This window comes from Nycticebus coucang, chromosome 18, assembly GCF_027406575.1.
Source record: "Nycticebus coucang isolate mNycCou1 chromosome 18, mNycCou1.pri, whole genome shotgun sequence".
Taxonomy (NCBI): Eukaryota; Metazoa; Chordata; class Mammalia; order Primates; family Lorisidae; genus Nycticebus; species Nycticebus coucang.
Genome location: NC_069797.1, coordinates 71,405,267 through 71,649,059, shown reverse-complemented (window position 1 = coordinate 71,649,059; position 243,793 = coordinate 71,405,267). Strand labels below are relative to the sequence as shown.

Sequence of the window (243,793 nt, the reverse complement as noted above, 5' to 3'; positions counted from 1 at the left end):
CACAGCATTCAGGAGGCTGATTCTTCCTCTCAGCAGAGAGCCCCTTGTGGGAGGACTCTTGGTGCTCCTAGGCCTGCAGGTGCCTAATGCAAGAGAAAGTGCTACAGAAACCAAAGCCTGAGTCAGGGTGGGGCAGCCCCTGCATTTTAATCTGGGAGGGGCTCAGGGTGGCAACTGGTTTGTGGAAGGGGGGCCTTGAAGCCAAGTTTGCTTAGCACTTCACAACTGTAAATAAATGACAATCGCTCATGCTAGACATGACATCAGGCCACCCCGTGGGGCCAGCAGTGAGTGTGTTCGGATAGAAGCAGACACTGATACCTCCCCATCAGCGGCGACTCCTGCAAAGTCAGGGCGCTGGTCATGGCAGGCGGGAACCTAATACAGCTGGGTTGATCTGACTCCAGGGCTGCGGCCGTTTGTCATCCTCGGAGGCATTTAGGGGAATGGTGAGACCCACTTTATGCATAAAGGTCAGACTAGTCCTAAAGGAACTGACAACGAGACTGGAATCCCAACTTTATCTATGAAGGAAGGAAGGAAGCAAGGGAGGACTGTCACGGGCAACCCCCAACCATTCTTATTGTTCAGAGTCTGTCCTGACTCGGAAAACAGAACTACGACTCCCAGAAGGCCATTCGGCCACCTCCCGGCCCCGCCCCCCGCCCCGCCGGCCCCGCCCCCCGCGGCGTCCTCCTGGTATATAAGGATCGAATGGCCCTGCCGCTCGCAGAGCGCATACGGACGGCGCGCGCTAGCGGGAGGGCAGAGGCAGCTGCGGCTGCAACTCGCGGCCGCGGTTCCGAGCTTCTCTCTGTGGACTCTCTGCCCCGTGGGCGCTCACTCTAGGCCTCCAGGGCCTCATGGACCTGCAAAGCCGAGGACCAGAGAGGGCTCGCCAGGCTGGGTGCTCTCCAAGCGCGAAGAGGCAGGATGCGCTCGCCGGGGGTCTGCAGCGCGCCCGCGTCGCGCGCCCATTCCTGGGGACCGGAATGCCGGCACTTGGGTTCCTCGCCCGCGACCTCCGCGGTCGGCAGCGCAGAGGCCAGGGGCTGGCGGCGCTTTGGCCTTGGATAGAAAGTGGGGAATGGGGTGGGGGGCTTCGGACCTCTTAACGTGGATTACTTGGTGTGTATCAGCTGGCTTCGAAGACCCACGCCCTCGTCTCCAGCCTTGGATAGATTCCTGCTACCTAACAGTCGGGCAGCTAACCTGGAGGTAAGTTTCCCTGCGGTTCGGGGGAGGGGATTTGATTTGACTTTTTTTTTTTTTTTTAATTTCCTCTGCATCGTTTTCCGAAGGACTCCAAATTCTGAATTAGACATTTGTTCTTGTAATTGAAATCTTCTTGGTTTATCTGTACAAGAGATAAAGTCATTTTGGTCGTTTAGCACTCTAGGGATTCGCGTGGGTCGCGGTCAGCAACACCCCCAACCTAGGCGTTCTGGGTCATTGTCCTTCAGCCTCCAGCGCTGCCAAACCTAGGCTGCCTGGTGGGACAGAGCCTCAGCGCCCGCGGGAGGGGTCGAGGGCCCGTCCTCCCTGCACCATGCACTTGGTTTTCAGCCTGGCTGCCCTCCGTGGCCCGTTACTTCGGCAGCTGTGCCTGTGTGAGCTCCCGGCTTCTGCCCACTGGCGACCTGAGATGGGGCTGGGGCGCAGCGCTTGGAGAACGCGGTGCGGCCGAGCTCCTTTCACCACGGGGGGCTGGACACGGGGGCGTGTGGTGAGCAGCTTTACTGCAGGGACTGGGCCGGGATGTGTTTGGCCTGGGTGTGGACTGGCTTTCTGAATAGGTGGGAGGTGGTGGGAATTCAGGCCAGTGTGTCCACCCACCACCCTCCTCCCCTTTCCGGTGCAACTTGTTAATGGAAGACGTTTCTTGGTGACGCGGGCAGGGGGCTTGAGTCTTAACTCCTGAACTGCAGGCAAGCCGCGCCTGTATCCACCGCTTTCTCCTCCGTTCTTTTGTTGTCTGCCTTGTTCGTGACAGCGTGGTGCCTGTCACTGAACACGTTTGTGGAATGACTGAGTGACTCTGCCCTTAAACCAAGAACCTCCTTTTCCTTCTGTCTTCTTGGCACTTGTCTGGGGATGCCTTCCCAGATTTCAGGGTCTCTCCTGCACTCCCCAACCCTATCCTGCAGCCTGTAGGTTCTCACTTAGAACCTGTCTGTAATGGTCCATTCCTACCCAGAAGTTCTTCTGCACAGAGAACTCTTAGAGGCTGTTAGGGGTGTCCCTTGGGTGCTCAGGGTGCCAGTGCTTCTGAGGGGCACCTTCTGGGGAGCAAGAGAGGGCTAGGCAGCACGGGATGGAAGAAACTGTGATATTTATTGGTAGGACTCTCTCCCCTCGGAGCTGGGAACCTCGGCTGCCTCTAGCCCCATCCATGTCTCTAGAACTGCCCAGGTTGGTGGAACCTCTTCCCTGGGGCCCTTCCCCACATTGTCCCTGTGCTTAGCCTGACCCCAGGAGACAAGCCGTTGATATGGCCCAGTTGACCAGCAACCACTTCTCTTGTCCATCTGATTGAAAAAAGTAACCTAAGCTCTTTCTTTTGTAGAAACCACAGAAAAGTGCAAAACGTAGGGAAAAAAATTCAGTTCCCACAGGAATCCTGGCAATTCGACATAGTTCCTCATTGGTGAAATCCCACAATATGTACGACTTTGCTTCTTGCTTTTTTCCCCCCTTAATTTGTTTGAATGTTTCCCCTGTGTGATGACTTGGTGATACTATATTCCACTGCAGGCCTGAATCATAATTTGCTTGACAATCCCCCTATTGTTAGATGTGAAAGTGTTTCCAAACCTTTTACCCTTAGAAGTAATGGATGGGTGAGCATCTTTTTTTTTTAATGTAGAATTTGTCCAAGTTTTGGTTTCTTTCCTTTGGAAAATCCCCAGAAATTTCTATCTTTGCTTTAAGTCAGACTCAAGTCTAAAAGCCAAAAGAATATCTCTCTTGGCGAACATTTTGAGGTCAGCTTGGGAAGGAAAAGGCACCATCAGATAATACTATACCTTGGAGCTTGGACACAGAACGGGGCACAGGGTGGGTGGCTGCTGAATGAATGAAGTGTTTCACTTTTGTTTTTCCTTGCGTGGAAGAGTTGATCAGCTTTGGTATGAGAATATCTTAAAATTTGCCTTCAGGACTATGATGTTTTTTTTTTTTTTTTGAAGTAATACCGTAGGTTAAGATCTATTATGCAACTAGATGAAAAATGCTGTCTTTTAAAAAAAAATTACCTTTTGATTTTGATAGAAATCTAGATTTATGGGAAAGTTGCAAAAATGGCACGAGAGTTCCACTCTATCCTTTACCCACTTCCCCAAATGTTGACATCTGACTGCGTTAACCATGGTGCCCTGCTTAGGCCTGGGATATTAACATATATAAGCTACAGAACTTACTGAGACTTCTTCAGTTGTCCCACTCATGTCCTTTTTCTGGTGCAGGATCCAACTTATGCTACTTTGTAAAAAGTAGGAGCTGGGAGGTTTGAAATTGGGACATCACTTCCATCTTTCTCCCCAAGTCAACTATCCCCACATACCTGTTGATAGCGGCAGAGCCACATCAGACCCCTAGGGCCTGCGGCAGCCCTGCTCATAAGGAAAGTAGCTTTGTGTGCCCCCCTTCTTTTCTTCTCCCCAAACCTCCACTGGGAGTGTGTCGTTGAGTAAAAATTGGGTTAATACCCAATCTGTCCTGACACGTCTTCTGGGGGTGGGGGTAGACAGTTGACATCCGGTGTGCGTGAGAGCGAGCCACTGAGCCTGACTCTGCGCTGACAGGCTCCCTGCAATGCCTGTGCAGGTGACTCATGCTGGCCAGAGTAGCAGGTGTGTCGGGGTGCTGAGTGTGCGAAGCCAGTAGGTACGGCATTTCCTGGTTATCTGGGCAGCTTTAAAGGAACATGGATTTAGGGTATTGTCAACCAATCTTGGAGTAGGAAGTGATTCTCTGATCCTTTGGAGGACTCTCCCTCGAAGGTGGAAGGTTTAGTGGTTTTGGAAGTGGCTGATGTGGATGGAGGCTTCCCGGGTTCTTTGCATATGAGTACACTCGTGTGAAGTTGAGGAAACCCAAGAAAAAGGGCCTTCTGCCTGTACAGCAAAGAGACCACATGAATCTAAATGAGCATCCTTCAACCTTTTTTATCTCACACAGCATACTTGAACCTGTAAACTTCTGTGGCATGTTTAAATTATGTTGATCAAAAAGAAGAGTAATAAAAAGAATACATATACTTACTGTGCTTTGAACTTCTCTTGAAAATAATTCAATTAATGATCTTTAATAATTTTTATGGCACACCTAGGATCCTCTTACAGCATACCAGTTGAAAATCACTGGTCTAAATGGTCGGCCAAGGAGACATGTGAATTGGGGCTGCCTGCTTGGAGGGCTGCCCTGTCTTTTCTAACTTGGAGCAGTTGCCTGCATTGAATGTGGGTGATGCTTGTTTGGGATAAGGAAGTTTTGAGGTTACTTAAATCTCAACAAAATAGACTTGTGTTGTCCAGATAGAGTTTCTCTGTTACTGTTAGGGTAGGGTTGCCTGGACTTTTTCTTTTCCTCCTTGAAATACTCCCAACCTTCCTACCGTGGCTTTATAGCTTGTAAACTGAAAAATACTCACTTTTCTTCGGCTCCTGAAGGGGCACAGCTGTTTTCTGTAACCAGCCAACTCCAGTGAGGATCATAACAGGAAGTCTCGGGGGAGAGGGGCTGGGGTGTTGTGACTAAACAGTTCTGGGATGGTGCTTCTGTCTACACCTACCTCAGTGACCGTTTGTGGGTTCTCCCTTCTCTTCCCAGAGCCTTAGGGTCCAATTCAGACCGTTCCCAAAGGGACTGCTTCACTTGTTCCCTGGTCTTCAAATTGTGGATTGCTCAAAAACAAAAACGAACAAAAAAACTTGTTAAAAACGGTTAGCAGCCACCCCTCCCCTTTAGTGCTTGGCTGATCTGTGCTTTTGTGACAAGCCCCTCCACCCAACCCCAGGCCAATTCAACACAGACTCTTAAAGAGGGAGTTGACTGACTTGTTGGCCATCTGAAGCCTAAATCGAACCTTTTCCTGCACTTTGCTATTTCAAGAAAAATGATGTTTATTCAGCCAGCCAAAAGGTTGAAAGACTAAATGATTAATTGCCTTTATTAATTAAAACAACATTGTAAACATTTTCAGACTGCAAAACTTTTCTCTTTCTCCCCCTCCAGGAAGTCTTCCCGGCTTACCTCTCTCCCATCTTGGCCCCCAAATGCACTGATGTGGTTTGCTGGTACATGTTCTTACACAGAAGTCTTGAAATCAGGTGGCCTTTGTCCTTGGTTAAGGCAAAAGTGTCTGTATTTGGGGGAATGAAAAAGGAAATGTGGTTCTGGCTGTGGAAATAAATAAGATCTGCAGTCCCTTCCCTCAGGTTTGGGAGGTCCCTGGGAGTTTGGAGGGTGTCTCTTACTGGGCAGTTTCCCATGCATTTGTTTGCGTCTCTACACAGACCACTGCAGCTTCTGTTTCTGGCAGCTGGTGTTCTAGGCAATGTCACTGTTATGAACTGCCATGGGGCCAGCTGGAGTCCTTCATACCAAGTTTAGTGCCCCTCTTCATCTGGCAGATGCATCCTACTCACAGGAGGACAGGAATGGTCCTCGGAACATTTCTTCCCTTGCACCCATGTCATTAGCAAAAGACACCCCACTCGGGGTCACTTGGGTGCCCCTGCTTTCCAGTCTGTGCCTGGAAAAATGTCTGTACAAAACCAATCTCGGTTGATCACCAAAAGGCCTGGAGGAGTGTCCCACCTAGAAGAATGCTGAAGCGGCAAGTTTCTGTCCAAGAATTCTTTCTGAAACGTGAATCATCCCCTCCTCCCGTGTCTGGTTTGTACAGGTTTATGCATGGATGTCTTGAAACCAAGTGTCTTCCTTTGGGATTAAACGTAAGTGGCTTCTTGGGGTGGATGGTCAAGGGGCTGCGGTTCCAGAGCCCTGGAGATCAATCAGACCTCCCTCCTTTTCCTCAGGTCTTCCCCTGTGGTTTGGAAGTTGCCTGCTGTTAGGCTTTGATTGTAATGGTTTACAGACCGATTTCTTTTGTCTCAAGAGGGGCACTTTAGCAACTTAGTTTCCTTTTCTTTCACTGGACTGAGAAGCCCCAGTAGGAAAGACCATGCCTGCCTGCCCTCCCTCAGAAGGGACCTCAGGGCACCCTTTCTGAGCCATCCTGGAGTATTCCCTTTCTCTGATGGTTGACTGGCCCCCAGTCATTTGCCTCTTTGGTTCTTTGGCTCAAGAGTGCTAGACTTTGGACTGATTGGAAGATTTAGCAGTTTCCTGGAAGGAGGGGTTCTTTTGTGTTTTAGGCATAAAAGGAAGGTGTCTGAGGTGCTGGCTTGTGCCAACATCTTCAGTGGGTGGGTGGGTGGGGTGAAACCCTCATAGAGTTTTAAATAACAATGATGGTTTCTGCAGCTGGGTCTCCTTCACTTAACTAATTTTTTTTTGTAGAGACAGAGTCTCACTGTACTGCCCTCGGGTAGAGTGCCCTGGCGTCACACGGCTCACAGTAACCTCTAACTCTTGGGCTTACGCCATTCTCTTGCCTCAGCCTCCCGAGCAGCTAGGACTACAGGCGCCCGCCACAACACCCGGCTATTTTTTTGTTGCAGTTTGGCCGGGGCTGGGTTTGAACCCGCCACCCTCGGCATATGGGGCCCGCGCCCTACTCACTGAGCCACAGGCAATTTTAGCCATTTCTTTTTACTGTGACTAAATAGACCCAACATTGTAGCCATTTTTAATGCAACTATACAGTTCTGTGGCCTTAAGGTCCTTCATATGAGTGGATCATATACAATGTATCCTTTTGTGTCTGGCTAATATCACTTAGCCTGAGGTCACAGAGATCCATCTATGTGTCAGAATTTCCTTCGCTTTTAGGGCTGAATAATATCCCATTGTATGGACAGGCCACATTTTGTTTATTCATTTGTCTGTGGACATTTGGGTGGCTTCCACCACTTGGTTATTGTGAATAACGCTGCTGTTAACGTGGTTGTGGAAATATGTGTTCAAATTCCTGGTTTCATGGCTTTGGGTAGCTACCCAGAGGTGCAGTTGCTGGGTCATATGGTCATTCTATGTTGGGTTGTTTTGAAGAGCCACTCTTCTGTCTTTTACAGCATCTACACTATTTTGCATTCCCACCAACAGTGCAGGAGGGGTCCAGTTTCTTAGCCAACCCTTATTATTTTGTTCCTTTCTTTTCTTTTTTCTGCTAATAGCCGTAGCCATTCTAAAGTGTGGAAAGTGCTTCTGGTTTTGAGGAAGCCATTCCATCCTCATGAAGAGCTAATTGCCCAGGGAAATGGGCGGCGGAGTTAATACACACGGCACTGGAGTTTATCTACATGGCACCCTGACTCTGATGCAGGTGTTCTTTCTAAATTAAAAGATTTGATGATCTAGCCCCCTAATTATTTGAATTGGAGTTTGTCAAGTGCATTTTTTTGCCTGTATCTCATCTGATCTTACCCTCCACCTGGTGAAATAGTCAGGTTTTTTTGCCCGTATCTCATCTGATCTTAACCTCCAGCTGGTGAAACAGTCAGGTGTCATCCCTGTTTTATGGAAGGGCTATTTAGGTGCAGGTGAATGAAGAGACTCAGATTCTGACCCGGTAGAATGAGCCCTGGAACCCTAACTTCTGACCTGGCATCCGTTGTGAAGAATGGGTATTTTGGAAGTGTTGGCGTGGAGAGGAAAGGTTGGGAGGGTGGAGATCCCACTATTTATGAGAACTCCAGAGAGAATCCTCTCTGCCCACTTGCCCTGCAGGGTCATATTTTCATATAGATGGTTTGCTGGAAGTGGGCAATTTTTTTTTTTTTTTTTTTTGGTTTTTGGCCGGGGCTAGGTTTGAACCCGCCACCTCCAGCATATGGGACCGGCGCCCTACTCCTTGAGCCACAGGCGCTGCCGAGTGGGCAATTTTTTTTAATAGAGAATACGTTCTGCACAGTTGAGCTACTTAAGAAATGACTTTTTGAGCACAAAGGTGAGATGTCCGATTTCTGCGGTGACTCCCGTGGACAGCCAGGTCAGTGGCTGGGTTAAGCTTGGTCATCTCCCTTCTAGAGTATTCTTCCTGAGGCTGAGCCCTGAGCCTCAGTCTGTTCAGTTTGTGACTGGATGTCCCAAGCCTGTGTCCAGCCTGAGAGAGATTTAGACCCTTGCAGTAAATGGTCAGAGTGGCCGTGGAGGACAGACCGCGTTTGCTCCCAGCCTTTGCTCCCAGGAAGCTCTGTCTTCCTGCAGCCTCTGCACCTTCCACACAGGTGGTCAGGAAAGCGGCCTTGTGACGTTGGGGACACCGTAAATGTGGGTCTCTTCTGTTTTTATTTTTTCATCATGATATTTCTCTTTATTTTTAAAAGTAAGTAGCAAGAAACAAAGCCGTTGTTCCTTCGGTTTGGGTGACGGAGCAGGGTTGCCCCGTGCCTGGACGCTTGCTCCTGCCCTTAGGACTCCTCTTCCTTTTGTTTTAGACCAAACTTGTTTAGGGACACCAGGGTTAAGCTGAGGGAAGTTTTTATTTTTTAATCTCAGAGAATCCGTGGCCACTGGCAAGTCAGCTTGGTAAGTATTTGTGCTTTTAATTATATTTCTAAGTGGAAACCAGGAGTGTGGTTAACCAAAAAGCTGAAGTGGCTCTGGTTTCTCATTCCACCCTGACCACCAGGCAATTCAGCCCTTCCTGGAATTGCGTTCCTTGTCACCTTTGACACCTTCAGTGTCCTGTTATTACCCACGTTCCCCTTCTCTGCGCGTCCCACCTCCAATTGTGCTTAAACCTGGCTCATTTCTGCAAACCCTTTCCCTTGACCCTTGTTGCTCTGGGCATCTGTCTGTAAGGGGAAGATGCCTGAGCAGCTGCATTCATAGATCACAGCTCAGACTGGCCATCCAGCGCCGTCGCTTGTCCCCCAGGTCATGATGCAGCCGGTTCCTTGTACCATCCCTGTGTAGGGGTTCAACAGATACCTTCCCCAACCAGCACCTCTGCCAGTCAACAGGGTATGTCAGAAAAGGCGGGGGGCGGGGGGGCAATTTTTAGGCAGGCTTGGAGAAGATGCTTCCAGAATCTTTATTTCCCTTAATCTGCACAGCCCTTCGATGTTATTTATTATCTCTGCCATTACAGGCTTAGAGGCATTAAGGAATATCCCTAAAGTTTTATACAGAGCTTTAAAAGATGGATCCTGGTTCAAAGTCGAGTCTTGGCACGTGCCCATCCATGGGGTCCTGTCTGGCCCCAGTCCCCGATGTTTGTATGACTTTGCATGTGTGCCTGGGCCTCTCAGGGGCCCATTCCACATCCATAAAGGGAAGAGTATTTTCAGGGTGGTCATTTTTAGCTGGAGGGGAACGGACTCTCTAACCAGCTTAAACAATTGAGTCTTTCGGTAGTTCACATGATGGAGAAGCCAGGCAGCTGTGTTTTGAGGGGATTAGTTGGCTCTGTTTTTCTCTGATTCTTTTCCTTCTTCTCTTTTCCATGTGTGATTTGCTTCTTAAGTTTACTTCTCTCCTGAGGGGCATTTGCAGACCTCCTGCCTCCACAGACCCAGGAGGAGAGAGTGACTTCCTGTTTGTGTCCCCGAGGGCTGACCCTGGAGCCAGCCTACTGCCCCACACCTGTGTCCAAGAGGTGGGACGCACTGATCAGCCCTCCGTGGTCACGTGGTTGACACCTGCACCTGTGGGTGGAGGCAGCTTCCCTCCCCCGAGCTGCCAGCATTCTGCAGGTGGAAATTCGGACCCCTGGGAAGCAGAGCTAGATGCAGAGAGGCATTGCTGAGTGTCTGCTGCAGATGAACTGGACTCCAGGGTAAGGTGCTCCCGTGTCTGCCTCTGGAATCAGAGGAATAGTTTTGTTTACCTGTGTATACCTAGTACCGAGGAGAGTGCTGGGGACTGTTCATGCTCAGAAAAGGTGACAAACCAATGAGCCTCAGCAGTTTTCTTTCCTTCTCTCAATCTCTGAACCTGAGAGTCTGCTTTGGCAGAAGACATCATCTTTCTCCATCAGAGAGCTGGTAATTCGGCTCTAGGGTCACTAAATCTATCCTGGTACGAAGAATTGTCCTTGGAATAACAACTTAATGCCTGGAATGGCACCTCTTGCCTGAGATTCCTTCAAAGAAAGCGAAACGTTGTCCCTAATTTTGAGCATCTCTGTACTAATGGCGTTGCCCCCAGTTTATCCTGGGGAAGCAGATTTTGTTCCTCTCCTGATATGGAACGTCGACACGAGCCAGGGGTAACAGATTTGTGCAGACTTCTTACTGGGCTTCTGTGTTTGGCAGCCCAGGAGGAGGATGGAGAACCCAGGGAGGCCAGACGGGGAGCTTGTCCAAGAGCAGCCGCACAGTGCCTTATTTAGATGGCTCTTTTGTGTTGGCACGTTTGTGTGCCAACTTGGAAGCAGACCTTCTGGGTGCTCCACGCAAGAGAGACGGCTTTGATCTCCAGGCTGTTGCTGGAGCTCAAGGTGGGAGACTGTTTTGCTTGCTTTGTCCATGCATTACACAGGTAGGCTTTGTTTGAGATGCGGTGACTCACGCTCATGGGTTGTGTGAGCTCTGAAAGGAAGCCATGCTGCCCTGGCAGGTGCTGCCCACTGTCCTCATTTGCCATTGTTAGGAAGAAAGTCTCATTGTCCTGGTGATAGGTTATTTCTACCTAACCCTCGACTGTGAATAACCTTTTCAGGGAGGGGGTGAAGCAGGTGAAGAGGAGGTGCTTATGTGTTAAAGGTGGCCTAGGAAGCCAGGCCAGCTGCTGGTGTTAGTATTGGCCCATTGAACAGATGAGGATGCTGAGGCTCCAGAGGTTATGTTATGTGTCCAAAGTCACCTTGCTGGTCCGAGGCAGAGCCAGAGTGTGCTCTGCTTCCAAGTTGGGACAGGACTGCATCCAACCAGCTTCCAGCTGCAGGCTTGGGTTCCTGTTTCTCTCGGAGAGCGCTGGGCATCACAAATGGCATGGGTTTCACAGTCTCTGTAGCTGCAACTCATGCTTCACTTCTGCCTGCCAGTAACTCAGGGACAGCTTTAACATGGTCTTTCCTCCTGTGCAGACAGAGGTGAGGCCTGTGTCTTTTTGGGAGTGGGGCTGGAAATGGATGTCTCCTCTACAGATGATCCATGAGGTCTGTGTAAAGGGAGTTCATTCCAGGACTAATGAAAGGTTTCACATAAGGTTTCTCTGGTGACACACTGTCACTGATGATCCCAGGTTCCGGGCTTTGCTCCCCTCCCACCTCTTCCCTTTTGCAGCCTCACATTCCTCTCTGTGGAGGTGGGTTAGTGGCATCAGCAGAGTCAGGGTCCAGATGCCGGGCTGTGTGTCCTCAAAACAGCTGTTCTGACTGTATCTACTTGGGAGATGCAAGTGTCCAAGACACACCCCCCACATCCTAAAGTCCCTTGTTGAGATCCCAGGGCACGTGTAGTTGAATTTCTACCACATTCTCCATCGCCTGTGAAGAGTCTGTGTGTGTGTCCCCCAGAATCCTTGATAAAGAAGTCTTGTGAGGTTGGCTGCCTGCATGTCCATGAGATGATAAGAAAGAAGACTGATCCATTATTGAGGTATCCGTTGCAGTGTGTGAGGTATCCAGTGCAGAGCTCTCGGTGGCCCAGCATTGCCCTGGATACCTTACCCCCTTACCCCCAAGCTCTGTTGAGCTTTCAGAGCAGATGTATGCCATGTCTGGGAAGAGGGGAGACCTGCCCCTTGGGACCCTCTGAGATATCCTCGCCCAACCAGAGCTGCCCTCCCATCAGCTGCTATGCATGAAGAGTTTTCTAATTGATGTGATTGGAGGGTAGAGTGTGGCGCCCCTGTCTAGCACTGAAGTGTGGGTGGTGTGGGGAAATGAGGATTGGAATATGTCTCAGTCCCAGGTAGACCAGATCATGGATTCCTCCTCCCACATGTTTTTCCTCCCATGCTTGGCTTAAACCCTGCATCCACCTTAAAGTAAGGGGCTGGCTCCAGTCTGCCATTCTGGACTCTGTCCCCTTGGGCTGTCATTGCATCTCTGCTCTAGTGTTGCTGGGTTCCCGCCTGACTTTTTTTCTTACAAGTGTAGAATTTGGGTTGTGGTTACCATCGGCTTAAGGGAGATGCCCCATGTAGAGGTTGTGTGTGCACGTGAGTGTGCAAGACAAATCTAATGAATGAGCAGCCCCAGAATCTCTGTTAGCTTGAGAGTGCAGGCAGGAGTGAGGAGGGGAGGGAAGCGGTGCCCTCGTTCACCCTTCCTGCCTGGGATCTGGAGGGGGCTTGTCTCAACCCGCTATTCTGTGGCCTGAGAGCTGCTCCCTTCCTCCTGGGCTGGGTTTTGGTTCCCTCTCCTTACTCTCTTAATGCATAGTGAGTGATGCAATCCAGGTTAAGTTTGAATAAACCCAACAATGAATTGGGTGCTCACTCTGTTTGGGGCAAGTTTTCTTTTTCATCCAATCCTTCTCTTCCTGAGCTTCCGTAATGCTGACAACCTATAATATTGTATCATTGTAGTTGTGCATTCTCTGATCACATAGCACCTGACCCAGAGCTGACCTGGTAATGATGTAATACAGTTGACCCTGATGGTCAGGCGTGGTGGCTCGTGCCTATAATCCTAGCACTTTGGGAGGCCGAGGCGGGTGGATTGCCTGAGCTCATGGGTTTGAGACAAGCCTGAGCAAGAGCGAGACCCCTGTCTCTAAAAATAGCCTGGTGTGGTGGCAGGTGCCTCTAGTCCCAGCTACGTGGGAGGCTGAGGGAAAGACAATCACTTGAGCCCAAGAGTTTGAGGTTGCTATTGAGCTGTGATGCCACAGCACTCTACTGAGGGCAAAGTGAGACTGTCTCAAAAAGAAAAAAAATACAGTTGACTCTAGAATACTGCAGGGTTAGGGGCACTGAGCCCCCTCCCTCTGCACAGTCAAAAATCTGCATATAACTTTAGATACCCCCAGACTTAGCCAGTAGTAGCCTACTGTTGAAGCCTTCTCAATAACATACACAGTTGGTTAACACATATGTGATATGTTGTTTGTATTATATACTGTGTTCCTGTAATTAAGTAAGCTACAGAAAATAGTATTAAGAAAATCATAAGGAAGAGAAAGGAAACTTTACTGTTCCTTAAGTGGAAATGGGTCATCATAAAGGTCTTCATTCTGGCTGTCTTCACAGAGGGGGAGGAGGGGTTGGGCTTGCTGCCCCGGGGGAGGGGCAGAGGTGGACGAAAATCTGAGTGTAAGTGCACCTATTCATGTCAGACCATGGTGTTCAAGGTCAACCATATGTACGTGGTGACATGACACGTTGAAGTCACAGTGGCCTGCCCCTTGGCTGGTGTGTGGCTGTGGTTACAGTGGTGCTGGTCAGTGGGCTTCGGCTTAGTAAAGTAATTCATGTGCATGGAGTCGTAAAACCAGCTACGTGTCTGTCTTTTGGAGGCTGTCCCTGGTCTTTGCTTGGAGTGGTCTTGAGAATTGCATGCTCTATCCTCTGTGCCTGGTTTTCCATCCTCAGGAACCCTGACTTTTTCTTAGCCTCTGCCTCCTAATTAGCCTCGTGGCTTTGGGCATATTACATCACAGTTGGATGCCTCAGTTTCCCCTTTGTGTACCTCAGAACTAGGTGATTCCTTGACTGATTTTAACATGGACAGTATCTCCTTGTTTCCCTCCCTGTTTTCCGCAGATGTCTAAGGTGGGTAAAGAGAAATGCCAGTTCTTCTCAGTGGACATATAGCGTCCAGCACTTTCTTGCAATGCTGCTCCACTTCTTGGAGAAGTATTCAATCAGAAGTGAAATCAAGCTATAAAACAGTCTTGTCAGGCAATCTTTATAGAACATCATTTGTGATAGCTTGGGATGTCTTTTTTTTTTATTGTGACTTTATACCCATAGACAAATTAGAAGAATAAACAACCCCCTTTCCCTGGAGGTTTGAGAGAATTTTACTTCTTTAAGGGCAGCTCTCATGTTCACCAGTGTGATGAAAATGTGTCAAACTGTTTATAAAACCAGTGTATGGTGCCCCATGATCGCTTTCATGTACACAGCTATGATTTAATATTAATAATAAAAAAAAATAATTTAAAAAAAAAGGGCAACTCTCTTTTCCTCTTCCCAAAGTGCACAGCTGGACTTAAACTGCCTTGAAAGGATTGGTCTTTTAGGACAATGGGTTAGAGACCCTCCCCTTAGGTAAAAAGGAGATTGTTTTTTGCAGACTGGTAAGTTGCATCTTTGATTTGGGAGCTGCAGAGCAAACCTCCTGAGTCCTACCCTGTGGGGTTGTTGCTAGCCTGGCACTCACTGGCTCTGGAGGCATAGACAAGCCTTGTTATAAGCTGAATTGTTCTGGGAAATAAGACATCCAGCCTCTCCCTCTTCTCCTTCCCACCCTAACCTCCCTCCCCTCCCCTTAGGAAAAAAAAAATTCCTTCCCCCTTTCAGCATCTGTGTCTTTAAGAATTCCCTCCATTGTAGCCCCAGGACAGAGACCCTTCTGTGAGAGCGTGCTGGAGGCCTGTCCTTGGTGACACCCCGCCCCCCATATTAAAAGACCATCGGAACAAGCTCCCCATTCTCCTCTGGAGAGGGTCCCTCTGTCCCAGGCCAAGCGACTCTTAAGGGAGCGTTTATCCTGGGACACTGAGTTTACAAAGACTGCTGCAGGGTCAGATAAACTCACTCAGCCCTGCGGGGGCTCGGGGGGAGGGGACTGGATGAACAAAACCCCCTTTATTTTCACCCCTTCAAGGAGACCAATAGAGACTTTGTGCTGGAAGGCGGGGTCTGAGCATGCAGAAGAGGCAGGTCTGTGTTGGGATCGATTTGGGGAGAGCGTTATGGGTTATTTTATTTTTAGGGGAAATCTTAGCATGGGATGGTTGATTATAACTCTTCCCTAAGGTAAATGGCCTGGAGTTACTGCCTGTCTCTTCTCTAGGTAACTGAGAAGCTCTTTGGCAAGTTTGTCTTGCTTTGCCAGAGAGAAGTCCCATCAGCGCCCCCCACCCAATCATCACCACTACCTAATGGATGGAGAAAAACTCACTCATTGGGGGGAGCGGCCCCAACTCGTGTGTGTTTTAGAAGATTCTTAGCCTGAGGGACTTTGGGCAGCACAGCTTCAGGGGCAGATTTGGCCATCTTTGTAGGGGTGCGTGTGTCCCATCTGGGGTGCATGGGGACCCCTCTGCTCTGGCAAGTGTGCATCACCACAAATCCCTAGAGCAGCCTTTACTGGGCATGGCACTGGGTCACTCAGTCAAGTAAACCAGAGATTTCCTGGGATTGGTATTTATGAGACCAAAGTGTCAGTCTCACATCTGTCGGACCCCTACTCAGTACTGTGAGATGTCTGAACATCTCATCTAATCCTTATAATGTCCTTGGGGAGATAAATAGTGTCACCTTACAGACCCCGAATGCAAGGCTCAGGGAGGGAGAGTGACTTGCCTGAGGTCACCCAGCAATGGGGAGTCTGAGGCTCCAGCCCTGCTGTGTCTGATTCCAAAGGCTTTGGCTGTTGTAGAGCAGGAGGTCTGGCCAGGGGGCCCCAGGCAGCTCAAGGGGGTGGGAGGGCTGAGGGGGGTTAAGGTCACAGCAAAACTAAAGATACCAGGCCCCTGTCTTCTGGCAGTTTCTCCACTGCTGCCCCTGCTGCCCCTGCCTATCCCCAGCCCCTTTACTCTGGGCACTAGTCAGAAATCTGCCACTTAGTTCCAGGCGAAGGCAGGTGTGTCTTTGGAGGGCTCAGAGCTCACGTCCAGTGAGGAAATTGGAAGAGCGGCAGGAGCTGTGCAGTGGGTCCCAGCTAGGAGGGAGGTGTCTGGCTACTTTAGCAAATGGACAGGGTTTGGGGACCTTGGTGGAGCCCTGTCCAGGAGAACACATCCCTGCTGCGGTCCAGAGAGAAGGCAGCCTGGGCCAGCCCCGAGCCGGGACTCTTCTCCCAGTTTCTTTTCCCAGAGTGGAGGGGTTCCGTGTGTGCTGGGGAGGTGTGTCCGTCTGTGTACAGTCCTGCTCTTCCTCCTCCAGTCCCTGAGGGGTGACCGGCTGTACAGTGGCAGGTGAGAAGGCCTTCCCAGGAGGGCTTTCATGGCTGAGTTCAGAGTCCTTGTTCACGCCTCACAGCTGTGAGGGCTGTTGGGGTTTTGATTCCTTCCATAGACAGGAAGAACCTGGGCCCTTCCTGTGTCTGGCTGAGCCCACCTTAGCCCACCAGAGGACTTGAGGTCTGTCTACCCAGGCCCTGCCTGGAGTGTGAACAAGACCACCTGGGAGGGGAAGAGTTTCCCCCAAATGCTTGAGAGAGGTGCAGGAGAGACGCTGGTGAGAACATCCGCTTTTGCAGACAGGAGAAGCTTCTGGGCTGCCGATGGACAGCCTACAGGAGGAAGTGGGGGCCCGATCTCAGGAAGCAGGACGCGCTGCTGGGAAAAGAGGCGTTCCTGCCGGGGCAGGTGCCAGGCACAGCAGAAGAGGTGTGGGAAGAGTGGCTTGGAGAATTTGGGATCAATTACAAAGGGGCTAATAAGCCAGTCTCCATCCCGCAGTTACATGGACACAGGCACCAAGGACACGGCAGAAAGGAGAGAGTTGGCCGGGTCAGAGGGCTTGGAGGAAGGACAGAGCCGGGGTGGTGGTGGGGGCGTGGGAATGAGATGAGGAGGGAGGGGTGATGGTGGACATTTAGGGGAACAGCAGCTGCCCCATATCGGGCAGTTGGAAGTTAGGCTTCTGGGCCAGTCTTCCTGCACCAGACCAAAAAAAAAAAAAGAGAATTACTGCATTGGAGTCTAAGCACAGAGTCCAGTATAACCCCCATGGACACCCCAGAATGGACAATGTCCACCAGATGGGGCCAAACAGTGGATGGGGATGGATGGGGTCCCACACCTCCCTTCCCTGACCCTAGGGGGCTGTCTCTACAGGTGCGCTGGTCCGTTCTTTATGTTTGGCAAATCGGGCACAGGTGAATGGTCAGGACCTGCCTGTCACCTCATATCAAGGTTTCAGTGGCATCCATCTGTAGGTTGGTCATGTGCAGAGGGGGAGTGAGAGTCGCTTCCGACCCAGGTAGCAGAGGGTTCGGGTCTTAGGAGTAGCTTGTAACTTCACAGATGGGTGCTCTTGAGCAAATTTCTCTACCTCTCTCTGTGCCTCTGTTTATCTCCTAGGCAGAACACCAGGGATAAGTCCTGAGGTTCTGTCCAGCTCTGAAAAGCAAGGCAGCTGCATGGAAGGGGCCTGCTTGTGGCTCACAGATGTGTAGGGGAGGCGGGTGGACTCCTTTGCCTGCTGGTTCAGCCCTTGCACCTTCCTGAGGCCCACGTCACTCGCGCTCTGGTTAGTACACACTAACTCCTGGAGCAGAAGCGTTGAGGACTCAGAGAGCCCATTGCCTTAGAGCCTTTTTGAGGGCAGTAAGGGGTAGGCAGAGTCGGGGTGGGGGGTCAGAAGCACGATACTCACAGGTGGTCAGCTCCCTTCCTGCGTCAGCCCCCGCGGGTGGCTGGTGGTGGTGCTCAGTGAGGTCTGGGCGTGGGGCCCTTGGTTGTCTGCAGAGGTTGATGGCTGCTGTCTCCTTCCAGCTCCTCCTTCCACTGACACAGCCGGGAGCTGGGGGTTGCTTTGCAGATTTATAAACTCTGGGAGCCCAGAGCAGTCGTTGCTTCTCTGTTTGCACGGGATGACGTGTGTCTCTCATCTGGCTCTTGCTCCGGCACGCTGGTACATACCACATTCAAATGGCCCCGGGGAGCCCTTCTTATTAGTGATTGGCCCTTCTCATGTGCCGGCCCCTGGGCACATGTGAGAAGCCTTGTTGATTTGACTAGTGGGGAAAAAGAGAGTCAGCCTCTGCTGGCTTAGTCCCTTTTCTACCCCTTTCATTGATGACTTTTTCGAGGGGCCAGGAGAGCCTTGTTGGACAGCTCACTGAATACCCATCTACTTTATCACCCGCACTGTTAACTTTGTCCCCTTTGGTTCCAGGCCTGAGCCAGGGAAAGGGACCTGGTTATTTAAATTGGCCACTAAGGCTGCCTCTCTCGGGACTGAATCTTCCTCTGATACATATTGGGAGAGAATGTTTAGATAAGCAGGTCCCTCTCTCGCCTTGACTTAAGGCTCCTACGCTTCCATCAGGGGAGGGGGTGCTTAGCATAAGGAGACATCAGGGGGAAGGGGTGTGGGAGGCCCGGAGTTAGTGGCAGGAGGTGGGGAGCCATGTCCTTCGTTAGGTCTATGAAACAATACAGGGTTTGTCTCCTGGGTACGGTGGTGGGGGTGGGGGGAAGCCAAGATGGGCCTGAGTGAAAAGAAAACAAGCCCAGGTCTGACGAAAGTGTGGTGACCCCAGGAACCAGGGGAAAAAAGCACCTTTGTTTAGGGAGGTCAGGGCAAGGGGAGGACGCCGGTGCTGGCAGAGCTGCTGCCTCTGTCCTGGGAGCCTGGGCCCCTGAGGAGGCTCAAGGAGACCAGGACACCAGGCTCAGGGACATTTCCGGGGAGGCCGATGTGGATGCTATGACTTCTTGGGGGAACCACTGCCTTGTCAGCTGTGTTCCTTGAGGCTGGCCCGAGAGACAACACACAGAGCCTCCCTGGGGTTTGGGAGGGAGGATGGGTGGGTGGTCTGCTCTGCTGGGGCTCCTGGGGGGCTGTGTCTGTGTTTCCCGTGCAGCAGGTCTGGTCCGGAGGATCCTGCTCTGGGGCAGTGAAGCTCCTACTGGCTGGCAGCAGGCCCTATGGGATTCAGGGTGAGGGGCAGGCTGATGGGGCGCCCATGCCCTGGCCACCACACCATATAGACCAAGTCGACAAGTGTCTGGGGGCTGCATGTGGTGGTGAACTATTCTTTCTTAAGACCCTCTAAGACCCCCTGACAATCTCCCCACAATTTTATTTTTCCCACAGTCACCCTTGCTGTCCCCTGCAGACATACATCCCAAGCCCAGTGACTGACTTTTGCTTCTGACTGTTCTTACGCATTTACAATAGCGCCTCCATAGCTGACCACCTGCTTACATTGACCTAATTTTCATGGACAGACACACACCCCATGTGTGTGTCGGTACAGTAGGCCTAGTCCTTGTGTTGACCATCTCCGTATGTTAACTATTTGTGACAGTCCCCTGGGTGATCACCTTACAGAGGCTCTACTATGTATTTTTTTTACCCAAAGGGGCTTGGTGTCTGTTACCAGAAGCACTGCCCTAGTGGGTTGAGCCTGGCGTCCTTATGAGTTTTGTCCGTACTCCTGTGATGTGTGCTGCCCAGGATGGCACTGGGTGCGGCGGCTCCAGAAGAGCAGCACCTGGCCTCAGAGAGGGCTCTTCCTCCAGGACGGCAGCCCTGTCCCTGCACTGAGTGAACCTGCCCAGTTGGTCAAGGTTGATGCTAGGTGTGGCCACTCAGCTCTGACAAACTGCACCTGAGTTGTCAGAATCACAGTGGGACAACCCAGGGCTGGCTTCGCCCACTCTTGTGAGAGAGAGAGACAGAGAGAGATAAGCCCTAAGAAAGCAGCTCTGTGTTGTTGAGGCAGCTGTGACCTGCACCATGGGTGGAAAGTCCACGATGATCGCTCAGGGTGTTAGCTAATCATGGCTGGTGCTAACAGAGCACATTCCGTGTTCCATGCCGTGTCCTAACACTGTGCATGCACGTGTGTTCAGACACACATGCGCATGTCTGCTCACTCGTTCCTCACAGGGACCTGAGAGGCAGACATTGCCATTATCTCCCTTTCACAGGTAAGGAAGGACAGCTAGGTCACAGGTCACACAGCTATTGAGTGGTGCCACCTGCACCCCCACCCATGCCCTGGTCCAGGGCTGTGCTGTCCACAGGAGGCAACGCTGCCGGGAACCATGGAGGGCTACTCTGTTCCAGGCGTTTTGTCCCCTGTGATGGTGGCTGAGCCTGAGGCTGACCCAGGTCCAGCACATTGGCTCATGTCACCCACTTGCCGGCTTGGCCCCGTCAGCCCTAACGGCAGGGCTATCCCCACAGTCGGCTGGTATGGGTCTGCTACCTGTGGTCAGTTGTCTTGCCAGAGTCTGGATGATCCCGTTGCCTATTTTTGCATTTGGAGAAGTCAGCAGATCCATCCTGGTGTTGGATGGGAGAGGGCTCTGCTTGCTGCTGCTGTAGCCCCCCATCCTGGGCAGCCCAGGCCCAGCGCCTGCTGTCCCAGCTGGCTGTGTTGACACTGGCTGCCGGCAAGCCCCTCCTCCTGGGACCCTCACTGCGGGCTGATGAGATTTCCCTTTTCCTCCCCCCCCCCTTTTTTGGTCTTCCCTCATTTTTCATTTACAATGACTTTGGGGTATATTTTTCAACAGGAGGCTCATGAAGACAGCCTACTGAGGCCAAAACAGATGCCTAGCGGGATCTGCTTCTCCCCTGGAGGAATGGCCCTGCCCCCCTTAACCGTTTGGAGTCTGGGCTGCCTCCTTTGTTTCCGGGGGTACCCTGAGACCGAGGGTTGGGGAGGGAGACCTGCCATGTTGAGCTGGGGGATACAACAGGCTCTCTAAGGGAGAGCATTGAGGGAGGGCCCTCCGCGGACCATCCACATCAGTCGTCTCCCTGGGTCTTTGCTTTTGCTCGGGAGGTTTTGTTCTGAATGTTGTTTCTCCTCCCACGGGTCCTGTGCAGCCGTAATGAGGCACCTGCTGTGTGCTGGGCTCTGGGGTGTCCTCTGCGCACTCTCTCTCATCCTCTTTATACAGATATTGGGGGGGGCATTTCCCTGTTTTTATTCTGGGATGTTGAGTGTCCTGTCTAGCATCACAGCTGGTGAATGGACAGCCAGGATTTTAAACCAGGCCTCTTGCATGGGAAGCCCCTATATGTCCTTTCTAAAACTTCTCTGTTCCACGTGGCTCAACCCCAGCCCCACCAAGGAGGCTTCCTGGGCACCCCCTCCGCCCATATTGTGGCTCAGCCTTCGGACTTTTCAGAACCATGTTTTTAGACCCCGGTTATGAGGCTTCATCTTCAATTACCTTGTGAGTTGCTTTTTAAGTGTATTAACAAGGTCGGAAACTTGGAAATAGTGGTTTTCCTCTTACTCTGGGATTCACAAAAGCATCAGGGATGGTTCCAGGTATAGCGCCCAGGTCTCTATTGCTACCTGTTTAATTGAAGGGAAAAGGACCAGAAGTGATTTTTGAGTGCTTTCGGTGTGCCATCCACCATCTGGGTGCTTTGCATACACAGGTGAGTATTATTAATGTCATTTTAGATGAGAAAACTAAAGCTCTTGAGGTGGAAAACACACAAGGTCAAATGGCTGGTGAGGGCTCAGTTTCCTGACCTTGAAGCCCCTGTTCTCTCTAGTCCGGCAGCTGTCAGCGGGGTGCACAGAACCCAGAGGGCGAGGGAGGGACGTTCTTGGTCACCCTCTTGGGCAGAGGTGACCGCTTTGAGAGGGACACTTTTGTTCCACTGGGCTGTCTACCTGGGTACCCCTTTTTTGTTAAAATCAGGTTTACTGAGGTGTAATTTCCATACTATACACCCCATCATTGTGCATGTACAACTCAGTGAATTGTAGTAAATTGGTGCAGTTGTGCAATCCTTCCCACAAAACAGTTCTGAAGCATTTCTGTGGACCCTGAAAGCTTCCTCACGCCCTTTGCTCTTTCATGTCCACCACCGTGGCCAGTCCTAGGCAATGGCTGGTCTGCTTTCCCTCTCTATAATTTCACCCTTTCTGGAACATTCCGTATCAGTGGAATTAATTACACATGCAGCCATTTGCATTGGCTTCCTTTGCTTAGAAACATCCTTCTGAGAAAGTGGCGGGCACCGAGGACATTTCATCTTGCCTCCTGTGTGTCTGGACTGTTGTGTGCATACCTGGCAGTGAGTGGGTTAACCAGAGAGGAGGGTGGGGCTCCTGGGGGTGGGGGTTGCACTTGGGGGTCTGAGCAGCGTCTTTAGCACTTCTTGCCCTGGGCCCTAGATCCAGGCTTCCCACCCTGCCAGCCAGTTTTAGAGGACCTGGCCTCCTCCTTCCGGGCTGTGGTAGCTTAATTAAGTCATAATGACAGACAGAGCAGGGTTGTTTCCTGGCAATTAAAGTAAGTTGAAGAGTGGAATGTGGTCCAGCCCTCCTCCCAGCCAGGAAGGACCCAGTCTCCTGTGCATTTGCGTTGTCTCTGTCTCCCCACCCCAGAGGATGGGGAGGCTGCTGGCAACCTCTCTCCCCTCCCCAAGGATCCCCACTCTGCAAGGCTGTTTGGACAGGACAAAGGAGATATCCTCCTAATCTCATTTTCAGGTCTCTTACTCCTGCCTATCCCAGTGGCAATTCAAGGGGACAGGGAGGGAGGAGTCATTTATTCATTCAGCAAACACAGAGTGAATGCCTGGCACAGTCAGGGAGGAGAAAGCAAACTAGACACAGCCCCAGATTTCCAAGGGCTCTGCAGAGAGTCGGAGAGAAAGCCTGAGGTGGGGGAATAAGGCCACCAGCTCCCAGATAAGCAAGACCCTGGTGCTGCGTGGACATGGAACCTTGAGGGGCAAGGTGGGGAGAGGAAAGAGGGAAGCTTTGGCAAAGAGAGCTAAGGCTGGGGGGGTGGCCAGAAGTCACGTGGCAGGCAGTGTGCAGATCACCCACCGAGAGGCTGCTGGGGCCGTGGCTGGTCCTAGGTCACGGTCAGGGGCAGGAGGAAGATGGTGGGAGAAGCAGTTTGATGATGGGACTCTAAGCAGGCCAGACCCCTGGGCGTGGAAGGTCAGTGATTGTCTCTGCTGCCGACCTCTGGGGAGTTTCTCTTCCCATCCGGTGCTACCATTTAAGTCATATTTGTTATTCAAAGCAAAAAAAATTGTTTGCAATTTAAAAAAAAATCTCAGTATCATGCATTTACATATTTGGCGATCTCATTTACCTACGGCTTGTATCTGAAAGTTTTGCAGGATGATTATGTAGCACCTGTGGCCCGATTCCCGTTTTGCCTGACCTTTGTTTTTCTACAAGCTGGCCTTTTTTTCTTTGTGTTTGTTTTTAATGTCGGTATGATCAGCTGCACGAGTGTCATAATGTGCTTCATGTAACTGCTGAGGAGCGGGAGAATGTTGATTTTTAGTTTCATCTTATGTAAATAATGCTCTGAAACTGTCCCTTCTCACCTTTAGGCCAAACTAGGGGTTTTACTGATAGGACTGAGGCTACATCGGGAATTGGGGTAGTGAGTGTGGATTCTGGAGCAGGTGAGCCCAGGGCACAGAACTGGGGCTGTGCTGTGACCTCCTCTCACCTCTTCCTCCGTCCTCTAACTCCAAATTCTGGAAATCCTTAAAGACACCACAGTTTTGTTCTGGGACCTGCCCGGCACACAGCTGCAGCTTTGGGGCGGTCTGTTCCCTTCTGTGGATTTCCCTAGGCTCAGGTTTGAGTGAAGAGTTTTCTGGGCTTGCTCCTTGCCCCTGGGGGACACTTGTCCCCTGTCGTGCTGGGTCCCTGGTGATGCTTACCTCTAGTCCACCCCCCTCCTGCCCTGGAAGGACTACTGGGCGCAGGGGCGGAGGAGGCTGGAGAGCAGTCTGCGCGGGGAATGCTTCCACGCTGACAAGTCGTCCTCCTTCCCCAGCCCTGTGCAGGCTCCTGAGGTCTGTGTAAAGCTAACAGCCCTCGAAAGAGAAAAGCCGCATTGTCCTTCCTGTGCCGATGGCCTCAGCCTCAAGAGCCACCAACTGCCCAGGCTTGAGAATGGCTAAGTGGAGCTGCAGAGTGTACGCGCGCACGTGGACACGCAGACACACGCGAGGTGGGATGGCTGAGCTCTTGTTACAAGAGAGCTCTTCTAAGTAATTGCTTTTGTAAAAGGAGGGGAGATGGGAGCGTTGGTGGATGCAAGTGAGTCACACCGAGGCTTTACCACTAGTTCTCCTGGTGCCCCTGGAAGTACAACAGGGTCACAAAATGTGGAGCGTTGGCGGGGCCTAAAGAGAAATATGTCTGGCATCTCCTAGAAGCTTCAGACCTGATGTGTCTGCATCACCTGGGTCGGTGAAAGATTCCCTGTATCTTCCTCCTTTCATTTTGTAACAAGAGTGATTTTCCTACGTGGCAACACCCCTGATAACTATCTTTACTGCCTGCTGAGAGCTGTGAGTCAATGGGCCATTGTTTTCTCAACCAGCCCCCAAGCCTTGTCCTTTGGGTTTCTAGTTTTATGCCAGGAGACTGTAGTAAACAGCTTTGTACTTCTGTGCCTTAAGGAAAAAAAAAGAAAAGACTTTCTGAACTGATTTGAGTCTCGGCTCTGTTCTGGCCATCATAACCCTTATCCGGTTCCTTGAGACTCCAGTGAGATGGGTAAAGGAGAGAAGAAAATGTGCTGCCCCTCCCTGGCCTCCTCAGTGGGGAGTTTGCAGGTGGGGTATTGGAGGCCGTTGTGTTGGCTTGGGGGGGGTGGGCTTCAGCCATGGCTGGGGGTGGGGGGGTCCGCACTTTTCTGGATATGGGGCTCACACTCTTCATCCCCTTGACTGACTTCAAATATGTTCTCTCCGCTTTTAAGCCATCTTAACCAAACAAAGCAAAACACACCAGAACTCTGCTGCTTGAGCATTAGGGAGTGGGCTGGGGTGTGTGTGTGGGGTGTCTTCCCCTATTCTTTCCTGCCGTATCCTTTCTCTTAGCACTTCCTTCATCTCATGGTAAAACACGCTTTCCTCTTGGAATACTCACCTTCCCCTTGTTGGGCTGTTCCCCTAATTTCTTGGGGCTCTTCATGAATGAGGGGGAAGGAAGCCCAGCAGCCAGGCTGTTAGCCAGAGCCGTAGGTGGAAGGGAAGCTTTCCCGCCAAGGCAGGAGGAATGGAGCTCACCTGGCGTCTCTGGAGCCCTTGACCTACGTGACGAGTCAGCATGTGGCTACCTGGGTCCCTGAATGACGGAGATGGAGATACCGGGGCCTGAATTTAAAGGGGTTGTACGTGTGTGTGGGCAGATCTGGTTTTGTGCACTGAGTGGCTTCTGGCGTGATTGGTTCCTTCTCCCCTGTTTTCAGGGTCCACATCGCTTATCTAGTTGAGTGTGTGGAGCCGAGGTTTGCTAACATCAATCACGGAGGTTTAGGCTTTCCCTTGCAAAGGCTCTTATGCCTAGAAAGGGGGAGGAAAAATAGAGGCAGGTACAATCGAATGGTATTCAACCATAAAAAGAATAAAGCACCCATATGCACTACAGCACTGATGAACTTCGAAGATGTTAGGCTAAGTGGAAGGAGCTACGCACCATCCCGTCTGTGTGAGATGCCCAGAGGAGGCAAACCCCTCTGGTGGTTCCCGGGGGCTGGGAACTTGGGCAGGGACTGAGGAATAGGTGTGGGGTTTCCTTTGGGATGACAATATTCTGGAACTGCACAGTGGTGATGGTTACACCATGTTGTGAAGGCACCGTGTGCCAGTGAGTAAACTGGAGAAGGTGGTGAATTCGCAGTGTGTGAATATTACCATAGTGAAATGGAAAGGGAGCAGATGGAGCTTTGCGCTGGGATTGTCTCAGGAGAAGGCTGAGTTTTCATCTTCTGGTTCTTTGTTGGTGCTCAGCCCTCCAGGGCCCATTAATGCTCGGCCCCTGGATGGGATAAGACACAGTCTTTAAAGAGTCGTGGCAGCAGGAAGCTTCTGTGGAAGTGGAGGCTGCAGTCCTGATTTGGTAGGTACAATAGCTTCAGCCGAGAAGGGAGCTGTTGACAGTGGGGTCGTGAGTATGCCAAGGTGGTGGTCCTGGTTCAGGGACCCTGGCCTCTTCCTCCCAGGCTGCTCTAGACATTCTGGCTTTTGTAGGCTCTGGGCCCCTTTGTCCTCCTGGGCTCCTTCCTCAAACGAATAAACAAAAATATATATAGACATTTATTATACCAGTATTGGGTAAACACAGATCTATTAACATGATGTATGAAAACATTTTCTTTAGCTTAAGTGTATGCTCTCTTTTTTCCTCGGATTTTAAAGGAAATTAACGCATTTTGATGGGCCCTGACAAGTTCAGTGGCCCGGCGTGTGCCTCCTGGTTGGCTCCACTTGTGGGTGTCCTTGTTCTTTACAGCCCTGCTTCACAGTCCTTCCTCTGAAGCAGAGGGAAGTGCAGTGGCCCACCAAGCCTGAGCCCTCTCTCTGAGGTCCCCGAAGAGTGGCTGTGGTTCTCTCTCTGCCAGGAGCTCAGAGCTGGGCCCCCTTCCCCACCTGGTGTCGAGTGCAGTGTGAAGACGCCACCATGGTGGTCATGGAAAGGGGCACCCTCACCCCCCGCTGAGCTCAGTTTTCAGAATGACTCAGGTGTTCTTCTGGGCAAAGACTGTCACTCTGCATATTCTGAATGCATTTTGGGGAGTCACATGGGTTTCAACAGACTCATTCATTTTCCTGATGTAGGAAAAGTTGACATAGTGTTTGTTCTTTGCCCAGGAACCATTTTGGGGGAATTGTTTTGGAAGAAAATGTTTATCAGGTTAAAAAGGGAAGAAATCCAGAAAACGAGAGCAGGAGCATTTATAGTCAATGTTTTTGATCCTAAACTGGTTACCAAAAATTGGTGGCTGCCCTCTGCTGGCCTTGGCTGTCAGCTGTGCTAGAGAGTTGGGTGAGTGACTGGAGAGCCTCAGGACAAGGACACTGCCAGGGCTCCCCTACCCCATCCTCTATGCTTGCCGTCCTCTCTGGACTTGGGCCACGACTGGACCTCGTCTCTCCCCTTTTGGTCTGGGGAAGGACCCTGATGGGGATTGAGGACTGGACACTGTGGCCAGAACTAGGTGCAGGGAGGGACAGCCAGGTCTCTCAGCACCCAAGGAGCTTCTGGGTGGTTAAAGGCACATACGTGTGTGTGCACTCATATGCACACCCAGGTCCCCCCTTATCTTTCCTAGAGTGACCCAACAGCAAATGGTGTGTGGCATGAACCGAGGACGTTTTTCAGACAAACAGATGGGAGATGTTGAGAAGCTAAGGGGCTGCAGCCCTCCCAGTGGTGGCTTTTGCCCTGTCTGGCAGTGTGAGCCCAGGCTCCTGGACATTTGCTCTGAACCTAAGAACAGGTTCGTATTTGCCTTTGGGCAGGTGTTGTGCCAAAGTGCAAAACCACCCTGAGGGAGTGAAACCGCCCCCACTGGGCCACTAACTGGCCCTGACATCTGGCTCTGAGTAGTCACCTTGCATTCCTGGGACCCACTTTTGTCATCTGCAGGATCAGGTAATGGAACCCGCCTTCCAGGGCACCAGGATGATATGACAAGGTGGTGTGTGTCTGTGTGGGGGAGGAGATGTTCTGAAAGGGAAGCACTCTGCACGCACGGGGCCCGCAGTGGGCACTCGGTGGGGGACTGGGTGGGTCTTCAGCCCTGCTCTGTGTGTGCCCTTGGGCACTTGCCAGCTGACCACCCTGTAGGCAGATGTGACAGGTGGGTGTTTGGAGGTGTGAGGCTGAGGAGGGCCTGCGCCCTGCAGATCTTACAGCTCACATGGTTTTAGGGTCTGGATGGAGCTTCTACTCAACTGTGCTTGGGGTTTCCTCCTGAGCCTGGTCTGGGCAGCCTAACTGTTGGGCTGGGGTGTCCTCTAGTGTTCAGGTTGTGTCATTGCGGGCACATCTGTGAGTCCCCGGCCTCAGAGTGGGCCTCCCTTTCCTCACTCCAGGGAGATACAGCGTTGGAAGAGTCATGTGTCTTTGGTAGACTGTTAAACTTACTTCTGCCTGGCTCATCACCCAAAGGATCTAGAGCATTTTATTTAAATTGTCTTCAAATTTTTGTAAGTAAAATAAAGGTAGGAAACATCAGATAAAACCACAGACAAAGCAAAGGTAAAATACTCTATTCGGATCCCTTGTGATTGCTGGGGGTGGCCTGATATGGTCCAGAGTAGTGAACAGCTACCGTCAGTTTGCATTCGGTCCCAGTGAGGTGTCCAGACACCCCCGGCTGCCTGAGAAGGCCACACCATCGCAATATCACCTTCTTTTAGGAAATTCTGAACTTTGTGGAACTTGTGGGTTCTTTCCCTGTCACTTTCCACTATGGGGGCTGTGACCAGACAGCAGGTCTTTAAAGGTCGTCCTGAGACTGGCCAGAGCAGTGCCAAGATCTTCGGGTGTAGGGGTCCTTCTGGCCAGTATCAGAGCCTCGGGTATCTGTCTCCAGCACATGCGAACCACTCGAGGTTATTAGGACGCAGATGGCTGGTCCCATCTCACTACTGACTCAGTAGTGCTGGCATGGGACCCAAGAATTTGTAAGTCTCATAACCTTGGTGATGCTGGTCAGGGGACCCCGCTGGTCTAGAAAGAACAGAAGCAACCCGCTTCTGTCTCCCCTCCATGGATGGCGTGTTGATAGTGGAGCTTTGAGTGGCAGTTAACTGGCGCAGTGTTGGAAGCTCTGCCCTGCCAGGCTGCCTGGGCGGTGAAGACTGACCTCTTCCTGGACAGATCCAGGGACAAGTGGGGCCTGCCCTGGGCTGTGAGCCCCCCTCTCTCCTCTCTGCTTCTGTGCAGCTGTCCCCAGGAAGCATGAATCTGTGAGTGTGGGTCCTCTGCCCTTGCTGGGCTGCAACATCTTAGCCTAGAGCAGGTTTTAAAGCAGTTGATCCTAAACGTTCACCTTGACCATTAAAATACCCTACTCTCAGAAAAGCAGAGCTGAAGATGTTGCAGTTTTACCCTTGAGACATCCTAGGGCATCCTTCAAGACTTGGAGGTTGCCGCGTGTCCTCCCAGGCTGCGGATGTCTCCCGTGAGCCAAGACTTCAGTTTGGAGGGAGCTGGCTTGTCCTTTCTTTGGGACCCTGGATAAATATTAATAGCGGGGCAGTTGTTTGTTAGAGTTTCTTCTCAATTCACTACAATAAGACTGTTCTCTTTCTATACAGGAATTGTATTCAGTTGAGGGCATGAGGTAGATACACCACTCTCAAGGGGTAGAAACAGCAACAAAAAATGTGCCATTCATTAAGCCCCAATTTAGATAATTTTCACCTGTTATCTTATAAATCTTGTGTACTCAGCCCTGCTTTCATCTCTGAGCCATAGGTGGGGACCGTAAGACCCAGAGCTAAGCCATGTGCCCAGGGTCTATAGTTAAGTAAGTGACAGAGTGGGGATCTAAACCTGGCTAGTTTGGTTTTCAAGCCAGAGCATTTTAGTTTTAAAAAAGGATCAGAACCTACCTCTGTTATCTGCACTGGTAATTGTTAGTATGTTTGTCGAGACAAGTCCTGCAGTTCCCGACTCTCCTGGGTGAATGTAAAGACCCATTCCAGGGGTTCAGGGGTGTCTCTTTGTCTCTGTGTGTGCACATGCTTTGGGAGCTCAGGGCCATCTGCTAGTTTCTGCTCAAGCCAACAAAAGAACAGTCTTTGGTTATTACTAACAGATGGACCTCCAAAATTGTAACAGTGGTTGAGGGAAGTCCCTCCTTTTTATCCTCACTAAACTCTTGGCCAAGGCCGTTTGTGCGCCTGCCAGACAGGCCAAGTCTCAGGCTAAGAAAGTGCCTGAACGCAGGTGGCTTTCCCTTGACGTTGCCGGGATCTGTCGCCACCTACTGGTTATTCTACGTATTAGTGCTTGAAAGAATCTCACTCCAGGGTCTGGGATTATGAACTCCTAGAACAGAGGTCCCCTCGGGAAGAGGCTTGTCTCTTGCAGGACACTGAGGACTCTGATGGGAAGAGGTGGTTGACCTTCATGGCTCTAGCCCCGGGGGCACACTGGGGCATGTGGGAAAGAGCACGGGGGTTTGGAATCAGTGCTGGGTCAGAAGCCCACCTGAGTGCTTTGTGGCTTGTCAAGTGACCTAACTTCTGTCATGGCCAGTTTTTCATTGATAGGAAAGAGGGTGTTCACAGTGGTTTGGGAATTAGACATGATAAAGCACATGGCCCCTCGTAGCTTCTCTAATTCTAAACATTTGGGACAGGACCCAGCTTCCTTTCAGGATGGCCCACGCACTTACACTCCCCATATAGCTGCTAGGGGTGGCGTGGATGTGGCCAGACTGTATGCAGCCTTCTGACTCTGTCCCAGCAGTGGACAGTGTGTGTGCACATGCTTGTGTGTTTGAAGATTTCCATGTTCACTTTTGGAATAATTTTGGAGAAGTTTCCCCAAATTAGTACAAAGAGTTCCTGCAGTACATCAAGGCTGAAGGTCTAACCAGGGCAGAGCAGCCAGGCAGGCTGCTCCTGTTGAGAATTGTTCAGATCCAGCAGAGAGGTCATGATGTATATAATTATCGATTGGTGTCCCGCCTTAATCTAAAGGAGATTTGGAGCAGTAAGTCATCACTTTAGAATTTAATCTTTTTTTTTTCTTTGAGACAGAGTCTCCAGCTGTCACCCTGGGTAGAGTGCTTTGGTGTCATAGCTCACAGCAACCTCCAACTCTTGGGCTCAAGAAATCCCCTTGCCTCAGTTTTTCTTTCTTTCTTTTTTTTTTTAGTAGAGACTGTGTCTCGCTTTTGCTCAGGCTGGTCTTGAACTCGTGAGCTCAGGCAATCCACCTGCCTCGGCCTCCTAGAGGGCTGGGATTACAGGTGTGAGAATTTAGAATTCTCTTTAAAATTTAATCTTATGTTTTCCTTTTTGTTTACTCATTCAGCTACTATTGCAGGGCCTATGATGAAGCAGGTGCTGTCCTTTGTATTTTTCTGGTTGTATGCATTACTTAATACTGCATCACAAATTACCCCTCAAACTTTGCAGCCTAAAACAACACTTATTATCTCATAATTTCTGTGGAGCGGGAACCTGGAGGTGGCTTGGCTGGAGTCTCTGGCCCAAGATCTCTTGTGAGGCTGCAGTGAAGATGATTGCTGGGGTTGTAGTCATCTGAAGCCTCGAGTGGGGCAGGGTCCACTTCTAGGGTCACTCAGCAGCTGTTGGTTGGGTTTAGTTCTTTGCAGGCGGTTGGATTGAGAGCCCTAGTTCTTGTGACACAGCCTCTCTGCAGGGCAGGTCACCTGTGGCAGGAAGCTCCATCAACATGAGCAAGTGAGAGAGAGGGAAGGCGACAAAGGGGATAGAAAGACAGAAATCATAGCCTTTTATGCACCAGTCTTGAAATGTCATCACTTTTGTCACTTTTAGGGGCCTATGAAAATGTGTTAATTTCAATTTCTGTGAAAATCAGCAGACAAAAAAATGAACAGAATAACAATGATATAATGATATATATACATACATATACATATACATATGTATGAATGTTTCTCCTACCTGAATTATCTGTGTATTGTCTTTATACCAATGCAGTCATAAAAAATTGCTTTTCTGAACAAAGGGGCCCACAAAGGCCAAAGAGTTCCACAGGCATTGGAATGAAGCTCTGTGCACGCACCCTATGCTGTGATGTGGTTTCAGCTTTGCCAGTTTAGAAATGGACAAATTCCCAAATTCTGAGAAAGAATGAAATTATTCTCAGCCCTTGGGTTCATGGGGAAGAGCTCGTGGAAGGTCCCTGTCTTAGTTTTGGTGGTTTTAACAAACCACCCACCACAGGTTGGGTGGTTTATACCACAGCAGAAATCTGTGCCTCACAGTTCTGGAGTCTAGAAATCTGAGCACAGGGTCCCAGCAGACCTGGAGACTGCTGGTCTCTTGAGGCCTTGCCATCCTCTTGCTGTGTCCTTGTGTGGCAGAAGGGGTTGAGAGAGGTCTCTGGGATCCCTTTAAGGGCACTAATCCCATTCGCGAGGACCCCACCCTCATGACCTGATCCTCCCAAAGGCCTCACCTCTTGATACTATCACCTTGGGGGTTAGGATTTCAACATTGGAGTTTGGGGGAGACACAGACATTGAGTCTGTTGCTATTCTACATGGCAATGACCATAAAGAAAAGAAAATAATTATGTACCTTATAACTGCTACAAGCATGTGAACCAGACTGTATTAATTCTGATTAATTTGAGGCATATAAAAAAAGCATTATTTTCTTTTGCTCAAGAGAAATGAAAACTCTGAGCCCTTGGCATATAGGAGGACTGGAACAGATGAGTGCTGAAAATGGCTTTCCCACCACGACGTTTAATTATGTCCCATCTTTTACTTGGCACCATACTTAAGAGCACACTCAGACTGGTTAAAGAACAGAAACTAAAGCCAAAAAGACCAAGAAAGAGTTAAGAATACTTGTCTATCCACTTAAAGTGGGGGAGGTTCTTTTGTGCAGATCATCCCTCAAGGTCAAAGTCATCCCTGTAAGTAAGGCCACACTAGGACCTGGTGGGTTGCTTGGTGAACAGGGTACCTGGACATTGGCAAAAGGGTGGTGGTCAGGGGACCCCAAGGCTCTCCCCAGATTGGTGATAAACTAGGCATGGGGTCATGCTCACAGCTGCGATTTATTCCAGTGGAAGGATAAAGAGCAAAATCAGCAAGGGTGCACAGAGCATTAGCAGGAGAAAATGTCCCAAGGGTCCTGCCCCAGTGGAGTCACCCAGACCATGCTGCCCGGTACAGTAGTCACAAGCCACATGCGGCCTGAGAGCCTGCAGAAGTGGCTGCTGGGAACTGAGATGCATCGTTCGTCTAAAATGCACACTGGATCGCAATCCATAGTGTAGAAAACTAACGTAAAATAGTTCACAAATAATTTTTCTATTAGAAGTGTTTTTTTTTTTTTTTTAAATTTCAGACTACTATGAGGGTACGGGTGATTAGATTACATTGTTTCTAAGGTAAAGTTCAAGTTGTAGTTGAGGCAGTTGAGCCCTTCATCCAGAGGGTGTGCTGTGCACTCTCACCACGGGGCTCAGGTCAGGTGAGAGCTAACCAATGCCCCTTCTCCTCTCCTCCCCCGTTCTCTCCTGCCCTCCCTGCCTCATGCAAATATACTAGCGTCATTCTCTCATAGGGGCATGTAATTGTTTTTCTATTAGGTTTATATTACTATTGAATACATTGGATACTTGCATTTCTATTCTTATGATACTTTACTAAGAAGCATGTGTTTATTTCAGGTAAATAAAAAAGATATAAAGTTACCATCTTTTTAATAGCTGAGAAGTAGTCCATGGTACACATACGCCACAGTTTATTAATCCGTTCATGGGTTGATGGGCACTCGGGTTGCTGCCATGTCTTGGCTGTTGTGAATTGAGCTGCTGCAATAAACATTCTGATGCAAATGTCCTGGTGATAAAAGGATTTTCTTCCTGGGTAGATTCCTAGTAAAGGAATTGGAGGGATCAAGTGGGATGTCTACATTGAGCTCTTTGAGGATTCTCCATACTTTTTTCCATAAGGGCTGTATTGGTTTGCAGTCCTACCGACAGTGTAAGAATGTTCCCTTCTCTCCACAAATGCCGACATTTGCAGCTTTGAGATGTTGTCATGTGGGCTGTTCTCACTTAGGTTAGGTGATATCTCAGGGTAGTTTTGATGTACATTTCTCGGATGATTAGGAACAATGAGCTCATGAATAATTTTAAAAATATTGATTGCCTGTTGAAATGATAAAGATAAGGGATATATTGGGCTCAATAAAATTTATTAAAATTCATTTTAGCTATCTCTTTTTAATGTGATCACTGGAACATTTAAAATGACATATGGGGCTCACGTTATACTCTTGGTCAGCACTGGCTCACATCAGACACTATACAGTTGTCTGTCCTCTCTGCCACCCGTTGGGGAAACCCTGTCATTATCACACAGCGCATTTGAGAAAAGTGAAGGTACCAGGGGTGATGTAACTTTACCCAAAGCTGATAAAGGATTGATAGGGCTGGGATTTGCCCCCAGGGTGTCTGGTTCCAGAACACGCTTTTTCAACCACCGTTCATTCCTGCCTTTCAAGATATCTGTGCTCCCAGAGAACTCATCACATAACCCAGGAGATGGAAAAATAAATACTAATGGCATGAAGTTCAAATAGCGCTGTGATTGGGTAAGTACAGGATGCACAGAGACTTGGTCCTGAACCATGAGGGGCCATCCTAGAGGGTGTCTAAAAAGGGAGAGGTTGCCTGATGCCATGTTTGGGCAATACTGCAGGGGATTGTGGGGGAGATGAGGTGGGCACAGGGGTAGCAGGGATGTGAATATCCAGAGCTTGTGGCAGGGTTTGAGTTTCATATGATGGAAAAGGGAAGCCATGGCAGAGTTTTCAGTGGAGGATCAGGGCAATCTGGAGTGTGTTTAAGGAACTTGCTCTTCCAGTGAGGAGGATGGGTTGGGTCCGGGAGGCATGGCTTGTGTAGACGCCCTTTATTTAGGAGACTGTTCAAATTCCAGGAGTGAGCTCAGGAGGAACTGGGCATATGCGGGAGAGGGGGTGCGGTCTGAGGAAGGTTCTTGGTGTTTGATGGGTCTGTAGGTGATGTGTCTGCTGGATTCAGGCTGAATCCTGGATTTCTTGTTTCAATGCTGAAAAGTCAATGGCACCCTTCAGATACTGGCAAAGGAAGGGAAGAAGACAGGCTTGACATGGGTCTGCAGGCAGTGGAATTATTCATCAGTTCTCAGTGCAGAGATGGATGAGGGGTCAGGGCCAGTAGTGACTCTCAGGGATGATCATGGAGTCCATGCTGGGCCAGCCATCCTCCTGAAGACACTGTGTGTATGATCTCATCTCATCTTTTAAATAACTTATTTGTAATTTCTGTGGCATGGAGGGGAAAATGGGCTCAGAGAGGCTGACTGATGGTTGCATGGCTCTTTACCCAGGGCTTCCAGATTAAACCTCGAATCTGGCCATTTCTGAGGCCACCTTCTTTCCCTTGCCACACTTACCTGGAGGTTTTAGGAGCAGGCCACAGAAAAGCTACTGACGGGGAACACAGAGGAAGTGGCCAGACGGTGAGAGGAAAAACAAGGGGAATGTGGTGTCCTGGGTGCTGGGAGACTAGGAACACCCAGGAGTGTGGCGTTAGGGCTGCATGCTCCTCCCTCAGAAGTGCTCAGAGCACTCCTTGTACTTGGCAGTTGGGATGCCATTGAGTGACCTTGAGTCAAGGCAGTTTCAGGGACAAGCTGGGTGTGGGAGCTAGTTTTAGGAGGTAGAGGAGTGGCTGGGAGGGGCAGATGTTTCAGGACAGCCAGCTGCAAAGGGGACCTACCCTGGAGGCAGTAAGGCGTGGTGAGCACCCCTCACCTACACCGCCCCTTTGTGCCTGGACAGAACGGTGTATTTACAACTTCATGATTTTTTTAAAGAGGCTGCTCCTCCCTCTAGAAAAAAATGTATGTTCTAGGTCCCAGGGGGAAAGAGGTGGGTGGAAGGATTGGATTGACAGAGGGAAGGTAAGCAGAGGTACCACCAACTCAAGGCTCCGACCTCCAGGCCTGGCTTTGCCACTCAGCATCTGACAACCTGGGTGACTTACAGAGGGTGCTAAAACAATGTATACACATTTTAAGAAAAGAAAAACTGTATTAAAATTGCAACACTCAAGTCACATTCGATTACTGCAATTATAAGAGGTACAATATAGCAGATAACAAATGTTATCAGTGTATATCAAGTAAGACAATTTTAATGCAGTTTCTCCTGCTGCCCATCAGTTGTTGGCCTTTTCCTGGCCTCCCTCTTCTTGGGAGCCAAACCTGGTACACTTTGAGCGAGTTACTGGAGGAGAGGGTGGCTCTGGGATTGCAAACGCCAAGTTCTCCTGGAGGAGGAGAAGGAGGGGAGGATCCCCAAGCATCCTCTGGGGCAGCCGCTTCCAGGCTAGCCCTGCATCACGTGGGTGCACTTGGACACTGGCGTCCTGTCTGCAGGCTCCTGCTTGGGCCTGAAGTGGCAGTTTGGCAGGCCAGGCCAGGACCCTTCCCCAGGCATAGCAGCGTGGAACCCCGGAACTCCTCCCTAGGCCTGAGCCCATCCCTGTGCAGCTGTTCGCGGATCGGCCACTTGATGGCACTGTGGCTCCACCGGGCACGGGCGGCGCGGCGCGTTTGTCTGCAGCCCTCGGACCGGTGCTGCCGCGGTCACCCCCGGCGCCTGGCTGTGCCCAGCGTGTCCGCCCGCCCGGCGCGCAGCTGGTGGGGCGCAGCCCCCACGGCCGCTTCTGCTTGGAGCACATAGCCTCTGCTCAGAGCCAGCGCCTCCCGCTTGCAGCTCCCCAGTGAAAGATGTGCGAGTCTGGTGGTGGTTTCCCTGCCTGGCCTGCCAGTGCAGAGGAACCGCGCCACCTACGGACTTAATTCTTAAGATCCTTTCCTGTTTTCGTTTACCGGGCCTGCACCACTTTCCATCTTACCAATAGCTCCATACCCATTCCTCGTGTACTGAAGGACAGCAATTTAATGTAATCTCGACTGTGACTTTGGTGGAGAATGGAAAGTGGGGCTGATCCATTTCCTCCTTACAAGTTTTCCTGTGGTTCTAATTGTGCCCCCAAAAGATCCCTCTGAGAGCTCACGTTTGGGAGAGAAAGGTGTTTGAACACAGAGTTCAGGCAAGCTGGGGGACGAAGAACACTGAAACCAAAGAAAAAGGAAGTTTTCCAAAATGATCTTTTTATCTGATTCCAAACATTCTGTAGTACACTTTTGTAAAATACTGAAAAACACTGATTTTACAAATAGGCATGGATTTTGTATTTTAATAGGTCTTTTCCCAATTTATTGTCACACTGCACAGATATGTTCCTCTTCCTCTCAGCTGTTGGGCTCATGGACTCCTTGGGGTTGAGTCGCCTGAATTTTAATTCCACTGTGTATGTTTTTCCCCTTGGCAAGCCAGTTGCTGAAAGTCCCACTCCAGTAGGTTGCTCTTGAAGTTTTCATGCAGAGTGCTCTCAGCTGGGCTTCTGTGGGAGATGGTCCCGTGGAAGCTGTGATGGATGTTTGGAAGAGGATTATTGAATTGTAGCTTCCTGGGAGAGCTGAATGGTGAGCTCTTTCTGGAAGACTAGAGTTGCCCATTTTTGATTTGCAAAATGAGCAGACTGCTAAAAATCAGTGGTTTTGGGGAAGACAGGGAGCAGGGTCTGCATTCAGGCATCTGAGCTGTGAGCTAACCTCCCAGCACCCCCAGGCATCTGCATGTAGGTCAGAGTCTTCCCAGGCCGCCTGGGATCTGGGGACTGAGACGTGGGTCTCGGGGGTCACTGAATCAGGCCCTTGTCCCTCTTCAGGACAACCAGACAAATGAAAAGGGCCAGTGTGTGTGTGTGGTGGGGTGGGAGGCTCTGGAGGAAGGGGCAGGCTGCTTCTCCCAGGTCTGTCTTCCCCTTGGGGCAGGGGCCGCATGGCTGCCCGAGCTGACCGCCTTCCTGCAGCTCCCAGGGAGTCTGTGTGTCCAGACGCAGGGCTTGGCAAGCCTGTGCTCCCGCCTAGAGCAGTGAGGTAGGGGCAGAAACCAGGCTGGGGCTGGCATGGGAGTTCCCTCCTCCCAGTGTCTCCCAGGGCAGTGCGACATCTCCATCTGGGGAAAAAAGAAAACTTTCTTTTATTTCTTTTCTTTTTCTTTTCTGTTCTGTTGGTCTGCTACCGCACTGCCTGATTGCCTCCTGGAGGTACGAGGGGTTGTGTAGCTTCTCAGGCCTCTGCAAAGAGACCGCAGGAAACCAGGACAAAGCACACAGCTCCCCCAGTCCCTGCAGCTATGCCGGGGCCGTGACAGCCCAGAGGGGCCTGAGGTTCAGGTCTGCGGGACCTGGGGGGCTCCGCCAAGACATTGGGGACATCGCTTTACGGCCACACTCCCCTGGGCTCAAACCTTGGCTTAGGCCCCGTCTAGCTCTGCTGTCTTGGGGGAATCACACACACTCTAGGCTTTAGTTTTCTGTAAAATAGAGCGAATACTGACAGTCCCCCGGGTTGATGTGAAGAGGAGTTGAGATAACGGATGGTAATTCTTTTCTCTTGTGTTTTAAGTTTTGGATCCATTTTGCGTTGATTTTTGATGAATCTCTTGGAAGCTAGATGGTTTTTAAATGCTTCCTGTGAGCCGAACACCATGTGAAGGGATTTGTCTAGACCAGTGATTTTCCACGGGTGTGCCACTGCGCTGGCGTGCTGTGAGAGGATCTTAGGTGTGCCATGAACATGTTTAAAGATCATTCATTAAAGAAAGAAGTTCAAAGCCCAGTAAGTATATTCCTTTTTTTACTCTTTTTTGGATCAACATAATTTAGGTGTTCCATGGAAGTTTCACTATAAGTTCAAGTGTGCCATGAAATAAAAAAGGTTGAAGAACACCTGTCTAGATGATTCCAGTTCTCCCAATGCCATAGGTTAGTTATCCTCCTGTTGTGGGGAGCTGAGACCTGGAGAAGTCATTGTACTCTGCCCAGCATCGCCTCAGTGTCATGTGTCAGAGCAAGAATCTCAACTGCAGAGCTCAACAGTTTACTGTTTAGGTAAAGGGCCACCTTCCCGGATCTGGTGGTCCCCCCATTGCCCTTTCCTACCCCCCTCTCCTCGGCTCTGTGTGCAGCTTACATGGCGGCTCAGCTCAGCCCTTGCCCGAGGACCTTTGGTTTAGAGCTTTCTGGATGTCTTCCGCTAAGAAGTCATGGGAGAGATTTCCTGTTTCAGAAACTGTACCAGAAACAAGCTGGGGGTTTTGAACAAAGGATAGTCGGGGACTATTTTGTTGCCGGCCTTCACAATCATGGTCATGAGATGAAAAGTAAAGAGGCCTCCACCACGGCCTGTCCCACCTATTGGAAAACATTCCTTTGATGGACGTGTGTGTCTGCGAGTGTCGAATCCTCACTGCCAGAGGGGGAGCGGACACGGGAGCTAGAAGATGCGACTCAGGGCCCCCCAGGGGGTGGTGTGGAAGACAGCCACCTCCCCAGGAAGGTGGGGCCGGGGCAGAGGAAGAGGCAGCCGCCAGGGCAGGAGGAGAGATCTGGGTGACGTCTGCCCCCTGCCCCATGCCCTCTATCTGGGCTCTGCTTCAGTTCTTTAGATTCCTTTAAAGAAAAAGTCCTTTCACTGGACCCTGGGGGCAGCGGGGGAGGCTTGACAGGGCAGTACCCGAGGCGACACTTGGGTGTGAATGAGTTTGAATTAAAGGGCAATCCATCAGCCGAAGGCTCTCCAGGCCCTTTCCGTTTTGAAGAGGGTGAAGATAGTGATGAAGGATCACCGCAGGGCGAGCAGCAGCGGAACGCTGCTGCTGTGCAGCAAAATGGGGAGCCGGCTCTGCGAGGTGACGGCAGGGGGTCTGTAGGGAGGGGCTCTTTGACAGACAGCCGTGGGCTGTAGCCATCGGAGTCCCTCCATCAGTACTGTTTCTTCTTTAAGTCTGGGGGGATTTGTCCCTCCCACTCTAATGACAAGGCGTGACAGTACAGTTTTGGAAGACATACACAGGTGAAGGAGTAGAGCTCTGGCTGAGATGGGTGGCAGCCAAGCCTGCAGTGATCCCCGGCGGGTAGAAGTGAAAGGTGGGATCCCCCAGGTTCCATCCAGGGCACCGGTCATCTGAACACTCACATACCTGCGCCCTGCACTCCCCTGAAGCTCCCACAGGTGACTCTGTAGGCAGTCAGTGAGGGCAGGGTTTTAATTTTTATGATGCTGGTGGCTGGCCTGTGTATTTATTGCCAGGATAGGAGACAGTGGCCCTTCTTTGAGCTCTAAAAATAATTCCGAGGTGATAGTTTTGGGAGGCTTGATGAAAACGGTCCTGGGTGAATGTTGCACGTACCAGGCAATGTTCTGTCTTGGATGAGGCTGAGCCAAGCACTGGGTTCCTTGAGCTGTCACAGGCAGGCATCTGTCTCCCAGCCTCTGTGCATCTGTGGGTGTGTGTCACCCAGGGCAGGTATTCCTGACAGAGCTGTGTGTGACAAGCCTGTGCTGAGAACAGCCCTGCCCTCAGGGAGCATGTCACCAGCACGGACAACGTCAATGCCATGAACAACAGTTGCTGTGACGTTTTCACACCTACCATGCCTGGACGGTGTGCTGCACAGACTATCTTCAGTACCTTCCCCAGGTCTTAAGGTAGGTGTCCTTTACGTTTTATGAATGAGGAAACATTCAGAGAAGCTAAGCAACTTGGCTGAGGTCACACAGCTTGTTGGTCGTGGAGCTGGTACCCTGACCCTGACCCATCTGCCTTCCAGAGAGAAAGCGCCTTTCTGCTAGGTTTCAGGGGGTGCCGGAGTCTAGCGATGTAAAAACCCACCATCCAAAGAGAAAGTGGGGATGGCGCACAAGCAGGTCTCAGAGAAACCAAATGACAACTTGCTGTCCACCCACTTGTGAGCCTGCTCTGGCCAAAGCTGCCCCTCTGAGCTGACACAAACAGCCCACCTGCCCTACTCCCTGAGGCTGCCTGGGACTGTCCAGGACTTTGAAGAATTCTCTGGAGGGAGGCTGGAGGAGCATGTGTTTGTCTCCTGAGATTTGATCTCTTTTATCCCATAGTTGTTCAGGAATATGCTGTGGTTGGACCCCTCTAGGGTTTCTGCTTCCCCGGTAGGGTCTCCAAGCAGGATAACATCTAGTGGACAGCACACTTCCCCTGGGTGACGGCATGTGTACACCTGTTCACTCATCTCTGGGTGTGTGAACGTGATCTGCTCTTCTCCCAGCCTGGTGGCTTGATCTGGGTGGTCCCCCTGTGGACAGTGATGGTTCTCCTGACTGAGATGTGGTTGAGGCATCTTTCCTTGGACTGATGAATGAGAGACCATGATGAACCTGCTTGGGCTTAGGACCTAAGCCTTAGGTGAATACAGCCAGGCTGGTGCACCTTCACCTTTTCCTGAGTCAGTCTCCCTCCCTTCCTCCCCCTTTTTTTTTGTTTTTTAATTTTCTTCTCTCTTTCTTTCTGGACTGGGTCTTGCCCTGTCACCAGAGATGGAGTGCAGTGGTGTCATTATAGCTCATTGCAGCCTCAGACTCCTGGGCTCAAGTGATCCTCCTGCCTCAGCCTCCCAAAGTGCTGGGATTACAGGCATGAGCCACTGTGCCCCTGACATTTGTTTTAAGACTTACCTCGGAAAATTGAGAGTAAGAGGGACAGAGGGGGAGGGGGTGAGAAAGAGGGGCAGAGAGAGAGAGAGGGATGGGGGTGTGAAGAGAAAGAGAGATGGGGGAAGAGAGAGGGAAGAAGCAGGGAAAAGGAGGGAGAGAGAAAAAAGCAAAGTCCTCATTTGGGTGAAAAGGACTGGGGACATTTGCTGGAGTAAATTATGGGCTGAACGTTTGTCCCTTCACACTGTGGGTTGAGATTTGTGTCTTCCACGTGTAAGCTTGTCTACTTAAAATAAGTGTGTGTGTGTGTGTGTATGTATTTTGAGACAAAGTCTCACTGTGTCATTCTGGATAGATATGGCGGTGTTGTCATAGCTCACAGCAACCTCAAATTCTTGGGCTCAGGTCATCTGCCCGCCTCAGCCTTCTGAGGAGCTGGGACTACAGGCACCTGCCACAATGCCCGGCTAGTTTTTCTATTTTTGGTAGAGATGGGGTCTTGCTCTTGCTCAGGCAGGTCTCAAACGCCTGAGCTCAGCAATCCTCCCCACTCACACACGGATTATAGGTGTGAGCCACCACTCCTGGCTTGTGTGTATGTGTGTTTAAAAAAACCTTTTATCTGTAGACCTCATGAAAGAAATCTATTTATTTGTTAATTTGCTCAACAAATATTTGTTAGGCACATGCTATTAGCTTGGCTCTGGGCTGTAAGCTGTGGATACAAAGATAGGAGGAGATAAGTGCCCTGTGGGGAGTTTTTCCATGTTTCCCTGCTGCAGTGAACTGAGCTCATAGGTCCAGATGGAGGTGACGTAAGGTGGTGGACCCGCTGTCAGCCTGAGTTCCTGGAGCACATTGTCCCTCCCCTACATCCTATATCAGATATATAATGTGAATGAGGAAGAAACCTTTGTTTTAAGCCATTAACATTGGGCATGTTTGTTATGGCAGCAGAGCTTAACCTATCCTGACTAATCAATACATTCCCCATCTAAGGCCCTTGGGAGACTTCTTTTCTCATTTCTTCCCTCCTTAAGATAAGCATGACATTGGGCGGCGCCTGTGGCTCAGCGGGTAGGGCGCCGGTCCCATATGCCGGAGGTGGCGGGTTCAAACCCAGCCCCGGCCAAATTAAAAAAAAAAAAAGATAAGCATGACATCTTTCAGCACTGCATTCAAAGTTCTTCCTAATTTTCCCTCAGCCTCAGTGCTACTGCTCCAGTAGACACCCAGCCTCCAGTAGCGCCACTCATTATCCACACCTTCCTCCCCAAACTTCTGTGCTTCTGTGTGTGCTGTGCTCTCTCTCTAGGATGCCTTTCCCCTCTCCTTGGGGTTTCTTTCTCCTCTCCCCACCCTGCAGCACTCTTTGAATCCCTCTTACCCTTTAAGAGCCACTGAATGTCCCTCCTGAAGTCTTCTTATTGGCCATAGATAGCCTCAGTCACACATTACTCAGGGTGTCCCTAACATCTGGACTTCTCTGCAGCCAGCGTTGCATGCTGTTGTCATAACTTGTTTACAAGCCTGTCTACCCACTGCATGGAAACCGCACGCAGGGCAGTTGTCTCCTCCTATCTTTGTATCCCCAGCTTTCAGCCCAGAGCCAAGCTAATAGGTGTGTGCCTCACAAATATTTGTTGAGTAAATGAATATATTTCTTCCATGAAGATCTATAGATAAAAGAGTTTTTAAACACACACACACACACACACGCCAGGAGCAGTAGCTCAAACCTGTAATCCTAGGGTTCTGGAGGCTGAGGGGGGAGGATTGCTTCAGCTCAGGAGTTTGAAACCAGCCTGAGCAAGAGTAAGACCCAATCTCTACTAAAAATAGAAAAACTAGCGGGGCATTGTGGCAGGTGTCTGTAGTCCCAGCTCCTCAGGAGGCTGAGGCAGGAGAATGACTTGAGCCCAAGAATTTGAGGTTGCTGTGAGCTTTGATGACACTGCCGTACTCTAACCAGGATGACAGAGTGATACTTTGTCACACACACACACACACACACACACACACACAAAACTTATTTTGAGTAGACATGCTTACAAGTGGAAAGCACAAATCTCAGCCCACAGTGTGAAGGGACAGATGTTCAGCCCACGATGTACTTCAGCAAATGTCTACAGTCCTTTTCACCCAAACAAACAAGGACTTTGCTTTACTCTGGACTGTTTGGTGTCTGCCAGTTTGTGAGGTGGAGGGGGCTGAAGCATTAGGTCTGAATGGCTGATTTTTCTCTTGCTATTACCAGAGAGCGTCCATTGCAGTTGGGCGGTCTTGGGTGGTGCCTTTGCAAATGTGACCGGGGAGCAGCTGGTCATGGGCACATAGTGTCAGTCATTTGCAACAGATGGGGACATGCTCCGACCCAGGGTAGAGCTGAATTCGTGCTCTCAGAAGGCGCTCTGCAAGGGTTTCTATTGCCCTTTAACCTGAGGGATTTTAAGAGTCCGTTTCTACTGGGTTCTCTGGGTATATGTTTGGTGGACATCAAATGGCCCTGGGGTAGTCCCACAGGCAGTGTTTATGCCGAGTCCCCCAGCAAATTGGACAGTGGGTTTTCGTGGGGGACTTTGTTTCTTCTTTTATAAGGAAACTTTAAGCAGAATTACTGCCATTAAACTAACATTTGGTGAGGGACTTTGGAAGCCCCTGGACCCTGCTATTTTCTTCCTGTACAGATTTTTCAGCCACTTATTTCTAGACAAAAAAAGAAGAGAAAGCTACCCTGGCCTTGCCAGGTGAGGCCCATCCACTGCTTCCTTCATACCCCACCAGGCCTCTGCACTCAGATTTTCTGCTTGTCCAAGGCAGGGATGTTGGTGGGATGGGAGAAATTCTGGCCCTGGAACATGGGCTGTGTGTCCAGGGGCAGTCGATGAGAAGGCTATAGAGTTAGGGAGGAAATACTGAGAGAGCTAGAGGTTTGGCCCAGATATTTTTTCCAGGCTGGAAATTTCTTCATTAATACTCAAAACTCCTGGGAATTTTGCAAACTATTCCCCCAGGAAACAATAGCATTTCACTATTGGGGGTTTCCATTCCCTCGTCTCCCAAACCCAGGTGGTGCTCTTCAAGAAGCAATGCTGGGTGTCCCCCCACCCCCTGCCTGGCTCCCCATCTCTTGTGAACGGCTGGGTACAGGCACAAACCCTGCCAGCCAGAGAACATCTTCTGTTCTTGCAGTTGGCCTCTGTGTGCTCAACACCAATTTTCCCTCCACTTGGATAACTCCGGGCTGCGACCTGCAACGTGATGGAGGCTTTGTTCTTACATCATGTGCCCCAGATATCCCATCAAGGGATTCTTTAAAAATAAAACGCATATGTGATTCTTTTGTGAGGGTAGAAATGGGAAGATGGGAGAGGCCCAAAGCCAACCTACTGGAAGATAATCAAAATGGTAAAAGAAACAAATGTGTTGAGAGACAGTTATTTGAAGCATCAGATCAACTACTGGACTTTTGGTTTCCCCCTGTGGATTTTCTTTTGGCTCGTGTAGTGGTAATATGTTCAAGTACAAAATACACTCTAACGGGACCTATGTATTCCAATGCCTCTTGGTCTGCCGTGAACAGTGGTTCCTGTCATTAGGAATATTTTCTGTCTTTCCTCCTGGGCCTGTGGGGCTGACTGAACATGATGTGGGGCCTACCACGTGGCTGAATTATCTCTGTGGGTTGTGTAGGTGGCAACTGATTCCTATATAGTAGAAGGTGTGGAGGCCAAGGGAGATGGTTTCATACTGTCAGGGACAGGCTGCTTTAGGGACCAGATTTTGCTATTCTCTTGTTTCCCCTCCATTTTCCAAATTCTTAGGTTGTTTAAGATCAGAGGAGAAAGCCATTAGAATTTGTACTCTCTGAACAACAACAATTATGTGATTTTGAAAGTTGATTAATTGGAGTCGATTGTGAGAGTGGTTTTGGAATTGAGAATGTGAACATTAACAGTTCTTCTCTTTAAGGACAGCGAACAGACTTATTTTTAACAGGGCTCTATGTGCATACAGATAAGATTTGCTTTTCTGCGTGTGTTGGGGTGTGTGTGTGTACCTGTATCTTTGTGTGCAGGATTATAAACAAAAACCACAAATGAATGCTTTACACTGAAACACGAAGGCGTCTCTTTCTATTTTGTGCAGTAAATGAGGCATGCACATCTTTTTAGGACACCAGGTTTCTCTTTAAGAGAAAGCAGCTCCGGGAAGGAGCTGGCAGAGACGCCCAGAGCTCCCTGGGTTTCTGGGCCAGGCCTTCTTGTGGTTGAGGGGAGACAGGATGGTAGGCCCGGGGATATCCTATCCTCAGTTCTGGGGCTACCTGGAAGCTTCTTTTGAAGCTGGGTGTCTTTTCCTGTGGGTGTCTTTTCCTGTGCTGACTTTAAGGACAATCCTGATCTTGATGTTCCAAGATAACGCAGCGTAGACTGCAAAGGCAGACTGAATCTTTCCATGTATTTTCCTTATAGATGACACTTATGTGTTTCTGCCATCACCAGAAGAGGTGTGTAGGTGGGGGGATGGAGTCAGGAGTGAGTTTTGACACCAGGGCAACCCAAGAGGTAGGTCCTATCATTACCCATCTCAGAGAGCGAGAGACTCCAGTGTCTATACTGAAATAGATCTGGGGTAATAATTCAGGGTGGTGTGCTGCACAGCCTACATTTATGTGTTGTTGTTTTTCCTCCATCAAACAGGGATGTGGAATAAAAAAATAAGTTGAATTAGTGCCTATTGAATGCATGAAATATTATAGGAGATTCCTGGAAAAGTCTCAACATACACACGCGTGAGCATGCACACACACACACTCCGAGGAATTGCCCCTGTAGACCAGTGTTTTTCAACCTCTTTTATCTCACAGCACACTGGAGCCTATAGTTGAACTTTCACAGCACACTTAAATTATGTTGATTATAAAAAAGAGTAAAAAAAGAATATACTTGATGTGCTTTGAACTTCTTTCAAAAATAATTTGATTAATGGTTTTTAAAAATGTTTATGGCACACCCAAGATCCTCTTGCCGCATACCAGTTGAAAATCACTGATCTGGACATTTAACGGTGTACCCTTAGATGAGTTACTTAACCTGTTTGTGCCTCAGTTTTCTCATCTGTAAAATGGGCAGATGAGAAATACTGAGCACATACATTGTGAGGATGGGATAACTTAAGGAGCTAATTGGGACAGTGTCTGGTACTTAGAGGGCTCTTAGCATGTTTTAGCCATTGTTGGGTGGCCATCGTGGTGGTGGTTGGGCGTAGCAGGAGTGCAGAGGCAGAGCCAGAAGAAACCACATGTGACATGAGTTGAGAACAGCCACCGTAGAGGAAGCCGCCAGCATGCGGGGATGGGCTGGCTGATGTGTGGACTGGCTCAGGTCTCCAAGGATGAAGGATGACATGGGTGAGCCACGGTGCAAGGTGCCAGGTGGGGAGTGGGTTGGTGCAGGTTGCAGCCTCTGTGGCAGTGGCCGTCCCAGCGGCTGGGGGGCTCGAGGGGGCTGCTGCTTCCTGAGTTGTCTGGGAGCGTGCCAGCTAAGGAGGACGTGTGAGAACCTTGCTGGGGGTGGGGGAGGACGTGGACCCATGTCTCTGAGCTGCAGTGGCACAGAATGAACTTGTGGCCCCAGCTGGGGTGAGGGGGCACCTGGATATTGAGAAAATGGGATGAAGCACGAGGCTAGGAGCCAGGTGCAGGGATACTGAACATGGTGTCTTGCTTCCTCTGTGCCCTGAGCCTGCTGTATTCCACAGAGGTGAGTCTGGGTGGGGGCAAGGAGGAGGTGAGGGCACTTCACAGGTTAGCAATGTGGGGCTAGCCTTGACCTTCTCTGACACTGGTGCCAGCCTAAGCCCAAGGTTCCTGAGCCTCACCCCAGATGCTGACTCCAGCGGTCTGGGCCAGGCCTGGGAATCTGCGTCAGACACCTGTCTGTGGTGATCCAAGGCACAGGGCACTCTACAGGATGACAACTATGTAAGTGAAAGCATTGAGTTCCTCAGAGGAAGGTTGACCCAAGACCAAGGAGACCAGGGAGAGAGGGCGAGACCACGTGACCAAGAAAACACCTGCCTAACTGCACAGCAGGATGGCGGTGGGGATGCGGATGGGTGAGGATAGAGGTCTGTTTCATTTACTTTGCTCACACATTTAATAGTTCTTCAGGGTTGCTCCACGCTATGGTCTGAATGTCTCTGGCTCCCCCCCCCAAATTCCTGTGTTGAGACCTAACCCCCACTGTGTGGGGGTTAAGTCTCTCCACCTTTGGGCAGTGATTGGGTCTTTTTTTTTTTTTTTTTTGAGACAGCCTCAAGCTGTCGCCCTGGGTAGAGTGCTGTGGCATCACAGCTCACAGCAACTTCCAACTCCTAGGCTCAAGCGATTCTCCTGCCTCAGCCTCCCAAGTAGCTGGGACAACAGGCACCCACCACAATGCCCGGCTATTTTTTGGTTGCAGCTGATTCATTATTGTTTGGCGGGCCCGGGCTGGATTCGAACCCTCCAGCTCAGGTGTATATGGCTGGCGCCTTAGCTGCTTGAGCCACAGATGCCGAGCCAATGATTGGATCTTGAGGGTGGAGCCCCTGTGAGTGGGATTCGCACCCTTATGAAAACAGAATGTATTTTATCCAAGACAATGAGTGTCTGAAAATTACACTCTGTAGAAATAGCTGTCACATTGTAGCTGTTGGATAAATAATGTGTGTTGCAGGAATGAACGGCTGGGACAAGAGGGGATGGGAGTGAGAACAACAGCTAGTTTTGGTATCTGAGCAGCCGCCATGTTAGAAAGAAAAGTGTTTGTTCCATATTATCATACAATGCAGGAATAGGACAGCTTCATGAAAGCTCTTGAGTGACAGATGTCAGAACAACTTGGGGAGAGCTTGACTGGCAAGAATCTCTAGTTACTTTTGTCATTAGTTTCAATCAGCTGCCCTGCGAGGTCCCTCCAAAGAGGAAAGAAGCTACTTGGATTGAATCTCAATTATTCTCCTTGCTTTAATATTGGTGGAGCCAGCTTAGATAACAGGAATGTCGTGAGTTCAGTGGGAGGGAGGGAAAGGCTTGGGTGAATGGATTGACTGTTGATTGGGACCTCTTTTTAATCAACTTGGCTTAAATTGGGCATAAAATAAACCTGTGGTGATTAAAAAAATTCTACACGTGTGCATATGCTAAAGAATAGTGAGTATAAAGTACACAAATCTTAAATGTATAGCTTAATTAATTTATAGCTTTATTAATTGATGGTTACTGGATGTGTCATTAAGCTATTAAGCTATTAATTACACATCCAGTAACCACCATCAATTAATAAAGCTATAAATTACACATCTAATTAAGCTATTAATTGCACATCCAGTAACCACCATCCAACTCAAGATTATTTCTACCAGTCAGGAAAAGTACCATCTTGTCTCATTTGTCAATCGGTAATTCCCTCCTTCCTTCTCGCCCAGTAACCACTAAGTGGTGATTGTTGCAGAGGTCACAGCTACTGTCCCACAGAGAAATGGTCAATGGCAAGCCCACCTAAAAAGGGAAGGACAAGTATCTTCTTGTGCAGGTGTTTCTAGGTTTGATACGAAGTTAAAAGTACAATTAGTGGATCGTGGGATCTTTTCCTTGCTAAAATACTTAGACATCATATTTTAAGAAAACGGTTTCATTCATTTGTAGACTTGTGTCAGGACAGGTTTCCATTCTGAGGGATTTCCTTCTCCTTATCTGACAAACCATAAATTTTATTTCCTTGAAGGGCGTATAAACAACCTTCAAACATGACGGTGTGTGTTTTAAGAGCTGGCTGCCCTTTCTTTTCTGTATCTCTCTGGTTAAACATGTTTTCTTTTTCTTGGAGCAAACTTTTCATAGAGAAGCTAAAGCTGTGTGATTCTCTGGGAGAGAAATACCTGGTTGGCAGCGGAGAGCTGCCAGAGGAAGCTTGTGCCTCGGTCCTACCGTGGGTAGCCACGTCTTATGCTCACGCTGAGTCCTGCTCTATCTAACCTGGGTTGTTTCTTTTTGGTGTTTCATATTCTCAGCTCCTTCCTTTAAAGAGTGGCGACTCTTTGGACTTTGGACCATTAACACGCAGCAATCCGTGCCTGGTATTAGGGAGTTCCTTTGTTTTCCGCTTTCCAGCAAGTTGCCAGGTGATTGGTTGATGAAATTTTAGCTTCCCCTCCAGGAAGTGGTCTCAGAGGGGAGGCTCCCTGGGGACCCTTCAATGTCCTTTACGTTGCCCCTTGTCTTTTTGTTTGGGTTCTTACAGGTGGAGTGAGAGGCACTGCAACTTTGACATGGTATCTGTTGAACGAGTTTCCTTCCTGACTCTTACTATGTGGAGAGAAGGTGGATTAAAAATGTATTTATTGATTTTTCATTGTGGTACAATACACATAACATTTATTTTATAACCATCTTTAAGTGCACAGTTCAGAGGCATTGAGTATATTCACACCCACGGCTATGCAGCTATGTCTACTGTCCATAAAATTCTATACTCACTAAACAATAACCACCCGGCCCCTCTCGCCCCTCCCCCTGGCAACTACTGTGCCGCTTCCTGTCTCTGTGAATCTGACTGTTTGGGACATACCCCGTATGAATGACATCAAACAGTATTTGTCTTTTGTGTGCCTGGCTTATTTCATGCAGCAGGCTATCCTCAAGGTCCATCTATGACTCAGGGGGTCCTCAAACTGTGGCCCGCGGGCCACATGAGGCGGTGTGATTGTGTTTGTTCCCGTTTTGTTTTTTTACTTCAAAATAAGATATGTGCAGTGTGCATAGGAATTTGTTCATGGTTTTTTCTTTTAAATTATAGTCCGGCCCTCCAACGGTCTGAGGGACAGTGAACTGGCCCCCTGTTTAAAAAGTTTGAGGACCCCTGGACTAGAGAATTAGAAGCAAAGTCCTTATTTGTTTGGGTGAAAAGGACTGGAGACATTTGCTGAAGTACATTGTGGGCTGAGCATTTGTCCCTTCACACTGTGGGCTGAGATTTGTGTTTTCCACTTGTAAGCATGTCTACTCAAAATCAGTTTAAAACTATAGTCCGGCCCTCCAACGGTCTGAGGGACAGTGAACTGGCCCCCTGTATAAAAAGTTTGAGGACCTCTGAGCTATGTGGTAGCACATGTCAGAATTCCCTTCCTTTTAAGTCCCTGGGATGGACAGGCCACATTTGGTATAAGTGTATCATGGACCCCAAATTTTCTTAATTTCACAGGCCTCAGGCACCTCCTGTGTCCTGGACCAGGCGCCTGTTCCTGTCTAGTGTGGGGACTTCCCATGTAGTTTCAGGATTTCATGTGGGAAAGAGAAGCATGTAAGGACGGAGGTGTGGGTTCTCTGGAAGGCAGTGTTGTAAAGTTCCTCATTTCCAGCGTTCACGGCACAGCAAGCTTTGAGGTGTGGTCTGATACTTCTGTCTTTTGGCAGCCACCATTCCTATATTTCCAGAAGGGTGATTAGGATTGTTTAGCTGAGGCTTAAAGGCCACACATGGTGACGTGGTGGAGATATCAGCTGTTGGCAAGGCTGAGAGGATATGGCATCATTTCATTGTCTCCTAAGTTAGCAGAATCTGGAGGACTTTTCTGTGATGTATAAAATTCATATTTTTCTGTGATATGTAAAATTTATATTTTATGTATTTAAGGCTCTAAACACCATCGTAAGAGATTAGAAAATACTGGGCGGTGCCTGTGGCTCAGTGAGTAGGGCACCGGCCCCATATGCCGAGGGTGGTGAGTTCAAACCCAGTTCCGGCCAAACTGCAACAACAACAAAAAAAAAAAATAGCCAGGTGTTGTGGCAGGCGCCTGTAGTCCCAGCTGCTTGGGAGGCTGAGGGAAGAGAATCACGTAAGCCCAAGAGCTGGAGGTTGCTGTGAGCCATGTGATGCCACGGCACTCTACCGAGGGCGGTAAAGTGAGACTCTGTCTCTACAAAAAAAAAAGAAAATACCAAAGAGAAGAAACAGACCCAGTGCTAGTCTCCGCGATTCTGTTGATTCATTTGGGGACCCTGGGGGGCTTCTCATTGCCTCATTTCCTCAGTTTTCTTCTTGGCGACATGTGGAAAATGATCTCCGTCTCTGCGCATCACAGAGGTATTTACAGGAAAGATGCTTCAAAGCCTGGACATCCAACCCAACCCAACCCAGTCCCCTGTTCTACATAACAAAATCTGTGCTTATTCTGTATGCCTCTGTGTGCCCATCACATAGCTTCCTTTTAAAGAACTTGTCTTGCAGATTTAGGGTGCTTATTCATCAAATATTCATTGCCTGCTTTTCCTGTGCGAGGCACTGAGTTAAGGTCTTCATTCAGACGTGAAATTTGTGCTGATCAAACTTTTGGTGGAAAAGAATTCTGTGCAATCATACCAACAGATTGCAACAGAATGCACCAAGGCTGGTTCAGACTTTGTTTCTGACCACCAAGCCCTTTCTTCTCATAGGCAGTTACCAATGATTTGGGCACCAATAACCTTTCTCTATATCCACATTTACCTCTGTCAAAGGGGAGTGTCGACAATTCACTGACACTCAGGGCATGGCGGAGGTGATCACGGAGGAATGGCTTTTGGTGGATGTCTGGTCCAGGGGTCCCTGCTCTCTGGGGAAGAGCCTGCCTGAACCAGGCATTCCAGGTTCATTTTGCAGGTGTACCATTCCTGAAGTAGCTGTGGTATTTCCTAAACCACTGGTGCTGGAGTCAGCAAGGCTCACATGATGGATGACCAGGAGATAGTTGTGAAAGACACACTTTTCTGAGTAGGAACAACTAATTGAATCCTGCAGATTAAAAAAGTGGAACAGAGATTTATGTGAAGAAACCTTTTTTGAGATGATTTCTGGGCTGTTACAACAGGGGACCGACCTCATCAATGTGATAGGCTCGTGTGAGTCGTGGACACAGGGTAACTGGAGGAGTCCCAGATGGACCTTTGGGGGCTCTGCCTCTTGTCCTTCCCCATTGTGAGTCTGGGGCAAGTCCTTCACCTCCCTAGGATCTACTTTCCCATTGATGAAATGAAGGAGGTCGACCAGATGCCCCGTGATTCTTCTTTGATCCCTACTTCCCATTTTTGGCAGCATTGGCCAGATCACTGCTTGGGTATAGCACCCCAAGTCTGTAGCTGGGTCTCTGGAACAAGCCTTTGGGACCAGTTTCAAGACAGTTTTAATATACAGCCCTTGCAGACTCTTACAGACCTTTCTGGGTAACACTTACTTCATTGCACTTTTAAAAAATGAAAAAGAAAGAAAACAGTGCTTAGTGGACTTGTGGTAATCAGGGCTGACAGATGTCACTCAGAAGTTTATTATTGAAAGCCACAATGATTTTCCAAATAACCTAAAATGTATAATCCAACCTCAAAATAGTGTCCTGTAACAGAGGCCAGGGAACTCTGTAGGAAATGAAGTCAGAGTCTTGGCACCCCTTGTGTGCTGGTTCAGTGGCTTTGAACACTTTTATGTTCTCTGAGAAATATAGGAACACGGAACCATATCAAGTTGCTTAGGGTGGCTGCCAAGGTCTCAGAGAGCTGGGGGTGTCTTGGGTGGTTTCCCCCTGGTCCCTAAGCCAGCATGACGCCTCCTGTGGTCCTTTCAAAGAGCTTTCTCCTCGTCCTGTGAGAGCACGGGTGGAGAGATAATAACCTTCACTTGTACTAAAACTGAGTACACCTTCGTGTCAAAAGATGGTTCTATTGTGTTCAGAAGATTACGTTCTGAATCTGGCCACGTGGGTGGTAGAGACAGTTGTAGAAGGAACCTAAAATTGGTCCATATCCTACTACCATCCTGGCACTGTGCTTATTTAACCCTCATATTATTTCTTCATTCCTCATAATTATTTATTAAAGACAGACGCTCCTTGACTTATGCTGGGTTTCGTCCTGATGCAACCATCAGAAGTTGAAAATATGAGTGGAAAATTCATTTCATACACCCAACCTACCAAACGCCATAGTTTGGCTCAACGTATCTTAAACATTCTCAGAACATTATCTTGTGGTTGGGCTAAAATCATCTAACACAAAGCCTGTTGTGGGATGAAATGTTGACTATGTCATGAATTGATCAAATATTGGTTCCCTAGGCCAGAAGTGAAGCACAGAATGGTGTTACAGGTACTTAAAGTTTGGTGTCTACTGAATTTGATCGTCTTTGCACTGTCATAACGTCAATAACTCACAAACCATTGTAAGTCGGGGGCTGTCTGTATTATTGTTTATAGCAGTTACATTAACACATAATTATAACTGGTTATGCATTCATTAAACAACATTGGGAGAACTAATGAAATCGAGGCCTCCAGAGGTTCAGGAACTTACCCGGGATAAGGTGGCTCGGAGATGGCAGTATACGGGTTTAGAATCTGGGTGGGCAGACTGGGGTTTCTGAGCTGGCATGGGTGGATTTCACTGCTGGGTACTTATCCCCAGACAACCACCCTGGGACAGTGGATTAGACCAGCGAGTCTGTCTGTCTAGGACTGGGAATGGCAGCAATGGTCTCCCTGACATGGGAGGGATGCAGAGGCATTTTGCTCTGGTCCCCTGTGTCCCCTTACCCCTTTCTGAGCTGTCAGCAGCCAGGCCCCTGTTCCCAGGTGGGGGCCCCTGGAAGGTACCCACCTCTGGAAGTTATCTCTCCCGATCGGTGTCCAGGAAGCATCTCCGGGTGGCTTCCGAGCTGGGCTGCCAGCACACGATGGCTGTTATTTGGTTTTCTCTGACTAGATCTTTGTTTCTGTGAAAGCAGTCACTGCTTGGGCTCTCGTGCAGCGGCCTAATCGGAGCTGCAGGGAGCGCTAGCCTGGTTAAGTCAACACTGCTGGAATATTACCTGTCTGTTAACCTGTCAGAATTGCTTTACAGCACCCTTTTATCTTCTCCCCCACGGAATTTCCCCTGGAGTTCTCTGCCTACTCTCTGCTTCCTTCCCTCGCCTGCCACCCCCTCTCCGTCCTGCAAAGCTTCCCCACCCACTGGGTCATTAAATATTGTCAGAGTTCCGCCACTTACGGCCACCTTGTTTGCCCAGTTCAGATAAATTGTTGTTGATTCTGTGATGCAGATCAAGGACACTGGGCTCCCAGCTCCAGGGAAGGAAGCACCTTACCTGCCTGCCAGGTGGGCAGGGGCGAGGGGGCCACAGTGCTAAGAAGGGTGCGTGGGGAGGGCCCTGCCGCCCTGGCTGCTCCCCACTCTCCAGATCATTCCAGAGGAGCCATGGCTCAGTTTCCCTGGCCCCCTTTGCCCACCTTCTCTTTAAAACACCTCGTTTACAAATTCGAGAGTCCTGGGGGAACATCCAGTTCTAACCCTCATAGTCATTACAGGCTGGGCCCTGACTTTGTGCTTTGGTTTTATGCTTGGTTGACTGAGTTCTAGGGTTTTTGGAGATTCCCCCCTTTTGAGAAAGAATTGTGGTAAAATATATTGAGAGAGTAAAATTTACTGTTTAAACCAATTTAAAGTATACAATTCGGGGGCATTAAGAACATTTGAAGTGTGTGCAATTATCACCACTGTCTAGATTCAGAATTTTTAAGTCTTTAAAAATCTTTATTGAATGGGCAGTGCCTATGGCTCAAAGGAGTAGGGTACTGGCCCCATATGCTGGAGGTGGTGGGTTCAAACCCAGCTCTGGCCAAAAACTGCAAAAAAAACCCCAGAAACCTTTATTGAATTATAAATGATATATAAACCTGCCCATATTTAATGTGCACGTTTGGAGGACTTTGGACGTATGTATGCACCACCCCTAAAGGAAACCCAGTACCTATTAGGTGGTCATTCTTCATCCCCCGCTCCCTCTAGCCCCTGACAACCACCCACTGACTTTCTATCTCTATAGATTCCCTGTTCTGGCCATTTCCTATAAATGGAATTACAAATACATGGCCTGTGGAGTCTGGCTTCTTTCACTGGGCCTAATGTTTTCAAGGCTCGGGGTGGGGACTTCTCTAAGAGGCATGGAGCCATTGCTGCTGGGGATCTGGGGGGTGGTCTTGTTTGTGGAAGCATTTCTTGTTCTTGGTAGGTGTGGGCCTCTGGTCTCTCCATCAGCAGCCTGGCACCTGGACAGTTCCACGGCCTGCTTAGGGAGGTCATTTTGACTTGCACAGCCAGACCTTCCTCCTCCACATCCTCCTCTGTATCTTCTCCACGCCCAATCCATCTGGATGCTGCACCCTCCTGCCATCCTCTGGGTCAGAAACCTGGCAACGCGTGGGAACAATTCATCACTGGGTGCTCAGGCTCAACTCTGTAATCAGAGAGTCAGCGGGACCAAGTGAGGGGTGTGGGGTTTGGAGTCAGCTGCAGGTTTGAGGCTTACCTCTGCCTTCACCCAGCTGGTGACGTCAGTGCTTCTACCTGTAAACTAGGGCTGGTGATGGCCATCCTTCAGGGCTGTGATGACTGAATGCTCTAACAACCATAAATCTACTGTGTGTGGTGGCTGGTGCTTAGGATGCAGAAAGTAATTGGTTCTTGTTAATAGAATCTAGGTAAAAGCAGGAATTGGTGCAGCCCCCTCTGTTGCCCCCTGCAACCTGCTACCCTAGCAACCTCTTTGGATTCTAGAAGTTGGGCAACTTCTAGACACTCCGCAGGACTGTGGTGTGACTTTTCACTCAATGCATTTGCTGGTTTTCAGAATTCTGAAAGGCTCATGGTTTTTAGTCTGTGATAAGTAGGAAACCTTGCTTGCATCCAAGTCAGCAAGAAAATGTCTCCATTTCTTTCTTTCTTTCTTTTTTAACTCTGCCCTACCATTTTTGGAGTTTCTCCCAGTCCAAGACTATTCTCCTCTTTCCATTCCCCCAGGCCGACCTCCCAGGGCCTTGGTGACAGGGCGGCCTGTTAATCTGGCGTGACCTACATGGGCTTCAGACGGTGTGAAAGAGTTAATGTGCCCCCTCAGCGCCAGTCCCTTGCAGGGTTACAGGGAAAGTAACTTTATTTTTATGTGCATCCTGACTCAAGTTCAGTGTGATTCTACAAAATCTGTTGAACACCTACTACGTGTGTTCACAAAGCAGGCTATGGCCGTGTGGGCTGGCGCTGGACGGCAGGTTGCCTTTTGGGCTATTGTTGAGTGATCTCTGAGTTGCCTAACATCTTTTTTGGTTTCACATCTGTGAATCTTTTTGCTCTCCAATCCATGTGTGTCTTGCCGTGGCAGCGATGGAGTGGGCTGCCCCCTGCCCAGCATTTGTTCTCACTCTTGGTTGGTGCCCCATGGGCCTTTCAGGAGAGCTGGACAGAATCAGGTCAGGCCCCCTCTGGCCATGGGATCCTTGGTAGGATGAGTCAACTGCTTTGCTTGGCTGTTGGAGCTAAACCCACTTTTGTTTTCTAAGGGAGCAGCTTTTTATTTTTAATTAAAAACATAAGGACCATACTTCAGTCAAGCAAAAAGATGTTAATTTCCTTGTTTTTTTCTCCTGAAAATTATGTGTGTATTTTTTCTTTAAGAAGGGTAAGCCTGTAGATTTTTTTCCCCTAAGGTGAGGTTTATTGAGGAATAATTTACACACAGTAAAATGTGCCTTGTATTTAGTGTTTGGTTGGATTTCAGTTGTTAAGGCTGAAGTGTCTCCCAGAAATCAGCACTGGAGCCCTGTGGCCCCGTCCACAGGTGTGGAGTCAAGTAGCTAGAAGGCAACACTCCATGTGCCGTCCTTGATGAAATGGTTTGGGGCATAATTTTTATTTTATTTTGAAACAGAGTCACACTTTGTTGGCCCTGGTTGAGTGCTGTGACGTCACAGCAACCATAAACTCTTGGGTTCAGGCAATCCTCTTGCCTTGCGAGTAGCTGGGACTACAGGTACCCACTGCAATACTGGGCTATTTTTTTTTAGAGATGGGGTCTTGCTCTTGCTCAGGCCAGTCTTAAACTCGTGAGCGTAAACAATCCGTCTGTGGCCTCCCAGAGTGCTGGGATTATAGGTGTGAGCCACCGTGCCAGGCTGGGCATGATTCAAAGGTGATCCAAAGGAGATGGATTAAAACAGGTGAAGGGAGATTGTGGTTTTTCTTTTTTATGGGAATCGAGTGACTAGGTGTTTGCCCATGGCCCTTAAGGAAGATATAACCAGAGGGGCACTGTGCCAGAGGTCAAGTGTATGTTGGTGGAAAGGTTCAGATGTCATTATTTCCTGACACTGACCCTGGCTCTGAGCTCTTACCTGGAAGAGCCTCTAAACCAGGTATCCTCAAACTTTTTAAACAGGGGGCCAATTCACTGTCTCTCAGATGGCTGGAGGGCCAGACTATAGTTTTAAAAAAAAAACTACGAACACATTCCTATGCACACTGCACATATCTTATTTTGAAGTAAAAAGCAAAACGGGAACAAATACAATTCACACCGCTTCATGTGGCCTGCGGGCTGCAGTTTGAGGACACCTGCTAAACCATCCACACCAGAGACCCATGTAATGAGACAGGTGCTCGTGCATGAAACACTCTGAGCCAGCTGCCTGGCCTCAGCCCCTTCTGGTGACCTTGTCTTGCCTCTGGGAGACTGGACCTCATTTTCTTCTTCACTGGTGAGAGGAGAGTTTCCTTGGGGTCGCTGTGGGCCCTGGGTAGAGACTGTGCCTTCTTCCCATTTGTGTTGTGTATAGGCCTCCCCCCATCCTTCGCTGCAGGGAATTTGGGCCAGAGAAATCTCCAGCCCCTTCCAGTTCACTGGCTCTGTGATGAGGTTCCGGGGGATTTTGTGTCGAGTTGCTTGGAGACAGGGATGGAAATAGGCCAATTACCATCTATGTGGGGCTGCTTGCTCTTGAACTTTCCAGGATGGGCAGATTTGAACTAGGCTTGCTACCTGTCCTTGCTGGCTCTCTCTCCCTGTCCCTGCCTCCTAGGAGGAGGAAATAAGCAAAAGCTCTTGTCTGTACTCTGATAAGCTGTCTTACACCAGAGTGTGAATGGTGGCAGGAACGAACACGCAGTTTTTTTCTGCCACCTGATTTCTCTTACAGGGTCAAAGTGGGCGATTGTCTTACCTTCTGACTCTGAAGACACGGAAGCCAGCCTCTGAGCGTCCACCTTGGGGACGGGGGCTGGAACTGCAGTGTGCCTGTCCCCAGGAGGGAGGGAGGCTCAGGAGGCCGGAGGGAACCTCTTTGTGTCCTCTCAGCAGCGCATGGGCTTGCGGCCATATCCCGGCTGAGTGATAGTTGCGTCCAGCTTGCTCAGGGCCAAGGCTGAATCACCACGAATCCCCTGCAGTGTTGGCAACGGCTGCTTAAAGAGACCTGGACTGAAATAACAGGGGCGGTTGGAGGTTCCTGCTGGAATCGGGCTAGACGAGGGAATCTGTCCCATCTACTGCGAAGGCCCAGGCCTGTGTGCGGCAGGAGAGTTGGGTGTGGGTTTCTGAACTTTGTGGGGGAAGGCTCGGGGGTGGGGTCTGCGGGCATAAGCATCATACCTCCGTTCCAAAGTGTCCTTCTGCTAACACAAGCAAACATGTGTTGAGAGTTGTCACTCAGCTAAGTCTTCAGGTGCGGCCTCACCCTTGTATTGGCAAATAGCCTTGTGTCTGTGGGTCCATTTTACAGATGAGACAGAGAGGCTTAGAAGAATCAAGTGACTTACCCGAAGTCGAGAGCTTATCAACAATCTCTCCTTCAAATTTCTTGACCCTCCAGGCCACGTTCCTTTGTTATTGTGCTCAGACAACTGGGTCTTTAGCCCTCAGGAGCTTGTCTCAGTCTGCAGTCACAGATGTGTTACTGTGTCTGCTGATGAGGGTCCCTTTCCCGATGGGGAGGAGGCTGGTTTTGTTTCATGTTTTGTCTCTGATGCCTGGCAGAGTAGGCTGTTCACCTGTCCCATGTGTGAATGAATGAATGATCTCCAAGCTCCTGTGGTTCACCTTTTTGCCACCTAGCAGACTCTGGCTGCTGCCTACGCCCTGTGTGGTATGTTCAGCTCCCCATCGTGGGAAGGCACAGGGGCTTCACCATGCATCACACTTCCCAGGGCAGCTCGCACCATCTGTTTTCTGCAGGAGGGACAGCGTGGGTGGTCAGTTCAGGGCACTGCCCAGAATTTCTGGGGCGGTAGGGGCTGGGGGGCTCGAGCTGTTTTCATCCTGTTTCTCTCACTGCCCACCTCCAGGAGGCACATAAGGTGGGCTGGCGGGAGTGACCCAGGAGTGAAGCCACTCTTCTTGTCTTCTGGGTGGATGGAGGGGCTGGGACAAACTGTGTGCCAGACTGTGGCCTGGTGGCTCCCTGCTTCTCTCTGCTGGACTGTTTAGGGTGCACTGGGCTCTCGTGTTCCTTTAGGTGTTTTGACTGTCCCTGAATCTCCCTCCTGAAGTGCCTCATATTCCACAATATCTCTCTGTTCTTTCTTCTCTAAGATGCAGGGAATGTGGTGGCTGCCCCAGGTCCCTGAGGCAGGAGAACCTGGGAGCAGCTGAAGGGAGAAGGGGGAGGTTCTGGACACTGGTGTTCATATAAGTGAGCCCATGCACACCTGTGATAGATCCTAGCTGGGAAGGTAGGCTGGGATGAGCCGAGCAAACCCAGCTTCGAGGGATTGAACGTACTCTGGCTTTCTTACAGATATTTTCTTTAAAGTCAAATACATATATAATTAAGGGGATTACAGGTGATATGAAAGAGACAAGGCAGTTGCGGTTTTCAAAGGAGAGAGGGGTTGGCACTCCTTCAATTACTCTTCTTGGGTTCTCTGACCTGGAGACCCAGAGAAGGGGACATCAGAGGACCTTAGCCCTGTCCTTCTGGCAGGTGCTCCTGACCCCACTCTGGGGCCAGAGAGCGTGGGAGTCACATGGCTTTGTTTACCCTGTGACACATCACGAGGCGGCATTCTGGATGTAGACTGCCTGCCTTCTTGAATCCTGGTTGCAGCCTCTGTGATCCGGCCTCTGCGGGGACTTCCAGGGACTTCACTGCCTTCTCCAATTCCCCCTCTCCTCCCATCATCTGCCCCCAGAGGTGTCGTTTGAGTCATCTCCGTAAGACATTTGTCTTTTGTGCAGGAATTCTTTGCGGCTCAGTTACACTATGGTTATTCCTAAACGTCAGGCTTAATTTGTTGCAAGTTTTATTTGATTCCAATAGTGTGTTGTATTTACAGTAGGGAGGTCTGTCGGCATAACCCCTGTGTTTGACGGTTTGTGCTCACAAAGCATGTGTAACTGTGCACAATTAAAAGAAAACAAACATGGCTCTGACTGAGCATTGCCTACAGCTAGGGGTTTGGTTCCTGTTCTCCACTCGTGACAGAGCCCACACGTGTGCAGTCAGAGCCCTGTGGCTGATCTCTCAGTGTTTTGGGCTTCACTTAAACTGGGTACATTGAATTACCTGAACATCAAAGATCTCCAAATAGGCCTAAAGAGGCTCCCTTGGGACAAATGTGCTTGCTTCACCCTGGAAGAGACACCCAGACAGGACAGTGCTTTGGTTTCTCTTTGCAGTGACCTGCAGTTCTGCGGTACGGTACTGCGGGACTTTGTGAGCTAACAAGATAAAGCTTTGCCTTTGTTCTCTTTTTCCCCTGTGGTTTTATTGAGCTGCAACTGACAAATAAAATTTGTATATAGTCGAGGTGTATGTCATGACCAATCAATGTATGTACACCTTGTGAAATGCTCGCCACAATCCAATTAATTAACACACCCAGCACCTTAACAGAGTTGCCATTTGTGCGTGTGTGTCTGTGTGTCTTAAGGATGTTTAAGATCTACACTCTTAGCAAATTTCAAGTGAGCAAAGTGGCATTTTTAACTGTAGCCGTTGTGCTGTACTTCAGGTCCCCAGAACTTACTCATCTTATAGCTGAGAGTAATTGGTTTCTGTACAAAGTCCTCCTTGTGGCTGGGAAACTGTGTGGGACAAGGGGCCTGAATATCTCCTGGGTAGATGCTAAATCCTTATAACCAATTAGATTTTTCTCTTCCGTGGGCTGGTCCTCCTGTGGTTTCTGGGCAGAATTCAAAAGTGAAATGGGTTCCACCAGCCACTCAAGCAGACCACAGAGGCCCCAGGGAGGTGGCAGGCCTGGGATCATGGCCATTGTTCTGCTTGGGGGAAATGAAGCTGGCATCCTTCACTTTAAAGACTTCGTCCCTTCTGACCTGAAGGTGTGGCCTTGACCAGAGTGACAAGATTGCAAACACTGGGGTGAAGAAAATATCTCAGGTTGCAACCCTTTTCCTTCCAGAATATTCTCAACTTCCTGTTGCTTTTAATCAGTTACACTGAGAGAAGAGACTCTTAGTTTAAAACCGTGGCCCTCCTTAAGAGGTTGTGTTGTGTATTAATTCAAGCTGAGCTTGGCATGGAAGAGCTTCCCTCTGACCAGTAGCTTGCTTTTTTTTCTTTCTTTCTTTCTTTTTTTTTTTTTTGCAAGCCAGGATGGCGCTTAAGAATTCCCCAGCATGGGGTAAGGCTCAATTTCTCTAAACCCTCCCAGCCACCTTTATTTCCAGTTATCCCAAATAGATAGCATTTTATAGTGTTTCTAAGCTTGGGGACAAAGTGTTTGCATTGAAGAATGGGAGTCTTAGAATAAAATATGGGCTGCTTTTGGAAGAGATACCACGGCCACAGTTAGCATGCTGGGCAGGTTCCTAGTTTAAGCTCAATGTGAACCATTTCTAGATACGCAAGCAGTTTTATAATCTTTCTCCTTCCTCTTCTTGCTTTCAGCATTTAAAAAAGAAGGTATATAACTTTGCTGACTGTATCAGACACTTTTGTCCTTCCTGCTGTTACTCCGAGCCCACTCAAGGCCATTCCTTCAGGGATTTCAGCAGACACTACAGAGAGATGAGAAGGAAATTAAACTTGGTGGGTGTCGCCCCTGGACCCCGAAAGTCATTCCATCATGGAAATGCAAAAACCCGAAGATCTCTCTGTCTGTCAGACCCAGAGGGGAGAGTGGGAGCAGCTTGTATTGACAGGAATGGAGGTTTAATTTCTGGGTGGTTCTTTGCAATGATTAGTCTAGTGTGGGTAAAAAAATGACTGACTTGAAAGTGTATTAACTCTTTCTAGTAACGTGGCTCTCTCTCAAGGGGAGCACGAGAGTTAGTCTACTAGGGAATTTGTTTATTGCCCAGAATGAATCTAAGTTAAAAGTACAGATATATGGGTGGTAAGGAAGGCAGGTAGGTTCAGGCTTTCTGGGGGAGAGTGTGGCAAAGTGAGCGAAGCACCTTGAGGGACATAATCTTGACACCCTGTCAGTGCATTTCCAGAAGTTTATCCTGATGACCTCGTTGGACTGGTTAAGTTTGCCCATCCTGTGTTTATGAAATGGTGAAAAATGAACGTAATGGATATGCCATTCAAGAGGAGGGCATCATCACCCATCTGTAGAGTAGAATATTAGGAAGCAGTTGAAAGTGATGCTATGGATTTGTATTTATTGATATACAAATATGTTCACGATAGATCTTTGAGTATAAGCCATTAGTTTTAACAATCTCGTGAGTACATTATAATGTAGTTTCCCAGACTAGATCCTGGAAAAGACAAAAAGACAGTGGTGGAAAAATTGGGAGTCCTCTGAGTAAAATCTGTAGTTTAGTTAATAGTCTTGTACTCATGTTAATTTCTCAGCTCTGACACACATGCCCTGGTTATATAAAATGTTCACATTAGGGGAAGCTGAGTGACGGGTCTATAGGAACTCTCCACCCTAGGTTTGCAACTTTTCTGTAAATCTAACATAAAAAGTTAAAAAAGATCGACACATTTAAGACTTTTGGAAAGATTTATCACAAACGATTAATGGGTTCCTTCTGAGTGCTGGGATTGTGGGTGATCTTAATTTTCTACTTTTAACTAAGAATTATTGGATGTTAACAAACGTCAATAAAACTCATCCACTCTGGGAAAAGAAAATAACATTCAAGTATAATTTTGTTGTTGTCTCAGACACAAGAGCCCGTCTCTCCGTCAGACGTAACGGTCCTTTAGGGTTTAAGTGGCCTTTATGGGTATAGCTGGGCCAGCAAAATAGGCTGTGATAAGAGCAGAGCCTTTGCAGTTGGAGAGATCTGAGTTTGAATCCATCACCTGTCAGCTGTGTGGCTGTGGCCCATTAAAAAACATCTGTAAAATGTGTCTAATGACCCCGATCTCATAAGGCTTTTGCAAGAAGTAAACGCAGCAATTCTGTGTTAGGAGCAAGGATGATTCCATGACTTAGGGAGCGGTTCTCAACCTGTGTGTCATGATCCCTTTTTAACAATGAAAATATGGCATTAGGAAGGTTCAGAACCACTGACTTTGGGGAAGGGCCTGGAGAACTCCGTCTACCCAACAGCATCTAGTTGATATTAACAGTGAACACATTTTTCTGAAAACAGTTATACCAGTTGTTACCTCTTCTGTGACAGGGAAGAGTGTGGGTTGATATATTAGTTAATTTGCCTGCTGAGAATGTGTAGGCTGTTACTCAAACATTGAGTATTTAAGAATCATTATTATGTCATTCCCATTCCCACCCAGCTGTCCCCAGGCCATAATAATTGTTGTGAATTGTGTCTAAATTAGATGAATTAAAGAAAATTTTTGTAGGTGTGTTTTTTTTTTCTTCCTTAGCCTAGATCTCTTCATAAAGGGACTTCACATAACCCTGTTCTACCCAATCTCTAAGTACTTGGGGAGTTCTTGAGTGTCCCTGAGGTGGCCATTGTCATCCCTGTTGGTGACTGATAAGCTCACACGTTCAGAAAGGGTGGCCCTGGATCAGGAACTCAGAGCTGAATGGAGCACGTTACTCTCCTGCATAGCGTGGAAAGTTCTGTGCATGGACCTGGAATCCAGGCCACCTGCATTCTGATCCCAGCTCACCCATCTCTGGAGAAAGTTCCCAAGAACCTGTCTGTGCCTCCCTTCTCTGTAATAGCCGAATGGCTGGTGAGGCTTCCTGGGGCTGATATTCTGCAATTCCAGAACATTTGGCAAGAAAGAAGCACCATCCTTGCTCACCCTTCAGAACACAAAACAAAACAAAACAAAAAAATCCCAAACCAACATCAGAGGCCTAAAGGCTTTGAACATACCATTAAAAGCAATGTTTATTTAATATTGGATAAAAATATACAGCCTTACCTTTGGAAAAAAATAATTAAATAACTAGGAGGGCTTCAAAGCATTTCCTCTCTCCTCTTGCTTTCCAGAAGGAGAAATATTTTTCAAAGTCATTTGAATATTAAAGAGCTGGGCCCAGAAGCCCTGGGTGTCTGGGATGGAGAGCAGCAAGCTGATCAAGTATTTTTCAAGGTGCTGGTTTTGTGCTCAGTTTGAAACGGAGACCCTTCCCCTGCCTCCCCTGATGTTCCCTTCCCTCTTTCCTTTATTATTATTTTTTTGTCAGTTCCGTATGTATGCCGAGAAACTTAATCCATTTGTTTCTGACTCATTTACACTTAACTCATCAAAATGCTATTTGGTGAGAGGTATTTCAAGTCCAAGAGGTGCTTATTCCCGGGGAACAGGAAATTGCATCTTGCTCAAGGTAACTGAATGCAGACCCAGGCCGCTCTGACTTAACCCAGACCCCAGAATGAATCTCGGTATCAGGTGGCTTTAAATCTAGCCCTGAGTGCCTGGAAGGCCTCCCCTTCCCCTCCTCAGGACAGACACCAAGGATTTGCGTGAACAGCTCTGAAACCTCACCCCATTAATGTTTTTGTCACATGGAGCTGTTTGGAATGGTCTTTCATTCCCCCGCCCCTAATCTTTTATTATAGAGATTTACAAATATACGGAAAAGTTGAAAGAATTTTATGCCAGTACCTATATCCTCACCTTGTAGATTCCACAATGGACTTGCCCTATCACTTAGCCTGATTTTCAGGCCTCTCTCTGTCCCGTGTTCTTTGGCTCCTTCTGTGTAAGTTACAAACGTCGGTAGACATCCCTCCCAGCACTGCGGCTTGCATTGCCTTAGCTACAATTCCATATTGGGTTGCAGATTGTTTTTTAAGGTAACATTTACATGCACTGAACTTCACGTGTACCATAGGGACAGAATATTGCCAGCACTCCAGCAAGCACCCCACCGTGGTCTGTGCCCACCCCCATGGCAACTACTCTTCTGTTTTTTTTTTTTTCTTCCTGGATTAATTCTGCCATTCTGGGGAAATTTCACATAAATGGAGCCATACAACACGTTCTCTTCTGTGTCATTCCCTTTCCCTGTGCACCAGGCTTACATGTTTGCATGCATCAGGGCTGACTATGCCCCATCCCATAAAGCTCTACAGTTTATCCTTCTCCTCTTGGTAAGTACCTGCCCTATTTCCAGGTACGGACTGTTTTGAATAACGTTGCTATGAACATTTTTGAAGAAAACTTCTTGTGGACCCATGTCTTCGTTTCTCACATAGTGGAATTTCCAGACCATATAATAATTACATGTTTAATTTTATAAGACACTGCCAGCCCTCCTTCCACCAGGAATGCCGAGAGTTCCAGTGGCTCCACTCCTCATCGACATGTAACGCCGTCATTTTGTACACTTGGAGCCATTCTGGTGGGTGTGTAGTGGCCTCTCGTAGCATCCTCACCTTATTTTATGTGTGTGTTATCCTCTGTCCCTGCTGGGATGCAGTGACAGATAAAATGGCAGAGGAGGAATTCTTATATAAAGGAGGATTTACTGAGCCAGGTTAGCTCTAGTTTGACTTTTTTTTTTTTTTTTTGCAGTTTTTGGCCTGGGCTGGCTTTGAACTTGCCACCTTCAGCATATGGGGCTGGCGCCTACTCCTTTGAGCCACAGGTGCCGCCTAGTTTGACCTCTTTAGTGGACTTCAGAAAACCTCCTTTCCTTTTAAAACAGTAGAGCTTTTGAATTCCATTTCTTTCTCTTTTGTGGATCTATTTCCTTCTTGAGGGATAAATACCTGGACAGCAGGGGCTGTTTCTCTGTGACTTTCCCAGGCCCTGGTTCTACACAGAGCGCTTGAGCACTCTGAGAGATTCACTTAGGCACAGCTCGCTACTCTGTGAGTCCCCACATCTGCCAGAATTAGGGACACACAGTAAGTACTCAATGAATATCCGAAGAGAGGGACAAGTCATTTATTCATTTATTTACTAAACATTGCCTTGGGGTCTACTGTTGATAGGGTGCTAAGCAAGGGGCTGAGTATAATTTGGAAGTAAGAAAAACCTGGTCCCTGCACTTTGGGGGCTCACAGAGGTCAATAAAAGCAGCTTGACTTGGGGGTAGGAAGGAGGAGGTCAGCTCTGGAAGCGACATGAGGAAGTGGCCTGCACTGCTGGTTGTGGCTGGTGCACTTTGCTGGGCAGCTGTGGGACCTGGTCCTGTCGCTTATCCTCTGGGCCCCTGTGTGCCCATCTGTGCAATGGGACAGTAATGGTTTGCACTGCACAAGGTGGTTGTGCCCTTAGCATGCTTCCTGGGATGTAATGACCACTCGAGATGGGAGTTTTTAGTTATTGGCACATGAAATCTGAAGATACAGAAGCCATCGCATTCTGGTGGGCAGATTGGATCTTCTTCAGCAGAGGTATAAACTCCTTATGGCCGTGTCTGATTTTTCTGGCTGTTCCCTAGTATGCTGTGCTGATTCTATGGCTCCGTATTAAGTGGAGATTAACGTGTAAGAGGACTTTTTTTTTTTTTTTAATTTAGAAAGGAAACATAAACCCCACGGCCAGTAGCTTCCTTTAGGCTCTTCAAACTAGTGTTGTTAAATTATGTTACATCTGGTGCTTTATAAGCGTTTGATGATGTTCTTGGGCTTAGGGGCTGGAGTCCTCCTCCTCCTAGCCTCGGCTGTGGGGGACAAACTTCTCTGTGTCTGGCGTCCTCTGAATAGGGAGGATCAAACCGGAGTAACCACCCTCGGGGTGCCGTGTGCTCACTCACCTGCATCGAGGAGAGATTCCAAGTCCCATGTCTAAGAATCAGAATGAGCAGGGAAATGGTGAGTGGCTGGGAACCAGAAAGGTCACCCTGCAGTTGGCCCCTTTCTCCTGCAAAGGCTCCTTTCACATCTGAGAGCTCCGCCCAGCATTGGTTCCTGACCCACCTGTCTGAGAGCTCCGCCCAGCACTGGTTCCTGACCCACCTCTCCAGGCCCATCTGGATTTCTCTTCTGGTTCTGGGAGCCACAGTGCAGTTGTAACAGCTGGGCCTGATGTCAGGGGCAGAGAACTGTCTGGATCCTCCTCCCTGCCTCCCCTCCAATGCCTTTCGGATTCAAGATTGAGTAAGAGGCATTGGCAAAAGCTGAGAAAGACAACTCAATTGTTTCGACTTGCAGAGGGAGGAGGAGGAGGAGATGGTTCCTAATCTGCTGATGACTCATGCTCACAATCCCCCCTGCCGCTGCCCCACTCTGCCTTTAGAAAGTTCCAAACCCAATACAAAACCAGAAACAAACCACAAGCAAGTGGCCCCCTTGTCTGTACACACACTTGGCCTTCAGGGACACACCCTCAGAGTGAGGCTGCTCTGGGTGAGCTCCTTTTGCTATTCTGATCAAGCTCTTGTTCAGGGAATGGGGTGGCGTCCTTATTTCTGGGTCTGCTGTTTGGAGGCAGGGTGTGATTCTTAGGGCTGGGGACTGGGCCACCCTGGTAAGAGCCAGGTTAATTGGACCATCTCCCATCTGCCTGGTCTGCTCCATCCCCTCCCGGGTGTATGTCTTTGCTCAGTGGAGCTCTGAGAACAGCTTTTGCTCTGTTTCCCGGACTCTGAATGCGGTAGCTGTGGTCCTGGGCCTGTGGCGAGGGCATATCGTGTAACTCCTGCCGGCCTCATTCCTATGCTGGGCAGGTAGGCTGCAGGCTCTAACAAGCCGCCAGCCAGGCTCCACCGCGGCCTCAGCACGAGTGGAAATTAAAAAAAAAAAAAGAGAGAGAGCAAGCGGGAGGGAGGGAGCCAGCAAGAGAGGGATTATTTTGTTTCAACGTGTTTGAAAGCGGGATCTGTGGCCAGTTTGGTTTTTTTTTCCCTTCCCCCCCTTATTTACACAGTCTGTTCGGAGACACACCAGCGCCTGTTTGGATTGGGTGTTTGCTCCGGAGACGGGCCAAGTATTTCAGCACTGCGCGTTGGCACTGCCACCTCGGCGGCACCAGGAGGCCCAGTTGGTCACAAGACCTCACGGGGCCTCCTTGCTCTCTGCTTCTCCTCCTTTCACCTTCTTTCCCTTTTTTGCCGCTTATCCTCAGCAACCTTGGGCAGCTGGGGAGCAAGGAAGGCTGCCCGCTGAATGGATTTCACCTTCAGCATGGGGGCCTTCCGAGGCAGGGGCAGGGCGGTGGTGCCTGGGGAAAATGGCAGAGAGAAGGGTTGGGGTACAGATGCGAGGGCAGAGTTTCTGCAGAAGGTCTGGGTTCCCTGAGGGCCGGTGGTGAAACTTGCGACGTGTCTGATGGTTGGTAGTGACCAGAGCCCCTGGAAATTTGCATAAGAGCTGTTCTCCTGGGGATGGTGAGCTGGAGTTGGGCTTGTCCGGGAGGTGGACAGACTGGGCCAGAGCTGACCCACACTGTGCTTTGGATCCCAGCCATGCCAAGTGCGATGCAGCATCAGCGTCCCTTGAGAGCTTGCTGGAAAGGCAGACTGTCAGGCTCCACCCAGACCTATGGAATCAGCATCTGCATTTTAACAAGACCCCCCAGGTGCCTCCTGTGTGTGTGTTCAAGTTTGAGAAATGCTGCTGTGGGCCCATGTTCCCAAAGGATATTTGTTTCCTGGCATCCTTGTTGTCCCTGGAGATGCTTTTGGACAAAAGGAGACCAATGTGTTTGGAGAATGTTGCAAAATGCACCTTCTCCCCCTCCTTGGAAATTTATCCTCTTGTGCTTGCTGAGGAGTTCTGCAGGAAGATATCGGTATAATTTGGTTTAACCCAGTGTTTCCCAAAGTTTTTAAGAATTTTTAATCGTTACATAACAACTATACATAAATGTATGGGGTACATAGTGATGTCTTGATAGGTATGAATATTATGATCAGATCAGGGTAATTAGCATATCCACCATCTCAAGCATTTATCATTTCTTTGGAAACATTTAGCATCCTCTCTCCAGCTATTTGAAAATATTATTATTCATGATAATCATCTCCCACTGCTGTATAGAACATAAAAATATATTCCTCCTACCTAACAATAGCTCTGTATCCTTTAACTAACCTCTTCCCCTTCCCCGCCTCTGGTCACTTTTATGCTACTCATGACTTCCACAAGATCAACTGTTTTAGCTTCTGCATAAGGGTGAAAACTTGCAGTGTTTGACTACCTGTTCCCAAATTGGACTCATCTATCATTTCCCTCCGAGGAGCATGAGCATTCCTAGGACTAGTAGTGTGTGGCTTCCACAGTTCCCGTTGGTCAGGTTACCCTTGGGATTTTCCAAAGAGCTTATCTGCACTCTGGATAAGAGGCGGAGAACACAGTGGTTAGGAGGTAGGCTCTGGGGCTGAACCAACTGCCTTTGACCCTGGCTGAACCCCTCCCCTTATAAGGGGGTGTGACTTCTGCCAAACCATGCCTCAATTTCCCCCTCTGTAAATTGGGAAAAATGAAATTGGGAAAAACTCTACTCACCAGGTAGAGTTGTGGTGAAGTTTAAATCATTTTGATACAGATTTGAAGTGGTATAGTGCCTAGAATGTATAACTCCTTAATAAATATTGGCTAGCTAATGTTTTTGAGCCTTACCCTCTTGCTGGAACTGCCCCTGAGTATTCTATATGGATAATCTCAAACCTGAAGTGTGTGAGAGTCACCCACGGAGTCTCCAACAGAAAGCCTGTGACTCTGCATTTTGAGAAGCTCCTCGGGTGAGGCCAGGGCAGCCAGCCTGACCTCCGAGGCTGGAGCAGGGGCGCTAGCACCTGTCTTCCATGGCTGAGTAAGACCTGCTCTGATTTCCTGCACTGCTTTCAGCCTGGCAGCTCCCTCTGTGGGGAGCTTGCAGTCTGGTTCAGGGCTCTGATGTTAGTGGGAGAATCTTCCTCTCTCTGCTCTGAAGTCTCCTCATCTGTAAAATGAAGGAGCTCTGCAGAGTGCGGTCCATGTACCCTGCAGCATCAGCATCCTTGATGAGCTTGTTGGAAGGCAGAATCTCTGGCTCCACCCCACACTGACTGAGTCAGAATCTGCATTGTAGCAAGAACCCCAGGAGGTTCTTGTTAAACAGAAGTAGCACCTCTCCAGAAAACCGGCTGGGAAAAAAAAAATCAAGTTTGCAGGAGATAAATGCAATGAGCCTTCTTTCTGGATGAGAAGAGAACTCAACTAGGCTGAGGAAGGTGCATTGAAACGGTGACCAGCTGCTATCTATCCACACTGGACACAAGGAAATGAGCTTCAGGAGCCTTGGGGATTATGGTCAGATTTATGGGAACATTTCCTGACCTTGAAGGTTATGAGTCCCTGGAAAGGTTCACAGGAAGAAGTAAGCTTTGGATAGGCTTCTCTTGAACCCATTAAAACTGGATTGATTGCTCTGCATCTGTTTTACAAATGTTTATTTAGGTGCCCACTATGCGCCAAGCTTGGGTACCAGTAGGTTGAAGGTAACACTTGTAGGGAGCAGTGGTTCTGTCTGTTGCTGCTGTTCATGTTTATACCTCTTATCATCAAGGACACACATGTACCTCTCCTCACCAAGAACAGACACGTACCTCCCCGTGCAGAGCTCCATGTGATCAGATTGTTGGCATGGACTAGTGGGGTACTCTAGCATGACCGATGACCTTGTGGAAGCGTATTGGTTATCTGTTGCTGCGTAACAAACCATCCCAACAACACTTATTGGCTTAAAACACCCCCTGTTTTATTGGCCCGTGATACTGGGATCTGGGCTAAGCAGATCTTCTCTTACTCCTCTCTTATCCCAGCTGGTGGTTAGTCAAGAGGCACCATTCTGCTGGAGAATTGGTTGAGGATTGGGCTGAGCTGGGCCCCTGGGCTTTTCTCTCCTTTTCCCATATCATTTTTCCTCGTGTTCCCTCTACATCATCCCACCATAGTGGAACCTACTTGGTGTCTTCTGCGGCTGCTCAGGCCTATACCTGGCACAGTGTAACTTCTGCCTCCTTCTGCTTGCTAAAGCAAGTTAAAGCATGCCTGAATTCAAGGGCAGGGGACTAAATGAAGGCTTGGATACTGGGGGGGAGGGGTGCATTTTCTTGGAGCCACCAACATAGCAGGTCAACATAGAAATTGCTACAGCCACATCTCCCGATGGGAGAGTTGTGTATCACGTTGTGTCCGAGAGGGCCAGGTAGTCACTAGACCACAGCTCTGACTTCCCAGTAGTATTTACTGTTCCTGGGAATTTATTTTGCTTAAACTCCTTTCTTGTCGTCCATATTTTATTAGCAGAAGGGCTGTCATTCTTCTGGTCATCAGCCTCTACCTCACAAAGTAAGGGTCAACCTTTCCCCTTTCCTCAGGCCCCCCAACATGGTTTCCTATCCAATTGAACACAAAAAAGCATATTGAAAAGGAATTGGCAGGGCTTGGTAGCTATTTCCGTAGTTACTACCTCATGGAGGCGCTTACTCATGCCGGGGTTTTTGAGAGAACGTCTCACTGACCGCTCACTCCCACCCACTCCTGTGCAGTCTGTTCATTCCTGGAAACACCACCTTCATCTCCCTTGCACTCCACTCATGAGGGATTCCTGTTTCCTACAAGATAAATTGGAATTCCTTGGATATACCCCATTTCCCCGAAAATAAGACAGTGTCTTATTTTAAGGTGTGCTCCTAAAGATGCGCTAGGTCTTATTTTCGGAGGATGTCTTATTTTCGGGGAAACAGGGTAGATGGAATCCTTCCATAATCCTGTGCAAACTGCCTTTTTAGACTAACTCTGTCTGCTCTGCAGCAAACTCTGGGTTTTATCCAAACTCAGCCGGCTGGTTTCTATCCTCTGCACACTCTATGCGTTGTCCCTCTTCCTTTCCTCCTCCTCTGCTGATTAAAGTCAGCTCCATCTTTGGAAGCCCAGTGGGAGTCCTGCCTTTTTCATGAAGCCTGCTCTGAACGCTTGTCTTGAGTCACAAATACTGTAGTCTCCCAGTGGTACTCAAATATGTGCACGTGAGTGATCTCGACCAGGCCCTGGGGCTACTCTGGGCTGCTTCATCCCATTGCTTTTCTTCTTCTCCATGACACACAATACCTCTATCGAGACAAGAAAGGAAGAAAGACCAGGAAGAGGGAAGGGGGGAGGGAGGAAAGAAGCGGGAAAGGAAGGGGGGAAAGAAGGAAGGAGGGGGAAAGATGGGAGGAAGGAAAGAAGTGGGAAAGGCTTAACCTATGGGAAGACAGGTCTTAATCATCTTTTGCTCCTTTGGGGAGACAACAGGTTTTTTCTCTAGATCCGGATCTGTTGTCTACTTGCTGAAGTTTCTGTACGATGTTACCCAAAGGGCAGCCAGTTGCTCTATTGGAAGTAGGCCCATGTGGCATTAACGGTTTCAAAATCCCAGAATGAAAAAGCAGGAAGAACAAAGGCTCTCAAGGCAGACTTGCTGATGGGCAGCTTAAGATCCTGACTCTGCACTTTGCTAAAAAAACAGTGTTTCTGAACTGGGGCACTGCTGGCATTGGGGTGGGGACAGTCTTGCACGATGCAGATTTTCAGCATCCCTGCTCGCTGCCTTCTAAATGCTCGCAGTACCCTGGGCATTGTGACAGCCCCAAATAGTCCCCTAGCATATTTCTACAACCCTGCACTTGAGAACATCGGAGACTAACATGATAAGTTCCTTGGTCAAGCTCTATTGTGCTCCTGAGATGCCTCAAGGAGCCGTACAGGTACAGCCGTATTGTCGCAAGGATTATATTCACTCGTGATGTAAAGTGTGTGGTACGTAGCTATTGTTGATTGAGCGTTTAGGTTGTGAATGTATTGAGTTATTGTCATGGTCACTAAGTGACCAGTAGCCACTGCAGGGGCAGGCCCGGGAGTGTTTTAGAAAGAGGATTTTCTTCTTGCCCCTCCAATTGCCCTTTGTCCAGATGGCTTTGGCACCTCTTTGTGCCCCTGTGTCCTTGTCTGGGGAGTACTTGTCTCAGCCTGTGCACACACACAGTGTGTGGGATTCTGTATCCTTGGTAAGAATTCGCGTCACCCAGAGTGGCTGCCTGCTTCTTTCTCTAGCACACAAGAGGTCTTGCAAATCTGTCTCAGGAACCGTAGGACATTCGACAGATACTTATCAGACACTAACTGTGTGCCTGACACCTTGCTGGGAACTAGAAAATGCATGGTGAGGACAAGAGAAAGTAAATGTGAATTTATTTCTGTACACATTAGTTTCTAGATTGTTCCCACCTGTTGGCTGAGTGGACGTGTGGGGGCGTGCTCATACGCGTCTGTATGAGTGTTGTGTGTGTGTGTGTGTCTGTGCTCTGACGACACTCAGGTAGAGAGAAGGAGTGAAGAGTCAGGGAGATGGTATTTGTGTTTCATGGTTAGGGGAGGAGTAAGTAGAAAGGAAGAATCGAGAGGTCCATTTACATTAATGTGATGGCAGCCAGCTTGGCAGCCTTCATCACGGAGGTTGGGCTGATTGGAAACTAAGTCTGATTTGCTAAAGAAAGTGTCTTCTCCTTGACAGCATCTTTGCTGGATAAATTGTTTCTGACGTTCTGCTTAACTACTGAAGGTGTTCTCAACCCAAGTGGAGTCTGCCACGTGAAACGCAGCCAGGGGGCAGAGCTAGTGACCTGCAGTAATTACAGGACACACACTTGCCAGATGCAAAGGACAGAACAAAAGGAATCGGTCTCCTTCAAGTGGGAGGCGCCTTGTCTGAGGTGTTCGTGATTTTAAGAGCTTGATGTTTGATGAGGACTTTGTCAGGGTAGCAGACAGGGTTGTAGTGATGGAGGCAGTGTCTCCACATAAAGGAAAGGGAATTTGGGTTTGATCTGTGCTCTCCAGAGCTGTTTCTTTCCTGTGCCCTGTGCTGCCTTAGGGGACCTCTCCTTTGAGTCTAAAATGCTGAGTTCTTCTCTGCTGAAGATGGTCAACCAGTGGTTCACGGGCCGGATCTGATCCATAGATACATTTTATTTGGCTAATAGTATACAGTACTTCTTAAAATTAGTTGCCAACAACACAAATCACAGTATCTTATATTTAAAAAAGCTCGTTTTCCAGCTTTTCTTGAAAAGTGAGAAAATCTGGCAACAATGGGTTCTTCTTTCCCATATGGCAAAAATCAACAAGCAGGGTGATAAATGTCTCCTTAAGACTGGCCATTTGCTCTGAATTTATTCAAATCCCCACCACTCCCCACCTCGTCCCCACCACACCTGACCCTCTTGGCCTGACTGAAGTGACGGCTGGTCCTGCAGGCATTCAGGTATGCAATGACAGGCTGCAACTGCAGGGCTCCCCTCCTCGGATGCTGGGGAAAGTGGTGATACCGGGGGAGGCACAGGCACTCGGCTGCTGGTTTCCTGGGGCCAGTGGTGATGGCAAGACAGTGCGAATCTCTGCTGCTGGGTCACAAGGCCAAGAGCTCAGAAGTCTCCTTCCAGCTGTGCCCTTGACTGCCATCGTGACCTGCCAGCAATCATTTAACCCAGGGCAGGCTGAGTGGCAGAACCCCAAATACCAAGGTCATCTTAATACATGTGCAGTGAAATCATGGATGGTGGGGGGAAGGGAAGAAATAATTCTATATGAAGTTTTACCACATTTTCCTCCGTACACGTCTCATTCTTCCCCAGTGTCTTATATGTTGGGGATAAGATTTATTCTAGGAGTTCAATTAAAAACCATTGTAATTGATGTGGCCACTTTGGAAACCCCTTTGGCAGTATCTGTAGATGGTGGATGTGTATATACTTGACGAACAATAATACATATTAAATGGGAACGTATTCACATTTCACCAACAGATATATATGGACTAGAATGTTCATAGCAGCACTTTTTGTAGTTGCCCCAAACCAGAAAGTACCCAAGTGATGATCACAGTAGGAGGGAAAAACAAACTGTGGTATGTCCAGTCGGTGGAATACTATACAGCAATGAAAATGCCTGAGCCTCAGCTACACACAACAGTAGAGGTGACCCTCCCCAGCAGAGTGCGGAGTGACAGATAAATAGGTAGACAAAGATAGCACCTAGACTGGATAAAGACACTGCACTGTCTTACTATCTACATATAGTTTAAAAATAGGCAAAGCTAGTCTCTGGTGTCAGAAGTCAGGATAGTGACTGTCCTTGGTTGGTGGTAATGACAGAAACCAAGTGGGAGGTGGGATGGATTTGTTTCCTGATGTGAGTACTGGTTACATGGTTGTGTTCATTTTGTGACAGTTCAGTGACCTGTCCTTTCATGAAATGTTCATTTTTCTCTTGTATATTTTATTGAGATGGAAATCTGAAATTAATAAAGTCAAGCAACACAAAAACCTAACCAAAGAGAGATAGTATTGTAACTTCCAAGTGCCAACGCTGGGAGTTTGTACAGAATCCTATATCCATCAGGGTTCTTGTGTGCAAGCAACAGAAGTCATCTCTGGGTAACTTATGCCAAAAAGGCATTTGTTTATTCATTATTATTTTTTTTAGAGACAGAGTCTCATTTTATCACCCTCTGCAGAGTGCTGTGGTGTCACAGCTCACAGCAACCTCCAGCTCTTGAGCTTAGGCGATTCTCTTGCCTCAGCCTCCCGAGTAGCTGGGACTACAGGTGCCCACCACAACGCCTGGCTATTTTTTGTTGCCCTTTGGCTATGGCTGGGTTCAAACCCGTCACCCTCAGTATATGGGGCCGGCGCCCTACCCTCTGAGCCACAGGTGCCACCCATAAAAAGGCATTTATTCAAAGCAGACTGCCTAGCTCAGCATCTTCATGGGAGTGGGGGAATCGGGTTTGAAGGCTCCACAGCCAGGAACCCGTCCCAGACACTACAGAGCTGGTTTGATGATGATATTACTTCCACCCTGGGGCACACCCACCTCAACCTGCACCACTGCGGGTAGGTGCAGGGGGCTGCACCAGGGCCTCTGCCTCTCCAAGCAGGCCACATCTCCTGTCACAAGAACATTCTTCTGAGCTGGAATGTTCATAGCAGCACTTTTTGTAATAGTCTCGAATTAGGAAGTACCCCAATACTTTGTGCTATTATCTTCGCCTTCACCAGAGTGGGTCTCTCAGGGCTTGTGATGCTTCTGGCTCCAAGTTGAGGCAGGTCGTGACTGATTAGGGGAGTCTAACCCTGGTGCTCCCACCCTAGGTGCAGGGGAGGCTGGCAAGAGAAGGATCTGGCATTGTTAGCCTCAGTAGTGGAATTCGGCATCTTTTCATGAAGCAGGAGAACCTCCAAACTCAGTCAGAGACTGATGAGACTTGATGCACCTGGTAATGGTTGCCTGGTTTTCCTGGCAGCTTGTAGGGGAAGCTTTCCAAGTGTGATGATCAGAATTTTGCCGATCTTTCCCAGACCAGAAAGAAAGTGTACCCATAAAGATATTCCAATGTCTAAACTTCTTTCTCCATTCCTTGCCGCAACTCAAACGTTCCCAGCCAGCAGGGAAGGGGGCATTTAATCCGAGCATCATGAAATGGTGGAATAAGATTGGAGCTGCTGGCTACCGTGAGGCCTGTTCCAAACTTCTCCAAATTCTAGGGATGTGTGTGTGTGTGGGGTGGGTCCCAGTGTCAGAACAGTCAGTTTAACAAAGAGATGTGTTGGCAGGGTACTTGAAGGTCACCTAGCACAGCCTTCCACCCATTGCAGGAATTTTCTGTGTTTATTTGATCACATTTCACTGTGCCAAATCTTTTCTGTTGTTTTAAAAATAAATACATGTATCCCTAGTCTTATGCATAGAGGGAAAAAAAGAATATTTCCTCAGTGGTCATAATTAATCTCTGTATTTGAAATAAGTATGTTCTATTTTATTACAGGTTGATGTGCTTTTTTGTTTTTTCCAGTTGTGCTTTCATTTTGTCCCATGTGATGGGCTCCTTGAACAAAATCATGCCCTCTGTGTAAGCATCCTTTTTCTAATCTGTAAACTGAACATTGCTGGGAGAGTTAACAGGGATGAGGCATGGGGAACTATTAGCACTGTGCAATATGGTACGTGCTGGAATTAATGGTGGTAATAGACGGGGGACTTGGAGATAATATGAGAGAATGTATTAAAGATGGCGGGGTCAGTGACCGCACTGGGCCACGTCACATGCGCCAGGCAAGTATAACCAAAATCTCTGATGGTCGCAACATGTGCATTTCCAGGAGTGTCGCTTTGCAAACCCCATCTGAGCAGAGCGACGGGAGACAGATGAGCAGTTGTGTAGTTCGGTTTCAGTAAAGGTCTTAAGTGATACTAATTTGCACTTCTGTAATTTAAGATCCAAACTGTGGAAAGTGCTCGATGTTCCCTTAGCTCTCTAGTAACTGTTCTGACTGTTCTGGGCTGAGCAGAGCTGGGAGAGACACCTGGCTGGGCTCTCCATCTGCAGAGCCAACTCTGCCGGCTGGAGAGCAGGAGCCTGTGGACCTTAGGGCTGCAGTAGAAACAGGAGGGGAAGAAAGCAGAGCACTTGGGGAACCCGGTGTGGTGCTGAGTCCCCCTCCCCACACCGCCCCCTCCTGTGGTCTCCTGTCTGTTGCTCACACCACACAGGCTGAAGGGCAAGCAGCCTCCTGCTTCCAGCGATGGGCTCCCGGGCAGGAGATGCCTAACGAGGGGAAACAGCATCACCAGCATCCCCTCCACCTGAGCCAGGCCCAGCAGGGAAAGCGCTATGACTGCAAGAGGTTAAAACTTGCCCCTGTGTTTACTTTTGTTGGCTGCCACACTGCATAATAATCTGTCAGCACGTCAGGTGCGGATTTATTTGTGCATTAAAAATTGCCTCGGGCGGGCGGATGCAGGCACTCGGCTGCATGCTGGAAAATGTGCCTCTAGCACAAAAACAGCCTCTCCAAATATTTCACCCTTTTAATAAGCGCATTTAATTAAAGTCATATAACTTTTTTTATTATATTAAAAAAAAGCCTTTTGCCTGCTAAAGCTGCAAGTAAATGTTCAAACACAAAGAAAAAGAGAAGGGAGTCCTTCCCTGGTCCCTCTGTTCTTTAAAATGGAAACGTCATCAACTGATGGGTGCTCCTGTGCCCTTTCCAGGCTGTCCTGATGGTTGGGGTGACCGGGGGGAGTGTCCCTCACTCAGCATGGCACAGTTAGAGATGGTGTTTGGTTGTGATTTTGACATTGGTTGTCGAAGGAGTGTGAGTTGGTCGACAGCCCATGGACATGTATGTGGAGATGTGGCATCAGCCTGACCCACAGTGGGGGAGGGACTAAAAGACATCTTCAGACTTTACTCTCCAATAGCAGAATTTGGGATTTTTGATGGGAGGGGAGGATGGTAAGATGGAATCGAGAGGACAAGATCCGGATGGTGGATAAGGATTAGCCTGAGCTTTCCGCATTTTCCTTTCACCCCCACCCATAGCTTGGAAAGTCTCTAAATGAGTGGGGACTAAGTTTGGCTCACAGGTGGTGACAGTGGGGCTCTGTAGACTGGCAGCACACACTTTGCGTTTGCCAGCAGATTAGGAAACGTGTCAGTGTGGGGGGTGGCAGCCACCCTGGAGCTGCCGTGTGGGGACCCACAGTTGGGGAGGTGGGGCCGGGGGAAGGAAGGGTGGGGACGCTGTGTACTGGTGGCAGAGGTGGCGCCGGCGAGGAGGGGGCTCCAGGGCTGTGTTTGGGAGTGGGGAACCACAGCATACCAGGCATGGCGACCTGGAGCCCGCTAATTATGCAGCCTAAGGGAGCAGCATGGACCTGCCAGAGCCGCAAGGAGAGGTGGCTTGGAAAACCTCATAAGGGGTCTGTGTGCCTTGGGTCTGACCGGGAAACAGCCTCAGGGGCTGCAGTGCTGGGGCCCAGGGAGGCAGGACTGGCTGCTCTGGCTTCGTGAGTGTCAATAAGGATGATTTTCAGAACTGGCTTTCTGGAGGTTCTCCATGCAGGAGGGAGCAGAGCTTCAGAGTCAACCCTCCTTGGTGCCAGGCCGAAGGTCTCCCGAGCTTCTGAAATCCAGGCTGCCCATTCCAGAAATTCTTCAGAACCAACCACCTTGGTCTTCAGTGTAATGATTCTCCCTGCTCCTCTGGGATGGCCGTTTGCTGCTTTTTATGGCTGCAGAAAACAGAAATCTCCGAGTCGGTTAGTCAAGGCCACCCAGCAAGAGCAAGGTGACCAAAGCCCAGGCAGGTTTTCTTTTTTAAAAGTTATTCTTTTCTTAGCGTCTTTTAATGATATGGGAGCATTGCTATTAATGATTATGTTTCCTTCTCACAGAAGGTAAACAAATAAATACAGGTTTAGTTCTTACCCTTCTGGTGGAAGTTGAGACCTTTTCCCTCACGCCCAACCTGGGCATCCTTTTATGACTTTTCCACCTTCTCCCATGGATTTTTTTTTTTAATGTTATTATTGAAATGATCGTATGTTGATGTTGTTGGAGAATTTAATAGGTCCTCCATTTCCCAGAAGAAAATAGATTTCATTTTAGGAATCTAGGTTATTCTAGACCTAAGTCTACAATACACTCTAAATGTTGTTCTTTGCCTCGTAGAAAACAGTATTAAATATAAGCATTGCTTAAATGCTCTATTTGTGTATATAATATATATACCACATACTTTATATATATATGTATACTTTAAAATATTTTTAAAATATACATTTTATGTTTTAGACTATTGCTTATATATTTTAAAGTATGAGGCTTTTTGTTAAGAAAACAGACCTGTCTATAGCCCAGTAAGGGAACAACACTAATGTTAAGCCAATTGATTATTGCCTTGCATGAAATACTATTTCAGGTCATTTGGAAGAGCTACAAGCACCTACTGTGTGTCAGACACTGCCTGTGGGCCTTGTTAGAGCATCTGAGAAGGAGGAAGGCCTGAAATAATTTCTTTGTTTTTTGAGAGAGTCTCACTCTGTTGCCCTGGGTAAAGTGTCATGGTGTCATAATTCACAACACCCTCAAACTCTTGCACATGAGCAATCCTTTTGCCTCAGCTTCCCCAGTAGCTGAGACTATAGGTGTCCATCACAATGCCTAGTTTTTCTATTAGTAGAGACGGGGTTTTACTCTTGCTTAGGCTGGTCTTGAACTCCTGAGCTCAGGCAATCCACCTGCCTCAGCCTCTCAGAGTGCTGGGATTATAGGTGTGAGCCACTGTGCCCGGACAGCCTGAAATAATTTTCAAAGCATTTATTTACCTATTCACCTATATACTGTGTATTCATAGAAAATTAGAAGTAGAGAAATCATTTACCATAGCCTTTTGCAATCTGTTTTTTCCTTTACTTAAGTAACATCTTGTGAGTATTTTGTTTAGTTTTCAAATACTCTACAGTGGTGATTCTCGAACATTTCATCTCAGGACTCATTTACGCTTTTAAATTCTTGAGAGCCCCCAAGACCATTCTTCCAACCAAAAAAGTATTGGTTATAACTATTGATTGTTTTACTCCATTAGAACTTAAAATTGAAAAATTAACAAGTATATTTATTTAAAAATCAATGGCAAATCCATTGCCTGTTAACATTATGATTTTTTTAGGAGAAATAACTCTATTTTCTGAAATTAAAATTAGGGGAGAAGAGTGGCATTTTAAAAAGATTTTTACTAAACTCTACATTGCCTGAATTAGAAAATAATTGGACTCTCGGATCTGCTTCTGTGTCCAACCTACAGAGACGTAACACCTCTAGGAAGAAAATCCAGCTTCAACCAGAAGCGAATTTGCAAGAAGGAAAAATATATTCAGGGCCTTTTCAGATAATGGTGTGTATTCTTTTTTGATATTTCACCCAAAATATCCAAGTGGCAAGTTTTCAAAAAGTTAGTTGCAATGTAAATTTGAAACCATTTTAATGAGTTTTCTCATTCTGTCCCTTTAATGTTTGTTGGTCAACCTGGCACTTTGAATGGATCTTTTACCCATGCCCGATTCGAAAACATATTTTTTGGGTCATTTGGAAAATGTTGATTCACTAATTTATGCAGCTCTTCCAAATATAGACACGTTTCATTTTACAATGTCAACGAATCACATGCTTTCCTATTACCATCGATATTAGAAAGGTCTCTGAGTACTGGGAAGCTGTCAAGTTCGTGATGATGAATATGAGTTTTCTAAAATTCTAATTCTTGATTGAAGCTCAAATTGTATCATTAGTCACAGTTATTATTGCCCTTGAAATGACAGGCTTCCTTAACTCATTCTCGAGAAAATGTCTGCCCGATACCCAAGTGTGAATACCTGTAATTTGTCTGTCACTTATTCTTTCAAGTCAAAATGGCATTCGGTGAAAAATGCAGCTAGTTTTGCTGGCAACTTAACACTCCCTAAGTGCTCTCCCTGGAGATCAGAATGATGTTCCATTCTGTGTGCCAGAAATGCCTTATGCATATTTCCCATTTGTCATACAGAATATTAAAATATGATAGATACTCAAGGATCAAGATTTAATAAAATTAACAATGTTTACTGCATTCAGGGTGTTCTTAGGTGACATTTGCACATATAAGGAGGGTACTAAAAATGTTTACACACTTTAAGAAAGGAAAACACTGTATTAAAATTATAATGCTCAAGTCACACTTGACTTCTGCAGTTGTAAGAGGTTCTCAAGGTGACTTGTGTTCATCTTTTGTTATCAGTATATCTTGAGTATTATGATTCTATATATGTGTGTGTGTGTGTATATATATGTGTATATATTATTGTGGCACCACTGCCTACCTTCATGCTAAAGTGCTAATGATTATACCTGCTATTGCTTTTGCACCATCAGTGCCATTGTGATGAAGGCAGATAATATCTTGGTCAAATATCACTTCCAACTTAGAAGTCTGCTTCAAGCTTACCCTGAAATAGCTGATGGTTTTCCTTATTCCTTGCCTTAACTCACCTCAGGCCTACTGTTTGTCTGTGGCAGAAGGTGACACTGGGCAGTGGCTATGAAGCAGGTGTTTTTGGTGATCCGCAGCATTGAGGGGTGGTCAGCTCAGTGACCTTGGCGTGGGGCTGCCCAGCCCGCTGCTGGCTCCCTCAGGCCAGGCATCCCAGGATGCTGGCTTATTAAGGTGGCGGTGGTCAGGGCTTCTATGGAAATGAGCCCGCGAGAGGGAGATGAGTTGATAGGGGGTGGGGAGGGATGTGACTCTTTGGTGGTCCTGTCTACATTCAGGTATGCTCATGATAAGAAGTGATGAGAAGAGAAAAATCCCAGGGATGTTAGAAACATTGACACATTTTTCCTACCCAAGTGTGGGGTTTGGGAGAACCTCGTGCAAGATAAAAGCATAGGAGACGCTCCATGGTCAGCCATGTTCATTCTTGCCCAGGGTGTGGGTGCTGTGGGGAATGCTCAGAGGTCTAGCAGTAACCTGGGCAGTGAGTGAGATCCCTGTGAGAGGTTGTGAGATTAAAATGTTTGAGAACGAGTGTCTTAGGTTTCAGCATACCTGGGAAAGAGAAAGAATCTTGGGGTGACAAAGATGACATCAAAGTGTACCATGGGAGGGAGTAATCGGACTAGACGTGGCTGTTCCATTTCTTTTTGAGCCTCTGAGTCTGCAGCAGAAGTCGTTACAACGGACTGCATGCAGCAGGCATCCCTTCCCTGTGGCCACGGGCACAGTCTGTCCTTTTCTTTGTCTCTTGAGGGAGGAGTTCCTTTTCAGATGCGGTTCTCAGGTCAGGGTAACAAAATGGTGAGTCGGCTATTTTCAGTTGTGAAAGCCCAAGAGAAAGCCACCGTCCCAACTAGTTCTGTAGGCATTCCAAACAAATGCAGGCTCAAGTACAAATAGTTTTGGCTTTCTTTGGAAGGAAAAAAGGATCTTTAAGCATTTTCAGGTTTTCCTGATGCTCCAATTTGTCTCTTTCTCTTATTAATGTTCCCTGCATTGAAATCTTAAGGACTTCGATCTTAAAGACTTGTTTACTTATTATCCCAACCTGAGGAAGCTCTGTGAGGTTACCAGCAGATCAGAGGCTACAGAAGGACGGAAGGAGGGCCCTATTTATACCTTCTGGAAAGACCAGAGCAGGCTCAGCAGCCAGTTATTGGGGGGTCCGTTAGCCTCACCTTGGCTGAGCTAAACTCCACCTACCCACTGGTCAAAGGTGTCATCACTCTTCGCGGAGTGTCCTCTCTCCAGAGTCCCTAAGATAGAGGTCTCGCAGTATCTTGTCTTTGTGACATCAGGTCATGAATGTCCTCAGGGACAGGGACAATGCAATCCTCTGTGTTGCCCACCCATTTGGAGGCACTGGCTGCCCAGGGGACATTGGTCTGCACATCCTTGTGGCCTCTGCATGGTGACAAACAATTTGTTCCCCAGAGCATCACCTACCAGGCATCTCAATTTGTATTTCCTGAGGAAAGTGCTAGAAAAGGGAGGTACAAAAAACTATGTTAAAACACTTGTTAAAAATTTAGGGGCATTTTAGGGCAATGTCCTTTATTTATCCACCAGCAACATAGGAATTTCCCTTCAGAGAAAAATCCCGTTTTTTCCCAAAAGACAAATCATGGCACACTTCTGATTCATGGATATGGGTGAAAGTCCTTGATAACCCAAAAAGAAGATGCAGGGTGATCTTTTTTTTTTTTTATTGTTTTGTTTGTTTTCTAAAGAAGAGATAGTATCTAGGACAGTGTTTTTCTCATGGCACACTTCAACCTATAGTTGAACTACTGCAGTAAACTTAAATTATGTTGATCAAAAAAAAAATAAGAGTTTTTGAAAAAAAAGAATATACTTACTGTACTTTGAACTGCTTTCAAAAATAATTAGTGATCTTTAAAAATTTTCATGGCACACCTAATTAGATCCTGTTATGGCACACCAGTTGAAAATAATGGGTCTAGAACATTCTACTGTATTCTAATTCTGGAGCATTATTCTAATATAGTAGAATGCTGTAGACCAGTGTTTCTCAACCTTTTTAATGCTGCGACCCTTTAATACTGTTCTTCGTGCTACTCAGTAGCAACGAAAATGATTTTGTGATTGAGGGTCAGCACAACATGGGAACTATATTAAAGGGTCGTGGATTAGGAAGGTTGAGAACCACTGCTCTAGACTATCTTTGCTTTAGAAAATAAGGACTGTGTCTGCATTCATCCAACCATATATTTTTAGCAGCTAATCACGTGCTAGGCATTCTTCTTGCTAGATTGTTAGCACTGAATTAGAAAACACACCCTTGCTCTTAGGGAACATATGGTCAAATGGGAGACATAGGTGATCTCAAAGTACACAGATGTATAACTTGAGGAGCAATAAAGATCTGAATTACAATGTCAGGATAAAGAGCTACAGAAGGATCCGTGTATGGAGGGGTTGAATAAGGAGCCTTTTCAATGGTGTTACTGGTTGTGGAGAGCCCGGGAGGAGGTGACATTTGGGCAGAGTCAGTGTCTATTGAAAGTGTGAATGAGCTGGCATGGTCGCTTACACCTATAATCCTGGCACTCTGGGAGCCTGGGGCAGGTGGATTGCTGGAGCTCAGGGGTTGAAGACTAGCCCGAGCATCAGTGAGACCCTGTCTCTACTAAAAATAGAAAATAAATAAATAAATAAAATAAACCCAGCTAAGTGTCCTAGCAGGCACCTGTGCTTCCAGCTTCTTGGGAGGCTGAGGCAAGAGGATAGATCACTTGAGCCCAGGAGTTTGAGGTTGCTGTGAGGTATGACATGGCACTCTACCCAGGTGACAGGGTAGAGTCTCAAAAATAAAACAAAGTGTGAATGAATAGTTAATTCAGGCTCAGAGTTCCATATTTTTTTTTTTTTTTGTAGAGACAGAGTCTCACTTTATCGCCCTCGGTAGAGTGCTGTGGCATCACACAGCTCACAGCAACCTCCAACTCCTGGGCTTAGGCGATTCTCCTGCCTCAGCCTCCCGAGTAGCTGGGACTACAGGCACCCGCCACAATGCCCGGCTATTTTTTTGTTGCAGTTTGGCCGGGGCCGGGTTTGAACCCACCACCCTCAGTATATGGGGCCGGTGCTCTGCTCACTGAGCCACAGGCGCCGCCCAGAGTTCCATATTTTTAATGCTAAATGAACCACGTATGTGGGCAGTGTGACTGTGAGGAGTGTGTCTATTAGTTTCCTAAGGGCTACTGGGACAAATTGCCACCAACTGGGCGGCTTATTAATAAAACAGCAGGAATGTCTTCTTTCACAGTTGTGGAGACCAGAAGTCCCAAATCAGGGTGTTGGCAGTGCTCTGAAGGCCTCTTCCAATGTCTGGGGACCCGAGGCTGCCCTTGGCTTATAGCCTCCTCACTCTAGTCTTCACGTGGCCTTTTCCCTATGTGTCTGTCTTCTGTCTCTTATGAAAGCACCTGCTATTTCATGTAGGGCCCCCCTGGGAATCCAGGATGATCTCCTCTTGAGATCCTTAATTTTATTTGCAAAGACCTTTTCTTCCTCATAAGGATATGTTCATAGATTTTGGGGGTTGGACCTATATTTTGGGGGAGTCACCCTTCAACCCGATACAACAGGAAATCTGGGAGAGTCACTTCAATTGTAGGTTTTAAGTCAAAATTAAATTTGACCCCAGGGATGGAGCCTTGGAGATCCTCACCCGCAGCCCTTGTGGCTGTGACGCAGTTGCGTCTGGGGGGTGACCGAGAAGAAATGGCCGTGGCCTGGTGAGACGCCTGGTGTAGCAGCATCTGGCTACTGCACTGCCATCACGTGGAGCTGCTGAGTGGCCCGGGGAGGTTTCCAGCTCAGTGGCTTCTGTTTTTGCATCCTTAGTGTCGCTGCCCAGGAGGGAAATCACAGCAGTGAGACCAAGGGTGGTGTGGGTCTTTGTGGAAGCCCCATGGAGAACAAATAACAGGTCTTCTAGAATCGAGAAACTGAGAACAATGAGGCCCAGAGGAACAGAGAACAGAACAGGTGTTGAAGCAGAGGCTGGGGAGAGGGGCAGCAACCTTCTCTTTGCTGTTTCACAAGCACTTGGTGAGCAGTACTCACGGAGGCGGGAGAGTGGACGGCTTCCTCGTGGAGGTATCTGCAGAAGTCAGCCGCTTGGGAAGCTGGGTCCCCAGCCCAGTAGGAGGTCCCACTGCCCTCGGTAGTGTTTCTTCTGAGAATGTCTTCGGTGAGGTGTGCAAGTGTGCCCAAGGAGGCTGCGACTGGGAGCCCACCTCCAGCAGGTGGTCACTCTGCTCCGAGGAGGCTTCTCCGCTTAGCCTTTTGTTACTCAAATCTTCTGCCAGAAGAAGGCAGAGAGGAGCAAGTCAGTAGGCCCAGAGCCCGCCTGGGTTGGGGATGATGTTTGCTCAATTCTGTGCAACCCCAGCTGTTGCTCCAGGTGCTACGTTAGACACTTGGTAATTAGCGGGGCTAATTTATGTAATCGTGTTGGTACTGTTTTTCTTCTTCCAGTTGTTCTTCTTGCCCTGATCCTTCGGGTTTCCCTGGATCCACTCCCAGGTGTGTTGGAAGGTGGTGTTGAGGGAGGAAGGATATTCCTTGATGCCAGAGATTAGAGCAAGCTCTGGCTTGGGGCTGGTGGTGCTGGTGATAGATCCTGATCTCCTCCATGTTCTGGATCGTAGTTGCGCAGCCTCACCGCCATGGGCATGTTGACTCGGATAATTCTCTTTTGTGGGGGCGTCCCGTGCATTGTAAGATGTTTAGCAGTATCCTGGCCTCTACCCACTGGATGCCAGTAGCACTCCATCCCTCCAGTTGTGACAACCAAAAATGTCTCCAGGTGCTTCCAGATACCCACCTGAGATGGCGCTGGGGCTGTCATAATTGCTCCCAGCTGAGAACCCCTCTTCTGGATTGGACCGACCACTGATACATTTAAATTAGACTTTTTGGATAAAAAATATTCTTCAAAGTCCATGCGGTGGGTTGGGATGAGGAACGTCTTTCTTAACCACTTCCAGGTCACTTTTTGGTCCTGTCATAAACTAAAGCCATAAGGCCAGGCAAGGGGCTGGCTTGGGGACTTGAACCTGCAACCCACCTCCTCAGACACAGGCTGTTCTCAAAGACATAGTCCTACATCAGACAGGGAAGGAGAAGGGAAAACTGTCACCAATAGACGGACAGCAGGTGGTGGGTTAGTGTAACCAGACAGCCACCTCTGCGGGGCAAATGGAACCAGCCCAACATGGCAGCTGATGGCTGGCAGGAGCTTTGCACTTTCTGGGTCCGGGGATTCCCTGGGGCCAGTCTCTGGACCTCTTTTATTGCCAGGCAGTCTTTCAGAGCTGCAGCCTTCTATCCGAGAGTCTGATTCATTTTGGGGTCTCCCACAGATGTCAGCTTAGTGCTTTTTTTGCCGAAGATTTGGCAAATGAACGGAGATTGATACACCCTGGAAAAGAAGCCGGACACTCTCAGGTGGGTTTGCAGGAGCAGGAAGGGGCCAGGCCAGCAGGCAGAGACCCGTTGCTGAGAGCAGCTAGCCTCCAGCAGTGCTGTCCCAGAGAAATAAAACGCGAGCCAAGTAGGTGATTTTAAACTTTCCGGTAGCCATGTTTAAAGGACAAAAGGAACAGATGAACTCAGTTTTAATTCCATATTTTGTATATAGCCCAGTGTATCCCCAGTCTTATTAGTGAGATGGTATTTATGGGATTTTTCCTTATGAAGTCTAGGAAATCCCGTGTCTATTTTTCACATAATGGTGCATCTCCATTTGGGCTTTTCATAGTTCCAGAGCTCCTAGACCAGCAGCTTGTTGCTGGACCACGCACATGGAGGGAGGAAATTTAAGTGATTCAATGTTGTCCCATTCTTCATTGCAGAATGGGAATGCAAAATGACCTTAAGGATGTGGAATGATCTCATCTGTGAATGCCCATGACTGACTGCCCTGACCAGGGCCAGCCCCTGCAGTGCCTCTGTGCCCCCCTTGGCCCACCCCCAGCACCTGGTCACATGAACCCATTGGCTGCCCTGCTCCCCTCCCCCAGCCCCTTTGTAGTTCACTCTCTTAGCTTTTGTTTCAAAGGAATGAGCACACAAAAAAGGGCTCTGCATTCCACAGGGCAGTCTTATTCAAACATGGCCTGGCTTCTTTTTGTCAATTAATCAGCCCCCCTTGCTCCTCCCCTCACATCTTGAGCATCTTAATCAGGGTCCCAGTTGGGCTCCAGCTTCAGGATGGTTTCAGGGGCCACACTGACACCTGCCCAGGTGAATAAAAACCAGCTTAGGTTTTTCCTTTTAGGGGTTTCTCTCTTTCCTCCTTAGTTTAACAAGCAGCATCAGGAGATTTTTCCTTAGAAGGGGCTAAGGGACACTTTGAAAGAGGTGGACTTAATGCTGGGGTGGTAAAGATAGAGCAGAAAAGCAGACAACAAAGACACGAGCCATTTTCTTTGAAAGCGGAGGACTTCAGATGAGTCCCTTGCTTCGTCTGGAACATTGTTTTAAGTTTCGCTTACACTTCCACAGCACCTTTTTCTTGCCCCTGCCCAGGATTGAGAACTCTAGAACTCTGATTTTGGCCTTGCCTTTTCTTCCGATGCGGAAGGCCAATCTGTTCCTTGTGCGGGTATTTCCTTGAGGTTCCCAAAATGCCCTGGGATCAAGAGTCTTGCGGGTGGGTCTGAGCAGGCAGCTGCCTGGGTGGGTCCATTTGATGGGACCCAGAAAGGGGTCCTCTTTTCTTAAGTTCTTCCCCCATTTTTGATATGGGATTGTGGGTCTCAACTAAGAGGTGATTATCTCAACTCCGGAGACATGGGATAGCGTCTGGAAACATTTTTTGGTTGCTACAACTTTAGGAGGAGAAGGATGCGATGGGAAAGGCCAGGAGCTCTGCTGAACACCCTACAATGTGCAGGGCAGCCCCTTCAACCAGGAGTGATCGGGAAACCTGCAGCAGACCACTTTCCTTTGAATTTTCAAGATTTTTCTTTCAAAAAGAACCTTCTCTTAACTGCAGAAGCCCCTGGAAGGTGAGCTACACTTCTGCCTACAGATGATTAAATTACCACCTTGCCTACCAGTTAATACCTTCCAGGGCTTTGTGGACAACCAGCTAAGGACAAGACCTGGATCCAGGTTGGGTACCTGAAGGTGGGTGGGTGTCTCAGGAAGGGGCAGAAAAATAACCAAATTATAAAATATAGAAACAGGAGCCACCTTCAAAATACTCCCTTTGACCATCTGGTGACCATAGTGATATTTAGCAATGAGGTTTAAGAGGGTGAGCTCTTGAACTTAATTGTCCGACCTTGTATGAACGTCACCACTTTAAAATTGTTGAAGGGAGCAGGTGCACTTCCCTGGTAAGGGTCTCACTTTGTTCTCTCCAAAGCCTTCCATGCTCATCTGAGTACAGCTTGGGTAAAGTCCAGGTCAGGACCATTATTTGCATCTTTAAGGCTAAAATAATGAGTTGGTCTTTCCTGATGTTGCAAGGAGGTTGCCTTGCGTAGATTAGGCAAAGGTGAAAATTTGGAATTTCCTACTGCTTTTAGTAGGGCCAGAGGCAGGCACCATATTTGCATGGAAGTCTCTATAGAAAAATAGAAAGAGAAGGAGTGAGAGAGAGAGAGAGGGAGAGAGAGAGAGAGAGAGAGACCAACCAGCCTAGAGGTCTGTGAAGCTTGAGGTGTGGGTTGGCCTTTAGCTTTACTTAAGTTGAGTGGACCCCTTTTGCCAGGTCTTCCGGTCTCAGTCCTGTCTTCATAGAGGCCCTTGCTGGTACTGTGAGATTCTCACGATTCACATGAATTGATCCTCTTCAGAAATACTCATTTCCCTTCCGGTAGACTCAGATAAATGGCCCCAGGTGTCTGTCTAACAGGGTGGATATGTCCTGAGTCCAAGTGTGGCAACACACAGACTCTGTCCGTGGAGACCGTACTCTCTGAGCAGCTGGGAGTCTGGAGCCTGAAGACCTCAGCACAGTCTTGACTTTGTCTTGGCTTCACTCAGAGAAAACTCCTCCCAGAGGAGCCATCTGGGTTACTGGACCTCTGGGGAGTTCTGTGAAGGGGTTTCTGATGAAGTTATGGGTGATCTGGAGTCCATCACGCCTGACAGTCCTGCCCCAAGCCTCTCCTCCTTGTAGAGTTGTTGCAAAGATTAAAAGGCATTTGGGGCCTAAGGGGAAGAGAGAAAACATAATTCTGGGATACTGAGGAGGAAAAAATAATCTCTCTTGTTGAAAATGTGACTTAGAAGGATATATGCTGATTCTATCCCAGTGTTATCTGAGATGGACTTTTGAAAATTCAATTTGACCTTCACATCTTTTAACCGGGAATATTGCAATTTTTTTCTATTTTGTAATTTTTTTTTTTTTTTTTTTTTTGGCTTCTTCTAACCTGTTCCCCTGACTGTAAACAACTTTACTAGGTGTGATTAAATAGGGATAATTCTAGTCTTGGAGTCAGAAGATTTGTTACTAGGTAGCTGAGCTTGCTGTGTGAGCTGAGGCAAGTCATCCAGCCTCTCTGGGCCTTCTTTCCTCATTTATAAAGTAGAGTCATACTGACCTCGTAGTTGTTGTCAGGATCAAATGAGCTAATGTCAATGAAGAAACTGTAAAGTATGTGTTTGGACAATTAAGTTTGCAAACTTAGGCCGGGCGTGGTGGCTCATGCCTGTAACCCTAGCATTCTGGAAGGCCTAAGTGGGCGGGTCACCTGAGCTCAAGAGTTTGAGACTAGGCTAAGCACAAATAAGACCCCGTTCTACTAAAAATAGAAAAACTAGCTGGGCATTGTGGCAGGTGCCTATAGTCCCAGCCACTCTGGAGGCTGAGGCAGGAGGTTTCTGTACTCTTCCCCCAGAGGAGAACTTGTCATCTTGTCTGAGGCAGGAACCTTCATTAACAGGCAGGTTTGCAACTTTTAAGAACTTTTCCCACTTTCTAATCTCTTTTCCTCCAGTGTTTAGGGCAATTGCTTTCTGGTGAAGGCAAGGATGGGGAGGGACAAGAAAGGGCAGGAATCTAGAGTCATTGCGTGGCAGTCTAATTACAGACCCTGGCCTCTATTAGTCCCCAAGCTGTGTGCGAGGACCATAAATCATGTGTGTCTCCCTCATGGAAATCCATCTCCCGTCTCCAGGGTCCTTGCCACCACGGTGAGCCACATTCTGCTGCTCCACCAAAGGCAGGATTATTCCCTTTACTAAGTTTCTTTCCCCAATAAAAGCCAGGTGGGGACTTAGGAAATCCCACATCTGCCAGCCCAGCCCCTTCAGTCTGAAGGCGACTTTTCCACCTGCCAACTTTGATTGCTTCTTTTGTTCTTAAACCATTTGGTTCTGTCACCTCGACAGGCTGACGTCCCTTGGAGGAGGAGAGAGCAGAGGCAGGAAACGGTGGGCAAACCCCGGGGAGGGAGAGATTAGAAGGGAGAAGGACGGCAGCCCATTAAAGAGAGATAAATTCTGGAGCAGGGAAGCCAGAGGTTCCTCCCAGCCTATCTGTAAATCATCTTGTTTTATGGACGGTACGTGAAACGATGTGGGAGATGGGCTGGCCCTGATCGCTGGGGTCATTTCTCCTACTTAGGACTGTCTGAATTTTAGTATGTTCCGTCGGAGAGCAGCTTCAAGCTGCAAGCTGCACACTGAGAGGGCTTCTTTCTTGAATTTATTGTCATCATTATGACTCTCAAATCAAAACCACAGTTGAGGAGAGCACTTTAAGAGTTTTATTAGAAAAACATAACTGGTTTGTTTCTCCCACCTGTTTTTGCCAGAAGGCCCTGTGTCCCAACCTGCTGCCTGGGCCTTGTGGATGCAAGAACCAGATTCGTGCAGGTTGTTTGGAATCACCTCAGTCTGACAGGCAGAACTTATATTTTATTCCAGAAAGCTTCTTTCAGACTCAGAGTTCATCAGGATCTCAGACCTGGTTTCTCTTTGTCTTGTTAACTGATCTTTCGACCTGAAAGGCATTCCTCAGGGGATGGAATTCTCAAACCTTCGGCCTAGAGGTCTGGGCATGGGTGTGTTCATTTTTTTACTTATACCACATGCTAAAATGGCCTGAGTGAGCTGCCAGTATCATGTCTGTGGACATTTCATATGAAATTTTGGATCCCCAGCTGGGTGACCTTGGGCAGTCATCTCCCCTCTCTGGGCTTCACTCAGCTCTTAATTAAGGGGAACTGGTTGGAGTACATTGACGGTTAAAAAAACATGTAGCCACTTACCCTTCGTGTAAATAGAATTTCACATGAAAGTCAAATATGTGGGATGGTTGAGGGGGGCAGCTGAGGGAGCTGGAACATCTCAGGGGTTTGCCACCCTTCCCCAAAGCCCCACGGGGAAGTCTTGGAAGATACCACCCAAGTCCATGCTGCCTGAGGCCTCTCTCTAGTCTGACACAGTGTGAGTCCCCCTTGATGTGAGCAAATGTGAGTTTGGTGGCTTGCCAGGTGGCCACTGGTAAATTGTTTAGAGCAGTGGTTCTGTCGCGACCCACAGGAATTGTATTTAAGGGCCGCAGCATTAGGAAGGTTGAGAACCACTGGTTTAGAGCTGCTTCCAGGGATGACTGTGAGGACAGGAAGAGAATGTTTTTATGTGCTCACACGTAGATAGATGCTCCTGACAGATGAGGACTGCTCTGTGCAAAGCGCTTCTTCCAGGCTCAGAAGTTTAAGTTCTGCTCCCTGTCTTCAGGGGTGCGGCGAGAAGTGTGATGCAGAGAGTTGTGTCTGAGCACTGGGTCAGCAACACAACAAACTCCAGTGCAAGGACGTACGGCAGCATCTGGGCGAGAGATGGAAAGCTGTCAGAAAGAGGGTGGAAGGCAGAGCTGGAGTGCGGAAGAAGACGTTCCATTTCAGGTGGAAGTTGAGGGCCAGTGGTGGGTCTGGGCAGGGCTTTAGAACCAGCAGTTAGCTGAGTGGAACAGGAGGCTTGGAGTGTAGGAGAGGGGGTTAGAATGGTGAGCAAGGGTCTCAGCAGTCAGGCCCAGGAGTTCGGAAAGTCTCTGAGCTAGGGATTGACTTGGCCCAGCCCCCTGGAGCAGGTTAGGGAGGGAGACATGGCTGGAGAATAGGGCTGGTCCCTGGACTGGAGGGGGCAGTGACAGGGTCCCAGCTGGAGCCTCCTCAGTGGCAGAGACAAGCAGGTGATGAAAGCAGGGGACACTGGACATTAACAACGTAGGGACTGAATGATTGTTGGGGAGAGAGGGTGAAGCCAAAATGATGTCAAAAATGTAAGCCTAGGCTAAGTGAGTGGCCATTGTTTCCGTGAGCATTTAGCACCCATTTCTTGAGTGTCTGCCCAGTGCTTAGATCTGGGTGTAGTGAATATGCTGAGATGGAGAACACAGAGGTTCCTGGAATTGCCTTGGTCTTGTCCTTGGGATGATGTCTCAGCCACTGAGGTGGGGATTCTGAGCTCAATGCCAGAGGTGGGACATTATTTACTTAAATGATATCACCTGGGCTCCTCCATGTCAGCTAATACCAGGCCCTAGGGATGCATGTGTGTGTGGGGTCTGGTTGCTTAGCTGTGCCAGGAGATGATCACATGAAAAAAGAAATTGTAAGACAGGACCATTACTGCTACAGCACCCAGGGGCCATCAAACTCTCTAATTCTCTGTGCCAAGGGATGCTGGGGACACTGGGATGTTTGTTCATACCCAGCAGAAGGAATATTCTTGGGCTGGGTTCATAGTAGGAGAGCTGGGAGGTTAAGGAGACAGAGGTGGGTGGAGGCTGGGGAGCTACGGTGGGGGTGGGGGAGCACAGGAGGAGGGATGGGGAGCACAGAAGGAGCAGTGGGACCAGTGGAGGGGGGAGGAAGCTAGGATTGTGCAGCGTGGCAGAGCAGGGACTGTCCTGCAACGGGGATGAGGAGGGAAAATAATAACAAGGAACGCTCACAACCGCTAGTTGAGTGTGGACTGTAGACCATTCAGCCTTCCAAATGTGTTCCACACGTCACTTAGTTTAGTCAAGGCAACAGTAGCAGGCATTGTTTTTTGTTGCATTTTGCATATTGAGGCTCAGAGAGGCAGAAGAGATCAGTGCCTCCTGAGACCAGTATTTTGCAGTTTGCTCATAATCCAAAGAGTCGCTCTCTGATCCTAGTCAAGGTCAACCGGGTTGCCTGAAATAGACCCAAAGCAGGTGAGCACCTCTTCTGGGAGTCTTGAACTTGATCGCACCTCACCTTTTCCACCCAGCCTCCCCTGGCCTTGCCGTACAGAGGCTAACATGGAGGGAGAAGCCAGGGGGAGAGTGTTGTGTTAAACATGGGCCTTCTGTTTGGTTAGAGGACTGGACTGTTCAAACATGCCCTCTTAGACCTGACATTTCTCACCGTCAGAAATGTGCCCTCGTCTCTGTGCCTCTGGTTCCAGCAGGATGAGGCGGCTGGGGGTGGAACCCCTCAGGTGTGGTTACCGGCCCAGGGTTTTATATGTTTTGCTGCCGGGGAGAGAAGGCACACACAGTTCAGGGCTAAGGACGGGCACCACAGGTAGGAACATGACCGAGCCCTGCAGCCTGCACATGTGTGGCTGGGCAAAAGACAATCACAGATGTTCCTGGAATTCCCAAACCGGATACAGAATTGCTAGCAGGACGCAGAGAAAGATGACCCAGCCAAGTGTTTTACATAATGAAAAAGTGCCTCCTGCCCGGTCAGCCTCTCCAGGAGCACCGGGGCGGGGCGGGCCTCCTTTTTCTGAAGTCCTGAGGATTAGGAAACCCGTGTGCGTGTCTGGAGGGCGGAGGGCAGCTCCAGCAGACAGTGGTTAGTACCCTGGGTCCGTCTGTGGCTTTCCGCCGGGTGTGGCAGCCCAGAGGCAGCCAGTGAGCATACTCTTCTACCCAGATACACCTCGGCGCCCGGAATGGAAAAGAAATTGGGCGTCGGGCCTAAAAAGAATTGAAAGCAGCCACCCAGCTCTCTTCCCCTGAGGCCTGCATTCTGAATGGAATTCTGTTGGGGTGGCGGCAGGTGGAGACGCAGCTCTTGGGGGTGTTTTGCATCCACGCTGGACCGTGGAGGCTGATAGTGGGGAAGGGCTGGGCCTGGATAAAGATAGAAACAGGGAATATTTGGAAGAGCTGAGTGGCTGGAGGCAGAGGCCTCTTGGGGGTTGTGGGGGGGGGGGTTGTGGGAAGCAAATAGGGCAGAACCCTGCTTCTGGGGACCCTGGGGTGCAATTTACAGGGTACTGTGCCCATTCACCTACCAGGGCTGAAAATGATGAGCCTCAGCTCCTGTCTCTGCAGTTGGTCCCTTAACCACAGTTATTTCTCTGACCATCCAAGGTGCAACCAGACTATTGGCCCCATCCTCCCTCGCCCCAATTCTAAACTATTTTTGGAGTCCATCTGAGTTGTGTTTCAGTTGGGTGAAATGTCCAGGATGAACTGGCATGAAAGATGAAGGGCGTCCCTCCTCCAGGGTGGGACTCATGAACTGGCTATACAAAGCCCACCGGTGGCTTCTCAGGCACCATCGTCTCATTAGCACTTGACTTAACCTGCAGGGGTCTGTTCAAGGATGCGGAGCGCAATGGTCCCCTGTCTGTCTGGAGTCACATTTCAGGTCCAAATCCTTGTCATGTGAACTTGGCGAGTTAATTGTCTTCTGTTTCAGAGTCCTGGGCTCCAAAAACAGGGAAAATAATCACCTATTGCGTGTGTTAATATGAGAATGAAAAGAAGTTTTATATGTCAAGTTTTTTCATAGAATAAGTGCTCAAAAAGTGTTAGCATTTATCACGATTATCATATTCCTATTCGGAGAGAGCTCTCTGAAGGTTTCCTTTTAAATATTTGGTTTTAGACCAGGAGTTGACCAACTGCAACCCACATAGTCCAAAAACAACCTGTGCCTACTTTTTCTGTGTTTTTGGTAAAAACTTATAAACTGCTAAGAATCATTTTCACATTCAAAGTTTTAAAAATCAAAATAATTGTGGCATGTGAAAATTATATGAAATTTAAATTTCATTGTCCATGAATAAAGTTTTCTTGGGACTCAGCCATGCCTACTGGTTTGCACAGCGTCTACGGCTGCCTTTATCCTAGAAGGGTAGAGGTGGGTGAGTAGTTCTGATGGAGACTTCAGGACCCACAAAGTCATAAACATTTACTATCTGGCTCTTTACAGAAAAAAAGTTTGCCGGTACTGCATCTCGATGCCTAATTATCAAACAGGGAGGGTAAAACAGGTGCTGAGAATACAAATCGTTGGGCTTAATGCTGATTGGAATAGAGCCCACTCACAATCAGAAAAGAAGATAAATCAAGTATCTTTGGTACTTTAAAAGAAGAGAAGTAAGGAAGGAATAGTGATGCTTATGCCTTTTTTCAGAAACACACGGTGAGTTTCAGCACAGAAGTCTGCAGGCATCTGTAGAAGGTGTATGTTCTAAAATGCCTGTAAGCAGGAGACCCCAGGCTTCTGGATGGGTTGGTATGGGGGTAGCGTAGCAGTAGAAGGGGGTATAACACGTGTTCATCCCTCACCCCTTCTCCTTTCCGCAAGTGGGGTCCACTTATGAAAACAGCACTGGCTGGGAAGCTCACCTTTTATTTGACCTGTGGTGTGTATATCTTCTGTTTAGACTCTGTCTCGTTCTCCTTTGTTTCAGAAAGGCTTTAAAGCAGCCAGAGGTCTCCAATGTCCAGTACCCCAGTCCCAGAAAGAAGCAAAGCCTAGGAACTATGGTTAAGGGGAGTAGGCAGAGTGGGGATTTCAAAGAGGTGATTCCGGAGCCTAGCTTCCTGCCTGTCAGAGTCAGGAAACTTCTTTTCCTGCCTTTACGTCTGTGCCCACCGTAACCCCCATGCCTGATCCCCCTCCTGCTTCTCATGGAACAGTATGTGCTGGCTCAGGGCTGATGGAGGGGACCAGGCAGGGGTGGAGAAGTTGCTGCCCCAACCGGCGCCAACCCCAGCAAAGTGGCCAGTCTGGGGCCAGCCCGCTGCAGGAATGAGCTCGGGGAGAAGGCCGAGTAATGGAGGGGAAGCCCGACAACATGGGTGCCAGGGCTGAAAGCATGGTGTGTGAGTCACCCTGAGCAGTTGCTCTTTGCCCCAGGGGAGCCACTCACACATTCCCAAGGGAGCCAGTGCCTGGGAGATGTCCCGTTGTTGTCCCTGGGAGAGGAGTTTCAACCACGTGTGGCTTCAGAGGAGCTTTTTCCCATGGGGGAACACCCGAGATTCTCAGGGTGAAGAATCCCAGCCCAAGAAGATGTGGCTCTGAGCCCAGGTTGCATGTGTAGAGGGGGCTGCATGTGTGTGCTTGTGGGTCCTCCATCCTGGGACCTCATTGTTAGCAACTGATGCTGTGTCCAGAGTGGTAACAAGAACTCTCCTTCTCTGCATGTTCGCAGGGGAGGCAGTGGCTCTGGGGCAGATAGCTTGCTGGCCAATAACCACCCTAACATTACTCGCCAAGAAGCTCCTCCATAAAATCCTGCCACGGACCCATGATTTGCACAAACTTTGCCTGTTTCCTGCAGTGTTGCTGGCTGTGGCACAAGCACCTGGGTTGCCCAGGAGGCAGGGGCCGCCTTTCATTGGTGTCAGAAAGGCAAGGTCAGCCCTGAGCAGCCTGCTGACTTTCTCCGAGGTGTCAGCCTCTGGGCTCTGGCAACTTTCTCCAGCTAAATGGGCCTATCAGGATACTTTTTGAGAGAAGGAGGAGCATGCACCCACTGCTCTCATTGGAAGGTCTGTCCTATCTTTGATTTCCTGGCTTTGCAAGGACATGACCAACTTTTAAGGTATCCTGTCTGTGTGAATAATTGAGCCAAGAGGAGACAATAAACTAGTGTGTGCCTCTTTAATGATTCAATGAAAAAAGGGAGCTGAAAGCAGGTGCAGACAGTGGTTGCTGGTGTGGCACAGGAGCTGGTGATGTGTTTGGTTGGGGAAACCCATCATCTGGCATACTGGCTCTATAACTGTTTTCTAGCACATGTTTTTTAAAAAATAAAACTAGCCTTCAAAAAAGAATAAACTACATTTACAAGTTCTTATTTGTAAACTTACTGTTTGGTCGAGTCTGTCTGTCCTTTGCTGTGGATATGTGAGAGCAGGGGTACCTGTGGAGGTTCGTCCTAGTGAGATTTCCACTGTATTCCTCACTTGTTCCTGTGCTTTGTGAGTGCTGGTAGCCTGAGGGGCCTCCCAGTTCCCCATAAACAGAGGACACTGTGGACTATGCTAAGCTAATACCTGGGAGCAGGGGTTGGTTTTGTTTGCCTTTTGTTTGCCTTTTCTTCCCCTGGGCAGAGGTTCCTATAGGAGGGTCACGCCGTGGGCGCAGCAGACAGAAATGACCAGCACAGCCTGGACAGGAGGCGCACGTGCCCTGCTGATCCTCGAATCCCGGAGCATGACCTGAATCACATTTGAAAACCACTTTCCTTTTTCCTAAGCCCAGACCTTGCTTTCTGTTTCGCTTCAGCCTGGCTCTTTCTGAACATAAAATCAAGCATCAGGGAACTCTCCCATGCAGGGCAACTTGCAGAGCCTTTAGGGGCACTTGACTGACCATTCTCTTCATGGAGTGCTGCTTGTCGGTCACAGCTCAGCTGTTTTCTAGTTTATTCTGTACCGTGATGGATACTAAACATTGGCCCGGTTTCTCATTTTCCAAAGCTGCTGCTTCTGACAGGCTTTAAGCGATTAGTTGAGTACAGGTGGGTTTCTTAACCCTCCTGCCTCTGTCACCTGGACATTGCCATGGCGATAATCCTCCCTGAAACAAAAATAAAGGGCAGAACCGGTTGGACAGAAAGTGTGGCCGAAAACTTCCAGTAAGACAGAGGCGAGGGACTCTGGGGCCACACGGGGCTCTTATAGGTCGTGTCCAGAGGAGCAGAGAGGTAGCAAAGTGAGTGGCCGAGGGGTGGGGGACAGCACAGATTAATAGTCCACTGGACTGTCATTTAGGGAAGAACTTTAGTTGGGTCCCTTCATGGATTAGATGGGCACGGATTTCTTTCTGAGCCAGCAGTCCGGTCTGGTCTCGCTCCCTATGGGAAGACGGGAGCAGCAGATTCATAATCCGTCTGTGGAGATTAGCTGGTTTGTGATTCACAAGGAAGGGAGGGAAGCTGAGGATTATAATCTGCTCTGCAAAATCTTGTGAGCTGTGTGGTGGTTGAGGATTTTGGCGTCTTGCAAAGCCCTGAGGTTTAAGAAGGCAGATTTTTTTTACTACGTCAGCACTGAGAAACTGGTTTTGGAGTTCAGGGAGGAAGAGCCCACAGTTGCTGGAGGAAGAGGGGTGATACTGTTCTCTGCTAACAAAAATTCTCTCATCAGCCTCTTTAAGAGCAGCAGGACGGGCCTTTGGTGGATGTAGGGTGGGCTATCAGGAGTAGCTCCCCCCACCCTTTTCTTTCTCTCCCTCTCTTCAAGTCCTCTGTGACATGTTTAGAAGAGATTGGCAGATTCTAAGGGCAAATGCTGTTGGCTCGAAGCGTTGTCTCAATGGTGGCACAGAACGATGACCCAGGACCTGGTGCCAACAGGTACTTCACCTCCCTGCTTCTCTGGAGATTTAGAAGAAAAAGAGAGAAAGAAAATCGATTGAGATCTGTGTGGGTGGTTTCCCACGCAGCCTCCTTGTGTGCGGGGAGGGGGCCGGGCGGCCCACTGACCTCAGACTTGTCTGACCCTAAAGTGTGGGACACGGACGTTGGTGGGTGACGTGTGCTGATGGATGGTACTTATCTCTTCACTCGCAGATATTCACAGAGCGCCTACCACGTGTGGGGCGCCAGTGATGAACAAAACAGAAAAACATCTTTGCCCTCCATCGTCAGAGGGGAACACAGACTCCAGCCAGACAGGCAAAGAGTTCTAGAAGTGATGGATGCTATGATAAAAATAGAGAGGGGTGAGGGCTAGGGAGCCATGGAGGGGGCTGCCAAGAGTATGGCCAGGAGACGTTTTCTCAGGATGTAACATCTGAACAGAAACCAGGAAGATACCTGGGGAAAGAGTGTTCTGGGCCGGCGGTCAGCAGACTATGCGCCCGGCCATTTGTGTTGGTAAATACACAGTCTCCCTGGCACTCGGCCACACCCCTGCATTCCTGTGTTGTCTGTGGCTACTTGTCACACTGGGAGCACAGCTAGGTGGTTGTGACTGAGGCCCCTGGACCAAGAAGGGAGCCTTAGGAGCATCTGGCCCTTGACAGAGAATGTCTGCCCTCTCCTCATCCGAGCAGGGGCAGAGTACACGGGCGACTCTTTGTGTATCCCCTCCTCCTAGTGATGGACACCTGCGTTGTCCCAAACTCGTTGGTACCACAGGGGACAGCTCTTCAATAAACGTCCTTCCTGGGTCACTGGGGCTACCAGTGTGGGATCCCAGGAGTGGAGCTACCTTGTAGATCGGGATGATGAGAGTGCAGGAAACTGCTGATAGGCGATTTTAATCAGATTATAAAACCTGTCCTATCTCATCCACCGTACATCACTCTCGGACAAACACGGCCTATCCTGGCTTGGCTGAGGGCCTGTAATACCCTTAGCTCATTCATTCTGAGGGATTTGTCTTCATCATCAAAAGGGATCATGTTCGCGCAAGCACTTGGAAAACCATGAGGCCTGATAAATGTCAGGGGCGGGGAGTGTTGTCATTTGTCCGTAGGATAATTTTTGGAACGTTTGTTTATTTTTCATCTTCTCTCAAGGTCCCCCCCCCCCCATCTAGCCCAGAAGTTTCCAAAGAGCAAGATCCGTGTCTTATTCCTCCTCCTATTCCCAGGGGCTGGCAAAGCGCTGACACATAATAGGGATGTCACAGATTCTTTGTGAACAAATAAAATACCATCTCCTATTAAGCTCTTCTAAAGAAAGCAGAAACTTGTTACTTGAAGAAAGTTCATCTGTCTCCGAAAGCTGAATAGACATGAGTTTGGGTATTATTGTTTGTGAATCTTTTTCTTTTGTGTGTTTTTGGAGGGATGTATCAGGCTTAATAGATAGTTGAGAGCCTCCCAGAAGCGGCTGGTGGCATAGCACTGAGGTATCCCCATCGGGGCTGCAGAGAATGTCAATAAAGGCAGAGGATTCTGTGTTCGTACCTCACAGTTTCGTGTCTTTCTCACCATCCTGGACCCAGCTCAAAGTCCCAGTGCCTCTACCAAGCAGCTCTGGCCCTCGAGAAGTTTCTCTTGACTGCCCAGCAGTTAGTAACCGTGCCGTTCATTCTGCAGTGAGTCATGTGCCACCCTGTCATCTCTCTAAGTGGGCCTGAGCACGTGAGGTTCTCAGAGTGAGGCAGCACCTCCCATGCCTGACCGGTGCATGGAGGGCTCTCTCTGGGACTTGATGTGGTAGGTTCGGTGAATATTGATTAAGTGATTGATAGGCTAGCCTGTTGATGGGATAGCAGTGGTAAGTCACCTTGTTAATATCGGTCACCAGCCTACATGGGGTAGGTTCTCCAAACTATAGAGTGAGGGTAACCAGGCAACATTAGCTTTGGTTATAAGGAGGTAGCACATCGAGGGGGCAGCTCTGCAGGTGTCAGAAATGATGAACCTGGTTAGATAGACCCTCTGTCCACAGTCACGTCAGTTACGAGATGCGTGACCCCCAGTTTCTCATCTAAACATCAAGAAAAATAAAAACTGCCTCCCAGGGTGTCCTAGGAATGCCCAGGGCACAGTATGAAGGGTTCCTGCCACCACCATCACGCTGGAGGGAGAGCCCTGGGAGACAGGACTGGAGGGTGGCAAGAATGTCCACAAAGGCCCAGGAAACCCCTTTTGTGAGCTGAAACTTTGCTTTACGTGCCTGATTGCCAGTTCCTGAGACAGAGAAGTATTTTGAGCAGCACTGACACCCAATCTTCAAAATCAGACTTTTTTTTTTTCCTGGCATCTATTTAATTGACAGTCTTAACTTTGGGTGAACCAGGAAGTTTGGCCATTTAACTTCCTTGTGATATCAGGAGAAGGAGGTGAGGAATGAAAATGCCGGATAGGAGAGGCAGATGGAGGGACAACAGCCAGGGAAACCGGGAGATGGGCGTGCCAAGGAATCCCGGACTACTGCAGGTGCTCACAGGCCCCACCTGGTGGGTGCTGGGGGCCCCAGGGGCGACAGCCTGCTGGGTGGCAGCCAATGCAGGTTTTAAATATCCCATTGATGTAGCTTTGCTGCCACTGACTTTCATACAGCAAAGGCCAGCCCTCTTTACAAGCCTCTGCCTCATAGTTTGAGTATCAGAGCAGTGACATTTTCTTCAGACTGCTGCTGCCACGAGGAGTGCCGTGTTGGAGAGACTTTATCCTGGAGGGGCCCTGGAGCTCTAGGCCTCGTTCTGTTACTGAATGACTCTGTCCTGGGACACACCAGGCCTCCTTTCTCTGTGAGGCTCAGTTTCTCCTTTGCTAAGGTGGCAGGAAGGACCAGAACTTGGAAGGCCCTTCTGGGACTTGAAGAAAACATTCCTTTAGGGGTCCTGCCATCCATCCCAGGGAACATCTACCCCCCTTCCCTCCAGAATCCTTTCTCTGGCCTCTGGGCAGTTGCTCCGTCTATGACAAGCGGGTGTCCGCCTAGTTCATAAGATCTGATAAACAGAGCCTGACTCCAGGGGAAGGGCCTGGAATGAACTTTGTTTCCAAACACGCCTGTTTGTGGCTTCCAGAAATGGTTAAAACCCTTGTCATCAGTCAGCACAGATCGGACCGCTGCCATAAAGGGCACCCTTTGGAATGATGGTATTTGGACAGGAGGGGCCCAGAATACACACCTGTCCTCAGGACCTTAAGGTTCTGGGGCTGGAGCAGATGTAGGCAGGAAGGACTGCTTCTGTGTTACAGGTTTTCCTAAATTGGGGCCATTTTAATCCAACTTTACTGTTTAAATCTACAGTAATATTCTCGTTATCTGGCACCCATCAGGGGGATTGGTAGACTCTGGATACATATAGTTTCTGGTTATTTGAGAGTAACTATTAAAAATGGACCTGTCCAATTCTATACCCTGTCCTATACCATACTGTAAACTCTGTACTGACTTGATATTAATATTGAAATACATGAATTAAAAGCCAATTAAGACACAGACAAACTTCACTTACTGTAACATGACTGTACTGTGTTACCAAACAGCTTTGTAGGTGCGGTGTGCAGTTTTACTGAAACGGCCGTCAATACATCTTTTGATTTCATTGCCATATTTTTTAACTTCAAGGTCTACGTGTTAACACTTATAATTGATACAGAGAGCCCATGGGAGCCGTGGGAGGGATGACAAAGTGTGGACTTACTGAGGCCTGGTGCACGAAGCTTAAACACTTGAGTTTTTTGTAGGGAAGTATGGGTCACATGCTGGTTGCTCAAGTTTCAGACAATGGGGGGGGGGTTATTATATTTAAGGGTTTTTTTTGTTTGTTTGTTTTTGATTTTTCTTTTGTTTTTGTAGAGACAGAGTCTCACTTTATGGCCCTTGGTAGAGTGCCGTGGCCTCACACAGCTCACAGCAACCTCCAGCTCCTGGGCTTAAGCGATTCTCTTGTCTCAGCCTCCCGAGTAGCTGGGACTACAGCTGCCCGCCACAGCACCCGGCTAGTTTTTTTTTTTTGTTGTTGCAGTTTGGCCGGGGCCGGGTTTGAACACGCCACCCTCGGCATATGGGGCCGGCGCCCTACTCACTGAGCCACAGGCGCCGCCATTGTTTGTTTGTTTTTAACTGAGTTGATCTAACAGCTGCAATTCCCACTAGAGGGGCTGGAGGTAGTCCCATGCAGCACTGGACAGTGTCTGGAAACGTTTTTGGGTGTCACAACTGGATACGTGGAGAAACTCTACTGGCATTTTGTGAGTCGAGGAGGCCAAGGATGACACTTAACATCCTATGAGGCACAGGGCAGCCCCCACCACAAAGAATGATCCAGCCCCAAATGCCAGCAGAGCCAAGGTTGAGAAACTGATTTGAAGAAACACAAATTTAAAGTGAAATGCAGTGAACCAGTATTACTTCTCTACATCGGAACTAAATATACAAACACCGAGCACAATGAAATCAAAACCATGTTTACAAACTCTAGGTAGGAGCTGTTGTCTGCAGAGCCTTTGGGCTTGAGATTGTCTTTCTCTTTTTAAAGAAGGGAAATTAGCACATGGAGAGTCTGGGAGAGATGTTTCAGCCTGGAAGCTCCACGCTGAGCCTTTGTCCTTAAGAGGAATCTGTAGGATTAAAATCAGATGGAAGAGGAGTCGCTGCTTTCTCCCTCTGTGACTCCATGCTCTTTTGCGCTGTTTTATTACTGTCCAACATCTCATGGTCACTCTCCCCGCCTCCCACCCTACAGCCCACCGGCACCTCCCCATCCCGCGCTGAGGGAAGCCCTGACTTCCAGTGTGAGCTCCTAGGAGGCGCTGCTCCTACCCATCTCCCTCCTGCCCCTTTAGTTCCCTGACTACCTGGAGATAATTATTACACATAGATGGGAATCTTTCTTCTCTTTTTTCACAGGTAGTTATAATAATAATAGCTCCCTTTAGGTCCGGCCTTTTCATCTTCAAAGCGCTTTATAAACATGAGCTAATCTTCCTGCTCCCCAGTGAGGTCAGAAGTCCTGTGTTTTACTGGACGGTGCCACCAAGGCAAAAGAGAAACGGGTGAGTCACCGGCAGTCCTAGCCGGGAGGTAAGTGAGGTCGGGATTCGGGTTTACGGTTGCTGGACTCCTGGACATGTCCTTCACAGGGCCACACCTTTTCTTTTGGCCAGCCTTGTCTTGGCATTTGTGCCAAACCTCAAATTCAGGCGGGTCTGGAGAGAGCGGGGTGACATTTCTTTTCCCTGCCTCTATGCAGGCTACTCTTGCAGAAGCTCCTAGTGCTTTTTTCTTTCTTTTTTTTGTTTTTTTTTCCTAATTCCCCCTATGACAGGTAAACCCCTCAAACCAGGGAGTTACTTTAAGAAAATATTTTTCTTGTGGCCCCTGTCTCCCAGGATGGCGGCAGGAGTGGAGCTGAAGCAATGTTGCTTTTCACAGCTTCTGTTTGAAGCTGTCTGTGGTTGGCAGGGCCAGAGCCGTAAGGACCAAGGGTGTCTGGCTGAGAGCCGTGACCGCTTCGACAGGGACCACCAGGGCGCACGCAGCCTCTGGGTGCCTGTGGCCACTGGGTATTTCCTTTGCACTCATCACAGACACTTCTGAACTTGGCCAGGAGGGGAGCAGAGGGGAGGTGCTGGAGGAGAACCCATGTGGTGGGCCTGGGAGGCAGAAGCTGCTTGGGGACAGCAGCCACTTCATCCAATTTCCCAAGGGTTAAGGAAGTAGTAATAATATAAAGGAAAATCTTCAGGATTCAAGTGACATTTAAACCTACTCGTGCACCACCATGCATCTTTCCGATCCCACCGGAGGTGTGTGGGCTCCTGCTATCTACCGCAGGATGGAATAAATCAAGGCAGAAAATGCTCTTAGACTCAGAGCGTGAGGAACAGGAGTGAGTGTAAGTTTGTGTTTGTGTTGGTAATGCCACTAGGTGTGAGTTTGGCAAGTTTTCTGTGGTACTGGGACCCTTGTGTACCTGGTTTCAGGCATGGGACCTTACCGGGTGATTTAAATCTTAGACTTGGAAGAGCAGACATTCTCAGCTCATGGTTGTGTATTTATGAGGTTGGACAATTAAGTTTGTGAACTCATACTAAAAATTGTGCTATAGACCTCATTGCTGAATATCACTATGGTCACCTTTGAAGCACCCTCCCCCCCCCCCGCCCGCGGGAAGCTAGGAACCGATGCCAAGCACCTAGTTCACCCTTCAAAGCAGTTTTGGAACTCTTTTCCTACAAAGTAATTTTTCTAGAATGAGTTCATGAACTTAATGGTACAACTATATATATATATAAATTTTATTTATTTATTTTTTTTAAGACAAAGTCTCACTTTGTCATCCTCAATAGAGTGCTGTGTTGTCATAGCTCACAGCAACCTCAAACTCTTGGGCTCAAGTGATCCTCTTGCCTCAGCCTACCAAGTAGCTGGGACTATAGGCACCGGCCACAATACCCAGCTATTTTTAGAAACCAGATCTTGCTCTTTCTTAGGCTAGTCTCAAACTCTTGACTTCAAGTGATCTATCTACCTCAGCCTCCCAGAGCATTGGGATTACAGGTGTGAGCCACCGTCCCCAGCCTCAACCTTATGTATTTTTTTTTTTCTTTTGTAGAGACAGAGTCTCACTGTACCGCCCTCGGGTAGAGTGCCGTGGCGTCACACGGCTCACAGCAACCTCTAACTCTTGGGCTTACGCGATTCTCTTGCCTCAGCCTCCCGAGCAGCTGGGACTACAGGCGCCCGCCACAATGCCCGGCTATTTTTTTGTTGCAGTTTGGCTGGGGCTGGGTTTGAACCCGCCGCCCTCGGCATATGGGGCTGGGGCCCTACTCACTGAGCCACAGGCGCTGCCCAACCTTATGTATTTAAAGCCTTTCCCTCTGTGTTTCAGCTTGGGCTGCTGTGAGATTACTATAGCTTGAGTGGGTTAAACACCAGACATGTATTTCTCACCATTCTAGAGGTGGGTAAGTCTAAGATCAGACTGCCAGCCTGGTCAAGTTCTTGGGGAAGGCTCTATTCTTGGTTCACATATAACCACCTTCTTACCTCACAAGGTACAAGGTGAGGGAGGCAGAGAGAGAAAAGAAGCAAGCCTCTCGTGGCTCTTCCTACAAGGGCACTTATCCTGTGCAGGGGCCCCACCTTTATGACCTAATCACCTCCCAAAGGCCCTCATCTCCAAATACTGTCACATTGTATTAAGGGATTAGGGTTTCAACATATGAGTTGAAAGGTGGGGCACAAACATTCCATCCAGAGCATCTTTCTGTGGGATCTTGTCCAATCACAAGGTACAACAGTGGGGTTGTGAAGCTCTGGGCATGTGTGGGGAAGGATGCAGAGTAGTTAACCACCTGCTAAGACCCAAGAGCAGCAGCAGAGTCTAAGCTGGGTTTCTCCTGCCTCGGTTGCTGAGTGTGCCGACCTCCTGCTTGCAGGATGTACAGAGGGTCCGTGTGAACAGAGCCCGATGGCTGGTGGCTGGCAGGAGGGACATGGAGACATTGAGAACCTGGGCTTCTGTTGTCTCTGGGCCACTACCTGGCCACAGCTGCAGGCAGTTCATTTGTCCCATAAAGGGCAAATCCGGTTGCTGGAACAATCAGCAGCAGCCTATATGTCATCCCACCCTTTGTTCCTAAAGGATCTGGTTCCCCAGAAAACAGAAGCATGGCCCCATTGTGGCAAGGTATCCTCCTAACATTTCAACCATCTCTTTAGCCTTCCTGGTTACCATGGTTTGTAACTAAGTGCAGGTAAATGATATACAGATAGGATGGGGAGGGGGCTGGACTGGAATACAAACACCCCTGCCAGGCACCCTGCCCTCATGCCACTTTCTGGGCTTACTTTTCCTATCCCTCTTAACCCCTTCCCTCCCAAGGTCACAAATACAGCCGAGTGGACTCAGAAGCACATCCTCTCCAGCGGGTTTGCTCCTTGTCCTCACCTGGATACGTTTCAGTCCAGTTTTTGACTTTGAAGTCCATACACCCGCCTCCCCATGCTTCCCAATTAGTTCTTGCTCAGGCCCTGGATTGGGATTCTGTCTCCAGCAGAACCAAGAGAATTGTTGGTGCAATTGAGAAGAAGGTCGTGAATCATTGCTCCCTCTCTCCTCTCTGACTCTTTCCCTCAAAAACCTGTATGGGGACCTTTTTTAGCTTAAAACTTAATATTTTCTTTCCTTCTACTGAGAGGCAGAGAATTCGGTGAATCCTCTTATCTTATTGTAACCTTGGAAACCTGACTTCAGTTTTTCATTACCCTATGGTTTGGTTCTCCCTCCATACCTCATGGGGTCTGGCTGCCTTTTCTAGTCCTTGGTCCCTGTGATTGCTCAGCACCTGACTGATCCGTGCTGACCACCCACCAGCACCCAGAGCTCCCACCTCCTGTGCTATAAGCATCAAGAGCTCTTGATTTCTGCTCTAAAGTCCAATCCCCTAGTGTGGTTTTGACACAGCCCTCATGGAAACCGCTCCCAAACTTGCCTCTCTGCCCTTGAGATTTCTCCCAATGTCAGCTTGATATGGCTGTCTGTACGTCTACCTCAAGTTTGTGACTCGTGAAATCCAATATCCCCTTGTCCTCTTGTCCCCAAAAGGACACATTCTGTTCTAGGTTCTCACATTTCTCATTTGGGTAAAATAATGTGTCTGGAGGTCAACATTAAATTTTACTTTTATTTCTTCACCCTTTGGTGGTCCCTTGGCTGGTTACTATTATTTAAATGCCTCCCCATTATCACTGTTGTTTTTTTTTTTTAAGACACAGTGTCATTCTGTCACCCTGGTTGAGTGCCATGGCGTCACAGCTCACAGCAACCTCAAACTCTTGGGCTGAAGCGATTCTCTTGCCTCAGCCTCCCAGGTAGCTGGGACTATAGGCGCCCACCACAATGCCTGTCTAATTTTTCTATTTTTAGTAAATTAACATTGCTCAGGCTGGTCTCAAACCCCTGAGCTCAAGGAGTCCTCCCACCTCAGCCTCCTGGAGTGCTAGGATTACAGGTGTGAGCCACCACTCCCGGCCCATGCTGGCTTTTTGAAAGGGGTTCTCTTGTGCTGTCTTGCTTTTATCCACGCACACACTGTTTTTAACTTTTAGTTTGAAAATGACTTCAAACATTATAAAAATAACACAAAGAACACTCACAACCCCTGACCTAGATTCACCTCTCCTTAACATTTTACTCCATTAGTTTTATCATTTTCTCTATTTCTCTCTGTAATTTTTTTTCCTAAGCTGTTTGAGGGTAAGTTTGTATGTCATGGGCCTTTACCTCTAAACACATCAGTGTATATTTCCTGAGAAGAGGGACATCCTGTTGTATCACCCCATTTCAGTTATCGCCTTCATAAAGTTACATCAGTATGATTCTGTAATTTTCATACATGTGTCAATTTTGTCCTTTATGACGCTATTTCCCTCCAGTAAAGAATCCGTCTGGAGTTAGCTATTGCACTGAGTTGTCTGTATCTCTTTCGCCTCTTTTAATCTGGGGAACTTCTGTAGCCTTTCACTGGTATTTTTTTATTTTTTTATTTTTTTATTTTTTGCAGTTTTTGGCCGGGGCTGGGTTTGAACCCTCCACCTCCAGATATGGGGTCAACGCCCTACTCCTTTGAGCCACAGGTGCTGCTCAACCTTTCACTGCTGTTTCTGACATTGGCATCTTTGAAGAATGCCATCCCCCTTCCTCCATTTTTTTTTTTTTTTTTTTTATTAGATAGAGTCTCACTTTGTTGCTCTCAGTAGAGAGCCGTGGCGTCACACAGCTCACAGCAACCTCCAGCTCCTGGGCTTAGGCGATTCTCCTGCCTCAGCCTCCCGAGTAGTTGGGACTACAGGTGCCTGCCACAACCACCCAGGCTATTTTTGTTATTGTTGTTGCAGTTTGGCTGGGGCTGGGTTCGAACCTGTCACCCTTGGTTTATGGAGCTGGCGCCCTACTCACTGAGCTACCCTTCCTCCATTTTTTTTTTTTTTTTAATTGGAAACTCCTCATTTTGTGTTTGAAGTTTCCCTGTGATTATATTGAGGTGTTCTTGGCTGGAATACTGCATAGGAGGTGTGGTGTGTCTTTCTCAGGATGTTACATCCAGAGGACTGTCTCCAGTGGGTGATGTTAATTTTGATAACCTGTATAAAGTATTGTCTGATTTCTCCACTGTGCAATTAATGTGTTTTTTTTTTTTCTCCCTTGCAAGCAATAAGCAATCTGTGGGAGATGCATTAAGGTCATGCAAAGATCCTCACCAACACTTCCTCTCAGATTTGGCATCCAGTGATGACTCCTGCTCAATCCAGTTTTTACCGTGGCTGCTGCAAATGATTGTCCAACACCCGTGAGCCCTCGACGCTTACTGTCTGGCTCTCGGCCTTCTACCACTAGCAAAAGACCTAACCTCTTCCTTATTTATTTATACATATGTCTGTTGATTGTGTAAGCTCACAAATTGCTAGTTATTCAATGGTTTATATATCACTACTTAATTATTTTGTGTTCAATTTGTTCCTGATTTGGCCAGGTGAAGCCCCTTCAAACTGATTTTTGTGCCCTTACACAAGGATACATTGACTCTATTGAAAACTCAAGAAAGCCTCTATTGAAAACTCAAGAGGCTTATCATCTTTGAGATTGTGACTTACAAATGACAGTAATGGGGGGGTGGTGTGTGTGGTAGGAAGAGATGTGTTTCCTGGATGCTGTCTTGGGTCCTTTCATGCTGCTGTTGGGGGACATCTGGAATGCAAGAATTTTAAGCAAATCCACCCACATGGCTTTGCGATTAGGAACTTTGAAATGTCACAGCACTGAAAGTTCTACTGGTTTGCACGGGGAAATCTGAAAGTGTCAATCAGTCATTGTTGTTAAATTCTCCCTTGTCTGGAAGCCTCTTTTTACCAAGCCATGCTGCAGATTAATATGGTAAATGTGGAATGTGTCTTGGCACAGTAATGCCAGGAAGGCTATGTTAACCAGTGTGATGAAAGTGTGCCAAACGGTCTGTGAAGCTAGTGAATGATGCCCCATGATCATATCAATGTACACAGCTGTGATTTAATAAAAATAAAAAATAAAAAATAATGACTACAACAAAAACAACAACAAAGAAAATAGCCAGATATTGTGGTGGGTACCTATAGCCCCAGCTACTTGGGAGGCTGAAGCAAGAGAGAATAGCTTAAGCCCAAGAGTTGGAGGTTGCTGTGAGCTGTGACACAATGGCACTCTACCCAAGGTGACATAGTGAGAATCTGTCTCAAAAGGAAAAAAAAATGCTTCTAACAAGGAAATGTACTAAACCAGTTTCAGACCAGAATTCTACAAAACCTTCAAAGATGATCTTCTACTTACATTACAGAACCTATTCCAATTTCTGCATATAATATCATGTCGTTTGCAAATAAAAATAAGTTTCCTTCAAAAAAGAAAAAAAAAATCCATCTTCGGCATTCACATGAAAGAAATCGAATATGAATCCTCATTGCAGAGGAGTGTTTCCAGGGCTCGGGCCCCACGAATGGATAGGGCCAGTGCTTTGTCCTGGTGTGTGTCACAATGCTCAGGGGAGCGCACACCTGACTCAGGCAGCCTCTTCTCACCGTTAGCTGTTTGTTGCTGTGTGGGAATACAGCTGTGGGGCTTCCAGACTTTCTCATTTTATGGTATCACCTAGAAATCCAGATTTTTATGTACAAGGCTTAAAATCTTCCAATCTTTACATCTCATCCCCTAATTCCGAAAATATTAAAGCATGCTTCTATACATAGAGCCAGCCAGCTGCGTGCCTGCTGATCTCTTACTTTAGCCAAGTAGAGAGGCCATGCATTAAAAGTCAACCTTTCATGAGTCTTTCTGAGGATGTAAGTTGATGATGCTGTAATTTCTTATCCAGGGGTGGCAAAAAGCCTTAACATTACCTTTAAAGTTCCAAAAAAAAAAAAAAAGATAAAATCTATACATGTAAAACCCAAACTATTTCTGTTTGTGTCAAGTCCTGAGCCTGTAGCCACAAACCTCCGGAAAGCAGCAATTGCTGGTGGTTTGCCTGATGGAGTTTTCACGCAGATGCCGTTACATCGTATGATGCTGGGAGGCGGGTGATCAGCCTCTTCGCTGGGATACTGAATGAAGATGGATGGTAAGGACAACTGCCCCAGGCCGTGGCACAGGCCCAGCCTGTTGTTCTCTCCCTTGCTAAGAAGCCATTTCCAGAGGGAGCGTCTTCAGTATGTGCATTTGGTGAAGGCTTCACAAATATTTCCATTGAATTGTTACCAATAAAACCTTTCCTTTATGAATTTTGTTTTATTACTTTGCTAAAGCAAATACTCTCCAAAAACACATGCGGTGTTGCACTTCAGTCAAATACCACGCCGGGACTCTGTCTCTCTCTTTCTTTTTTTTTAAAGAACAATCATAGAGGCCAACATATAACACGGTACATTTTTTTCAGATGTGCTGTTACTTTCTGTCTTTTCACTATGAAGACTTGAAAGGCCCTCAAGAGTTGCAAGTCTTTTGACCTATAAAATCAAATAAAACCTTCATGCCTGGAGTAGCCCTATCTGATTACACTTGACCCTTTGCTTTCTTTTCTGAACATTTCCTCTTCCCCTTTTCTGTATAAGGTAGACGTAGGACTGACTTTCGTTCTTTCTGATCTGAGGACTTTCCTTCCATAGGCTGCGCTGCGACCCACCTGGCCAGAGAGGGGTTGAATTGTGAATGGCCCTCTAGATAGGGGTCCAAATCTCTGTGCTCTACTCCTAACTCTAAATTTTCCAGGGGACTTTGACATCTCTTTCCTGTGTCATTTACCTTTAGGAAAATGATCTCTTGGTATGTCTTATTGCAAAGGGCAAACGAGTCTCTCTCAGCCCTGGTTTTTGCAGACTCAGCCTCACAGGGCACAAACCTGAAACACAGTTACTCACGCCCTGTGTTTACTTTATTTCTAGCCACATCTGGAGGCCAAGATTCATAAGTTTATTGCCAAGCCTTACAACAGTTTACTGAGTTTGTATGTTAAGGGGAGCAGGGGAAAATGCCATCCTGACTTGTCAAGTGTAAAATGGATGGAGAAATGGATGGGCAGACCGTAAACCCCGACCGTGTTTATTAACATCTGCGGCCTGCCTGCAGACAGGGAAGGCGTGAGTGGGCATGTTTGTCTTGGAGGTTCAGCCCAGAGAGCTCCATGGTGTACTCCCCACATATACATAGCTAGGCATCTTTTTAACCCACCAGAGACCAGGGGAGGGACACAAGGGCTGTTCAGAAGTGGAGGACCACCGGTCCGATAGAGGCAGAGCCGGGCCGGGCACGGGGCCCTGTTTACAATCAGGGCAGTGCAGTGGGTGGGCCAATTCTTGTGACGTATTTGAGGCTTAAAAAATGATCATAAATCTGATGTCTGTCAAACAGGGCTGGCATTTTCTTTTCCTTTCACAACCAGGTTTTGTGTGACCAAAAAAAAAAAAAAAGTTTTTTTGTTTTTTAAACAAGAAATCGTCTAAACTCCCAGGAAGAGTGTCCACCTTATCTGCAGTTGGCGTGGACACTCCACCCCAAAATCACAGCGAGTGTTTCGCTGGGGGCTGTGGTCTCCCCGCTGGAGATGGGTGCCTACTTTTTTGCATTTTTACAGACATTAGAGTGGGGATGGCAGCACCACGTGCCCCGAGCCCCGAAGCTCTGTGTTCAGCAACTTGGTTTGTACCAGGTAATGTGCCCAGTTTGCTTTGGGTCCGACAGGAGCAAACTAAACAGGCTAGTAGCTCCTTTCGGTCACTGCTCTTGGGCCATAAATAAAGCAAGAACCGAGGAGCCATTCTGTGGGGCCCCAGGCTGGGCGAAGGACGGGCTGTTTGTGGCCGCCAGCCACACACCCTGTGCCTCGGGAGAAATGTGCTGGGGATGTCCTTTTAGCAGACAGTTTGGCTCTCTGGTACCTCACGTCTGAGGTGAGTCCGCCAAAGAAAAGGGCACTTTTTGTGGTCAGAGCCTGGGGCTTGGACGAAACCCTCGGACGGAGGGAGTGTGTGCCCGCGGAAGGTGTGGCCCACTAAGGAGGAGAAAAATGCCCCTGTCTATGCGGAGCGTGGCTGCCAGGTCTCTCCGCGCAGGGAACAGTGGGCGACTGTTGGAGAGCTTGGCCTGCCCTGGCGTCCAGGTGTGCCCCAGCTGGTCAGGTGTGTCATCTTATGAAAAGAAGCGCGAGGCCCTAGCATCCAGCCCCGACCCCATCACTGCCCGCCTCTGCCCAGGGCTTTCCATATCCTTGGGAAGCACCCCCTTCGGGACCACTGAGCGTCCTGTGGGACTTGGGTGGGGTCCGGGCTTCCTTCCCCTCCTCACTGTACCAGATTGTTTTCCATGGTGGCCAGGGTCCCAGCCGAGCTTCGAGCATCAGATCTGAAGAGCTCGCTTGCTGCTTTTCAGGGCTTTTTTCCTGGCCCCTGGCCACACTTGACTGCTTGGGTGTTTGGGCAGGATTGTTCACGGGCATGAAACCACCAGGGCCAGAGAGGGAGGCCGGGGCTCAGCTCCGTGGGGTGGGATTTCCCTGTGGGCTGTGGGTGAAGGGCTGAGACATGTCCCCAGCAGGGACCCCTGGAAGAATCCCAGCCACTGAGTTGCCAGTACTTTTCCATTGGTGGGTGGGACGAGGAGGAGGAGGACTTTGAGCCTCAGTGACCCGGCAGCCCAGGGATTTTCCAGGCTTGCTTTGGGGAGGTTATCCCAAGTAGGGACTGAGAGTCAGGAAGCCTTCATTTTACTTTTTAAAATTTTAACCCAGCTTCACACTTATGTTGATAAAATGTTGAGTGGCTGTCCTGGAGGCCCTCATCAATGTCTCCCCAGAACCCACTGGGCCACAAGGGGCAGAGGTACCGGGCAGAATGAGCCATGCAGTGAAGGTGACATCCCACAATTGTCATACCTCTCAGCTCGGCAGTAGATGCTAGAACAGTGGTTCTCAACCTTCCTAATGCTGCGATGTATTTTCATTGATACAAAGGGGTCGCAATTCACAGATTGAGAACCACTGTGCTAGAACAAGGGCTGCTTTCAAGGGCTTTCTGGTTTCTTACTTTGACCTCAAGGTCATGTTTTACTCTGTAGAATTGAGTGTTCCCCAGCCTTGTACCTTCATGGAGCTTGTGTTCTTCCAGTTCCATTTTTTTTAAACTTTTTCAGAATTTCTGCTTTCTGCAGTATGGCATTGGAACTAGGGTCCAGCCCGCAGGCAGCTTCTTGGGTTAATTCATACAGAAGAGTTTGTCTTATCCTTGAGTTTAATATCATGTCCTCCGAGGGGGCCTGTGCAGTCCCTATAACACTCCTCCCACCCTCATGTCATTCCACTTTGCAGAAATTTCATGATATATAATTGAATGTTGTGTTTACTTGTGTGTGACCTGTGTCTCTACCTGAGTTACATGTGTCCTGGGCCGAGACTTATTATGTCAGCTTTATCCCCAACAAAGCCCTAGCTCCCAGTGTGTAGGTCATTATGAAAGTTTTGAGATGCACATAAATCAAGAAACGTGGGATCTGTGTGGATGGAAATCAATGAAGCCCCCTCCACAACACTGATAAGTTGAGCATATTGAAACTTGCACAAGTGAATCAGAAAGGATGCTGTCGACTGTGTTCTTTGGAAGTGAAATAATGGACGATAGCACAGTCCATCTCAAAACTTTATAAGGACCCACATAAGGTATCCAACACATTGCAGATGCCCCAACAGTATCTGAGCCTTTAGGGTGGGGGGGGGCACAGGCCCCCTCGGAGGACATGATATTAAGCTCAAGGATATTAAATTAAATCCCAAATGCCACTGGGCAGTTATGCTTTCTGGATTCCTGTGTCTCTGTTGACTCCGGCTAATACTTGGCGACAGCTAGAGAAAGGAGGAAGATAAAAAGGCTTATCATTTAACCTTGAAAACTGATTATTGGTCTCTCAAATTTACGGTGTGCTTAGAGCTGCGGGATTATGGTACACATATTTTAGAAGGAGAAAAAAATAACATGCAAGCAATATCATGAGTTCTGGTTTTTGGTGGTGATGGTTGTTACTGTAGAACTGAATAATTAATTATAGGGGCATTTTTCTTAACCAATACGTTGTGGTCTTCTGGTTTCTTGACAGGTGTCTAAAAGTGCCGGATTCTGCTTTCATGTTAGTTATATGATAAATTCCTAGTTCTTTCTCGAGGTGACCCCAGCTGCCTGTGGCTACTCAGTGCATGACTGTGTACGTTTTGCAGACAGGCTCAGGGGGCTCATGTGTTTTATCACCCACCACAGCATCTGTTTAAATGAGTTTGCTTTTGGTCATGAATTCTCAAATGCCTAGGTGTTGGGAACTTTGGAGTTTTCTCCAAAGACAAAGCCTTCTGGTTGAAAGGCCCCGTTGGTGTGACTGTTGCACAAGAGGCCCAGGACATTCCTAGGGGATGGACAGTGTGGGTTCTGAAGGTGCTGAGGTCTGTTTGATTATTTCTGGGCAGGGAGACCTGAGTTTTAGGGTTGGCTTTGGACTCACTTTATGCCAGGATTGGGCGCTCGTGTTTCATTGACTGGATAACCATAGAAGGAAAGCCATTGTCCAAATATCTAACTTACATGCAATAAATAAGCAGACAGGTAACAGGCTCCTAAGCCATTTAATGATAAAAGTTACAACCACCGTTTTCTCAGTTTTCTTGACCATACTATGTTAAGACTTGCCTGTTATTCATCAGAAATATTCTAGAGTCTCAGGGTGGTAGAACTGGACTCTTTCACATCTTTATACACACAGGATAGTGGAATGATCTCCAGCTCCAGTGGAGGGAGTTTATGGGAGTAGGATTTCTTAAAGTGAAACTCTGAAATGTTCGCCTTCATCCAAAGACAGGAAAAGCTGAGCTGGTTATGGCCCACGCCATCAGGAAGCATCCATCCCAACAGGGACAGAGCGATGGGTCTCCTGTAATACAAACCCTACTGAACACTCCTGGGAGCCATGAGTTGTAGGCATGTGTGCGGCCAGGTGCCAGGAGGTGAATGACACCAAGGGGTGCTGGAAACTGGTAGTGATTTTGTGTTAATATGGAATGCTACCTTTTTCTTTGTGAAACATTTATGTTAGTCGGCATACCTAGTGTCCTCCTTGGTTATGAATTTGACCTTTCACTTGCAGAAGTTGATAAGACTTTGCTTGCATGTGTCCTAGTTTAATATAAGATTCTGCAGCCTGTATGTATGCACTGTGGAGATGGGCTGTGTCCAGTGTCTGTGTTAGACTCGGCCCTCGGAGGCCAGGCAGGTGTTCATTCTGTATTCTTTTACATGCGTGTGCCGTAGTATGTAAACATATACTCTGTGCCAGGCTGTTTGGCCATGGGATTCTGAGACTTCGGGCAGGAAGATGGGACCACTCTCTTTGCTCTTCCCTGTTGTCCACCTGCCCCAGGGTTAAACACGCCCGTCACCAGATTGGCAGGTGTGTAGGCTGAGTCCCGACAGAGCCCGTTTGGGAAGCCCAGAATGTGGTCACAGAGGCTGCCATCGTTGTCTTATCTTCAGCTCTCAGTTTAAGGAATTATTTCTGAAAACTGTATTCCAAACAGGGCACAGAAGCCAGCGGCATCTCACAGGAGGAGCCAGGCTCCTGAGAGGGGCTCCTGGGCATGTACTCTGGGGTGGCCTCTCCATCTAAAGAGCCAAGTTAAACAACCTTCCGATCAGCCTCCTGGTCACAGCACGAGGCTTTAAAAGTCAGCCAAGCCTGGCAAAGAAGGCGTCATATTATGGGGCTTTAGGATTTCAGTTTAGTATTTTAAAATATCTACACATTTTTTCCAGGTCTCGGTTAAATAACTTTTCTCCGGTTAGGATTTTCTGATAAACCCAAGGGGATGCCTAACCACTGCCCACACGTGGCTTCTGCAGGTAGAATGATCATCCTCTAGCTCCTAGCTGGCTTTCCTTCTGAAATCGCAGCTCCTCAGCCTCTCCCAACCCCCCAGGTTGGTTCTCATGTGTCTCTAGACACCCCAGGGAGCCAGGAAGGATGAGGAATGATGGTTCAGATTTGCCGATGGAGATGATAAAGCAGAGTACATGCAGCCCGAGGCCCCGCTGTCCCTGGACTCCTGTCACTTATTTGTCTGACTCAGACCATGGCCAAGCACCTCCTTACGGCCCATTCAGACGCTACCCCTGCCCAGTGTTTTCGCTTTCTCTCCTGGCTAATTAATCGATCACCTCCTGTTTGCCTGCCTGGTGGTATGCGTGCATTAATTAAAAAAAAAAAAAGCTGTTAAGCTGGATGAGGTGGCTCATGCCTATAATCCCAGCCCTTGGAGAGGCCAAGGTGGGTGGATTGCCTGAGCTCACAGGTTGGAGACCAGCCTGAGCCAGAGTGAGACCTCATCTCTAAAAATAGCTGGGCGTTGTGGTGGGTGCCTGTCATCCCAGCGACTCTGGAGGCTAAGGCAAGAGAATCACCTAAGCCCAAGAGTTGGAGGTTGCTGTGAGCTGTGATGCCACGGCACTGTACCCAGGGCTACAAAGTGAGACTCTGTCTTTAAAAAAAAAACAAAAAATAAAACGCTGTTAAAACCTCGCTGCCTGAGATTGTACAGCTAAAGAGGACCAGGGTTGTCATTCCTACCTGGATATGCCCAACCATCCTTCTTTTCAGTAACCAATTAGCCTTTTGGCAAATGACTTCTGTGACCATCTCCTTTCTCCCCAGCCCAGATGTCTTCACCCCAACAACCCTGGGAGGTAGGAGTCACTTTCTCCCTCAGCCTCACCATGTACCTGGAGCATACACATACATATTTTATATAAAATATAATACATCATATGTAATCCATATGGCAAAATACATGTACGCATTTGTGGATACATCTTGCCTACAAGGTGTTTAACTCTGGGGCACCTGGGACCTACCATTTCTTTGGATTTCTGGCGTCTGGTGTAATACCTGGCACTTAGCAGGTGCTCAGCTACCACTTAAATGCCTTTGTGGTGAGCCGTGATGTGCGATAGACATCTTTGCTGGCCGGTGTCTTGTCTTTTGTTGTTCCAAGGTTGCTTGAGGGCTCCGTTATGGTTTTTCCTCTCCCCTTGAGGGGTGCGTGGTTACTGTCTCAGATGTCCATTCCCAGGTTGGCTGCAGTGTGGTCCTGATTGTGATGCTCTCCAGGCAGGCCTCAGGGTTTCCCCCCCACCCCCCCACCCTCCCCTGCCAGCCAGCCAGCCAGCCACCTGCCTGCTGCAGGACTCCAGGGCTGGTAGACCGGCTGGAGAGGGAGGCTGGGGTGCTCCCCGTGGCCTTTCTCAGAGAGCTTGTTTGTCTTGCCTTAAATGACTTCTTGGCATGGGCAGGTTTATGTGTCCAGTGGAAAGTTGAGGATGTTCAGTTCCCAGAATAAGCAGTGGCTTTCAGACTGGGTACCCTGGGACCCTGCTGGGCCTTGGGGAGGCCTCAGGGGCACCCTACGGAAGCAGGACACTGGAGCAGTGGGCAAGGTCCTGTCAACCCGGGGCACGACCAGCTCTGTTCTCACTTGACCATTGTGGTTGTGTAGGAAGGTTTCTAGGGTCGAGGGAGGATTTTTAAACTAACACTGATATAGCATTTAATATACTACAAATACTATTTTAAGTGTTTTTTGGCTATTAGTTGATTTGACCCTTAAAATTGCCTTGTAGGTAGGTATTATAATTATACACCTTTATGACAGGTGAGGAAACTGAGGCCTCTCGAGAAGTTAAAGCATTTTTTTTCCAGACTTATAGATGATGGAGACGGGATGCAAACTCATATAATCATCCTGATTCTGGGTTTTGTGGCTTTAAAGAAAGCTGGAGAACCCTGGAGTTTGGTCCACTGACTACTGGCTGCTAAGTTTGCTGAAGCTGGTACCACTGCCTTGGGTGTTTGTTCAGGAGCTGTCCCTGTAGGGAGAGTGACCACCTGAGCACCTGTGGTAGGGGCTAGAAGGCCATGCAGTGTGGCCAGGGATGCTGGGGGCTGGCGGTGGGGGAAGGAGGCCCTGCAGTCATTCCCTGCCTCTCCGGGAGGCAGGAGCCACCTTCTCCCCAAGCCTCGCCGTACAGCCATTAAGTGGGGATTTGCCAATCAATAAATCAAGGCACCTGAAAAATGACCCGGGGAACCACGCTGGCGTTTCCCCCCTTCTTGATTAAAACAAACAACGTTGTGAAATGTCAACCTGTCAGTCGTTTGGAAAGTTTGCGGCATGGAAAGGCGATTACCCAAATGACTTTTTAAAAGTATGAGAATTTGCCTGGCTGAACATTTTTTAATTAATGCTGTGAGTTAACGTTAATAACTATTCATAGCTCGGTGAGCTGGGCTTGGGGTGGGTTTAGGAAACATTTGGTATCTCTGGCAGAGGCAGATGTTGATCTGGCTGGCAAGTGTCCCCGTCGGCAGCTTCTGCAAACTTGGGGGACCTCAGCCTCTGGTTCCCTATGGGGGTCAGAGGGGATGTGGCTGTTTGCAGTGACGGCATGGGCTTTCAAAGCCTCGTTAAGAGTTTCATATTAGTGTAAGTGTTGTCACTGCCCCGGTGGTCCCTAGGGCTTTGGGTCTCCCTAAATATATCCCCCTCCTGACCCCCGCTTTCTGGCAAATAAGCCTCTCAGGGGATTCTTAAAAAAATGTTGCTGGGAGAGAGGGGGTCACACCGTTTACTTACCTCCCTGATTTTCTGTGATCTCATTTTTCCTTAAAATATCATTGGAAAAGTGTTTTTGAGTTGAGCATTTTATTTTCCATTTAAACATGGTGAAACCGAGACATAGGGGCTAAGGCTTGGCATGAGGGTGGTGGACCTGGGCAGAGGGCACCTTCTGCTGTGGTTGAGCCTTCAGCAGGCTGGGAGGGCACTCAACCACAGTGACATCATGGTCCCTGCCCGGGGATGCTTAGCTTCTGTTTTGCCGATGGGGACGGACACTATATTCAGTAGCGTCAAAGACGCTAAGGTTAAAGATGTGGTTTTAAAAGAGAAAACCTCCATGAGCTTGTAAACTTTGAATTTTTTTTTTTTTTTTAAACACAGTGGGTTGGGCTGTGTCCTTAAGGTCAAACTAGAGACCCTGTTCAAGGAAAGATGCAGGAGAGAATGAGGATCTGGACCAAGGTCAGCAGCTCCAGAGGGAAGTGGGCGGAGAATGATCTTTGGGTGAGCTGAGTCCTTCTAGGTGAAAAATCTGGCGAGAGCTCTGCTGTTGTGGAGGTCGGCCACATAAGCTGATGGACGGCTGTGGCCACAGAGTGTGGTGTACATGTCATGGGCTCTCACTTCACTGTGGCTGTTCTTCTGAATGGTTTGTACACCGTGCTGGGCTCTAGGAATTCAAACACACCAAGCGCATCCCCCACCCTGAAGGAATTTACAATCTCTGAGGAGCATGAAGATAGACAGCCTCTACCCCCATCTCCTCTGCTTACTGCCAAATGTGGGACACGCGTTTCAATGCCGAGGCTCACCTGTGAGCTTTCACGAAGGGCTGGAAAATCGGGAGGCTCCTTTGTCATGGGTGGTGGCACTCGGGAAAGTGCTAGGGAGAGGCAGGGCAGGAAGGGGTTGCAGGAGGTGGGGGACAAAGATTGCCTGCGGAGATGTCTTACAAACAAGGCTGGAAAGAGAAGAGGAAGGACAAGAATGTGGGTGGCTCCAATTTCAGGCGGACGGTTTTGGTCTGTACGGAGGAGGCAGTAGGGAGCCGTTGACAACAGTCGAGCAGATGTTTTAGAATGGTAAGCAGAGGGGATTACATAGAATGAACTAGAATAGGTGAGTCTAAAGTCAACTAGCACAGGTAAGGGCAATAACAGGAAGGTCCCTCTCAGCTTATCTCTGTAGCAAAGGTTGACTCAACTGCTTGCTAGCTGCATGACTCTGAGCAAATTTCACATCTTTCTGCACCTCCATGGGCTTATGCTTCACATAGAGATGCTAGTATGCCTTCAGTCCCTCAGTGCTGAAAGGGCCTGTGTCAGGAGGTGATTACTACCTGGAGAACAAAACAGATGAGCTGTCCCCACTCCAGGATCGTACAGTCTCATGGGCAGAAACACTAACTAAAATGCAGTAAGCAGATGTGACCATCTCAGACTAGGTTCAGTGCAGTGAAAAACACAAGTGCTTGTACTGTTTGGGTGGCTTGTGTGAGAGGGTTCTCAGGGAGGGATCTCTGAGGAGGTGCCGTCTAAATGGAGATGTGGAATGTTAAGCAGAGAATTTCAGGCTGAGAAAGTGGCTGGTGCAAAGGCCCTGAGGCATCAAAGAGTGAGTGTGGAGCTTTCCAGCACAGAACTACAGTGGGCGAGTGGAAAATAATGAGCAAGATGAGAAATGATGTGAGGGGGGATTGTCGAGGAAATTAAGTAACTTGTGGACAGATGAGGCATAGTCAACACTCATCATTCTTACTATGGGATCATCCCAGACCTGAGGTTAGTAAGAGCCTGAGCTACTCTCAAGGCCATAAGGGATGGGATATAAGAGAAGATGGATCATAAGCAGCATTAGAGAAGAAGTGACTGGACACGGTGATTAACACAATATCAGAAGAGGGTTCCATCTGGGTGACTGAGAGAGTGGGGTCCAGTTCACTGAAATTCAGAGGTCCCCAGGGGAGCCCTGTTGAGAGGGCTGTAAGATGCTTTGTTTAGATATGGTGAATTTGAGATTCTGGCAGGAATCAGTGATCAGCCTGCCCTGTGGTCATCTGGCAAACTGGGACTTGAGAATAGGTCAGGAGCAAGAGTCCGGCCTCTTCAAGGAAGAGGGGAAAGGACAGGATTTAGGCTGGGCTGAGGACTGAGCCTCAGGTCCCCAGTGGCACCGGACCCTGGAGGCAGCAGGAGAGCTGAGCAATAGGAGAAGAAGAGGAACTTCCGACGTCTGGGCCCCTTGTCGCCTGCACCACCGCAGGAGGCCTAAAGAGTTGGCAGAGGGAATCTGAGGGTGTTGGTTTGCAGGCTCAAATTCACGTTCTTTTCCCCACTTACCTGAGACCGCAGACCCCTTATTTCTGGCGTGGTCTCTGTAGGCTTTGCCAATGGTGGTGGTGTGGCTTTGGGCTTGCCCTCTGTTCCCAGTCTGGGGTTGTGAAGCAGTCATTTGGAGGTGCATGGAGCCCTAGATCCTAAACTGAAAGGCCGGTGTCCTGAGAGCTGTGTTTCTGTAATGGCACAGGTATTTGGAAAATGCCACGAAACAGGTCTGATCAACCCTGTGGCCTATAGCCTGTCACCTGGGCTAGGATTCTTGGTCAAGTTCACAGTTCAAGCCAATATTGACTGTATCCTTCAGTGAAAAGAGGTGCCCTCTTATCAGAGTAATCAACAGCTGTGTTTGCCATCTGGGTACATCTGCCTCTTGGTCCCCCTCTGGGTCATGCTAGCAAGAGTACCCTTGTGACTCTCACCTTGAACCCCAACTTCAGGCCTTGCTTGCATCTTTCTTTTCCTGATTTCCAGGCTGTTTCTGATTTGGCAAACAAGTTGGCAGGTTTTATTTTTACTGTCTTTTAAAAAGTGCAATTGTAGTTTTATTTCTAGTTGGAAACAATGAATGTCCACCTTTTTATTATTTTTAAAATGCCATGTTATTTTTTTCTGCACGAAACAATGTCTGTTCACTTTAGATGTGCAAGAATAAGAAAACAAATCACCCTTAAACTTACCTTTAACCTTACATTAAACCTTTTTTTTCCTTCCATGTTTGTTTCTATCATCTATGCAAGTTTTTAATTGTTTTCACAGTAATAGCAATAGCTTGCATGAATTGGTAACTTACTGTGGTCCATAAAATATGCAAAGCAGTTGAATGCCTGGTGTAATTTAGTACAATGGAGAAACAAGCACAGTCATATTTATATACTGAAATAGAAATAACAGTTGTAATCATAGAGAGCTTACAAGGGGGAAGGAATAGTCACTACTGCCATCCTTACAGACACTCAGAAAGTGGCCAAGGGTGAGTACATTGGGTACTTTTTCTTCCACTCTTGAGACACTTTACTAAGAAGAATATGTTCCAGCTCCATCCCTGTAAACATGAAAGAGGTAAAGTCTCCATCTTTTTTTAAGGCTGCATAATATTCCATGATGTACACCCTTATTATGAAACTAATGTAGGACCTTCACATGAAAGCTATAACCCAGTTACAACCTAAGAATAGGGAGAAGGGGGAAAGGGAGGGGAGGGAGGGGGAGGTAGGTGGAGGGAGGGGGATTAATGGGATTACACCTGCGGTGCATCTTACAAGGGAATTTGTGAATCCTAGTAAAAGTGGAATGTAAAGGTCTTAGCAAAATAACTAAGAAAATGCCACGAAAGCTACGTTAACTAGTGTGATGAAAATGTGTCAAACGGTCTATGAACCAAGTGTATGGTGCCCCATGATCATACTAATGTACACAGCTATGATTTAATAAAAAAATAAATAAATTAAAAAAAAAAAGAAAGTGGCCAAGGTCACATAGCTAGTCAGTGGGCAAGTTAAGATTTTAGTTTTGGATTGTCTGCCTCTAGAAGTCCTGCACATGTGGTGTGATTTGGATAATTTAATAACATGCCGAGAGTTTTTTCCTTGTGTCTACAGCACTTGGCTCCTTGGCATCCTGCTAGTCGTCTTCTGGACCCACCATTCACAGCCCTTCAGAACAAACTTCTTTATCACCACATTCAGTGTCACCTACACTCCAGGTGATTTGTTCCTTTGCTGCCTCCCTCATCCTTCTGAGACTCCTCAGTGTAGACAGCACAAAATGAGTGTTTATCTCCTTCCAAACAGCGTACACTGTCTTGACCGCTTTGGAATCTGACTCGGAGATTTGGCTACAACTCTGCAGAGATTGCATTCTGGCTGACAATACGTTTACACTTTCTAGTCTCCCTTTCCACCACTTCTAACTGGGTCACCTAGAATCTTAATGGACGAGGGACATGAAAACAACATTTTCATTGCTTTTTAAGTCAAAGACGGTTGATTAGAACTGAAAAGTCACTATTCTTGAAAAATATATGAGCACACACACATGCACATATAAATGCAAACTTCAACATACACATGGTTTTTAGGTGTTGTCACCCACAAATGATAAATCCTATCTCGAAGTTGAGGCATTTGCAGCCCACACCACCTTGATGAAAGAGCACAATGCGGTAGCCTCCATGTGTCAGTCTAGAAAAACATACGGTTTTTCTTTGAGCCAGGTCCGTCTCGCAGAGAGGCCCTCTTAAATAATTTCACAGATTTACCTGTAGGGAAGGTTGCCCTAGCCTCAGTATGCATCTTAGCCTTATTTCTCTGCTAGCCCTACATTTTCTGTGGTCTAGTGTGAGTGAATGCTAGAAACCTCTGTAGTGTTGGAGGCCTCACTTGTCTTTCAAACCATGGGTCTGTGGTCATTGCAGGGCTGACTTAGGAGTATGAGTAGGGAATTATCTTCCCCAGGGGAAACTGGTAGAAAGGCACCAAAAGAAAGACAGGAGAAGGATTGTTGGCTGCCATAATGTTTGTTTTTATTAGATGAAGGATAATCCTTGCTTGGTGTCAACCTGTCTTGGCATCGTGGCCATGATTCTTTGGCGATCCAGCTGTTTAATGAGCTGAGTAGATGAACACCCACTCTAGTGAGTAACTGTCTCCTCTTGAAGGACTCCTTGGTGTTGGGGGAAGAGCAAGAGAAAGCAAAAAGCATTTAGAGAAATGCATTCACATGAGTGTTCTCTGAGTCAACCTTTCAGAGTTAGGCCTGAGTAATTAGGAGGTAAACTGCCATCTGGGGATGTTAATTCTTGGTTGTTAAAGTTATTTTCTTTTTTTTTAATTTAACTTTTTTTTTTAGAGAGAGATAAGGTTTTTTTGTTTGTTTGTTTGTTTTCTTTGAGACAGTCTCACTCTTTTACCCAAGCTAGTAAATAATAATAGCATCAGCCTGGCTCATAGCAGCATCAAACTCCTGGGTTCAAGCCGTCCTCCTGGCTCAGCCTCCTGAGTAGCTGGGACCACAGGTACCCGTGACAATAACCAGCTGATTTTTCTATTTTATTTTTAGTAGACATGGGTTCTCACTCTTGCTCAAGCTGGTCTTGAACTCCTAAGCTGAAGTGATCGTCCCGCCATGGCCTCTCTTAGTGCTAGAATTACAGGTAGGATTACAGTGCTAGGATTAAGCTGCCACGCCCAGCCAGAATATTAATTCTTTTATTTGCTTTCTATTGAGTTTGTGTTAACTAATGATTCTCTTGATCTAGGATGCTTAGACTTTTCTTCCTTATAGAGAATTATCTATCTATCTCCTAGTTGGTGCTTGATCTGACTTTTGCTGAACTGGAGTTGGTTGGTGCATAGGAAAGATTGCCAGCTTGCTGGTCTGAAAGCCAAGCCTGGATGGGGGTGGGGTGAGCAGGAGAAGAAGGCCTTCTACCCTCCTTCAACAGGAAAATAAAAAAGATAAATAAACTCTAATCCTGACCTGGGGGCAAATCCCAATAAAGATCCAGGTTAATTTTTGCTATTGAATTCATTGTGAGAATTAGACAATTCTGTGGCTCTAATTTGCCAGATCAGATTGTATAATTATCTTTTATAGGTCTGGGTGTGATGCGTGCTTGGTGTTTATGCTGCAGGGGGCTGAGTATGTGTGTTTGGACTCCAGGGTGGCTGCTCTGTCCTGCCCGGCTGCACTTTTGACCACACAGGTGGAAGTATGGCCTTCGCAGCCTCTGCTTGTTCAGAAACAGGCCCAGAATGTCAGGGCCTCAGATGAACTTGGCTGATGAGGAACAGGAAAGCTTTTGACAGAAAGCAGAGTAGAAAGGGTGAACCAATAGGAGGCCATTGAGGGTAAGTCCTCTGGCTGGACGGAGGGTGTCCCAGCAGGTGCAACAGTAGGGGCATTCCATAAGGGGTCTCAGCAAAGGCTGGCAAATTTGGAGATTGGAAAGAAGTCAGTGCATTCGAGGTCAAATTATGTTCATGACCTTAGGCTTTTTTGTCTTCATAGAAAAAAATATTAAAAATGATATTTTATGGCCTGGTGCTGTGGTTCACCCTTGTAATCCTAGCACTCTGGGAGGACGAGGCAGGAGGATTGCTTGAGCTCAGGAGTTTGAGATCAGTCGGAGCAAAGTGAGACCTCCGTCTCTGCTGAAAATACACAAACTAGCCAGACAGGTGGTGTAATCCTGTAGTTCAGCTACTTGGGAGGCTGAGGTAGGAGGATCACTTGAACCCAGGAGTCTGAGGTTGTTGTGAGCCAGGCTGAGACTTGAGACTCTGTCTCCAAAAAAAAAAAAAAAAAAAAGATATTTTAAGATGAATGGAATCCAGGCTAGATTCATTATTACCTAGGTGTTAATATTATAGTATGTTATTTATTTGTTCAGACTTTAAAAGAAAGTAGAACATTTTCATGGCCCCTGTGGCTGTGTCAGCCTTGGGTGGGTTTCTGAAAATGGGACCCTGTGGTCTAGCTTCTTGACAACTACTAGGCCTGTTTTATCAAACTCCCTCCTCTTCGATTTTAGACCCATTTAGAAGGTCCAATAATTCTCCTAAACAGCAACCCTTATCCCGGCCTTGCCCCGTCCCACATCTTTTTCCCTTAGCACCCTGGTCTTCTGTAGTAGGTGGTCCTCTAAGTCACAGCAGGTCCCCACTTTCCCGTTACACTCTTTGGAGAAGACAGCGGGTTTGTAGGACTGGGCAAATTCCAGCTGAGTGTCTTCTTGTGGTTTCACCTTCTGGGCTTTTTGTTCCACGGGGTGCCTTGGTCCAAGGTGTCCAGGACAAGAGGGCCCTTCCTTCTTGTCTGGAGAAGACTAGGCCTGGAGCCACTAGGTGGTGTGTAGAGCAAAGCATCACCGGGGATGCCAAGAAGCATCTGTGGGGTGGGGGTGGCGGGGGCAGGAAGAAGGGAGGGACCTTAGGGGAAGGCTGTGGGTAGCCGGTTGCAGTCTGTGGCCTCCCTCAAAGGTTTGGTGTTGGGCGTCGTATGCTGCTGTTGGCCTGCTTCCGAGGGAGTGCCATCACTCCCTGTCCCGCCACTGTCCATGGTGAGGACAGCAAGGGCAGCCTGTGAGGTAGAGAGGTGTGTTTGTAGCCACCACAGGGCTCCCTGGGGGCAGATGCTGAGGACAGCGTGCTGTGTGCCAACCAGGCTCTTGGGGAGACTCTGCATCTTGGTGGCCCCAGTTGCCATGCCAATGCACAAAGCCATTGGGAAAGAAGCCCCATTAAGGACCAGAACAGAAGTGAGCCATTCTGCCCATTCTGGTGATGTCGTGATCCCTGGAGGTGCATTTCAGGCAAGAGGTCAGCTGGCCTAGCATGGGATTACAGGGACAAGGGGAGGGGCCTCCCTCTGTCTCCTGGGATGTGAGTAATGTCTCTTACCCAGTTGGCACTGCAGAAGTCAGCTGGGCACGTCTGTGGGGCCTCCTGGAAAAGGGATAGTTTCCACCACCCCTGAGGAGGAAGCCAGGCCTGGAGAGAGGGTGGGGTGGGTTTGCTTAAGGTTCCTGCAGGCGGGGCACAGGAGGCTGCCAGAGGGCTGCTACCACGCCTTTGCTACTCAGCTTGTGTTCTGATGACCCCTGGCTCGTGCTAGAAATTCAGAATCTTAGGCTGCCACCTCAAGACCCACTGAATTCAAATTTTAGCAGGATCCACAGATTCTGCTACGTGTGTGTGTGTGTGTGTGTGTGTGTGTGTGTGTGTGTGTATTAAACCTCCCCAGGGAACGTTATAAAAAGATCACAGCGCCTAGGCCTCACCCTGCAGCAGTTGGAACCTCTGGGGGGTGGGACTAAGGTTTTGGGGTGATTTTTCCAGCTGTCCAGGGGAAGGGCAGTGATTTCCATAAGTAGTGAAGCCTGAGGACCTCAGCTGTAGGGCCTCTCTGCCCTTCCTCCCCCTCACCCGTCCCTAGGATGTAAAGAAGACCCCCCTATAGGGTCCCATTACTCTTATCTCTCCAATCCCTGCATCGAAATTGGCAGAATTGAAACTTCACGGGTACATAGTGAATGGTTAAGATTTGCTCTTGTCAGAATTCTCATCTCCCCTGGAGGGCTGGTGCTGACACTTCGTCCATCCATCTGGGCTTTAGCTTGAATGAGTTTATCGTGGGTGATTTCCTCCTAATAATAAACCGAAAATCAATTGCGTCAAATAGAAGCAGTGAATCCATTCCAGATGCCTGGACTGAAGTAGGAGGGTATTGTGTAGATTTGCTTGTTCTGTTTTGATGAGTTTTCTAGTGTTCACCAATCAGTCAGTTGGGTCCCAAGTGTTGTTTATGATTCATCGGGGCTGAAATCCTCAAGTTTCTTTGCCCACTAGTCAGCAGCCTGTACATTTGAAGTTGGTCCAGGGGTGAGTTCGTGGGCACAGTAGCAAGAGACAGGCTCGGGAAATGTGTGTCGCTGGCATTGGAGGAGGGGGTGCTGCAGCCCCGGGGACCCCCAATCTGATCTGGTGGCAGGCGTTGGTTGATGGGGCTGGCTGCAGAGTCTCCGCCCAGTCCTCTCATCAGCAACACAAAAACCACTGGAGTGATGATGTGCGATGTTCACCCAATGTAAGAATAAAACACTACCCAAAACAATCCTTTCTCTCGTGTGTGAAGGTTACAGATTTTCTGTTTCACATCTGATGGTATTCTTTTCCCCTTTTTACTTTCTTCTTTCTGTTTTCATGTGCCAACCTAAGGGTGATTTCCTTGAGCCTAATGATGGGGGCGTTTCAAATGGGGTTATTATCTTTAAACACCTTTTGAAATACTACCCTTATGCTGTCTGAATTAGATGGAATGGAGGTTGGATTTAAAGATTAAATACCCATTTTAGCAGCAACGACAACAGTAACTAAGCAGACACCTGTGCACGTTTGTTCAGGAATTACATGGATGGAATGAAGTAGAAACCCACAAAAGGAATGTCTAATTAATAGTAGTGTAGCTGACGTTTACTGAGTGCTTGAGAGGGACAAGATGTGGAGCTACGGAGATGCTCCTTGTGTGTTACCTTATCCAATGGATTCAGATACATGGTAAGGGCAGAACCTATAAAACCCAGAAAAAGAATCATAAGCATCTTGGAAGAAAAGGCCTAATAAAAATAGAACGACTCAGCACAGTGGCAATAGATTGTTTTGTAGTAAAGGTCTATTTGTGAATTTGAGTTTTATTATAACTGGAAAAAAAGTACTGTCCGGCATTATATCCATTTATATCTTAGTTTATTCTAGGTCAAGTCCGTATTTCTTTGAAAGCATTCCTCAGTTGGTTGTGTCCAGTTGATGTAAGAAAGGGGTTGCTTCCTTTTTTCTGATTAATGTAGTTGTTTTCTATATAGAAGAATAAACAGCTATTTAACTTCTGTGTGCTTGGGAGTGCTACCTGGCATTGGGAGACCATGTCCTCCAGATTTAAGCTTGAAGATGAGTTTCGTTATCTTGTTTCCTGATGTGACTTTCCCCTTATTTTTCTAGGTGAAATCAGAAGTTTCTGGCTGACTCCGTGGATGCTTTGAGCCCCGAAAGGAGGATGAGAAAAAGGTGAATTGGGTGCCGCAGCCTCAGCACAGCTGCTTTCTGGCTTGGGGGCTTTATTCTTTCTTCAGCACACCCTCCTTACTGAGACATCTCTAACGCCTCTGCATGTCATCCCAGTGTGGCACGTGCCAGGTAGGAACCTTGCAACCTAGCCATCAGAGAAAGCCCAGACACAGGTACAAATAGTGGTCATGATTAATTCAGGCCAGGCTGTGTGTGCCTGGCTTTTACTTGGATTAGCAGGTAGGCCCTCTGACAACCAGCCTACAGAGGGGGAGAATGAAGGAAGTACAGGTGGTGCATTTAATTCGTGAGGGAGCTGGGATTCAGAGCCAGGCCTGTACCATGGCTGTCTACCTACTGCTGTTTCAATGACAGTGGATTGTCCTGGCTCCCTGGCGTGCCACATCTCAACTCCTGCTACCTGTTCTTTACACACTGTGTCCCCTGCTGGGCACCGATGCTTTGTAGTGGGTGGGGAGGACCATCAGCCAGGTGACACAGAGCCTACGGGTCAAGGGGATAGAAGAACAGGTGGATTGTACCTGCTGGCCCTCAAGAGGGCAGAGAGTGTCCATAGGATTAAACAGGATGTCAACGCTTTCTGGCATGCTGCCAGCTGAAGTCTGCTCCTGATAAAGCAGGATGTGGAGCAAGGAGTGCTCCCTGACTCCAAGGGCTGGATTTGCCCCAGGTCGTCTGGCCCCCACCATCCATGGCAACTGCAGTAAGTCTCAGACGTAGGAACTAAGCTGGAAGCCCAAACCTGGACACGTTTGATGGGCAGCAACAGGGTATCTCTGTTTCACCTGCAGAGCCTGCAGGAGGGAGAGCTGTGCGGGGCCAACAGGTTTTGGAAGGAGCCAGATTCTGTTACAAGCATGTCTCCATCAGTGTAGTGCAGTGGTCCAGCGTGTGGACCTGGATGACCTGGATTCAAGTCCAACTTCCACTGCTTCTTTGCTTTGTGGCAGGGGCCAGTGACCTTCGCTTTTCTAGACTTTGCTTTCCACATATGTAAAAGGGGGATTGTAAAGATAATCCCTTCCCTGTTGTGAAGTGGAAGGAGAGAATACACAGTTAAGTGCCTAGCACAGTGCCTGGGACATATCAGGCATGCAACATGCTATAAATGTCAGTGTTTGTTTTTTTTTTTTTCTCTGTGTTTTAAAAATCTTACTGGGTCTGAATATGATCTTAGGTAAATTATTAAGCCTCCATTTCTTCATTGGTAAAATGGGGGTACTAACACTTGGTCCTCGGGGGAGATGAAGAGAGAAATGAACTGCCACACTCCAGGAGCCCAGGAGCCCAGACCGTAGTAGAGGCTTTTTCTCTTACTGTCTCCTTCCTCCCTCGGCTCCATCCTATTCCACACAGATGGAGTGGAAGGAGGGCGTCTGGTGGGTTTCACCCCACCCCCATCAGCTAGAATACTGAGTCCTGACAATTACTGTGCAGCAGGGGCCGTCTGACCCTCCTCTTCCTCTTCCTCTTCCTGCCGGCTCTCTGGTCTTGGCCCTTGAACTAGCTGGGACAGGATAGCCACAAGGGGCTCTGGCCTTTGCAGGCCCATTCTTTCCTCCCCTGAGTAATCCTATTTCTTTCTTCTCTAAGCCCCTTTCGTAAGCCCAGTCTTCCATGTGTCACTTTCTGGTCTAAGAAAACCAATCATGGCTGTTTATTGTCTCGGCACTCAAATCTCCCTGGACACCCAGGCTCATTCCCATCCCTTCCCAATCACATGTGGATCCTCTCGGCCATGCTCACCAGCTTATATCCCACCCCAGGTCAGGATCTCTCCTGCACCCCGCCTCTGTGCTTGGCATAGTCCCCTCTGTGGGTCACCATCTGTGCCTGTCACTCTAAAAACCCACAGCCATGGGTCCCAGGGCTGGCCACTCCTCCACCCAGGGCCCCTGCCTCAGCTGCAGGGGCTTCACTGCGGTGCTGGAGTGCAGTGCTGGCTCTGCCCTGCCCCGCAGGTGGCACCTTGAGAGTAGGGTGAGGGTGCGGGGGGCTCATTTCTGTTACTTAGGTGTGCAGACTAGGTGCTCTGGTGATGGTGTGTACTGGCTAGTGGGAGCCTGGGCCTGGAAGGAGAGTTCATCGTTGGAGTCATTCCCTGGTCCTGTCTGCCCCAGGGGGTGTGTTGGGGTGGGAGGTGGTTAAAGAGCTACACTGAGGGGATTTCCAGGCAAGCCGTGGGCACTGCCTTTCTGGAAACAGCCCCTCCACCTCCACCAGCCCTCCCTCACCCTCCCCAGGAGACAGGTGCACAGTCTCTCCCCCGCCACCCATGGCAGTGACTTCTTCCTTCATCTGTCCATTGCTTCAGTCATTAAGACAGCTGTGTAACAGATATTTATTAGACACCTACTGTTTGCTGGGCCTGCTCCAGGCAGAGAATAGGAGTTGAACAAAACAGGCGGATGCTGCCCTCATGGAGCTTGCTTTCTAGGAGGGGCTGGACAGGTGGCACAGAGTGAAAAATGACAAATGAGTAAATTGTCTCGTGGGTCACCGGGTGAAAGTGTGGAAAAAAAATAAAAACAGGCAGGGAAAGCAGCTCAAGTGTGTAGTCTGGAGAGAGGGTGGAAGGCAGGTCATAGTGTGTAGAAATTGTGACAATGTATAGACTAGAAAAGGTGGCCTTGGAGCACAGAGTGACGAGGTGACAGAGGGAGCTGTGGAGCGCTTGGGAAGAGCCTGTGGGGTGAAGGGTGTGGAGGAGGCAAATGTGCTGTGATCCGACTTGCTGTTATAAAGCTAAGAGGAACGGGGGGCTCATGGGCGGAGGGCATTGACTGTGTGAGGAACAGGGGGGCTCATGGGTGGAGGGCATTGACTGTGTGAGGAACAGGGGGCTCATGGGCGGAGGGCATTGACTGTGTGAGGAACAGGGGTCTCATGGACGGAGGGCATTGACTGTGTGAGGAAAGGGGGGGCTCATGGACGGAGGGCATTGACTGTGTGAGGAACAGGGGGGCTCATGGGCGGAGGGCATTGACTGTGTGAGGAACAGGGGGGCTCATGGGTGGAGGGCATTGTGTGAGGAACAGGGGGGCTCATGGGCGGAGGGCATTGACTGTGTGAGGAACAGGGGGGCTCATGGGTGGAGGGCATTGACTGTGTGAGGAACGGGGGGCTCATGGGCGGAGGGCATTGACTGTGTCTGTTTCTCTTCTGTCCAGTCAACACATGTGACCACAGAATGACGTTTTTGATGATGGCGATGAGCTGCAAAGCCATGAAGCTCTATCTCAGGGACTGATTTTTACCTGCTGCGACTGCCAGACTTAGGGTGGCCTTTTGCATCGGGGCTGTGGTGTCATTCAAAGGTCTCTCTCCTCTCACTGCCTCTTGGGAGCTGCCAGGGGTCACAGTGGAAGGTTGCAGTGCCAGCAGCCAAAGAGAGAAATGAAAGAAAAAATGAGGAGAGTGGGGAAAATGGATAGGATGGGAGGAGGAGACCAAAAGCCTCTGTCCTGACATCTCAATGGTGTCAGGGCAGTGGGGGTGCAGGCCTGTCCTTGGGGGCACCTGATGGTGACTTTATGATGCTAGGGAGCAGCTGACTCCGCCGAGAGCGCCCTCCGGGGTGTCCCGGGGCTCTGGGGCTCTCCTGCTGTCTTGCGGCCTCCTTGTCTTCCTCTCATCCTCCTCCTCCATCCAGGAGAGTATAGCTTGGCAAATGCAGCAAGGAGTAGGCCACCATCACTGTCATCACGCCTTCGTTTTTCTTGTCCTGCAGCCACATGGGTTGTCGAGGTGGGCTGGGCCACCCCCAGAGCTCAGATCTGACACAACATGGCCTTCCTAGGAGGTGTCCAGGAGGCCCTGGGCTTAGTGTTGTTAGCAGCAAACATCCTGTAGTTGCACATGGCCCCCAAATTGAGCCTCTGGAGGAGCGAATGCCCTGTGCTCTTCTTTGGGGGACTTCTCCGTCTGTTGCCCATGTGTGTGGTGAGAAGCTAGCTGAGGGCCTCCTCTTCTTGGGAAATGGGGTGCGTGTTCTGCTGGAAATGCTGGGGAAAGGAAAGGGTGGTGGGAGGGGTGCAGTCTTTACCTGCGTGTTTCTCCCAGGGCTGAGTGTGTTTTCTGAATGATCCTACATACCTCTGGAACAATAGCTCTGCTGCTGAGGACCCTTCCCCGCTTAGTGCTTTGCATCCTTGTGTTCTTTTGCTTCCAGACCAGTGGCCCAGGGAGTGAGGCCACGAGATGGCAGCCCAATGGCCAGGTCCCTGGAGCAGGAGTTGCAAGCACGTTGCTGCCTGGTGTGGATTTTGCATACTTCCTTGCAAAGAACTGTCGTATTCACTATCTTCTAGCCCCAAAGGCTCCTGTGTGAGATCCCTGGGAGGAAGGACTATTTTTAGAGTTGAATGATCTGATCCCCAGGGAGGGCACACTCCTTCCTCGGGTCTGTGGTTGTCTGTGTGTGTGTGTGTGTGGCCGGCAGGGGAGAGGTGCTGTGGCTGGGATGATGATTTTTGCTGTAACCATAATTGAGAGTGAAACCCGGGGCTCTGGGAGAAAGAAGCAAGTCCCAGTTCTGAGAGGCGGCAGGCGGGTGGCGGGGATGAGCTCACCCGGGGCTGAGAGCCATCCAGAGGACTCACAGATGGAACTTCCCCTCAGGGTCCAACTGTGAGTCACCGTGGTTCGTGTCCCTGCAGCAGGCCTCATCCCCAGGCCTCCCACTTCACCCTGGGACACTGTGGTCACTGGTCAGGCCTAATGACTCACTGGGTTTCTTGAGCCAGGTCTGGGGTGGAGTCTCGCTCCTTCTGGCATCTGGATCCTTGGTGCTACAGATGCAGCTTGGCTGGCCGCTCCTATGTGCAAGACGTGTGTCCCCGGGAAAGCCCCCCTCTCTCCCTCTGCAGAGGTCAAGAAGCAGCCACAGCCACAGCCAACAGATTTAAAAATGCAGCTCGGAAAGTCCGGGGGCTCTTTGGAGGTGAGGCAGTTTTCTGAGCCCCGGGGCTGAGTTTGGCTGTGATACCTGAGAGGGAAGACGATGGAACCACAGCTCGTCCCGCTGAGACAAGCAGAGTTCACCCAAAAGGCCAACGGCTGGCAGAGTGTCAGATTCCCCACCACACCCGGGGCTCAGCCTCTGCCATCGTTTCTCCTCCTTGGTTTTCATCTTCTAAAGAAAGAAATAGTGTCATCTCTTCTCAGCCTGCCAGTCTCCCACCTGCCTGGAGCACAGGGCTATCCGACCTGATGTCATCTGTGTTGATCATTTGTTTTAGAAACCAGGTAGCAAGAGGGACTTTTTGAGGCTTAAAAAGAAAAGTAAATCCCCAATCTATTTCAAGGAGATTTTTTTAACCCTCTTCCCCCCCCCCCCAAATTTTCATGTTTTTTTCTTTCTTACACTTTCTTTTTAATTAAAGAAACAAAAATTATATATAAGAGGGGCCATTTGAAAGTGGGGAAGAAGGATTATCTAAAAAGGTACATGGGTTTTTTTTCCTATGATGACATGTGCTTGAAATTTGTTCAGGAGATCAGTCCTGAGAGGTGACCAGAGCCTTGGTGGCGGCGGCCTGTCCCACCTCTCACCTGACACCCACAGGAGGGAAGTGTATCGCCATACGCTGAACTTAGTTCACCTGCCCTTAGCTTCTGTCCTTCCTAAGGTGATGAAGCTGATGGATTACATAACAGTTTTGTCCTTTGGCCCACTAGTTCTGGAACTTTCCATTTCTAGTGTTTTGGGTTTCCATACAGGGGTTTAGGAAGGTGTGGGGGCAATGCTTTTAGGGTAAAGGTCAAAGGTGAGGTGGGCCCAATTGGGCCCCAGGCATGGGTGCCCACCTGTCAGGCCCCGTCTCTCTCAGACAGCTGGCCAGATACCTCTTTAGACCAGTGAGGTGGCTGCCCCATTGAGAGTGGGTGGGGAGCTAGGCAGGGGCTGAGTCACCTACAGGGATGCCGTATGACCTAGGCCAGGAGGGTCAGCTCCCAGGGCACTGCTGACCTAGAAAGTAGGTAGGTCTAAGGTATGGACATGCATATTCGCCAGCCAAGGTGTGAGAATCTGTGTGAAGGGGTCAGCCTCCGGGTGACTCAGTCTGCTAGCAAACTATAAAGGGAAGTGACTCACTTCCAACCCTGAGCAAGAACTCCTCAGGCGAGGCTGCCAGCACCTGTCTAGGACGCGGTTAGTTATTAACGCTGCCAGTCAGAGTGTCATGGGAACCAGGGTTGGCCTTGCTGCCTGCAGGCCGTCTGCTCCCCTCCCATGGCTCCTCTCTGCCTGGCCCCAAGAGCAGAAGAGTTTCCTGAGCCCTGTGCTGTGCGGTGTCTCCCTGGTTGCCCCTTGAGGGTGCACATTCCTCAGAGGGTACAAAGAAATGGGTTGGTGAGAGAGAACCAGACCACTTTTTGGGTTCCTGTTGGACGATGAGGTCTGAGGAGCCAGTGGAGTGCAGGCCTTCCAGGAGGGGTGGGTGGTAGCTGGGCTGGGCTGGCCTGCTTGGCCTTCTGCTCCCCGCCCTGCAGGTGCCATCTCCAGAGTTCTGGCTCCCGTGGCTCAGTCAGATCAGCAGTGAATATCCTTTAGGGGGTGAGGGCTGTGTGGGTCCACGGTCTCCACCACAAAGGAATTCAGTCACCTCCCATGGAGGCCCTGGACCTGAGGATGGTTAACTTTGTACTGCACCTGCATCAGCAGGTGACTAAGAAAAGGAGAGAAGGCAGAGAGGCCCTCCCCCTGGCCCCAGACCGGAGGGAGTGCTCTTGTTCCCTTCTGCCTTCCCAACCACTTCCTGGCTGCTTCCATGAGACACAGGGCTCCATGCTGAGGACCTGTGCTGGGCCCTGATGGGAAGGGCTGCCACTCGAGCCTTGAGTTTTTCTTGTCCCTTCCTTCCTCCATGACTGGAAAAGTACAGAATGGGCAGATTCTCCTCCCAGATCCCAAAAGGCATGTTTTATGGCTCCCAAGGGAGGCCCAGCCTGGGCACAAGCTCTGCCCGCCCCTGCCAGGGCCCTGCTCCGCCAACTTCCAAACTGTCAAGAGGACAACAAAGCAGAAAGAGTCAGGGGGGTTAGCTCTCGGGCTCCTGAGCGTCCAAAAAGGAAACCCAGGGCCCAGGGGGAAGAGATACCCTGGGGGTTGGTTGCCACCCAGGTGAAGCCCTCAGGTGCTGGTGGGCAGCACAGAGGAAGTAGGGACACCTTGCCCTGCCTTGTCTGTGGAAGCAGCTCGGACATATGCTCCCTGGGTGGCCCTGTGCAAATCACAGAACTGCCCCAGCAGAGTTTCCCCATCTGTAAAGTGGGAATAATAACAACACCTGTCCTGCTTACTCGGCAGGGTTTGTGTGAGGCCAGCTGAGATCACTGAGCATGTGACAAGGCTTTGGGAGTGGATGAGGGCCGCCCAGGTCGGGGTGAAGGCATTGGGTGCTTATAGTGATTAGCAGCACAGCAAGGCCTGAGGTCTGTGCTCCCCTGGGAGGTGGCTTTATAGGTACCCACCTGTGGCTTAAGAGCTTCATGCACCTCCCACAGCTGATAAATCACCCGCCTGGTGGGTGTGCTTTGTCTGGGCTCCAGCGGGGACAGACAGCCTGCCCTTGACAACTGCAGGGAGAGAGTCCTCTGCCTTCTCCCTTTCTTAGTGGGACCCTATCTCTTGAGGGACGCTCCAACAACCCCTCTTTGGTGGTGCTGAGTCCCTCTCTCAGTTTGCACAGTCTTTGGGTGCTGATGCAGGTGACTTCTGCCCTGGGATTTGTCCTGGTTTGTCACCCTCTTGCTATCAAAGAAAAGACAGGCATGTAGAAGAGTGAAATTTTACCCCATAGTGGAGTCTGCCTTGTTCTCTATCATTGGATGTACATGTCATCTAAGACCTGGCATTTCCTTTGTCATAGTTTATTTGCCTTGTAGAGTTTCACATGTTTGTTGAAGGGATGAAGATTGAGATTTAAGGCAGAATCCCCAGTGGGGCAATAAGTATCTGCTTAGTGCCTTTCCAGTGCCCAGCACTGTGCTGAGTGATGTAGGTACAATCTTTGCTCTCATAAAATCAAATTCTTTTTGACCATCTAATTCCATCTCCCATCCAGAGCTGCAGAATGCTTTAAGTCTTTCCAGATAAATGCTTTCTGCTTGAACACTTTGATGATGGGGAATTTTATCTCTCCTGAGGCCACCCACTCTAACATTGGTAGCTCCAGTTTGTGGGAAGTGCACACACTTAGAGAGTCTCCATCTGCCTATGGATACTTCCTTCTGTAGGTCCCAGGCTATGAACAGGGCATGGGAGGGATGGCACTGTGGCTGAATTGTCAGGTACAGGCTAGAAAGGGATTGATCCCAGGGATGTGGAAGAATCAAAGAAGACCTTGTGGCATTACTGAGACTTGGAGGAAAAAAATGGACCAAAGGAAGGGGAAGGGAGAGAAAGGAACTGGAGGCTCTCTGAAGTAGTTTGAGCAGTACCCTCCCAAAGTTCATATTCGCCTAGAACCTCAGAAGATGACCTCCTTTGAGAAATAGGGCCTTTGTATATGTAGTTGGTGAAGGATCTCTAGATAAAATCATCCTGGATTCCGGTCCTAAATCCAATGACAAGTCCTCAAGAAGAGAAGGGGACATGGAGAAGGAGCTGCGAGGGTGGATCTGGAGGTCAGTGTGCATGTCTGCAAGCCAAGGAGCTCCAGGGACTGCTGGAGAAGCTGGGAGAGATGCAGAGGACAGATTCTCTCCAGAGCCTCTGGAAGGAACCAGCTCTGCTCATGCCTTGATTTAGGTCTTCTGGCTCCCTAAACCGCGAAAGAGTAACTTCCTCTCGTTTTAAGGTAGTAATTTGCTATGGCAGCCTTAGGAAACTGGTACACAACCCAACAATAAGGAACAGATAAAGGTTGGGAGGCAAAAAGAACCATGTTCAAGTCTCAAAATAGACTTCAGGTGGGGGAGCAGGGGAATCAAACTCGTTCATTTGTTAGTGAGGAGCGTGTGCAGTCCAAATGCCCCTGATGCCAAGATGTGAGGTGTGTGTAGAGATGAACCTTTTTGCCAGGACCCTACATGCTCTTCAGAGCCCAGCAAGGTGCCAATCCTGGATCCCTCTCTCTTTGTTTTACCTCTCTCTACTACATTTCCACCAGTTCCTGCTTCTCTATTCATAGGAAAGGGTCAAACCATCCTTAACCACTCATACCACCCTGCAAATACATATATGTATGTGACTTGTACAACGACAGAATTTTGAGATGTTAATCATTAGAAAAATTTATAAAAGCAAGGGAAATATTTAAGAATCATATTCTGTTATATGATGTTTTTATTGTAGGATCGTGCATAGTTATGTTTGCATAATTCTTGGATGTTTCTTTTCTCTCTCTCTCTCTCTTTTTTGCTGTGAGATAATGCTCTAATGACAATCCTTGTAGAAAGAACTTTATTCACATGTGTGCTTATTTCCTGAGGATGCTGTAACATATTAGGATAAATCAGAGCAACATAATTTTTTTTCTCTTTACAGTTATGGAGGCCTGAAGTTTGAAATGAAACTTCTGGGGCTAAAATCAAGTCATTGGCAAGGGAAAATCACTCCTTGCTTCTGGTGGCTGCTGGCATTCCAATTCAGTCTCTGCCTTTGTGGTCACATCAGTAGTCATATCTTCAGTAGTCAAATCTCCCTCTGCCTCATTTTTATAAGTACACTTGTGATTAGGTTTAGGGCCCACCTATATAATCCAGGACAGTATCCCCCATCTCAAAATCTTAATCCCATGGTAAGGTAACATTCATACATTGCAGGGATTAGAATGTGGCTATCTTTGGGAAGGAGGAAAGGAGCAAGGATGTTATGTCTTTATTCAGTTTTTTACTATATCCACAACTATTTTCTCAAAATAAATTCCTGAAAGTGGACCTAGAGGGTAAAAGAGCAATACCCCCATTGCCTGAAAGTGTTCAGTGGATTGAACTGATATCTTTTAATTCCTGTCCCTTTAAGAACATTTCCTACCTCTCCTGGGAGTCAGATTGGATTTAGGGGAGGCAGGGCATAGACCGAAATCCCTATTACAGGAATCATTTAAAGTTAGCCTCTAGGAAGCTCGGGGCTAATGAGATAATTCCCATTAGTAGAGGAAGGAAATGAAGGTGGCCTGCCATCCTTCTGTCTCTAATTTATATGATTCAGTGAAACCTCCACCTCTTCCCCCTCCCTACCCCCTCCTCCGGCTGCCCCTTTGAATTCTGGTCCCACTGTCCACCCGCCTTCTGCCAGCCTGGGCTCCGGTTTCCAGCAAGTCCCAGCATGCTGAGGAACCTGGGAAGATTGCCTTCCACTGAGAATCTGTTCTTTGCCTCCTTCCTGGCTTTTCCCAGAGCCTCACCCAGCTCCCCACACCCCCACCCCAGCCCCGGTGGGATGAGGGCTGGTGCCTACAGAGCAGAGGAAAGGCAAATGCTCTCAACAGAACCACAGGCAGACATGAGGGGACCCAGAGGCCAAAGCTGCTTTGTGCCCCCCACCCCTTGTTTTTTTTAGGAGGAAGGGAAAGAAAGGAAAATAAAAACACAAGAGAACAAGAGCAAGATCACTGTCTTTTGGTTTGCTCTGTTGCCCACACTTTTGGTCAAAGTTCTCTGTGAACATGAAAATCCAGTTTGGGTCTTTAATTAGAAAAGTGTGAAGTAACCCAAACTGGAGGGTTTTTGAAGTTCAGATGGAACCCTGGAAACATATCTGGAAGCTGGAAAGAGGGAGGAGAGCAGAGAGCAGAGAGCAGGAGCCCACCGATAGATGTGTTGCCAGTTTTGTTTATGGGACACCGACCTCCACCTCCCAGACCTGCTGGGGGCAAGTTTACACCCCCAGCCCCATCCTGAGAAGGGTCTCTGGCATGTGGAGGGAGGCATGGCTCTCCCTTGCCCCTGGTTTTTGTCTTTTCTTCCTCTCGCCCTCCCAGAGGGAGGCCATATGGTGGAGTCTTCCGAGTCAGGGCCCAGGGCCAGTGCGGCTCCGGCCCCGGGGACAGTCCAGCAGCCCTGATGCGCCATGTGGGTGGCCTGTTCTGTGGACTTGCTGCCTGACCTCCCTGCGCCTCTGAGAGCCCAGCTGCAGCCTTGGGTAACAGCCTGGCCCTGTCGTGATGGGAGGGTGGCGGGGCACAGCTCCCTACCTCACTTTGGCACAGGCGCCACAAGCCATCCAGGCCATGCTGGGCCAGGACCAGGCAGACCAGAGACGCCACAGGCATCGTTTCTAGTTGAGCTGCTTGTCCTGGCTGTAGTGTCTCTCACAAGAGTGGGACAGAGACCAACAAACCAGGGTTCAAGGAAGAAAGCACAGACATTGGAAGGATGAAAGATGGCAAGGGGAGAGAGATGGGAGTTGGATATCCACATACTGCAGCTTTAAATAAGAGCCAAGCTCAAGTTTGGATCAGCCTTTGCTCTTTTGGAATAAAGCTCTTCTCCGGGTCTGAGCTGAATTGTTCACGGTGGGGACTTCTTAAGTCCCTTGCTCACGAGTCCTGGCTTCATCACCCACTCCCTGATGTGGGCACAAATTCTCAGAACTTTTAGGGAGTATGGAAGGAGGAAAAATCAGGGTGAATCCAGATGCCAAAAACAACTTTACTGATTAAAAAAAGGAGGACAAAACAGCGTAATGGAAGATGGATCTGGACTTTTTGCACATCTCTTAGGTATGGTCTATATCAGGAAAACACCAGGAAGATGACTTAATGTCCTTCCTTCTTTGGAAATGTGCTATTTGTATTTTTTTAATAGAGTAATAAAGAGAAACACTGCTTACTGAGTCTGTAGCACTTAACTCAGTCCTCCAACAACCCTGTGCTGGAGAAGATACCGCTGTTGCTCCTGCCTTACACTTGGCTTAAAGAAAATTGAGGTGACTCACCCAGGATCCTGCCACCAATAAGAGGCTGACCCTGAAGGCTGAGCCCTGATCTGACTCCATGTCATTAAGCTATGATGTCCCCATGAGAAGAGCTACCCGAAGCATTTTCCCATTGGTGGGAATGAACGTCCTGGCTCGAGGTCCTTACTTGTGAGATGACAGTGTTTGTTGCTGGTGATCCACCTGTTCATTTGTCCACTCATTCATTCCCTCCTGTACCTCTTCAGTGTCAGGCACTGAGTGCGGTACCCTCCACGCTGCATCTGACGTGACAGACGTACACCACGGAGCTGGGAGCCATTCAGCAGGCGAGAAGCCTGCCAGCACCCACAGTCTGAGGACAGTTCTCCCTCTCTCCCTAGCCAGTGGGATGACCCAGATCCAAACAACTCAAGGTCCTGTGGTGTCCTCACTGCAGACTGGCCCCTGGCTGTCAAATGTCTGGGTAGACAGGAGAGGCCAACAGGGGACTTTGGGGTCCAGGTGAGGGGAACCTGGCCACATATTCTTCCTGAGAAAAGCGTATAAAGAATGACTCTCCCTCCAATGTCATTGCTGGCATGATTCACAAAGGGGAGACCATTCCTGTCTGGTCTCAAAGTGGCTGTCTGTCTCTCTCCTGTGTCCCCTGCTACACCAGGGCCAGGGCACTGTCTGGCCCAGCCCCCCACTTTCTGTTATTAAATGGGCCATCTAAAGAGAGGAGAGAAAAGGCCTTGTGACCGGCTGCCGGGTGGCCCTCAGGGGCATATTGCACGATAAGAAGAGGACAGAAGGGATCTGGGGTCGGGATACCTATTATCTTTAAAGTCCATCTTTAGGAACAGTCTGCCAGGGCTAAACAAGGGACCCAGGTCTGCGGGGTCGGGAGGGTCTTTGATCTGCCTATAAGTTACAGCTTTTCAATGGAGAACCGCAAAGCAGTCCCGCCCAGGGCCTCGGAGATAACAGGCCTGTGCAATCGCAAACGGCCGGCCTCTTGATAACGCCGGGTTTCATTGAGGTCTGGATTTTGCCCAATGGGAACACATCCGGCAAGCATCAAAGGGAGCAGGCGTCACCCTGTGCAAAGAATCGCGGGCCCTCAGGTGTGTGCGTGTTGGGAAGGGTGCGTGTGTGTGGCTGTGTGTGCACAAGCCGGCCAGTTGGCAATTACCCTCCTGTAGAGCAGAGGCCACCAGCCCTAGAGAGGCCTTCACAAGTCGTGAACTTCATTCCCTCATTCTGGCTGGTCTGGTCCAGCTCCTAGGGTATCCTTGCATATGGTAATTTAACATCTTAAGTATAAGGGTTGATACTTAACTCTCCGTCATTTTGTCCCTTACTCTATGTCTCAAAGGCAGCTGATATAAAAAGTTTAATGGAGAGGAGAGGTGGGCACTCAGGGAAGGCAAGACCCAAAAACTCATTGTTGGGGAATCCCAGACGTATCCCTTTGCAGTCTTTTGAAGGTTTTTCCATGGCATAGAATAAACTCACCCATCATAGTGGAAGAATCGAGATGTTAGCGATGGTGGAATGACACAGGGTTGGGGGAGGGTGAATAATAAGGTTATCCTTTTGTAATGGAAGAGTTAATGGATGAACTGATTGAAGTGTGGTGTGGGGGATGCCCTCTTCCCCACAGACCACCCCCTTAGGCTGGGCCTCTGAGCTGCCTCATATTTTATCTGGGTTGTACATCACGTATTGGCCTCTGGAGACCAGAGCCGAGAAGCAGCACGATACAAACAGAACATCTGGAAGCTTTCTAAGGTTTATTTTTTAACACATTTGCAAGAGTCAGGACATTTGCACACAAGGTTTACAGGCTGGAGGGAACCCAGGGATCTGAGTCAAGTGGGAGATGTATTTTGACTTTGTGAGGGGCTGCTTAGGATGGGGAAGGAGGGTGGGAGCATCGCAAACAGCCAGCGCCAGCAATAAGGTCCTCTGTTCCTTGGACTCACTTGTTGCAAATGATCAGCTGTTAGAAGTCCCTAGGCACAGAAAAGGGATCTAAAATGGGCCCTGGGTCCCTTGTCTCTTTGGCACTCCTGGTAGGGAGTAACTGCATTTCTTCTTTGTCCCAACCAGCTTAAATGGACAGAGAAAATGGAAGGTAAAATCCCTTGGGAGTCCCTTGGGGAAGGATGGGCATGCCGGCAGGTTCCATCCCTGAGAGTCTGGGAGAAACTTCGGGACTTGACTTTTTCTATATGCTTTATACACTTACACCTGTTCTCTTATCTTTCCATCTGCGCTAGCCAGGTGGGGCACAGAGACGTCATTGCATCGCAGTCCCGCAGTGACTTGGCACATCTAAGACCCTCAGAGCCTGTTAGCTCTCCCCTCTTCCTCCCGCTTCTCTTTCTTGTCAGCTCCTTTTCTCCACTCCCCACATCGCCCCCTAATGGCATCCTGGACTTCATGGTCCTGGCCAAGGGAAACAAGGAGAGGCGTGGCTCAGCATTTTAACAGAGCAGGCTGGGAATGAAATAAGGAGGGAAAAAGTCCATCCCTGAAGGAAAAAGAATTCATGCAGGATTTCATCTTTCCTTTTCAAGAGTCAGGGCGTCAGCGTCTTCATCTCTCCCTCATTCCTTGTCACTGGTTTCTCATTTACTCGTTTCTGCTTCTCCATTCCACCTCAATTATAGACCCATTGCCAAGCTTATTTTCAAGACTGCATTAAATATATATGGAATTTCTACTTGTTCAGAGGGTATCTTTGTGGGAGGATCCTGGTTTCTGTGCCCATAGAGTTTACCAATAAGAAAGAGAGCATAATCTCCTCATCCCTAAATAGGGCCCATTGTTGAGATGGTTCTTTTTCTTGTAGTTTTTGGCTTTTAAGAAATAGTGTATTGCTCTCCTATGTGGACTGGAGTGCAATGATCAGATCCCAGCTCACTGGAGCTTTGCCCTCTGGGGCTCAAGTGGTCCTCCCACCTTAGCCTCCTGAGGAGCTGGGACTGCAGGTGCACACTTCACGCCAGCTAATTGTTTTGTTTTGTATTTTTTGTACAGACAAGGTTGTGCTGTGTTGCCCAGGCTGCTTTTGGACTCTTGGCCTCAAATGATACTTCCTGGCTCGGCCTCTCAAAGTGCTGGGATTACAGGTGTGAGCCACCACGCCCGGCCGAGACGGTTCTTTTTGATGGGTGAGCTAATGTTTATTGTGTCTCATGGGAGCTGGCTTATTGTGTGCTGTGTTTACGAGGGGAGGAAACTGAGGCTTTGTGTGGTTATTCATGTGAGAGACGACACAGTGTCCACCCTCTTCTTATGGGAAGTGTGCTGACACAGCTGTCAGGAATTTCGCCCCATCTAGTCACTCATCTGGCAGGTTTGATGGTGGTTTCAAGTCTACCCCAGTGACTCTTACTACATTTTCTGCTTGGGAACCTCTCATGTCCTTCCCATAATCAGGAGTCTGCGCCTTCATCCAGCTCAAAGCCAACAGTTTCCCTTCAGAGCTTGCTTGCCCCTGTAGCGGTTCTTAATTTTGGCTGCATGTGGGACTCACCTGGGAGCTTTCACTGCTGCCTCAGCCCGCCCTCACAGATCCGGATTTAGCCAGGCTGGGGTGAGGCCGAGGCATTGGAATTTTGAAAAGCTTCCCAGGTGATTCTGATGTGCAGCCAAGGTCAAGAAAGAACCACTCCTCTGGGGAAGTGTTTCTCAATCATGGACGGTGTTACCTCTCCCCCCAACCTGGACAGGTGACAATTCCTGAGACATTTCTGATTGTCACAGCTTGGGCATGCATGGATGGTGGTGCTTTGGCATCAACCTAGTGGGTAGAGGCCAGAGGATGATGCTGAACATCTCATAATACACAGGACAGCCCCCTGTAGCTAAGAGTTACCCAGCCCCAAATGTGCCCAACTGAGAAATCTTGCCCTAGGTGAGTGGTTCTCACACTTGAGTGTGCATCAGAGTCACTGGGCTCTGCTCTCAGAGGCTTTGATTCAGAAGAATTTGCATTGCTAACCGGTTCCCAGGTGATGCTAAAGCTGCTTGTCCAGTGCACGTGGAGAACCCTTGTCCGAGAATGACTCTGAATCCTACTTGCCTAGACTGTGCTCCTTCCAGCACCCTTTGAACAGGCTTCCTAGAATTCCTGGTACACTTCAGCTTACGTTTCATTGGTCAGATTTTAGTCACATGGCTGTATACAACTGCAAGGGAGGCTGGATAATATAGGTAGTCTTTTTACTCTGGGTTGCAATGTGCCGGCTCCAAGTTAAGAGTTCTGTTACTAAGTAGAAAGGGTAAAAATAGCTATTGAGGTGTACTACTAATGGCCTATTTCCATATATGCATGCCTAACCTTTCCTAAGGGTTATTATTTTTTGGGTATTCACCATGCAACTAGCTGCTTTTCATGTATTAGCTCATTTAACCCCAAGAGCTTTGCAAGGTAGATAATAAAATTACCTCTATTTTGCAATGACAAAACTGAGGCTTTAAACCACCTGCTCGTGAGACAGTTGGAAAAATGGTGTAATTTAACAGCCCACTTCGAAACCTGGGCTGATCCCCGCCTGGCTTGCTCTCAGACACCTGCACTTCTCCTACTGAGCGTGCAGGGTGTTGGTCAGAACTCTCTGAGCCACATTCTGGATCCCAGCTCTACCTCATTGTTCTGTGTACCTCTACTGTGATACCTCAAAAATCCGTGGGGGGGATACGGATCACTTTCTTATTCCTGCTGTGATAAATGACCACGAACCTGGTGGCTTTAAACAACACACATTTATTCTTTTATATTTCTAGAGAGTGGTTTCAAGTGGGCTAAAGTCAAGGCATCTTCAGGGCTGGCACCTTCTAGAAGCTTTAGGGGAGAATCCATTCCCTTTGACCCCTTCCTTGAATCCTTCCACCCTCTCACACCTCCCACTGCCACTGTCCTCAGCTCTCCCTCTGCCTCTCTCTTACAAGCTCATGTGTAAGGTGCCCCACCCCCCATAATCCAGGATAATCTCTGCATTGCAAGATCCTTGACTTAATCGCATCTGCACAGGCCCTTTTGCTGTATAAAGTGACATTCGCAGGTTGTGGGCATCAGGCTGTGGCTACCTCTGGGGGCTGTTACGCAGCCAGCACAGGAGTCCTCTTGCTACTACTATTGTTGCATTGCTCACCCCACTTTCTCCCGGGGGCTGTTCCAGACACAGACTGTGTCTATAGTTCAGTTCTGTCTGGGGGTTTTAACAGAGGGCAGAGGCAAGGTCTGCAGGCAGGACTGTGTGTCGCTGAAGGGTTTGTCTAATCAAGCACCCGGTGGCCATAGCAACAGGTATGGAAACAGTCAAGTGGTAAGGGACTGGCAAGGGGGAGGTGGGGAGGGCTCCTGCCCTAGAGGTGGCTGTGTCACCTCGGCCAGGTGACTTAACCTGTGGACCACAGAGGAGCACACAAACAGCAGCTATGCTAGTTCCGTAGCGAACGTGGGTAAACCTGCTCTGTGACTCTGTCAGTGGCTGGGTGCCTTCTAATCTCTGTGCCTCCCGCCACCTTTCTGTGGGCTAAGGCAGGCGTGTGGTTAGCCAAACACAAAGGCGAGACCTGGAAGAGCTGGGTGTGGGGAGGGAAGGAGGGAAGGGGGAGAGCTAGGATCTGCCTGTGGCCCAGCCCCCTGCTCCTTCCCTGTGTGGGTGCCCCTCATCCTCCCTATGTCTGCCTCCCCACCCCTCTGGGTCTGCCGTGCTGGGGTGAGAGTCTGCGATGATGGTGTGTGTTTTGCTTTTTATTTTACTTTGCAAATGCCTCACAACATTCCCCCGTGTTTAATGTCCCACTGCCAAGTGCATACGGTTGCCGGGCAACAAGAAGGAAGTCCCAGTGTGATTCACCCGGCTGCTGCCAATTAATTTGCAAGCTGCCTGCGTCTCCCAGGGGAAAAGGGTTCTCAAGGACCCTCTCGGAGACAGCTCAGAGGGCTGCTGCCCAGGAGAGGAAAGGAAACCAGAGACGGTTTAGCAGAATTTTGGGTTTGTTTGGGATGTTTTCAGGTCTGAATGAAAGGTGGCGGATATCCAGAGGGCCTGGCCAGCACCCGGGGTGGAAACTCCTGGTTTCCCTCTTCACCACCCATCCGAGGGCTCCCTGGAGCACCTGAGCACCTCTGTGTCTGCACACTGGCTGCCGTTTTTGGATTTTTGTTCTTAAATGTTTGTAGGTAATTCTAAAATGAATGCTGACTCTCGCTGTCTTGAAGCATCTTCTGACATCCAGAGAGAAGGGCGCCAGAGATGAGGGAATGTCACCTCATTGTGTCACGGCCTCTGCACACATCCCTGCCAGGGGCACTGGCAAAGCCCACAGGAAGGAAAGCTCCGGCACCACATCTGTGCAGGGACACGGGGGGCCTGTGGTGTCCTGAGCTACTGCTGTCCCCCGTGTCATGCTTACCCATGTTGCCTCTGCTGAGGCCCAAGAGGGTGGTTTGTCTGTCTGGTTGATTTCCACATCCACAGCCTCTAATCCAGCACGGTGGTTGTGAACACGTGGATTTGTGCTCATCTAGGTTCACAGTGTCTGCAAGAATTGAGACCCACAGCCAGCCTCCTTCCCACGGCCTAGGCCGTCTCTATCTGTGAAAGGCCCCTTCCTTGCCTTGCTGAGCCTAATCAATTTAAAAATGAGGAAAGTCCTTGGGGGAAATTTGGTGGTGCTGAATCCACAGGAGAACGTCCATGGCGACCTTCTCCCTACACTGACCACCCCCTTAAGTTGACCTAATTTTCACAGCCCGGACATGCACCACACGAACGTTTCAGTTCAGTAGGCCTAGTTACTTATGTCAACCACCTACATAGGTTGACCAATGTGTGACAGTGCCTTGGGTGGTCAACTTACAGAGGTTCTATTATATTTGTTACTCATCAATGGGGGCTGCTTGGGAGTGGGTTGGAAGTGAGGAAAGTATAAATCTGGTGAAGATTCTGTGTACGGGAGGTCCTTGAGAGGTAGAAATAGGCTCTTTTTTCCCCCCTTAACTAAAATATTGAACTATCTTTGATTCAGTAGCAAGAACGCTGTGGACCAAAGACAGTAAGTAATGTGATGCTAGCCCCTAAAGATGTCTGTTGGAAAAGCAGAAGCCGGAGGGGCGATGCTCACTCTTGTCCTGTGATTTGTTCCACAGGCTGGGAAGGACCGACCAAGGGCTGCTCCTCTGTCCTCATCCACGTCTCCCCCGTGAAGGGTAGTTGAACTCACATGTGCCACCAAGACCCCTGTGAAGGACCCGGCTGAGGCCAGGCTGTCTCTTGAAAGGCAAGAGCTCTGGATTCAACCAAGAATTCTTTTGGAGAACAAAGAAACTTCTGGATCTGAGGAGACATTTGGGTAGAAAGCAAGGACCTTCAGTGAGAGGTGTTGCTGGAGGAAACTCACCATCCCAGACCTTGACCTTCCTTCCTCTGCTGCTCCCTGCACCCAAAGCCCTGTCCCCAGCACCCAAAGGGCTTTCTACCACTCCCTTTCTTGCTCCCCATGTCTGCCCTGCCTTTGGACTCAGCAGTTCTTGTTTGCCCCATTATCTTGCAGCCGGATGCAGAGTGAATAGTTAACTACACTTAGTTTCAAAAGGGATCTTGGTTTCTGTTCCCATTCCTTCTGAAGAGGGCAGTGTCCGTGAGTAACAAGCAGCCTCAGGAGGGTGTCTCTTCTCATGCGTTTGGAATCTGGACCCCGGGTTCCAGAGTGAGGCACGGACCAATGCAGGAGCCCGCAGGCTCTCAGACCACAGGGCCACCCGAGAAGGCCTCTGCCTGGGAGCTGACGTGAAGGCTGGTGTTCTCCATGTTCAACTCCTTGGAGTCACACACAGATGTCATCTGCAAGGGCACAAAGTGAACACTGTTGTTCATTCCCGCTGCCTACTATGACACAGAGGCAAGATGTGAAGACCTCCTTCTCCCAGGTGGCAATCAGAGTCTATGCCAGATCGTGGTGCTTCATGACAAGCTGGCCAGATGCCATGGCTGGTGGTATTTGTTGAGGATGCCCTTCCCCCAGTGTGTGCTGGTCACACATACACACCTATCAACAGCCCGAGATTCCTCTTTTTCTTTTTACCCTGTGGCCACCACATGCATGGTTAAAAACACTGCCTAAATGTCTATCATGGGTCAACTTTGGCCAAAATGCAGAGCCAAAGATGTTTTTACTTTCTTCCAAAGCAAATGGACAGCTTGCTTTTGTAAAAAGCAATAAAGCTTCCCTATGATGTGTTTATACGGCTACTTGGTGACTTCATTGTCTTCTAAGGGGAGTGATGGGGTCTTTTTGAACGTCTGAGGCTCACAATGATTGAGGAGAGCCTCTTAAAGATGTAGAATGCTGTTCACCTTCTTTCTTCCCTGACACACAGTTACAGCCGTGTGTTGCTTGGATTCCTTCAGGCGTCAAGGATAGAGATACACTATGACGTCACAGGTGATGGTTTATCCTCCGGTCGCAGTGGAAGTGGGGTAGACAGGTAGCTGCCCAGCTAGGCCTTTCCAGAAGCCCAGGGTCATTCAACATACCTAGAAACTGTAGATATTTTCTAGGGAGATCAAGAGCAATAACCTCACGATTATCTTGATCCTTTGCTCAACAACAGGATCCACTGCCTCTGAGTCTAGAATTCTGCAGTTGGTGATGAGCAGAGAGTGGTCAATTCTTCTCACTTGCGCAAGACTAAGGTATTTCTCAGGATGAAGGACTCTCAGTGGTAAACCCAGGACAGTCGTGGGCAAGTTAGAGCACCTGCTCACCGCAGCTAAGGTGACCCTGCCTCTGTTTCTAGGTTACCGGCTGTAGGTGACCAATGCTGTCAGTTGGCTTGGCCAGTTTCTGTTCCATCATGTCACTGGCCACCTGGCAGCCATAGATGGATGCACCAGTGCTGACCAATGAAGTTGGTTCCAGAATGGCAAGGTTGCCTGATTCTGCGTAAACACCTGGGTCTGGAGAACCACCCTTGTCCTTCCAAGGGTGCTATGGATGGTGGGCGTGGCAGGTTGATGTGTATCAGGGGTTCCTCTCCAGTATAGTCCTACTAATGAAGGTGAAATTAAGCTCTCTCATTAGAAACAGAACACTTCATTAAGAAACAAAAGCTAACACAGCCACTGGGAACTGGGGGAAATATAACGCACGCATGTGCATGTGTGTGTGGACACACTTGCGCACATGTACGCACACACTCCAAGCCTCCAAACCTACATCTTTGCTAGACGGAGTCAAAGAGCTAAAATCTGGAGGATGGTGTTGTCTGGAGAGCCAAAGAGTTGGCTAGAGGATTTCCTGAAATTCCTTTGAACTCTAGTATCCTGTAAATTGCCGAGGGCCGGTAAATGAGGGCTAAGTATGTACTCTCCCTCTCACATCTCCTAGATAACCTTTGAGTTCAACTCAGATTGTGCAGAGCAGGCCCTCCCAGCTCATTCTTACCTTTACAGACCCTGACTGTATCTGCGATGCAGAGAGGGTAACTTGGAGGTGTAGTTGTGGGCGGGGAGCAAGTGAGCCCTGTTTTTTGGGCGTTCATGGTTAAGTAAGAACAATCCCAAGTCAAATTACAGGTTCTTGTGCAGGTTGGAAAAAGCCGGGTTCTGAGGATTGCATGGCATCTGGAAGGTGTTGCTGCGTGTCAGGGCGTCTGGCCCCCACCTCCTCTGCTGAAGGACAGACTGAGTGTCCCCCGATGCTGCAGGGGGACTTTCAGCTAATCTCGCTCATTGTGCATGGCAAGGCCCTGGGGAGGTAATTACATGCTTGGGTAGAGAAAAGCATGAGGCATCTCTCATGCACCTTGGCGTCTGCCCCGTCCCTGTGTTCACTTCCTTCATTGCCACTGGAGGGATGGATACCCACCCAGTGCCGTGGGTGCCATTTTTCTTTTTAAAAGACGAACACATTTTATTTTATTTTATTTTTTTCCATTTTTTTTTTTTTTATTGTTGGGGATTCATTGAGGGTACAATAAGCCAGGTTACACTGATTGCTTTTGTTAGGTAAAGTCCCTCTTGCAATCAAGTCTTTCCCCCAGAAGGTGTGACACACACCAAGGCCCCACCCCTCTCCCTCCTTCCCTCTCTCTGCTTTTCCTTCCCCCTATGACCTTAATTGTCATTAATTGTCCTCATATCAAAATTGAGTACATAGGATTCATGCTTCTCCATTCTTGTGATGCTTTACTAAGACGAACACATTTTAGATGGGCCCTTCATTCATATCCTTTTGCTTTCAGAAAAAGTCTTGCTGCTGTGTGAAAGGCAACCATCTCCCCACACCCCCTTTCCCTATCTCCTCATCCCCATGGAATCTCAGAATCCCAGAGGCTGAAGTGGTCTGAAGCCACTCTCTTCTATCTATCTGTGACTAATGCAGGGATCCCCTTTCAGTCATCTGGCAAGGGATCGTCTGGCCTGGGGGGAGGCAGCCTTTTTGGCAGAGTGGGAGAGGGAGGCTTGGTGAGAGAGGCTGAGTGATATTCAACCCGAGGGGGAAGTAGTAGAATTTAAAATTAAAAAGAGCAGCTCACAGGCTGCCAAGTGGCCACGAATGTCAATTTCCTAATGAACTTTTGAGCTAAATGCATTTTACTCTCTCCCCCACATCTCTCCGTCTCCTATTCCTGGATCCAAGTAGTGTGTTTTATGCTGGTTAAGAAAAAATAGCGCGGGGTGGGGAGACAGTAAAACCTGAATTTTTGTCTCAGCAAATCTCTCATCCTCTTGGTTCTTTCCATGTGAAAAATGAGGCTGTGGGGCTGTGTGATCCCTGGAGCTGCTCTGAGCTCTAACATCCACAGGGCCTGCATGCCCAGGCTGTGATCCCTGGAGCTGCTCTGAGCTCCCACATCCACAGGGCCTGTATGCCCAAGCTGTCAGCTTTCTAGGAGTTCATGTCATACAGATTTAGAGTAGCATATTAGTCATTGCCCAAGGTACAACATAAAGGGATTTCATCGACCTGCCAAACACACTCGTCTCGCCTCACTTCTTTATGAGCATAACTTGATTTCAAATTAGCTCCCGATGCCCCTTCCCGTCCCCTGATTGTCTCCAAGATTCTCTGTGAGATTTTTCCATGGCATTGAAACTTAACCCAAAGGAAAACTGTTATCCTCTTCAAATGAATGGCTCTGGAAACCTGTATGGGAGAATGGTAGAGTTGTGTTGATAGAGAGAGAGAGAGGAGGTTCTGGAGGGAAGTGAATCCCTTCGCTTAGAAGGCTGCAGTCTAAAGGATGTAAGGGTGACCTTGAAAGTAGCCACTGACCTTGTATATTTAAGAGGGATGGGGAACCTGTGGCCTTGGGGCCACATGTGGCCTTCTAGATCCTTGAATGTGGCCTTTTGACCAAATCCATATTTTATAGAACAAATCCTTCCAATAAAGGGATTTGTTCTGTGAAGTTTAGGTTTGGTTGAGGGGCTGCATTTAGGGATCCAGAGGGCCACATGTGGCTTTGAGGCCACAGGTTCCCCACCCCTGGAAGGGTATGGAAAGCTGGACACTAGCCATGCCTTTGCTCGCTCCAGATCACGTGTTAAGTTGCTGAAGCTTTTTTCTGTCTGTAAAATGGTATAGGAGTGGGACAGTGGTTGGCCTTGACAGCCCTCAAAGGTTCCTGCCGTGTGTCAAGTTCTCAGCCTTGCCTGATCTGCCTGGCTTCTCCCTGTTCCCCCACAATTGTGGCTTTTTTCTCCTTTGGCCTGTGGCTGCACAAGTCCCAAGCAGGGCTGTCCCGGGAAGTCCATTACCAAAGAATACTTCAAAGCTGTTTGCACTTGTTGTCAGTTGCACTGAACACGAATTTGTTGAGGGAGAAGGCAAATAGACGTACAGGCTGATAGCAGGAGGGATGGGAGAGGGACTGCTATTTACCCCCTGGGGTGACGACAAGGGGAAAAAAAAAACCTTGCTTGCCATTTTGACCAATAAATAAAAACTGGGAGCTCTGCATGGCTAAAACCAGAGAGGATTTATTAGTTTGCTTAGCGAAAGGCAAATATTAAGTCTTAAGTTGACCCGTCCTAGGACCTGCCTTTTGGCTTTCATATGTTACCCAGCACCGATCCCTGGGCCAGCGGCTTATCAGGCTCTGTGCACGGGGGTTTTTGTTTTTGTTTTGTAGTTGCTTTCCATCTCCTTCTTTTCTTCCTGTTTCACCTGCTCCTTTCTGCAACTTTCTACCTTTTCTGGTAACTCAGGTTTTGGTGGAGAGAAGAGAGCAAGGTGGAAAACATGTTGTCCTGCTCATAAAATTTTCTCTGCTCAGGGCTCAGGCCAGCCTGGGAACTGCTGGTGCCCAGGACGTGGCAGCTCAAGTTGGGGGAGTCAGAAAGCAGCAGGGTGTGCTCGTGGGTCCCTTCCGTCCTCTGTCCTGAACTCTTAACATTGGCTTCCAGGCTGTAAGGCAAACTTTGTCCCTCATTAAACTTAAAGTGAGCATAGTGACAGCCCTTGGGAAAGAACAGGGGGCACTTGTGTCTACGCTGTAACCTTCCCATCCTGTGCCACTGTTCTTACCTCACCATGGCAGATGATTTCAGCCTGAAAGTGAACAGTTCAGGGTGGGACCCGACTGTGTGAGATATTGGAACCCACAGGACTGGACAGCCACTCAGTCAATTCAGTTTCCAAGTAGGAGCTTTAGGGAAACAAAACTAGATAGAACTTTTTTTTTTTTTTTTAAAGGCAGAGTCTCACTCTGTCACCCCGGGTAGAGTGCCCTGGAGTCAGGCTAGCTCACAGCAACTTCAAACTCCTGGCTCAAGCAATCCTTCTGCCTCAGCCTCCTGAGTAACTGGAACTATAGATGGCCACCACAACACCCAGCTAGTGCTTCTATTTCTAGTAGAGATGGATTCTCACTCTTGCTCAGGCTGGCCTCAAACTTCTGAGCTCAAGCAACCCACCTGCCTGGGCCTCCGAGAGTGCTAGGATTACAGGTGTGAGCCACTGGGCCCGGCTTATGGAACATTTTTGACCCTTCATTTTAAGCATCCACAGTGCAAGCTGGGCTGTTTTAAAGCTCTGTAGTTCTTGGGCCACCCACTCACTGGGGGGTACAGGATAGCAGGTAACACTGCTCTATGTCAGACCTTAAATGTCCTTCCCCAGGTCTGCTGCCCCTGGTGACTGTCCGTGGAGGCTCCATCTTACTAGTCTGCTTGGGACATTATGGTTCCCTCACCCATTACTCATGTAACCAAGAGCTGGGAATGTTCTGGAACTACTTGCCCAGGAAAGTTCCTCGTACATTCCAATAATGATTTTTCTTTTCTAAATTCAGCATGATTTTTAATTCTTTGGCAATGATTCATGGAAGACTCTTATTTTTAGAAGAATTGATGCTGGGCTCCTGGGCTACTGGAGTCCTACCAGTCCTTGAAGGCTCATTCCCAATGCCCCCTCCTCTCAGAAACTTGTCTGGACTGTTTCTTCCAGTGCAACCTCTCCTGCATATATTCTTTTAATTAATTAGCATCTTTTAGGTACCCCCCCAAAAAATGATTATTCTTCCTTCCATAAACAGAGCCCTTTAACATCACATTTACTGTACTTGTGATGAACTTGCTTTGGGGGTCCCTTTCTGTCCCAGCTAACTCTCATGCACAATTTCTCTCTGTCCCCCTATAAGAAGAGGAACTGGGTCATTTCTGACTCACTGACACTTGGCCCCCAAATGCCCAGCAATGTTCCAGATCACATGGCAGGCACTGGGATGGGCGTTTCATGTACTCCCTCATTTAATCATCAGAAAACAGACTTACAGGGATCAGTTGCTTTGAGTCTTTTATGTGAGTCTTGAGATTCAAAACCAGGGTCACAGGCAATCTCAAGTTCAAAGCTGGCAAAGCTGTGGTGCGGAGAAAGCTTTTGCATGGTAGTATAAGAAAGACATTGAGTTGACTTTTCCTATTGACAACCTGTTACTGTGTGTCTCACCAAATTTGCCTTCATTTCATTTGCCTACAATTAATCAATAAAGCCTTTTCTGAACAGCGAAGACATTTTGTTGCACGACTGATTGGTTTCCCTGCAGAAATTCTCATTGAATATACTGCATGTCTGGTTTTTGCCAGTTATCTGTGAGCTAGGTTCATTTTTAAGGTGGGAAAGAGAGCAGCAAATCGAAGTTTTTCAAGAGTTTCATTCATCCTGTCTAATAGAGAAAAATAACAACAACAACCATCAAAAAACCGAAACAAAATGGGATCTGCCCACTAATATTCAAGGAGTTTCACTCTAATAGGGAGAGACGCAGGAAAAACGAAAGGTATCTACCCGTTAATATCCACCTTTGCAAGCAGAGTAGTTAGATATTAAGAGGCAGATGCTTTGCCATAGGGACTGGATCTATATTCAAGGGCTTACCACCCGAGACCAAAGGCAAGCAGGCCCTGGGAGTCCTCGAGTGGCCCCGAGTGCACTCTGCTTGCTTCTTCCCTGGGGCGAGTGAGGGTAAAGAGGCAGAGACAGGAGGACACAGAGGGAGGCAAGACAGTCACCTATTCCTGGGAAGAGAGGCACCCAAAGCTCACCCCCTCCTTATCCCATACAAACAAGTAATATAAGCGTTTGGACAAAGAGGAGGCCACCTGTGTGCACGGTCACTCAGAGTGGTTTCAGACATGAGAGAATGATAATGAGATTCAGCCAAGAAAAACCAGGCAGTTCAGGAAATAATGGAGTTCAGTAGTTCTTTACCATGTTAAAGGTCTTTGAGAAGCTTCTCATTAGAGTCCCATGATGACTGTGTGAGAAGGTACCGGGATCTTGTTTTTTATAGTTGAGGAAACTAAGGCTGAGGCACAGCGGGTGACTTGCCCCAGAGCACGCCTTTAAAGGCCCTGTCACTGAGTGTGATGTTACAGTTCTCTGGCTTATGGCCATCACCGTATCAGTTCCAGTAGGCTGCTGTAACAAAACACCCCAAATCTCAGCTCTTCTGCCTAATGAGTTTTTCTTAATTTACATGTCAGTTGAATGTGAATTGGCCATAGTAGAGGCAGGAGGTTCTTCACCATATGGAAACGTAGGGACCCAGGCACTTTCTATCTTAAGATACCACTAGCTTTGAAGGCTTCCTCCCCTTGTGCCTGCAAACAGAGAGAAAGAGAGTGCTCTCATGCCCCTGTGTGATTGTCTGAGCCCAGAAGGGACACCTGTCCCTTCTGCTCCATCAGCAGAGGTTAATCACAGGCTCCACCTGGATGCAGAGAGCTGGGGAATGTCCAGCTCTGCGGAGGGAGGGACAGAGAACAGGGATGTTGATGAGCTCCAGCAGTTTTTGCCATAAGCCAAATGCCCTCCAGGGCTACTTTGGTGCAGCTGGGGCCACTGGGCGCTGGCCTTCAGGTGCCCCCTTGTTTCAGGGCTGGGCATAAAGGTTTGGGGCTCTTCTACTGCCAGTGTCAGAGGCTTTAGGACTCCCGGCGGAATTGCACAGTGGTGAAGGGCAAAGCTCCAGCCCAGACTGTCTAGGCCGGACCTTCTTTGCTGACCTCTAGCAGTACGACCTCTAGCTGGTGACTCAGCTCCTCGGCGCCTCCATATCCTTCCTTTAAACTGCTTCCTAGGATTGTGGCAAGCTCTGATTGAACTATTGCAGGTGCAGCACTTAGGACAGTGCCAGGAGCATGGCACTCCATCCGTGTGGCATATTTCTTCACGTTCTCAACGTGGAGCCACACGGGCCTTTCTGCCTTAGCTCGGTTGCAGATGATCTCCATGCCTGCGGGGGAAGAGGAGACTTCTCATGAGAACTGAATTCTGCCGCGGTGCTTACGCTGCCCCGCTGTGAGGTGGTGTCACCGACACCCTGGCTGGGGTGTTTTTGTTTGGGGTTGGGATGGGGCCAAGCTGCAGACACTGGCCCTTGACTGGTCTCTCCTTGTGGGCTCCTCAGTCTCACCTGACTCGAACATCAGCCAAGCCGCTCATTGCAAAGGCCAGGCTCTCTCCAGAGTCTGTCGGTTTCCTCTGACTGGTGAAGCCCCCGGCGTTCTCCGTGAGACATACTCGTGGGGCACTGGAAGCCCTTTCCATGGGGCAGAGAGAGAGAGCTGATTTCCAAGCCCCTGGGGAGCCCACAGCCCAGACAGTCTTCTCCCTGTTTCCACACTCAGATTTCAAATCATGCCCTTCCCGGCACACTGAGACCAGCAGGTCCCCCTCAGGCCCCCCGCCTGGGCGTGGGCTCCTGTAACTGGGAGGCTTCAGTGGCCCCGGCCTCTGGCACCGGCCATGCCTCTGGCTCTCCTGGCACCACAAGAGAAATGGAAAAGCTGGTGTGTTTACAGGACATGGGGCCAGAAGAGCATTAAAAAATAAGAAGCAAATAAAATGGCATAAACAAATTTCCTTTCCAGTAAGGAACGTTCCTTCCCCTGCCCTCCAACATGAACCATTTTTTTCTCATGTGTTTGGATAAACTTTCATCCTGTGCAATTACCCTGCCCAGGGAGGGGCCACCTATTTCCGCTGCCTATTTATTTTGATTTTGATCATTCCCCTCTCTGGTGCGCATCGCACACCTAATAGTAAAGAAAATATGTTTTCTATTGGGGGTGCAGGGAATGGCTCCTTCCTCCCACCCCTGCGTCTTCTCCTGTCCCTTCAATTTCATCTTCTGGCTTCCCTTGAGCCTGTGGAGACGGGGGCTGGCGGGAGGCTGCCCCCTTCATGAGGGCTGGGGCCTTGGTGGAGTGAGAACGAAGAAGAGAAGGGGCCGAGGCAGGGGAGAGAAAGAGGGCTTCCAACAGGAGCTGGAGCGGATCTGAGGGGGTTGTGTGGAAGGGACAGTCCTTCTGCAAGGGCACTTCAGGGTGACTCCCCTTTGTGAGTTTTTGTGTGAGCAGAAAGCTGATGATCTCACATTTCCTGACCCCAGCAGGTAGCTTATTGTAAAACAGTTCATCCAGAGGGGATAAAAAATACCTTGTTTCAGCAATTTAATTTTTTTTTCCCTCTAAACCAGACTTAAGCAGAAGGGATGGGAGAGAATTGTCTCTTTCCTAGTTCATAAATACATGTAGCTGGGAGGAAGGAGGAACAAAGCCTCCCCAAAAACTCACTTTCAAGCACAATATTTTTGTTTATAAATGCATTGTGTCATCAAGGGCCCCATCTGCATGTTTTAAACTAAGCCTCTGGTTGATAGATCCATCGATTGCCCCCTCCTTCCCCTCTGCTCTCTGTTTCCCTGCTGAGTTGGGATGGGGTGGGGGAAGGCCTGCCCCACACCAGTGGGGATAATAAGCCTTGCTCCTTCTCACTTCCATTTTAAGTTAAGTCCACTTTCTCAATTCCTTGTCTCTGCCCAGTTGGATGAACTGACATTCTTGGAGGTCCTGATTTCAGAGAGGCCATTAAGAGCAGGGTGGTGCTGATTCCCCCACAGGTCACGGAATCAGTTCGGCTTGAGATTCCCAGCGATTTCTCTCAGTAGAAGCCCCAGGAAAGTGGTCTGGGGTGGAGGGTGGGGTCAGTTCCCATGAGTGCTGCTATTCACTTCTGCCCTTCCATGATGACACCCCTCTGCCCTTCTACAGATGGTCCACAGCTGTCACCATGTCACCTGACCTGGGCTTGGAAGCTGGGTTAGGAGTTGGTTATGTGGGGGCCAGAGAAGCCAGTCCCTGTCCCCTCTGGAAGTCCTGTCTTCTGAGGGATGAAGGTGAACCAGAGGGTGTTGAGAACTTTGAGCATTAAACCTGGCTGGCCCTGGGATGGCTCTCGATGTGCCTGTCAAGGAGTAAAATGCACAGAACCATGTGTGTGCTGTGTCTGGAGCCCAGAAGGTGCTCCTGGCTCTGCACCTGGGGGGTATGAGCTATGGGCAGGCTCTTCCAGAATTGAGGAGGAATGTCTAAGGGTCCACCACCAATCAGGAGCTCAGGCCTCGCGAGAGCAACAGGAGACTCTAACTTAATAAAGATTGTGACCCAACGGTGATTCAGTGTGGTCCTTGTTCCCAGACCTTGGTCTCAGGAACACTGCGGTTCGGTTGGGTTAATTGAGCCACCTGACTGCACTTGGCAGGTTAATGGTGAGCTTTGCCTGGAATAGGGACCCCCCAGTTGCCTCCAAGGACAGAGTGCAGGGAGAGGAGGCCAGAGAAGGGGAGGGAGGGAGGACATAGCCCAGACAAAATGCTGCAGAAGCAAAATCCATTTGTGGTGGCTTTGTGCCTGCCGTCAGGGTTGGGTGCTCCTGGGTCAAAAATGCTTTGAGTAAGAGGCACCGGGGAAGGACCAGCCTCCATGTGGGATGCTGGGCTCTCTTGGGAGGGGAGGACTCGATCCGGGCTGTGGCCCCCTGCTCAGTTCCGCTCTATTTAGAAACACTATTTTTGTGGAAAGCAGATTGCTGAGGAGGAAAGCACCAGGCTGGCTGAGGAAGGGGATTCTGCTGTATCTTTCTAAACCAAGGCTTGGGGAGAGGTAGAGACAAAGGACTTAGAGAAGAATGGGCCAGCCAATGGCCTCCTCCTCACCTTTTCCTCCCTCTCTATTGCCTGCAACTCTCCCAAACCTCTAACCCAGCACAGCCCAGCCCAGCAGCCCATCTTTGGGCAGGACTTGGGGGGAGGGGGAGAAACATCTGAAATATTTTTACCTGTTTAAGGTGAGACAGGCAAGTGGGATTTTAAATTCTCAGCGAACTGGGCACTAAAAAGCCCCCTGCAGTGCACCTCCCTCTACCCCTTGTAGCGTGCGTTGCTTAGAGGGACCCAGGACACAGGAGGCCATGCTGTCCCATGCACAGTGGTGTGTGATGGGCTTCTGTTCTACAAATATGGGCAGCCTGGATTCAGCGTGATCCCCAAACATCACAGAGGTGTTTGTCAGTGAAGACGGCAAATGAGGTGGTTGATGCTTTGCTTATGGGACTTGGATAACCTTCACCCTCCACCACCCAAAGGATCCCTTTGTTAAATATAGATTAGGTCACCACTGCAAACTGTAGGCCAAGGGAGTTGAGGGTGGCCAAAAGATTTCTGAAAATAGTGTCTAAAAGCCATTCCCTCTCTTGAGCCTTTGTCCTGCTAGCAAAATCTTGGTGTCTGAGAAGTGGTTCCCATTGGCCTATGCTGAGCTTACTTGGGACTTCAGTGGGACAGGAGACTTTGTTTCCTGGACCCACTTGGCACCTTGGAAATCTCTTCTCCATGGAATTCCTTCTTAAAATGGACTGTAATCAGGGCAGTGCCTGTGGCTCAAAGGAGTAGGGTGCCGGCCCCATATGCCGGAGGTGGTGGGTTCAAAAAAAAAAAAGAAGGGAAAACAGACTGTAAATCATCTGACCCACCTGGCCAAGGCAACTTTGAAACTGGTGGCAACTGTTTCTGGAGAGCTCTGAGGCAGCCGGAGTGCTGTGTGCCTGCTTTTTACTTTTTGTGGCTCTTCCTAACAGACAAGATTCTGGTCTGTTGATCTTGGTACCAGTAGATGGCTTTTTGCTGAGGCTCTGGACACAAACAGCCGTCAGTGACCTGCCTGCGCTCTGCTACGTGAGATGTCCCCTTCCTTCCACCTGGCTCTAGACCAGTGCTTTTCAACCTGTTTTATTTCACAGCACACTTGAACCTATAAACTTCTGTGCACACCGAAATTATGTTGCTCAAAAAAAAAAAAAAGAAAAAAAAGAATATGCTTATACTGCTTTGAACTTCTTTCAAAAATAATTTAATTAATGATCTTTAAAATTTTTTTCTTGGCACACCAGTTGAAACTCAATACAGTCTAGACCCTTTTTAGATCCCTTTCTGAGGGTGGGAACTCTTGGCTGTATGATTTAGGCAAGTGACTTCCTATCTTTGTATCTCCGCCCAGCCCCCCGCCCTTGTTTAACCTGCTATTTGCTGTAGTACCAGGCTCACTGTGGTGTTGGGGGGGAGGCTGTGTGTTAATGTATGTGACTCTCAGAGCTCAGGGTCTGGGCTCACTTCCACTCACGTGTTAGCTATTGACGTCATCTCCCTGACCAACCCTCTCCTACCCTGCCCTTCACTCCTACATCTGGGGGTGCATATCTCATTTATAGAATTGACCCCCTGAAATTCCAAATAGTGAAGCAGTGAAGAGCACAATTGTGGGGTTAGGCAGGGATGGGTTTGATTCTGACTCCACCACGATTGCCCTTGCGATCTAGTAAAGTGAAAATAACAAGAGCAACAAGTCCTATCCCCAAGTCTCAAGGCCAGAGGCTGTGTCTTCCTTCTCCCCGTTGCCTGGTGCCCAGGCCAGGGTGTAGCATGCAGTAGGTGCTGAAGGATCCTTGCTACCCTGTTGAGGTGACTCAGTCAAGCGCTCTTCCCTTCTTCTGTGAACGCCTCCTCAATCAAATGAAAGCACATCATTTCACATGAAACCCCCCCTCCCCCTCTCTGGGGATTCCTTGCTAGCCCTTTAGATGGTGGTGCACCTTCGGGGCCTTCTTGGCTGCTAATGATCCCTTGATAACCAACAGACTTAGGAGACACCTATGGGTTTCAGCCTCTGTCTGGTAAGAAGGAGCTCCTATTGGGCGGTACCTGTGGCTCAAAGGAGTAGGGTGCCAGCCCCATATGCTGGAGGTGGCGGGTTCAAACCCAGCCCTGGCCCTAAACTGCAAAGAAAAAAAAAAAAAAGAAGAAGAAGGAGCTCCTATTTATTTCTGAGCACTGTTAGAGTGATTTAAGGAAGAACATCTGGAAGACCCCTCCCAGAAAATCTGAAATGCCAACTTTTCTATGCAGTCCCGTGCAGGAATTATTGCTGTCTGTATAATCCCAAGTAGAAAACACACGGGACTTGGGACTTGAAACCTGGGCCAAGTATTAGCTCTGTCCACGTGGGAATAATGATTCCCAGGATGCCCATGTCCTACTCCCCAGATTCTGTGACCATGTTGCCTTACAAGCAGCAGTCCCCAACCTTTTTGGCACCAGGGACTGGGTTCATGGAAGATAATTTTCTGATGGACTGGGGTAGGGAGGGATTAGATTCTCGTAAGGAGTGTGCAACATAGAAATCTCTCACCCGTGGAGCTGACAGTAGGGCTTGTGTGCCTATGAGAACCCAATGCTGCTGCTGTGACAGGAGGCAGAGCTCAGGCAGTGATCTGATGATGGGGAGGGGCTGTAAATATAGATGAAGCTTTGCTTGGTCCCCCACTGCTCACCTCCCCCTGTGCGGCCTATTTCCCAATAAACCATGGACCAGTATCACTTTGTATGGCGCAGGGGTTGGGGACCACAGCCTTGCAGGGCAAAAAGAGCTTTGCAGATATGATCATTTTAAGATTCTTGAGACAGGAACATAATCCTAAATCGGGCCAAGTGCAGTTTCAACAGTCCTTATAAGAGAAAAGCAGCAGAGTCGGGGTCAGAGAGAGATTTGCTGATGGTCCACCCCTGTCCTTGAAGATGGGGTGGAGACCACCAGCCAAAAAAGGCCTAGAAAAGGCAAGGAAGCAGACTGTCCTGGGCGCGTGTGTAGGGAGTGCAGCCCTCCTGATGCCCTGATTTCGACTCAGTGAGACCCATCATGTACTTCTAACTCCCAGAATCGTAAGATAATAGATTTGTCTTGTTTTAAGGCAAGATGTTTGTGGTCCCTTGTTACAGCAGCAGGGAAACTCATACAGCTCTAACAGCTGTGCTGCCTCAGTCTCTCTTTGCCTCTCTGGGCTTCTGTTCTTCAGTGACATGAAGAGAGAAAAGGAGGGCCCATTGCAATGGTGCTTTCTAGCTGAGTCCTCGTTCAGTTAAGCAGAGTGAGGGCTGTACTTTACGTAATGCCAGTGGGCGTCAGACCAGACAAGGGTGAATGGGACCTGAAATCTACCCCAGTGGGCATCATACCAGCCTTGTACCCTCACACAGGGCTGCACCTGCCAGCCAGGCAGATATGCTATTTTCTTCTCTATCGCCACTCCCCCTACACGAAGGCCCTTTTACTCACTAATCCTGTACCCGTGGGGCTGCCCCAAAGAGCCCGCCATGCTGGAGGCGGGCGTGGGAGCTCCAGCACATTTATTCATTGCTTTTCTTCCTGACTTCAGGGAGCGTGGAGTGGCCAGAGGGCCTGGAGAGGGAAAACTGGCCATAGTAAGAAGTGTGGCAGAGGATAGATTTCAGGTCTGTGGCAAGGACGCTGAGTTAGCCCCACAGTTTTGCTTGGGCCTGGGCTGGCCCTGAGTGAGGTCACTGAAGCAAAGGGCTATGGCCTTTGTCTTAAACCCGTGATTCTCAACCATGAACGATTTTACCTCCCTACCTCTGCCCCAGGGGGCATTTGCAATGTCTGGGTACTGTTGGCATTTAGTAGGTAGAAGAAGGCAGGGATGCTGCAAAAAAAAATCCTACATTGCAGGGGCCTGAAGATAAAATGCAGGTCCACCGCCAAGGGTCCTGGTGCCGAGGCGGAGAGATTGTGCTTCTGACTTCCGCTGCACCACTGAGCTGAGACCTAACCTGGATCCCCTCACCTTCTCCCCATCACTTTATTTACCAAAGTAGGGGGGGCATCTGTTGTTTCTTTTCCAAGTGCATTTCCCCTCATATCTTATCAAGAACCACCAAGTTTAGCACACCCTCGATTAGTCACTTCCATTAACAGTGTTTATTTTGGGGTTTGTGTTTATTTTTGAAACGTGGCCTCCTTTGCCCCCCTTACTTCCTTACACACGAAGGGGGTGAGGCCTGCCTGCTAGCACACTTTCTGGTGTCCACACCTTCCTTGGCCATCCCTAAGCCCCTGGACCAACCTCTGAGGACGCCCCGTCCCCTCTTTTCTGCCATAGGAGGCCACAGCTACTTGGAGTTCTCTTGTCATCTTTCCCCAGAGGCTTTCAAATCTTTTTAATTCACAACTCCATTGATGAAGTGACTTGGGACAAAGTAGCCACTTTATTCCCAGCCCAGCTGTCCACGGTCCATGAAACCAAGTAATTTCTTCAGTGGTTTCCTCCACTGAGTCAGAAGCAAGGAGGTTTTTGACTTGCGGGTTGCTCCTCTCTCTCTCCACTCCCTCCATTCCTCCTCATGGCAGGCAAGTCTCTGGGCTATATTTAAGTGTTTCTGACTCATCAGAGAACCAATCCCGGTTCTTCCACACCCACCCACTTACCCGAATGGCTGTTAGGGCTCCCTCCCAGGGCAGCGGGATTTAAAGGCTTCTTATGGCTGAGTAACTAACGGGGAGTTGGGGGGAATCTCTGCACATGTTTCAAAGGTCTGAGGTGTTGATTGGACCCCACCCACCAGTCTTGCCTCCTCTTTCCTGAGTCCCAGAGGCCACCACCTCTCTCTTGCCTGTGCGTGCGGCCTCCCTGCAGCCTGGTGGGTCTCACTGTCAACACTGCACAGAAGCAGGAGCCCAGGGCTGCTCCGCTGGGGCAGGCCAGTGGCTGGAAGGCCCAGACTCCAACCCCCTCTTCTTCCTGGGACATTTATTTGAATACCACCAGGGAGTGGGGTATTTATTTGTTTAAACATGGGTGGCTCCTAAAAGGAGGGTTTCAGGTTTCAAGGTTAGTGGACCAGTGCAAACAGAGGGTGGGTGGTCTGGGAAACAGTGAGCAAGGATGAGGCTAAAGAACCCATGTGCCTCTTCTTGTTTGTAGGTGAAAATGCCGATGGGGGCCTGTTCCTGACCCAGCTATCTCTGCCAGTGAGACAGGGCCACTGAGGGCTTGGGTGTGTTCACACTCAGAGCCCCAGATTGTTGACAAAGAGCATTTAACAATGGTTGGATAATTCTTTAGGAGCAGTAACTCCTATTCATTTATCCCAGAGGGCCTTGGCAGCTATCCAAGTACCTTGGGGGAGGAGCACAGGCGGAAGGGGTTCTAACTGCAGCTTCTCCTCGGGGATTCTGGAACATTCCTAAACAGCTGGGTGTAATAGTGGAATGGGAAGCCTCCTTTCCAAAAGATCTTGAATTGTTGATCGGAGCGGATGGTCCTGCCTTGTGGTTAAACTAGGTTTCTAGGTTAAACTAGCCAGAACAATCTCTCTCATCGGTTTCGAGTTGACATCAGCTTTGATGGATGGGGCTTGGAGTTTTGTATTGGGCAGATAATATCCAAGATGGAAGGAAAACCAGAGATGTAGGTGAGACTGCAGCTATCTGAGTGATGGTATGCCCAAACCTAGAAGTGAAGACAACATCGCACCTTGTCCCTCAGGCCCCTCCAAAAGTGATGGACTACAGACTTGGAAACTACAGAGCAAGACTCACCACTGGTCTCCACAGATGGAATGCTGGAAGTCTGTCGAATGTTTTGCCTGGAGATATTTTTTTGGGAGAAAAAACACCGGGAAACATTTTGGAGACATGGCCCAACACGTTTAATGACATCGTTAAATAAACACTGTGGAGATACGGTAGGGAGAGCAGTGTGTGACGTTCTCTAATGTCTTACCTGGGGAAAATGAAGATGCGATTAATGGTACACCGTAGAATAAGGTCAAACACTGGAGATCATCTAATACTAAAAGTTCCAGCACAGGGTGGCTATAGCACCACTTTTTTAAAAAATGGAGGGAAAGGAATACTTTTCATCAAGTCTTAAATAATGGGTCCTCAGGACAGAGAGACTGTGTCACTAGGTTAATAATTCCATAATGCCCAAGGTAGGGATGCTGGGTTCACTGCCCAGGCATCAGTTGGAGGCGTTGTTTAAAATTAGGGCTATGCTTACTGACATGTGTAGGGACGAAGCATCCTGATGTCTATAATTTGACACTCATTGAAAAAACAACTTGATGGGTAGAGGAATGGATGGAGGGATAGATGGATGGATGATAAATGCATCAATGTGTGATGAAGCCCATGTAGCAAATCGTGACAATCACAGAATCTGGGCTGTCAGTAGGAGGGTACAACATGTCTGAAATTTTTCAAAGAAAATGTTGGAGAAAAGTACCAATCCCTGGGCCACCCATGATGATTTCAATTCAGTGACTTGGTGATGAAATCTAGAACATTTTTAAGCTTTGCAGGTGATTCTGACAATCAGCCCAATAGTGGGCCTCTGTGGAACAGCCACCTTCCTCAAACCTAAGTACGCACACACGTCCCCTGGGAGTCCTGTCAAAATGCAGACGCAGATTGAGCAGGTCCCAGCTGGGCCTGACATTCTGCCCATCTCACTAGCCCCCAGGTGACACTGCTGCTACTGGTCTATGGACAAGACGTTGGGCAGTGTGGAATGAGAGGACACTCACCTGTTCTTTGTGTCTGTGTGATCTAGTGGGTTTTGGGCTTCACATCAGAATCATCTGGGGAGCTTTAAAATATATGAATGACTTGGGTTGTCTGTTATTCCCAGAGCTTCTGGTTTATTTGGGCTGGCATCTAAAATCTTCTCAGAGGATTCTAATATGCAAACCACTAATTTAACATGGTGGAGCAAATCTGTGAAATACGAAATTAAACAAACCCGTGGAATGGGAAATTGAGTGAAATGTATTTTTTCACAGAAGGACACTGTGGGGCCCTCATTACCCAGGAGCGCAGAAGACTTTTCCAGTGACGATGGCTCTTCTGATAATAACAACAGGCTCAAAGTTACCTCCCCTGGATTCTACTTAATTGTCCACATAATGAGAATGATTAATAGTCAGCATTTATTGAGTGTCAAGCACTTTACCTTCTTTAGATCATTTAATCATCGCGGTAACCCAGTGAGGCAGGCATCATTATCCTGTTTTACAGATGAGGAAATTGAGCCTGATTGTGTTAAGTGACTTGCCCAAGACAACAGCACTCAGAAGTTTCAGACAGAGATTTAAACTAGGTTTCCCTGACTTCAAAGCCCATATTCTCTAACCATTGTATTATCTTATTGTCTTCATAATCTACACCAGGGGTTGGAAAAACAACCTCCCGTGAGCCAAATCTGGACAGCTGTCTGTTTGTATAAACAGAGTTTCACTGGAACACAGCTATGTCAACTTATTTATGTATTGTCTGTGGCTACTTTCATATGATGGGCAGAGTTGAGTGGTGGTAACAGAGATGGAACGACATAAGATATTTACTATTTGTCCCTTTGCAGAAACAGCCTGCTGACCTCTGATGGATCATTGAGGCAGCAGCTTGGCGAGAGCAAGGGTGTAATCCTTGGCCAAGCTCAGAGCAAAAGGAATATCCCATGGGGGGGATGAACTTGAACCTGTGGTCACTATAGCTCCAGTTTCTGCTGATTTAATTCAATCTTATGGCCTGCATTTCACTCTGAGGGTTACTTATTTCCTCTGCACATATTTTATTTTGATGCCAAAATTTCAGATCTGTTTTCTTAAGAGCACGAGGTCCTGACCCCAAACCCCGGGTCGTCACACAGCTCTCTGTAGAGTGGGGTGAGGGAGGCCAGCTGCTGGTCACCTCCTGTTCCAACACCGTGGGAGGCCTGCGTTGAGGAGCTCCAGCCCGGCTGCTTCTGGGCGGTGTCAACAGTGAGAGGCTTCCGTCCCTGTCCCATCAGCCGTCCAGGGAGAAGCCCTCTCCAAAGGTCAGGAGGGGAGGGGGGAAGGAAATGCCAGTCAATCCATCAAAGCCCCGCCCCCTATGGCTTCCAGGCCAAGCGCTGACTCTGAGCATCTCCTACCCCAAGCCTGGGGCGGAGGGAAGGACAAGCTGCGGAAGTGCCTTTGGTAATGATTCTAGATTTCCTGTTTGGTTTCTGTCCGGGGGGCTCTGGGATATGCTAACTTGTACTAAGTGTGCACACGCACATTTCATTTCACTTCTCCTGTCTCTCAGAGGTTTTTTTTTTCTTTTTATACTTTGCTACGTTTCTTCCTCTAGGGCTGGCTTGTGGTTTGTTGTTTTTTTTTTTTTTTTTTTTTTTGTAGAGACATAGTCTCACTGTACCGCCCTCGGGTAGAGTGCCGTGGCGTCACACGGCTCACAGCAACCTCTAACTCCTGGGCTTACGCGATTCTCTTGCCTCAGCCTCCCGAGCAGCTGGGACTACAGGCGCCCGCCACAATGCCCGGCTAGTGGTTTGTTGTTATTGTTGTTGTGAATCGGTGTGGCCAAGTAGGGGGGCAGGTTCCAGCCTCCTTTGGGAAAATGTGTGGAAGAGGAGGAATAAGCAGCAGGGAGAGGCTGAGGGGCTCTGCTTGGATTCCCAGGGATTTGACCTGCAAGCTCAGGAGCTTCTGGTTCTCTGGGCAGGCATAGCTGTAGGAGCCATAAACAATCTGTTTAGAGGGGCTGGCTGGGCAAGGTGGCTCACGCCTGTAATCCTAGCACTCTGGGAGGCCGAGGTAGGTGGATTGCTTGAGCTCAGGAGTTTAAGACCAGCCTGAGCAAGCGTGAGACCCCATCTCTACTAAAAAGAGACAGCCAAGCATTGTGTCAGGCACCTGTAGTCCCAGCTACTAGGGAGGCTGAAGAAGAAGGCTCGCTGGAGCCCAAGAATTTGAGGTTGCTGTGAGCTGTGGCGTGGTACTCTAGCCTGGGCAACAGAGTGAGAGTTTGTCTCAAGAAAACAAAAAAGAATGTTTAGGTAAGCAAGCACCCATTTCGTGCTTACCCTCTGTGGGGGATACAAAGGCACATGGCGACACCGGGTATGCCTTCTAAGAAACGAGAGAAGGAAAGAGGATAGCAGCAGAATGAGGCACAGATAGAGATGGGGTGTCCTGGGTCATGAGGAATCCTTCACTTCAGCCTTTAGTTATCTAAAGTGTTGTGTGCCCCTCTCATCAAATAACAGCCCCTTTGCACAGGCCCTGTGTCTATAGCCTTATGTCGATGGGCAGGGCTGGACCACCCCTGGGCAGCCACTGTTTGCTTCCTGGCCACAAGTCTTAGTCTTGAGGGGCTTGGCCTGCTGGCATCCCAGGACTGGGACTGTATCAGGTTTAGGAAGCTGGAATTCCAGGATGGAGGAGCCAGCACTCCTGGAGCACCAGGCCATCTGACCTCTTCACGTTAGATAGGGGCTTTGATCCCTTCAATGGGGGAGAAGAGAGACATCTCCCTTTTTTAGCACCTTTCAACATCCTACCCCCTTTGCTGTGCCTGGCCCCTCTGTCACCTCCACGTGGAAGAGACAGGATGTGTTTCCAGCTGGGCCCTCCCTTCTCCTGAGTTAGACGGAGAGTGAGTGAAGTTCATTAAAGCCATGTGGGTGTAGCCACATGGCTCATATTGCACCTGAGAGCATCAGGAGGTGGTAGGAAGGGGAGGCCAGGACGAGACAGACCCAGAGTCCTCACGGTCTCTCTTCCCTCTGCTCAGCTGATGGTTTATGCCTGCTGACCAGGGAGCTCCAGGCTGAGGGCTGGTTGTAGTGGAGCTGGGGGCAACCCACTGTCCAGGGTTGCAACGTGGTCCGCTCTGCATGATTCATTCCATTGCTTCTCAAAATCTCTCACAAGGCCAATCACCTCTAGGTTTTCAAGTCGAAGTGGGGTGGGGAGGGAGGGGACAGGGAGGGAATTTCTATCTCTTTGTCATCTCCTCTTTTACCCATTGTTCCAAGAACCCAGCGGTTAAAAACAAAACAACAACAACAACAAAAAGTCTTCAGGAAGATGACGATGTGAGGTTGGTGCTTCTGATTTGTGTGTGAATTCTCCACCTGAAGCTTTCTCAGAGTTGGTAAATCCTGGACAGTCTGAACCCTCTGAACTGAGGGGAAGGTAGAAAAATAAACAGAGTGCTCCTGTGATGAAAAGCAAATGCCACTCTGAGCTCCCATCCAGTTGGAGCTCGCCACGGACACTTTTGAAACCCTCCAAGCCTGACAGCACTTCCCCAAACAAACGGCTGTGGGGTCTCCTCCCACTGCACTGCAGAGCCAGGGGGCAGGTGTGCTGGGCTCTGCAGCTAGAGACAGAAGAATCTTCTGGAAGGAGCTCAGAAATAAAGGCATTTCTCATTGCTTTCCAATCCATTCTGCCAGGCAAAGATTCTTTGTGAAGTGTGAGTAATTGCCTTATCTCTTTGGAAAATTTATGTATACATGTATGTATATATACCTATGTGAATGGATATATTTTTGCATATACTACGTGAATACCTGATGTGATCAAGGATTTTACAAAGGAACAAGGCTCCCTACATAAAATAGCTATCCCCTGATCTTTGTATATGTACATTCTGTGCGTGATGGGGTGACCAGGACCGTCCAACTTTAAAATGGAAAGTCCTGTATCCCAGAAGTCCCCTCAGACATAGACAAAGGGAGATAGCTGCTCACCCTAGAGCCAGGCATTTTAAGGCCTTTATTTGAACTCCTATTGGTAACACTGTAAATTAAGTGATGCTTTTACACGTAAGGAAATGGAGATGTTGAGTGAGTTGAGGTGGCTCAAAGAAGTCTTGTACTTGGGCTGAACCCCAAGAAGGTGTTTTCTATAAGGACAATTCAGACCTGGCAAATAGAAACAGGGAAAGCTTCATTGAAAAGCTTCCAAAAAGACTGGTGGTGGCTCACTAGGCTTGAGAATAATCATCTTTCAAAAGGGAAGGGGAGGCCAGGAGGAGAACATCCCTCGGTGTCGTCTGTGGCTGGGCCCAGCAGTGCAGGCACCTCCAGCTCTGTGTTCTAAGGAGGGGCAAGTGTTTGCCCCCAGGTGGAAGGCAGCCATGAGCGCCTCCATCTGGCAGTGTTCTGAGCTTCTCCCTGCTGTCTGTTAGTGCTACTGAGGTGGCACCCCAGGAAGAGAGATGGGGGATGTGGGGACTAGCCAGGGACTCGTTTCCAAGCTGCAGACGGTCTCCCCTGCCTCCTGTCTCTCCCCTTCCACTCTCAGCCCACCCTCCTCTTCTCCCCTAGAGGTTTCCAAACAGGTTCTCCCTGCCTGTCTGTCAGACCTGCTGGGGGCTGCTGAGACAAGCAGAAAGATGGGGAACTAATTACTGTTTTCTCTTCTGCTGCCGTAGCTCTGCCAAACTGGGATTCCCGTTCTGTGGAGACCCTAATCCTACCCTGGTACCTGGAGGCGTCCCAGGGCACAGATTCCATCCTGCTCATTGTCACGGGCCTCTTTCCAAAGCATTCCCACTCCCCGCCTCTCCGCCCCGCAGGCTGGCACACCTCTCTGCTTTCTGTTTCAGGTTGCTTCCAGGCCACTGAGAAAAAGAGAAGGTTGGGTTTCCCTGGGGGCTACTGAGGGCCAAGTTGAGCTGATAGGAATTCAGGCCAGGCCATTCCACCCACAAAGCCAGAGAGCAGGGCCCCTCTGGGGTTTTTTCCTACATTAAAAATAAAAGGACTGGTGTCTGGACTCTCTGGAGGACGGAGGGCCATTTACCCCAGACCATGGTGGGATAAGCAGTCTCTGCAGAGCACAGGAAAGCCATCAGGAATCAGCCTCAGAAAGGATTTCCCCCAGCTGCTGCCCCCAGCTGCTGCCCAGTTCTGCGGGAAGAGCACAGCTCTTCCTGGTGCCGCCGGGCATGTGGTTCCCCAGCACCCTCTGTCCCATCCCCTTTTTGCCCTCAATCCCCGTTGTTCCCACTGAAATAATCACAGGGTAGGTCCAGCCTGGCTGTGTTGCCACGACAACCGCTCTAATTTCTTTTAATCCCAGTGTTCCTTCCTAAAGGGTCCTCCCCCCACCGCACAGCCCTCACTCCCCCCTGCAATGTGTTTTAATTGTAATAACTCCTGAGTTTGGGGGAGGTAATGACCATGTGTGGGGAACCGGTGTTGGCCTGGCTTCTGGCTCTATCCCCAAAGTTGCTCGCCCAGTGGCGCCAGGCAGCCCTCCAGCCCCCAGCAGGAGTCCTTGAGGAACCCAGGGGCGGGCAGGCACATGGGCAAGGGCTGCCAAGGGGGTCTCCATGCTAATGAACTCGAGCAGGGCATAGGGGGCTGGGCCAGGCAGGGTTTATGTCCAAGGGCGTTTTACACCAGGCCACCCCTTATTGCCATCTTCACGCCCTCCCCCTGCCTGCAGGCTCACCTAGAAGAGAATTTCTCCCTCTACTTTGCTCCAGGCCCCAGCCAGCCACTGCTTCGGGAATTTGGCCTTGGTCCTCTGCAGGTTCCCATGTCAGCAGGGCAGATGAAGCCTCCACATGTTAAAGGCAGGCAGGGCTTTGGAGATGAGGAAGTCTTCGTATTGTGGTCAGATGATGTTTTACAAAATAGTTGCATTCGAAAAAATAATTTTCTTAGGATCTTTTTAAAGGTAAAAGGAACTGCAGAAATCCAAAAGATACAAAAAAGCTGAAAAGAAGCAGAGACACCAGCCATAATCCCCCAACCCAGGCACAGGCAATCTGCAGGTGGGAAGGGCTTGTCCAGGTGGTGCTGGAAATTCTGAGATGTTGATTCTCACCAGTGGGCAGGCCACAGGCTTTTGTGTGTACTCAGACCCCCAGGGGTCTTGTTACAATGCTGAATCAGAGTCGGCGGGCCTGGGCAAAGCTCTTGATCTTGCATTTCTGACCAACTCTTAGGCAATGCCCATACTGTCTACCCTCAGACCACACTTTCAATAGCAAAGACCTAAGCCAGCGATCCTCAGCCCTGTCTAATAGAACTGTCCTCGGAGATGGAAAAATGTCCCCTCTTGGTGCTACTGAGGGCTCAGGAGGCTACTGAGCTGTTGAAGTGTGGCTTCTGCAACCAAGGAAGGGAATTTTAAATTGAATTTAGCATTCATTCTTGTAAATTTAAACAGCCACATGTGGGCTGGTGGCTCCATGTCAGACAGCACAGAAAGTTCCTTTGGTCAACCCAAGTCCAGACTTCACTTGACCTCTCAGTGACGAGTGTGTAGACTTGGATGCCAAAGACCACCTGGTACATGGGTTCTCCCCTCCCATGAACCCTGATTAGTCTCTTACACATGACAGTTCCCTCTGGTGGCTGTCTTGCATAATATGGACCCCAAAGAAGTGAGCGTGAGATCCAACAGCCCAGCTTTGAAATAAGAACCTAAAATCTGACCAGCACCCATGAAAGTCTGTACACACCCAGCCGTTTGGGGAAACCAGTCACATCGGCAGCAGCTCAGAAGGTCCAGGGGCCACCAGGGCCTGTCAGACGCTGAGTCCCACTGCTTTTTTCCTCCTACTAACATTAGGAGACGGTTTTTGGTTGATGCAACAAGACCACAGAAGCACCTGGTCTACACCTTCTCTTACCGAACTCCTCCCGCACAGCGCCTTCCCATCCGCACGCTGAAATATTAGATGTTCAGTTGGGAGTCCAACAGCAAAATATTTCTGAAATTGTGTGTGTGTGTGTGTGTGTTTTTCTTCTAATTTAATGTGCCAGACAAGCCTCCCTGTAATTAAAACCAGAAACAAGGACCAGACTTAGACAGAGATTTGAAGGCTGTAAAATTCTAGGACAGGTTTATGTAAAGCAATTAAAAAGGGAGTTAAAAATTGTTAAAAAATTAAACACTAATTACTTTTTTTTCTCCTCTCATTTCTGCTGAGCTGTTTTGGCCTCGGAGCTCGAAGAAAGATATAAAAAGGAGAAAGTTTTGCCTCGTTGTTGTAAATCATGTTCAACAAATGCTTCTCTACATTTTGCAGCCGAACCCATCTGCTGTCAATTAGCCTAAATCATGCCTTTTCAATTAAAGTGGCTTAGGGAAGTCTGGTAGCGAAATGGTGTGTGTGCATATGTGTGTGTGTGTGTGTATGTGTGTGCATGTGTGGGGTAGGGGCCAGCGTGGTGGTTGCAGGGAATGGGAGAAAGGTGAAGTCTGATTTCAGGCTGTGAGGTGGAAATATCTTTTAAAAGGTGTGATCCTATTTTAGTGTTTTCCATATTAAATGGGGTATTAGTTGGCATGCTGTGGGGAGTCATCGTGAAGGGTGGAAACAAAGGAGGTGCACCTTGAGAACTGGAAGTCAATTCATTCCTTCAAGCCCCAGTTCCAGAGGAGTTTGCTGGTGCTCATGGGCGCTGGCTGGGGGCGGCTGGGGTAGAAGTTCAGAGACCTCCATGGTGTGAGCAGCTGAGAAAAGTGCAGGAAAAATGGCTGCAGCACGGGGGCCTTGGGGTCCACAGAGGCTTCCATGGAGGAGCACAGGTTCATTATTGGAACCTGCTGCCTGCAGAAATTCTGTCTGACGGGGGCCAGTGAGGGATGAGGATGTGGAAGATGGTCCTGTCTCTCACTACAGACTGAACTTTCAACCTCCCAAGACAGTCTGGGCTTGGGTCAGGTGGGAGACATAAGGGGGGCCCAGTTTTTAGGGACATTTTGGGGGTATCTGAGTCTGACTCCAATTTTCTCTTTTGAGTCTCCCAGGCCATGTGGGCTCCTGACTCCCTGCCCAGGGTTATCAGCTAGAGCTGCTCCTGAGAACAGGAGTGAAATTCAGGGTGGTGGTGTGGGGCCTCCTCTCCCTTGAAGAAGAAAAGCATGTTTGCCCTGAATGGAGGAATTTGCCCCATTGGCTGCGGGTGGGGCAGCAGATGAAGTGGGTGGTCTTCAGAGGAGTGTTTATTTTCAACCACTCAGCCCCTCCTTTCCTGTTGCTGGTGGGGGGAACCTGCCTGGAAACCAACTTTTCTGCTGGGGTTCAGAGGAAGGCACTTAGGGAAGGAAGGTCTGGCGATGTCAATATTTGTGATGATAATAGTAAGAGCCAAAGTGTAGGGAACCCTTGCGATGTTGTTGCAGAGAACCTTCATTTAGACACTTGCCTGAGGTCACACACAGCCTAGGCGTAGAGGCAGGTTTCAAGCTGGGCTGTGCCCTCTGGAACTGCAGAGTCTGTGGCCTCTTAGAATGAAGGAGGGGTGTGCTCCAAGAACATCTCTGCTGTCTGCCATTCTGCTGCTGAAGTGGGGCTTAGAGGAGGGTGTTGGTCAGAAGAGGCCATCTCAGAATTACTGAGGGATGGTCTTGGCTAGGACCACAGGAGTACTGACCTTTAAGCTGTACATACCTGGATTTGCACTCCAGCTGTGCCACCTGCCGCTTATAGAGCCACCCCAAGTCACTTATTGTCTTGGCTCATCTGCAGAAGGTTGCGCCCGACCTCCCTGGAAGAGTGCCATTTTCCATGTGCTGAGTCTTCCCAGCATGGAGAAGACACTCCATAAACGCTGGGCTCCTTGCTTTCCTTCCTGGTGGCCTGATTCCATGAGGCTTGACCTGGTTTTTTTCTGGCTCCTGGCCTGTGATTTCCTGCAGGATTTGGTTACAGGTCTCTTTCCCAGTGATTCACCCTAAACAAGACCCGGGTGGGACACTGTCCACTGAGCAAGCTGACGCCCAGATGGGCAGGGCCTGGGAGGCCCTGTCTAGGAGCCCTACCATCCGGGAGCCCTTCTCTACCCAGGAAAGGCCACCTCCAGCCCCCCAAGGGGCCCTGTCCTTTGTGACAGCTGGGAGAAAAGATTGAGGCCAGCTCAGCCTCTCTTCTCCATCCACAGCTCCTTCCGGCTGCCGGGTGCCCCCACAGCCAGCCTGGAGGAAGGCAGGGCCGCCTGGCCTCGCTCCAGAGGAGCGCGGCAGGCCCAGCCGTGCAGGCTGTCCTCACTCTGAGCCCCTTTAATCCCATGGCTGAGTGCAGTGAGCCATGCCCAGGGCTTCCAGGGGCCGCCCTGAGCCAGGCACCAGTGTTCCCATCCACCTCCACGGGTGGTGGAAAGTTTGCCGCCGGACTCTGTGGAACTGACAGGAAGCAGGAGATGGAACGCGGCCCTGGGGAGGTCCTCAGTGGGGAACAGTGTCTGGTGCAGACCAGCTAGAGTAGCCTAGGTGCCCACCTTGTAGATGTCACTATCTTTCCCTCCTGGGCTCGCCGTCACCCTTCCATGTACCCACAGCTGTGCTGAGCCGCCTGGATAGTTGAGCCATGCCCCAGTTCTCAGCCCCCATTTTCTAGCCCTGTCCTTCCCCAGTCCCTGCCCCTGGGATACTTTGAAAATCTTTCTCTCCAAGGGAGGTGGGATGAGGTGGAAGAGGTGCTTTAATCCAGACAAGGTTATGCCTTAGGAGAACGGGAGTGGTGGGGCCAGAAGAACCAGCCTCTGACTTGAGTGCTCTCACTTGGGCTAGTGACCTTAGTTTAGTCAGGTGACATAGCCTCTTTAGGCCTCAGTTTCCACATCCTGAGAGTGAATCAGACTTTTTAGCATGATTCAAAGGATCTGAGGAAAATGAATGTGAGGCACCCAGTACCGAACCAAGCATCCTGCAGGTCCTCCCCCTCCCCCTGAGTAGTTCTGTGCTTTGCACCAGACCCCTGCAGGTGGGTATCATAAACCCTCTTCCCTCAGACCCCATCCTTGGGGACCCCCTTGGAGCCAAGTGACCATGGTGCATCTGTCCCTCCCCAGGGAAAAGCCTGGCCGGAGCCTGCAGTTAGTCACAGGGCTGGGTTGCTACTGGCCATGTGCTCCAGGAGGCTGGCTGGGGCTGGGAGGTGGCCCTCTTCCCATGTGCAGACACATTCCCTGTGCACAGCTGAGCCTTAATGGGACGGTGGAGGGAAGCTCAGGCTGGCGTCTGGAATCACACCACCAGCCTTGAGGTTTGCACTGTGTCTCTGTGTCCTCTGGGAAGGTCGCCAAGCCAATGCGGCATCTGGCTCCTGCAGGCCTGGAGACCTTTGGTGGTTCATCTACTCTTCCTCATGGTCCTGCAGCCCAGAGGCCACTGGGTCCCGAAAAGCCTGCATCTGGAGTTCACCCTCTGGTCCACCACACTGCTTTTGATGAGGGAGGCTCTCAGGAGAATTTCCCCTGTTCCCCCAGGTCCACGGTTCTAGGGAAACCTGCCTGGGAGAAAGTGACTTCAGATGACTCAAGTGACTCGTCAGGTCTCTGGAGTCCTCACCACCCTTCTGGGAGACCACACTGGCACAGACTTGGGCAAGAGTTTCTGTCCACGGGCTGGCCCAGACTGACCCAGCAGAGCCCCAGTTGGGAACAGAATGTAACCCAGCTTTAAGTCTCCACTCCCACATCATCTAGCGGGTGTTACACTTGAAAAGAATGGGGCATGATCTTACCTCCTTACCTGCTGGCCAATGAGCTCAGAAGGGCTGTGGTGGGAGGAGCAGTAGGCTGTGTGAGTGAAATGCATGGAGCTCCAAGCTGGGTTATTGTATGGGTTTAACGCAAGTTTTTTCTTGGGTTTACAATTTGCCTTGTGCTTCTCCCATTCATATGAACCAGTTTGCATAGCAATTGTTTCCTTAAACAGCTGGCCCACAGGACCCTGAGCTCCTTGAGGGCATAGACTCAGGGTTCTGGGTGCCTAATACAGGCTTTGGCTGGGGGTTGGGGGAAGCAGCAAATGCCTGTGGAATAGATACAGTGACATAGTAAGGGTTTTAGAGATGAGCCAGGTCCCCCAAATATCCTTGAGATGCCCACCACCTAGCAGACAGGGGCCTGTGTCGGCCATGTGGGTCTCAGGTGTCTTAGAGACTTACCTGTGTTGGGGATATAAGGTAGGTCCACGATAGGCTGTGGGCTGTCCCTATGTGATGAGCCCCAAACCATTGTAGGACTGGAAGCCACATGACAATTCCTGATGGTGGAGAGAATGGGGCTGAGTCTGGCTAGAAAGCCCAACCAGGAGCTCGGAGGGCAGGGATGGCTGTGGTGGTGGTGGGAGGGGAGGGTGGAGGGATGGAGTGGCCGCACCTTCCAGCTCAGCTAACCGTGAGTCAGGCTCCTGGTCTACTTTAAAGGGTAAAAATGAGAAGCATAGTTCAAGTTACCAGGTCTTAGACCACAAACACTCTTCTGGAGTCAAGAGCTTGGGTAATTTGGGGCACTCTGCCAGCAGGCCTGGGTCTCTGGTTTTTTGCATCCTAAAGTAGAGGATGTGAGCTGGTAACACCCTAGGGAGGCTCAGTCCTGGGAAAGGGCCAGTTCCTTCGTGTACTCAAAGCAGGACTGTCCTTGGGTCTGGAGGCCTGGGTCTAGTAGAGGCCTTAACCCTGCTTCACTGCGTGGCTTTGGGGCAAACCCTTACCTTCTCTGAAGCCTCACCTGTTTATTGTAATTGATGTATCCTGCCTCAAGTAGCTTCCAGAGTTAGGATGACAATTAAGTCAAGGTGGTATGTATCCCTTTGGTAGCATCTTCCTAAAAAATACTCTAAAAATGTCAAGTGCTGCTGGTGTTTATTTCAAGCGGTGAGCAGCCAAGCTCCTGGGAGCTGGACCCTACCCCCAGGCTCCACCCCGCTCCTCCATCAGCTGGGTTTCTGGAAATTTCTCTAAATCACGAAGTTGCTTTTGGACTTCCGATAGAGACAAAAGGTCTCACAGGAGGTAGAGAGCCTCCCGGCTGCCAAGCCAGTGCCCAGGACTGCTGGCCTGGACACCACCCCCAGGAAGCCAGGGCTCTGGTGATTGCCAGCCATGCATGTGACTTCTCTACAGAAAGTGGGTGGATGTGAAGTCTGGCAAACTTTCTGTGCCGTAGACCCTTCCAGATCCTCCTTGAAAAAGCCTGGTTCATGCCCCCAGGGGCAATCTGGTCCCTTTGAGCTGGGCCAAGTTATTGTTAAACCTGTGAGAGTCTATTTCCCAGTGTGTTCCACCCAATTCCCACTCATCATGAAATACAGCATAAGCTAACAGCACTTTCTCTCCAGGGCCCTCAGACTTACTCTAAAATCCCTAATTTTAGAGTATTGTCAGCTATTTATAATAAAGAAATACTATTTTATACATTCAGCTTGAACGGACACTGTAAGCAAAGATATGGCAAATATCTACGGGTAAATTAATGGAAACATTATGAAGAATAACAGGCCTATGTTTCATTGCGGGGACCGAGAAATATGAACTTGGCTACAAAATGTAGTGTAGCAGAAAGCTGACAAGGCGAGGCCCCACAGTTCATGGATGTTTTCAGAAATTAGTACCTCATGAGCCTTCTTATTGGTGCTGGGCTCCTTCATCCTACCAAAAGCATTAACGTGTACCCCCACACTGCGTTAAATATCATTTTATGGGGGGCATGAGGGGTCCTTTGTAATTTTTTGTGACTTTGAGATTTAAGGAAACAGATCTACAGCTAGACCCTCAAATCCTTTGTGTCTGTGGATTTGACTCACCTTGATCCAAATGTAGAACTCCCCTGCAGGGGGTGGGGAGGGGCGACTGTCTACTTGATTTAGATTTTATTATATTCACTGATAACTATTTGAGAATTGAGTTAAATCACCATTGGATAGTTAACAGTGTTATTTTATAAATATTTAATTAAATATTTGGTAAAAATAGGTTTTGTAGTTTTTAATGTTCTGAAGCCAATACTTTTTTTTCCCCCCTAAGGTTTCAAATGCCTTCATGGGCCCCTGAAAAAACCTATAGATTTTAGTCACTGTCTGTATCACCTTAAAAGTGTTGCTAGAGTCAAAGGCTTGAGTTAGAGTGCTGGTTTATTCCCGACTAAGACTTCACTGTGTGACCACTCTAAGCCTCACTTTCCTCATCTATAAATGGGACCAATTTGCTCTCACTGTTCATGTAATTCCTGTGAGGATCAACCGAGATGATAGTCCAGGGTCTGAGTCCTACCTATGAATGAAGTCATCTGGTTAAATGTGCTAGCATTAAACAAGCCAGATTAACCAAAGAGACACGTAATTCTAGAGTTTGAAAAAAATTTCCTGAATTTAGATGATTTTCTCCTATTTTCCAGTAAGATCCTACAAACTCAGATTTTTATTTATTTATTTATTTATTTTTGTAGAGACAGAGTTTCACTTTATGGCCCTTGGTAGAGTGCCATGGCATCACACAGCTCACAGCAACCTCCAACTCCTGGACTTAAGCGATTCTCTTGCCTCAGCCTCCCGAGCAAACTCAGATTTTTAAAAAAAAATTATTGTAATTACCAGGGATTCTATTCGTTGAGCGCTCAGAATAATTTCACTGCATCTTAGGTTCACCTTCTTGTTTTCTGTGATGAAAGGATTTGTCCAGGAAATTAATGGTGTAAACAATATTTCGTGGAGAGGGGGAGGTTTTTGGTCTACTTAAGGGTACAGGCTTTTCACGCCCTTAGAAACATCTATTTGGAAACAATTAGTGTGTTAATTAGGGCGGATTCTTATCAGATCCCTTGGAACCTCTTCTTGGCGGAGCTCTCAGAGCAGAGGCGCTATGTCCTCAGAAATCAAACAAGCTTCCCTCTTTTCCGCAGCTCTCTGTAGCTAAGGGGTTTTGTTAATTCAGACCAGCCTTCCTTCCTCACTGAGCCTGACCTCTGGAGCCATGTGGAGGTGCAACCTGGTTGTCACGGGTGTCCCCAGGGGGGCTCTTCCCAAGCACATGATGAGCACAAACATGCAAGTGATGTGAGTCATGTGTGAACCACTCCAGGTCATTTGCTCAACACTCTATCTGGCAGTCATACTTCTTGTCTTTCTAATTGGAGGGGCAAAGAGGTGGATGGATGGATGGATGGAAAGTTACAAGCTGGAAAATATGTGGGCATTTCAGAGGAGGTACTAACAGCCACATGGCACCACGTTAGTGGGGACAGTTTCTGCTCAGGGCTGTCTGCCATGGCTGCCCCTTGGTACACTGTGTGCATTTTATATCTTGATGGTGGGAAAGCATTGGGAATTCATAACACTTACATTCCAGCTTGGGTTCTATTAATAATAATCTGTATGACTTCAGATGTCACCATGACTATGGATTAATTAGGGTTTATAGCGAACTGAATTCAATAAGAATGATATATTGGGGGAAATTAGATATTTTCAGAGAGTAAGCACTAAATGAATGAAGTTTTACTTGACTTCATTGTCTGGTTAACAGAGTGAATGTGAGCTGGTTAAAAATGGTCTTGCTGGGCAGATTCCCAGATGCTTAAACAACCACACCCAGGATATCAATCAAATCATAGCTGTGCTCCAGGAATCCATCTTACTCTTAAATTGGTATCGGTGACTTCCCTGAAGATAGAGAGAGGCTGGGGATGATACTAAGTGGAGCCGCTGTGATGAAGGGAAGCGTCAGAATTCTTGATAATCTCCATAGACCCAAATGCTCAGCCAAACCCAACAAGATGGAAGACATTCAACTCTTGCTGTTCAATTTCATGTGGTTTCAAATTCAGAAGCAAAAGAACTAGATTAGAGAGCCCTCCGTTGGCAGCAGTTCACATGAAAGGGATCTGGAGGTTTTAGTTGACCACAGGCATAATATGATCCAACAGTGTGACTGTTGCTAAAAATGCTAAAATATAATTTGTAGGCTGCCTTAATAGACATATGGTGTCCAGATCCAGAGAGGTGATGGTACAGGGTCTTCTGGCAGGAGCAGGGAACGTCTAGAGGAGGAGGCTCCGCCCTGAACATCACATTTGGAGAGACCAGCAGGGCACGCAGTGGAGGAACAGCAAAGATGTTGAATTAGATTAATGACGGGTTTGGTGGCTAGGTGCCACCAGTGCCTAGTGATGCTAGGCACACTGGAAGTCCACATTCACTTGGGTCATCAGGCTGGCTTCTGGCTGATGGAGTATGGGCAGAGCTGAGTCACTCCACGCCCAGGCCTGACCTGGGAAATGTCCTCACGCTGCTTTGTGCTGGAGAGTCGGGCAGCACAGTGAGAGCAACCAAGCAGGGGACCCTGACTCACTTTGAATCCTACTTGGAAGTCTCCCTACCCCACATCCCTTTGGACTGTGATAGGAAAGAAAAAATATACCTTTATTGTATGAAACCACTGAGATTTGAGGCATGTTCATCACAGCAGCCAGCATCAGTGATCCTCATACAGCCGTGGAAAAGAAAATCAAAGGCAGATGGGATGGTAGTGTGCTCATAGTACATATGGCGGATTAATCCCCTGAGATACTTACTGCCTCATTCTCTTTTTTTTTGAGACAGAGTCTCACTCTGTCTTCCTGTAGCGTGCCATGGTGTCATCATATCTTACAGCAACCTCAAACTCTTGGGCTTAATTGGTCTTCTTGCCTCGGTTTCCTGAGTAGCTGGGACTTCTGGCACCTGCCATGACATTTTTCTATTTTTAGTAGAGACAGGGTCTCACTCTTGCTCAGGCTGGTCTTGAACTCCTGAGCACAAGCAATCTACCTGCCTCAGCCTCCCACAGTGCTAGGATCACAGGCGTGATCCACCACTGTCTTGTTCTCATAGCTACTGGGCCTTTGAGATGATGAGATTCCTCCTTGAGAAATCTCTGCTGCCTGGGCGATTATCACTCTCCTGCCCTCTGAATCCCCAAGTCATAGTTTTGGTTTTAATGGTCTAAACCGGGCGTCCTCAAACTGCGGCCCGTGGGCCACGTGAAGCGGTGTGAATCGTATTTGTTCCCATTTTGCTTTTTACTTCAAAATAAGATATGTGCAGTGTGCACAGGAATTTGTTCTTAGTTTTTTTTTTTTTTTTTTAAACTATAGTTCGGCCCTCCAACAGTCTGAGGGACAGTGAATTGGCCCCCTGTTTAAAAAGTTTGAGGACCCCTGGTCTAAACAGTCCTCCCTCGCTTGCTAGTTACATGACCTTGAGCAAGTTGCTTGACTAAACTGCACCTCAGTTTCTTTGTCCATACATAGGGCTTAATACCAGCGTCTACTTAATGAGTTGTTTTAATGATTAAATGAGTTAATCGTACGAAGCACAATGCCGCCAACGGGTGTTCATCTTTTAGGTTTTTTTCTTCTTACCGGACTGTCCTCAAGAAATTCACCACCCAGGTCTTTGTTTGGAGGGTGAGGCTGATCAAACCCCCCTACTTGAGCAAGAAACAAGATTTTAGTTTTTCCTTAGAGGGAGTCGAAGCCTGTCCTGCCCCTCAGTGCTCTGGATAGCATAGAGGTGGATGTGCTGGTGAAGACGGGGGCTATCAGGAGTGTCCAAACCTTTCTTCTTTTCATGGTACATTGGAAGAAGAAGAGTTGTCTTGGGCCACACATTAAATACGCAAACACTAATGAAAGCTGATGAGGATAAAACAGGTCCGTGCATAAATTTCACGATACCCGCCACTACAGATAAGCAAAGCAGGCACCTAGTAATCTGTATGCAGCCTACAGGCCTCAGGTTGGACACCCCTGGGAGAGGTGTGACTTCTATGCAGGAAAAGGCCCAGTAGAAGAGGCAATGTCTGACAACTGGGAAGGACCAAGCCTGCACCGAGTGTCATGGAACTGAAGGGGGACATCTTCCGACTATGGGTGCTGTCGTCTGGAACACAGCCGTAGATTCTCCCGTGTCCTGGAGGCCCCATGAGTCCTGGGGTTGGAGAGATCATCCATGAAGGGGCACTGTTGGAAGAAGCTGGGGATTATCTGTCCCTGGGGCATATCAGTGTGTGGTGATTGGGAGACGGTGTTGCTAGGGAGCACCATGGACCTGGTGCCCCTGCCTTATAATTGCTATGTGCCCTCGGAAGAGCCACTTAACCTCTCTGGGTTTCGCTGTTCCCATCTGTAAAATGGGACAACAATGCCTCTGAGAGGAGATGATCACAGTGGGTGACCAGAAGACTTTTGCAGTCTCTCATTCAGCCACGACATGCAAGTGCCCCTAGCTAGGAAGGAACGTTCTAACCTCTGAAATGAAGCCAGGCTGTTCCACGAACCAGCAGTGACCAACATGGAAAAGCTAAGGATGCAGGAGAGATGGTCTTGCAAGAGTGAAGAAGGGCTGAGACCTGTTCCAAGGGGAGTATTTTAGGGTAAGAGCTCTCAAATGGGCTCCCGGCCCCCTGGGTGGACAACGCCTGGCGGTTCTATGGCTCTTGGGCCTGCCCAGCCTTCATCTGGTGGTCGCACTGTAGCGTTCCCACCCCCCGCAGCCCAGTGGAGTGGGCAGGGACCTGGGGAAGGGAAGGTACAGATGCTTGAGCATCTCACTTAATAATTCAGGGCTGGCTGCAGCCCAACGAGGTGTTTCACACTCTGCAAACGCAGATAATGAAGCATTCTTCCAAAATGAGAGAACGTGTCATTTCTGTGCCCACCCACCCCCCACCCCGCCGCTTTCTTAATAAAATCATTAAACTAGGATTTCCAGGGGCCTGCCACCCACCCACCCTGACTGTTTCTGTGGGGAGGGAGAGGACCGTTGAGCTTTGGTGCGGGTGGGGAAGCTGGGTTGGGCAGGGGGGCTTGGTTGGTGCCAGAGGGAGGGCAGGCCTGCTGAGGAGGGTGTTCGGGTCTCAGAGGGCACAGGGGAGGGGCCCTGCTGATTTCTCACCACCCTAAATGACATATGACTTAGCAGGTCCCCAGGTCTCCGGGGCTGCAGCCAGTGCATACTTTCCACATGTGTTTGGTATTATCCGTATTTTTATAATAGTAACTGTGGTCTTGAAAGGGACTAAAAATAATTAAAATGTAGCATTCTGCCACACTTTACATTATTATCATAGAAATGCCTATCTGGGAAAGACCTCCTTTGGGGGGGTCATCTTGTCCGTCCCCGTTTCTGGCTGGGTCTGTACTATCAGCCAATCTTAGAAGATCACTGGTGAGGGAGGGGCTGCAGCCTGAGAGGTTAAAATTCTTTCTTTGAAGGAAGATTTTCCTGGTATTTAAACAATCATAAGAAGAAAGGCCCAGTGTATGACCATACCACCCTGGACCCACCCAATCTCATCTGATCTCAGAAGCTAAGCAGGGTTGGCCTGGTTCGCGCTTGGATGGGAGAAGGAAGGTAGAAACAGAAGTTGTGTTTGTGAATTGCAGAATTACACTAAGGAAACCTCTACAGGTTGTTCTTACCAAACTCTGCTGCATGTCCTCACCTGAAGGTCATTGCCAGAAGCGTCTCTTGGTTCAGAGGTGAACAGTTTGCTTCATGATTTAGGACAGCATTTCTCCAACTCGTCCAGCTGTGTTGACCTTTGCGGCTGAATCACTCCTTGTGGTGGGAACTGTGCCATGTTTTGGAGGATATTTAGCAGCCCTCCTGACCTCCAGCATTCCCACACCCAAATAGTAACAACCAAAGGTGTCCTTAAGCATTGCTGCACATTCTCAGTGGGGGGTAAGACTGCCCCACTGATTTAGGGAAAGAATCTCTGAAACCCGGTTCACCTCCTCCCTCCTCCCCAAGGGAGCAGTTCTCTTCCAGATTGTCATGACATGTGAGTGTGTCACCATCACCCGTGAGCAGGGGAACAAGTGACTGGCTGTGATTAACACCCTGAGGTTTGTGAGTGATTCACTTATTAAAACAAATCAGAGCAGGTATGAACATAGCACCATCTTTTTCATTCCCTGGCCTTCCAAGATGCTTTTCTGAGTGGCCAGAGCTGCCCATCACTGCCAGCCTGCCTCAGGCAGGTCACAGCCTGGATTGGGTTAGCCACTTTTGCTAATAAGCCACAAGCAGTGTGGTGATGACAAATTGTTGCCGTGTTTTATTGCTTCATCACTGTTAGGTTTGCTCATGGAGCTGTGCTGCCCACAGGACCATCACCCTCACACTTTGGGGGAAAATGGGACTCAGGGGTTCTGCTGGTCCAACTGAACTCACCTCCTCAGCTCTCCCGCCACTCAACATTGTGCTCCATTCAACTGCCTCTTCCTCTTCCTCTACCACACTTCTTCCTTCCTGGGCTGCCTGGACCCCTGTCCCTGATGTTCTGAGTGTGGCTGGCTCTTCTTCTTCACTCATCTCAGCTCACGTGGCACCTTCTCTGAGAGGCTGGCTGCACCTGGCATCTAGCTAATGTGGCCTTCACTTACCGAGTCCACCTCCTTCCTATTGCCCCATTCTTTTTCTATGGCACCTGTCACTCTCTGCAGTCCTTTGTGTGTCCCCCCTGTACCAGTTGGGTTCCTCAGGAAGCCAATGTGGAGATGGAGTTAGGGGCTTATTGAGGAATAACACCTTTAGCGGGGAAAGAAGGAGTTGAAGACAAGCCAAACAGTCTCTACCAGCCCATGGGGGAGCTTCAGGGCAGGAATGCCCACTAGTCTAGTCCCCTGTGGGTGGAAATGACTTGGTCTGGGGCCGGGCATGGTGGCTTATGCCTGTAATCCCAGCACTCTGAGAGGCGGAGGCAGGTCGATAGCTTGACCTCAGGAGTTCAAGACCAGCCTGAGCAAGAGTAAGACCTTGACTCTACTAAAAATAGAAAAAATAGTGGGTATTGTGGGCATCTGTAACAGCAGCTACTCAGGAGACTGAGGCAAGAGGATCATTTGAATCCAGGAATTTGAGGTTGGTGTGAGCTAGGCTGATGCCACAACACTCTACCCAGGGTGAAAGAGTGAGACTCTGTCTCAAGAAATAAAAAAAAAGACTTGGTCCTTACCCCACACCTTCGCTCAGTCCTGGGTTGGGGCTGCCTTAAGAAGAATGTGACCCCAGCCTGAAAGCTGAAGAGGACTTTGAAGACACTAGTGGCTGGAAGTTATCAGCTTGTGGTGTTCCTCTGAGCCAGGCAGGGAGACTCTTCTTGAGGGGGAATCTGGGTGACACATCTCTGAGCCTATCCTTCTGGGCTAGAATGTGCATTTTTCCAGAGCCGGGACCTCGTAGATCTTGCTTGTGACGGATCCCATTCCCTACCAGAGAGCCTGGTGCGTGGTGGGAGCTCAAACAACATCGCAGAAAGACAAACATGAGTCTTTGGGAAGAAAAGGCAGAGAACCACTGCTACCAGCACATCTAAAACGATTGTTCACCTTGCAATGCTTCCAAGGTTTCCAAAGCTAAAAATATCATGGGGTTTCTTGCAGTATCGGATGTTGTTGGCTGGGCAGCATCTCTTGAAGCAGATGGGAGAGGGAGAAGAAGCCCAGGGAATCACAGAAGCAAAGGAAAACAGAACTATGAGGAGGGTGGAAGGCACATGCCAGGGATTGCGGGTGCCTCTCAGACTTGGTGGTCTGCATTTGCCCACCTCCCTGGGTGGCCGAACAATCCCCAGACACAGTGTTCCCAGAGACTGGGGAGGGGGAATGCTGTCCTTTACCTTTAGCCTGTCCTGTCCCAACATTTTCCTCTTCCAGAGGAACTGGGCTAGGCTGGGCTTGTCACCTGGGTTGCTGCTCTTTGATGGAGCAGGTTGAAGCCCAAGATTCTAAAAGAACAGGTCTGACCGAGGATGCAGTGATACGGAGGAATCTTCCGGGTGGCAGAGATGCCGGTGGGGCAGGTGCACAGCAGTCTTGGGGGAAGGAGTGGAGGGTGGGGCAGAAAGGAAGGGGGTGGTGGTGTCTGTCTTGGGGAGGTGTTTCTGACTCAGAGAGCAGGTGTGAAGCTCAGTTACAAACTCAGAAATGCAAGAAATAGAACTCCACTTGCCTAGCTCTCACTGGCACTGGGACATTTCAGGGTCCTACCCTTTTCGAGGGTGTGACATCTAATTTCAGGGAGTGGGGAAGGCTAGCAAAGTGCTTTGCTGTTAGGGGAGATGGTGTGCTCTGTTCTGCCTGCATCATTTGTCCACACTGAACTTTTCCAAGATCTTCACGACTTCCCATGGGGTCTTTGGCTGTCACTTCATACCAGTCACTGCCATGTTATCTTTTGTTCCCAACCAGAGGTCCCTTGGGCCATATGCATCTGTCTGCTTCTTCAGGCACCCCCCTAGTGCTCCTTACCTTGTCCCTAGAATATCACCTCACCCTATACTTTGTGTCTGGCTCCCTTTGCCCCCAAACACAGAGAATCTCTCTCAACCTTTATCTAAGAGCTGCTGTGATCGACCTCATCATACGTTCTCCCAAGTTTATTGTATTTCCTGTGCATTTCAAAAGCCTTCTTTAAAAATCAAAAATCAGAATGTATTATCCTATATAGTAGAACCTCCATAGCGGACCACCTCCCTGCACTGACCTCCTCCTTAAGTTGACCTCATTTTCATAGACTGGATATGCACCATGTGTACGTATCAGCATGGTAGGCCTAGTTCTTATGCTGACCACCTCCGTGTGTTGACCAATATGTAACAGTCCCTTGGGCAGTCAACTTATAGAGGTTCTACTACATTTCTTTGATTTTTTTGCTGTGTTATCCATACTCTAACATAGCAAATGCCATAGGACTTCAGTGAAGTTCAAGGAAATACTGTGTGTGGAGTGATGGAAGAGGACATTGGCTAAACATCTCAAAACTACTCTCCGAGCACACTTGCTCTGGGGAGCCTTCCTGCCCAGAGCCCAGCTCCTCTCTTAACTCATCTAAAGGCCCATCTCCTTTTTCATACGGGCTAGGATGAGCTAGCTGGGAGAACTAAGCTGTTGGCACCATCTTCCATCCCTGATGACTACAGAAATGTAGGAGTGTGGGGGAGATAAATCTCTTCATGCCTTTCCATTAGTAAGTCCTTCTTTTGCAAAGGTCAGACCCCCTAGTGAGGAGTTAGGAGAGCAAGGAAGCAGACTCAGCAGTGGGAAGAGTGGAACAGCCCACAGAACACAGGGACTGCCACTTTGGGGTCTCAAAAGCCATCAAACCCAAATTGAAGTCAGTTCATCTTCATCTATAAGCTAGGTGGTGTGCTAATGTGGGCAGCTGCCCAGGGACTGCAAAGGCAGAGAGACCCAGCTTAAATGTTAGCCCGGCACATTGGTCATCCTGGGAAACACATCTCATCTTCTTTTGCTTCCATTTCCACATCTCTAGGTGTGAAGATAGAAATACAATGATAAGGCTGGATGTGGTGGCTCACGCCTATAATCCTAGCACTCTGGGAGGCCAAGGCTGGTGGATTGCCTGAGCGCAGGAGTTTGAGACCAACCTGAACAAGAGTGAGATCGTGTCTCTACTAAAAATAGAAAACCCAGCCGAGCATTGTGGTGGACACCTGTAGTTCCTACTTGGGAGGCTGAGGCCAGAGGATTGTTTGAGCACAAGAGAGTAAAGTTGTTGTGAGCTATGATATCACAGCACTCTACCCAGGGTGACAAAGTAAGACTCTGTCTCAAATAAAAAAAAAAAAAATACCCTGATGTTCGTAAAGCCCTTCAAACCCTGCCTGGCCTGTCCATGCTCAGTTAATGTTCATTGTTTTCCTTTCCTGTGGGTAGTCTACAGGTAAGAGAGCTGCTCTCATCTCAAAGCCTTAATGTTGACAATTCACAGGGTCCCCAAATAACTCCTGAAAACTAAAATCAAGTAAATTCAGAAGAACAATCACTGACTGTCCCTTCCTTAGCTCTCGTACCTGGGAGGATGGGTAATCAAGTGTCTCCTCTTGCTTGGCACAGACCCGAACATGGTGTGACTCAATCTCTTGCAATGCCCTGAATTGCTAAGGGACTTATTTCATGGCTAAGAATGTTTCCTTATTCAGTATCAACTTCTTCGGATGATTGGCTTTATTCCATGTTTCACTATCAGGGATGATCACCTAATATTAGCCCGTTGGAAGGAAATACCCAGAAAATCCTTACCTTTAAGAGAGTTCCCTATTCCCTTTCTTTTGTTTTTCTTTTATTATTATTGTTGTTGTTACTGTTATTTATAATGAAATTACGTAGATGACATATTGCAACATTCATCTATTTAAAATAGATAACATAAATAAATAAATAAAATAATATAAAATAAATAAATAAAACAATACAGGTATATGTGTGTTGACTAATTCAATGTCTCCTGCCCACCACCAATTTCACTGTTGGGGTAACTACTCAGGCAGGCTGGTATGCTTCCTTCTGGCCTTTTTCCTAGACATTTTAAAATTGGCATACATACATACATATATGTATGTTTATGTGTACAAATGTACAGCTTATAAAACATAGATTTGCCTCACAGTATCTCATGTATAGATTCTACCCCTTTCTAGATGATAGTGTTAGGATATGGGGAGTTGGGGAGATGATTAGGTCATGAGGTTGGGGCCCCAATGAATAGGATTAGTGGCCTTGTCAAAGAGGCCTGAGGCAGCTCTTTTGCCACTTTTGTCATATGAGGATACAGCAAGAAATCAGATGTCTCCAACCCAGAAGGGGGCCCTCACCAGAATCTGACCACACTGATACCATGGTCTTGAGCTTCCAGAGAAGCTCAATTTATTTTCAGAGAAATAAATTTCCATCATTCATAAGCCACTCAGTAGATGGTGTTTTATTACAGCACCCTTCTAGGACTAAGACACAGCATGTGTACAGTTCTGCTGCTTGACTTGTCAGTCTATGTACATACTTGATTCTTTTTAAGCTGCAGTGTGATATTCCACGATGTTGAGTTTATTTCCTGAATTTACTTGAATCCAGTTGGAGAGGCAGGACTGGGCACCAACTCACTCTAGCAGCTCATGATGGGGGAGGGAGTGATTTAGAAAGCATGTGGTCCCCCCATCAAAAAAGTGTCAATTGAGGGTGGAACCTGCTTCTTGTACTCTCATACGGGAGGATGGCAGAGCCTACAAAGTGACCTTCTCATCAGTGATGCTTAATTTTCTCTGTAAACTTCGCCAGGCTATTATACCCAAGCTTTTGACCAAAAACTAACCTAGGTGTTTTGTAGATGTAGTTGATATCTGCAGATCGGCTGACTTTGAATTTAAAAAATTACTCTTGATAATGTGGGTGACCTTCCTCTAATCAGTTGAAGGCCTTAAGAGCAAAAACTGAGGTTTCCCGGAGAGGAAGAAATAAATCCTGCTTTAAGAGCATAACATCAACCTCTGCCTGCCAGCTTACCCTACAGATTTTGGGTTCTAGATTGCAACATCAGCTTTTGCCAGCCTACAGCAAGACTTCCCATCCCCTACAATTGCTCAAACCACTTTGTTAAAATCAACCTCTCTCTCTAGAGGAAGAGTGTGTGTGTGTGCTCGTGCGAGTGTGCACACTGCATGGGTTCTGATTTCCAATTTTCTAGAGGCCCCTGGCTGAGACAGAAATGTAAGTCTTCCCCCATGTTTCCATTTTAAGAATTTAGACTGTAAGACCATAAGCGGCTGCAGAATGGAATCTCACAAAGCCGTCCTGGTTCAGGTCCTGCCTGCTGCTTCCGGATACTGCTGTTCCTGCTCCTAGGCTCAGCCACATTCAGCCTCTGGGTTTCCTACCTGTCTGGTCCCTGGTCCTCCTCTGTCAGCTGGAGAGATCTTCTCCAACGCTTCCTGAATACCATCCCCATGACAAGTTGGTTTCATAGTTTTGTAACCCTGGTTATTGCCTCCAGGAGCCTGCCACCTCTGACTCCTCTCTCAAGTCCTTATCCCCGGGAGCCCATCTCAATTGGGTCAACTGCTGGCATTCCCTACTGGTGACAATTGCCCCTCGCAGGTGCCTGGGGCAGGTAAGATAGCAGGTTGCATGTCAGGTGAGAAGAAACGCAGAAAGTCACTTGTGACGGATCCTCACTTCCCCATCAAAACATCAGAATGGACACTGTTCCCTGTCACAGCAGTAAAATGAAGAGAAAAATACTCAGTGTCTTGGACGGGATGTGCCCCCTTTAAAATAAAGTAAGTCATGAAATGAAACATCTTCGGCTATGTGGCTTTGGGGTGAGGAAGAGGTGGCAATGTTGCCAGAGTTGGCCTCCTGAGTTTCCTGTTTTCAGGCAAGCGGGAAGCATAGTGCAAACATCCTTCTTCGTTTATGGGCTTTGTTCTTGTTCAGCCAGTGTGCTGTTTGACAGGGTGGCCCTTCAGGCGCATGCTCCTGTCTGCGTTATCTGCTTCAGATCAAAAGAGAAAAAGCCTGAGAATGGGCTCGGAAGGGCTGGATAACGCACACATGCCAGTTACAATCATAATCAGGAGTGCGTGGGCTGGGACCTCTCGGGGAGTCTGGGGTTGTGTCCCTTTCACTTGGCTCTGTCTTCTCAGGTCTGACACTCACTGCATGTTAACGTGCTGCACACCAAGTGGAGCACGGTGGCACCTCCTCCCCAGTGGGTCCCTCCACCCCAGCAGCTCCCTTCATGCACCCAGGTGAAGGACGAGGGTTTCCAGTTCTCCTAGAGAACATGATGTCTAAAGAATTCACCCCTTCAGCATCTTTGAGCACTCACTTTTCAGAAAAGATCTCTACAAGATCTAGAAAACCCATGACCATTTGTCCAAAATGGTCTCAGTTGGATAACAATTCCTAGGTGTCACTATCTATAGCCCTTCGGGGAAATTTAAAAAAAATAAAGTCAATGACCTTTTCTAGGAGCTAGGATGGGGCTTGGTGCTGGGAAGGACCCTTGGACAGATGCATTGATTGGCTATTCAATTACCTTGGGAATTGGAGGCCTCTGTAAAGCATGAGGCACGGGTCTGGGAACAATTGTGTTGGCTTTCTGTACAGCCCTCGACTGGCTGGATGCGCAGACAGAGCAGGTGACAGGAGGTGGGGTTGCAGCTATGTTGGTATGCCCTGAAAACTGAGCCCCAGCTTTTAAACTGTCACAGCAAGGTGCCGAGGACACAAGTCAAGGCCTTCATGCAAGAAATTGGTCCTCAGGAAAATGGCAGAGTTGAGCCGATGTACAAGTGTGGAAAGAACCCTTCTCGGAGCCCGGTATTTGTGGCAAGATGTTGCCACACGCCTCGTGGGCTAGATAGCTAGGAATACATGTCATTTGTTTAGAATTTGGCACATGGGAAAACCTATTTGCATATGTTCTTGCTCGGGGCCCACAGCACTGGGAGGTAGGGAGGACACGTATTATCATCCACATCTTTTTATTTCTGAGGATGAGGAAACTTTTCCAAGTCTCCACAGCTAAGGGGGGCAGAATCCAGGTGTGAGACCAGGATTCTTGCTCTGCCTCGTTCTCTTGGAGTCTGCTTCTCGGGGGGCACTGGCAAAAGCACTTTGCATTCCCACAGGGGCTTTGATGCTCTCTGCAAGGTGAGTCTGTTCAAGGGACCCAGGTAGGGTTTTGTTGCATCAGATTATATGGACAGATCAGGGGGGCTCCAGGAGCAGGGAGGTAGGAACAAAGCTTCAGCAGCAGGGCTGATGTTCTGAGGGATCCTGCCTGGTGGCGGGACCCCCAGCCCTGGAAGCAGGGAGCAGAAGCCAGCGGTGAAGGCCAGGTGCAGGGCGGCTGCGAGCTGCGTCCTCAGACTCACTGTGTGATCAGGAGCAGCACAGGCAGGGGAGGCGATTGAACTGCGGGTGACCCCGCAGAGCAAGGAGGCTAATTAAAGCTTCTCTTCCCCACACTTCAGTCACAAGCCCCTCCTGCCCTTCCTCTTGATGGTGCGGCTGATAAGGAGGTATTGAATTTATGAAAAGCGATGAAGATGTTTGGATAAGCTGTGGTCCCAAGGCAAGCTGGCCGGACGAGTTAGGGCCTGACAGAGGCAGCCGGAGTGGCTGTGAGAGTGTCCTCCAGGGCAGACAAGGCCAGGAGGAGAGGGAAGGGGAGGACCCAGCGCTAAACGTGATGGCCCGCAGGCCTCGCCCCAGGACTACACACCTTGGCAATGCAGGAGGAAAAGGGCTTGCTGGCTCCGCCCGCTCCGTGCCACCTGGCGGCCCAGGCTCCCAGACCTGCTGCTCCAGTCCCGTGAGAGAGAAATGACAGCGGACATGAGGCTGCTGAGGAGGAAAGGGCGGAGGCTGGGAGAGAGCCCTTCCTGTCCAGAGGCGAAGAGGTCAGATGCCCACGACATGGGAAGATAGGATGACAACAGAGTCTCACTCTGTCACCCTAGGCAGAGTGCTGTGGTGTCATCATAGCTCACAGCAACCTCAGTCTCTCGGGCTCAAGAGATCCTCTTGTCTCAGTTTTTCTATTTTTAGTAAAGTTGGAGTCTCACTCTTGCTCAGGCAGGTCTAAAACTCCTGAGCTGAAGCAATCTGCCTGCCTCGGCCTCCTGGAGTGCTGGGATTACAAGTGCGAGCCGCAGGCTGACAACAGCCATGGTTTATAAGAGCACTCATCACGTGCAAAGGGGTTTATCTGAGGTATCTCACTTAGTCTTTTGACATGAGAGTTGTGGTTGTTCTCTGCCCATTGCGTGGATGTGGAAAGTGAAGTTCAGAGAGGTTAGGTAACTTGCCCAAGACCACACAGCTAATAAGAGATTGATCTAGGAATCAAAACCAAGCAGTGAATTAAAAAAATAAAACACAACAATAATCACCACTAAAAAATTAACAGAAAGACTCTGGAGCCTTTTAGAATGAAAGTTAACCTCCTCTAAACCAGTCCACTGTGCCTGCATGGGAAAGTGGGGCTCCTGGTGTATCTGTGTGTCTGCAGGAATTGCAAGGTGAGATCTAGCTTTTATCCCAGGCTGCCTGGACACATTCCTTGGCCAGGTGACTCCTTACCCGCCCCTCAGCATCAGCCCTTCTGGTCTTCTGCAGGTGGTTACAGGGAGCAGGTGGTTGTTGTGGACCAGGAACTCTCACACCCCTGAACCCTCAATGTTGGCTGCAGAAGCATCAGCTTCCAAGGTCTTAGGAATGAAATGCCCCAACATTTCCCCAACACCTATACCTCACTGTCCTAGAGGAGCCCAGGGTTCTGTGGCTAGCTGGTCTCCTGGTGGGGTCCATGTGTACTCTGCTCAGGGCGTCCCATTGCTGTGCCCCTCTCAGCTGTGCCCCTCTCAGGTGCTTACATAGGTGTCATTCGGAGGTAGATGATGGAGGCTGGTGGCTTCCTCTGGTGTCCCTGAGGCTGTGGGCAGAACCTCCAGGAAAGCAGGCCAGCTGGCATGAGTGTAGTATCCTGTGAGACAGATATTGTCACTTAACCTCTAAATTAAAAGGGAGACCCCCCCAACTCCAGCACACTTTGGAAGAAGGTAAGGCCAGAGACAGCAGGTGGCTGTCTTGGCAGAGTTTCCCCACCCCAGTCTCCTGGGTTCTGATTCTCTCCTGCCTTCTAGAGGCCGGCTTTGAGGAGGTGAGGCCACTAAGGCACACTGCTGATGTGGATCCTCCCCAAACAGAATCATCTCCTCTCTCCTACCCACCTTCGCCCATCAGGAAAACTTGAACCATTTGAATCAGACAATGCTAATTACGGAGGATTCCAAAGTCATATGCACTAGCTAAAAGCACCACAAACAGAGCAAACAGCCCTCAGAATGGGGGAAGATTCATGCATGTTCTGAATCTGACAAAGGCCTGATAACTAGAATCTGCAGAGAACTCAAATTAAACAATAAGAAAAGTACAAACAACCCTCTCGATAAGTGGGCAAGAGATTTAAACAGAAACTTCTCTGAGGATGACAGACGAATGGCCAATAAACACATGAAGAAATGCTCATCATCTTTAATCATTAGAGAAATGCAAATCAAAACCACTCTAAGGTGTCACCTAACCCCAGCAAGATTAGCCCACATCCCAAAGTCCCAAAACAACAGATGCTGGTGTGGATATGGAGAGAAGGGAACGCTTCTATACTGCTGGTGGGATTGCAAACTACAACAGCCCTTTTGGAGAGAAGTACGGAGAATCCTCAAAGATCTAAATGTAGACCTTCCATTTGATCCTGCAATCCCATTACTAGGTATCTACCCAGAAGAACAAAAATCACTTTACCACAAAGACATTTGCACTAGAATGTTTATTGTGGCTCAATTCATAATTGCCAAGTTGTGGAAGCAACCTAAGTGCCCATGGACCCATGAATGGATCAACAAACTGTGGTATATGTATACCATGAAATATTATGCAGCCATTAAAAAGATGGAGACTTTACATCTTTTACATTTACCTGGATGGAGTTGAAGTACATTCTTCTTAGTAAAGTATTGCAAGAATGGAAAGATGAATATCCAATGTACTCCATAGTAAAATGAAATCAATATATAAACAATGACATGTTCCTAAGAACAATAAAACATTATTATAGTCCATTGGGGGATGAGGGAAGGGGGAGGGGAGAAGAGGGAGGACGTATGGCAGAAGGAGGGAGGGCATGGGGTGGGATCTCACCTAATGTGCACATTGAGAGGGTGTATAATACGCCCCCTGGGCGAGGGGCTCTTCTACAAATGGAACTTTACCCTGGAAGTGAGAAAAATGTGACCTAAATATCATACCTTCATATTAATTTGAATAAAGTTTAAAAAAAAACACAAAGTCATGTGCACTAATTCATATATTCTTCTCAACACCTGAATTTCCATGTGTTTTTCGATTCTTGGGAGTACCTTCTAAACAAGAAGGCAGAACTATGATCCAGAAAATTAAGACCGCGGACCCTCTGGTCTGGTCTGGTCTGGTCTGATCTGGTCTGATCCAGTTGTGGCTGGGAGGTAGTGAGAAAGAATAAAGGCCGAAGGAGGGAATGTCTGTGCATTTTGATATAAATACCCACCATTCTGGTTAAATGCAAGGCACGATGTATACACCAGCCTGGATCATTTAAGTGAACAGTTCAGACTTGGTTTAATATTGGTCATGGTGCCCCCGACTCATTCATTAGTGTCAGTTTAACAGTTGGTTACATGAGCCACAGGTAATATTAATGATTACTTGTTAGTTAAGTGGACACGGAGCTTTTACATAAAATGCCAGTGGCACAGAGACCTTGGCAGTGGACGTCTCCTGTGCACGCTGGGATGGACAGGGTAGGGCTGTGGGCTTGCATGAGCTGGCACTCCCAGAAGGACAGTTGACAAAGGATGTCCTGAGCCCCAGCAGGTCTGGCCAGGCCTCCCCTAGAGTTTGGCCCAGGAGGCCCTTGGAAAGGTGAGCTGCCACCGCTTTGGGGCCAAGTCATTGTCTGAGCAGGAGCTTTTTCTGCAGAACCAGACACCAGCTCATGAGGCAGCTCCCCAGAGCCCAGAAGAAATACAGTGAGAGCCGGCCCTGGGCCTCCCTCCTGGGAAAGAAGCCGCCTGCAAAATCTGGGTTGAGTTTTTCTTGTGCCAAGAGGGGAATGCCCACCAGTGATTTATGCAGACATTTATAGAAAGCATACAGGTTTGCTCATTCATAAAATGGAAGAACAGAGTGTTTTCTGCCCTGGCTGGGCTCTGGGGCAGCTCTCAGGGTAGTGTGGCTGATGGTAATCATTTCCGGACATGTCCTGATTTGCCCACAGGGAGAAGGCCAAGGTTGCATGGGAACAGGCCACAGATGGAGCCCAGAGTGCAGGCTGCCTACCCTGTGGACAGAGCCAAGCTGGGCTGTTAGCAAGGGTCCCTTCCTGGCCGTGCTGCCCCTCTGGCCTCTTCTCCCGGCCTCTTCCCAGACACTTTTCCCTCTTGCAGAGCTCCCCAACTGCTAGGGAGGCTGCAGCCTGCAGAAACCAAGTGACATGAGAGCCTTGGGGAAAGGCTCATGGGAAAGGGATTCTTCCTGGCCCTATCTGGTCAGTAGGGCCAGGGGCTTCTATGCAGCCTGACTTGACTGTGGTCAGCTGCCCGGTGGGAGTCAAGTTCCTTCTTCCCCTCCCCAAGCAATGTGTGCTCTGGTTGAGCAGCTGGTTGACTCACCATACCAGCACCTTCTCCACGCCTGGCCAGCAGCCTTGCCTGTGGGGTGGGTAGGCAGTAGAGAAATGGTTTCGTCAGAAGCCACCGAGCAGCAGAGAGTGATTTCATTTCAGTACTGCTTTGGCCTCCGGGCTCTGATGTCCAGGGCTTTGGGGATGGACTCAGGCTGCTTTTAAGTGAAAATTCCCCCTGTGCAAAACGTAAAGTGGCATCTTTCATGATTTTCCTCCCTCTTCTTTGGAGCCAAAGGCTGGGAAGTTGGAAGTTGGAGCTTTGGACCAAGTAACCCCTCCACCTGTGTTTCTTGAGGAGCGGTTCCAGTGACACTTTACCGCGGCAATCCCGTTCTTGGGAGCCCTGAGTGGGGTGGGAGGAGCTCAGAAAAGGCAGAGAAGAAAACGGTGAGAAAGAAAAGCAAAGGGAGGGCGGAGGGGAGGGAGTCCCGACAAGTGTCTTGTTGATCTGCTGGGGCAGGGAGCTTTAACAACAGAAATTATTGTCCATGGTTCTGGAGGCTGGAAGTCCAAGATCAAGGTGGCGGCAGGTTTGTTTTTCCCCAGGCCTCCCTCCGTGCACGCGGCTGGCCACCTCTCTGTGAGTACAGGTGTCCAGTCTTAATCTCTTCTTATAAGGACACTCGTCACACTGGATCAGAGCCCACCCATGTGGCCTCAATTTACCTTAATTAGCTCTTTGAAGGCCCTTTCTCCAAATTCAGCTGTGGCTTCCATGCATTCAGGGTTCCTCCAGCCAGGCACTGGGCCAGATGCAGTGGGAAACACATTGTCCTCTTTAACCATCACGCAGCCCTGAGTGGTAGGTGTCTTTGCCCCCCTTTATAGAGGAAATTGAAGGTCATGGGGTTTGAAGGAAGTTGTCCCAGTTACCACATTCCAAAGCCTCATCTCTTAAGAGAAAGAAAAATGCAAGGAGGGAAAGAATATAGGAAAGAATGAGGGTGGTTCTCGCATTAGAAACAGCCCTGCAGGCTCTCCTTGGCCTGAATCTGACTCTCAGGATTAATCTCTGTTCATCGCAGTCCTATACAAGAGGTTGGGTGACATTGATGTTCTCTCTGGATGGTCCTCTCACCAACACTGCCAGACCCATGTGGGAGCTGAGGATTTCCTAATCCCTGAACCTGGAGGAAGGTCCTGTGACGTTAGGCCAGTCTCCTGACTTTTTTGGAAATTTGGTTTTACCGCCTGTAAAATGGGAGCATAGAAACCTCACCCAAGTATTCTTCACTGGAAGATCCTTGTTAGGGAATGGAGTAACACGCAAAGAATTGGATAGGCCTGGCACCAAAACTGAAAACGGTGATGGGGACCTTTGTATACAGGCTGCTAAAAAACTGCACAGAAATCCACAAAAAGTTTAGGCATGTGGCATCTAGAGGTGCAGTGGTACAAGCAAATAGTGTCTTTATGTCTCTGCCCCGTGCCTCTAAATCTCTGACTCTCAGCTCCAAGAAATCGCTCTGAAAAGGAACCAGCACTTTCCATAGAGTGGTTTCTTTGATTTCCTTAAGTTCTTGTGAAGGTTTGTGTGAGGACAGGCTGAGCAGCTCCTTGACAGAGCAGATTCACCTCCATACGATCACAAAAAGCACCAGTGGGGACTTCTGTGGCTTGCTTATAGACGTCTCAGTGGCCTCGGGGTCCCAGTGGACGCTCAGGCAAATAAATTCACCTTTGTATCAATTACAGAAGTAATATTTTAGGGAGATATAAATAGACAGTAAATTGATTGGTAGACGGAGGAGAAGGGAGAACTCTTGCTCATAGAATTATGAGGGTCTATGGGGAAATGTGGAAGGAACACCGGAGCTGGAACGTGTCGTTCTGAAACCTTCCTAGTGAAGATGGATCAGGTGAGGCTCTTCAGCGGGTGATAAACTCAGGAAGACACTTTGTTGAGGAGTGAGATATTTGCACCATCTTAAAGTGTATCCTCTCAGAATGCAAAGGAGGGGGAAACAAAAAACAGAAAAAGAGCAGCTGTTCCTAGTGGGGAAATTGGGCAACTTCTTGAAAAAATGATAAGAATCTACCGTCCCCCATGAGGACCAGATGACATCTTGCATCTCCAGAAGGGATTCTCCTGAGAAGGACCCAGCGGCCCCTCGCGGGCACCCAGCCTGGGGTGTATAACATCCGTCCACTCTCTAGGAGACATCAAACAACCCCTCCAGGAGGAATATTCTATTAAAAAGAAAAAGAGCTCTTGGGCGGGAGAACATATTCTTTTTTTTTTTTTCCTTTAAAAGTATTTTATTTCCTGAAAAAGTCTTATATGATACAAAACTCAAAATAGAAAAAAAATACACTTTGAAAATGAGTACATAACTGTAAATGTTACCAGTACAATTTCTTGTACTTTGTATCTGTTCTTGTGTTTTGTAATTTATATTACATAAAATTTCTTTTACCATAATGTTAAAAAATAAATGCTAAAATTCCTTTATAATACAAAAAACAAGTACCTAAATATAAACAAAAAAAATTTTTTTTTTGAGACAGAGTCTCACTATGTTGCCCTTGGTAGAGTGCCGTAGCATCACAGCTCACAGCAAACTCCAGCTCCTGGGCTTAAGCGATTCTCTTGCCTCGGCCTCCCAAGTAGCTGGGACTACAGGCATCTGCCACAATGCCCAGCTATTTTTTGTTGCTGTTGTCATAGTTGCTGTAGCTGGCCTGGGCTGGATACGAACCTGGCCATCTCAGTGTATGTGGCCAGCGCCATAACCACTGTGCTATGAGTGCAGAACCTGGCCAGCCTCCGTGTATGTGGCTGGCACCATAACCACTGTGCTATGGGCGTGGAGCCTAAAAATTTACATTAAAAATTAAAACAAAAGATTTTCGGGAGAACATATTCTTTAAAGCTGTGGAATGTGCCAGGTTAAATGTGGTCAGAGAGACAGGGCAGCTCAATGTCATACCCAACTCTGGATCAGATTCTGCATGGGAGGGAAACAGTGGCCTAAAGGCAATTATTAGATCAACTGGTCACACCGGAACGCAGACAGAGATTAAAGCAGCACATCGGTGCAAATTTGTGGAGCTGGTTACTGCACTATGGTTGTGCAGGAGAATATTGCTGTTTTTAGGAATATGCCCTGGCGCATTTAGCAGGCAAAGGAGCCACAGTGTATGGAACTTAAGTGGTTCAGAAAAACAAAAGTGGGTGTCCATGCGCAAATGCAGAGATAGAACAAAATGGGTGAAGAGTATTTGGGCACGTCTTGTACTGTGCCTGCAACTCTGCATAAATTTGAAAAATTCCCAGATAAAAGGTATAAAAAAAAAGAAAGAAAATGGCACAGCAGGGGAAGCATGGGTTGTCGGAGCCCTACCTGTCATTTCCGCCTGTGGGATGGACTTTGCTTGACTTCGTGAGAGCGTCTGCATCCAGTGTGTAAAACAGCCAAGTCCTGTGGCTCTAGTCGACGTGCCCCTGCTCAGCAGCCTGGTAGCAGCTTTCTTCCCGGTGTCTGGCTTTGACTCTGGCCATTTCTGCCCTTCCTTCTTTCTGCTGACATTGGCTTTTGCCTGTTCTTCAGAGCCCAGTGTGAACCCCCCCTCCTCCGTGAAGCCCTCCTGGACTGCTTCAGTGTAGAATTCCCACAGATACCAAGACAGTTTCTCATGGTAGTGTGTGATAGTCATTGACACAGCTATCAAGTATTTCTAACTTTTTGCCTATGCTGAATAAGTTACAACTATATTTCCTGGACCTGGGGTGGAGGGATGTTGGGTAGCATCATGTGACCAGTCATGGCCAATGAGCAGAAAGATGTGTTGCTTCAGGGCGAGGCCCTCCTTTCCATCCTTCATGGTGACCAGCAATCTGCCAGTGGTGGCTATGCTATTGGCCTGGTTAGGATGGTCACAGCATGGAGCAGAGCCCTGGCCAACTTGCCATAGACATGTAGCAAAAACAAGAAATAAACCTTTGCTATTTTAAGCCATGGAGATTTGGGGGTTCTTTATTATTTTAGCCAACCTATCCTGTCCTGGCAAATTTTTATTCATCTTCCAAAGCCCTGTGCAGGTATCTCCTCATTTTTCTTTTTGTGGAGTCAAGGTCTTGCTCTGTTGCCTAGTATCGTAATAGTTCATGATTTTTAAAATATAAAGGAGTGCCCTCCCTTTGAGTATCCCCAGCCCTCATCAATACAATGCACACGTATTTCCACCACCCTGTTTTTCTCTCCCTTGCTGGATTCTGGGTCCTTTGGGAGGGAAGCTGTGCCTTCCCAGTCTCTGTGTGTTGGGGCTACAGATCCAGGGAGGCCTGGACATGGGCTGGGTAAGCAGCAGATGTCTGTAGAGTGACTCTTGATCACAGATCACAGAAACAGGTGTGGGATCATCATGAACTCATTCCAATACATAATATGCAGAAAGCGTTGAAGTGATGTGGAGACGGAAGGCTTTCCGTCTCAGGTTCTAGGTCCTGGTCTTGTTCTTGGAAATGAACCATGAATGGGAGACAGTGTCCTGGGTCTAGCCCTAGAACTGCTGGTGACCCTGTTGGTTATTGGGCCGTTTGCTTCCCTTCCCTGGGCCTCCATGTCCACATCTGCAAAATGGGTCATGGACCTGAGGATCTTTGCTGCTTCTCTCTTTCCTCAAAGGCAACAAACTTGGGTCCATGTGGGACAACCCCAGAAAGACCAGGTGAGGGAACCTGTTCTTTATTCCCTGCTTAAGGGCAGGGAGGGGAGAGTTCCGGCCTGGAGCAAACCACTGGACACGCTGTCCTGCGGCCCGGACTCCTGGGAACATTGCTGGCATTTGGGGGGGAAAAGCTTGAGTGTGCTATTTTCCAAACAGTGCTGCTTCCCAGACCGAAGAGAAAAAGTTGGCAGAGGAGAGCAGTGAGTCTCTCCTCCTCCCCTCTGTGCGGCGGTGACACTTCAGTGGGCTCTCTAACGAGCCTGCACCCTCCCCACAGCCATGGCTTGTTTGCTTCTCCCGGGAGCCTGGCACGGGGCCCTAGATGTTGTCATTGTCTTGGGGACAGATTTCCCTCCCCTCAGAGCCTTCAGTGGCCCACACCACTGGATTGGGCAGCTTTGCCCCAAACCGGGCTCCCGCCCTGGGTCACCTCCATCCAGCATCTCTCCCATCCCTGTGGCTGCTGAGCAGCACAAAATAAGCTCAGCTGGTCGGACGTGGCGAAAGTTCTCGGAGGCCTGTGAGGGGCCGACCTGCAGACACTTCATTCACAACTTGTTGTTGGTTGGTATTTCTCTTCCAAGAGAGGCGGGGGGTGGGGGGGTGTGGTTGCAAAATAAATCTTGGTGTGTTTTTTTCTTCTCCCCAAAGAAATCATTGTGTTGTAACGCAGGGAGAGCCCGAGCTGCTGACGTTTTTATGGGGCTGCCTCTGGTGAAGTCTGTAGTCTCTGCTCGGGCCGTCCAGAGGGTCCGTAGACCTCTTTCTGTCCCCATTGCCAGCCCCCACCCCCTTTCTCTCCCAGCAATACAACTGCAGTTCAATAGTCATCTAGAATTCTCAGGGAGGCTACCTAGGCTAGGACGGGGTGGGGGCGGGGGAGGTGACATCACATCCTCACACACGGATTGGCTGCCTTCAGGCTTCAGGAATGATATCATCTCTGCTTCTGCCTCCCCACCGCCCCCACTTCCAGCCCTTCCTGGCCAGCCAAGGCCCCCCTCCCCAGCACCCCACCCCAAGATACCCTGTTGCCTTGGAGACCACAAGTTTTCCACCTCGTTGTCTGAAGGAATGGTAATTCATTGTATGTGTGACGTCGGGGTGAAGGGTGCAGGGAGCTGGGGCGGGGGGAGACCCCAGGCTGGACGGTTGGGAGAGAAGGTTGTGGACAGCAAAATAATGAACAAAAATATGTTTCACGCATGAGAGGCTGTCAGAGAGGGGAGTGAGGGAGAGGTCAAGGCAAGTGGTGTTTATGGCATGGAAAACTGAAGGCTCTCAAACAACAAGCAGTGGCCAAGATATTGTTGGAAATGACCACCCCCTCCCTGAGACAGCTCATTAGGAAGATTTTGGAGGGAGGCCTGCAGGAGGTGGGGGCTGCTGTGTTATCTTCTCTGGAGGAAAAGCCATCCTCCCTCCATCCCCCTCTGGAGGTGGACCCACTGAGACAACTTCCCTCTCCACAAGCTTTTCTCAGGGAACAGTTTCTAAAAAAAAAAATAGAATGAGATAAGGATCCACCCACCTCCAGAAACAAAGACTGTGGGTGTCTCCAGGATTGGAGCACCATGGCACCACTGATGCCTTTGTTTGTGTCCTCAGGAGACCAAGGCAAGGGGCAGGGACAGCCCGTGGAGGTTGTCTGCTGTGTGTGTTTCCATGATCTGTCCATCACCTGCACATGCTGATCATATTCACTGGGGGAATATTTCAATCCTGATTTCCCTAGGACAGGAAAAAGAGCAGCGTTCAAGTTCCCCTGGGTCTTATCCTGGCTTCACTTGCATCTTCCTCCTTTTTGTCTCTCCCCGAGGGACTTCATCTCTCTCCAGGCACTGTCCTATACCTACCTGTTATATTCCTTGATGTTTGTGCGGCATTCTTTGTCTGGGCAATTCTGTAGATTCAGGAATTGGAGATGCGAGGCTTAGAACATTGACAGGACACCGTGCTTCTCTGGGTCCCTAATGTATCAGTTCCAAACCTCCAATCCCTGACTCTTCTTGGCCTCTCCAAACTGCCTCTGAGGCTATTACAAGTAATTCTGAATCTATATCTCTCTGCTTAAAAAGAAAATAAGGATGCGATGGAAAGAGAGGTTAAAGATGCCCCCGCATGGGTGGTGCCTGTGGCTCAAGGACTAGGGCGCCAGCCCCATATACTGGAGATGGTGGGTTCAAACCCAGCCCCAGTCAAAAAAAAAAAAAAAAATAGATGCCCCAGCGCCTGCCTGAGTGATGAACGATGTTGGGTCATTACAGGTGAGTCTGCAGATTCATTTTAGGAATGGATTGTTCTAACTGTGTTTATGTGCAAAGATCGGCAAACTCATTTCCCTATGTTCAGAACAAGCCAATAGCTTAAGAAAAGCTGGCTGTTGTTATTTTCTTGTTTATTCGAACAGATTTTGTCAGCTAAAAATGTAAGGTAAAATACCAACTAGAAATGGATGAAAACAATACGTGTATGTGCAGACAGAAACATGTCACATAAATGCATCTCTCCCTCCCTCTTTGAGAGTGATGGCATTTCCTTAGTTCTGTTTTTGAAATTCAAGTGGTTTGCAGTGAGTAGGTATTGCAAATATAATCAGGAAAGAAGAAAGCTATTAAAAAAAAATCGGTCATTGGGCAGGATGTTCCAAAGGGCAGATGAATGGTAACTTCCAAAATGAAGTAACCGGATGTCTTTCAACTCAAAGAAAACAAGGTACGTGTCTGTCCCCAGTGGGGCGGTGCCGCAAACGTCTCTAGAGTCCTGAGGCTTCTCTTCACTCTGCCGTGGCCTAATTTCTGGGCTTTAGAGAGGAAACCAAATATCTGAGTACAGGGAATGGAGGTGATCTCGAGCAGTGTTCTGCTCCACCCTCCTCCCCTCTAAGCTGAAAAGTGGATGTCGATCCAAATTCCCACAAGCCGTCACCTCAGAATCCGCATGCCCCAAACCAAAGGCATAATTTTCCAAAACCATCTCCTGCCACCCCCTAAAGTTCCTGTGTCTGCCCCAAGAACCACTATTTTTATTCAAGCTAGAAAATTTGGAGTTGTTTGTGATTAATCTCTGTATGTCGGTCTCGAAGAGAGTCATCAAGAACATTCCATTTTCCTTTCCAAGTGTGTCACCGGCTACATCCTTCCTCCCTTCCTACTGTCCTAATCCAAGTCAGGTCCTTCCGATTCCAGCAGAAGTGCCTTCTCCTCCATGAAGACTTCCTTGGTCACTCCTGACTTTACTGATAGATAAACGACAAGATAAACAGACTGTAATACTGTGTCACCCACCGTAGCTCACTCAGCCTCGTATTGTCTGGGGGATTAGACTTGGCTGCCCAGTTAGAACCCATGACCTTGGAGAGGGGGCCTTAGTAAGGTCTCAGGATAGAAGCTCAATAAAACTTTTTGGTTAAACAAGAGGAAACCACTTCTTCTCTTGACAATCTTCTTCTCTTGGTATTTCATCGTCTTCTCTTCCTAAATGTTCACTTAACCACCTGACCTGAATGCCCACTGTCTACTTTAACTTTTCTTTCTAAGTCTCATTTTTCATATGTTCTTGTCTGTAAAGATACTGATCAAACTCTACCTTGAGCGTTTATCCTCCCGATAAGTAGCTCTAAACTCTCTATAATCAATTTGAAAAGCAAGTTGCGGTTTTGGGGTTTGGATTCTGGAACCAGATTTCTTAGGTCTGGGTGTCCAATATGGTGGCCACTCGCCTCATGCATCCATGTAAATTTAAATACGTTATTGTTAAATAAGTTACAAATCCAGTTCTTCAGTCGTACCAGCCACTTTTCAAAGGCTCGGCAGCCGCCCATGGCCAGTGGCTACGCTGTTGGAAAGCACAGAGATAAGATGTGTGCATCAATGAACAAAGTCTGAACGGACAGCAGGCTAGAGCCACACACAGCCCAGTTCTGCCGCCATCTGTGTGACTTCATGCAGTGTACTGTATTTGGCTTTCTGGGCCAATTTCCTCAGCCTCTCTACCTCCTTGAGTTGTTTGAGCTTTGAATGAGTTAACACACATAAATCACTTGTTATAGTGTGTAACAGAATGTAACCACTGTGCCATCATGGTTAGCTGTTACCGTCAGCTCCAGGCCTGCGTTCCAGCTATCAGCTCAGGTCTGTGACCTGATTGTGGATCTGTATTGCATTTTCTTGTAATAGAATTCTTAGCACCTCCAGCCAGCAATCGTCTTTCATCTCCCCTAAAGGACGCATTATCTTTCCAGAAAGTATTCATGGAGCCCACCTTCTTACACACTGGCATGTATGTTACTTTATAAAACCATGACTAACCCTTAGAAGTGAGAAGTGCTCCAGGTAGGGGCCGAGAAGGGGCTGTGAGGTTGGCAGTGAACTCCTGCAGCTCCTTGGCTGGGCTCCTAGGCTTGGGCACCTCTGGGCCAGGGAGGCTCTGTTTTCTCCCTGGGATGTGGGGCAGCAAGTGCAGAAGCTGGAATGATGTTTAATCAGCCTGAGCATTCTTCACTGCTGACCTAATGAGCCGGCATGACTAAGTGACCATTAGATGGAATGTTTGTGTGAACTGCAATAGAAAAGTTCCTCCAAACTTCCTGAAAAGGAAGATAATATATCTAAATAGCTTCCTGTCTTTTTGCTGCCAAGCGGCAGCCGCAGCAGTGAAATAGATTCTCCAGCAGGAAAATATTTAGCAAGTTGGTTGGGTGTGCTCGGCCCCTCCCTGTTTGGAAGAGTGAACCCAGCAGGGAAGTGAATGGGCCTCCGGGCGCTCCCAGAAGCTCCTGACATCGGGAGAGACATTTGACAATTTGTCTGTAGGCTGGAGATTAGGAAGATGTGAGGGGAGGCCAGGAGGGGAGGGTATGGAAGGAATGAAGAGGCATGGGACAGAGATGGAGGCAAACTTTTCAGGCTCTCCTGCCTCACCTTGAAGTGGTGTCATCATGGCTGGGGCCATCTTGCTTTGGTTCTCAGAAACCTCAGCTCATGTTTTAGCAGGAAAGGGAAGCGCAGCTAGCTTCCTCCTGCCAGATTGCTTCCAAGCCCTACACGTGAGCATCTCTTTGGAAGACCTTTTTCATTGAGGTTAAAAAGTATGTTTGGGGTCTTTGCTTTAAATAGAAACTGCCACTTAACATAGTCAAACCACAACAGAGAATCAAAAAACCCCTCGATAGTCCCATTTGCTGTGGTTCAAGTATGTGTGTAGCAGAATTTTATCAGGAGGTCATGTTAGGTGTCCCCTGAGCCCCGCTGCCAAGGTGTCTGCAGTGGGGCAAGGAGGTGGGCGGAGGAAAGCACAGGGCACGTCTGCATGGGCTGCCCTTGAAGGCTGCATCCCTGGGGGCCTACTCTTACAGGTCCAGCCAGCTGCCTGTGGGCTCAGCTTTGAGGGGCGTGACTTAGTGGGGAGGAGCCTCTCCCTCCACATCCCTGTTCCACTATCTGACCACAGGCTACACCACCCAAGCCCCATTAGCAGCTATTCTTGAGGTCTAGACCAGAGATTGGCAAACTTTTTCTTTAAATGGCCAGAAAGGAAATATCTCAGGCTTTGTAGACCAAGAGGCAAGATTGAGGATGTTATGGAGGTATTCATCTAACCATTTTAAAATTAAAAATTATTTTTTTAAAACACCTTAGTCTGAGGGTCATATGATAAGCAGGGGGGTGGGCAGGGTTGGGCCTGTGGGCTGTAGTTTGCTGACCACCCATGCAGGTTGAAGACTGGGGAATAATTGCTGTTTCATGGGTGAGAAATATTCCCTGAGAAGCTGCTAAGTGCTCGGGCTGTCCTGGGGGCTGGGGACATAGGTGCAGCTCAAAACAAGACAGTCAAACCCAGGATGCGTCCTTGCTAATAGTTCACTTTCTAATGGAGGATAGATTTATAAAAAGATTGTTAAATTGCAAGACTGTAGGTAAGTGCAGGGCTACAGAGGTTCATAGGGTGGAAGCTGGAGAGGGGCTTCCAGGCCTGCTATAGCATGTGTAAAGTGAGAGAGAGAGAGAGAGAGGACCAGTGAGCATGTGTTCATCATTGGTAGCTATTTCCATTTTAATTAATTAAAATAAAAGCAACTTAAAAATTCAGTGGCTCAATGGTACCAGATACATTTCAACCACTCAGTGGCTAGGTATAGCTAGTGGCTACCATGCTGGTGAGAAAAAGAGAGAGAAAGAGGGGAATAAAAGAGAGAAGGGATGACACAAGGGCAGGAAGATGGGCTTTCTGGCTCTGGGGAGGCCTAATTCTTCTAGCTCAGTCGTGCAAACCCTACTTCTATTGGACAGCACTGGTCAGTGGGCACCAACCTCGGGAGCAGCAAACTCTGTTCTTTGCCTGGCTTTGGGAGGTCGTTAGACATGAAAGAAAGAGAAGAAAAGAAAGCTCAACTCTTCTTTAGCTTTGAGGCTGACCCAGAAGGGCAGGGCACCCCACATGAATGCCATGGGCTTGGCAAAGGTATGGATGGACGTGGAAAGCAGCATGGAATTCTGGCAGCAAAACCTGTAAGGCAATGAAGGGCAGGAGGTGACACGGCAGAGCTGGCCGGATTGCAGGCTCCATGTCACCCTGGGGGACTTAGTTAACCTCCATCTTCTCCACCCCCAAGCCCCTCTGAGGGGTACTCTTGTGGTTGTCACTAACATTACACAAGAGGAAACTGAGGCTCCAGTGGGGTGACGCCTGAGGCCAGGCAGAGGGAAGATGGGGCTGCATCGAAATTGAGGCCTGTGAGTGCCTTATGTGGTCCCATCCTCTGTCCCTCACGACCATCCCAGAGCCACCGAGACCCTACTGCTGTGCTCTCTGTGGTGCTCAGCTGCCAGCCAGGGGCTTTGTCAGGAGCTGTGGCCCTCGGGTTCAATTTTAATTAATCAAAATTAAATAACATTTAACATTTGGTTGGTCAGTCGGGCGGACCACTTTCGTATGCCCGGTGGCCTCCATCCTGGACAGCACCAACATAGAATGGTCCTGTCAACACAGGAGGTTCTCCTGGACTGAACAGCACTGGTCTAGTGGGCCCCAAATTTGAGAGCAGCAATCTCTCTCTGTTCTTCGCCTGGCTTTGGGAAGCTATTAGACATGGGGGCGGGGGGGAGGAAAAGAAAAGAGAAAAGAAAAGAGAAAAGAAAAGAAAGCTCAGCTCTTCTTTACAAACAGGCTGTCCCTGGGGAATGTGGGAATGTGTCATTACCCTTTAGCACAGGGAGCAAGAGAGGGAGGACAAAACGAGTTTGAGGTGGGGACTTCGTGTTTTCCCCTCCATTACTAAGCAACCGCGTCCTAAAATCTCCAGAGCCAGCCACAGAACTTTGTTTACCAGGAAGAAAACACTTGAAAAGGAGAATATTTGGCGGAAATGCGCTTGGGATTAACAGGTCCCCCCTCCCCCTAACACACACATACTTTTTTTTTTCTTTTAATGCTGTTTTGTTTTTATTCTGGGTTGTTCAAGGTACTGACCTAGCACTCTGCCCCCTTTGCCAAGAAACTCTTTCTCTGCCTAATTAGCCTGTGGTATTGTTCTCGGTTCTGGGAAGGGAGGGGAGGGGGGAGGAGAGGAGGGGGCAGAGCTGGGCAGGGCCAATGGGGAACAGCAATTAGCTGGAGGGATTGGGGAGCTGGGCCGGTCATCAGATGTCGAGGTCTTGAAAATCCCGCTGTAATTAATTTTCTCCTGCATTAATTAGAGAAATGTTGGAACCGGTGGGAGAGGGAGGGATTGATTGCCCCTGGGTTGCTTTTTTGGGCGACTTAAGGGAAAGATGGCAATCTGATGGAGAGTGGGTTTGAGGACGTGGCCAGGGCTGTCAGGAGATTCTCCTGCTTGTGGTTGCAGACAACAATTTAAACCAGGAGTTACAGAGGAGCACAGGTTTCATTTTGAATTGAACTGAGTTCACAGCTCTTTAGAAACTTGGAGTGTGTGAGCATGCATACATGCATGGGTCCCTGCTCCCCAAACATGTGCACGTGGATTCTCAATAGAGAGGTTCAGAACTCTCGGAAGAGCTTGTTCTTCCCCTTGCTCTTCATTTTACTTCAGTGTAGACTAGGGCATCTCTTCAAATGATTCCCTTTTAGCCTGAACAGAAGATGTGCTCCTGTGCTTTTTCTAAGTTACTAAGGAGCTAAGACCACTCTCTTACAAGTGAGTTTCTAGGCCTGTGGAAAAGACAGTCCTGAGAAGATTCTAATAAAAGTTGCAGGAATCTACCAGCCCACAGATTTCTTATCCTGAGTCCCAATGTTGATAATGATGTTTGGAGGCAGAAAATCAGCACATGTCTAGAATTTGATGCCAATTCCCCGGTCCTGTTAGCTGCTTTTATGGAAACTTGGGATTGAGCCTAGTGTCTTCTAGATTTGGTCCTGTATGGATTTCATTACCATGCACCAATCAGTGGCTTACTGGTTCCGTGTCAAATGGCAGTCCACATCCAACAAGCAGAGATCTTCAACCCTGTCCCCAAGGTCAACACCTTCAATTTACTGATTTGATGGTGCTGTCTCCAAAGAGGAAGGTTCCTAGTTATGTCCACTACTATTTTGAAGATGGTCAAACCAGTGAGTGAGAAGTGTGGCTGTAAGCTCTGGCCTGAGGCAAAGGCACCCTCTTCACTGCTTCTTAACTAAAATTAGTACATCTTCAATAGAAAGAGGTCACGCGACATGGAGGGGCTTGTCCATGGAGCAGACATGGTGGCCTGGGAGGAGGGGGTGGCCAGTTCACTTGGGAGTTCTTTGATTCCAGCCCTCTTCTGCTACCGGCCAGCCCAGGCAACTGGAAGGCTAAGTCAAAGACAACAAAGTTCAGCCTCCAAATCTGGACTCACAGCTCCCAGCCATCCATCTGAGATCACTGTCACCCGATTGATGGATAGTGATTAAACCTTCCAGGCTGAGGGTCCCCCTGGCAGGACAGTGCCTCTGAGGATGACCTGCCCAGCACCATTGCCTGTTCGTTACCAATACACCCAGCAGTGGGTAGAATCTTTGACCTGTTCCACTGGGGCCATGTGACTCAGTTTCCCTGGGAGTGGGATTAGAGGAGAGAGGACAAAGAAAGAAAGAAATGAGAAGAGTGTGGGGTGCAGGCTCTTGGCAGGACATGAGGCTGGGAGTTGGGGTGTCAATGACAAGATGGACTCTACTGGAAGCTGTCAGCAGCCTTGGGAGGCCGTCTGGACCCTCTTGCTTCCTTGGCCCATCCCAGTGTGCTTCACACAGCAGGAGTCACAGACCTTCCTCCCTCCACGGGCCTCCACCTCCACGCTCATGGCTCATGGAAGATGACTTCACCTGCAGCTCTACCGGGAGGCCCAAGCCTCTGGTCTAGACCCACTCCAAGTGGCCTCCGAGTTTGGCTGTGCCATTAGAAAGACCTGGGTTTAAATCTGTGCTCTCCTATTTTTATTACCACTTGTGGGCAATTTATAGTTTGCTCTCATGTAAAACGAGGTTGTTGTGAGGGTGAACTTGATGCAGAGAACTTGCATGTAAACCAAAAGTAAGAATAACCCCTGATTGTCTCCAATAACATCAGTATTACTGCCACCACCACCACCACTCACCTGTTTCCTCTGAGATTTTATTGGGATACAGCTTCTTTTCCTCCTGGAGTCCCCCTCTGGCCCGAGGCTGGCCTCCCCCCTGAAGCAGAAACCACCTGCTCCCCTCCTGTTGCAAATGATCATCTTCGGCATCTTCCGCTCACCCCTTCCCCAGCATCTTCTTCTTGGTGTTCAGGTCCCACTTAAACTTCCCAAATGCTTCTCTTTCTTGATTTTCCCTCAACCACAGTCTCATCTCTTTCCTTCCTTTCACTAACAGGTTCATTCAAAGAGTCATCTGTGTTTGTGGACACCACTTCCTTACCTCCTACTCACTCCCCAACCCACTGCAATTCTCCTCTGCCCCCCTGGTGTGGAGAAGTGGGACTTTCAAAGGTCGTTCTAATTGCCCTCTTCATCCCACTCAGTCTGGCTCTGTTGATCCACCAGTCGTCCCCTAACCTTCTTTTCAACAGATGTCCCTGGCTCTTCTTTTCATTTGCATGGGACCCAATGTCACGCGTTCCTGTGCCCAGTGTCCTCTGTCTACCTTCTCCCTGGTGGCCTCACAGCCTCCTTCTCCTGCCAGGCTCTTCCTCGGGACTCTGCCCCATCCACAGCTCCAGCTCTGGACCCCACCTTGCTGGAGCTTCTCATTGTTTCTTGTTCTTCCGCACAAGACTGCCCTGCTCAGCCCATCCGGTCAGTGATCTTATGGACTTACTTTTTTCTCTTTTTCTCATCCACTAATCAATAAGTCTTACTGAATTTACCTCCAAGGTAGTTCTTTCCATTTTCCTTAGCTCTTCGCCTTTGGAGAGCCTTATTTCCTACTGGGATGGTTGACATGGCCTTTGAATGGGTCTCTCTGGGTCCAGCCTTTTTTGTCCCAGTTTCTGTTTCCCACTGGATAGCAGAGTGATATCAAATTTGGGAGATCATATAATTTGTCATCTAAATGGAAATGCTTTTATAAGTGAGGGAGAGATTGTCCTGAGCAGACAGAGATGTGTGTTTACCCTATTAAAATGACGTTCTGATGATGTCATGTCCTGGTCTGAGAATCTCATGGCTCACATAATAACATGTAATCTTAGCACGATGTCCGTGCCTCCCTCATGATCTGACCTTTACTTTTTTAAAGTCGCACCTTCACTCTGGACACTGTACCTGACTGTCCAGCTACCCTATAGGGTCATAATTTCCTGAAACACTTTGTCCCTCTTGTCTCCAGCCTATGCTCTCATAGTCTCCTGCCAGAAGTCCCTCTGCCTCCCTGTCCTTGACCCTCAAGGCTCAGCTGAATTGCTGTGCCCTCTCCGTAGTCTTTGCTAACACCAGTCGTTGGAATGAACTTCTCCCTCTTCTCCATTCCAACACACCATGTTTCACAGTGTGTCCAACAGTTCCAGGTATCTGTGTACACAAATGTTATTCCCTGAAGACTCAGTGCTTTGTGGGCAGGGCTGGCTAACCTCATTGGCTGCATCTCTCAGAGATATTACCGTTGTTTCTTGCTTAAAGAAGTGAAGTGGGTATCTGCCCAGAAGTAAAAAAAAAAAAAAAATCATTTTACCATAAGGACATTTGCACGAGCTATTCATCACAGCTTAATGTGCAATCACCAAGATCTAGAATCAATCCAAGTGCCCATCAACTCATGAGTGGATTAATAAACTGTGGTATATGCATACCATGGAATATTATTCAGCCATAAAAAATGGAGACTTTGCATCTTTTGTATTAACCTGGATGGAGTTGAAGAACATTCTTCTTACTGATGCACCACAAGAATGGAAAAGCAAGCATGCAGGATACTCAGTGCTAATAGGAAACCAGTAGATGAATAACTACACGCCCACACAGGAGAAAAACACTATTAATTTTGAGTGTGAGGAAGAGAAAGGGGGAAAGGGGGAGGCGGGAGGGGGATGAGTAAACTGTCACCTAATGGGTACAACGTAAGGTTATGCAGCATATCCCCAGTTGAAGGGCTCAATTAGAACTTGGACTTTATCTGACAAATGCAAACAGTGTAACCTAATCCTTTGTACCCTCATAGTAATCTGAAATTAAAAAAAAAAGAAGAAGCAAGGTAGGAATGAAACATTCTGAGCACTTACATGGCCTCCTGTCTCAACTTCCCAGCTCTGGATGAGGGACATAGTTACCCTCCCTCTCTCACTCTGTTCCTGTCTTCCCTTGAACAGAAGAAAGATAAGCCTGGAGAGATGAAGTCATTCACACAGCTGGGAAGTAACAGAGCTGCACTTCAAACGGAAGCCTGTCTTGTGCAGGGAAAATGCCTAAGATGTGGGAGCATGAATGACTTCTAACCCCAGTGTCTCTCCCTCCATTTTCTCCCAATATTTGTTTGCCGAATAAGATTTAATAAAAAGAGGGCGGGGGACAGTGCAATTCTCAATGGGCCTTTAATATGCCCTTCCTCCAGCAAAACAATAACCTGCACATTTCTATGCAGACAAAACCGGAGTTAGATATGCATGAAGGTCAGCCTTGAATGGCAAATCGGGTCACGGACTGGCAGCCTACAGAAGATGGTCAGTGGAGGTGAGAGTTAGGGGTACATGTTTTCTGCCTTAGTTATGGTGCAAGGGGGATTTTGTCAGCAAAGCAACCCAGCCCTTAATTTTTAAAACATAAAATATCCTTGTTCTCTACTCTTTCTTTATCATTGTTTAACTACTGGGATGGTGGAGTCTCTGAAGGAAGTTGGCCCACCCTAGTGTCTATGTCGCAGGTGCAATAGAAAATACCACAGTGAGATCCAACCACATCAGAGGGGTCAAAGCAAGAGCCGGAAGACGACTTTCAGAGGATGCCTGGGCTGCTACTGGATTTTCTTGCCACATGGGCCATTTTTACTTGGTGGTTCTCAACTTTTCATTCGATTTGGTTATAGGGAAAAAGGATAGGACCATAAAGGCTCTGGGGAAGCCACTGTCATCCTGTAACTCCTGTACTCACTACCTGATATACGGGCTGCTCTGAGATGTCATCTCTGCCTCCCAGACAAGTGCCAAACATCTACAATGATTTAGACAAAGGGGTCTCCATTGGAAACATGCAAAAGAGGTGGGAATGGGTAGAAAGACGACCTACACCGGATGGTGATGACCTAAGTGAGTGGTGATCCAAGAAGGGAAATTTCGAAGCTTTATGTTGTATCGCACGTAGGTGCAATATGTATTATGTGTTTTCATAAGTACGTGATGTGCCCTTGCTGAGGATTCTAATTGTCTCTACCGAACTCAGATCACCAGCAAACACCCTGCAGACCCTCTGCAAGTTGCCTGGGTGCAGCACACCTGCAGTTCACCTCTGTCCCTCCCTTCTTCCGGAGCACAGTGGGCAGAAGGAAGACGGAACCCCAGAATCTGGGAGCCCCTAGGGCATGTGGCTGCTAGAGTGGGGAGAGCTCAACTGGCCACCAACAGTGCCAAGTCTCTGCAGCCCCTCTCTGTCATTGCTGAGATGCGTCTGGCTTTCTACCACCTGCCCCTTTCACCCCACCACCTTCATCAAGAGCTGACGTGGGTGGTGGCAGGACGCGCTCCTTGGAAGAGGCACCAATGAACAAGAAGAGCGAAGGTCTGGGCACAGAGGAAAATAAACAAGGACCCTCACTGCCTGCCCCTAGCTGCCTGCTTCTGAAAATGTTTCAGACTGAGGGACTCATTAGGAAGATGGGGCAAGAATCCCATTTCACCCCACCCTTCTGGAAGCCTACCCACTCACATTTGTTTGAAACTATAGATTTTGGGGGGGCTGGGAGAGACTTAAATCATTAAGGCCAGATGTCAGCAAACTAATGACTAAAACTGATTTGCTGCCTATTTCTGCAAAAAGAAAAAAAAATTATTAGAAGAGTGTCGTGCCCATTTGCTGACATTATCCATGGCCGTTTGTACCGTACCAGAACAGAGTCAAATGGCTGCGACAAAGACAGTGCGGTCTGCAAAACCTAAAATAGTTACTGTCTGGGTCTTTCCAGAAAACTCTGTAACCACTGCAAGTCCACCATTTAGATTCTGGGCAACGTGCTGCAGGAGGCTGGTAATCATGCTGAACTACTCAGAAAAATGTATAAGGCCATGTGAGCTGCTAAACCATTTTTTTGATTATTAAACTATGAAGTAAAAAATAAAAAGCCACACATAATTCTATCACCCACTGATAAGAACTATTGATGTTTTGCTGTGTCTGTGTTTAGCACATACAAAATACACGTAATTACATAATTAAAATCCCACTGTGTTCAGCTTTATGCCTTGAGTGTGTGTGTTTTACCTTTCATGGAGACCATTTTGAATGTCCTTGGATAGTCTTTGTTAACATGACTTCAGATAACTTTTTAGCATATATCATGATGTCACTCAATGTCTAAGGAGGTTTTAGTTATTCCTGATCATTGAAAATACTGTTGGCTCTACGCAATGCCATTGGACAGAAATCTTTGTCTGGTTCTTTGATTGTTTCCTTGAGATAGATTCCCAGAAGTGGAATTACTGGGTTAAAGGGTAAGGACAATTTTCAGGGTCTTGATAACATATTGTCAAATTGCTTTCCAGAAAGATTGTACCAATTTATGTTCCCACCAGCAATGTACAAAATTGCCACCTTACCCTCTTCTCACCAGCATCGAGCACTGTCATTTAAAAAAAAAAAGCTTTACCAAATTGATAGGCAAAAATCACATTTTGTTGTTTTGATTTGAATTTCTTTGATTACTGGTGAGGTTAAACATTTTTTTTCATATGTTAAACACTTCTTTATATGTTTATGGTCAAAGGGAATCTTAATAATGGTCTTCAAGTGTGCAAAGGGGTTATTTAGTAGATTGGGACCAGCTGTTCTCCAAAAGAAACTGGAAACATTTAAACTTCAGCATGAAGAGCAAAGGGCTGAAGGTCCTTCATGGCAGGACGATCTGATGAGTGGTCAAACTCTGATGGAGGTGGTGGCTCTTAGAACATCCTCACTCACGGTGCAAGAAGACCCATGAGAAATTGCTGCAAATTGTCAACTGCTTATAAGCCCTAGAATCTGCTCAAGTTTACACATGTTTGCATTTAAATGCTTATGAAAGCCCTATGAGAAATCTGGAGTTTAGGCATAATTTCTTATTAATCATCCTAACTAGGATTATAATCCTCATCCTAAAATCCTGGTTTCAGAACTGACCTGCTGCTGTAATTGCCTCTATGAGAACATTAAATGAACATTTCTGGCTTAAAGGTTTTGCCAATTTTTCATAAATAGAACAAAGGAAGTGTGAACTCATCTCCCGTGACCCCTGCCACATGGTGTCTCCTCTCTGGAGCAGATCACAGCATGGTGGTCTGCTGCCCAAACCTTCCAGTGCTGCTCCTCCCTAAGGATAAGAGTGAAACCTTCACCTTGACCTGTGCCTGTCTGCCTGGGCGTTGCTCACGCCCGTCCTCACCTCCAGCTGCTTCTCATCAGCCCATCTGCTTCCAGTTCCTGATGCAGGAAATTTTCTGTTGCAGGAAATTTTGCCCAGGTTGTTCCCTTTGTGGGAGTTGTCCCTCTATCACCAACCTCTGACCATTGCAGAGTGTGTGTGTGCATGCCTGCACACATACGTGTCCACACACACATCCACACGTGTGCACAGACACACGTGGTTCTCGCGATAGATCCTGTATTTTGAAATAACATAACTAATGAATGCCCAACTCTCCCGTGAGAACTATCAGCTAATGGGAAAAGAAGTTACGTGGATGTGCTCACCATGTTACCCATAGAGCTTAGCAGAACGGGATAGAAGAGGCGTGAGACAAATGTTTGCTGACTGACTGACTGACCAGCTGAATGAATGAGTGAGTGAATGAATGAATAGAAGCTCCCTGCAGCCGTACCTGGGCTGTGCATGCTGTCAGCATTGTCTGCAGCCTTGCTCTGGTTTCCTGTCTGCCTATCCTCTCTCTCTATTCCCCCAAACAGCTCTGTGACCTCCTGAATTTCAGCTTATTCGCAAGTCTTTGGAGGGTGGGAACTGCCTCTCATTTCTTCGGTAGCTTTCTCAGTACCTAGAAGGAGGCCATGGGCTTAACCAGTGTCCAGTACTGTGGCTGAATGAATTCATTTCAACCACTGGCAGGCCCCGACCTCCCTACCTATTTTCATTTTGCTGCTGAATGGCTTTGTTGGGGTTTTCAAGGGACCTCTGAGTCCAAGACCTTGGACTTCTTTTAGAGCAGCGGTTCTCAACCTGTGGGTTGCAACCCACAGGCACTATATTAAAGGGCCACAGCATTAGGAAGGTTGAGAACCAATGTTTTAGAGGGAGGCACCACACCTGCTGATTATTCAATGTGAAGGTCTTCTCCACAGATGTGTTCGATCCCTACTAGCATTGAAATATGGCTCTGAACCCTACTCTTAGGGCAAGACTAGCTGATGGCCAATGCAGGGGATACCCCGTGTGTAATGCTGGCAGTGATTGGACAGGCTTTTCTCTGTGATCAGACACAAACTGAACCTGGGCGGAGATTTTTGGTCATTTGTGTTCAATGATATCCCAAGCACTTTGAGCAATGTCTGGTGCTTGGTAGGTTCAAAACTGGATAAATGACTAAATATTTCAGGGCCATAGGAGCTTGTAAGAGCTATGAAACAAGAAGAAAGACATTGCTTTGGCTGCTGGCACTTTTTGGAAGAGAGGAAGGGTCCCCCTTGCTTCTGGTTGGGGCCCAGAGGACAGAGTGATGGGCAGACCAGCCTTTTTTCTGCAGTGCTGTGAGCTTCATCCCCTAGCCTTCCATCCTGAGCCCCATGAAGGGCATTGTGCTTTTAGCATGAGGTCTCTAATTAGGTGACTTTTCTGCTGTGGGCACATGTCTGGGCCCTCTGGGCCACTGGTGCAAGAAAAGAGGAAGGAGTCCAGGCTTTCTGATGTGGTCTGGGCTTCTACAGAGCCACCTCCTCGTCCCAAACCCAAGGACATCTGATCATGGCGTCCTTCTTACTCCCACAGATGCCTTAGTCAACACATAAGACACTTGGGCACCTGTATAGCTCCATATATATATACAGTCTGATGCCTCTCCCAGAAGGCTCAAGTGGCACACTTGGCAGACTGACACTTTGCCCCTGGCCTGCTGTGCCTGATGGGCGTCAACCTTCACGCAACAGTGTCATCTTCCCTCCCATCCAGGGCCAAAGGACCTACAAGAAACCCTTAGCCCCACATTCCTGGGGAATTTACTATTTATCTGTTTTCTCATCTGTTTAGATACCCACTAATCCATCTACTCACTCAACACAAGTGTTCTAAGACCAGGCTACCTTTCAATCAGCTTTCTTGGGATGAAGCATGATATAAAACTCAGTAAGAAATCTGCATAGAATTTTAGGCTTCTTGGTACCCATCCTCACTCACGTGGTTTGAAGCAGAGACTGGGGTAGGACAGTTCTGGGTTGGGCTCCGGGTCTGCCACTTGCTCTGTGACCCTGCAGCTTGGACAGGTTAAAGGACAATTGTAACAAATATAAAATGGAGCTGTAATGGTACCTAACTTGGGGTGCTGTGGAGAAGCACAGGGAATGCTCTCAGTAAAGTTAATGGTTGGAGGGAGAACCTGCCTGAGAATTCAGCCCAGCCCCACTGGGTTCAGGTGAGTCATGTGACAACTTGTGTCCAATAGAATGAGAGAGGAAGTTACCCGTATCTCTCTCCCTAGCTCAGGGACTCTGGCGGCCACGAGTGGAGAGAGCTCCATGACAGGGTGGAAACGCCATAAATTCCAAGTTATGGGATGGAGGATGGCTGCCCTGGAGAATCATCTGACTCATGCTGGACTTCACGTGAGGGAGAAATAAGCCCATATTTCATTAAGCTCCTGAGATTCCCATGTTTATTTGTTGCCCTTGCTTAGCGTGCCCCTGCCTGCCTGATGCACCATCTCTGGGTTTTGCTCTTCTCGGCACTGGTTTAATTCTCAGGCAGGTTCTCCCTCCAGGTTCCCAGGTTCACAGCCCCACGTGCAGTAGACTGAGTCACTGCTCCAGTGCACTGCCCATCTCTGCACCCATCCCTGCAGCCTGGGACATGTGACTGGCCAGACACATGTCATGTGCTTCTGTTCTAAGACTGACATGTTGGGGGGCCTCCAGAGCAAAACAGGATGCTGGTATCAGAAAAAGTGAGCAAAGAAACCAAGATGCCCCTCACGGGTCTGCATAGTCCCTCCTTCAGTGAGGGTCCCTTGAGCTGCCATGGTGGAGGCTGACCTGGCAGGTAAAACCCAGGCTCTGGGGCCCCGTGCACCCACCCTGGTTCTCTATAGCTTACTACTGGTATTATCTTGAGAAAGTAGGTTAAACTCTCTAAGACTCAGTTGCCTCACCTGCAAATGGGTATAATAGTGGCACCTACTTCATCAGGTTTTGTGACCAAAAGGGCAGGACGATGAATTGCAAATGCCTGAGAGTGCCTGAAATGGAGTGATGCAGGAGCAGCGGGGAAAGCTGCTGGCTCCTGAGGGCAGCGACCAGCGGGGAGGGAAGCTCTTTGTGGATTCTTCTGAACTCCAGGAATGAAGACCCAGGACACACCAGGGCGCCTCTGATTATCCCCACGGTACCCTCCTTGAATGGGGGAAATATTTTAAAAACAGATCTTCCCCTTGTAAACATTGGAGCCCAGGCGAGCACAGAAGTTTGCAGCCCTTGCAGCTCTTGCTTCGCTCTTCTCCAAGCCTGTCTTTTGCACTTAAGGTAACTGCAAATCAAGATCATGGGACTCAACTGAGCTCCTTGCAGGCTATTATTTATGGGCAGGCGATGGGATCACAACTATTTCCTGTCCTGAGGGCTCTGGTCTCTGGTATAAAATGTAGGAGTGTGGGTGGGTTGGGGGGAGTTCAGAGGGCGGGAATGGTGACTTAGCTTCTGAGTTTGCAGGCATAGCCAGAAGGCTCGATGTCCTTGGCATTCCCAGGCTCACTGCCACCGGCTGTGGGGAAATGCCATTTGTGTGCATTTCGAGTGTCTTTCTGCAAACATACCGCAATCACACAAATAACTGGGCTTCATCCACCCTTCACCTTCCCACTTTGTGTCCGTATTTCCCACAGCATTCCATTTCTCCATAGTGTCCCGCTGTGGAATTATAGGATGCTCCTTTCCAGAGCATCAATTAGGGAGATTGTCTCACTGGACCAAGACGAGGGGATGATGCCTCTCCCGAGAACACCGAGTATTTGTTACATACCAGGAGCTGTACTTAGGATGCTTGATCTGATTTAATCCTCACAACATTTCCGTGAGGTAGGTATCATGATCATCTCTGTCCTTTTTAGTCAAGGAAATGGAGGCTCAGAGAATTTATAAAAAGGATTCGAAAGCTAGCAAATAGATGAGCCTGGGTTTAAACACAGGCAACTGGAGTCCAGAGCTCTTCCTCCAAACCTTGAAGCTCTGTCTCTCACATCTGTTCAGAGTGGCTCGGTCCCTCTGTTGAGCAAAGGGCAGGCCAGAATTTGGAATCCTCTGAAACTCGCAAATTTGGGTGTCCCCCTAATGATGTTCTAAGAGCCTGTCACATTTCACTGTGAGGCCTATTGAGTTCCCCAATTTTCTTGTCTTTATACATGCATATACATATATATGTATATATTTACATATATATACACACACAGACACACACAGGGTGTAATTTACTGTGTTAAACTGTTTTAAATTGCACACAAACTTTATGCCCACCCTGTGTGTGCTTGTGTGTGTGTATTTATTTATTTACTTATTTATTTTTGAGACCGAGTCTCACTCTATTGCCCTGGGTAGTGTTGTGGTGTCATAGCTCACAGCAACCTCAGGCTCTTGGGTTCAAGTGATCCTCTTGCCTCAGCCCCCTTAGTAGTTGAGACTACAGGTGTCCCCTAGGATGACAGGCTAGTTTTTCTATTTTCAGTAGAGACAGGGTCTTGCTCTTGCTCAGGCTGGTCTTGAACTCCTGGACTCAGATGATGCACCTGCCTCAACCTCCCAGAGTTCTGGGATTATAAGCGTGAGCCACCGCGTTCAGGCGTTCAGCCTTGATCTTTTGAGTTCTCATGGGGAACCCGGCAAAAAGAGGTCTCTGGCGGGCAGCTGCTGTGGATTAAGCGAGTGTGTGTGAGGACTGCTCAGCGCCCAGCCCGCCACACGTTCTGGACAACACTGAATTCAGTCTCTATGCCGGAACTCACCAGGGATCGCCACCTGCATCTTCTTTCTCTCCTTCGTTCTCCTTCATTTCTTTCTTCCTTGTCAGTATCACTGTGATGCTCAGATGCTTTCTTCTCAACATGCTGCCTCACCCTGCCTATATCTGCAGCGGGTTGAGTGCACCGAGGTGAGCTGTGGCCCTGGCAGTGGACTGGGAGGCACTCGTCTTACCTACGTGTCCTCTAAGCAGGGTGCTGCTCCAGTGTTCATGTGTGTAACCCCCTGCAGGTCCCACGAAGGGGCGGATTCTGATCCTGGCTGGTGTGTGGCTTGCGAGTCTCTGTGTCTAATGAGGCCCAGGGATGCCCGTGCTGAATGGCAATGCCCTGGGATATTCTTCCTCATCCTGGCAGATACATCTCTCCGGAAAAAGTTTCTACAGCCCAATCACAGCTGTCATGGTGCCTGAGACCTTCTTAGCAGCAAAGAGGCCCAAGTTCTCTCTTATTCACCATATGCTTAGGGACCAGTGGTTCTCACAGGGTGGCCTCTGCACCTGCAGCATCAGCATGACCTGGGAGCTTGTGAAAAATGCAGATTCTCTGGCCCACTGAATCAGACTCTCTGCACATGGGCCCAGGGGTCTGTGTTCAAGGAACGTTCCAGGTGTTTAAGAACCACTCCTTGGGTAATTATTTAACATAACGGGTCTCAATTCTGGTGGCATGTAAGGGTCACCTAGGTGAACTTTAAAAATACAGACCAGTGATATCAGAATCTCTGGTGAAGGCTGGTCATCCAGGTGAAAACAAAAGCTCTTTTGGCAGCTCAGTCTGAGAGCTGTTGCCTTCCCCTCTCAGGTACTATTTGAACATACCCGGATGGAAGGACTCTCCCTAATGCCAGCACAGTTGGAGGAAAGGTGCAGGGGTTAGTGGGCAAGAGGCGTGTACTAGGAAGGATCTTCCTACGAGCCCAGCCCACCTCCGTCCAGATGGAGCCTTGCTTGCTTCAAAGAGGGCACTTGACCATGATGATAATAATGACAAAAAGGAAAGAAGTGATGATACAGGGAGAGGAAAGAACAAGGTCAAGTTGGCAGCAATGCCCAGAGCCCCATGCTCTCCACTGTGGGCCTGCAGACAGGGCCAGCCTCTCTCCGTGTCTGCCCTCTCTGCTTCGCCTCCTTTTGGGAGGTGCTATTGGTTCTCTTGACCATTGAACTACTTGATCTTATGTTTATAAGGCGTCTGAAGCAAAAGAAAACAAACAAACAAACAAACAAAAAAAACACCCAGAAAATTATTAGATTGCCTTTCTGGCTCTGGACCACCTGCCAAGAACCCAGGCTCTGCTCCGGGGCTCTTCCTGTTTTCTCTCTGCAGGTTGCACACGTGTACAGGGCTACAGCCCCAGGCTGGCTTCCTTCTCTGCTCATCTTTGTCTCATGTCGGTGTCTGGTCTGGAGGAGCCGCAGAGATCAGGTGTGTGCTTCATTTAGGCTGTCCCCCTCGGCGCGCACGGCCAGCCAGGTCGGGCTTTTCTTCTTCCTCCTCCGTCTTCCTCTCCCTGTAGGGGTGATGATCGAGGTAATGAAAACCCTCCGCAGCTCTCCCTCTTTCCCCCAGCTCTCCTCTCCACCACTCAATAGGAGCTTTGTCTGTGCAAAGAACAAACCTGAAACCCATCCGGCCCTGGCAATTGTTGTCTGCAGGCTCCTGTGTCATTTGGGTTCTGACTCTGTTAGAGATCTTGTAATTTAAACTTCCACCTGCTTATTAGAAATTTAAAAAAATCTAATAATATTCAAAAATCTCAGGAAGAGCAAGCAAAGCCTTTCCCTTCCTATAGCCCTTCCTTTGCTGGGCTCACTTCTTTGCTTTTGGATGGTGCTGAGACCCGGAGTCTCTACATGGTATTGGGAATTTATTCATCTTAAACAAAGTGATGAATCACTCACCTGTTTCTAGGGTTATAAGGGCAAGATGAGGCTGGCTGGAGTTCTCTCATGTGAGGGGAGGACCTGAGGGCGTTAACTCTGGCTTTCCCTGCCTCTTGGATTTTCAGCTGAGAATTTCTTCAATCTCATCTTCTAGATGCTTGAAGCTGTTTGTTTTGGGTGGTCAAAAATGAATTATCCCCCTGACTAGTGTTGCTGCAAAAACAATGGGCTTTCGTCCTCCCCAATTACCCATTTCCTAGTCTCTGTCTCTGGAGTGCTGGTCATTGTGACCCTTGGATGTGTGTGTGTGTGTGTGTGTGTGTGTGTGTGTGTGTGTGTGTGTGTGTGAAAGAGAGAGAGAGGAGTGGGTGGAGGGAGCAGGGATTCTTTTTCCTTTCTCTGTGAGATGACAATTCAAATGTCATTCTAGTGACATTTCAATGGTTTGATTCTGTCCTCCTTGCCTCTGGGCCTAGAGGTACTTGTGTGCCTTGAACAAGGAAGGGTAGCGCTGCTATTGTGGAGAGATCAAAAGGTTTGGATCACCCATGGACCTGCCTTGGCTCGTGGTGTGGACTGGGGAGTTGCTTCCCCCCTCTGGCCTCATGTCCTCTCCTTTTACAATGAAGGGGGTTGACCTCTACAGTCCACTTCATCTCCAAGAATCCTGTGTTTCCATAAGCCATTTCCAGGGTGGTGGGTGACTTGTGAGCCCAGCGTCAGTGTCTGGTCTCCCAGGCCTGCTTCTTCTCCAACCCTCAGCTCAACCTGCTCAAGCTCTTCCATTCAGTCATGTCTCCCAAATGAGGAGTAAATGCGAGACCTAGAGCTGCTGATGGGTTTGGTTACATGAAGGGCAATTCTTAGGGTTGGTGGGTTTCCAAGCGTGGGCCTGGACCAGCAGTGTCTGCGTCTTTGGGGAGCTTATTGGAAATGCAAACTCTCAAGGGCCAGCCTAGACTTACCGAGTGAGACCCTCTGAGGGTGGGTCCTAGGAGTCAGGGTTTTAACACACCCTCTAGGTGCTCAATCTCAAGCCCACCACTCTGGATTAAATCTGTAGAGGTTGGCAGGAGAATACAGACACAACCCAAGTCCCCTGTAGTCCATCACATGCTAGACAAGAAGAGGGATAGAATCTTTTGTCCTCCTGTGGAGGGAGTGGAGCCAGACCCTCCTGAACAGGAGTAACACCCTCTACATTTGCTAAGACTCATGAACAGTTTTCTTTTCCCTAAAAAAGTGGACTTTTCCCTCTCTAAGTGTGACAGCCAGATTGTTTGTCTGCCTAAGAGTTGAAATGCATGAAAATAGATCAAATGGAGAAAATACGGCTTTCGGTTGGGCCACACATTCAACTTTAAGTTTGTTTTAATGATTGATAGTAATTATTATTGTTCCTCTAATATGTCTGTTCTCGGAAACCACAAGACATGCCTGAGTCAAAAGGCATTTGGTGCAGAAGGCGGCGTGCATGTGGCCCAGAGTTTCAATGTTGGGGCAATCTGACTGCTCTTTCTGGAGTGAAGTGAGATTTAAAGGCTGCTCTTAGCAGAACTGAGCTTAAAAACAATTGACTATTGGGTCCTTAATAAATCAAAAACTATCTGTTGAATGTTTTCCTGCAGATGTCTCCACGATGGGCATCTCCAAAAACAAGCAGTCTTACAGAGCTAATCATAGCTTTGCTAGGCAGCCCAGCAATCATGGCCCTGGGTATTTACCTCACTGATGTGAACATGTTAACCCACAAAAAACTCTGCATATAAATGTTTATAGCAGCCCTATTCATAATTACCCCAAACTGGAAGCAACATGATGTCTTTCAATGGATAAATGGCTCGAGAAACTTTGATACATACACCTATGGAGCGCCATTCTGCCACAGAAAGGGGTGAATTATCAAGCCCCACAAAAACGTGGAGGGATCTCAAGTGCGTATTGCTAAGTGAAAGGAGCTAGTCTATAAAAGTACGTACTGTGTATTTCTACTTATTTCTATGATATTCTGGAAAAGCCAGAAATTATAAGCTCCAAAACATCGGAGGTTACTTGAGATTCTGGAGGGAAGGAATTGAATGGGAGGATCACAGGGACTTTTATTTCCTAGGACAGTGGAACGATCTGTTTGAATCTGTAATGATATATACCAGACACTTGTCAAAAACCATAGAATTTTAACAGCACAAAGAGAGAAACTTATTGTATGCAATTAAAAAAAATGTTAAGAAGGTTGGTGGGGGCGGGGGCTAGTTGCGGTGGCTATAATCCTAGCATGCTGGGAGGCTGAGGTGGGTGGATTGCTTGAGCTCGGGAGTGAAAGACCAGCCTGAGCAACAGTGAGCCCTGTATTTTCTAAAAGTGGAAAAAAGGTAGCCAGGTATCGTGGTGGGTACCTGAAGTCTCAGCTACTCAGGAGGCTGAGGAGTCTAGGAGACTGGGTTTGCTGTGAGCTAGGCTGGGCCACTGCACTGTACCCAGGGCAACAGAGTGAGACCCTGTCTCAAAAAAAAGAAAAAAAAGGAAGAGAAGGTTGGGAGATCACAGAATACACAGACTAGAGCACAGAATGTGACCAAAGATCCGAACTGTATTATAAATGTATGAAAGAAGGTAACTGAGTGAGATGGGGGCAAGGTACCAACATAAGCAACTTTGAAATGAGTGAGGTCTGTCAGACTGTAGGCAAAGGAGCTCGCATGAGCATTATACTGCATGTAGTTGGTAAAGTTGGTTTTCATCGGGGCATGGGTTACAATTCCGATACTGCTGTCTGCGGACGCTGGAACTAAACACCAGGGTCATGGATGCGGGGTTGTGGGAGCCAGCTTTCTCGTGGTTGAGATGGGACTTTGCAGCTTAGCAAGGGAAGGAGGCTAGAATGATCTATATGGTGACGGATTCAAGTTGAAAAGTCAGTATAAACTCATGCTTAGCTTAATAGAGATGCAGATGTTATGTGCAGAAGCACTTATAAATGGGTTTGTGTAAACAGACTGCACAGGCAGGTATGTTTCTTTGCTTTGTCAGCCAAAAGGGCTTAGAATTTACAGCACTCCAGTAGCAATGAGCACTTCCAGAACCCAGATCCTGATTCCTAGTGCTACTCTAGGGTAGAAAGAGCTAGAGCTCCTTGAGGAGATGCCTAACATTAGGGCTGGGCTGGGGGATATCCAAGATGAGGCTGGAGCATCTGCAGAGCCAGAAAGTAAGAACAGGGTGAAAAGACAAAAAAAATCATACAAACCATAACAACAACAATAAATACCCACGGATGGGGGTTTGTCAGAGGAACGCAGGAACCCCATGGGCCAAATCTGGAACAATTTGAATAACAAAATAAAGTGGTAGTGGATTATAACCCAAAGTATAAAGTAAATATCTATGACTCGAGACTGATGTAGTAATCAAATGGTCAGCTAACTAAATAGAGGGGAGACAGCAGACAGCTCTCCTGTGCAGAAGAATTCCAAATGATTTATGTGGACACTCTGCCCTTAAGGAGATTGGACCCAGAGACTTCCTTGCAGAGAGAACAGTGTGGAAAGGGGAGGAAACAAGTAACTTTGCAGCAGAAAAAGCTGACAAATTCCACCTCAGCCAGGTGATCAAGGTCAGAAGGGATGTCAAGTTGTGAGCAAGTCCCCTTGATATGATACCATGGGAACAGCACTTTACCTCTGTGGCCCCCTTTCCTGAAACTCCTAACCACAGTCTAATGAGAAAAACATCCGACACATCCAAATTGGAGGATGTTCTGCAGAATACTTGCCTGGTAATCTTACACACTGTCAAGGTCACACAAAACAAAGACAGTCTGAGAACTGTCACGGCCAATAGGGCCTAAATAGATAGGACCACTGAAGGTAATTTAGTGTCCTAAATGGGACAGGAAAAGCCTGAGGGAATCCAAATAATGTATGGGCTTGATTTAATAATCATGTATCAAGATTAATTCATTAATTGTAACATATGTGCCTTATTAATATGACATGTTAACCAAAGTGGAAACTGGGTGTGGGGTATATGGGAACTCTCTGTACCAACCTCACAGTTTTTCTATAAATCTAAAACTATGCTGAAATTAAAAGTTCATTTTAGGAAAACAAAACAGAGAGGGTTCTTGCCCTTAGAGATTAGAGTCAAGATCAAGGACGTGGATAAGGAGTCGTAATAAAACGCTGAGAACAGATCCCATAGTGAGCTGCTGTGAGTGGAACGAGTAATGAAGTGGACATAACACATTTTATGTCCAGGCCAAGTGCGTCTGCACTGATAAACCTCCATGAAAGCAGGAATGGGCTCAGCTGCCTTGTCCCTGCCAGGTAAGGGGGATGGAGATACTTGGGGGTGGGCAAGGGGTTACGGTTTTAAATGGGGTGACGAGAGAAGGTGGCGCTAAGAAGGTGATATTTAAACAAAAACCAGAAGGAAAGAGAGGATAAGTCAGGTATCTGGGGAACAGGGGGAGGTTGAGCTTGGGACTCTGGAAACAAAAGTGTCATTTATTTGAGGATGAGGTGGGGGGAGGGGGCAACACTGGGTGGAAATAATTACTTAGCATTTGACTATGTGGAAATGACCATTCCTGAAATGGAACTTCAGGGAAGGGAGGAGTCTGTGGGGTTTGGAGACGTTCAACCAGGCTTTGGGGGAGGCTGAGCTTGCACTGGGCAGGGAAGGAGGTGAGAAAAGTGTGATGTGGGAAGTAAGAAGCAGAGAGGAGGGGGGTCAGGCGGCCCTGATGGGAGGAGAGGAGGCCGTTGGGGGGCTGCGGTTTGAAGGTCACTGAGAGTTCTTGGTCTTGGGTCATAGAACAGGAGAGCGGCGTCTGGGAGCACAGCCCTGAAGTGGGGGAGGATTGAAGGAGGAAGATGGGAAGACCAGAGGCCAGAGCTGTCTCTAGAAACTAAAGGGGGCCTGTGGGCAAAAGAGGAAGGGTGTTTCACTTTGGGGTGGGCTGAGGGAATGGAGAGGACAGAGCACGCAGAGGCATTCGCAGTGGGGTTAGTGGCAGGAAGACCAGAGGGTTGACGGAGAGGTAGGAGTCACACGTAGGGCAGGGCTTCTGCCAGGGACCCTTGAAATTGGCAAGATGAGGACCATGGCAATAATTATTCTCCATCCTTGGAGCCAATGGGAGGGCTTGTGGGCTGCCCCACCACCACAGGTGCCGTCAGTGGTCACTTCTGTCCACAGAATCAGGGGCTCACTTATCTTCATTAGATGGTTGGTTGTCATTGAGTGGAACGAGAAGGGCTCTGAGTATGTTCATAACAGGTGCCCTTGTGCCTTCAGTCCCAACAGCGAAACTCTCACTGTTCTGAGTGTTCTGTTCTCCGTGGCTCTCCATGGGGACATACAGCAAGGTCTGGAGAAAGTTTTGCCTGTCATGACTTGGAAGGGGTCCTCCTGGCATCTTGTGGGTAGAGGCCAGGGGTGCTGTATATGTCCTGCAATGCACAGGACAGACCCCCACGATAAAGGACCATCCGAGCCAAAATGTCAACCGTGCCGAGGCAGAGAAAGCCCATTGTCTGTGTACCTGAAACCTGAGTCCCTCATGACCTGGGGAGAAGGAGTGTCTCTTTCTTATGGTAGAAGTGACATTAATAAGACTCAGAGTGACTGGTTCAGTGGTTGTCAGCTGGGTAGGGCACCAAGAGATATTGAGAATGGCTGGGAGGATTTTGGAGATTGCAATGCTTGGGGTCAATGGTGGGCAGAGATGGGCTTGGAACTGCAGCCTGCCCACCTCTTTCTCCTCCAGGAAGTGTATCCTTGTATGGCTCAGAAGAACCTCCTGGTCTGTGGCCCTCCCTATCTGTTAGTGGAGCCCCTCTTGGGAGGACTCCCTCACACATCCTCTTTGGTCAAGATGCACCAGAGTTTTCAGCCTTCTCAGGCAACTGTTGTATAATAACTAATGCTTTTGTATCGTCACCTGTAAAATGGGGAAAACAGTGACACTCACTGTGACCTTGACCTGAGAGAGTCCATTTGGCCTCTCTTCTATGTCTAATAGGAAGCCAGCAGGGAGCATTGGGAGGGAGGCCAAGTTCACAGCGCTGGGTGCAGCACAGGTGTGGGTGAGCCCAGCATCTCACAGAAGAACACTGGAGCTGTTCACACCTTCAGCTCTGTGAACGTGCCCAGTGGGGCATGGAGGAGGGGCAGAGGGAAATCTCTCCCTGCCTTCAGGGTAAGTCGTTATTGGAGAGTATACTCATGTCCTGGGGGCTTGGACAACAGTACCACAAATGGGTGGGTGGGGGGCTTACATGGACACTTGACACCCACAGTTCTGAGGCCTGCAGTCTGGAGCCGAGGTGTCAGCGGGCTGGGTTCCTTCTGAGGGCCGCATGAGACACTCTGTCCCCCGCTTCTCTTCCAGTTCCGGGTAGACTCAGGTGCCCCTCAGCTTGTGGACAGAACCTTCTCCCCATGTCTTCACACCTTCTTCCCTTGGTGTGCTTTTGTCAGTCGCCAAATTTCCCTTTCTTATAAGGACCACGAATTCTGCCAAATCAATGACCTAATTTTAACTTGGTGACCTCTCTAAAGGCCCTTTTTCTAAAGAAAGTCACATTCTGACATACTGGGGGACATAAATGCATCTTTTTTGGAGGAGGAAGTGGGGATGGGAGAGATCACAACTCAACCCATATGGTAAGAGAATTGTACAGCAAAGCTGAACCACCCCACCTGCTGTCACAGGGAGCCAGGCCCTGAGACTGGTAAACCCGGTCTCCCACTCTGGTCTTTTAGGACTCTAAACATTTCCTGTAATTGTTTTTTATTTTGGAAGGGGAAAAAATCAACAAAAGCTTTCTCAGGTAGAAGGGTGAATTGGGAACCTTTCATCAGGGGTCACTGTCCTTCTCAGCCAACCTGATCCCTCTCCCTGCCACTCTGAGAAACTCTCTGATAGTGCACCCGGCAGTGAGGAGAACAGGACATAGCCTGGAGTCTGGCTCCTCCAAGGCCAAGCACAAGACCCTGAGCACAGCATCAGTCCTTCTGCTGCTCCATAAAGGAAAACCCTACCAGGGGAGTGAGCCTGTGTAGAGAAACGGGAACTGTGCCATCCGTGATCCTCGCTCAAGAGGGTTCTTGCTCGTGGCAAGAGGCAAATTTGGCCACTATTCTTACCTGTGAAGAATTTTGTGCCTCCCTGCAGTCTTAGCAATGCAACATGCAAATAGTTTTGAATTGCGTGTTCCTCACCAGGAACGGGACAATCACATTTGGTTAGGGAGCATGTGCAGTCTGATGGACTCTGCTCCCTTTCTGCTTCTTGGGTACTTTACCTCTAACCCCAGCCATTTCCGGCTTTGGGATGCCCTGGCTCTGACATGGTGTGGTTTCTGTTCCATTGCAATGAATTCCTTAGGGCTGTTATCTCATGCAAATCAGCTGGGGATGGGGCGAGAGGAGGGATAAACTAGTGGGAGGTGGAGGCATCTCTGCAACTTCTCTGTTCCCTGGTCTCTTGGCTCTGCAGTTAGTCCGTAGCCAAAAATACAAATAAAGAGAGGAGCTGAAGACCAGGGAAGAGCCTCTGTGGGGTGTGCAGGCTGGATCATTTCTGCTGGCTTCGTGGATGTCAGGAGCTCCTGCAAGTGGCTCTAGGCAGAGAGCAATAATGCAGCTTGGCTGGTTTGCCGCCGTGGCTCCTTCCAGATGTTAGCTACTGGGCCGATGCTGTGACCCCGCTGTTTTCCACCTTGCTTTGCAGGAAGGCAGTCCCAGTTTTCCCTGGTCACTTAGGTCTGCTCCTCACTGCTCCTCATTCACTCCCGCTCCTCCTCACTAGCTGAGCTTCTGCCATCTGCCGTCACCTGCCTGGGCATCTGCTGCCTCCTTGGGCCACTTACTGTTCCTGCTGCCTGCACGCTATTCTCCCAGGTCCTGTGGTCGGCCATTTGGGTGGGGTGTGCATAAATGCTCCTCCACCAAGGGGACTGTCATGACCACAGTGTCCAAGACTGTGACCCAACTGCCTTAGTCCTGTTCTGCTTTTCCTCGTTCTCCTTGATACCAATCAAGGAGGTATCATCTCCTCTCTCTCTGTCCTAGTGACCACTTTAAGGTCACTGATCTGTCTTAGCGACTGGTTTGGAGGAGTAGGGGGTGTCTGGCAGAGGAGGCTCTGGCTCCTGCCCCATTTCCTCCACCTCATTTATTTTGCCTTTATTCTACCTTATCACTAGGGCATTCGCATAGGAGTTAGTTGCAGGTTTTGTTTTGTTTTTTAGATAGATTCTCATTTTGTCACCCTGGGTAGAGTGGTGGCATAGCTCACAGCAACCTCAAACTCTTGGGCTCAAGCTATCCTCTTGCTTCAGCCTCCCCAATAGCTGGGACTACAGGGCCCACTATACTACCTGGCTAGTTTTTCTAATTTTTAGAGACACGGGTCTTGCTCTTGCTCAGGCTGGTCTCAAACTCCTGAGCTCAAGCGATCCACCTGCCTCGGCCTCCCTGAGCTCTGGGATTACAGATGGGAGTCCCCGTGCCCAGCCTGTTTTTGCATTTTTTGTGATGCTGTAGCCAATACGTTAGAAAATCACCATCTTGTGTTTTTAGATGATTTGGAGCCATTTTCTGAGACTTCACCGTACATTGATATAAATTTCTGTGCAGAGAAACACATCCCCAAGTTTTACAATAGTTGGTTAAGAGAAATGAGACTTGATCCTTGGAACTGTGCTTATAGGAACTCCTCCAGCGGCTGCTTTGAGTGGGAAGTTCATGTAATAGCTTGGGAGTGACTTTATTGTGGCTTTCATTTATTCACTCATTCAATAAATATGTATCATTTATCCGTTATACGTTAGGCTTTAATCATACATAAAGCAGGGAACAGGAGGAACAAAGTTGGTGTCCTCGGTGAGGTTTACTTCTAGTGGGGAGCAGATAATAAATAGACTTGGAGCTTTCATGTCAGACATCTATATGTACTCTGGAGAGAAAATAAAACAGGGCTGGGGAGAGAGACAGAAACTGCAGGTGTGTCTTGGGGTAGAGCATCTGGGGGAGCCTCCCTGGAGGGTGAGAGAGGTGCCCAGGTCACATGCAGTGAGGGACAAAGCCACGGGGCACATGCGGGAAGAACATTCTAGACAGAGGGAACAGAACATGCCAAGCCCCTGCAATAGGAACATTCTCAGCATGTTTGAGTAACAGCAAGAAGGCGAGTGCGGCTGGAATAGAAAAAATGACATGCAAAAGGAGTGCAGCAGGCGTTTGGGAGAGTAGATAGGGATCAGATCACGTAAGGCCTTCATGGGCAGGGAGAGGAGGCTGATGTCAGTGTCATTGGACAGCACATGGTATCCATCTGTGTGCCTCACGGACTCTGCATTCTGAGCAGGTAGGGAGCGTGGCTTCCTTGGAATCTGGTGTCATCAGGGTACAGAGTGGAAGCTCGATAAACACGTGTTGAGTGGTCACCGCTGCCTCGCACTGGGGCATCACTCCTGGGTTGTCTTCCTTTGTTTGTCTCTCATGGCCCCTGAGCCCTGAGGAGGGGTGTGGCAGCTGTCAGCAAAAGAATGTGGACTGTCTTGAGGGTGCAGTTTGTGTGGCATAATCTCATGTCCCCGTGGCCTGTTTTGTTTTTTTCTGTCCTTCCTTCACAACTCCATAAATAAACCCGAACCGCCACTGAGTCCTGCCACCATGCTCTGGGGCTAAGGTGTGTGTCTGTGGAGCTTTGCAGGAAAATGCCCCCTTGATCTGATGAGAAGTATAACACTCTGACTTTGCATATGTTCACTAGTTTTTGAAGGACTCTTACTGACGCCGTCTACTTAGGTCCTGGGTATGTTAATACATGCACCCGTGTACGTTAGTAAGGGGATGAGTGGAACTGAAATAAAGGAATTCAACTTGCATAAGGGCTGAGTTTGCTTGAAATAACCCAAATGATAGCTGAGAAAGCAGAGTCAGCACAAAGTGTTTTACTTCTGGATGCCTTGAAGGCGCTTTGAAAGCTGGGGGCATGGAGCTAGGGAACGGTTCATTTCCCTGGTGGCCCTGGGTGGTGATGGGACAGGGCAGGGGGAGATGGCGGAGCTCTCTCCTGAGTGAACCCCAGAGCCAGTGAGTCTCAGCCTCTAACCAGAAACTGAGATTTATTTCTCACTGGCTGGAAGAGCGAGTTATTTCAAAATCATCTTCCCCCATTACAAAACTCCCCCTGGGAGCGTGGTTGGCTAAAATTGCCACAGCCATGGTTTCATTTAGGCATCTAGAGTTACATTCTAAAAATGAGGGTTTGGGTTCTGGAGGGCATTTCTCCCTAGGGTGGGACCGGGGTCGCAGCCGTCCCTATAGCTGGAAGCTGCTACCCTGGAAATGAGTCCCCCTTCTGCCTCTGGGGTCCATCTTCTTGTCCTTAGAATGGATCAATACTCTTAGCAGAGAAGGCGGCAGAAACAAGCCTCTGGCAAAAGTGTGGGTTTTTTTTTTTTAAATTGTTTTTATTTGATGTTTTGTTTTGCTTTGCATAACTCTCATGATAGAATGCTCAGTTTTAACCACAAATGACTATATTTGAGTCCCAGGAAGTTGGTGAGTCTTGGGATAAAGGAGCCAAACCAGCCGCCTGAGGAGGCATGGCCGTCGACTGCATCATCTCTCGAACAGTGACTGGCATTTGCGTCCTGGCTCAGCGTCCTGTCTGCAGCCCTGTTTCTTGTTCCTGAGAGCGTTCATCACCATCTGCAGGCACCAGGTCTATTCTTTGTCCTCCTGCCCATCCGTGTTAGCGTGTCAGCATATTCCATGAGAACAGAGATTGTCTTGGTTTTGTTCAATGCTTGGTTTCTAGCACCTGAACTGAATCTGTCCAGAGCTAGGCTCTGAATATGCCCTTAAAAGGCATGATCTTAGTTTCCCTGTTTTATTTCCCTCCTTTCCAAAATTCTATCACATCAGCATGGTCTTTATCCCAAGTTGGATGATGAACCTGAAGCTTAGGAAGGTGACGGCCCTTCCCTAAGCCTGGGGGCGGGTGAGCCGTGCAGGGTTTTCTAGCACCGCGGTGGGGCAGGGCGTGGCCTGAGCACATGGCCCCGAAGGCTGGCACCCACCACCCAGGCCTTTGGCACTTTGCTGGCTACCCCCAGTCCCTGCCCCACCTGGCTGAGCTCTTCAGCATTAGATAGGACTGTCTGTCCCTCAGTGGTTTTACTCACACACAATCATGCGTGCACACACCCATACGCTCACACTCTAACACACAGGCACACACTCAAACATACATGCACACACTTATACACACACGAACATGTTAATGTGTTCGCACACATTCACACACACATACATTCACACACACATGCACCCCTACACACTGACATGTTTACACATGTATACACACATGCACGTTAACATGTTCACACACATTCACACTCTAACACACACAGACATTCACACACATGCACCCCTACACACCGACATGTTTACACACTCGCACACACCTGCACTCACACTCAAACACATGTGCACACTCACATACTCGTTCATGTACACTCACACTCAAATATTCAGACACATGCACACACCTGCATGCTCACACACATGTACACACACCTGCAGACGCACATCCACACACGTATACATTTACATGGTTTCACACGCATACTCACTTGCATGCTCTCATGTGGTCACACTCAAACACACATGCACACACTGGAGGTAGACAGAGGTGCGTGCACATTCACACACTCACATACATGCACATCCACTTGCCTACATACACATTTATGCACTCAAATGCACATACACGTATACGCATGTACACAGGTTCACACACACACACCCTCAACCTTAACACTGATCATGGCATTTTGGTTTGATCTCTCCTTATGGGGAACCATGAGATGGAACTAGGATCAGTTACTGTCCAAATTCATGTCAAAATGGGAAAATTCTTCCTCTGGCTTGGCTGGTTTTCAGAAAAAGGTTTCAACCTGGTTGAAGCAAAGGTTTCTCCAGCCAGGCCTCAGAGAACCCTCTAGCACAGTGGTTCCCAATCTTCCTACTTGCCACCTTGTTACAAATTGAAAAAAGGGGTCGGGACCCACAGATTGAGAACCGCTGCTCTAGCAGCAGCTCCCAAGTCTGGATGTTTCCATGAGCACCTGGATGCTCATTAGCAAAACCCACTCCCCGCCCTGGAGAAGCGGATCCACCATTCCAGGCTGGGATGTTCTGGAGCCGAGATTCCTCCCAGGTCTCCGCAAGCAACTCTGATGCAGCCAGCGGCCACCTTGGGACACCACGGGCACAGGCTGAGGGTGTTTCCCTAAGGAGAGGGCTGGGCTCTGGAATCCAAGGGGAAAAAAATCTGAGTTGTATTTATTGTCACTTAATGTACATTCCGATGTGGCTGAATCCCCTCTTAGCTCCAGCATCTGACTTGTAGACCGTCAATCACAAATATTTGTTGGAATCGTTTACCGTCAGAGGAAGAGGCAACGGGAACATCTAAATTGTTACCAGCTCTGTAAACAGCACAAGGTTTCCTAAACTCTTCCTAGACCTCAGGAGCATCAAAACCCATCCAAGCCTAGGCCTGGCTCTACCCTCATCCCCACTGAGGTGAGCCCAGAGGAGCAAGTTTTGAAACTCTCAGGTGATGCTAATACATACCACTGAGGTTTGGAATCACTGCCCTAGACCAGTGGTTGGCAAACATTTTCTCTAAAGGGCCAGGTTTTAAGGGTCACATGATCTCTGTCACAATTTCCCATTCGACTATTGTTTGGCAAAAACACCCACAGAAAAGATAACAGCAAACCAGTGGGGCTGTGGTCCAATAAAACCTTACAAAATCGGGCCTTGGGCCAGATTTGGCCCATGGGCTGCATTTTACCAATGTGTGGTCAAATTCACCCCGAAGTTCACCTTAAGTTGCTAGTTTCCTGACCCCCTTAGAAAATCTTTCCCTAGGTCAGAGGGAAGGCCAAGGAATCTGGAATACTGAATTTGGAGATGCGCTGATGCTTGAGGGTGCAGGGGCCACACTTTTAGAAATTCAGGTAACATCTGGCTGGGTAACGAAGACCCCAGTCTCTGTCCATGCTTCTACCTTCCAGGGCTGCACCTTGGGCCACCCAGTCCGCCTGCCTTCTCTCTTTCTACCCTATTTTATTTGTCTTTGTGTCCAAATCCCTCCAAGACAGTGGTTATTAACTCAAAGCGGTTTGAGGGGACAGCTGGTACCAGGTCTTTGGGCCATGGGGGTGGGAGGGAGATGGAGAGGCAATGGGCATCTAGTTTGTGGGCACAGCAGGGGTGTGGCTCTAGCTAAGCTGCTCCAAGGATGCCTTTGTCACCCTCTCACTCCCCATCCACAGGCTCAGCCCCATCTCCTGCTGAGTCCCAAACTCTTCATACTTCCTGGGTGGTTATCACTGGCTTGTTTTCACAGGTGAAGGTGATGGTGACTCTCCCAACTCTCTGGTTCCTAGTGAGATGCTTATCTCCTGGGCAGGCTCTCTCCTCTCCAAGCTCTGGGTGACAGCCCTGCCCTGCAGAGACCTCGGCTTCTGCTGGGTTGTTCTTAATTAAATTTGAAATCAACTTGAACAAGAAGGCTTTGGGAGCTCGGTGGGCAGTGGGCCAAGGGCCTGAGCAACTGCCACAGGCTAGCACCACCTCCCACAGTCCTGATCCTGGGGACATGTGTACCGATTATGGAGAAATCCCTCTGCAATGAGGTTAGGTTAACTCTTTAGTTTGGGTGCTGGGTTTCAAAAGCAACCTCCGACCAGGGGCAGAGGATTGGGCTTTTCTGGCTAAGTGTCTGGAGTCAAGGCTTACCTGTGGCAGTGGGAATCAGGAAGCAGGTCTCCCAGCGCTCTCAGAGTGACCGGTGGGGGCCTTCAAGCCCAGGCACTATCCTTGTGCCCACCCTAGTCGTGCCTCCCAATCTTTTTTTATAGCGTTTTTCCCTTAAAGCAACCCAAAGAGCTGGTATTTCCAGAATAGAATGTTAGGGGTGCAGAGTGGGGAAGGGATGCGTAAACTCCTTTAATGATCGCCTGGAAGCTCATTAGTAAAACCCATTCCCAGGCCCCACCCCAGGAGAATTTGGGGACTTGATATAGTGTGGAGAGAGATGGAGCTGATTTAGGGTCAGTCGCTTCTAACGTGTGACTCCCTGGGTAAGCAATATTTTTTTTTATAAGCAGATATTAGGTGTTTTTTTTATTTGTTTATATATGTGTATATATATATGTATATAATAATAATTTTTTTTTTTTTTGGCAGAGTCTTACTCTGTTGCCCAGGCTAGGGCACTGTGGTGGCAGCCTACCTCACAACAGTCTCAAACTCTTGGGTTCAAGCGATCCTCCTGCCTCAGCCTCTCTAGTGGCTGGGACTACAGGTGTCTGCTATTACACCAGGCAAATTTTTCTATTTTTTAGTAGAGATGGGGTCTTGCTCTTGCTCAAGCTGGTTTTGAACTCCTGAGCTCCAAGGAACCTCCTACCTTGACCTCCCAGAGTGCTGGGATTCTAGGCCTGAGCCACGGCGCCCGGGCCTCATTTATATTTTTTATTTAATGTCAAGAGTTTTCTATTGACTTTCACATTTTTATAAAAGCATAATTTTTAAATTTTATTTAGTCATTTACTTATTTTTATATTTATTTTGGATTAACATGAGGGTACATATGATCCGGTTACATTGTTTGCATCTGTAAGATGAAGTCCACCCAAGTTGTAGCCGTGACCTTCGCCCAGGAGGTGTGCCATTTACTCCATGAGAGTAGATTAACAGCATGAGCGCTTTTCTGAGAACCGCCATACGCATAGCACCATGGGTACTGGGGAAGATTTCTTTCGTTTTTTGCAGTTTTTGGCCAGGACTGGGTTTGAACCTGCCACCTGTGGCACATGGGGCCGGGGCCCTACTCCTTTAAGCCACAGGCGCCGCCCCTGGGGAACATTTCTTATCTGCTGCACACAGAGGAAGGAAGGAGCTGTGTGTTGCTGAGCGGTGGATAATGTGCCCACGATTTACATATGCTCTCCTATTTAATTATTACCATAATGCTGAGGGCCAACGCTATCTCCGCCAACAGATGAAAAGACCGTGGCCCAGAGAGGTGAAGTAATGTGCTTCAGGCCACACAGGTGGTGAAAGAAATGGTGTTAGATCTCAGGTCAGCCACCACGGAAAGAAATGACAGTGTATCAAAGGTGACAGGAGGCTTCCCCTTGTCACAAGTAGAAAATATTTTGAGGCAATCCAAGAGCAAAGACAGTATCCCCAGTGGCCTGTGGAGGGGGTTTAACCTGGCTGCAGGTTTTCAGGGTGACGGAGGACTTTGGGAAATGGAGTTGGTGGGCAGACCTCCGGACCCTGCATTGCTACCTTCCACAGGTGGGAGAGGGCCGCTGGCCATTTCACCTGTGGCCTGAGGTCAGATGCAGAGGGAAATAGAGGTGTCTCCAAATGCAACAGTCACACAAGGACCAGGAAAGTACAGCCCAGCCCTGCACACAGTCATAAGCTTGCATCACCCTTCTCGCTTCCCCAAAGGGTGCAGATTTTTGCTGTCATTTCCTTTTGGTGACACTCGACATCCCTGTCTCTTCAAGCTTCTCTCTGCCTTATCCGAGGACAGTGGTTCTCAACCTATGGGTCGCACCTCATAGGAACTGTATTAAAGGGCCACAGCATTAGGAAGGTTGAAAACCACTGCCATAGGAGAAAGCCTAGGCAAGTTTCATGGGTTGACCTGTGTCCTCCTTAAATTCTATGTTGGAGTCCAAACCCTTAGTACCTCTGACCGTGATCTTATTTGGAGAGAGGGTCTTTAGAGAGACAATGAAGTTGAGGTGAGTTCTTAGAGTGGGCTCTCGTCCAATATATGTGCGTCTTCATAAAAGGGGAAATTCGGACACAGGAACTTGCACAAAGGGAAAATGATGGGAAGGTGGAGGAGGGAGAGGGTTCCATCCTTGAGCCAGGGAGAGAGGCCTGGTTCAGATCCTTCCATTACAGCCCCAGAAGGGACCTTGATTTTGTGGACACCTTGATTTTGGCCTTCTGTACTGTGAGATAATAAATGCCTCTGTTTAAGCCACGCAGTCTGTGACCCTTTGTTACAACAGCACTCGCAAACCAGTGCAGTAAGTAATTTACATGCTAACGTGAATCATGGTTCAAACAAAATCCGGGAGCATTTTCAATTTAAAAAAGCAGGAAAAAGCCAAAAGAATGCATTATCCAGGATGGCGTTCTGGCACCCCGAAAGTCGGTGGAGCAAATGTGGGGCGCAACATATTTCTGCTGGTCCCACGCATTATTTCACCCACACCTGTTCCCGAGGGTGTGGCAGCCAGTTCTGAGCACACTGTGCCATTTCCCTCCATGTTTCTCCTGGGTGTCTGGTGAGCAGCTTAGCTCCGGTATCCTGGAGACTGAGCAAGCTGAGCTCCCCAGAGCTGTGACTTTTGGAAACAGACTGTTGCTGGTTTCCAGAAGGTAAAAAACGTTCCCTGGGGTCACTTTCTCCTTGGCAGCCAATGGGGTAGTGTCCAAGCTTCCCTTGGGTTTTGTCCTGCAATTCTACCTGGAGAATTTGGTGTGTGGCCCAGAGGGAAACCCACACATCGAAATGTAGGGGACAAAAAAAGAACTTGAGCAAGTCTGGGGAAATCTTTCCTAGTGTGTTTCCTTGTGTCTTCCCAGGAAAAAGCCTGATTTGTCTGCTCAGCACTCGTCTACTGAAAACGTGTGTTCTCTGCACCGGGCTCCAGGCAGCTACTGGGGTGACAACACTGAATGGGTCTGATGCTCTTGTCACCACTGAGTTCACTGTCCCAGGGACACATGTTGTCAGGCGCGATGATGGCTCTGAGATGGGAAGCGTCAACTGGACACTCCCTGCTTTTCTCCTGCTGTGTGTACCTTTTTCCGTGTCTGGTTCCATTTCAGATTATAAACTCTGAGGGCACAGCAGGCCCGTGGGCACGATTTTTCCCAGCGGTTTTCCTTCCTCCAGGCATGGGGGGAGCAGTTTTGTTGATCTACCGTGTGCAGAATAATTGTACGGGGGAACCTAGTTCAAGTGCAGATTCCTTGGCCCTGCTCTGAGATGTTCTGAATTAGTGAACCAGAGCTAGAACCTGGGAATGTGTGTTTTTAACCAGAAATCCCTCCCACTCTGGATTGTGATTCTGGAACTCCACATACCCCTATCCCTAACCCTTAGAGAATCTAGGATCAGGGGCCTCTTGCTATTTTATTGTGTATTCCCAGAAAATAAAATAGAAAGCAGAAAATCATGAAAAGTCAAACTGGCAAATGTGAGAGAGGAAGCAATTCTTGCTGTAAAATTAGCAAGTCATAGTAGGGCTGAGTACATTGGGTACTTTTTCTTCCATCCCTGAGATACTTTACTAAGAAGAATATGTTCCAGCTCCATCCATGTAAACATGAACGAGGTAAAGTCTCCATCTTTCTTTAAGGCTGCATAATATTCCATGGTGTACATATACCACAGTTTATTAATCCATTCCTGGATGGATGGGCACTTGGGCTTTTTCCATGACTTAGCAATTTACAAGGGTATATGTGAAACTTAGTAAATGTAGAATATAAATCTCTTAACACAATAACTAAGAAAATGCCAGGAAGGCTAGGTTAACCATTAACCAGTGTGACGAAAATGTGTCAAACTGTCTATAAAACCAGTGTATGGTGCCCCGTGATCGCATTAATGTACACAGCTATGATTTAATAAAAAAAATTAAAAAAATAAATAAATAAAATTAGCAAGTCAGTTAAAGGCTCCAACTGGATGGAATCGGGTTGCTGCCCGAAGGCGTTGCTTGCTGTTTTTTTAAAGGCCTCAGGAAGATGGTACAGTATTTAAGTCAGCTGCGTGTCCCTTTGCTTTTTGCTAAAGTATAGCTCAAAGGTTCACAAGCCTCATGGTGCGTGATTGAAAACTTGCTATCACAGGTATGTGTGTGAACAGTCCTTCAGATGTCTGATTTTTTTCAGGTTAGGGGCTTATTCATCGCAGGTCCTAGGCCTTGAGCTAGAACAGGAAAATCATATATGTGTAATGAGATGCTTGCAGTGACCACATATGGGTCTATCATGTGCCTCACAGGTGACAAAGGGGTGGTGACTAGCTATGAGTTGGCGTCTCCACCTGGGAGTTGGTTCCCAATGGGGCCTTGTACCAGCTTTTCTGCGCCGTCCTCACACATCGTCCTGAGGACCAAAGTGAGGTCTTGCCAGCCACCCAGGGAGCTGTGAGTCTGCGACAAGCCCTGTCCCCTCTCTGTGTCTCGGTTTACTTATGTAGAGCTCTCCGGCTCTGGCGTCACATGATGTGGCCACACCAAAGCCAGGTTACCACCTTGCCTTGTGAGCCCCACACTACCTCTCCTGGTCCATTTGTCAGTCCTGGATCCCGAGCCGTGCCTGGCACAGAAGCCGTACTCGACCAGTATCTGCAGAGGGCCCTTTGGTTGTCAGAGTGGCCTTGGACCTAACCACTCTGTGTCTGGCATATTCCCGAACCATCTAAGCGGGAAGAACGAGCGAACTGGAGACGGTGCTATTTTTTCCCTTGGAGACCCCCTCCCGTCTGGCGGCCACAACCAGTTTCTGGCATTCTGGGCCCCCAAACCCAGAGCCAATTTACCTCCTACTTCTGAGTCACATCTTTCCTCGCGTCTCAGGAGAGGGCGTCTGCTCCTCCCTTCTCCTGTGACGGGAGGGCCTTGGGCAGAATCTCAGCCGCAACCCAGCACAGCCTTGGTCCTGGGCACTGAAATAGGGGGGTTTTCCTCCTTTCTCAGCCATGTTCCCCTTTAAAGCCTCAGAAAAGAGAACAAAGTCCCTGCTCCTTTGCCCTCTACCCTCCTTGAGTG

The 243,793-nt window shown here is 48.7% G+C and overlaps 1 protein-coding gene and 1 long non-coding RNA gene across 2 annotated transcripts; one reads left to right on the top strand and one right to left on the bottom strand.

Moving 5' to 3' along the window:
* Positions 1–777: 777 nt before the first annotated feature.
* Positions 778–150,390, top strand: LOC128570301 (uncharacterized). Its single transcript, XR_008375544.1, has 4 exons — positions 778–1,218; positions 130,261–130,326; positions 145,244–145,377; positions 149,370–150,390. It is a non-coding gene; the product is annotated as an uncharacterized LOC128570301 (long non-coding RNA).
* Positions 150,391–187,100: 36,710 nt separating this feature from the next.
* Positions 187,101–189,961, bottom strand: LOC128571147 (putative uncharacterized protein FLJ38264; the record flags this gene model as incomplete). The annotated part of the gene is made up of 2 exons (XM_053570778.1): positions 187,101–187,220; positions 189,902–189,961. Coding segments are annotated over 2 exons (180 nt in total), but the record flags the coding sequence as incomplete, so codon positions are not given.
* Between the last annotated feature and the right edge of the window lie 53,832 nt (positions 189,962–243,793).